General features: G+C 38.8%; 11 protein-coding genes across 23 annotated transcripts; 6 read left to right on the top strand and 5 right to left on the bottom strand.

Annotated features, from left to right (window-relative positions):
* Positions 1-930: 930 nt before the first annotated feature.
* On the bottom strand, positions 931-18826 carry prss56 (serine protease 56). 2 transcript variants are annotated; one of them, XM_015361037.2, is made up of 17 exons: positions 14891-18826; positions 13123-13217; positions 10966-11124; positions 10439-10639; positions 9991-10044; positions 9700-9889; positions 9302-9410; positions 8531-8687; positions 8026-8168; positions 7561-7720; positions 6430-6618; positions 5553-5723; positions 4592-4776; positions 3754-4270; positions 2656-2715; positions 2356-2465; positions 931-1899 (listed from the first exon to the last, which is right to left on the bottom strand). In XM_015361037.2, the coding sequence occupies exons 2-17, from the start codon at positions 13214-13216 to the stop codon at positions 1726-1728; spliced, it is 2673 nt and encodes an 890-aa protein (XP_015216523.2). In that variant the 5' UTR covers position 13217; positions 14891-18826; the 3' UTR covers positions 931-1725. The 2 variants fall into 2 exon arrangements, with proteins under 2 accessions (XP_015216523.2, XP_015216522.2); XM_015361036.2 differs by lacking the exon at positions 14891-18826 and having other exon boundaries at positions 13123-14467.
* Positions 18827-18923: 97 nt separating this feature from the next.
* On the bottom strand, positions 18924-23338 carry LOC102685961 (COP9 signalosome complex subunit 7b). 5 transcript variants are annotated; one of them, XM_015361040.2, is made up of 7 exons: positions 23260-23338; positions 21837-22010; positions 21105-21180; positions 20924-21012; positions 20019-20224; positions 19438-19543; positions 18924-19198 (listed from the first exon to the last, which is right to left on the bottom strand). In XM_015361040.2, exons 2-7 carry the CDS (start codon positions 21996-21998, stop codon positions 19046-19048), a joined length of 792 nt encoding a protein of 263 aa, XP_015216526.1. In that variant the 5' UTR covers positions 21999-22010; positions 23260-23338; the 3' UTR covers positions 18924-19045. The 5 variants fall into 5 exon arrangements, with proteins under 5 accessions (XP_015216526.1, XP_006637820.1, XP_015216525.1 ...); XM_006637757.3 differs by having other exon boundaries at positions 20019-20221; positions 23213-23310; XM_015361039.2 differs by having other exon boundaries at positions 23213-23310.
* A 12509-nt stretch (positions 23339-35847) lies between these two features.
* On the top strand, positions 35848-64912 carry vwa5b2 (von Willebrand factor A domain containing 5B2). 5 transcript variants are annotated; one of them, XM_069197257.1, is made up of 23 exons: positions 35848-36139; positions 36424-36510; positions 42674-42885; positions 43050-43265; positions 45033-45255; positions 46869-47026; positions 49397-49528; positions 50270-50394; positions 50984-51160; positions 51376-51486; positions 52916-53118; positions 54852-54966; positions 56756-56941; positions 57067-57280; positions 57499-57785; positions 57869-58106; positions 58454-58759; positions 59806-59943; positions 60526-60654; positions 61621-61671; positions 62522-62621; positions 62923-63046; positions 63377-64912. In XM_069197257.1, exons 3-23 carry the CDS (start codon positions 42747-42749, stop codon positions 64031-64033), a joined length of 4029 nt encoding a protein of 1342 aa, XP_069053358.1. In that variant the 5' UTR covers positions 35848-36139; positions 36424-36510; positions 42674-42746; the 3' UTR covers positions 64034-64912. The 5 variants fall into 5 exon arrangements, with proteins under 5 accessions (XP_069053358.1, XP_069053362.1, XP_069053359.1 ...); XM_069197261.1 differs by having other exon boundaries at positions 43050-43211; XM_069197258.1 differs by having other exon boundaries at positions 42725-42885.
* Positions 64913-65096: 184 nt separating this feature from the next.
* Positions 65097-71530, bottom strand: alg3 (ALG3 alpha-1,3- mannosyltransferase). The gene is made up of 9 exons (XM_069197262.1): positions 71306-71530; positions 70480-70579; positions 69613-69760; positions 69277-69437; positions 68724-68844; positions 68436-68641; positions 68203-68280; positions 67934-68077; positions 65097-66601 (listed from the first exon to the last, which is right to left on the bottom strand). Exons 1-9 carry the CDS (start codon positions 71484-71486, stop codon positions 66433-66435), a joined length of 1308 nt encoding a protein of 435 aa, XP_069053363.1. The 5' UTR covers positions 71487-71530; the 3' UTR covers positions 65097-66432.
* An 864-nt stretch (positions 71531-72394) lies between these two features.
* On the top strand, positions 72395-186421 carry ece2a (endothelin converting enzyme 2a). Of its 2 annotated transcripts, XM_006637760.3 has the most exons (4): positions 72395-72554; positions 123034-123317; positions 185131-185415; positions 185962-186421. In XM_006637760.3, the coding sequence occupies exons 1-3, from the start codon at positions 72395-72397 to the stop codon at positions 185413-185415; spliced, it is 729 nt and encodes a 242-aa protein (XP_006637823.2). In that variant the 3' UTR covers positions 185962-186421. The 2 variants fall into 2 exon arrangements, with proteins under 2 accessions (XP_006637823.2, XP_015216749.2); XM_015361263.2 differs by having other exon boundaries at positions 185131-186421.
* Positions 186422-195037: 8616 nt separating this feature from the next.
* On the bottom strand, positions 195038-198551 carry camk2n1a (calcium/calmodulin-dependent protein kinase II inhibitor 1a). Its single transcript, XM_006637663.3, has 2 exons — positions 198055-198551; positions 195038-196742 (listed from the first exon to the last, which is right to left on the bottom strand). The coding sequence occupies exons 1-2, from the start codon at positions 198221-198223 to the stop codon at positions 196672-196674; spliced, it is 240 nt and encodes a 79-aa protein (XP_006637726.1). The 5' UTR covers positions 198224-198551; the 3' UTR covers positions 195038-196671.
* A 9769-nt stretch (positions 198552-208320) lies between these two features.
* On the bottom strand, positions 208321-213260 carry mul2 (mitochondrial E3 ubiquitin protein ligase 2). Of its 2 annotated transcripts, none has more exons than XM_015361056.2 (5): positions 212822-213260; positions 211808-211952; positions 211300-211387; positions 210933-211053; positions 208321-210563 (listed from the first exon to the last, which is right to left on the bottom strand). In XM_015361056.2, the coding sequence occupies exons 2-5, from the start codon at positions 211922-211924 to the stop codon at positions 209840-209842; spliced, it is 1050 nt and encodes a 349-aa protein (XP_015216542.1). In that variant the 5' UTR covers positions 211925-211952; positions 212822-213260; the 3' UTR covers positions 208321-209839. The 2 variants fall into 2 exon arrangements, with proteins under 2 accessions (XP_015216542.1, XP_006637727.1); XM_006637664.3 differs by having other exon boundaries at positions 212850-213259.
* Positions 213261-213415: 155 nt separating this feature from the next.
* pask (PAS domain containing serine/threonine kinase) lies at positions 213416-229813 on the top strand. 2 transcript variants are annotated; one of them, XM_069197581.1, is made up of 20 exons: positions 213416-213620; positions 214153-214401; positions 215126-215358; positions 215904-216074; positions 216611-216748; positions 217411-217545; positions 218487-218784; positions 219428-219606; positions 220021-220180; positions 220624-220728; positions 221165-221336; positions 222361-223412; positions 223712-223902; positions 224624-224791; positions 225276-225401; positions 225792-225926; positions 226216-226415; positions 227140-227273; positions 227606-227749; positions 228248-229813. In XM_069197581.1, the coding sequence occupies exons 2-20, from the start codon at positions 214194-214196 to the stop codon at positions 228472-228474; spliced, it is 4176 nt and encodes a 1391-aa protein (XP_069053682.1). In that variant the 5' UTR covers positions 213416-213620; positions 214153-214193; the 3' UTR covers positions 228475-229813. The 2 variants fall into 2 exon arrangements, with proteins under 2 accessions (XP_069053682.1, XP_015216547.2); XM_015361061.2 differs by having other exon boundaries at positions 223712-223893.
* A 365-nt stretch (positions 229814-230178) lies between these two features.
* On the top strand, positions 230179-233651 carry mterf4 (mitochondrial transcription termination factor 4). Its single transcript, XM_015361103.2, has 4 exons — positions 230179-230256; positions 230803-231244; positions 231768-231952; positions 232878-233651. The coding sequence occupies exons 1-4, from the start codon at positions 230233-230235 to the stop codon at positions 233259-233261; spliced, it is 1035 nt and encodes a 344-aa protein (XP_015216589.2). The 5' UTR covers positions 230179-230232; the 3' UTR covers positions 233262-233651.
* Positions 233652-239739: 6088 nt separating this feature from the next.
* On the top strand, positions 239740-240762 carry LOC102687176 (probable G-protein coupled receptor 148). The gene has a single exon (XM_006637763.2). The coding sequence runs from the start codon at positions 239740-239742 to the stop codon at positions 240760-240762; it is 1023 nt and encodes a 340-aa protein (XP_006637826.2).
* Positions 240763-244690: 3928 nt separating this feature from the next.
* On the top strand, positions 244691-245761 carry gpr209 (G protein-coupled receptor 209). Its single transcript, XM_006637764.2, has one exon. It carries the CDS (start codon positions 244691-244693, stop codon positions 245759-245761), a length of 1071 nt encoding a protein of 356 aa, XP_006637827.2.
* Positions 245762-251389: the final 5628 nt, after the last annotated feature.

The raw sequence follows: 251389 nt of genomic DNA on the forward strand, positions 1-251389 counted from the left end.
AAAAAAAGGAATCATCCCAACATACTGTATACCAATAAAACAAGACTAAAATTCTCAATTGCTCCTGCTGAACTTGAGGGAAACATGTCAGAGGTCAGTGGGAGTGTGTGCCTGCTTGATGCTCTTCTGTCTATTTTTTGCATCAGTGAGGGGGATGGGCACCGTGCTGTCAGTCACCTATCAGAACAGCTGCTCTTGGAAGGCAGCAGAACGAGCCTGAGTTCAGTACATATATTGTATATACTGGGTGGGAGGAGAAGAATAAAGCCAAAATGAGCATGAACATTCAAACAGTTCATTTTCCTGTTTGAATGTGTGCCTAATTGTTGCAATTCACATTAACAAAGTCCAGTAATTCACTAACGTTTATAGTTTATAGAACAACTCCTTTTCGCAGTTTCTTTGTGAGAGCTTCCAACTTAAACCCCTGCAGTGAGGTTTGTACAAAGACACTTTCAAATTGTCTGCTTTCATTTTTAACTCCCCAAGCCCCTTCATTAAAAAATGTTAAGTTGTTTTTAATTGGGAACCACATAATAGGAACACTAATGTGAAATGAGGATAAGTGTATGGAATGATAAGCAATGTACTGTATTTCTAAACCTATAATATCTCACTTTATTTACATTTTTACACTAGATTTTATAACACATTTGTTTGCCTTGTCTTAAAATAAAGATTCGTTTTCATAACATACTCTGTTGTGATACCAGTGGAAAAATCCTTCACTTAAGAAGAAACAGGTAACATATTTCTAACTTGTCACTCCTCCAGGTCTCCAGTATTTGTAAAATGTGACTGGGGCTTTTTTGTTTTATGACTATACAGTACATTAGAAATATAGGATTAATTAGCAGTTCTTCCAACATCATACATACAGCATGACTTTTTTAAAAATGAGGGTTTTATTTTTTTAACAAAAATACAAAGCATTCTTCTCTATACAAATAAATATATCATAAAAATTAAGAATTACATTACATTTACAGTATTTTTTTAAAGGTTCAACCTTTGTCAAAACAATTCTTTAACTTATCATGTGGACATCTGTACATATCTATAAACAGGTTTTAACATAAGACTGAGAACTGGATCTAAACACAGGCGAGATCACCTAATTTGGTAGACTCTGATTACAGAATTTCACTTCAGCACTCAACACTGGCTAGAAATTCCAGAACTTGAAATTCAGGATCAATTTTTTTCTTGTATTAGTAGTTGATGGCTCTTGTGAATGATGTTTTCTTCTAAAAGAGTTTCATATATTTTGCAGTACTTTGAAAAAGTACTGCCCTTAAATATTTAAGAGTTGGCACAACAAAAATCTATAACAAGGCATAAGCACTGCATGGCAACCATCAAAGCAAACCAGGACAACAGGATGAAATTCAAGGGTTCAAGGGGTTCAAAGAAAGGATTCCATGTAGATCAATTCAGATTGGGACAATTGTAAATACAAATAAGAACATCTAATGTGCATAAAACCAAGATCTATTGTCCATCTTCCTGCTGTGTAACTAGAGGAAGATGTCTGGGTAAAGATAAAGTTCAGACTCTGCCACACAGCTGGATTCCACATTCATAAACCTGCTGTTTCATATATGTTTAATGTATCATTTTGGCATTCGGGGGACTGTGTCGTTCAAAGATGCTGACAGACAGGCCACCTGGAGAGACTGAGATTCCGTGCACCATGCCTGCTAGACATGCTTGGCTATTCTAACCTTATGTCTTAAGTGCATCGAGCGCCAGAGCAATGACCCGAGGCATGCTGCGGTAGAACGACTCACTCTCCAATCCCACCAGGCTGTAGAACGTGAAAGGCCGTCCACCAACTGTGGCTCGAACCCGCGCCTCATACAGGCCTTTCTCATTCTTGGAGGCGATGTCCACAAGCACCTGTTAACAAGCAGGACACACATCTGTTGCGCTGCAGAACCTAAATGTCTTTCATGATGTTTGCAAAACAATACTTCTCCATCAAACCAAAAGAAGCAAAATGGACGCACTGTAGTTCCGAGAAAAGCCTGCGGTAAGACACAGTGGAATCGCTATCACTTAAGCCAGCAGGTGTATAGTTCTCCACATACAGTAAGGTTTCTCATCACAGTTGGTAAACTGATTTTTATTTATCCCGGTGCTTGTTAATTACAGTGCAGCAAACTGAGCTCCACATGAGCTCAGGTTACAAAACTCGGTGGATTCAATTTAATATAACAGATATTTCTAGGTTTCTTATTGACTTCAAAGTTGAGTTGCTTTTTATTCTTTTTAGGTCCCATGTGAGGTTGGGACCTAAAGGGAAACTGGCAATCAACTGCAGAGATAAATAAGAGAATATGACAGGGAGCTCACCTCTTGGAAGGTCATACAGAGGTTCTTGCTGGGAATTCCCAGTATCCAGCGGTATGCCTCCCTGACCATATTAACATGCTGTGCAGATTCACTCTCACCAGGGCACAGTGCTGCAACATCAGAGCAATCTGTTAGCATTTAGCCATATGACTTATTATTTTAGTACTAACAGCTTTACAATCTTTCATCTCTGATCTCTTAATACTCACACATAGTCTTTTCGTCAACTCTAAACTACAGTCCAAATTCCCTTCCTGTTAAAATAAGACTCAAAGAGCTCTTATATTATTTGTTTCTTACCTTTGTTGCTGGTCCCAGACACCTGTCTCTTGCGCAGATTTCGATGTCTCGGATAGACCTCTAAAAACAATATATTCATTGGGTAAGGGTTACGTCGGGAATCCAGAGAGATCAATCTCCAGTACCGAACACTGCAGAAACCCGGACAAATGGCATAGTAGTTGACACCCTGCACTCCTAAATGCCTAGGGCCACTGGGATCATAATTCATAATAATGGATCTCAGCCACAGACATTGCAACAATTTTTCATACATTCTCTCATCTGAGGTAATGGCAAGTTAATAATAGTTCTTAATACTGCCATCAACACAGTCCGACCAATAAAACACTGGTCTGACATTATTTAAATATTTAAAAAGTTTAATTCAAGTCTATAAGAATCCATAATTCGAATTTAAAATGGTATTAGGCAGCACTACACTTCAATTTCAGAAATTCAGTAGCAGTTACTGCACTGTACAGCATGGATAGCAGTCTGAGTAAACAGTGAATGTCTATTTTCTAGACTATATGTTTTTTAAACTACATATTGAAACTCATATAGTCCATTTATAGAAAGCAAAGGGCTATCAAACTCAGTTCCTAAGGAAAGTGTATTTTTTGGGCTTTGTTTCAACCTGAATAGTCAATTCAACAATTAACAATTATTTTCTGATAGAAATATAGAATAATTCTTAAGGTCTTTTACCATTGATTACTTAAAACATCAACTTCCTTAAAGGTACAGTTATTCATAAAATACCTCTAAGTCAAATTGGAAGTATTACAACTAAGTGGTTAATTAATTAACTATGTAATAGCTTCAGGTGGAACCAAACCAAGAAGACTCTAGGGGTAGTGGAGTAGAATATCATATCCCTGATTTAGAGTATGTGGGAGGACTGGAGAGAAGTACAGGGAGTAGTACCTTCTCCCCTGGAAAGATGGGTCATTAGAAAGGCAATAACTTGTGAGTTTGGGTCCCTTGCTAGAAATGTTGAGGGGTGAGTGGTCTAGTCCATTAAGATCTGCCAGGTCTCGTCTTAAAACAGTGAATTCATTTGAATAAATTAAATACATTCAACATTGTTTATCCACATTTGCAAAGGAAGCTTACCCATCTGTTTTGTGAAAGATGACTCTATGGCTGGCTGGGATGCAGCAAAAACAGTCCCCGTGGGGGAAGAGGGTAATGTGTTCGATCCACCTCTTGTGAGAGCATGTGCCTGGGTTGAAGACTCAGAAAATGCTGGTTTATATTCTACAGTAGATGCCTTGACTGTACTGGGTTCATGCTGTTCAAATGCAGCTGTCGCATGTGCTAGATCAGACCCCTGGGGCATAGAGGTAGTAAGCTCTCCATAACTTCCCTTCGTTGTCCTGGCTTTGAGTTCCCCTGCTGCAGAAATGGCGGATATTAGGGTAGGTTCCTGAAGTTCGGGAGAAGCAGTGAGTGTTGATGTCCTTTTTAGGCCTGGCTCTCCATCTACACCTTGCAGAGGTTTTTTCTCTTGAAGAGGCTCTATGTACTTGTCCATTGCTGATGAAGCCACCCCAGAACCCAGCTTGGAGTGCAGAAGCTCAATGAGAGAGCGATACTCCCTCTCCAGCTTGTGTACAGCAGGGGCCTCAGCCTGCAAACCAAATGGCAGAGAAACATTTTAGCTACTAAGTAATAAAATATAAAGGTAAATTATGTCAACTGCAGCTTTTTCTTTTTTGAATAAATTACAATGTCCTTTTAATCCTCCACTCTGAACCAGGACTGGACTTCCACTTCACAAGCCAGACTACATTTCTGTCCAAGGCTGAAATCTCAGAAGCTTTTCAGTTTCATAACCAGGAACCATCTACACACAACAAATGATGTATTATATCAAATAAAGATTAAGAAAAGGACTGAAGTACTGAGCTGTAAGGTGCAGGGGTCTCAGCACCTGATGCACGTACAGTACCTGTAGAAATAAGGTCTTCTCCTGGTGTGGTGATTTGTGGTCCTTATGGTTGGTCTGGTTATCCAGATCCTCAGCAATCCCCCTGAGGTACTCAGCCCAGTCCTCCACAAGAGGTCCCACCTCCTTAAAAAGGGGGATTGTGCGGCCAGCAACATCTCCGGGCTGGACAGACAGCGCTACCTGCTCTTTTAGAATAATACCTTCGTTAGCCAAGGGAAATGCCTTTTTCAAAGACAATACAGCTCAAAGTTAGGGAAGTTGTGTGTACATCCTGTTCAATTGAGTTGCAGTTGTTTTGTTGCACTTGCTTAGCACGGTGAAGTCTGTAGTATTTTAGTTCCTGTTCCAGTTGAAAGGAGAGAGAGAGGAAGGAGAGGAGACAGCATGACATAAGGTCCACCTGCCGAGCTGTTGCCACTGCTGCCATTGTGACATGGATTTAGGCCCCTTTCCTGACATAGCAAAATCTCATTTGCTGTTACAGTATGTGTTGCCCTAACGCCCAAGCTTACAACATGCTACTGTAGCTCCTGTAGGTTTACTGGTGTCCCTAACGTGTTTCCTGTCTGTGAGTGCTGTGATGGACTCATGGACACCCATGTCAAGGGTGAGGTCCTGACTTCAGGGACAGCCTCCAGACTGCTGCATTCTGGTAGTAGAATCAATGACTGTGTGTAACAGCATGCTCATCTGTGACATGAAACAAAATCCACATCTATGTCAATTCACGGGGAATTTATTTTGTAATTTAAAAATGGAAGCATTTAAGGGCAAAATGTTCTCAAACCATAGTGGAAAAAATGTACGGCTTCGGGCAAACAATATTCAGAGTTTGCACAATTTTCAAAAGAGCAAAAAATGTAAATACATATCAAAACAGATGTTAGTATAAACTGTCTCAAGTCGGCCGCAGCTATCAGCTCTGTGACAGTCAGAGTAAGTAAACGTGGGAGTGCTGTACCTGTTTGGGAAGGCGCCTCCCTGCGCTCACGGGCGGTGAAGGCAGTGCTGTAGATGTGCTCCACCAGCTGAGGGAGAGTCTTTGTGAAGAAGGACAGGTCCACCTTTTCTCTGATGTAGACATCTGCTCGCTGCAGGAGGTCCAGCAGAGTCTGCAGAAAGGAGCGCAGTTCTGCCAACAAAACGCCAGAGAGCACCAGTGAGCACAAACACACTCCCTGCGCTCAACCAGGCCTCACAAATGAGCAGTGCTGGCAGTTCGATTATCCGCGGAAAACACCTCTAAGCACTGGAACAAATGCTGCTTTGTAGGATCTATTTTTCTAGCTTTATTGAGTGTCAGTAAAGACTGACTGTGGAAAAAAATGTTATTATTTAAACCTATTTTTGCTATTATAGGAATCTGAGGCCAACAGCGAAAATAAAGTAAAGGGCATTATAAGCATTATATGTCAAGAGAGGAATGGCTTTCAGGATGTCAAAGTAGCCTAGAGGTCCTTCTAGAGTCACTGAGAAAAAACCCTGACAGTGGCCATCACACTGAAATTCACTGCTTACAGTCAGGAGCTCAGGCAAAAGTCAAGCAGCACTTCCAGACTTTCCTTTTTTGAAATGTGGATGAGTGCTTGTGGATATGAAGCGAGGTCATGTTTGGGCTGAGAGAAGCCCTTTCTACAAACAAGCGACTGCACAGTAGGCACAGCAGGTGAAATGCCTCAACGTGCACGTGTAACGTGCAATGTGCACAGTAGTGCGCCTCAACGTGCACGTCTGGCCCTGCCTGGAGAAGGGAGTGTGGCGGGGCCCAGGCTTAGCTCTGACGACAGCACGGCAAGTTTCACGCGGAGGTGAGCTGGCGCGTGTGCAGAAACACTCACGGCACTTTTTGTAGCGGGTGCGACACTTGTCCTCGGCCAGGTGGGTGCAAGCGGCAGTGCCCATTAGCGGGGAGCAGGAGTTGACATAAAAGCGGCACAGGGCACTGAACTCTGACCTCTGCTGCTCCTCTGACAGCTCTGATGTGCGCAGCAGCTCGGGACAGGTAGGCTCCCTACTCCCCAAGGACTCTAAAAAAGAAAAGTGTGGAACTTATCATAATAATTCCTTACACTATCAGTGTTATATAGCACTTTTCTGGTCACTCTACCACCACCATCCACCTGAATGTGATGGCAGCCAAAGTGCAGAGGAATGCTCACCACACATCAGCTATCAGTGGGGAGGAGAAGAGAATGATGAAGCCAGTTCATAGAGGGCTTTTGTTTTGGGGGGGGGGCATGATTGATAAAGGCCAGGGGGAAATTTAGCCAGGACATTGGGGTAACACCTCTACTCTTTTCAAGAGACACTGAAGAATTTCTAATGACTACAGAAAGTCAGGATCTTTTACATCTCATCCAAAGGACGGTGCCTTTTTACAGTATAGTGTCCCCATCACTATACTAGGGCATTAGCAGTAACAAAGACCGCAGGGTGAGTGCCCCCTACTGGTACCTTTAACACCCATAAAGCAGCAACCTTGGCTGGCAAGTCTCCCATCCAGGTACTGGCCAGGCTCACACCTGCTTAGCTTCAGTAGGTGGCAAGTTGTGAGTTGCAGGGTGATATAGCTGCTCACAACTTGTTAGGTCTATCCTACTAATGTGCTAAGGACAGTTAATGATCCTGAAGCCTTACCAGACTTGGGTTTAGAACAATATTACTGAATTTTGCATCACATATTTTGTGCTTTAGTTTTATATTTAGGATTTTACTCTGGTGACAATGCAGCCCTACCATCAATATGCACATAGAAATCTTTCTAAGAAATCAAGATATGTACATAGAAATCAAGCTTTCTAAGATGACTGCGAACTGACTGACAAGAGAAAGCAATTTATTAAAATACAACATACACTACTTTACAGCACAGAACACTACATATAAGAATAACCCCAAGAGATCGTCTCACTTCTCCACAATCAAGAGCAGTTAAGCAGAGTATACAGCAGCTCTGTGCTGTGCCTTACTCTGTATCTCACTGCGGACCCAGTCAGAGAACGCGGTCACACGGGTGTACACCCCAGGCTTCCCCCTCACTCCACAGCCATCCCCCCAGGATGTGATGCCATACAGCTGGAACCGTCCTGAAACAGGGTCCAGGCAGGTCAGGGGGCCTCCCGAATCACCCTGCTCGAAAAGAGCAAACACAGAGCTGGGAAAGGAGCTCGAACTGACTGACAAAATTCAATAGGAAAATCTACTGTATCTGTAACACATACACCATGCAATATAAAATATTATATGAGCAAAGCTTCCTAATGTTTTTTCATTCAAAATGTCCTTATATACATTTTTTACCTTGAACAGGAGGCATTTCTGAAGGCTGTATAGATCTCACACGCTACGTCAAACTCTTATCATACCAGTCTTTCCACTCTCCAGGTCAGTGATATTGGCAGAGTCTATGGTGCACAAGTACAGCTAGAACGCACCTGGCAGGAATCAATGCCCCCAGAGAGGTAGCCAGCACAGAACATGGTGTTGGTGACCAGCTCCTTGCCAAGAGCACTTTTACAGGTGTTCTGAGAGAGAATGGGCACTTTGGCTTCCATGACCACATCAGCAGAGGGGCCATCTAGAAAGACAGGAGCGGTGAGGTCAGTCATTTTCCCATCAGTGCCCATGTGCCCAGAGGAGACTCGGGAAATTTTGGAGCTAAATGAACCTCCCACTGGCCTAAGAAAACATAGGTCAGATTTCAACTGTATTCAAATGAGAAAATAAATATACTCACTACATACAGTAGTATGCAACAGTATAAAGCTGGATCTAAATAATAATTGATAAGCTTATAAAATATAAATAATTTGTTAAAGCATTTAGTGATGATCTGTAGTTTATCACTTCAGTCTTTAGTTTACAATTTAGTAAAGCATTTAGTAATAATCTCTCTAAAACCCTTAGTTTCAAACCCCTGCAAGGCCGCTGCCCCCTTACCTTCATAGAGAGAGCCCCAGCCAGCCACTGAGCAGGGTGTCCCCACGGCTGGCTCCTCGCCCGAGGGCAGACACACAGGAGTCACCCTGTCAGAGAGGACCACCGGAGACGTCAGCTCCACCAGGGCAATGTCGTTGTTAAAGGTCTTCTTGTTGAACTGCAGAAAAGAGAAAACTCTCAGACAAAGTCACCTCCATCCCAACACTGGAAGATCTTTTAATGTTGTATTATTCCAGTGTTCAGAATTGAGCTTACCGGATTTCTAATTCTAACAGAGTGTAAAATGTGCACTAACCCAATGTACAGAAAACAGAGAATAATCACAGTGGCGTACACATTGTATATTGATTTTATAACACAACGGCAATGAGGCCACGGAGGCAGTTGTACACCTCACAAAAGCAAGACTCTGCAAGCAGCCAAAAATGACAAAATGACTGATGCGAATCAGGTTACTGGTCATTTATCCAGATTTGTATTTTCTTAAACAGTTTTGGTTTTGCTGTGACAAGGTTATCTTTAGTAGTCATGTCCGGGACTGTCCGGGAATATTTTCACCTACAAGTATCACTTTCTACAGAATCGTGCCTTTTATCACCGTGCTGATTCTGTCTAATCTTTAACTTTAAATGGTATGATTGGTGAGAGTTTGATAAGACCTGACTGAAGGGCGTGCCAGACCCACCGACAGAAAGGGAAAGAACAAACACTGCCATCAGACACACAGGACAGAGACACATTGACACACACTGAGACGAGACTGGTCGAGACCTTGGGGTGACTGATGATGCGGTTGACCTTCATGACTTGTTCTTCAGCGTCAGTCTTTGTGATGTCAAACTCCCCCACCACCGCAGTCCAGGAATTTTCACTACGGCTCCTGCAAGAAAAATAAGAGTCTGCTTGCAAAACTACCAGAGCAAAAAACACTAGCCAATCCCACAGCAAGATGTAAAGGTGATCAGTGAAATTCCAACCTCCAGATTTAGCTCAATGTAGCATTTTCTCCCACATACAACACAACACAAAACACTAACGCGCACAAGCACATACTGTATAAATATGCACACATATTCCACTTGACTTCTCTTTGCTTTCATGCGCTGCCAAATAAGTAACGAGTGCTGATTTATAATCAATAAACTTCACAAGAATGGCAAGGAACTCACCCAGTGAAACAGTGGGCAGCTGTCAGGACCCAGGTGCTATCCACAAGTACCCCACCACACATTAGCTCTCCCTCCAGCCTCAGATTGACCAGCCAGGGCCAAGCACCAGGGGCAGCAGGAAAGCCCCCCACTATTCTTGAGCGTGGCTGAGTGACATTCTGTACTGCCACCATCTTTCTCCCACACACTCCTGGGAGAAAAGGACCAGAAAAGTGGAATGGGTCAGAGTAATGTCCCACAAATTGCTAAGACGATTATTAGAAGCGAAAGTTGAAACACAGGCAAAGGTACCTAGGCCTTTAGTCTCGGACACCGTATCCAGGTTCTGCATGGTGTTCAGCAACCCTGTCAGAGGAAACACCCAGTCAATCAAAAGTTATGACTGTCAGTCTCTCTCTCCATTTACCTGCCAGTGCATTTAACTATAAATTACATTTGATTCCTAACACTAATGGGTAAAACAGATAATAATCGTTGTCTTTGTATTTCACTGTTTACTCTTAACAGATATGCAGTCTAAATAAAAGAGAAGGGACTCATGCTTGTTCATCAAAGCAAAATATATTCACTATTTTGACCGTATTAGATCTGTATGATGGACGTACAATACTGAATAAGTGATTGGTTACCAAATTGGAGCTCATGCTCTTTAATGCTTTGAAAAAACGATCTGACAACTTGCATGTTGTCCACTGAAATCAGTGCCAGTGATCAAAAGGCTAATCAGAACTCTACTCACTGCACTGCAGGACACGGGCGCTGCAGCTCTCTCCCATGATCCTGATACAGCTCTCCTTCCCCACCTCTCCAGCCTGGCAGCGTCGCTGGTAGTACCCACATGCCTGGCTCAGTGCCCAGTTACGATCCCTCTCATCCGATAGCCTCTGTGCCTGGTCAATCACCTCACAGCTGGGCTCTGAAGAGCCAGCTTGTAATGGATCTGCAAAATAAAGTACAAGCTCATGTAGATAATTTGTTTAGCGTGAACTATGTGTGGAGACTTTGAGCCTTAAGAGCTAACAGGTTTCTCTAGGAAATTAATGTGCTAATTACATACCTTACAATTAGCTGGAATCCTTACAATTGATTGCAATTCTTGTCAAGTTTTTTTTTTTTGGGGGGGGGGAGCATATTACCTTCCAGCAAGTAGATTAATTGAGCAGCTGAGAGATCAGTCAGAAACAAAATTAGGAGGCACCATGTCTGAAGTCTGAAGTCTGGCCCTAATCCCCACACACACCCCGAGGTCCAACGGCGTGTTCTTACCGCAAGGTCCTGTGCGCTGTCCACAGTCCTGAAAGAGGCAGGGCGGGCAGCCCTTGCAGCCCCGCTCCGCCCGGCTCCGTTCCGACACTGCCAGCTCCAAGGCGGAGAGGGCACTGGCCAGGGCCGCCTCCAGCACCACCGTACCGCGCTCTGACAGGGCTGCCCGGGCACCGGGAGAGAGAAAGCAGGGTGGCAGCTGTCAACAGTGGGGCTCAGATACAAGACACTGACTACTTGAAAATACTGCGTACTGGGAAAGCAAGATAGAGGTCTCAACGGGAAAGGCAAGGCTGTTTTGAACAAATCCTTATGCCTCACTGCACAAATTAGACATACGGGTTTAAACACAAATGAAAAGCTACTGTAGGTTAAGGGTCTTCTATTTCCGTTTTAACCCTGTTCCTGTGGTCTTGTGTTTTTGACAGTTTAAGGTAATGTCCCAAACCTTATGGACTGCTGCATTTGAGGTCCAGTCTCAGAGCTATTAGAATTGGAGATAGATAAGGAGAGATACAGGGATAAGAGATACAGTTAAGAGTTCTGAAGTGTTAGATAGTTCCATCTAAATTGGTGATATTGCACAAGAAAGCTCATAGGAGGGTGCACGTATGGTGTTATTTCCATTGCACTATGGTGTAATAAGCCTACACAGGAGAGCTAGTTTTGCATAGAGCAGAGAAAAGCAGGGAAAACTGTTAAAAATACAGCTCTTCCAGCCCAAGTAAACAGAAAGTTATTAACATTCTCTGAGCTGTTTGAAGACTTAGACACCCAGGACAAGGCTTTCTGATGAGCCTGGACTTTTCTTCTCAGTGCAATGAATAGTATAATGCAATTTCATTTAAAAAGTAACAGAAGAGAAAACAGAAATCCAAGAATGGCTTTTCTATGAGAAATATCATATAAAGAAGGCACAGTTTTGCAAGTTAACCATTGTAAATCTGCAAGTCATGTTCACAAGGATCTCACTTTCTAATTCCTGCATTTATTTTGCTTTAACTTTCCTTTGTCTTTCTGTTCTTTCACCATATCACTGAACTTTACTTTAATCTCCTTTTACCATGTTGTATCACAGTAAATATTTAGAAGCATAATTTGATATATATTTGTATTATTATAATTATATGTATATGATTCTTTACCTTAGTGTTCTCTCCTGTGTTGAACTACTATTCCAGTTATCACAGTTTCCATAAAAACACTTGCAAAATTGTATTGCCAGACACATTAACATCATACTCCAGCGCTATTAGAATAGTATTACAGTGCAACATTACCATGCTTTCCACAGTCTATAACTGTGTTGAGAAGTATTTTGGAAACTACTGTACAGTATATTTGCTGCAATTGTTTGCAGACTGGAAAAGACAATATACAGTAGAAATGAATAATACACAAAACTAGTTTAACAAGAGATCAGCATGTAAGAAATACAAATGACAGGAAAGTGAACCGGATGAATACTATTGGCAAGTTTGAACCTGAGAATCATTTCACCTCACTTACTACTTAAAGTTGGTGACTTCCAGAATTGGTGGTATTGTTGCAGCTTGACTTTTTTATTTTCAAATAACTATGCTGATAACTTAAATTGCTTACAGTATTTTTAGTGCTTACAGTATTTACAGTAGTGTTATAAGGTCTCAATACATTTACTAAGATCTTATGTATTGAGTCTAAACCTAGCACTAATAGGATTTTAATGAATAGAAATATTCAACTGTATGTCTCTACAGAGATAAACTATTCATCCAGAACTAATCCTATTACGTCTTTATTTAATTTTTCAAAAAATACATAGTATTGCATTTTAAGATTTCACTTACTTATCATGATCATATTGTAGTTGTATTGATCAAAGTAAAATAGTGTAGTCTCGCTGGGTGTAATCAAAATAGTCAATGTAGGCATTGAAAATTAATGTTCACATGTAATTCAATGTATAAATTGGAAAAGTCTGCAAGATTTTTTTTCAAATGTTCAATATTATTTTTTCTTGGGTCATTTAATGTATTTGCAAAATCCAGTAAATAGCCATATTATTAATGTGACAACACAGCACTACCTTTGCCCCATCAGAAGAAATCCTAAAACACACACGATATAGCAGACACATGCAGACACGCCACCCAAGAGAAGAGTAGGAAATGTTTCTACCTTGTAAAGTGCTTTGAGGCAGCCTATAGACTTCTCTTCCTGTAGGTGCAGCAAAACTGCAATCCAAGATTTGCAGAAGATAGACCAGCAACATTCTCAGTTATTAAAAAGAAAAGAAAAAACAGTTTTAAAATCAGAACCTAAGTCTGATGCCTTCAGGAATCGCCAGGGCCTTTTTATTTCAGGGTTTCTGTAGTAGCAGTCTCCCAGCTCCCTAGTCTCTCAGCTTTCTCCCAGACTTGCTTGAGGGGCATCTGTCTACAAGTTTACTTCAAGAACAATGGACAGGGAGGTGCGTGTAGCTGCCTGGGGTATATATAGAGTCCAGTGGGGTACAGCAGAAGGGGGGCTGTTTGGTTAGTAGGGGGTGTTTCCATGGCCAATGCACAAACAGCTGAATTCATTAAGACGGTGACAGCAAACCATCTAAAACTTGCCAAGGCTAGAAATTAAAAAGGGGCTTGGTTCTGTGTAAAAGGAGGGGGGGAAGTTGTTGTTTGAATTCATTAGCACTGGAAAGAAAGTTAGGGAAGAGATGGCTGTGGTCTGTAGTGCTTGGAAAGAGAATGAGAGAAAGGGGGGACGTCTGCTATTCTGCTTGTCTCTCAAAGGAGGCATTGTCTCCCGGTCCCTGTGAGCCTCCCCACTTCAAAGCTGTCCCTTAACGATCACAGACAAGCCGCCCCAATTGATCATTTTCATACTTTTCTCTCTCACAATACAATATTGCCAGGTCAGATTACTTTGGTATTTCTCAACACAGCTCTATTTTGTTTCACAAAAACAATAATACATTCAGGTAATACTAACAACAACTCTTCCTAGCTCTTATGTTGCACTTTTTCGGCCCACTGGATCCCAAAGAGCTTCACAAGTCTAAGGGGATCCACTTCAACCTCCACTGAAGTGAAGGACCCATCTGGACGACACATGGCAGCCATTCGGCACCAGCAGCCATGCTACAAGGCAGGTCAGGTGGAGAAGTGAGAAACTGCTCCACCAATTGAATAAATGTAGGTAAAGCAAGATTGCACAAGTGGAAATTAGTCAGGAAACTTGGGTTAACACTTTTACTTTTAAAAGAAGTGCCAGGAAATGTATACAGTTTAACATCATAGCAATATTTCAATTAAAGGAACTTCATACGATACTGGATTTTTTTTTGTCAAAATTATCTCCACCTAATTGAGACCACCTGTTTAATTGATGAGAGTAAAATTGTTCCATGCCTTTAGAAATTGGTGATTTAGAGGCTGCTGAGAAAACCTGCTGGACTAGGGCTCTCCAAAACCCTTAGAGAAATTAGAGGTGAACTTGAGAAATTCTACCCCAGAACCAACCTGGCCCAGACTTGCTTAGCTTCTGATATTTGATGTGACTATATGAGAAGGTGGTAATGCTCTTGTCAGGTAAGGATTTCCTGTCTTGCATATTTCCTTTAAAAGTATGTTATACCCATTCATACTCAATAGTTTTTAGTCCAATATAGAGTCATGGTACCTAGAACCTAGTTCTGAAGATAATGGGTTCAAGATAGAATACAATCTGAATGGGATGTCATATCCATAAACATGCGTTTCTCAACTTCACTTTACTGCACTCAGCTAAAGCATAGACCACTTCATAATCTGTCCATTCATTATAAGACAGTTATTTATTTCTGGTAAAGGTGGCAGGATCCTAAAGCCTATACTAGAAGGATAGGGATGCAGAATTACTTCCTTCCTAAAGTTTCCTGCACCATGGAGACGACAATTTAAAATCCCACCTGTACCATGTCTGGCCTGGCTAACTTAGTGATGGGATGATGGATACTTGGTTCTGCCTCTTCTGGGCACCCCTGCTGATCTTGTGGTAACCTGTGTGAGAAGCCAGTGTCATTTGGAACAGTATCAGTCATCCTGCTGACATTTGAACTGTCAACTATATCCAGAGTCAAAAAAGTAATTCATATTACAAAAACCCATCCTATCAAGGCACAGAAGGCTTCACTCTTCTTTTTGATTCTTAGCAGTCAATTACATTCTAAATATATATACTGTATATCAGTATGCATCAGCTTGATATTCTATTATTTAGGGATTGTCCTACCTTTGAGGTCAAGTTACATACTGTACCAGTCACACATTTTGTATAAAATGCACTGTAAAGTGCATGCAAAATATACTGTAAATTGGAGTCAACATTACAAAAAATTGCCTACATGAATATTGTGCTGTTAACACCGGTAAAAAATTGTTAACGAGCAAAATATTGCAACTTAAAACATAAAATCCCCTGAGTGCTGACTGGCTTGTGATGACAGCATAATCTGCAATGCCAACATACGTGTGTGAGTGTGTGTAATCGGCTCATCGCCAATCTTTCTGTACATCAAGGAGAACACACGCTTTCTAATGGTCGGCTGATGCTTTTGTAGAGAAGATCCTGCCTCCCCACCCCGGTTCGGGACTGTGTAAGAAAACACTGAACTGTTTCCAGCCCCTTCTGTGCACCCACACTGCACAATGGAGTTCAGAACTGTTAGCTAACCCAGGCAGAGCGAGATGGCATGAAAACGCGGGCGGTCTCTTTCATCCCTCCCCCTTTGATGTGCTTTGATTAAACTGTCCTCCATTGTTCCCCAATGTTGTGGGCACTGACGGCCTGTTCCAGGGCCAAGCTGTGGTGCTCTGTCCCCAAAGGGATCACTATAGGAGAGTGTGGAATGAATATGCTAACAAAATGAGCAAAAGGTGAATAATGCTAAGTAAGGTAGAAGATAAGTCACCAGTCTTCTTACTGAGAAGGTTGAATTTTGTCACACTGTTTTCTTGCTATGTTTTTTACGGGAAGGAAATCAGGAAAATACATAAAGAAGCTCAGATGGCTACATCCATTTACATTTCAGCCGTTTTACTAAAGTAGTGTACTTCTCCAGAAGTCTGTTAAAACTGTCCTCATCACACCTCTGTTTACTGGTTACTGGTCCCTGAGCATAAAAGTTTTTGATGGAGTTGAAAACAAAAGTTATTACCTTTTAAACTTACGGGTCAATTTCTGTTCACATTTTTCACTGAGATTAAAAGGATTACCATAATGCAAAAAGAGAAATTTGCCATCAGACCCATCCCCATAACTACGAGAAACTAAATGACACATAAAAACCATCATCATTCCAGAGCAGTTCACTTGGTGAAATTCTCCTCTCTTATTACAGAAAGAGCCCTTCATTCATTAGAATGTACTCCAGGAGGAGCTGACTAGTCTTGATTGACTAGCACTGGGTCACACACAGTCAGCTGAGATCCTAGCTCAGCTGCAAAGTAGGAACCCCTGGGGCCAAACACCCAAGAGCCATGTGTTGTTCACTGTATTTTAAAAACATTTCCATCCAAAAATTGATGTACAGCTTAATGACAATCACTGTTAGGGACAGGTGGCTTACTCTTTTGTTTTGCTGTGATTTAATTAAAAACACTCTTTGTTCAAGAGATACAAAAATATGCTTTTGGGTGATCTGCATTTACAAATACAAAATACTGCTTTCATGCACAGCTTCTGTCACAGTATTTCCGAAAAACTAAATATAGGCTTTTGACACAGGGTAAAAAGACTGTTAAGTGATAATTTACAATTCAATTACAACTCCCCAAAATTACATGTACTGTAATACTGTTCAAGAACTTCAAAAAAAGCAAGGGCTGGTAAAATAATGTAATAATTGTCTTCTTAATAGGAGACTGATTCATTCACTAATAATAATTTGCCAGCTGTCCCATTTCATTTGAAGAAGAAGTTTTAGATAGACCAGATTTCGCAAACCAAACTGGAATTTAGCAAGGACACATGGGTTAACTCACCTACTCTTAGGCCATGGGATCACAACCAAAGTTTAACACATCACCCAAAGGATAACACCTTCCCCAGCACACTGTTCTCAGTAGAGATTATGATGCATAGGGAATAGTGCCACCTACTGGTCTACCAACATTTCTTTACAACACCAATCTGGTTTTCCCTGGAGGTCTCCCATCCCATTACTCACCAAGACTCGCAAAGCATCTGAGATTTGTTTTATTTACATGCAACATTCTGTAAACGTCAATTAAAGATGAACCTTTAATAATTCATCAACTGTTTCTAATGAAACTTTTCTGTTTCTAAGTGTCCTAAATTTCTCTTCAATTACTCCACACTTTACACATATTTCCCAAGGGAAAAGCATTATTATTATTTTGCCAGACTCAACTCAGCTGTGTAAAAGTAATGGGTTTTGTAACGTTTTGTTTTTTTTAAACAGCCGTCGGCTCAGTGTGAGGGGTCTCTCATTCCCTCATTTAAGGGGTCCACAAAATCCCGGGGCCTGCAGGCTTGAACTTGAGCTAATTGTGCAGATCGTTATTTTATTCTCGTGATTAACCCTCGGCAGGGGGGCGCTGCGTCTGGGCCTTGGCGATTGTCCGTACAGGCAGTCTCCCTGTGCTGTCGCTGAAGGGGTCCTGAAAAGTAAAATAACTCTCATATCTTCACAGTGTGGGGGATGACGCACATTTCAAGCCAGCTGCAGCTGTCGCACAGAGAGGCCAGGGTTTTGTACGACTCAGGCGTATCAGAGTCTTACATAAAAAAACAACAAAACGGACACACACAGTTACGAAAACCTCAACACCCCCAATGAAGAGCAGCCAGGTACTGTCAACAGTTATGGAACCCTTTCCCATTGTGATCTGGTGAATGAAACCAAAAGTAGGTCACTGGGGTACGTAGACAAAAAATCATGTTAAAAGACCAGACGTTGTTAGTTTATAACATTGGCTCTTTCCTCAGGGACCACTGCCTGAGTCAAGCTGAAAAGCAGTAATTTAATTTTAAAAGAACTTAGTGGTCACATATGGATTTTAGGTGTACAGTACATGCCAAATATTGTGCTAAATAAAATTAGTTTGCATTTTTACGGCACTGAGTGCCAACACAAAATAGGTTGTAGCACATAAGAGCAAGTCGTAAAAAGAATAAGCAACACTTAATTTTAAAGATGTGAATAAAGCAGACATTGGAAACCACTGACCAAAGGGCTTCTTCAAGACAGAGCTGCATGCCAAGCAACTACAAAGTTTGTATTAAATAAAAAGCAAAGGTATGACAGATATATTGGCACATTACAATTACACATCATTAACTTTTACCTGTATCTCAGAAAACAGGTATTGTAATACAGGTTTTCATTTTGGTTAATTTTAGAAAACTGCAAGGTGTAAATACCTTTTGTGGGGAAGGGAAAAATCAAGTATTGCAGTTGTCAAACTAAATTAGGTAGTCTATTTCTTTCTCTTTATTTAAAGTTGTATTTTGTGAAATAAAAATAAATCAAATAATAATGACATTCTCCATTGATTGAAGGTTAATTTCAGACACCAAGACATCCACATATAAACAAAACAATCCAGTATGAAAATGAAATCATATGCAGTCAATATTTATACTGCTGATCTTTGAAACTCCTCAGACTAACTCAGGGTTTCTCCCTGAGGGGAATAGTAACAAAATGTTCTTAATTCAAATCCATATGAGTTTAGCTTCCTACAATAACAAACACAACACAACATTCCTGTATTTTTTATACTTCCTTCAATTTTCTTCCTTTATGCCCACACCTCTTTGTTCCACTAAAAACTATTGACCATCCTACTGAAACCATCAAATTTAGAATTCAATGTGCCTCATTTACTCTTGAAACTCCTAGCCCGTTGAAGCACACTGGAGAAAAATATGGTGACAGAACAAATTACATTTTAAAGGAGGGGGAAAAACAAAATGGCTCTAACTGCTACAATTTTTATTTTCTTTTTTCGCAAAAACACTCAGTTTTCCACAGTGGTGCAGCAAGATTCCCCTCAGTAAGGCTTACGGACAGGCGAGGAGCACAGGCTGATCCGTGAGCTTAGTGTTGGACTGGTCCTTTCGTCTTGGACATCATCTTCGACAGCGGCCTCTGATCACTGGGCTGGGAGCCTTCCCAATCCAGCGAGGAGGAGTCCATTTCTTGTGAGGAGGGCAAGGCTGTTGCCTTCAATGTTTTCTTGATGTTACTCACCTAAAAAATATGTTTTATAAAACATGTAGCAATATGACAGCAAACCTAAACCTTAGGCTTTAGGGATCAAAACTTTTCTCATCAACATACTTATTCTAGAAAAAAGCACCATTGTTTGAGGATATCCTTATGAGCCTGAATCAAAAACCAAGGAGCTGACAGGTAAAATTATTTACTCTCCAGAAGATACATTTCATGTTTCTTTTATTAGCATTCATAGTCCCTAATAATGAACCTACTTCTGTTTCAGATCGCTGCTGAGCTCTGAGATGATTCTTTCGACACAGATTCACCCTGTTGATCTGCAGTTCGATCGCTGATGTGACCGATTCACAGCTACTGCACCTGCAAAAACGCAGGAAGCCAGCAATGAAACTTGGACAATGTAATCCCTAAGAAATTAAATGCAGCCTAAAGCACATTAGGCACACCAGCTGGGAAGAAACATTGTTTTTCAAAGTCAATGGTGTAAAAAACTACCATTTTGTTGATTAGCTTTAAAGAAGAATATATACATTTTGAAAGATGAATAAAAGTAATTAACACTAACAATGGTAAAAAACCAAGGCATTAAATTGTACTTTTAATGAATTGAAATTGAGTCTCTAAGATCCAGCTGAAGTGCATGTTCATAGGCTGCACAAGTGACCATCATTCACATGTATTATTACTGTATAGGTGCATACTGTATAAATATTTAGAATTGAACTGCTACATCTCACATTTCTGAAAGAACAAGTAAAAAAAGGACTGAAAATTATGGGTCTGGCTGTGACAGGAGAGCACAGAAAAAGGTGAAGGGGAAAAAGTCAATACATACCACTGCTGGAGCGTGTCTACGATGCTACTGATGTTCCTGGCTTGGATATCCCGGCTGACACAGAGATCCACTTCAAGGAGCTGCCTACGTTGGTCCAGCTTTCCCCGGATGACATCAGTGTAGACAGCTTCAATGATCAGGTCCTCTAACTCGCGCAGATTCTTTATTTCCAAGTCCTTCAGCAGCACTGAGTAAGGAATGCTCTGCTAAAGATCACACATAAAAATCAAAAAGTAACACTGCAGGTCAAATCGTATTTTTGTTGTAAATTACAAAACTAGTGTTGAAAACATTGTCGTGCTGAACTCCATCACACTCTTAACGGTAAAAATATGTACAGTATACCCCTATGTTTCAATGACAAAACCTAAATACTAAAAAGATTAAATAAGCAAGCCCATCAAGTAGTTTATAAAAGCATATCGATGGCATGAAGGCATAGATGAATGCGACATATTGGCTCCTTGTGTTTTTCCTTAATGATTCACACTAAGCGCGACATACAATATGTTAAATCCCCTCACTACCTGAGCCCAATCCACTCTCTCAATAATGAGGTGATTTAGTGGCTTATGCAACAGTCTTGCAACAAAGCCATACCTTGTCATAGTCAAGTATCAACTTTATGTTTCTAAACATATACATGCATAAAAGAAGGATACATGTTTTTTTAATGTTCAGTATAATGAATCCAGGGCTGTAACCCTTTTCCCTACTCCAGAACACAGTCTCCTAACTTACCTTTAAGAGGCCAACTGTCAAGATGCTGTTTTAGTTATTTAGTCCAAACACATTGAGATTTTAAAGTTGAATTGAGTGCCTTAAGGACAATTGCAACAAACATCTCTACCGATAAAAAAACAAAAAGCCATACTACAGTGCCACCTACTGACAACTAAATGTACCTGCATTCGTGCTGCCAAGTTGACAATGGTCAGGTGCTTCAATTTGTTCTGCTGGGTGTGAGTTAAGGTAGGCAGTGTTTCTTTGTTTGCTGAAATGACGCAAGAGATACTGGTGAAAATGCACTACATGCTTTCTTTTCTGTATATCTACTGTAAGTGTGAACTACAGGTTGTATCTTACCTATGTAATCAAGGTAAGTACCATAAGCAAACACATTTAAGAGTTGAAAATATCCTTTGTTGGGACCTTCTGAAAGCTGTAGAAACATAAGAAACATTTTAAATCTGAAGCTTTTTTGCATCATAGCAGTGGAATCTCAATTTAGATGAGATCTTATCATTATTAGCAAATGCAAATATATTTATTCTGAACTGCATTAATACGCTGTTGACATACAGTAAATTGTACTTTCCCCTACTTTTTGCTTAAACCCTGTAGTGCATGACAAAACCTCAAGATAAATGCACTACCATATTGAACTTTAAACACTTTTAACATAATGTGAAAGGTGGGGAATCTATTTTGATTCACAATCATAATACAACCATCATCAGAAAACATGTTTTTCCTAGTAAGGATATTCTCTCATCTAAAGAGGTTACTATTGAGTTTGGAATGAGGTTGCACTTAATGTCCTAGGATATTAGCAGTACCCTCCTCTGTAAAGGTCCAATATTTCTTCATTAATCACCTAGATCTCAATTCTGATCATGATCTAGTTGTTTTACTCTGGGTTCTTCTCAGTATGCGTCCCTTTCCTATATTGCTTGCTGTGACTTTGTGACTGTCCTATCCACATTCAATGCTTATCACCTCTTTATTCTAAAATGGCTCATCTAATCTACAGTAGCTAAAACAAGGACATGTATTTATTATTTCACAAAGTCCTATGAAACACTTTCCCAGACTCACCTCCTGGACACAGGGCAAATCCAGAAGCTCTCCAAATACATACACTCCAGGTGCTTCTAGCACCTGATTAATGAGAGCAATCAACGCTGATCCTTTAGTGTTTCGTGCTAGTAAAATAAACTGCTCCAAAGAACTGCTGGGACATTTCAGTTCCCCTGCCATAATGGGAAAAATCTGCAGACAGCGGGGAAATGACAAGAGTTACCAAAAACATGTGATGGACAGTCAATAATTCATCTTGAGCTCCATTTCGAGCTTTATCTTATTTCACCCGTACCTACTGTAATATTACCAGAGCAAGTCCCACCCACTCTGAAATTAAAATAAGTGCCACGTTTGTTCATGCCACTTAGTGATTACAACATTGGAGACCAGAACTTCCCAAGATGCCCCCAGGTTGTATGCAGATAGATTTGACAGCGTCTTGATGGTAAACTGGGTGAGACAATTCTAATGGATGATTGTGAATGCATGTGAAAATGAATGGAAATTAATGTACCTACTTAAAACAAGGTACAGTACAGCATTATTAAAGCAGGGTGTTAAATACAGATATCAGGTCACAAATTAATCACAAAGGCATACAGTAGGTTGTATTGTGATGGAAAGACAAGCACTCAACACCTCATCCTATAGTTTGCTACATTAAGTACTGGACAATGTGTGTAAGGCTAGGAAGTTAGGATAGTAAATGAATGGTGGAGCACTGGAGAGGCCTTTTTCAAAAATCCTAAAAAATGATGTATGAAAGACTGGTCTTTTCCCCCTCAAGCTAAAATATTATTTCAGAATTTGAGTGTCCTTGTACTATATTGTAAAATCCAAGACCCTGACTAAGAAAAACGCGAAAATGCCTCGTCTTCAGTCCAAAGCAGGGTTAATCACATATTGTTTGATTGTGGGACATACGTTTTGAAGATATCAAAGGAAGAACATCAAAGCACAACACCAGAGCGCAGAATTAGTTTGATTCCATTCAAAACGGAAGGCAGTAGTTAAATACGAGTTAATGAGGTATGCTCACAGTTATCGTGCAACAGCGCAAGACTCATCTCCCTTCACTCAGGTACTGTAACTCAGGATCATAATATAATAAATCCATCCATCAACATGACATTTATATCGTGTAAGAACATAATCTACGGTGCCTGTATATATACGGAAATTATATGTTAACTATAAATTATTTATTGAACGCAGCTTCAACAAAACGGAATCGACCTAATATTTTACTGGTCACTGCAACTGTTTGGAGGTACACTTATTCGTTTAAAGGGCGCATAAATCTACAAGCTACCTGAAGTCCTCCTCGTGTTGTGTTGTGTTTCGTGTTTTTTTTAACTATTTTTTTTTTTTGGTTTTGTTTAGCGTTTTACCGGTTGTCAAGCAGCTATGACGATCTTTCTAGAATCTCCTCCTATACCTTTTCCTCCAGAGCAGGCAGGCACACCACCGCTCAGCGCTTCCAGCTTGCGTGTACTCCGTGGACGCATGCGCAAAAGAGGCTGCACGTCTTTGCGGGCCTTCTGGAGATTTGCAGTACCAGAACCTGTTTTTTTTTGTATTTTCTGCAAGCTTATTTTTGGGGGTTAAATATTTGTAGGTTCTGTATTACTCCTTTCTGATTGTCTGTTTATTCTAGTTATTTAAAAAGGAAATTAATACTAAATTCTATTATGCGTGCCTGAATACCTCAAATAATTAACATATGGTAATTTAAAATTTAATATTCAGTGCATGCTGACAATAGGTACATAAATTGATATCTCAAGTACACAACAAAATATCTGATTGTAAAGTGCTTAGATATTAACTAAATTGTATGTGTTCTATATGTTAATTGATGGTTTATATTTTACAAACATAACAAATATGCTTACGTTATTTTTGCATTAAATGTACATAAAATATATTAAATTATGCTTTGCTTGCCACAGTAGTGCAGATATTGAAAAAGTTTATATATATATGTAAATATAAATCTGAGGAAATGTTTAAATATAATTAACTTCTGCTGCAAATAAATAAAAATGACATGCTGTATAAGTTAAAACCATGTCTAAATCCAGATTTAGTCAATCTTTTTAGTCAATAACAACAGCAAGTGACAAGTGGTCCCTAACAGCAGTTCAAACAGGACCACCTGGTTCAGTCAAACTTCAGTCCTGAAATCCTTTGAATAGTTAAAAGTTAGTTAAAAAAACGGTAATCCAGAGAAAACACGACAGCTGTAATCAATGGTTAGTGTTCCACAAGCGACACAGGCCATCATGATCGAATACTAGGCAATTAAAAGCCCTCCTGTTGAGTATAAACTGACAACACTGTGCACAGTGAACTGTGTTTCAAATTGCAATACCAATATTGAAGTAAGCAGTTAATCTCCTGCTTTTTACAGCAACACAGAATCTGCACCGAAGTGAAAGTGCTATACATCAGTAAAAATACAGTCTGCACCCACTGCTGATGTCTTCTGTGTAGATTTGGAATTCCTGTCATTTTTGTGTACAAATTCCTTCCCCATCTTCCTTTATTGTGTACTTGAGTGGTCTGACACCATGGCACAGTTACTGTATGATAAATAAGAAATGGAAGGAGAAACCAGTCCCACCTCTTACTATAGTTTAAAATCTACCATAGAAGAGCTTGAGCTAGTGACCATAACAATAAAAGGAACTACGTTTTATTTTCCTTTCTTTTTCAGAATGCCCCTGTTTATTAATAGTGTGTGCACAGTGATAGTTATTTAGTTACAGTACCTGCTTGGGTTTACTTAAGGTAAATAGAGTATCCAAGGAAGCTTTTCCATCTGTGAGAGCACAGGGGAGAGGAGACACTTAGTCAGAGAGAACAAGGTGTTGTCTTTTTCTCATTTAAGGACTTTTGTATGCCACTTTCAGGTTTCAAGACAAAATGGAGCGACTGTAGCTGGATAAGAGAACTTCTGAATTGAAAAGAAACAAAGGTGAATTGTTTTTTTTACTTATTTCCTTAGCAAACCTCTCTTTTTTTATATCCCAGCCAAAGCATTTTGAAATTGCACAGGGAGATTTGCATCAATGAGTGTCGGTGTTATAATGTTATCCAAAAAAATGTTCTAAAATAAAGTGATATCCCTAAACCATACTGGATGTAAAACAAACCTTTCTTCTTAGTTTATTTCCTCCCTTGAGAAAAATAAAAGGCGAACACATTGGAAAAGATTGTTTAATCGGTTATTAAAATAATGTACTGACTGGATGTGAGCTGCACACTGTAAATAAAACGTTTATTTGTAAGGTGAATGACAAATCTAGCTTTTAAAAATTAAGAATTCCTTTTTTCTTTTACAGACATTGTGAAGCTTTCAATTCACAACATAGTCTTCAAACTTGTTTACTTTTGGGAAATCTATGCACTGGACTTAATGCAAACAAGCTACTCTTTGATTAAAGGAGAAAAGATTTGTCTCACTGTCCTACCAGTTTTTAGACATGTAGCTTTGCCATTGCTCAGTTAAAAGTGTAATATTGTATTTTGGCAATCTCCCCCTTTGCAGTAACCAGCAAAGCTTGCTTGAATTTCTGTGGGTGATCTATTAACAGTTTGAAGATGAATGTGTGTTATATGCCCAGGAGCAGCGTATTATGTGCTAGAAAACCACATTTTGCTGTAAACAACTCCAGGAAGGCTGGCTTAATGATTAACCTGAAGCAATACTGATTCCACTGCCAAACCCAGGCTCTGGTTTTCAGTGATTATTTCTGCTTATAATACAGTACTTCATTAGATTTGTTGGCACAGCCAATTATTTTCAGATGTTTTAGAGTTGGATAACAAAACTGTTAAACAATAAACGTGCTACATCATTGTAAGACGCTTGCTCAAAAAAATTGTTTAAGAACACAAGTACACATAAAAATAAAATGAGGACCATCTGCACATTTTGCCCACTTGGTAGTTAATAACTAATAGATCAAAGAATCTATATCACAACTGGTAACCACATGAAGCTAGGCAGGTGTGAGCCTGGCCAGTATGAGAATGGGAGACCTCCTGGGAAGCCTAATGTTGCTGCTGGAAGAGGTGTTTGTGTGACCAGTAGGGAGGCCCTCCAGTGTATGGATTGTGATGTGCCAGTACAGTCATAGGGACATTATACTGTAAAATGAGGTGCCATCCTTCAGACAAGACGTACTGTAAAACTGAGGTCCTGACTCTCTGTTGCCATTAAAAATCCCAGGTTGTTTCTCAAAAAGAGTAGGGGTATTAACCCCCACGTCCTGGCCACATTTCCCATTGGTCCTTACCAATCATGGCCTCCTAATAATCCTCTTCTATAAATTGGCTTCATTACTCTGTTCCCCTCCCCACTGATAGCTGATGTGGCTGCCGTCGCATCATCCAGGTGGATGCTGCACATTGGTGGTGAAGGAGGGGAGTCCCCATCACCTGTAAAGTGCTTTAAGTGGAGTGTCCAGAAGAGCACTGTTTAAGTTAATGGATTATTAATATTGATTAGTGCAGCTGGACAAAATGCCTATTTTACTCTATTTACTGTATGTTTATATTGTCTTCCATCTACTGTTAGTATTTGAGAGTTACAAGCTTCTGTCTGTCTAGGTCAAATTCGTGGAAGTATTCCATACAAATGAACTTTCTCGGGTGTATAACAGTAGGTTTAAGTGGCTCATATAATTTTCTTATTGCTAATTTTGCTATGGCTCATAAAAGTAAAATCATACTGTATGTGTAGGGATAAAAGTAAAACTATATAAGCTAAGCAAGGCAGTTTCAGCAATTAACATTTTTAATTTGAAATGATTTCTCATTTACTGTAGCGCAGATAAAGTTCTTCACAATATTTACACATGAAAATCAATCAGAGGTGTTAGCAGACGTTTTTTGTTACATTATGAACTAATTCCCTCCTAACTCTGTAAAACACTTGCACTCTATTCTACTGCATGTACTGTATTGAAATTGAGATATTGACATTCCGATATTATGAAATAATTCCTCATTTTATTTGCCATGATGATCTGTTACACTCATAAAGAACTGTTCTTAAAAGACCTTTCAAAGCTGTTAATTAAAATGAGAGAGTGGGAGGAGTCACAGTGGTATCAGCACGAGGAAAATGAGAAGTATTCTGCATTTCCCGTTACACACCTCTTCATACACAACTTTCAGAGCCCAGTCCAGTAGATGTTATGCTGTAGTTCTTGAAGTGTGATTGAAATATCCTGTGTCTGTGGGCAAGGTTCTGGCCCTTTAATGTTTACGCTAACGGTAACTGTTACTTGCCTCATGTGACAGAGTGTGTTTGTCCAGCTACTGTTGTATATATTGCCTCTTGGTTACTCTGTGCCAACCGAGAGATGACTTGACAAACAATATAGCAAGGCAATATAGCAAGGCAATATAGGCCTTGCATCTCAATTACTAACCCAGCAAATAATGGGGGACATGCAATAACAAATCCTGACAGGATCCTTGACAGTAAGCTACCATAAAGAAATAAAGCAATAATAATGAAATAACAAAAGAAATGATATGCTAGTTGTAATCAGATTCCTGGTTGAAATATATTTACTCTGTGTGGCCACTGATTTATTCGGACCTGTCTGTCCTGTTTCATTTGGTTACTCCTTGAATAACGAATGGAAATCAGATTAATTACGTGCTGCGACAGACTTAATCTGTGTGTGCCTACCGTGATTAAAAGTTATAAAAGCAGAAATGTAATGTTTGTGGGATATAAACTTCAATATCTCACATTATTTATAATGTGATGTTGGGTGACAGCACAGGTTGTAACTTGTGTTACTAGGTAACCATTTGTTACCAGGTGAGATTGCCCGTTTTAACTTCGGACTTCTCTCTGACCTCGCAGATGCCCATGGAGAGGCCTCGCTCAAAAAGCATTGCATTCCACAGCATTCCTTCAGGTCAGGAGGGCAGCCGAGCCCCAGCGGCGAGGCCTAAATCTGCCAAGGGACGGCAGCGGACCAGACTGCAGACGTCCAGCCCAGTGCAGTGGTTCCCAAACTTGCTGCCCCGCAATAACCTGGCAGAGAACCCCATTACCCCGGGAAGGCGAGCCCCCAGAGGCACTGACGGGCAGAAGTACCAGGCTAGACAGCTTCCCCCGGACGTTGACGTCCCAGCTCTGGAAGACTGGCAGTGCCAGCAGCGCAGAAACAGCTCCCTGGAGAAAGAGCAACCCTGGGAACATTCCCACAATCCACAAACCCCCTCAACCCCGATTCAGAGCCCGTCCGTGCTCATGACCCGTATCCCATCCTCCCTCAATAAGTACAGTGTGCTGCCTTCCATTGGGCGCAGAGACACAGAGACGCCTCCAGCTGGACATCCTGAGTCTTAAAGTGATATTCATGAAGAAAATAACAACTGAAAATAAGCAACTTAGGTCATTGTGTTGATACTATTGTCAGAGGGTTACTCATTCAGGAACTTCACCCAGGTGTTTTCTGCATATGCCTTATCAGGATCAGGATCGCAATTAAGAGACTTGTCAGGACATTAGAACATAAAAATCTTAAACTAGAAGAGACTACTGGTTCATATTAAATGCCTCTAATGATGTTCTTGAATACACTTAATCCCAAGACTTTGCTGAAAAGGCATTTAGAGAATCTTTCAGTGAAATAAACACAAAGACATAAAAACCTCATCCGTTGCTAAAATGACACAGCATAACATATTTGATCTGATGTGATTAAAGGAAGATTCCTATTGATGTATTGTACAATCCAAAACACTGAATAAGCAAGACGTAAAAATGGCAAGAAAAGCCCTGATTAGAATCAAATTTTTAGGAATGAAATTTGAAAAAAAAAGCACATATCTCAGTCCATGAAGAATAAGTGTTCCCTCAAGAATCTTCTGCAAATATGTGGCAATTCAAATTAAAGTAAATCCGATATGCCTTTTTCCTCATATTTTCTCTCTCCAGCTTGGATTAATCAAATTGAGTTTCACAGAATGTGGAAACTAAGAAAACAACTATCCCATAATCCAATTATCATAGCCCTTGTTCTGATCTTTATCCTGGGAACATTAAAGATTAGGGACATTAATACAGTAGGTCATTGCTGATTAGTTAGTGCTGAAGGTTACAATATAAGCCCAGAATACCATTGTTCTGCTTCCATAATGTGAATCAAGCCAAGATCATTTTCCCTTCCTAATTCCTAGGTGTACTTCCAGAGTTTAAGGAAACCTTATTGATATCACATTAGTTTTATTCCTTTATGGCAATTTGTCTTCAAAAGAGGACTGGATAAACTAACTACTTCCACCTTCCACTCTTAAAGCGAGGGTGATAAACTCAGATCCTGAGGGGCCCATTGACTTCTGTTTTTGTTCTGCCAGAGCTCTGTTACATACAGTAGTTGGTCTAATTACTTAATTAACTGTATAATTCTAATGCTTCTAACTTAGAGGTTTAAATAGATACCTATACGTTTAATAAAGTGAGTGCTTAATCAACTGTAAAAGACCTAAATAAACACTCCATATTAATCTAACAAAGTGTTAACTGTTTAGTTAACTTCACAGAATAAAAACTTGAAGCTCCCCTTGATTTACTGTATTCAAAACTGTTTGGCATCTGTTCTACTATATCCTTCCACTTCCTTTTCCTGATTCACCACTACTTAGAGTACAACTGAGAAAACTGAACAACAGAGATATATGACTTAGAACAAATCAGAGTGAGAGAACTTATACATTTTCTTCATAGAAACACATGCCTTCAAAGTTCGTTTTTTTTTCCTGACACTTTTAAAAAATGTTCAGCTTAGCCACTAGATGACACCAGACTCATTGTTATGTATTTTTAAGCATTACAAGGCAGAGGGACTGCAGAGTGTTCTCTGTCCAAGGTATGGACTGAATGAGCACTGTGTGAACCTTACACTTGTATACTTAAATAAAGAGATGTTGTCGGATAGTTTCAAACCTATGATTTTAACTAGCACCAAAATGGTGTGTTCGCTGTAAAACATATTTATTAAAGCCCTTCTACTGATTATTGGTAAGAGTTGTGTTTATTAAATTTATTTTAAATATTTCTTGCTAATATAAATGAATGTTATACACTACCTCTTTCTGAATCAGCCAAATGATCAAAAACTATCTTTCTGAGTCTAAGTACACAAGCTTGCTATTGGCTCATCCTTTTATTAAGCACACATTGCTGACTAATAGTAATTTAATTGCTCATGGAAAAGGTATTATTAAGCAGGTAAACGCAAATGGCATTTCTTATCACTATTATGGGAATTAATGCAATACTTTATGTAACAATCTTTAGTTAAAAACCAACTAAAAGATTTTACTTAAATCTTTTTATGATGGTCAAAATAAGTCTAGTCCTGTTTAATTAAGAAAATACTATTTTCATTGGCAGGGAATATCATTAAAATAAAAATATAACCTCTTGATAGACAAAAGCTGTGAAATCCTGACTTTTATGAAGCTGAATTGGGCATTCTTTAAATCAAAGTTTCAGTAAAGTACTACTTTACTACCTCAGAGTATAAGTCAAAGTCTTCTTATTAATAATAAGTCTTCTTATTAAATAAAACTTAATTAAATAGATTTTTTTCTTAGAAAAACACTCAAAATGTCAGTTTTATTTTTAAAAGTGTTTTTAGGAGTCCTTATAAAGGATACTTAAAGAGCAAGGGAACTGTAGAACTCAACATAATGTGCAATCGGAAATATTCACAATTCATACAGTTCCAATAAGGAGAAACAGAAATAAAAAAATTAGAACCCACTGAATAATTAATTATAGATAGAATGCCCAAATCACTCATCAGAGATGGACCTCACTCAACAGGTGAGGACTATCTTCTATAAATCTTTGAGAAGACATCTTAGCAGTCCTCTGTTCTCTGTTCTCTCTCATAGATACTCAGAGCCAGGAACGGCTTATAAAAGTTCTTGGGACAACTGCAAACCATGATTGATCGATGGAATCACCTGACCATGCAGGAAATTCAGTGCGGTGTATATGTATGTCTCACATACTAATGAGTTATTTCACTCTGCATAAATTCCTATGCCTCCATCTCTCAGTATCAAACAAGAAATACCTACAAGACTACCTAACAGCACATGGCATCCACGGCTCATGCTCCACCATCCACTGTGTTTTTCAGTTTTTTTTTCTACTATTTCAAATTTTTAATACACTTGGTCCAACACTCTTGGTCATTTATAAACCCATGCATGTTTCTTATGAAGAATATTCAGATCATTATACAGTGTATAGGTAACTGCAGATTGTCATTGTCACACAGCATATTGCACATGTCATAAGTGCGCCATTAAGAGTTCCTTTATATAAGAAATGGTGGATTAATGAATAAGGGTGGCACTTTGGAGTAGTGGTTAGCATTTTTTGCCTTGCAGTGCAGGGGGCCTGCGTTCAATTCTGGACCTGGGATGCTGTCTATATGGAGTTTGTATGTTCTCCCTAGGTTTGCATGAGTTTCCTCTGGGTGCTTCAGTTTCCTCCCACAGTCCAAACACATGCTGGAAACTGTGTGTGCCTTGTGCCTGTTGTTTGCTAAGATCTGGCTCACCTGTGACCCTGAAGTGGATAAAAAAGGATACATGTATTAATAAATAAAACCTTTATTCTCTGTATCCATGCTAGAGTCTGTCTTATTAATATACAGTAAGAGCATATTTTGTTTTCAGTTACTCTGGTATCAATACATTTTGAATCAGACATTGTTAAGATACTGCATACAGTATGCAGGCTATGAAAACTGTGATAGAAAACCATGGTTTTCATGAGAGACTTTCACCTTTCTTACAAAGAATGAAAAAACGATTGCAATGTGAGAAACAGAATATAAAATGGTGCTCATGGTTAATGACTGCTGTCTTACTCAGTTCATCAGAGCACCTATAGTGCCTATAGTGATCTAGATTTTTTAGACAATAAAGATACTGAAGAGTTATTCTTCAGAGAGTGGAAAACATAGGTCAGAGAAACATTAGGGAACTGTGATCTAACATAGAATACTCTGAAGTATACTTTGAAACTATACAGGCAAGTCTTTTAATTTCAGGAATGTAGATTATGTAGAACGGTCAACAAAGCTAAGTGTGAAAAGCAACAGCAGTAATGAACACAGATATAGAAAAAAACAGGGCATATTTAGATTTCCTGAAGGGTTTTCATAATGTTTATCATAAAAGATACATTTTCAAAATTGCAGGCCTTCAAGCAGCCATTCAAGATAATGCATATGTATGAATTGTGAACTGGTTAAAGGATATAAAACAGAGTGTACAGATAAGGGGTGATTGTTTCCTGTGTGTTTAATTAGTGGAGTACCACAGGTATCTGTATTAAGACCACTGTCATTCCTAATTTGTAATTCATAATTTAAATGTATATTCAGGTGAAGATAGTAATATAGTGAAATTTTGCCTCTGAACATTCTGAAACACGATGGGAGGATTAAGCAAACACTGTAGACGCTGGAAAGAAGATTAAAAAAGATACAGCTTAAATCAGGACTGAGGAAATACCTGGCAAATGGCAGTTAACCAGAGCCCATATCACCCTGCAGATCATAACTGGTAACCTGCGGAAGCTAAGCAAGTGTGAGTCTGGCCAGTACCTGAATGGGAGACCTCTTGGGGAAAACTAAGGTTGCTGCTGGAAGAGGTGTTAGTGGGGGTGCTCACCCTGTGGTCTATATGGTCCTAATGCCCCAGTATAGTGATGGGGACATACTGTAAAAAGGTGCCATCTGTTTGATGAGATGTAAAACAGAGATCCAGACTCTCTGTTGTCATTAAAAATCCCAGGGTATTTCTCGAAAAGAGTGGCAACCCTGGCATCCTGGCCAAATTTCCCACTGGCCCTTACCAATCATGGCCTCCTAATAATCCTCATCTATGAATTTTATGTATTATTTAATATAAACAACTGCAGTGTATTACACAAAGATAGAAAAATAATCAACTATTGATACAAAATGATGCTAAGCTTGAATAAGCAACTTCAAAAACGATTGCATACACATACAGTATGAAGGAGATATATTTCTAATGCAGATATTGGTTTACTTTCTTCTTTATTATTTTTCATAATACAAACCCAAACCATTCCATCCAGTGTGAACTCCATCAGTGAGTTCATTGGCACCAGTACTGGTTTTATTCAAAACTAAGGAACAAACATAGCAAAGTAAAATCAGATATGCTTTGGGTCAATTCCCTATCCTCAGCATGTGTTCAAAAACCTAAAATTGTTTAAATAGTTAATTCAAGCAATTGCACATTGATTAAGCAAATCAGGCCCTACAGTAGATGCTAGTATCAACAGTTTCCTTCAACTAAACAATGATTTACCTTCCCAGTTTTCAAATGTAACAGATAGTGTTTTTTAAAAGGCAGTCATAACATATAGTAAATAAAGGGTAGAAATGCAAAGTGACCTTTACTGCCATACAAGGGCTATTGTGACCTACAGCATTTTACAATAGCGTATTGTTGATACACATTGGATCCCTTGCTTTTCTTCTGTCAAAGAGAATGGAAAATGGCTTAATTGAGTTTCAGCAGAGTCATGTATGGACATTATTGTAATTTTGTTAGTGTTTCAAAAGACAACAACAAAGTCCTTGGGTCACTGGGTCATCTGAATGGCAGGAAATTAGAGATTCTTGCTCAAAGATGTCCCACAAAAATATCACATACACAAGTGTGGAAATTTCTGAAATAATACACTTATCTGTATCTTCCCAAGACTTACTGTATTTGAAATCTTAATGAATATGAAAAAGATTTACAAATCAATTTAAAAACATAAAGTTCTCCCTTCTCTCCGCATTTTGGTCACCTGTAGGCCTGCGGAGAAGGTGTTGCCATGGTTTTCTAGGGTGTCCGCTCTTGTTCATATTCATTAAAGCCCATGCAATGTTTTAGATCAAATTATCACCTGAACAGGCTGTCACCTTGCACAGGGGATTAGCAGGCACTGCTGAAACAGACGCTTTTCCATGCATGTTAGGTGAAAATAATGAGAAGTTCACCTTGAAGATGAACACATCGTACTCTCTTATTACTTCACATGCTAATCTCACACAACGACAGCAAACAGAGACAGCCAAGATTGCTATCATCGTATTCTGTTAGAAGCTGAACAGAATAGGATATTTAAGGGTGATTGGACATAAAATTAACCACGCCATAAAAAACAATTTGTTATCTGAAAAATAAAGAAGCCCAACGTCATTATTTAAATCTCACTTCTCTTTTATGAGGCTCTCCAGTTTATTCAGTTCCTCAGTTCTTCAGTTATTCAGGCTTCCATAGTGACAAAAACCTACACAGGCATAACAAAGAATAGCCTATATAAATTTGTTGTTATCTAAAAACCAAGACTTTTGGAACGGGCACTCAGTTTTCATAAACTAAAATCAAAATCATACAGCATTTCAAAGAAAATGGCATTCGTCTCACAGATACCCTTACCAGGAATGGCAGACTTAAAATGTATGGATTCTATTCAGATGGGAGCTTTATGGAATTAAAGAGTCCCATCTGAATGTACCAGCCATCAAATTAAGATCAATTCAAAGTAATTACAGCATTAGACTGTCTGCCAGAAAATGGTTTCAGAGTGTATTTGAGGAGAGGGCAACTTAGCTTGTAATGTTGTATCTATAAATTCACTTGTAAGAATCATGTTACTAAACACCTTAGTATCAATAAGAGATCACAGTGTGATAGCTGTCTGTGAAGTGTTCTGTAGAGTGGCATAGCCCAATGCAACATCGGTGAACTGTGTAACTGATTTATACAGAGTACTGTAGTTCAACCAAAAAGTAAATTGAAATCTAGTATCCTGCAAGATTACAGTAATTCAAGCTACAGGTGGTACTATTGTTTGGCTTAGTGTTTTTGCTACATGTTGTAGGTGAACATTTTTCACAGCACTAAATGTTTTATCCTTATGGAACACCAGCTGAAATGGAAGTACAGTACTGTAGGTAAATAAGTGTCTGGAATGGAGAAATGCATACACCGGGATTGAAAGAAGAATGCAACAAATCATCAAATTTAAAATTGAAAGTTGTTCCAAAATATACTGTGTATAGAACAACTACGGATTAAAGAATAGGTCTTCTGTTTCTGTAAAAATGGTTAAATGAGTAGTCAGATCGCTTTGTTACAGTACATACAGTGTATCCATTTTCTCTTGTGCGGTGAAGTCATTGACTGTCATAGCTAGTCATTACCCGACAATCCTGAAGTGAAATATAATTTACAGCCAGGGTCAATTACCTCAACACAGAGCAGTCGAGCTTCATCTAATTTAGCTACAAACAACGAGCATTGGGGACCTGCTCCTACATGTAAACTAACATTCAAGTTTTCACAAAAACCCTAAACGACCCCCTTACATAGTGTTTATAGAAACCATTTTTATCATGTTCACACTTTTGTTGAAAGAAAGAACAGTGAACCCATGTGGAGTTTGTTATTAGACTGATGCTTTAGGAGCCATTTCAGATTATTATTATACATTTACTAAAGTCAGTATATTTTTCCCCCTTATCTAGGACGCCCAGATTCACGGTTGACATTTCTGTCCCATCTAGTAAAGTTGTAGGGTTTTATTTGCATCTCGGAGATGACTGATCGCTCTCCTACCGGTAAGACATTTTACATTACTGGTAAGAATAAGCAGGTTTAGCCCAACAAGCTAGTCTAGCCTAACATATTAAACTAATTAATTACCGTCATTGCTTATATTTGAAGAATTATTTATAAATTCCAAGAATTTGTTTATAAATTATCAATTGTTTTTATTCTTGTTTTGAGGAATAGAAGAATTCCAATATGTTAGTTTTTAAAAAATAAAAGACTGATTCATTTGATGCAGCGGGATACAGTCTACGGCTCATACTTCAAACATTTTTTATCGCGCACCTCTACTCCCAGTGCTCGTCTCCAGTGGGACTCAAAGCGAAGCCACACTCACGTGCATGTAGTAATAATAATATGATGAGGTCTAACAGACCTGCGATACAGACTACGCGAGACAAGCAACAGCCTGTCCAGTTACCTTCCAGCGCGCTTCGAGAACCACCGAAGGTTTTCTGCTGCGCATCCAGGGGTTAAAAAGCACTTCGTCTGACAAAACAGAAGGAAGAAAAGCAAAAGACAACATCGGAAATAATCTCTGAAACAAAACTGCTTTGTGAACGGCAGAAAGAAAGCAAGCAAGTCTGGACTAGATACTAAAATCAGACATCAAGGTACAGTAATAGCTGTCTCGGGCAACTTGGTTTTGTTCTATTTTTATTGTGCAACTTCTTCGTAGGTGGAGAATAAACTTGCTGTCTGGTACGGGCAATCTGATGATGAAACACTAAAAAACGTCAGGATTTAATAGGCTGCAGGAAGGGGCTATTATATTGTTTTAAGTAGTGGATTTCTGTTATTTGAATGTTTTCTCCTGGACTCTCCGTTGTGATATACAGTAATTTATTTGTAATACTTCATACTTACTGTATATATTTGTTTCTCAATTTGTATACAGTGCTAAGAAAGAAGTTCGTAGAGCAAAATGTTAAGTCTCACCTACTAAACTATTACGAAAACCGGGGCACTTCTACAGAAACCTAAGGTCAGTTATACCTTTTTTGGTAAGGGTAACCCGTTTTCTTTTTTGTTTTGTTCAATACATAAAATCATATATGCATATGAAGTCGTATAAAACGAAACCGATTCGCTTGAGTATGGCTATATTGAATAACGGTATTATTTGACAATATTCTTTCAAACAAAAGTCAAGCGACTTTTTGATTTTTTCTGTTCATGAGGCAGTGAACGAACTGTCCTCGTTCCATTAATCGGAAATACACGGAGTCCCAGGCAGTTTGTATGATAATTAAAATACGGATATTATATAGAAATAATGTAGGCAATTACATCTGTTGATACGCAGTCTTGCGCTGAATATCACTCTGAAAATGATTTGGTTATTTTCTAAAGTAAAGATTATTTGATTATGAATATAGTTTCTGACTATTGTCAATAAATCTTAATTTCCACTGAATTATGTGAAATATTTTAAGTACTGTTTAAATAAAGACGAGAAGGGTGCGCAGAAGACTACCGTCGCACAGAAGGCCACTTGTTGCTTCACAGACTTGTTTTGCCTGTAAAGACCTTGTGAGCACGTTTTCTAGGGAACACTCTGAATCTAGTCTCCGTAGCACGGATCCTTTACATATACTGAAAGACATGGTTTGCAGTAATTTCATTTTACACCCACTGTACATAATCAAATTGCTTTTGAAAGTGAACCAAGTTTCCAGTATTTACTGAAAGTTCTTCACGTCCCGAAGTCCCCTCAACAGTCAGTTCTCAATCTTAATGAGACTGCTACTGTAGCATTTGTTGGTAATAAGACCAAACCCAGAAGATGCGTTGGAAATATTTTTTTTTCCCGTGTATTGTGTCTCTTTAAACAATTTTCAGTAATTGAACAGGAGCTGTGTGTATTTAAAATTGTTAATGTTAATGTCTCTGAGTTTCTCTTGATTATATGCAGCAAGTCAATTATAAATACATAGCATACAGTATGTTAGTAATATTTGGAAACCTTTTGTTATGCCACTCTACTTTCAGTTAATAAATTGTTTTGAAATTTAATTGCCTTGGTGAAGACACATCAATCACCTCAACAAATCAACAATAACATGTTTAACTCGACATTTTACATATACCTGTATGATCAAGGCCACATGTCCTTTCAGGAATCTTAAAAACTGCTCCTTGTTAGCGTACAGTTTCTGGTCGTCTGCAGAAATCATTTTATCAGACCAGATGGAATAACCTAATTATTTAAAGAGGTGTTGATGGACTGCAAGTGACTGAAAAGTGACCGTGCAATGCTCTCTGTTTGACCCTCCCAAAAGACTCAAAATGGCCCAATTTATGCAAATCAAGCAAAAACAATTTCGGGATCAAGCCTTCAACAAGGCTATTGAGCATTGTTTTTGCTAATTCTCAGAAACAGCAAGACCGTTCACTGTCACATGCTTTGATGGCAGTGTTGAATCATAGTTGATTGACAGCGTCAGTGTGGTTCAGTCAACTTACTGTCAAAGGAGTAAGATGTTGTTTTCTCCTGACTGCAGATGTTTATAGTATATACAACACTGACCAAATATTATCTGTGGCTTTCTGAGAACATTAGAAAGATTAGAAATCTTAGAAGGCCATTCAGCCCGTCTTTGAACCCTTTTTAAGGCTAGACTTTGTTTACTGTGATACGATGACCAAAAACTGAGCCTTGAGCATGTCATTAGTCCAACTATGGCCAAGATTTCCCAGGTGTCAGCGAATTATTAGTTTAGCATCACTGGGGAAGGGACTTGGCTGGTGCATCCCGGGACATACTGTAACAGACTCCTTCTGGCTTGTTGAGATTGAGTGAATTGATGTGCTGTCAGTGAATGCTGTGCTAGTCCTCCAGTGGGCTTGGTGCTCTGACAGTGTACAGTACATGACAGTAGATGATGCCTTCTGTACGAGGAAGGAAAACCCGTACTGCTCTCATCCGTTCCATGATTTTCTAAGAGTTGTAATGGAGTGTCGAGTTTCAATAAAAAAGGACAATTCCTTTTTTGTAATTATTATCTTTAAAATAATGAGCTTTGCATTTGCATAAAGGTCAAAAGTTTACAAAACCTTGAATTTAAACCTAAGTTGAACCCAAGTATCCTTTTGGCCGATCCTTTGGCCATCTGTTTAGGGTTTACTGTAAGTCAGGTGTGTGTGGGCTGTAGCTGTAAAGCCTCTCAGCAATCTCAGATCTAGTGAGTCACGCCTGCTGGTTATCACAGCCTCAGTAACATTGTGTACTACAGGAAATCACTGCCAAGTGAAGACGTTTTCCATGGCCTATAAAGAGGCCTTTCCATTGCTGTTTAAGGAAATCATTAAGTGCTGCATGCAAATAATATAGTAAGCTGAATGTCCACCTGCCAGTCAGAAAGTATAGGCAGCTGATCTTTGAGGTTTGCGGCCATACTTTTCCTCCTTGTACTGTATTGCTGTATTCTTGTGCAGACCACATTGCACCCATGTTTTCTGCTTTCTGTTCATAGTTGTTGGTACATACATATTACAATTATCCTTCAGTTGAACATTTTAATGTACGTGTCTTACAGAAAGAAATGTTTTTCTTTTATCTTAACTAAACTGTGTGTTTCTCAGACTCAAAGAAAACATATAAAGTGTTGCTCAACAGTGGTTTTGATGATATGAGATCATTGCTACTTGACCATAAAACATGAAACATGACATTCCACCGCTTACTTCAGCTGACACTAACCCCACACCTTCAGGACATGTGCAGCATTTCCTTGGGTCTGGTTGTGATTTGCTACTGTATATCCTAGAGTGTTTTGAAAATGCCTCTTTAATGATTTTGGTCAAGTCGTTATACCTGCCATTCCTGTGTCTCATTGTACCCACTGAGGTGTGACCAAATGCACTTTTAGTGAGTGAAATAAGCAGATGGGTTTTGTTGATTTACTTTGAGAACAGAGCTAAAAAGGCCATTACCTGAGTTAGAACAAACAGTTACCATTGCTGCTATAATCAGGGGCTCATTCAGCTGTGACCAGCATCACCCAGCAATCATACCTCTTCTTTTAACAAATGCAAGGTGTATTGCTAATTAGTTTTAAATTGCATATTTTCTGCTAAACATTGTTGTAAATGAGCACGGGAAATGGTATCACTTTTGCAGCAATTACACTTTGCCACCTATCAAAAGCACAAGCTGGCCATGATATGATCCTGCTGATATTTGCATTCAATACAAAATACAGTTGGACAAAGATAAAAATCAAATAATTACGATTTCTGCTTTAAGTATGAACACATTTTTTAAAACTATTTTCTGTGCAATCACTTTTTATCATCAAAAGTCATGAAAAAGATGATGAAGCTTATCACATAAGTAATTTTCTGCACCAGATCTCAGTTCTGTGTTGGAATGATTCCAATCATAACACTCAGCATGTGCATACAAGCTTGGTAAAAACCAAGTCTGTGAAAAGGAAGCAAAAAAGCTGCATTTTGCAACAACTTATTTAACTAAGGGACATACACACAACATATTCCTGGCAAAACAGCAATACAGCATTTCATTAAATGAAATGTAATAGTTGACTAACTGTTCATAACATTTCTTCGGCACACAGTGAGACTTTTTGTCAATGCCTGTTCAGAATTTACTTAGTATACTACAGTATATGCATGAAAATTGTGTAGCATTGGTAAACATTTAAAAATGTGGAAATGATTTAATGAAATATAATCATATAAAAATATCTCTAAACACATTGACATTCATACATCTTTATTCATATAAAATACAGTGAGAGAATAGGGATGTTGGCTGACCACAGGAAAAACTTTAAATGTTCTTTTTTATGTGATAAATGTAGGGAAGTATACCATCATGGTTCAACAGTATTGCCATCCTGTAGCCTGGTCAGGCCAGATCTCAGAACCTAAGCAGGGCTGGAGCTGGTCAGTGCTGGAAATGGGCCTCTAAGGAAAACCAGGTTTCTTATGCAAGTGTTGTTGGTGAACTAGGAAGTGATACTGTTCCCCCCGAACCACAATTTCTCTAGACACTGTGATGCAGAAGATGAGACATTAAACCAAAGTCCTTGACTACTTTGTTAATTAAAAATCACATGTTGTAGAGAATGGGGATGTGAATCCTGATATCCTTGCTAAATTCCACTCTGGGCTTCTACAGTTTGGTTTTCCTAAAGTTTTCCCTTAATTCAACTGGAGAAGTAATTTTTCACTGCTGGCATATATAGTATTGGCTTCTACAGTGGTATATGTAGTAGCTTTCTTCTTCTATGAGAAGTGCTTTGAAAAGCTTTCAGATGGAAAGTGCTACATAAATTTAAGAAATTATTATTACTGAAATGTTGTGGCTGCCAGTTTTTTTTCTGAATAATGCATCAATTTTTTACTGCACTAGTCAAACACAATACTTCAGGCTATGATTATGTGATCTCAAGATAAACCTTTCTATAAAATAATATGAACTTCAGTGTAGATTTTATCTATGGAATGAAGTAAAAGCAACTTGAGACAGCTTGCCTTGTTTTGTTTATTGCATTCATATTTTTGATAAATTAAGGTTTAAGTGGTGACTAATGCTCAGCAACACAGAAAAACATTGTCTTAAAAGGCTTTACTCTCTGTGAATGTATTACTGTATGTGTTAATGGATGTGAATACTTTTGACTTCATAAGACTAGTATATATGTCCTAAGAACGTATTGCAATTAATTGTAATAGGACACATATTAACATCCTAATAACAGTGATCCAGAGAGTTAAGCAACTGAACTGTGATTCCAACAAGACAGAAATAACAATAATACATGACTGTTCTTGAAGAGTTTATCACCATCAAAATTTACTTTGGCTTTTGTCCTGATCACTAAACTGTACAATAAGATGAACAGCAGCTAATGTGACATAAAAATAGAAGTTTCCCACTACATTACAAAATAAATAAGTTATTAATAAGATTAGTTGGGTGAAAGTAAAAAAATGAATACATGGTTCTCGGTTTTGACACTCTGAACATTAACATTGCTGCTTTAATATGAGCCTGAGCCGGTAGTACAGTCAAGCAACAGAGAGACAAGGCATGGGGTAATTTCTCTGAGAGTTTGAAGCTGGACAGAGGAAGTGAATAACAAAGGAACATCAAGTTATTGCTTGGCACAGCTGGCACTACCATTCTTACCCATCCTGCAACACAGAATAAAAGTAGATGAACTGTAGACCAGGAGTCATCACTGCCCATCGCTGTGACCTTCTGTATTCTCCAGCCAGAGACCCAAGAGAGTGGTCAGCTTCAACACCTCCTGGACATGAACCTAAACTTTTACATTAGACAGCATCTTGCATCCAGCCTAGTCCTTCTGGAATGTTGACAGAGCTGTTAATGATTGAACTGTCCATTAATAAAGCTGCCTGCCTGACCTGAAGGTTGCTGTGCACTGCAGCATGGGGAATATCCTGGTAACCAACCTCAGACACTTTCAGAGGGGACGTTTGTAAATATTGCACCACAGCTGGAGCAAATACATTAATGTCTTTTGTATTGACTGTGCGTTTTTTATTGAATAGGGATTATGCAGTGCTGTTCAGGTGAGCACTTACATTTTCAAGGATGAATGTGAACAACAGCTATAGCCCACCAGCACCCAAGGTTTTGTTCAGTGTATGAAACCAGTTACCGAAATTCCTCGTAGCCCTGCATGCATAGTCCTTCAAACGAAAAATAAAAAAACACGCATTATCAGAATATGTACCTTTTTTAAAAATACTGCTTCATTATATTGTTATAAAACTGACATTGACCTGTTCTTGCTTGTTGGATTGTGTTCTTGGTTCTAGTGCCATGGATATTGCCCGCTTTTCTTAAGCTTATTTAATCAGACAACAGCAATTTACTTTGACAGAGAGTGTTTCTTCCAAAATGACATTACAATGAGCCAGTAAACATACACTGAATTTTCTGCCACCTCTGAGAACTCTTGAAACCTGCAAGTAAAACCCGATTCATTGTTCTGTTTCTCTGACCCAGGATGTCACCGTGAACTCTTTCTATCTTCATGTGTGTTTCTTTTCCAATTCAATAGAGAAAACACATCATAACTTCCTGGAGCAGAGGAAAGAATTGTGCTTTTCTTGGTGAAATTAAATCCCTTTCGCTTCTTTCCCTGCAGTCCTGTTAACCAGTGCACCCTTTTCCTGTTACCCTTGCCTGGGTTTCCCAGCAGCTCCTGTACCCAACCGAAGATGCCAGGTTTATTGAACCGTTCTACCTGGGCTCCACTGTTGCTTAAAGCTTCATGCATCAAGTCCTGTGCCAACGGCTGCTCCCTGGGCATCACTGCCCACCTTACCTATCTTAACCCACATTCCGAACCAGTGGAAGGTAAGGTTGATGTTGCTGCAGCTTGTGTATATACAGTACCACTCCAGTATTTAAGGTACAGTATTTTAGCATCCATGTCTGTGTCTTAGACGGGTGTATGCACAGACTTCATAGTTTATCTCTCTCTCAATTGTTTTTGTTTTTGGTCTGACGTCATGCTTTAGGCGTGTTTGTATACCCTCTGCAAGAAACGGAAGTGGTAGTGGGATTCGAGGCCGTGATTGCTGGAAGGATGGTGAGCGTGCAGATTCAGAGCAGAGCCAAGGCTGAAGACTGCTGCCTGGACTGCTGCGCCAGCTCAGCTGTGGAGCCGCAGTGCTCTAATGGTAAGGACTGGAACTGCTGTGGCAGCTCCAGCCTGGACTTCCAGTGCACCAATGGTAAGAATCTGGGTCTCAGCAAGAGGCAACGAGAATACAAAGGACTTGAAGGGTGCATTACACTTGTTAGAGAATGTTACACAATCCATTCCATTACCGTAAGTTACCCATATCAAACTGTAAGAACATTACAATAAATAAGCGGGCATAAAAAAATCAGGGAGTTGGTTGAATGCCAGTTTGTCATTGGTGACAGCAATATTCCCAGATCTATGATGGATGTCTGAGCTGTTCTCTAGAAAAGTCATTTTCTAAGAGAATGTCTCTCGGGCATTTTGCCATCTGAGTTTTAATGCAGCCTTGGGATTCTTTTCATCTCTTCTCAATGTTTAAAGATTTTGCAGGAGGTGGACTGATTTCCTTTGGATAATGGACATGGCAAAGTGACCAAGGCTAAATGCCAAAAATCTCCACTCCTGATCCCAAGGATTTCAGTTGCTTGGAAACAAAAAATAACAAATTAATTACTTATCAATTAATTTGATAACAGGTGGCAGGGTGACGCAGTGGTTTGCATCGCTACCTTACTGCACTGGGGCCCTGGGTTCAATTCCAGACTTGAGAAATGTATATGTTCTCCTTGTGTTTGCATGGGCTTCCTCCAGGTACTACAGTTTCCTTCCAAACTCCAAAGACATATTGGTAGGTTAATTGGCTTCTGAGATAATTGGTCCTGGTGTGTGAATGATTGTGTCCCGTCCAGGGTGTATTCTTCCTCACCACTGTTGCTTGTCAGGATAGGCTCTTTAACTTGTAAAAGCAGTTTAAAAGTGGATGGTGGATGTTAGTCATTGCCAGTGTAGTCAGTCCAGACTTATGAGTGGCAGCTTTTTGTGGGTCCATAGTTCCAGTAGATGCTCTGTGTAAAGTAATCACTGAACAAAGTCAGTTTAATCCTTTAATGGATCCAGCAGATGAAAACAGTACTTTATAATGAAAAACCGCTTTGCTCTTTAGCACTTCCATTAGCTCAGACCAGATTGGTAGAGAGAACAGCAAACCCTTTTGCACTAGAAGAAATGTTTCAGGCTCAGTATAGATCACCTAAAAGGCCGCTATTCTTCTTTTACCGTAATAACATGTCTTTGCAGACCTAAGCAAAAAAGAATGACAAATGGATTAAGCTCAAAGCATCCATTTGGAATTGCATTAGTTTAAAAAATTATACTAATATGCCCAAGAATGGAAGAATGTTTTTTTTTTCCTGCACTGAATAGTCAGAGTCATGTGTATGATAAAGGACATTTCTTGTTTTGTTGTATGCTTCTAAAATGCCTGTAATACGACTGTATTCTGGATGTATGACTTCAGAAAGGACATAATAGTGTGCCATGTAAATTGTAATGATTTATTAATGTAAATACATTATTTAATGACTTAAAAACTCTTAATTTTACTTCAAATATTGTACTGTTGTTGACAAAAACACATCACTCAAAAAGATGTATAATATATATTTTTAGATACATTAATTTTGAGTGGGACATATATATTTTAAAACGTATATACTGTATAGAACATTATATATATATGTTTTTATATATTAATTATTATATTATATTATATATATAATGTTATGCATTTCTTTTTCATATTCAATATGTTTGATAACTTCATATTATTTTGAAACTGAAATATGAAAAGCAGTGTACAACCTAACTACATAAATACACAGCAGTTATTTTCCATAAAGAATTCTCTTAACCAGCATCTCTCTTAAAACAACAATGTTTCAGTGCTGTCTGCTCTACAAATATGTGCTTACAGGACACCTCGTCCTGGATGAAGACTTGGAGCGAACCACTTTTATTGTTGGCACGGGGGTGATTGCTCCAATGAACATAGTAACTGTCATCATCAGCACCACCCTGGAACTCTCAACATTGCACAATGGAGCAATCCATCTCGTATTCCCTTCAGTGTTCACTCCCATTGTGACTAGAATGGCTCAAACCAAGAACGAAACTGGGGGGCGGTGTGATGAGAATGGGTAGGTTGGAATTCACTTTCTTTGATTTAGCACAAAACTATTAACAACGTGTGCCTAAATGTGCTGATGATATTAAACTGTAACAAGATTTGTGGTTTTCATCCATTATATAAAGCCACAACGTCTGTCTATAAATTACGCAGAATATGTCGTCAGATTTGAGGTCAGAATACTTAAGGCGTTCTTGGACTCACTACAGCACAAGGAAATGTGCATTTTTACTGAGTGAAGGGAAGACCTTCTTTATGCAAGGTTCTGCCCAACCAAAATATTCAGGAATGGTATAAAATGGTACTTTGTTCCACGGAATGGCCCAGTGCACTTGCTGTCACAAAATGAAGACTGAAAAGTAGAAGCAGAGCAGGACCTCTCGTCAGTTTACTGCATTGTGGGAAAGAAAGCGGATGTAAGTGGCCTCACAGGAGGCATGGTTGTTGGCGCAGGTGCTTCAGAGGTGTCATGAAAGGTAACAGCAGACATGACTAATGTGTCAGTTCAAACAGCCTCAAGGTTAACATTTCCAGTGTTTAACTGTGGCAAAATGTTATGTTAGCCTCCTCTTCTGCAGTTACCAATGTTGTGACGTGCAACACCTCTGAGATTTCAAAGGGAAATGTGTAGCTGCCTCTCTACTGTTTGCTCCAGTGACCATCATGTTCTGTCACCTTACGAATCTTTTCTGCGTGGCAGTGGTCGGTGATGGAAACTCATTTTAGGCTACTGAAACTATGGAACTTGAGTGGCCCAGTATCTCCACAGGCAGCATTGAAATCAATGTAGTGATGTTGTGGTTGTATTTATGGTATTCTCTGTGTTTTTTATGATAGTTTGCAGTGATTGTTTATTTCTTAAATGCAATAGTATTGGAAATGGTTACCAACTTTTTTTTTTTTTTTTTACACTTGTTTTACAATTGAGAGACTTTCTGTAAGTAAGAATTCCATTGTACCAGTACCGGTTACATATGGCAATAAAGTTCAAGTTCAAGTTCAACTGATATTGGTGCTGAAGGTCCAAGAACTTCATTACAACAGGCTTAAAAAATATACAAAACAGAAAAGTTCAGTGGGTGTACAGGAGGACAGGGAGGACTGATCTGGACCATTAATCCAACATGTTACAAAAGTACAGTATTAAACCACACTCAGATGTAATCTGTTTTATCGCACATACATTTATATCATCATAAATAAACGTGCTGTACTTGGCTTTACAGTGTTTGTTTAAGAACAGAAATGTTTAGAAAATTAAATAATTTTAATTGCTGAAGCCTTATTGAATACAAAATCCAATCGCAAAATATTTCTTAACATTGACTTCGACCATCAATCAAAGATTGATCATCTTTTTTTATGTTCAGTACAAATGTCATCAGGACACGTCTGGATATTTTGTTCCTCCAATTTCTACTTCTTTATTGATGATTATAATTACGATAATGAAAAAATTAACAATTTCCTTTGACTGAAATTCTTTTAGGTCTGCACATTTCTGGAGGAAATGTGTTAGTCTACATGTGTGTTTGGATAATTGCCCGTAAGACTAGGTACAGTACAGTACTGTATATGGATGCTGGCATCCTCAGTTTACCAGGTAACCCTGTGCTCTTTCAGTCCTACCACCTGCTTTGGTGCTACATCTGGGAAGCAGGAAAAGACTCCAGACTCTGACCCGCAGTGCATCCATGCCATTTTCACCTGTCAGGCCTCGACTACACTGCCCTATGAGCTGAACTTCGAATTGCTGGTGAGGGGAGCTTGTCTGCTAGCAGGTGAGACACTGACACTGATCATCAGATCTCGGTGAAAACGATACACAACATACCAATCACAGCTGAATAGACATCTACTGTACATAATAAATGGTTCTGCTGATAGATTCTTCTGTTCATTTGTACAGACAACCAGTGAACTTGCATTCCTCATTAGTGAAACATAATACAACATACAGTATTTCAGTACACTTGAGTTTTCTGGTAGCAATTTGCATGTCATTAATGAAATGCATTAATTAAAATGTTGTGGCACCATTTGTGTGCCTACTGTACATTATTTAACTTATTTTTTTCTGTAAAGTTCCATTTATTATTTTCAATTGGTCTGTGCACATATTCTAAAATGCACAATTTATCTCCATTTTGAAGTCATGACATTCTAGAGTCCTATTAATATACAAATTACAGTTCTTCCCATATTTCTTATGCATAGACATAAATGACCAGCAGATAACCTCCCTCCATCCCCCGCCCCAGCTGTGCAATATGTATCCTATTAGATGAAGGACCTAAGAAACGTCCTGCTTCTGTGACAGTCTCACACCAGTCAAGAAAATAAACATTCTGAAAATGTTATATTTATGCAAAAATAGCCTAATAACTTAATAATAAGTAGCTGTAAACTGAAAGACACTTTAATATATCATTTTAATGTTAAATGTATGTTGTTGCTAGTAGTGTACAGTCTGTGCTATCATCAGTTTTCCTGTATTTAGTACAGATAATTTTGTAACACTTTTTATGTTGCATAACTATAACTGTCTTTACACATGCAATTAAACACAAAACTAGCTGTTAAAAAGTATAAGACACTACCAAATACAATGGCAATGTAGTATGTGTTGCTCTAACCCACGGGGTACCATGTTCATTATATAGTCTTACAAAATTTCATAAAAATGTGACTTTCTATAGAATAACAAAAAGCTTTACAGCTCTAGTACAATAGTTTCTGCCACATGGCAGACATATTGACACCATTCCTGAATCAGTAATCAAAGCCAAAAAGAACAAAACAAAAATTAAACCTATTAAAAGTTGGCAAGAGAACCCCTCATCTCCCTAGGTTGTTATTCACAATTTTTCCCAACAGCATATTTCGGATTCTGAAACATGTATGTGTGTATGTGTGTGGCGAGGGGAAGGAAAAAAATCAATAGTTTGAGTCAGTCTAATAAACTGATTTACTGCAGGATACAGTTGGGTCTGACTGGTTTTTATGCAATATGTCAGTGTGCTGGATTGTTTCAAATTCAAACAGAGAGAGAGAGGGGAGACCAATATGGAGTTTTTCCAAATTGTGTTAGCCAGGAGTAAAGAGGTGGTCAATTAGAATATTTAATCAGTCCACAATCAATGGTTTCCCATGGGAGAGGAGGCAGAACATTTGCATTCACTTATTTTAATCAGTCACGTTCCTCTTATGTCGCTCTAAAGAAAAAAAAAAGAGGTCTTTATGCCACTTTTTCTAGAATGTGAAGGGATGGTAAAAATACTGTTCTCTGGAGCTGGAGGACCTGCCAGTTTGAATTAAGTCTTGGCCATCAATTACTTACAAAGGCTAATCTAGTTTTTAAAAATAATGTTTTATGATTTATTAGGGTCCTGAAGAGTTCATGGATTAGCTAAATCTATAAGAATGACGTATTTGTGGCCCTTACGGTGTGGGAGGTATAGCAACTCACAAAAATATAGTAGAATAGAAGTGTTAGAAAATCCTTTTGTCAGCAGTGTAAATACATGTGGCTCTAATTTGAAATGGTGTGCTATCTTAAGCACAACCCACTGCATACTCAAAATACCCTATGTTTACCTTGTATGTGCTGAAACTATCCTATATCCAGCCTTCAGAAAATACTACCTGACTTACAGGGCACTGGTTTTATGTCTTGGCAGCACTCTATATTTTATCTCTGTAGTAGTAGTAGTGTTTTTCTAAGTCAACAAAAGACAAAAACAATAACAACTGAGAAAATGCTAAGTCAGATATTCCAGGAGTGCCTGCTGTTCAGGGTGGTGGTTAAGGTTACGAGTGTTTTTTTCTTTTTTTCTCATGAGTTCAGATTGCATTGTGTGAGAGAAAATATAATGGGAATATGTGGGAATAGATAAGTGGTAGGAGATTAGTAAAGCCTGTAGCCTAGCCAATTGGTTCCAGTACAGAAAAGCATGTTGTGAAAAAGATGAGAGATCACATTCTTAAGGTGTGCAGCATATATTTTGAACCTGTATGAAACAAAGCATGCATTTCATGGGAGCTTCCTTAATTTGTTAATATATTGTTAGTGCAGTATATTGACGATTTAATTTAAATCTGGGATTGTTTTGTGTTTTGTTTACTGTCCCTATCGGTCCTTGCCTTTGGAGGTCTGGAGAGCCCCACTCATGCTCTGAGAGCTGATGCAGACCCTAGCGCCCAGTCAGCCTCAGCTACATACATCACCCTTGCTGAGAAACACCCATATGACCGCCACCTGGAGATTATCCTTCACCTGAGTGGTGAGACCACTGGGGGACACTAACACTGAGGCACCAGAGTGGGGTTAGAGGGAGGCAAAAGCAAGTCAGCAGTAAGAGGTGTACTGTGTTCAGTTTGTATAGCATATACAGTACAGTGCACTTTGATGTGCTGGGAGTGGTTTATGGTTGAATCTAAAAACTATTTATTAGATTATCGTTACTGTGTAATTCTGTGCAAATTTGTCTTCTTACAGTGCAACCAGGCAGCAAAAGTATGTGTTTTTACTCAGCATTGGCAGTGATAGTTGAGATCAGTGCAGTTTTGAATTGGTATATTGGCATAGGTTGTTAAATATTTGTGTATGCTGGTACTTTTAAAACTATTAATTGTCTGAGAGCTTGATAGTTTGATAGCTTGAAAAATACAGTAGATTTTAATGCATCAAACACATAAGACATCTCTGTGATAATGTTTGTAATATTAGGTTCCACAGACATCTCTTGGACATAAGGGTATTGAAATCTTCACCCTGATAGGCAAATCAATTTCATTTTAAAACTTCTGTTGAAACTGTTTAAAAAGTTCAGCATTTGAACACTGTATATTCATTTGTACAATTATAATATTCAAGAAATTGTAATAGTTGCATTTGAGTTCCCAACCATAAGAGAACACCAGTGTTCTGCTGGTGATAAAAGGGGCTTATGAACAATGGCTCTTTCCTCATAACCTCCACACAGTGGAAGTGTTGTCTCTCATGGCTTGGTGTTGCCTCTCAGAGCCCCACACCCCCCACGTTCTCCTGGAGAAGGGGCGACTGACCTTTGAGGAGTACGAGCACCAAATCTGCTCCCGCCGCGATTTCGTTCGCTGTGCCAGGAAAGAGGCAGATCCGGAGAAGAAGGTGAGATAGCCCTATTTCACATACAGTACATGACTTACCACTGTACAGTACACACTGTAACATTATTGATGTACTGTATGGTACAACTCCAGATTATCTTCAAGAATTCTTGCATGAATATAGTCTGTTAGTTTGAGATCTGCTGTTTCAGATATTGTCACTCAGGTGAAGACCAGACCCCACACAATGAATGAGAAACTTACTGTGTGCAACACCATGACTTTGGAACTCATTAGCCAAATCCTTTAGAGACTTTGTAAATGTCTGCATTTTTAAAACTTGTTTAATGGTCTGTTTTTATACAAAGGCTTTGTGGTTTGTGTTTTGTGTTATACAGTATGTGTGCTACTGTACAGCACCTTGAGTCAAAAGCTCTTAGAATTACTGTGTTTTAGGATATCCGATAAAGTAAAGCAGCATATACACCCAGTATGTGCAGCCCATTTCGTGTTACAAGACTTTACCTCTTAAAAGTTATAAAAGATGGTACCCTTAGCAAAAAGAGACAAAATAAAACTTTTCCCATTGGTGACACAATTCAGAATTCGGAAGCTTTTTTTTTTGACAGAGCTCTTGTACTTTGTTGTAGCTGGAATTCGTGAGAAAACGTTTCCACAAAGACATCCTCTCCAACCCCGTCCTGATGCTCAACTTCTGCCCAGATCTCCTGAGTGTCCCATATGATCTCCACCGGGCTACACGGGAGGTGCTGTTCATCATCGACCGTAGCGGCAGTATGAGTGGGGCCAACATCGACAGAATCAAGGTGCCTGCTCAGAATCCAAAGACACTCAAGCACTTACAATATACAGCTTTGTTTTAGCAGTATGGATCTTCTTTAGAAGAAATCAGTAAAAAATTAATGCCAGCATTTATTGATCTTATGAAGTGATTCATGAGGTTCTGGATTCATTAGAAGCTGTATTAAAACGACCAGTCTTCTTGTTAAGGTTCTTAAATACTATGTCCACTTCCCTGCAGGAAGCTATGATAGTGGCTATTAAGAGTCTTCCTCCAGGGACCCTGTTGAATATTGTGGGCTTTGGTTCCACCATCCAAACTCTTTTCTCTACCAGCAAGATCTGCAATGATGTGAGTACCTCTGGGTCAGGTTTGCATATGCAGTTTCATAAAGAAGATTTAAAAATGGTCTTTTATAACTTTGTGAGCACTGGCTAGTTAAAATATCTCATGGAAAATAGATTCTTTTTTTTCTCAAAGGTATGTAATAGTAGGACCAGTGCAATACTGTAGCTGATAGTTCATGAAACTAACTGTCCTTTGTCCTGGTGTCTTCCATATGTTGTAAAATTAAATCTTAAATCTCTTCAGCACTGTGCAACAGAGTTTAGCTTGTCTCCACTATCTCAAGGAGAAGAAAGCTGCAGTGGCCTTAGTGCCCCTCGAGTGCAATCTCTTTTGGATCTGAAAATAAATCAATTAGGTGAATAATAAAATTGGACAGACGAGAAATTTAAGGCCACTAAGGAATAAGTGGCGTGGACACAGGATTCTTTCATGATTGTTCCTGATTAAAACAGTAGCTGTTATTTCTGAGAAAATTTCCTTGTGTGCTTTACTGTCGATAAGGATCAATGTTATCTCTTTTAATGTCCGGGTCACAATAGTGGGTTGCCTTGACTGCAAAGTATCAGGTTTACTTAGAACATTACAGAAGCACAGTACCCGTTTCAAAAATATCAGAGCATATGGTGACCCAACCTGCATTTACAACCAGCTGTATGTATGAGCTTTGAGTTTCATGACTACAGCTTAATTAAATCGATTGTCTACACAGCTGGGTGGAATTAAATTACTGTATGCAACAAAGATGTATTGAGGTTTTTAGTTTACTCTGCTGCATGTGTTACTTATCATGCAGCACAGTGGCATGTTGGACAGCACTGCTCACAGGCCCTGGGTTTGATCCTGTGATGTGCCTTCTGGGTGACATCATTCCCTGTGTCTGTGGGACTGTCCTCTGAGCTCTGATGTCCTCACACCTCCCCAAGACATGCTGACTGGGTTAATTGGCATGTCTAAATTGTGCCTCTGATGGACATCCCACCCAAGGGTGCTTACATCACCCAAGTTATTATTGTTGTTTTCAAAGCTGAATAGTTTAGTTTATCTATTACATCTTTAACAGCCCTGTGAAGGTGAGGTAAACTAATTGTGTTTTTTGCGTATTGTCTGCTAGATCCATTAAAGTTTTCCAATCCATTGTTTTTTTAAAGCAGGTGTACAATTACTCAATGGAGCTAAACACAAATTAACTTCCATATGCCCAGGATATTTAATTATGCATCAACTGGAGTTACATTTCTCCAATAAATATGAACACACCTAGTGTAAAATACCTGCTGGAGCTTTTGTGTAGATATGTAATGGGATGATTTACTGAATAGAATTTGTACAATTCTGAATATTTTTACATTTCATAGAATGATACAGTATGTGTGATCCACATAGGGTTTTCCATGTGCCTGACCACTATTGACATGTGCTGCACACTTCACAGGACACTCTCTCCCAGGCATGTGAGTATGTACAGAAGATGAGAGCCAGCATGGGGGGGACCAATATTTTCGGGGCCCTGTCCTGGGTTTTCCGGCAGCCAGTCCACAAGGGCTACCCTCGCCAGCTCTTCATCCTCACTGATGGCTCGGTCAGCAGCGTGGGCAAAGTCATTGAGCTGGTGAGGAGGCACGCCAGCACTGCCAGGTAAACACTCCTGTTTTCTGTGCCTCTGCTGCACAGTGTGTATGTGTAATGTGCAATCTGCATTGACAGGCAAGTCACATACTGTATGAAGGTCTTCCCTGTGTCCCCGGAAAATGTACTTCATAAGGTAAGGTGAGATTAGTCACATTTGGATGCAAGGTGTCTCCTACTGTAAATCCTGTTTGGTTTTAAACTGCATTAACAATGCACCCTGATAGAGCTCACTTAAAATGAAATGTAGCACAAAAAGGTGGTCTGACGCACCCAAACTCGTAGCTTTCCCCAGTCCTCAATCTAGCCTGTAGCCAGACTGGGACAGTAATTAGTATGTGTTTGAAATATGCAGGCAAGGAAGGAGAGAGAGAGGGAGGGGACTGGCGACACCATAACTGCAGGTCATATATTGCAATCACGCTAAGTGCTCCATGCCAAAGCCAACTCTAAACCTCTCTCCACTCTACTGCTCCCCAGGGCAGAACAGCAAACTGATCAGACTAATTTCATTTGTCCTACATCTGTATTCAACAGTGCAGACAGGTACTGTACCTTAACCATTCGATTGCCAGTCCCAATCAAATTTCTACGGGATTTTTGTCCAATTATTTTGAGTGATTTCTTGTGATATTATTGTACCTTTATTTTTGATGTAATTTGCCTGAAATGTGTTTCATATAATGGAATTTTTAATTCTACAGGGAGCAGATAATGAATCTTAATCTTTCTTATGGCACAGTCTTATGGTAGTTACCCCTAGTCACATTTTAAAGATGTTTCCCAAAGAAACAGAATGTCAGAAATGCCACAGATGAGAATAGCCCATTCTGCCAATCAAGCTCATTTGGTCCTCTTTGTTTGTAGTGTCATATCGAGGCTGGTTATACTGGGAGCAGAGCCTCCAACTATGAATTCTCTCAAACACCACCACCATCAAATGAGACAGTTCAGAGCTGCCGGTCACACCTCACTTGTATGTTGGGTAGTGGGAAGAAAGTGGAGCACCCACTAAAAACCCAGATGAACATGTGAAGAACATGGAGAGCCCACACCAGCGGTTCCCAACTCTGGTCCTGGAAGAACACTGTTTCTTCTGATTTTTGGCCCAGCTGAGTTCTTCATCACAAGATAATTGATTTTGGCTTTCTATCTGAAGCATGTTTGTAAATTTTCTTTCAGCTCTTAAGAGGTCAAATGGGATATGCGATTGGTATCAACCCTGTAGCAATTTTCCTCCTGCCCTCATTCAGGTGTGTTGCAGAAGGAGAACACGAATTGTGGAAGTGTCAAATACTGTCATTCTCACCTGTGTCTGTTCCTCATCCATTGATTAACCAGTAAGAGCTCTTTCGTCAGCAGTAACAGCAGGAGGAGAGGCTGTGTGAAGGTCTGCATGCTGAAGTAATGAAAGAAAACTACCCTAGAAGAAGGGTATTTTGACACGCAGAACTAGAATAAATAAAGAAATATGTTTATGTCTAAACAGGCAAGCACAGACACAGTGTTTCTCCAGGACCAGGGTTGGGAATATGTAGCTGCACTAAGATGGAATCGGTACCAGGAGCTATGAGGCAGTAGTTCTGTGTCACCAATGGGCATAAAGTCACAGTTCAGATCAACTTCCATTCCTGCTAAACTTAACTCTACTTGTACTATTGTATGTTCAGGTGGTTTAAAAATAATGGTACAGTTTTATGACTTAAACGTTTTTTACAACCAATTCACTTTACTGGTTACAGGTGCTTTGGTTTGGGGTTGGGCCCTCTAGCGTGTAGACGACTCCTCCATGGGATCGCCAAGGCGACAGGCGGGAGTACAGAGTTCTTGAGTGAAGAGGAGAGGCTGCAGCCCAAGGTGAGCCCTAGAGCAAGCAATAGGATGGCCGGCACCTGAAGTGGACTGGGAAGAATCCATGTGCAGAGCAGCGAGGGAAAGTTATCACTCAATGTATTATGCTTCCAGGATATTGGGGTCTCGATTGGGGTACAGTGGGGTCTCGTTGTCTGCTCATTTCCATACTTGCGATTCGGTCTGGCTGATGGGGTCTTGGATGAAAGAAGAGCGGTGCAGGATGAAACCGATTCTAAGGCTGTTAACCACAGCTTTCAAATTAGAAGCGCAACAGACTAGGATTGAGTGATTAATCTACAGTAGCTAGGAAGTGAGCTACTCCCTGCCCCCTGCTCCTAGCCCAGCACCTGCATCTTAAGGTGGTCTTGTTTTTATACTGTAACAAAGACTCTGGTTCTGTGTCTGTTGCTTGGGGAATGGCAGGCTGAAGACAACTTGACGGTTCTATTGCATCACTGCGGAGTGGGGTGATAGTCATAGAGGCAGAGAGAGAAAGTGCGAGCCTGATGTAGAAGAGGATTCATGTGATTTTAATGGATAACTATAGGTTTGTGATTACTGTTGTTTCTTTTACTGTAGTTGAGCAATTTTATTCAAATTGATTTAAAGCCAATGCATTAGTACTTTAATTATCATATAAGGGAGGGTTACTTATGTCGTTTAACTATACGTACTACGTACAATATTGTAGCGTATTATGCAATGGTATAGGGGTAGACTTGGCTTTACTACAGTATTTGATTCACTGCACCGCAGCCTTGCAAGTGTGGAGACCCAGCTGTAAATTAATTTTGGATTTTAATTAAATGTTCTTAGTGTCATTTTGGTAGTTTTGCCAACTTTCGAGAGGGTGGCTGGAGCAAAGGTAATAAGTTGCTTTAGCCTCAAGATGTAAAATTAGGTAAAAAGCAAAAATGAGAGAAGCAGAAAAGAACCCAATATGTTACCTCCCGTGTTGCTAGCTGGTAAAGAACTCCTCTGGTAGTGATTGATGGCAACCTGACTGTTCAGTGCTACATTGATCAAGTCCTGAGACCCACTTACACTAACTGCCCTACATCCTGAGATGATATAATTCCAGCAGGACAACATACAGTACCTCCTCATGCTGCTCCTGTAACTAGAGGTTTCTTGTGACATGAAACTATAACTCTGCTGTTCTGCTTATCAGATGTAAACCCCATTGATTATTTTAAGGATGAACAAATGAACTCTCAAGCTGTGACTTTCACAGTAGAGCCCTTGATAGTTAATACAAATGCTAATCAGCGTAACTAATTTAGTAATTTACCAACCATGTCTGTTTTTTACAGAATGTATTTTCACAGAATTATGAATTGTAGCACACCTGCTACAATTTTTGTCATTGATTATAGCTTTGTTCATTTTTTTTGCAACTGATGTTTCCTTTCATGCTTGAGTATATATATATATTCTGTATATAAATAGCAGATACTTACTGTATTTTCCATAGTTCTAACAGAAAGTAATGCACAAGTTTGCCGTTTCTTGGTGATTTTTCACTTCAGTTTTTCTACTGTAGTTAGTTCAGCAAATAGGCCAAATACATGACTGAAGAGTCTGAATTTTCTCTGAAATTCCATAGATAATAGTTCTACATTTGTTATTGTAATGGTTATTTTTCTTTCTCATTCTAAAATCATTCCTTTTGATTTTAATTTCAGGATTTTTAGCTTCCATTGAGTCTAGGAGAACAGATCCCTGTAGAATTGCCAAACCATTTCTAGTACAAAAACACCTCTCATGATTTCCTTCCTTTGCTTCATCTCAGCTGATGAAGTCCCTGAAGAAGGCCTTTGAACCTGCAATTACCGACATTCGAATTGACTGGTATGTGCCAGATAACATGGAGGCACTTCTCTCGCCCAATGAAATTGCCCCGCTCTATCCTGGTGACTGCTTGATTGGCTACTGCACTCTGTATGACGTATCTTCCTTTCGAAGCAGGAAGGCTGGGGTAAGTTTAGAGGGACTTTCCATCCTAAAGCACAGTTACACAACCTGTTGTGAATTAGATATTAGCACTTACCCAAGACAATCTTCCTGTTCCATAATTGAATGGATCTCTGTTCTTTGTCCCAGTTGAAGGGTCATGGAGCCAAGGGGCTATCTCGGGGGTCGGTCAGTTCTGTATTTGCTCAGTCTCAGGATGAGCTCTCCACTCCCTCCACTGCAGATATCCGGCGCCCCTCTCCGGGGCCCTCCGAACGTTGTGACATTGAGGAGGCCCTCAGAGAGATCTCTCGAGAGATTTCTTCTGAATTTTCCTGTGCCAGGCCTACGGACACAGGCACAGGTCAATAGTTATGTTGATTTTTTTGTATACATATTTTCTCTTGCTCTCAGGGCACTTGTTTCACACTTTTTATTCATTAACCTGTTTAGGGTTTATTATAAACCTTATATTTAAAAGAGCAACAGTTAAGTTACAGTGTAAAGCATAAGTCCCGTATCGAAAGCTCATACTTACTGACAGTCGAAACTGAAAACTTGACACAAGGTTGTGTACTGCAGGAGGGGAGATGGAGTCATCGAGCGATGTCCGGAAGAGGATCCTGCAGGCCTCATACATTCAGGAACAGTATGTACTAACGCGATGCTCCGTCAGCAGTGAGAGAGGCCTGCCTCATGGCTCCTCGAGCAGTGAATCTCCAGGTGCCCGTGACCTCGTCTTGGAAACAGGCTCTCTGCCCCAAGGTCTGGAAAAGGTGTCACAGCCAGAGCGGAAGAGCCTGTCACGGTGGGAGTCCCCTTGGAAACAGGCCCCCGCACCACCACGCAATGAATCCTCGAATGGAAAGGTGAGAAAAGCCTTGTGGGTCCGTGGCATTTTTACTGAGCGCCACGTCTTCAGTGTTAACCCCTGGCCCACCCTGCGTTGCAGGCGGGGGCAGTGCCCAACTCGGAGGAGTCTCGCTGGAGGCAGAGGACGCTGGCACGCTCGGCCATGTCGGGCCGCAGCTTCTCCTCTCCACAGGGCGAGCTGGACATGCACCGGCTGCGGCGGGCGCTGGAGAAGGTGTCATTCGACCAGACACTTGGCGGGAGGCTGGAGGAGAGCGACGGGGAGACGCAGCCTACGCCCCGGGGAGCTCTCTCCCGCAGGAGTCTCACCGACTCCAGTGAGCATGGTGCAGCCCCCCGTAGACCTGTAGAGCTGCCATTGTGTGGGCAATGTGATAGCAGTTCATGCTAGAACTGTTTCCTGGTAAACTAAATTAATAAATTATAAAGCAACACTTAGTAACAGTGTCAGAGTTCATTTAACAACACATCCACACAGCAACAGGGCTGTAGAACAGTGAGCAAAGACCATGTGAATAGTATTGTAGGATGCCTGAGGAACACGATAAAGGGTGGTTTGTAGAGGAGCAGGCTCTGTAAAGATTGTCTGAACTGCTAATTACTTCTAACAGTGATCCTGAATGTGAGACTATGAATGATCTTTCTTCTCTTCCCCTGGCTTCAGACAGCCTCCTGTTCCCTGCCTCCCCGCTGGACTGGGACTCCTTTACAGATCCTGAGTATCTCTTCACTGCGGCTCCTGCTGAGGAAACCCCTCCTCCTCTGACCCAGTGCCGTTCCATCATTCAAGGCCTTTTGGCTGGCAAGCCAGTGTCCTGGGAAGTGAAGGTCAACCTGGAGCTGTTGCTGGTTCCACAGGGGCCTGGCAGCAGAACGGATGGCTGGGAGGAGATGATGCATCAGCTGACTGCTCGTTCTGTCATCCGGGACTTTGAGAACATGGCTGAGAGGGAGTCAGACATTGAGCACGGTGAGAAAGAAGCACCCTACAGGGTGGATACTGTATGTCAGTCTTCATGTTAGACGTGCACCAGGTGTAATAAAGCAATTTACTGGTCCTTGAATAGGATACTCATTGAGCTATGAGTGCCATTGAAAGCAAAATCTGACTATTTCAGATTAGTTAACAAAATGTTAACAATTTTTGATACCCAACCAATTTGGAAATGTCAGCTATTTCGTTATATCCAAAATCACAGAGATTTGTGAAATAAGCAGAGAGGATTGAGGAAAGGCAGCCATGCTCCTCTGACCTCTGACCTCTGACCTCTCCACCCAAGTGAACCATTCATCCTTTGACTCTGTGTAACCCCTTCGCTCCAATACCCGGCAAGAAAATTAGTGTGGAAGAAGGAAGCAGTGTTATCTCTCACTGATGTCACAGCAGGCATCTGAGAAGTTGCATGTGATGCTGTTTTCTGTACAACCAAAAGAGTTCTGGTGGACCAGCCTCAGAGACAACAACAATCTGCTGCACCACCATCTGGGGAATCCAAGTTACAGCTGACTTGTGACATGACCCACAGTTGAACCCAAGACATATTGAGTGTAGATTTCTTCTACACTAAAGCAAACACCTTTACTGTTTGAGCAACAGCAAACAGCAAACTCAACAGCGAATTCATTTTGAAATGCGAATTAGCTTGTGATATCATACAGATATTGTGAAACAGCATTTCATCAATGAATTCCAATACTTTGGGATTTTTTTCCTTATCACTGAAGTTATATCCTTGTGGGTGCCTATAAATTATTACAAGCTTGGTCATTCATCAGCTCAGCACGCTGTGATCCATTTGATTGCAGGCAAATGTTTTCCATTTGTTTCCCCACAAACCTCTTTCCTGAATTCAGATCTTTTCCTTCTAGGAACCCACTCATTGGGTGTTGCTGGACAGTCTTTCTTTGTGGTTATCAGATGAAATGTGGCTTAACTGTTGGCAAACTGAATATTGTTACTCTAAGTTCGGTCACCATAGGTTTTTGTATCCTAAATGTCTTGTTTTTTGTGAACAGGGCCAGCTAAGAGATATCGTACGAAAGCCATTCAAACAAGCAAGGGCTGTAACACCATCAGCATGTACACAGCCTTCACAGTTGTTGACGCCAGCACTAACGAGGGCTTGGTAGGCTCTTTGGAAGTGCGAAATGCAGGTACAGTACTTCACTAATGCTTTGACATGGTCAACAGAACATTATAACCTAAGTGCACTTAGAAATGAAGATGAGATTGTGCTCTATTTTGGTGTGTGAAGGGAAAAATGGACTGCCTTCCCTTTGAGATGTTTTTTTTCTGAGCATCTTTTAAGTGTGAATGCCTGTGTGTGTGCCCAGCATTGGACTGGCGTCCCGTCCACGGTGTGTCACACCTCGCACCCACTGCTTTCTGGAATAGGCTCCCCCCTGAGCCTGAATTGGATGAAATGGTTAAAAAATGGATAGTAATGAGTCGTCTAAAATTTCAATGTCTTCATCACAAAAATGTAAAACTACAATGCCCAAGTCAAAATACAGTAAAGGTTTTACCTTCGTAATTTCTTGTACTGTACCTTTGTCAAAATCACAAAAGAAAGATCAATTCTGTATACTGCATGTGTACAGTGTAATACAGGGAAGAAAGGCATGCCCATTCCAAGCTGTTTCTTAGTGTGCTGCATTAGAATTGAAGGAATGACATTGTTAAAAAGTTTACGTCTTCCGACATATTGGATTAATCTTGAGTGCTGTGATTGACAGGGGTGCGTTTTGGGACTCACAGGAGCTCCCACTCAAGCAGTCGGCGGCAGAGGACATACTCTATGGGGCTGGGCCGCAGACCTTCCAGCCACGACTCGGAGGAGTTTGAAGACACATTCTTGTCCACAGGTAATAACCCACAACTCTCTGGTTCCCTCTACCTTCGCTGTTCTACAGACTGACATGCAGCAGACGGCAGCACTTTTCATGCCCAGTGTCCTCCAGAGAAAACACTGTATTTCCTGATCTGTTCATATTCTGAGAATATTCTGAGATAATAATAATTGCTTACACTTATATAGCGCTTTTGTGGACACTCCACTCAAAGCACTTTACAGGTAATGACAGTCACCACCAATGTGTAGTCCCCACCTGGATGATGGGACAGCAGCCATAGTGCGCCAGAACGCTCACCACACATCAGCTATCAGTGGGGAGGAGAGCAGAGTAATGAAACCAATTCATAGATGGGGATTATTAGGAGGCCATGATTGGTGAGGGCCAACACCGGGGTTACACCCCTACTCTTTTCAAGAAACACCCTGGGATTTTTAATGACCACAGAGTCAGGACCTCGGTTTTCCGTCTCATCCGAAGGACGGTGCCTGTTTACAGTATAGTGTCCCCGTCACTATACTGGGGCATTAGGACCCACATGGACCACAGGGTGAGCACCCCCTGCTGGTCCCACTAACACCTCTTCCAGCAGCAACCTTAGTTTTCCCCAGGAGGTCTCCCATCCAGGTACTGACCAGGCTCACACCTGCTTAGCTTCAGTGGGTTGCCAGTTGTGAGTTGCAGGGTGATATGGCTGCTGGCATGATGTGTTGCCTTAAGGGATGTAATCCAACTCCCCAAAAACTGAGAGTAGGTACATGGGCAGTCCATTGGGTAAACCATTAAGCCCCATTTAATGGTGCTGTATTATTAGAAACTGAATAAAGGTTTGATGATATTTGGCACATCGGATCATTTGGTTACTAGTAGCAAATTAATCCCTGTATCTCCCTCAGTTTCTTCTTGATATATTCCAAAGTTTTAGCAAATTAAAATGTCTTGGTTCTCAGCTACCCACTTCTCCTATTCTGTCCCCAGACAGGGATGATACTCCTGCCTCACCTCGCAGCATGACATCCTGCGACAGCAGTGAGTACCACCAGTACCTGTTTAATGTGGCATTGTGTCTTTCATTCTTAAAAGTTTAAATATTTCATTACATTAATATCCGCCTCGGGACTGGGTAATTCCAGTGTTCAGGATGCTGACGTGCTTAGTGGAGTTTATAACGGACGTTCGGGAGGGATGACAACAACCAAGTACAATCAGACTCAGCTGTCAGTAAATAGCAATCACTCCAAACAATCCATTCCTCTCCCAGATGCTATAAATACCTACGAGATCCCTATCTCTCTCTCTTGCATCCCACCTCCACCTCTGCAGCTGTCCCTTGGTCACCCTGCGTGGGGTCCTGGTCTCCTTGTCCTCTGGCTGGGAGGTTAAGCCAAGCAGGTTAAACCACAATTTCGCTCCATGACGCTTTTGTCTTGGATGTTGGCATTCCTAGTGAATTCCAAAGATTCCTTACGGTGGGATGCAGTATAAAGCTGACCCAGGTTCACATTCTTTTGCTGTTAATAGACCGTGTGAAGGATGTTCCGTACTGTAAAAGAATGCCTTTGTGTACAGTTTGGGTGTGAGGAATGTAAAATGATTCTTAATTAGATTTTGCTGTTTATTTTCACTATATAACCAAGTCACAGCTAAAACCCCTTTGATGAACCAGCTTCAGGTGTGAAATAAAGTCATTTAAATATACAGAATTCAGACTAATAAAGCATCCTTGAAATCTGGAATGGGTCTACTGTTACAGCTCATCCAAATAATAAGTAAGTCTCTGTTTGGAGGAGAGTGCTGCTGGCATTTCAAGATCAATAAAGCAGAGCTCTGGCATGCTAGGCCTGTTTCACATATCATTAATATCTGCTGTGTTGTGAAGGTACAGGAGGTAGCTGGTACCCAGCCAGCCCCTCTGCCATGTCAGTGCGTTCCCAGCGCTCTGTGGAGAGCAAGTCTGCGGACAGCTTCTTTGGCTCCAGGTAAGCCCTTGTCATGACTCACAGCATGGCACTTGAAGGAATTATTAATTTTCCTTTGAATGTCTTTTAAGCTTCTGGCTAATGTAAACACTCTTCGTTTCATGATGGTTACAGCACTATCCAAGGCATGTGCATGTCAGACTAAGAAAAGCTGATGTGATATCAAAAAGAATGCCTTTGATAAAAAAGGACCTAAAATGGTACTGAAACGTAAACAAAGTACTCACAGTTTTAGTGAGGAATGCCAAAGATGGCTGTAAAGCACATCTGTATAAGGGTCAGTATGTGCATTTGTGCGCAGATTCAGCCTAGGAAGACTCAGAAGCTCCAACTCTTCAACAAAGCAGGTGCCCCTCAAGCCACATTGTCTGTCTGCTGAGACAGAGAGATCCTCTGAAGCAGAGACTATCGACTACCTGCCTCTGGTAAGGCTGCCGCACTGTTATCCAACTGTTGTACTCCAGATGCATATACTGCACCTTGCTGGCTTTTTCAGGTATTACAGTGAGCACTGGAGTTGTTTGGTATGAAACCAAGAAAAACCATGAATGTTTACCTTCCCTTCTTAGGTGAAGGATACACATCAGCAGCCCCATAATAGTCTATCTTCCTTTCTTTTTCCAAAATAAGTAAGAAATACACTGATTTTAAAACCAAGAACAATGTACACATGCTTTCTGCGCACACAGTATTGCAAATGCTAATGTACAGAATATATTGACATGCCCTTTTTCTCCCTGTTACTCTGAGTTTAGGTGCGCCTGCAGCTGGCGTCGGGGGCGTTCCTCCTCACCGATCTGTACTCGGAGTACGTTCAGATCCCCCTGGAGCGCCTGAAGAGAGCCTCCCCCTTCTCCAGCCACCGCAGCAGCCTGAGCCCCCCATCCCGCTGCACCTCCCCCCGCACCCCTGCCAAGCCCGCGGCCCCTCACGCCCCGGAAGCCGAGCCGGGACCCAGCCGGGAGCGTTTCTCCGAGGGGGACCCAATGAACGCCCTCCTGGACTGCCTGCGCTCAGACGGGGTGTGTTCCGACCCGGGCGGGGGGTTCCAGCAGGCGGACAGCGGGCGAGGGTCCGAGACAGACATGTTCGAGGGCTCACCCGTGCAGTCCGAGGCCGGAGGGGCCAGTCTGGAGCCCTCAGGGGAGCAGCTGGCTCAGCAGGACCTGCAGAGCTCCAGCTGGGCGACCGCGGTGGCGCTGGCCTGGCTGGAGCACCAGTGCGCGGGGTTCTTTGTGGAGTGGGAGCTCATTGCTGCCAAGGCCGACTCCTGGCTGCGGGCCCAGCAGCTACCCGAGGGCATAGATCTGGCGGGCTTAAAAGGGGCGGCCCGGCAGCTGTTTCTGCTACTGCGCCACTGGGATGAGAACATCAAACTCAACATGCTGTGCTACAATCCCAACAACGTTTGAATCCAAGGGATAAAGACTGGGATTACTCGAATCAATACAATCCTATTCCAAGTGGTTCACCACTAATAATAGTACACCATTCAGTGTGCATTAAGAACTACCTTTATAAGCAAATGTAAATATCTGATTTGGCCATTTTGATTTCTTGACAATGTTCCTTCCCTGTTGGCAGCTCCATTTTTTTTAAGAGTTAAAGCTTTTCTTAAGACTTTTGTGTTTTTGAAAAGCTATAAACGATAATTTTACCTGCTTTGCCGATTGGCAGTTTTTATTTAAAATGGAACACAAATTCAAACGATTTTCTGCATTTATCTGCCATTTAAACAGGGTAATCACTTCTTGTCAATAAATCTGAAATGACATAAAATTTGCTTATTTAGATAATTGTATGGCAGTGAGAGGTGTGCGTGGTACTCTGTTCCTGACAACAGTGGATCATAAGAATCTGACAGCTCTGTGACCTGACTCACTGCTGTTCAGGTTACTTGAAGGCTTTCTGTAATGGGTTTGGAGGAAGGAGGCCAAATCTTATAACCGGAAACGTGCTGCATGCACTCTGGTTTTACAAGAGAAAAGGATGCTTTATTACCCAAGGTGCCAACATGATAAACCAAATAGTTTTTACTCAGTTTCTCACTGCAAGGTTTAAAGAATAAAAATGGCATATGCATTAATGTGTTGTGAATGTACGTGAAAATCAGTATATACTTCCAAATTGAAAACATGTTTAGAAAGAATAGTTTTATTTTCTTTTATTTTTAAGATGTGGTGTGTATGGAATGAAATAGTACTCTGAATCAATTTTACTGTTAAATTCTGTACAGCATATTCAGAAATAAAATAAATGAACAGAACTCATTTCTGTTTGAAACAAACCAACCTTCAAAAAGGTCACAAGAGTTTCTTTCACCCATCATGTACAGGTTCCTAAATAAGAAAACTTGTTTTCCAACGATAATTGGACACTAATATTACAAAAAGGCAATATATATAGCTATGTGCTATGGAAAACTAAACTTGACCCAATTCCCCCTCTGCAAATGTCAAGCATGCACACTTCACCAATAATCCTAAACATAGAATTTTATTTAGTTTAAATCCCCATTTAACACAACTCAGTCAAACCAATAAGGATTCTCAATGTTTTCTGAAGAATCCCAATTTAAACAAAATCAAACAGATACATATAATGAATATAAATACTTCGAGTCTTAATGAAATGCTAAAGCACAACTGCAGGTCATCTGAAAAATCATAATCATTATTAGAGCAGGTCGACTGTATAAGAATTGATCAATTTTACATACAGGCTAGAATTAGGGTTACACATTTCCTTCTTCTGGGGGCCTTCTAGATCTTTTTCCGCCCCTGGTTGGCACCTTTGTCACAGGATATTAATGCTGAAGACAACACTGGAAGCTGTCATAATTTTGAGAAACGAATAATATTCAAAATACAGACAACTGTTAAGAATAATCCCTTGTATATTCAGTTCCATTCACATATCTGGAGATATGAATAATTAAGAAAAACCCCTTTTCTGCCCCCAGTACATGCCAAAAAATACTGTATAAAGTTAAAAACGCATGTGAGCTATTCCAATAAACACGCATGGCAGGTTGTACGTACCCATTGTGTCATTTTTAAAGTATAAAAACACAACCAAATGCGCATACCTGATTTTTTCAGAATAATGAATCAAGTGACCAATGGAGCAAGCTCTAATAAAGAAGAAAACTTTAAAAGATGTTTCAAGGTACAGCATTATTAACTGGTATTTTAACATGAGCGCCTTTCTGAAACAAACAAGACCTATTTACTGCTTTCCTAAAAAAACAGTGTTTAACAAGACCCAGGGTGAAGATGAAAAAACAAATTCTGAAAGATGTGGAGAAAAAAGTCAATTACTCAACATTACATTTTGAGGAATCTGACAGTCATCGGACTATACGTTACAGACTTCACCAACGGAGAGGCTGTTTGGACCATCATGACAACAATTTGCAAAAAATGTAGTAAAAAAATATATATTACAAACTGTCCTTCAACACTGGTGAAACTTTATTTGATTTCACACCTGAATTTTTAATCTTCGAGCGTAGGAATTCCACATAAAACAGCAAATTAGGTCTTAAAAAATCAAAACAAAAGGGGGACATGAAAAAATTGCGTAATCTAAATTTAACCATTTTACTGTCAATCAACGGACGGCACGACTTTAGTCTCTGAGCTATGGAAAGGAGAAGCTGCCTTTTCTATTTCTGGAGACTAAAAGAATAGGTTTTTGGGGGGATTTAAGACTGGTTTCTTTGACCTCTGCTTTTCCCTGCTGCACCTCATACAGTATGTCCTCGTTCCCAGAGCTTGTGAGCATCCAGGCAGGATGCACAGGTGTGAGCTCACTGCTGTTTCCGTTGCCGAGCGGACTCCGCGGCAACAGGGGCGGGGGGCGGGGCATGCCACAGGGACAGCAGGATGATGAGGTGACAGACGTGCAGCGCGGCGGAGCTGTAGACGGTGGAAGGGTAGGTATTCCATGACAGCTCGATCAGCCCCAGGATCAGCACCCTGCCACGACAGTTATCCCGTTATTTCAACCCTGTCGTCAGCCCGCTGCCACGCCACTCTTAAATCACTCCTGAACTGGATGATGATAATAATAATAATAATAATAATAATAATAATAATAATAATAATAAACTTTATTTTATATACAGCCTTTAAAGGTGGCTTCTCAAAGCGCTTGATAACACAATTCAATGCTTGTGCATCACATGTTCCAGTTTTCTGGTTTTTAGTTCTTATTATATATGCTGCTTCACAGGCAGTGAATCATTTCCTATTGTTTTTGTTTAGACTGTCATGGTAATTAACAATTCTCTCACTATTCGACATTCATTATGTTTAGCGAAACGGTATTATGCTAAAACACAGAATTATATGCTAAAGTCTTACAGTCAAATTTTATTGTTCTGATGTTACTTTGCTTTTAAAGCACTTTTTCTGCATTAAACTTCGACAGCTCCTTTTCGGAAGCTATTTTATTGTTGGCTAATGTAAAAATAGATTTTTGTTGCATTTATGTTAAATGTCATCAGAGAACACACAATACACCACCCCGACAGAATAAAGAGAGCAACAAAATGATAGAGGAAGCAATTGGATTTTAGAATATACCCAGATCTTAAATAAGAAAGCTATATCAGAGAGGTAAACTAGACAATAAAAGCATGGTATACTTGTTTATATTATGAAATGTTGTAACACTCTCTCTAATACCCTTTATGGCTGAATGAAGGAGAGGTAAAAGAAATCAGAATTTTATCAGAGATTTCTGAGCGTCTAGATAATGCTACAGTGATTAGTGATTCCCTAATTGGTTGATAACCAATTAGGTTAAATTTTGACATGTTCGAGTAAGGAAACAATTATATGAAAAAAAAATGTAACTATTTCTTTAAATTTACTTTTTCACTGGACTAAAAATGGATTACTTCAAATATTTGTTCACTACTTCACTTTTAGGTGTTTTGCAGATCCCTATTCTAGGGGTACTGAAGACAGTTCTTTATATCTTCGAATCAATTAAACAGTAATCAGAAATTTGAGGATTGTTACGAAGCCAAAAATTAAACTTCAATTCAGTGTTTTGTCATGCATCTGTCACATATGTAACATCCACTAACAGCCCAAATGAAATCATCATACAAGTGGAATAAATGTGCATTTTGTAAAATCCAATCTACACACGTGTGAAAGGGCTCAAGTATTGCTACCTGATAATTCTGAGGGTCTGTTGTAAATGAACACATTTAGAGATACTATATGCATGACCTGACCTCCTGCACCTGATCTGACTACAGAATGCCTACAGAAATATCAGAGTGGCCAGAATCCCACCTGAGCAGGTGTGCCAGCTTCTTCACTCCACCACTCCACAGCAGGTAGGGCAGGGTGTGGAAGTACCAGACATAGAACTGATAGTGCAGTGAGCGGCTGAAACACACACCGATGAAGTTGGATGTAAAGAGCGTGAAGACAATCTGTGCAAGGTGGTTAGGGAAGGATCGAATGATGACAGCAGACAGCATAAAATCTTGACAATCACAGGCGTCGTTATACGGTGCTCTTCTACTGAAGAGCTTGTCAGTAAATATGTATAAAGGATATGATCCGCAGTGAGTTTCTGCAATGGCTGTGGTCGCTGGCCTGGGTCCTTCAGTAACGTTGTAAGACTTTTGCCAGACCTGAAATCAAACAGGACTGATTTTAGTTTCATCTAGATAGATAGATACTTTATTGATCCCGTGAGGGAAATTGCAGAAATCTACACGGATGTCGATACATAAACATTACAGAAACTGTCTCTCAAGGAGCTCTAGGGGACACTTGGCTTTCCTACCTGTTCCATCGCCGCATAGCAAAAAGAAGCAAGGTGAGCAAGTGTGCCCCCAGCAGGGCAAGGTGGAAATAACGGCTCAGAAAGACCTCCTCGGGCAGAAACCGCCAGTTAACGGTCCACTTGAAGAGAAACTGGCGACCCAGGTCGAAAGAGCGGCTCAGATATCCCAGGGGATTCTCCAGGAGGAAGGGAAAGCCCAGTAACACCTAGGACAAAGAAGGAGCAAGTGTTAATTACAGCTCAAGAGGTAGAGGACAATATTCTACCACAACATGGTGCTTTACAAACCTGGATTGCAGCACAAAGGGCTAGCCTGGGAAGGGTCTTAACCAAGCCAAACTCCCACAGGAGCAGAAAAAGCAGGCCAGGAGCGAAGAGCAGCACGTTCATTTTCACAGACACTGCTAAACTGTCCACAACAGGAGAAGAGAGACAAGTCAACCTCTACCAACAGCAGAAAACCACTCACAAGAGCTTGTAGTTGTTCACTGAAGCATCTAAAGACAGTGGAGGTGCTGTCTTCAGGTGGGTATGTGTTGTATTGAAGGGCCTTCTTTACCTCTAATTCTTAACAGTGTATATATGCAGTATAGTAACACAGAGAAATCAGTTACAAGATTTAGAAACGTGAATGGGATCTATCAGTTACTTACTATAAGAAATATATATACTCAAACATCTGAATATGTAATTGAGAGCATTATGATACTTTTGGGCAAGACATTAAAGAAACCATTTATATCAGCTTTATTCAGTTAAATGACAATCTTTAGAAGTTAACCATTGGCCAGGGGACAGTATATACAGCTGACCTCAGCCAGCAAGACTGATTTAAACTTGCCTGTAGAGCCCACAGCCCATGGTCCAGTGGCCATCCAGGAAGAGATTGAGAGCACCAAAGAATAGCAACATCGCCACGGGGTCATTGAAGAGACGCAGGACGAAAATGGAGTGGATTCGATAGGAGGCACAGCACACAAAGAAGAACACATAGGGAGGAACCTGGATTACATCACCAGGGTTAGAGAAACACGTGAGGAGCACATCAGGGACAACTCTAAAAGCTTACATTTTAAAAACGATGCAAAGTCATGTGCGTATAACTGTCCTTCAGAGTCTAATGCCCTTCCCAAAACTGGATCAATTAAATCAACGCCAATTACTCCCACAAACTCACCTTCTGGGTGCGGTGGTATATACGGAAGACTAGCAGCAGCATGATGAGGTAGAAGGCAGCAAACAAGTACTGTCCCAGCCGAATATTCACCCCATGATCAGTCAAGTAGTACAGCACCGTGAATATGTAGACAAACCCAGCTGGGTACCTAGAAGGGTAAACCCGGTACAGGTGTGGTCCAGTATCACTTTCGTTCTTTGAAATTCAAATTCACAGAGCTCATCCAAATACCACTACCAATGAATTACAGCACTACCAAAGCAAAATATTTTATTTTAAGAATGATTACTTATCCCCCCCCACCCCATCTTTATACTCCTGCTTGAAATCCATTACCCTGTCTGATTCAATACCCTAAAGCTGTGTTAGCCAAGGACCACTGAAGCCCTTCTTCTGTGAAGATGATCATACCTTCTTGTGAAATTCTGTGTGCATGCAAAGGGGACCACGCAGAACATGTTTCTATGGATACAGACAGAGCATAACAGAAGGCACTAACACTGCTGACGTCCGTGAGAGGCTGTGCAGAGCACTCCTGTGCTATAAAACAGCCGGCACACATGCTGATGTGGTGCTGTCTGTTGCGTGCTGTCCTCATTAACAGGAACATGTTTCTCTCTGGTCCCATTTTTACGCAACTAATTTCATTGCTGCATTGCGCAGGTTCATGGAAGGTTTTTTTCCAACCTCTGGGTTTATAATACCTATAACACTCTCCGGATAGTGCCTGTACTTTTTTCAGAGCACACTTCATCAAGCCACCTACATCTCAAATAAGACAGGCTCTGAACCCTAACCTTGTTGTGTCCACAATGAACAGAATAAAAATGGAGATTTCTAAAAGTACATTATGAGAAAACAACTTACACCAGCGGTCCTGTATCTCCCTTCAGCTGGGCGTAATCGTATGTGCCATTAATAACTCCTTCCACTTCGTCCATGTACGCTTTCCAGTCTATTTCTGTGTCTTAGGCATGCAGAGAGAGTGAAAGACGAATAGGGTCAATCTACGGTTAAGAACAACTAAAACAACAAAACAATGAAGCAGTCACAGTAATTCAAAATACAGAATTATGTAATCAAAAGAAACTGATGCCTTTATGAGCATATAGCTTAAACAGAGCACGTCATTTAGAACGCGTCTGTTAAGATTATAAACGATGTATGTTTTTTTCAAAAAATGAAAACTGTTTCATTTCAGATGGTTAATTGAATAAATAAACGTCATATAATTTAATATCTACGAAAGCAGGCTTATCCTTTTACCTACTACACACGAAAATACTACTTCAAGAGACAAAATAGGATATTTTGTTATTCAGCTACTGTCCTCCACGTATTGGAATTTCTTTGAATCTCATTTGAAATTGCTATCGTGCTTCAAACGTGTTTACACCGAGCAACATTATTTAAATTTGCTGTCGAACTCTCACCGAGTCTAGCTGCAGTACATGTTGTGCAGTGAGAATACATTTTTAGTACAAAGTACGAACTAGTGAAAAAAGTTACAATTACAAACGCCAGGTGTTAATGAAGTGAAGTACGTTTTATTTCCAATGCAATTCCCTTTTCCCCCGAAAGTCCGGTGTTAATATTTTGTTGAAACCACACTTAAACTCGACGTGGCACAAGAGCTCTCCAGCACGAAATTGTCACACGAGCACATTTCACGTATACCCGCAGTTCCACTTACAAGCCACTCTGTTTATCACCCATATGTTGATCCAGATCTCCGCTATCCACAGCACTGCAGCGACCAAAAACGTGTACTCGGCTTTGAACAAGATCAAGTGCTTTTCCTGCCATAGTGCACGTAGAGTCCCCCAGATACGATACGGCGGACCCCCACATTTCTTCCTCCCAACCCCAGCCATCTCAATACAAGGAGAAAGACATCAGTGTCGCTAAAAACGAAGACCCTTCCGGTACTTTCTATGCCCCTGCCACAACAGAGATCGACATTTAAAAAACAATTTGAGGAAATCGCCAGACTAGTGTTTTATAATAGTGACGTTATGATATTCACAAATAGATGTTAATCCATCATGATTTACCCGATCGTATGAAGGAGATTGTTTATTTGTAAAAAGGAGGAATCGATCTTTCCAAGTTTTGTTTCTGCGGGGCCATATTTTGATGGACATCCCGAGAGCGGAAACAGTAACGTGTAAGTAAAAACTACCCTACACGTGGGTTAGGTATTTTGGTCAGTTCCATTAAAATTATATGAATTCTATAGAGAATTACTTATACTCTAATATTAGTGTGCTTTGTTTGCATTACATTAATGACAAACCACCAACCAATACATTTAAATGATTCATTTGTTCTTTTTTACTGTACTATTTTAGTGTAAAGGTATAATGTGAACTCTGAAGAAGTGTTTTTATTGTTTAAGAATTTAAACATCGTCACAAAGTAATAACATTGATATTTGTACAGAGTAGTGCAATGTTTGTCCCAATTATTTTCCTATTTAATTGTGACGAAAATGTGATTTGTAACTTTAAATACCATCACTAGCCAAGCGTACTCAGTAATGATGACGTTTCCTGAAGTGATGAAGGAACGATTGTGAATGAAACGGTTATGCATAACGTTAATTAAAAAACCTAATGATCCAGCAATTCAATTTTATTCCTTAACTTCACAGCTTCCAAACACCTCGGCGGCAGTGGAACTGGTATTTGCAAAGCTACTGCGTGGTACTTGAGAACTGGGCAAACCATCAATCGAAGGAGCTTTTTTTAGGAAAAAACAAAACAAACACTTGATGGAGCAAATGGAGCATTTGCCAGAGTGCAATTCAAGATACAAAGACGTGGAATACTGGGATGAAAGATACAAGAAGGAACAGTCGTTTGAGTGGTTCGGAGATTATTCGAAGTTCGAACATTTACTGGAACAGCACGTCAGAAAAGAGGATAAGATTCTGGTACTAGGTATGTTCACAATGATGGTTGTCCGACGATAACGGTTGTACTTTGTGGAGCTCATCTGTTTGGAAGATGAGCTGCACAAAGAAACCCGTGCGGGAGAGCTTCTTGAAGTGGGGCTATCCCGCTGTCTCGACCTCAGAAGCCAGGGTCCAGTGGGACGAGTAGTCGTCATGACTGGAGACTCCCTTGGTTGCAGTGGATGGCCATGACACCTTTCTCTGCCTTGTCATGCCCTTTGCGTGCCCTATAAATAAACTGGGGCATTAGGACCTACCCAGGCCACAGGGTGAGCACCCCCTGCTGGCTCCACCAACACCTTTTCCAGCAGCAACCTTAGTTTTCCCCAGGAGGTCTCCCATCCAGGTACTGGCCAGGCCCACACTTGCTTAGCTGCAGTGGGTTGTCAGTTGTGTGCTGCAGGGTGATATGGCTGCTGGTGTAGTCAAGATGATATTGTTGCTATTTACATATGATGATGCGGCAGCAGTGGAGAAGAAGTCAGTACTCTGGACAGGAGGGTGCAAAACCTGTCTGCTGTTGTACCCTTGAGCATGGTACTTTACTCGCATTGCTCCAGTAAAATGCCTTGGTGTATAAGTGGATACTCAACAGCAAAAAAAAATAATTAATAAGTGGTTAATTGTTAAAGAGAAATATAGCTAATTTAAAATAATTAAAAATTCCTTACACACTTAAACAGCACTTTTCTGGACACTCCACTCAAAGCGCTTCACAGGAAATGGGGACTCCCTTCCACCACCACCAAGGTGTAGCACCTACCTGGGTGATGTGACACAAGCCAAAGTGCATACAGTACGCTCACCACACAGCTCTCAGTAATGATGTCAATTCATAGATGGGGATCATTAGGATGTCATGATTGGTAAAAGCCAAGGACAAATTTGGCCTGGACACTGGGGTAACATCCCTGGTCTTTTCAAGAAATGCCCTGGGATTTGTAATGACCACAGAGAGTCAGGACCTCAGTTTTATGTTTAATCAAAGGGATGGTACCTTTTTTACTGTATAGTGTCCCCGTCACTATACTGGGGGTGTTAAAACCCACACAGACCACAGGATGAGCACCCCACTACTGACCCCTCTAATACTGCATCCAGCAGCAACTTAACTTTCCCAGGAGGTCTCCCATCCAGGCTGTGGCCAGACTCACACCTGCTTATCTTCAGTGGGTTGCCAGTTGTGAGTTTTAGGGTAATATAACTGCTGATAATAGCACCAAAAACAGTGTTTTAAATGTCACTAAGCTTTCACTAAGCTCGCTCAGCAGATGGTAGAAACATAGATCCTTGGATTTTGTACTGATATTACTGCAAAAAAATATTTTACACACAGCATGTATGATGAAGTCACTTGTATCCTTCATTCATTTGTGTTAGTAGTAGTGTGATCACTGATCACTACTGAGTAGGAGTGTGGTCACTAAATTTGAAATAGCAGATTTAAATAAAATTGCATGGTGTAAATGAATTTGATGCATGATAGCAGTTATAAAGTACAAATTGCATGTTTAGTACATTTTCCAACATTTTATGTTTTTATATGACTACCATTTTTTGGCTTTTGAGTAATTAATTCCCTAAAAGTAGAATAGACTAATACATAAAGATATCATTAGCATATACAGTAACAAGAAGATCACTCACTGATTCTTCATGTTCTGGGGCCGATTGTCATCATGAATATCAAAACTGTTTGTGGCCACCAGGAGTCACTGTAGTCAAGGAGTTAGAAACTCTTCGTCTTCGTTTGGCACCTGTTTATGTGACATTTTGAAAGCTGGTGGTATATACTAAGCTGTATTTAGAAACCTACATTTACAGGAATGTATTTATATGCTGCTAGCACAATATCATACTTAAGACTTCATATGGTAATACCACTGCTCTCTGCACATTGCAGTAGACAGACACCTGTAACTTTAAACTAGTTAGAAACAGTGTAACCTACAGTACTTTCAAAAATACTTAGTTAACAGTGATCAAAATGAAAATCCATTGCTAATGAATTATTTTCCTATAATAGTCTCTGTTGAGAGATTTGTGAACTTTGATCAAGGTCACACAGAATGATATAAATAAAAAATCACTATTTTGTTTCTTCAATGTGCAATGTTTTATATATATCACACATTAATTAGAGACAGGCTGCACAAACATTCCTGTACCCTTTTCTTAATTGTCTGGTGTCAGTGTTGATCTTCTCTGACTGTTGTCTAGATATGTAAAACAGATTTTTACAAATTCTCAGTGTATGCTTGAGCATGTGCTGTTATGTTAAACTGATTTCTTGATTATTTTAAGGTAACATTTTTGTGTTTTCCTGTTGTATATAAGAAATGTAGAAAAATCATTAGCAACACAGACGTTATAGTGATATAAAACTTATTCGTTTTACACCTAGATTTTATGTTTACTGTAATACTTGGTAGTATTGTTGTTCTGGAGATCTTGAGCAAAATGGAATGTCGGAATCTTGGTGTGAGCGGAAGACGCCAATCTGAAAATTTCTTTAGCTCTCTGGATGAGAAAGCAAGGGGGTTGCACTATTGTTGTAATAGCGTGGTGATCTGCTAGAGGGCAGTATTACACTGTAGGTGTTGTCAGCTTGCATTCATTTCGCAGCACTTTTGAGGCTTTTAAATTTGTGTCAGGGAATGACGGGGACTTTCTGCTCTCTCTAATGGGGCAATGCAGCAGTTAACGGAACCGCACAAGTTCCGATGCTTGTGCAAGCAGTTTGTTTTATTTTCTTCTGCTTTTCATGTTTCTAATAAATGTGACGCTGGGAAGGTATATATGCCCTTCTCTTTTTTCCTTATTTACAAGCTCGAGGGGTCTAAGATTCTCCTCTTAAACATTTATGCAGGCAGTCAGCTTACCTATGCAACATGCATTCATGTGCACATGTATGCTGCTGAGAACAGAACATACCTTATTCTCCACTTACTGGAGGTACATACTGTATAATTCCACTTATACCTATTCACCTGTATCTCAGGTCTCATAGACCACACACATGCAACCAAAGGCAGATGGTTTAACTTAATCTCCTTCCTTTCCACCATGTTAGAGTGCCCAGCAAAACAATCAACATATTGAGCCTGTCACTGAACATGTGGTAAATAACGGGGTTTGTCATGTTGCTATCATACCTGCCAGTGCTGCAGGAAGAGTAATGAGAGGCAGATTGTAACAAAAATGAATAAAACAAAAGACTGTCCGCTTGTGTAAATGGTTCATATAGAAAACAACAACCCATCAGTTTTTCAGAAAGCAGCTGATGCTAATGTGTTGTGTTTTAGGCAGTGTGTTTCACTGTAGAATGCAGATTTATCTATGGGTTTCTTTCTGGCCCAATTCTTAAACAAAATACATTCTGTAATATACAAATCATGCAGGGACAGTAGCTTGTCTGGTAAAGGGAGACACACGTGATCTATTTTGTATTATATTTCACAGAAAATAAGAAATTTATAAAATTAAAATGATTTGTAATAAGCATTTTTATGCCCTCTGTGTTGTCATAACTCATATTGTAAAATATTATTTTCACATTATAGAACATAAGCTTTCCCTAGATAATTGCAATGTTTGGAATAGCTGTCTTGTTTTGTTTTTAGAGAAAAATCTAAGAAAGAGTGCTCGCAGACCTTCTGCCAGAGAATGCAAAATGTATGATCGAACGCTGAATTGGTCTTTTCCATGAGAAGCCATTTCAGTGTACCCCTGGGAATCTAAAAATAAGAAACAAATTAAGAAGCTGAAACAGAAGCAAGATAACATAGAGAACGAACAATACAATTCAGACTTTAGATGTTTGTTCAGATACAAAATGTGCTCTTTCATCTGTAATGGAAGCTGATGGCAGCAGAGCAAGCTGGCGTGTGCTTAGATAGCAGAGACCTCCTCCAAAATCGAAAGCCCCTTTTCTCTAGTAGGAGAGCACCATCTTACTATAGCCAGGTCAGTGAGGTTTGAAACAATCTAAATAAAAAAAAATACAACTCTGTTAGTTATACACTAATTGACAGACTCTCACCTGCATGTCTATATGAATTCTTCCAATTTGTTTTATGCTAAAATTACTCGTATGCTTTTATTCTCATGAAATTCTTTCTGATACAGAAGATTTACATTCACAGCGAGCTCTTTAGGTCAACTTCAGGTTTCGATTTTGTATTTGTTGTATGTCTAATTGCATTCAGTGCGCTCTGGATTTATTCATAATTGATCAAATAATAACAAAACAACATCACATAGTAGAATGAAGATAGGGTAATGTATCTCACACAAAAAATCTAATGTTCTATCAATCCATTTCCCAACTGCTTTATCCAATACAGGGGTTGTATACAGAGCCATCCATCACAGGGCATGTAAACACACTCACACCAGGGCCAATTTTCCCGAAGCCAATTAACCTACCAGTATGTCTTTTGAACTCAGGTATTGAACCTAGAGCCTCAGTGCTGAGAGTAAGGCTTACCACTGTGCCACCATGCCAACCAGATTCAGAGGTTATACACCCTGAAGTAGTAGTATTGCACAAACAAACATATTGTATTTTGTACATAAATAACTGAATTGTAGAAAACAAGATTGTTACATTTATTAACACCTCTAAGTACTATCTCAAGCAAAAACAAATATACAATAAAGGTTTCCTGTTTCCTTTGGAAATTAAAGGAGGTAATACACAGAAAACACTCCATAGTGGTATGAATCATCAGGTTTAAGGTCAGAGAAACTTTTCAGAGGCTGCAGGCAAATGATCACTGATCTGCGCAAGTTGGTGAATGACTGTAAAAGAATCTACAAAAAGCTGAATCGACCACTTTCAACTGTAGTGTCCATTATTTAAGGGTCCAAGATATTTAAGGCTGCTAGTATAAGGGCCACCCTGCTGGGAAGAGGACATGAGCATATCCACCATGGGCTGCAGGATTTGTGGTTTGTGAGGTGGCTGTAAATCCTATACACACTGCCATCTTCAAAATAAAAATAAAAACCTGAAAATGACCAGTCAAAGTTGCCTGCATGAATGCTGAGGTGCAAGGCAGAACCACGAAAAGACACACCTCAAATCTATCAAGTGCATCTAAAATGAAAATTAAGCTTTTTGGACATGCTTTTTAGCGTTATGTTTGGCATAAAAAAACATGAATCTCATGTTGAGAAAACTACTACCTACGGTGAAATATGTTTTGGATTTGATTTTCGTCTGCAGGTCCTGGAGTCCTTGTCAAGATATGGTAAATCATTAACATTCTGGAACATTTTGGCCATACACCTTGGTTGCTTCTGTTAAGAAGCTCAAGATTGATTGAAATTAGACATTCCAGCATGGCTGTATTCTAAAACATACATCCATGTCTGCAAAGGTATGGTTTACTGCAGTAAAATACAATTTTTTGACTGTTCTTCTCAATCTCCAGACCTCAGCATCAACTGAGCATTTGTGACTCTAACTCAGAATGGCAGTTCACCTCTACAAAAAGTTATGTTCATAAATTTCCCTACTCAAGTTTCAGAACCTCATATCACACTACAATAGGCATTGTCTGTGTATTCCCTGCCAAAGGTGCATTTACTAACTAGGGGGCTGTGAACAATTGTATCTGTCAGGTTTTCAGGACAAATTTGACTTTGTTTTCCTTATAGTTGTATAAGGATAACAGTATGATGCTTTTAGGTTTTTTTTTTTTTTTTTAAATAAGAAAGATTATCGCCCTGCCACTCACAAGTGACAACACACTGAAACTGGTGTGAGCCTTGTCAGCACCTGGATTGGAGACCTCTTAGGAAAAATTAAGGCTGCTGCTGGAAAAGGGTGTTAGTGGGGCCAGCAGGGGGTGGTCTGTGTGGATCCTAATGCCCCAGTATAGTGACAGGGACACTAATGGGAGGCCCCATTATCTGTAAAGTGTTTTGCATGGAGTGTCTAGAAAAGTGCTGTACCGTATACATTTAAGGAATTAATATCCAGTCTGTAAATCTTCATTTTTATGTTTACTGATTTCATCAGGGATAGGATAGGTATAAATTTGGAGGGCACTGTATTATTTACATGATTGACTTTATTAATGTTGTTTTTCCTTTATTACAATTTGTCAGTTGTTTGACACCAAAAATACTTTATGTTAAGATTTTCAAAACTTTGCTGCCTGCAGGTTCAGGGAAACAATAGGGAAACAATTTAATTTCATAATGTAATGTTCCAGTGCAAGTCCTGGGTTTCTGGATAGAATATACGTATAGTATTCTCCAAAACCACAGTCTGCAAGGTGATATTGATCATGATGTCTTTTGTTTTTCTTTTTGCCTTCCAGTTCATGCCCTTCAGTTTTTTATGACATGTTTCATTCTTCCAAGACAAAGCTACATGCTGATGGTATTGCTACAGTATATAACATATATTACCTAGAACACTACACTCCAACAAGCATTCTAGAGCCTTATTCATACTAAACTGATACAGCAAGTGTTAGCATTAAGGTGACTTAGTTTGTTGTATGAACTGCCAGAGGCGGCACAGACTATCATAAAAAACTGGCATCAGGCCACCTTCTCCACTGGTTTTATTTTATTTAGAGTGCCAAACCGCATTGCAACTGGTAGTAAGCTGGTAACACTGAGGGGTATGCTGATAACAAAACCTTCAGACTGACAGATCGTTTGAGATCTGAGGTTTGACAGAAATGTGGAATCTTTTGGAAAATGCATAGGGAAGTAGAAATGGTCATGATTGTAACCACAGTTTCATAGTGGGGCTAAGATCTGTAACTTTAAACTATCTTAGCAATGAATTGAATATCACTAATATACACTAGGATGTATATATATATCTTTTTTAGTCTTTAGTGTATGTCACATGAATTGTAGTTTGAAGATTTAGGGAAGGTTTTATATAGTGTTTTTCAGAGCCCAGTATGTTTTCTTTATATTTTTGTTTGATTTCACTCGATTCAGTGTTTCATTCTAAGTTGTTAGATGTGGTAGCTCTTACGTTGCCTTGAGGGACACTAGCATGCCTAATGTATCATTCCCAATATTGAATAACTTTACTGCATAGTGACTGTCCATTACTGCTAAAGCAATTTTTGCCACTAGCAATGGTGCCCTGTTCTGCTCTAATGTTTCTTCTTCATCTACCTCACTGGGGTTGTGTGAATGGGTTTGCAACACTCTAGTGACTTGTACTGTACTTGTGTAACTTACTAATGCCAGGAGAGCTCAAGAATCGCACTGCAGTCCTCAGGCCAGAAATGATTATACTCCATATACAATCCAGCCTGGACATGAAATTAATTGTGCTGCCCAGATCTCATTTCAATTCCCAGTCCTAAAATTGAGGATTTTATCCACTGACTAATGGTTCTGGTTTGTTCCTCCTCCAGTTGCTGCTTTATCTTCCATTTAATGTTGTAAGATGCAAGATGTAACATAGCACAAATGCAAAGACATTTTTGGCCTGTTTGTTTCTGGACACTAAAACAGTGCTTTCTTTCTGGGTTGATTAAGAGTTTAAAGACAATAGGAATTGATTTAAGTGAAATTTTTCATTTCTGAAATGTTATTTTATTTTAAATCTGGACCATTGTGAGGAATTGCTTACCCACGCAGTTTGTGAGTGGGATAGAGTAGTGTTTAAGCTTCTGCACCCATAACTGACAGGTTGTGGGTTCGAGTCCCTGCCGCAGACACTGCTGTCGTACCCTTGAGGGAGATACTTTACCCCCGTTGCTTCAGTGCACCCAGCTGTATAGACTGCACAGAGGGGGAGTCACATGCTGTGAGTCTGCTTAATACTGCGGGAACCTGCATGAGCTGCGACTTGGGCAGCCAATGAAAAAGACGTGTGAGCAGAGGCACATCTGTCAGGATTTTATAATGTGGACATTAGTAGTCAGCTCTTCACCAGCCTCCTCAAAACCTTTCATCAGGTGTCAGGCGTTGAACATTCATTCAGTTTAATTTATGTTGATAATTTAGAATGAAAAAAAAAGTGCAAGCATTTTATGCTGGCACAGGAATTGTACTCCCCTACTTAATATTAATTCCGCTCTTGTGTTTCCTTATTTGCAGTGCTGGCATCAAATGTGCTAGCTGTGCACCCCTCAACACCATTTGCAAAAAATATTTTAGAATTTGAAGTCTATTTGTTAAACACAAGTTGAGAGTTTTGCAAGTTTTTAACAGATATATTGGAGAAACTTTATTGCTGTTAACTGGAAACTCTTTAGTGATGCCTTTGCCTTTGAGAATTTATTCCATATATTCTTTTTTTCCCTTTATGTAGCACTTTTGATTTCATTCTTTTGATTCTTAATGCTTTTAGTGGTTTGATCACCAATGTACCTATTTAACATGGTACTTGGCAGCACACTGCAGAGGCACACTGGATTGTGGCGATAACACATTTCCGCAAGGTGTGTCATTCTGTCTACAGCGCTGCATCCTGCAGCCTAATGTCTGTGTTTTGTAATAGAAAGCTAATGTGCTTGTATGGAAAGCTTCTGTCATTGTTTGAGCGCATTAGGCTGTAGGGGCGCTTTGTTTGTGGAATCCATTTCCAGGGACGAATGGAGCTCATGTATCAGGGCCGCTGCTGAAAAATGAATGAACGAGGAAATGGATGAATGAAAAGCAATGGGAGAAGACCTGTTTTGTGCGTTGGGCTTTGTGCTAGCTCGTCGCCAGCTCCCCCTAACCTCCCCCGCCATACTATACTCCCTCCTTTCATCTCCTGCCTCATTGATTGGTTCGCACTGGCCTAGGCATTGCGGCAGTCTGTGCCGGGGTATTTTTTTTCCCCCGCTGTTATTGGTGGTGGTGCTTGTGAATGAGATTCCTCACTGCTGGTTCTGAATGAAAAGAACAGAATGGAGAAATACTGGGGGGGGGGGGGGAGGGGGTTTTGCTGTAGTTCTAGCCGCAGTCTCCCGCCCATCCCAAACTCATGTGCATGCAGGTCAGCACTCCTTGTGGAAGGAGAATGCCTTCGATCGCAAGCAGCTTAGCAAGCCAATGGAAACCTCCATGCTCCAGAGGCGGTGTGTTTGGAATACTAACTGGGTTTCCCGGGCAACGGGCTTTGGATGATAGATGGGCCCAGCAGAGAGAAACGAAGCATAGAGGGAGGAGCTGTGAGAGGGGAAAAAATTGTGTGGAACATGTCTGTGGAGGGGGTGCTTCTAGTTCCTTTTCTTTCATAGTTGTGTGTTTATTCCTTTATCTATTTTACAAGGGAGTGGTTAAAGATTTTTAGTGCAGGTATTTAATCGAATCCTGCTTCTCGGTGGAATGTTATTCAGGAGCATTTATTCAGAAATAAAAGTAGCAGTACCAAAATTAATCAGTTGTGCACAGGGCTGTAGATTTGAGGTCCTAAGAGTTATTCAAAGAAAATACATGCAAAACCACACTCACATTAATAACCCTCCACTCAATACTCACATACAATACTAAATACAACAGATGAGCCCAAATGGAGCATTTTCTAGTCTACCCTGTAATTCTGAACTTTGTACTGAGGTAAACGAGTTCAAATAAGGAGGTCTCACTCATTTATTGCTCCTTTTTAAATTGCACATACATTTGTGCGGCATTAACTTTCTTATTCATGTGTGGTGTCCGTCAGCTAAGGGCAATCATTGTAATGAAAGATTGTGTGTACTGTTGGGTTTCTCCACGTTGTATGTGTTTTTGCAGTAGGGTGGGTGTGAGAAGCAAATTGTCCTAACAGATTTACTGTATATGCTGGTATGTAAATCTGCATCAGGATTTAATGTGCAATGCATTTTACAGTATGTTTAATCCCATGCACAGAAATGGTAATTTATAATATCTGTTTTTAAAATATTTTATTAATTGCTCTTTCATTGAGCATGTTAGACGACAGCAGTGAACACAAGGAGTCGTTTTGAGCATGCATCATTCCACTACAGCATAGACAGCAAATGTCTCTTAAGGGAATGATTTTAAAGGCCTTCACAAAACCATTTTTTTTCTGTAAACCCCCTGGAATTTGTTTTAATTTATGCCTTATGCCTAACCACATGTTCATACTGCATGTGCATACTGAACTGTGCTTTTGATTCACCAGTGCACTATACAGTTCAGAAACAAGGCTAGACCATCACCTTAGGGTTTTGCTGCAGAGAGACAGAGAGAGAGAGATTGAAAATGAAGCTAACTCTGTCTGTGGTAGCACTGCTTTAGAATACAAATTAACAGACTGGGGCATGGCTATGCAGTAAAAAACACTTTAATGTACAGTATGGTTAGTGGTGAAATGTTTAAGCAAATGCTCTCTTAAAAATCAATGGCAACATATTGTCTCATTGTACATGTTCTCATCCACCAGTTCCATAGACAGTCTTTGAAGAGACTATATAATTAGGATACCCTAAAATACAGTTAAATATAGTACTCTGTTCTACTCTTAAGTATTCTGAAACAAAACCAGCTAAGATACATACTGCAATGAAACAACAACCAAAATTATTATAGGTATGAACATGTTCATTGTGACGTTATAGCTCATTAATTACATCGTTGGCGATCCTAACATAAAGGTGTGTGTACATGGAAATTGTTTTTTCAATATTCTACCTGTCACAATGCTAAAGGTCTTGAACAGTTGAACGTGTAAGGCTACCTTCTAAGTTACTGAATATCCCCTGCATTAGGTAATTTTGTTAAGACGTATCGTGGCAATATGTATTTGAGAAAGACAACTTTAATACTGTAGAGCAAATGTAATTGAAATCACACCTTAAAAGATCCTTAGTGTTTGCATGAACAACTGTCTCCTGTCACAACAGGGCTTCATTAATCACATGCTCAGGGGTAGGAAATGCAAAACAAACTCCGTAATGTGTGTCAGACCTACCTGTCTGCAGGGGTGGTAAGAGAAGGAAGCTGTAAACAATGCGAGTTTATGCATTTAGGTCACTGTATAGTGGAAGGCCCCTTTGGAATTCAGAGTAAAAATAAGTTTTCAGCTGGGTTTCTGTAGTAAACAAGGAATCAGGGAGCTTTTACGACAGGATAGTGAAAATAGTAATATGGTAAGATGTATAACAGTGCTAAATTTGGATGCTTTAGACAAGAAAATATCAGACATAACAGAAAAGTCCATAAAGACGACATTAGGCAATTCATTAAACCCATTAATGGTAAATCTACAAATGCAATTATAGAAATATTGAATTATTTGTATTGCTTGCTGTGAGTTTTTTTAAGCTTTTTGTTCCTTCCGTTTTATATATTTTACTAATAGATTTTATTATACCTTCTTTGTTTTAGAAGCATGTAAGTTTATTAGGGATCTAATAAGCAAAATTCTTCATTATTTTCGTTTGCTATTCCCAAAAATCAATATGGACATGCAAAGGTGCAGAGTAATATTATTATTAAAACATTCTCATGTTGTTTACAAATGTACTTTGTAAACTGTGTTGACCCTGGGGATTTGTCCATATCCATTTTCACATAAAAAAATATTAATTTTTGGCATACTCCACTGTACATAGTCATTTAAAACAAAAATACATTGTTTGTTTAATACATTGTTTCTTTTAGCTCATTGTGAACTTAAAATCTGACACTCTTGTTGGGCAGCAAGTCATAGGAGAAATGTTGGAAAAAATCTTTTACAGAATTTTTCTTCATTTCTGCTGGTGGGTTTTTGCTCTTATTTTCAAATGATGGACTATATCCCTGTGTTGGGGGACCATCATGAGTTGGAAAGGATAGTAACAGACAACCCAGAGAAACGAAATGGAAGAACAGCTGTTCACAGCACATTGAGCTAGTCAGCATGAGAAAGAAGACAAAAAAGAGGGGAACTTTGATTTCTATTCTGGTGGCCCCATTCAGAGAAGATGCAACTGACCCAAAACCTCTTTTTGAAGAGAACCCTATACTCTGATCTCCTCTTTTTCTGGAATCTTCTCTTTTGTTATATCACTTCTGGAGAAACATTGTAAAATCTGCATGCTTGATCAAAATAAATGTCAGACACTGCTGGTCCACTTTGTTAATGCACATCCCTTTCCTGCACACAACACAAGAAACATGCCCTGTCCTTACAGGAACCTTTAGCATCTGAGAATGCTATTAAAAATGTATCCTTTTACTTAAATAATCACAATATTTCCAGTATTGTCACAGATGTTTTCAGTGAATTCCAATCATCTTAGAAAGTTTTACTAACATGAGTCAACGTAACAAGCAAAAGCAAAAAACATGCAACACCTATCTAGCTGCTGTTTCATTTGCTTGGCTAAGTAAGAGGTTTATGGGAGTTATGAATCAATGGTGTTAATAAATACTTTGCACATTTGTCTAGTGTCTGACCTGTAGGAAGACCCTTCTGTGATTCCCACAGCTGTCCTTGAATTGCAGGGGGTGGCTGTGTGGAGCAGCTGACTTCAAACTGCCAGCCGTGGGCTGCAGAATTATGGAATCAGGTGTTCTTTGTGGTATCTCTCTTTTTGTTACTGTGTTGTTGCATCTACCTCACTACTTGTGTTATATAATCTTCCAGACACAACCAGCCAACTGTATTTTGCCAATTCACAGAGGGCTTGCTTCAGCATTTGTGACCTCTTTCCACCTTAACTTTGAGATGTGTGCTCCCTATTAACAGACCACCATTCAGATAAGCAGAACCAATTCAGTTAATTGAGAATGTGTGCTCATTGATGGCAGTGAACACTATCTCAACACAGTGAAACAAAGAAGGCACACAATAAATTAATAACATAATTGCCTTTCTGTTGTGTTGAATATTAAGTTAATCCATCATGATCCTGTTGGCTTGATTATTAATGACTTTCCTATGACAGCAGCCATCACGCAGTTGTGTTTTGTCATTTTGTTAGTTCAGTGTGCTTTTTGTTGTGCTTGATTTCTTTATCTGTGCTGCCTTTATCCGTAGGTTACCCAAATCATTATTGTTTGCCAGTGTTAAATATTCTTCATAATTTTCAAAGTGCTTTCTAACAAATCTCAGGATTGTTGTGAAAATTGTCTCAAATAGCTTTTATTTATTGGTCACATAAAAATATTTTCCATCAGATTTATTTTTTATCCATGTTAGTTCTACAACAATGGTTGTTATATTAGCTTGTTTTAGAGGCAAACTCTGAAATGTGGTATAATGCTGTGGTTTCTTTAAGGAGAACTCATTTATTTGAAATTTATTTCTGAGTGTTTTTATGTTATGTACAGCCAATCTGATTTTTTGGAAGGTAATGGATTTCTCATAAGGGGCCATCATAATATTATACTATCAGCTCAACATGCCTGCTGGTTCACCAGATGCTTATGTATGATTGTAGTACTGTACATACATGCTATTTTGCTAGGATAATAATATAATCTGCACAACTGTTTTCATGCTTAATTTTTAGTAAATGTGGTAAACTGCATGATTCTGATTTTTTCTCTTGTATAAATCATCAGTCTTCTCAGCAAGCATCAGCAGAATACTAATAACAGGTTCATTTCTGAGTGTACAGTATATGGGATTGTGATACATTCCACAGTTGCTTATACACTAAAATCTGTTCTTTTTTACAGTAGATACATTCATCAAACTCCTACATAATTTCATGTTGCAAACTTAATTACAGAAAATGTATTTCCGCCTTAGTAATTTTATATTTGCTTATTAATGCAACTATAAAATGTTGAACCCATTAAATGCATATGGATGACAATTAAGAAATGTCAGTGATAGGCCACAATCCAACCCAGAGCCCAAGGACTGTGAGGTGAGATTACCTACTGTCCATCATTCCTCCTCCAACACTTTGCAGTATGGGTTTGTATACATGTATACATGTTTGCGGTATTTGGCATTTATTCCTTTCATGGCTGTGTTTCTGTGTACCCTAATAGGTTAGTGCTCTGTGATTTTCACCTCCTCCGCTCACAGCATCATTGAAGTGTGGAAGAAAAACTAAAGTAGTTCAGCATCACTTACAATGAAAGAAGGCAGCAATGTGAAGTTAAAAAAAGACATCACTTCAAGATGCATTGGCTAAAGTAAATGGGAATGCTGTTTAGTGTGGATTTCAGAAGTGTGAGCCCTGATTAACACAGCTTCACAATCCACGTCAGCCGGTGTTCAGCTGGTAGTCCCAGAAAATCAGTGCTCCATTACAGTACAATGAATATTAATTTTGTTTTCCAGCAATACAGAACAAAATCCTTTTTTATATAAAAACACATAAACAGCACATTTTTAAATGCTCTATTTAAATAAAAACTGTTATTTTCAATGGTTTTTATTTTAATTTGAATGTACTCTTCACATTATATGTGAGTTAAAAAATAAAATTAGTGAACTTGAATTGTATGAAGAAATCACAACAGCATTAGCAGCTTATAAGCCAGAGCTTCTTAGTTTTTGATAGTAAGAATTTGACAGTAGTCAAGACCAATAACAGACCTGTAGGAAATATGTCAAAATGCAAAGTTTTGTTTGATAAGTCCAGCTACTAGGACTGCTACTGCTAGTCATTCTATTACTGATAATTATATAAAAATTAAATGTTGCAATAAAATTAGTAATAGTACATATACTATTTTTCTTGTATTAGCTAAAAATACTTAAAGGTAGAAAGTGTGTTTGATATTGTTTTATAATCTTTTTTTTTGCTAGTATCATGAGAATAGTTATAGTTAATGCTTGAGATTCAAACAAAACTTGGGTGATGTTTGAAAAATGACCAGTGATATGTGTTTAGAGGTGAAATTACTGCACGAGACTTGCGGGTGGATGTGTTAATGACCTGGTTGTTGAAAAAAACACTGAAGGTATCAACACTTTAGAAATTTCACCTGTTCTTCTCTCTACATATGTGTAGAATGTGCATTATGACCCAATAATGACATGCTTAAAAAATGACTGTAATTTCAAATATAAATATAAATGCATCCCATGTATTCCACTATCTAAAGGAATTTGTAAGAATCTCTGTCTTGGCTGAAGCTGTCTGAATTTATACTGTCTGAACTTAATTCCTAAAACTGTAATGATGACAGGGGATGTTTGTCTGAAGTAGGAAAGTGCAGTTCTAGGCAAAATTGGATAGACCAATTATGGCAATGCTCAGCTCTAATTGGTTTAATCAAATCTTTTAAAACATATGTATAAAACACCAATAACAGAAAAATAACTGAATATAGAAAAATATGAGCAAACATACGGGTCAATAAATCATTATACATTTGGATTATGAAATGTGACATTTACTGTATGATACACTATCAAAATGAAAATATTTCAAAGCTGGTTTCATTTATGACCTGCCTAAGCATTAACATGTTCCAGGCAGTGTTGATGTACAGACCCGACCAGGCTGTGGATAGACTGTGATGTGTTGGCATAGTTTTTTTAAAGCAAATACAGGAAAATACTGATAATCAGATGATGAGTGCTATAAACTGACTGATAAAGTGATAGTTTAATTAAAGAGAATGTTCTCAATGGCGTATAATAAAGTTAAAATCTGCTTTTAGATATAATTGGGTTTGGATATGAAAAAAAACAGCTAATTAAATGTATTCGTTTACTTGGTGCAAAGAACATTTCAATTCTAGGAATTCTTGTGTTTAACATAAGTGAAAAGGGACTCAGGCATACCCAACTGTAATCAGTAAAGACAAATTTTACATTAGGTACAAATGTTTTGAAATTAGTTTTATATGGAGTTGGTTTATAGACTTTAGGATTTAGGAATAAAGATGCCTTCTCAGAAATAGGCTTTTTTTGATCTGGTAATTAAGTCAAAAACAGAATTGCCTCTAATTCCTTTATAGTAAAGAGCTGCTGGGAGATTTTGATTTTAGACCTGCATTTGAGGATTATCCTCCTGTTATAGATTTTGTGATTAAATACTTTTGTTCCCAGCAACTGGGTAGGATAAAACCAAACCTTTTAAGAAAACAATCACTGGTATATTAGGCAAGGCAAAGGATCAGTGAACAGATGTTGAATGTCCATAACCTGAGAAATCTGAAATTCTCCAGAATGCCAGAACAGAATAAATCCTTTTCATCATTTTGAGCATGTGATTTGTTTTTTAGAAGGACTGTGAATTTCAAGTGTGCAGTGACAACCCATGAAGCTAAGCAGGTGTGAGCCTGGCCAGTACCTGGATGGGAGACCTCCTGGGAAAGCTAAGGTTGCTGCTGGAAGAGGTGTTAGTGGGGCCAACAGGGGGCGCTAACCCGGTGGTATGTGTTGGTCCTAATGCCCCGTATAGTAACAGGCACACTATACTGTAAAAAAAGGCACCTTCCTTTGAACGAGACTTAAAACCTCGGTCATGACTCTCCATGGGCTCCTAATAATCCCCATCTATGAATTCAAAACTCTGTTCATTATCTCCCCACTGATACCTGACGTGTGGTGAGCATACTATAGCCACTGTTGCATCATCCAAATGGGGGCTGCACATTGGTAGTGGTGAAGGGAAGTCCCTATTACAGTACCTGCATAGCGCTTTGAGCGGAGTGTCCAGAAAAGTGACTGATAAGGAATTATTATTATTATTATTATTATTATTATTATTATTATTATTATTATTATTATTTCTGAAACTATAAAAAACACAAACACACCTATATAATGTTGTCGTTTCCATGGAATAATTAATCTTACATTCCGTTACATCAAGTCAGCTGGGTCTTAAATAGAAACATTACTGCAGGAAACAAGAATATGAAACAGAGTAGTTTGTGTTTTTGAATTCACCTCAAATCCAATATACAGACTAGTCCAGGTTTGCAAGCATCAAGCATCAAAAAACACTCTTTTAAATGGATGAGAGAAAGTCTTCCATTCCCACTCTGAACAACACACGTGCTGTTTTTGCATCTCTTCTTATTCTCATTTGTTGTATGCTCTGTTAAGGGCTTTTTTTCTCAGCAAAAATGATTCCATTAACCAGTCAGAAGCCCAGCACGAGATCACAGCTTAAAGGGTCAACAGGCTCAGGGTCTCTGTGCTCCTACTCTGGTGCAACTATCCTAATAACATTGTGCTGGAGAAGGGATTAATCTAGAATTGCTTAAATCACATTCCCTGAGAATGTGATTGTTATCTCTGGTATGTTTTGTTTGGGCAAATTAATTGGAGAAAAGTAAATAACACAAAATGTATGCTGAGCCATGTATATGGGTTAGGCTACGTTACAGTGGGATCAGGTGGAGCTGAGTAAAGCCTTGAACTGGCTTGGATGATCTTGAAAAGCAGTAAGTTGCTTCTCCTGTAGTTTTACAGTGCCTTGCGAAAGTATTCGGCCCCCTTGAACTTTTCAACCTTTTGCCACATTTCAGGCTTCAAACATAAAGATATAAATTTTTTATTTTATGTGAAGAATCACCAACAAGTGGGACACAATTGTGAAGTGGAACGAAATCTATTGGATTTTTGAAACTTTTTTAACTAATAAAAAAATGAAAAGTGGGGCGTGCAAAATTATTCGGCCCCCTTGCGTTAATACTTTGTAGAGCCACCTTTTGCTGCGATTACAGCTGCAAGTCGCTTGGGGTATGTCTCTATCAGTTTTGCACATCGAGAGACTGAAATTCTTGCCCATTCTTCCTTGCAAAACAGCTCGAGCTCAGTGAGGTTGGATGGAGAGCGTTTGTGAACAGCAGTTTTCAGCTCTTTCCACAGATTCTCGATTGGATTCAGGTCTGGACTTTGACTTGGCCATTCAAACACCTGGATACATTTATTTGTGAACCATTCCTTTGTAGATTTTGCTGTATGTTTGGGATCATTGTCTTGTTGGAAGATAAATCTCCGTCCCAGTTTCAGGTCTTTTGCAGACTCCAACAGGTTTTCATCCAGAATGGTCCTGTATTTGGCTGCATCCATCTTCCCCTCAATTTTAACCATCTTCCCTGTCCCTGCTGAAGAAAAGCAGGCCCAAACCATGATGCTGCCACCACCATGTTTGACAGTGGGGATGGTGTGTTGAGGGTGATGAGCTGTGTTGCTTTTACGCCAAACATATCGTTTTGCATTGTGGCCAAAAAGTTCGATTCTGGTTTCATGTGACCAGAGCACCTTCTTCCACATGTTTGGGGTGTCTCCCAGGTGGCTTGTGGCAAACTTTAGACGAGACTTTTTATGGATATCTTTGAGAAATGGCTTTCTTCTTGCCACTCTTCCATAAAGGCCAGATTTGTGCAGTGTAAGACTGATTGTTGTCCTATGGACAGACTCTCCCACCTCAGCTGTAGTTCTCTGCAGTTCATCCAGAGTGATCATGGGCCTCTTGGCTGCATCTCTGATCAGTCTTCTCCTTGTCTGAGCTGAAAGTTTAGAGGGACGGCCAGGTCTTGGTAGATTTGCAGTGGTCTGATACTCCTTCCATTTCAAGATGATCGCTTGCACAGTGCTCCTTGGGATGTTTGAAGCTTGGGAAATCTTTTTGTATCCAAATCCGGCTTTAAACTTCTCCACAACAGTATTACGGACCTGCCTGGTGTGTTCCTTGGTCTTCATGATGCTCTCTGCGCTTTCAACAGAACCTTGAGACTATCACAGAGCAGGTGCATTTATACAGAGACTTGATTACACAAAGGTGGATTCTATTTATCACCATCAGTCATTTAGGACAACATTGGATCATTCAGAGATCCTCGCTGAACTTCTGGAGTGAGTTTGCTGCACTGAAAGTAAAGGGGCCGAATAATTTTGCACGCCCCACTTTTCATTTTTTTATTAGTTAAAAAAGTTTCAAAAATCCAATAGATTTCGTTCCACTTCACAATTGTGTCCCACTTGTTGGTGATTCTTCACATAAAATAAAAAATTTATATCTTTATGTTTGAAGCCTGAAATGTGGCAAAAGGTTGAAAAGTTCAAGGGGGCCGAATACTTTCGCAAGGCACTGTATATGTTCTTAAATTAAAAGAGGACCGTAGTCTGATTATGGCAGGATAGAGGGTTATGGCAGGATAGAGGGAGCTGGACAGTTTCTGCTTTTGATCTGTGATATACAGTCCTGGGAACACAAACACTGTGTCACAGTCTCCTCCTTCAAGAGTTTGGAGGCATATCCATTGCTGAGTATGCTTCCAAGGCCTTTCCCGTAAGGAACAAGGCGACAGGCCCATCCTTCTTCTGGCCACTGCCAAGTTCTAGCCATGCGTTCAGATCTCAAAAGATCATTTTCAATGTCCTTCCCAGCTTGGTATGCTGGCATTATCGCCCTACTCCCCACCTCACAACCTTCGCTCTTCTAATTCTGCCCTCCTTACTGTCCCCCAAGCCTGTCTACATTGTATGGGTGACAGGGCCTTCTCCTGTTATGCCCCCGAGCTCTGGAACTCCCTGCCCAAGGATATCAGAGAGTCACCGTCTCTAAACTCCTTCAAATCCAGACTCAAAACCCTCTTCTTTAGAAAAGCCTTTACTTAACTGTTCCATTCTTCACCCCTCTGCTTTTCTTAGTACCACCATCCACGGTCTCCTCTGTATATTGTAATTGTGTTTTATCTTGTGTATTCTTTTTATTTAATTGTTGTTGTCATTCTGTAAAGTGCTTTGAGAAGCCACCTTTAAAGGCGCTATATAAAATAAAGTGCATTATTATTATTATTATTATTAGTAGTAGTAGTAGTAGTAGTAGTAGTATATACACATTTCTCCATTGAGTACACAATTAAATAATGAACATATTATTAACAAAAATAAAATGTCATACTCCTTTTGTGTACATAACTATTTTAAAGAAAATACTACCCCCTCTTAGTGGTATCTTCTTATTAATCAACCCACGCATACGCAACCCTGAAACAGGCACTACTAAGCCAGCCCCTGTTGCCATGCGAAGGTTTGGGTCCTACACGTTGTGGTGAGAAATCAAAACAACATATTTATTTGAAACACGTGAGTTAAACACATATTTAGTTAATTTCACTTCTAAAACAAAGAAAAACAGTTGTTTGGTTTGAGTTAGTTTTTAATTGTGATCATACGCAAACAACTTTACTTTACTCTGTGTGTCCACCCACTTCCAGACTAGGTCAAGTTTGTTTATGTTTGAAACCAGAGTTATCACCTTTGTTTGGATAGTGAAATGTTTGCGTATGGAGACAGAGTCTTCAGTCACACATTGAGTTGGAAACCAGATTACAACTAAGACAAGGAAAAGAACATCGATAAATGTATTTTGATGCTTATTAGAGCATTTTATTCCTTTCAAAAGTCAGCCGTTATCCTATCTTTAAGGAAGCATCGTGTCTCATCCTGGTCCAGAACTTGGGACACTTTAGGTCATTTGCTACGCCACCTTCCTGTTTCTCTAACACTAGAGGGAACAGTGAAATTTGTGAGTGATAAGTATTAGGATACAAGAAAAACACACCAGGAAACAATATTGTCATTGAATTATTTACTTAATTAAAATGATTTAATTCAAATAATTAAAAATATTTAATCATTTTTTCTAATATGTCGGAGGGGAAAAATGCTATCTGCAGTATTGTGATTTACTACTCCAAGTGCAAATGACTTGCACTGTAAGCAGCTGTAGGAGCTGTGTTCTCTCTTCTGTTAGGCTCAGAAGGTTATAAAGGACCCACAATATAAAAAAATATCATCAAGATAACAACGTACCCCTTGTCTTGATCTTAGCCCATGGGAAGATCAGTTTGTTAGTTAAATACCATGTATTTAATCTTGGTTTGCAACATTTAAATTTTACACTGGTAGTAGATTACTACTGATTAGTAAGTTTTAAATCTACTGTGATTTAATGCACCAATTAAAACAATGACAAGCAGAGAATAATTGTTCCTGTGAAATATGAATATCTTAATCCATTTTTAATATTGTATTTTGAGTAAAAGGACATACTTCTGAAAATCAATACCTGGATTTCTCACAATTTTGCATGTGTGTATTCACATTCTTCTGCTGGCGGCCCTGAGTGTGGTAGACTGTGTGACGCGGCACTGAGGAGGCTTTGGCTGAATGGCTTTTGAATAGAAACAGATGACATAATGGGCAACGCAGTGAGGTGTTGGGGAGACTGGGATGCTGTGAGAGCGAGGTGAAACAGGGCTGCAGGGAATGAGAGGTGAGGCCCCTGCAATTTATCTTCCTTACCACGATGGCGCCACACCTGCTAACATCTGGAGCTCCTTAATCCCAGAGAGTATCACCTGATCACACACACAAGGGGAAGAAAGGGAGAATAAAAACAGATTCAATCAAATCCCCTTCCTGGGAAGCCTGCCAGAGACTGTCCCCTGTGCTAGATTAAACATATTAGAAAAACCCTTCAAAGCCCCAGCTGACAGCAGGAGGCCAGATATTGAAAGCCACATTAACTCCTTGTCTCCTCTCTATCCTGACAGCTGTACATGAAATGGGAAGGAAATAGATAGATAGATACTTTATTGATCCCGTGAGGGAAATTGCAGGAATTGCAAAATACAGGTGTAACTGCTTTAATAAAAACAATGATGTGGTAATTACAAGCTGATTGAGATCGTGATATTAATGAGAAGTCGTTTTGCTTGATGTACAGTGGCTGCTAAGCATCTTCACATTCCAACATCCCACATGTTTAATTCCTTTGTTTTCATTAATAAATAAGTATCCCTTCAAACACGTGTGGGGCTCAGTCTGAAGTTTGAAAGTTTGGACTGTCTGAACAGACAAAAACATGTTTAGGAGCTGAAATCTGCTGAAATGCTTTTGCAATACAGAACCTCTTTTTGTGCTCAATTAATTATGTAATTGATTAATCCGATTTGATTATGAGATTTTGAAACACTTGTAGAAACTACTGTAGTTTACACCCCCATTTTGCACTCCTTGTTACCTCCAGGCCATGGAATGACAAAAGGTATATTAAGGTGTATTAACTTCGCATTTAGTGACTCAACCGGTTTGGCCGAACACAGGCTGAGCTCCGTGATCATGGGTGTGAGTCTGGGTCATGTCACTAACCAACTCTGATAAGGATTCAGGGATTCCCCACCAGGTACTTACAATAGGTAAGGTGACCAGGGCTCTCTCGGCTTTCAGCAACACAACAACCCCCTACAGCTTTCCAGGTGCTAACAGGCTACAGTTCTGTTGGTGCCAAAGTGCCTGTCACCCAGTCAGCCCTGAACTTCCAGTAAATGGTAAAAGACAATAGGCTCGGAGTTGGGCAAGTCAGAGGAGTCTGCCCACAATTCCTCATTCTTCCCTGTTTGCAGTTGCGGGGTTCATAGTTGTGAGCCAGTTCCTGAAAAGCACACAATTGGCTATTCCAAATCGGGAGGGTATAACAAAAATAAAGGTTTATAATAAAATTTTAAAATATGATACATTTTGATTTCAATGTCTTCTTAGAATGGAATGCTGTAAAAGGTGTGTGACACCACGTCTGCAGACATTTCTAATATTCCTTTCTCAACAGCTACTGTATAAATGGAGCCTGTGCTCTCTTGATGTTTCTTCTAAACAAATATCTAAAGGAAGAAATAAAGGAAGGTTTATTCTTTAAGGTTTTATTAACTGGAAGCCACATGCAGTGTGAATTTGTGTGCTTACCAATGGTAAAATTAGATTTTATAGGGAATGGCTGCATGTAATGTGTACTGCACTCAAACCCCCATATGTTGGCTCTGTGTTTTGTTCGCAAGCACTCCAGGGGCTTCTCTGCTTGCACATGTGGAACTGAAGGCAAGCAGGAGTGAGTTGTTACTGTGTGGTTGGCATGATGTGATGCAGGCTGGCATTCCGTTGTTTTTCACTGCACAGGTCAACAGGATAAGCTCCTGCAGATTTTATTCCTTTGCCCAAACGAGGTGGAAAGGAAAAGACAGGCTTTTGATTAAGTTGCTTTGAATTGCCTCCTAATCTTACAGCCTGTTGTTCGGGGATTTTATTTCTGCCTTCTGCTTTTTCTGTGTCTACTTATCTTTCTCTCTCCTTGCTATCTGTATTTCTCTCTATCGTGATTGAATATTAGGTTCATGTCAGAGAGCTTTGGAACACTCATACTCTGATTGTCACATTCCTGTAATTTTGTTTTCCAGCCAGCTGAGCCATATTTATGTGGAATACACTATATTATATGTTTCACTGAGTTTCTTTTTTAAATATTTCATCCACTCCCTTTTCTGACCCTTGTGTGACAGCATCATATCTGACAAAACATCAGGTTTTAAACATTCTGCTAAACAGTTGGATTTTATACAAAATCTGACTAACAATAGTGGACTTCAAATGTTTCTGCTTATCTTGTTTTATGAATTTAAAACTCTCTATCACCATTATTTTAATTAGTTTAAATTGCAAGTACACTAAGAGAAAAGGGGTCCAGAGACATCCTACAGTTGGTTTTGGACGAGGATATTTCACTTTTCTAAAACAAAAAGTTACAGGGAACTATTTTTTTAAATAGAAAAGCATATTCGTCTGTATGTATGCTATCTTTTGGTCACACTGTGTAAAGGGATAAGCTAAATTGTAGCATCAATGAAATGATGTATTATCATTTAGAAAGCTATTTTAAAAAATGTTTGTTTTTCCACAAGCAGCCTTTTGCTTTTCTATAGTAAAGCCTACAATAGCCTCCTTCTAAGTTTGAAATAAAAGTCATTTCATGCCTTGGTTTATCAACATCTTGTACAACTGAAATAGGGGAAAGGTAACAAATTAAAGTAAAAAAATATTTTAACTTTAGTTTTTAGTTTGGCAGATTAAAAGAAAGTTCTTAAGCCATTCTTTTCCTTACATACACAGTGTACTATACCGTATCTGGGCATTGTTAGCAATCTGTAGATTCCATTGTATTTCTTCTATACATTCACTACTTCTACTTACTGTATCTAAATTGATGTGACTGCACAGAGAAGGATATTTTTTCTTTTTTTTAATTTCTGGGATATAACAGCTGGGAGACACGAGCATTAAGCAAATACTTCTCATAGTTGTTTTTTTTCCTGATTAAAAACTGTCGCTGCATGCCCTGTGATGTAACTCTGGCTAGCTGTCTCTGTGCCAATATTTGGCCTTTGTGCATAGAGTGCAGAATATCTCTTGGCATATTTCTGGGAATTTGTATGAACTGGAAAGGGTGTTAGGAGAAGGCCTTAATCATGTCAACTGTGTTTTTGTAAGAGCTGGTTCAGCAGCTTGATTCTCAGAGAATCAGGATTTTTCCTCCCTGAGCTCCAACACACACACACACAGACTGAGCTCCAATGGCCTTAATCATTCCAGTGAAACACTACAAGCGGGATGAAGCAAGAGGTTTGCAGAGGAGCTGTTCTCTTGCTGCGGCAAAGCTCAGCAACATATTGGTTTCTTCTTTCTTGAGAAGGTTTGAGTGGGAGGTTTCAGACACAGCTGATGCAAGCGGTGAAGGGTACACTGTTTCACTTGCATTTTCCTGCCATTCTGTTTGTTCCCCTTTGCATTACGATGGATTGCAAATTGAAGGGCTGCTTTCAGCGTTATCAAATTTAAAATGGATGTTAGTATCCGGAGAGCACGAACAGTCTGCAGTGCATTTGAGAAGAAAGAAAGTGCAGATAAAATACAGAGGAAAAACACTAAATGTACCAGAGCTGAGTGTAATGGTGTGAGACTTTTTTATGTGTGTACACAATGTGTAAAAGGGATGAAGGTTCAATTTCATTCAAAGAAGATATGAGATTTTAAGGAGTTCTTTGGGAGAAGATGTAGGTGACCGAAGGATCCCCTGAGAGCAGCCATTTTGAATGACCAAAGTGTAACAAGGTTTATTCCTTCCCTTGGCTTTCATAATGTGATTTAATTGGGTTTTTGTTCTTGGAGCCCCTTCCCCAGAAATACAAAACAAAATAGTTTTATCCACGTTTGTTGTCAACAATGAACGTGACTATCTTGTCAGGAAGATTTGCCCAGTGAGTTAGCTTGCTGAGAAAATTCTCAGTTACCTGTCAAAGACATTATGATGCCAATATTCACAGATGCATTTTCCACTCAAGCCACTAACTTTTCAGCTGTCATTGCTTAAGGCTCCTGTAATTCAGGATGCTTCAAGACGAGACGTTGTGTCTGGCACAATTTATCCTATAAGAAAATAACAGGGACTCACATTTTATTTCTAAATTGATTGTTTTTTCTTCATGGCAATACTGTGGGGGCAGTACACTGACACAGTATTCATCTATACATAGAAGGTGATGCAGTGTGTAACTAGCAGTTTTTCCACTTTGGGCAAGTGAGGCAATGTTTGAGTGAAGTAGAGTTTGGAGCCTCTAGAGCTGCATTTTAAATCTATTCCAGCTGGACAGGGCTGCATTTGTATTCTTGCCTGGTCCGACACGCGAAACTGCGTCAGCAGTGCGGACTGCCTAATGCTGGAAAGCAGGACCCAGGAACTGAGTGGGCTTCCTGTTGCAATGCAGTTTACCTGTCAGCCTCGGTACAAAGTGGCTGGTCAGTCCAAAGGGAGCCTTTGCTGGAAGGCGCAGGGGATGGTGGGATATACCCACAGCCGGCAAAGCCTTATTTGAGCCAGAAGGAGTCGCTGTTCCCCCAGTGTGGTGGGTCACTTTGTTTGTTTCAAAATGATAGCCAGATTTTGCATTGCTGCAATGTTAGAATTTGAACGACTACATATCCATAGTACACTTTACAGGATCAAAGCTGGGGTGCTTTCAGAAACATGCTTTTTTATTCATCTATTTGATTTCAGCTTTGAAACTTCACCAAAAAAAAAGTTCAACAAATTTAAATGGAAGTCTTGCCAAAATGTGCCCGAATAACTCTTCCACCCCCAACTTCCCACTCCCAACCCTCTCAGTAGTTGAAGACTTTTCTGAAAATTTTTTGTGATATAAATGTGAAAGGAAGATGCTCAGATTCCCCCTCCCACACCCATGTGAGAATGCCAAGGGAACTGCTGAGGAGTCATGCTAACTGAACTGAAGAAAAATCCTAAACAACGACTGACATGCAGATGCCAGATACAGTTATGCAACCTCATCTTGCAAGCTTGTAAGCACAGCACTTCAGTTTGTTTGTTTTTTTACAGTGTGCATTGGGACTTTGGTTGAGGGTCAGTAAATTATCCTCTAGCCTGTGCTGTTTATACTTCATGGGATCCATGATGGTGTTGGGTAATCAGCCTCTTGAAATAATGTGATGGTTTTAACTGTGTATTTTTAATCCAGGTCAATTAAGAACTGAGCATGAATGCAAGATTTCCGATGGATGAATAGACTAAGTAAATACATATTATCTGGGGATGCACTTTGAAAAATGCAATATTCTTAACATAATGAAAAGACTAAGGCTGTATATGAGCTACCACATTTTAAATCCACATATCATTCAAGTTGAGCTGACTTCATGCACAAAGAATTCAGGGTGTACATAAAGAATTATGTTTTTGAGTGTGAAGTAGATTATTTGCTTAATAAAATTTACATTTTTACCATTATTTTCTTCACATGTGTGCCTCTACTCTTTACGGTAAAAACACCTTTGTATTTTTCATCAATTGTGTGTTACAGAGAGTTACAGTCATATCAGTGCAGCCACTCTCTGGCTTTATTGTACAACAGTTATACTATTTATCTAGAATATATATAAAACATATGACATTTCCATTACTAATTTTCCTCATTTTCTGGAGATGCTTTTCAGTGCACTCCAGGTATAGAGCACAACAAATAACACAGAATGAGTAATGCATACACAGTAATAAGTAGTTTAAAGCTCTAAACTAGCTGTAGCCATGGAGACATTAAGCAATTAGCTGCACCCCTTTCTGATGGGTGAATTCCAAGAGAGAAGGTTGATTTCTGTAACATTCTCTCAGTCTTAATCCTGAAGAACAGCTTTGATTGTAGTTTTTACTGTAGTACTTGAGAAACATATGACATATGTTGAACCAGGAAGGTCTAAGGATGCCTGACTCTCTATTGCTAAAGCTTTCTGTTGTGTTGCAGAGGGTCTCAGTGGAAACATTTTCAGATGTTAACCTTTATTAAGATCTAATTCTTCTTATAATTAAGCCCTTAAATCTTATATCTCTGTTATTTTGAAGGTGGTTTGTGGAAACATTTTGCATGTTTGTTAACAAATGGTTACAGGTTCTACTCTCAAAGCTGTGGAAATGGATCTTCTATCTTTTGGTGTCCCAGAATCCTCTAAGCTTGCTTATATCCAGTCCATAAATATTGTTTCTGAAAGCAGCCAACAGCCATTTAATTTGATAAAAGTTATGTTTGTGCAAAGATCATTACTGACTTGAAATAACTGGTGCTGTTATTGATAAAAGCTTGCGCGTTTCAGAGATCTGCCTTGGAAATGCATTGTTTCCATTTTGTTAATTGGGATTTCGGTAATTGATGTATTTCTAATGTATTTGAACATGAGCCAATTGGTCATCCCCTAACTTACTTAGCTTATCATGTTTTCTGAAGCAATTTAACTCTATTACACCTTTACACTTTTCCCCAAGTCACCAATAACTTGAGCTTCACCTCCATTTCATAGCTAGTTTGTGCAAGGTGTTGGGCAAATTCGTGTGGGCATTGGTCCCTTTGCCTCTATTAAACTCTCTTCTCTTCTCTCTTGGTTTTATTCTGTATCTCGAGCAGAGTCTGACTCCAAAATATTCAAGTAAGAGACAAATATTGCAGTCTTGTTGCAGTAGTTCTCTTTCCCCTAACAAATAATGGCCACTTCATTTTCCAAACATCACCTTTTATCTCTAGTAACTTATTTAGGTGAAGTTATTGTTGAAGATGTAAAACTTAAGCTTTTGCACTCAAAATTGAGGTGAGTGTATTCATTGGACATATGCTATTACATCATGCTGTTTTCACTGTGGAAAGGCTAACAGAGATCTTTCTTCCGTTACATTAATATCTGCTGAATAAATGTAACTTCTTAATGCACATGACTGATTGGAATGCCACCTGTTTGTCACTGGGTGAGAAGCATATAAAGGTTTTCACAGGCTCTCATCAGGCATACCTTTTCATTTGGTGCTGATGTGAATTGGATATATAGGAAAATTCTGCATAATAATCTCAACTAGAAACATTTAGTAGCAAACCTGATGTATTTTAATATTTTCAATCCTCAGCAGCTACACAGAAGTCTCAGGTTTGTTGCAACCTTAATGTGACCAGGCCAAGAGAATTCTCATCTTAAAATAGGTACTAGTAGTTCAGGTGGGTAGCTGCGTCAGCATGCGTAGGCTGCAAAGGAACAAGTAATAGGTTTATTCCATGCTGAAAAAAAGAAGAAAGAGAACACAACGTTTCGGCCGTGGAGCCTTCTTCAGGTGTCAGGTTGACACCTGAAGAAGGCTCCACGGCCGAAACGTTGTGTTCTCTTTCTTCTTTTTTTCAGCATGGAATAAACCTATAACTTGTTAAAATAGGTACAGTTAACATACCCTACAAAATGGAGAAGTCATTAATCTACACTGATGCTTTCAGACATTGCTGAATACATTTAGTTTTTCACAGACTATTCTTTTGATCAGAGGAAGACATAGGATCACAGAAAGAAGGGCATTAATGGGAGTACATAAAGAATTTAGTTGCTGCCTAATGAGATGGCCTTGTGCTCGAAATAGCTGATGTGTGAACGCAGAAGCAGTTTGCAGGGCTATAACAAAGAGCAGACTTTATGCAGACATAATGATTGAGCATTAACAAGCTAGATAGTAAGTATTATAGACCATGTACCATAGATGTTTTATTTTACTTTTTTTCATGAATAGCCATTGCAATACTTAAATGGAAAATGGTTTCCAGTTTCATCAGCCTAGTCAGCCTCATTAGTCCTTCTATGAAGAGGAATTTCAGTCTCAGGTATTAGAGGGTTTTTTCACTCCAATCTAGATTCAGTTTGGAAGAAAGATCAGCATCAAGAAACGTGATCTGTACATGTGCTTTCTATAACTCTCCTTGTATCTTATTGTCAAATACAAATACAAATTTGTCCTTTACTCTCCCAGATGCCATTATCCAATCAAAACTGAATCTTCAGTTCAGCTCAATATATTCTCTTGAGAAGGAAATAAGCTTTTTAAGTGCTGGGAACAGAGTGTCAGCCTCTGAAACAGATTCTGAGAAACAGCCTGTGCTTACTGTAATGTGTACACACGTTTGCATTATGGATATACAAGAATATAGCTGCGTGAGCTCAACCTATTCTATTTATACTATGATGTGTCAGGAGTGCTTGAGAAATATCGTCTGAAGTAAGGTTACCAAAGCACAGCAGAAGAAAAGTTGTCTCAGATTTTTTTCTAGAAGAGGTAATGGATTGTTTGTAATACAGGATAATTGTCCAATTATGTTTGAAGGTTAATCCAACACCAGTCATGTGACAATCCCCTTCCCAATTCTTTTAACAATTAACCAAATAAAATATGTTGCAGCGCAGAAAAAACAGAAGCATTCTATAATTGTGAATAGGGCACAGTTACAGTCCCAAAATGTCAATTTTTAAAGAGGAAATTATGCATAAACTGCTAGGAATCATCGAGACGTTTGTATTTTATTCATCAATATCTTAATTTAATTATAAGCATTGTAAAAATAATGTGATTTTTTCATTCTTCAATCATGGTTTAAAATAATTACCATTAAGACTGGAGACATTATTACATTTATTAATTTTAAATTAAGCATAAACCAAGGTAACCCTGCCTTGTAGAGACGGTAGTTGTCTGCAGTTGTATGCAGTCACTAGGAGAACAAATACATACTTTAGTAATATTACCATGGTCTCTGATTTATAGAATCAAATGTGACCTGCCATGACAGATCAGCTTCAATTTGTTAAGCAAAACTGCTTTCCTGGCTGCATCATACCATGGAATTCACACATCCCTGCCTGATCCAAGAGAGACCAGCTCTGTTTCATGATTTTGTGCAGTCCCCTGCCTGTCTGTTGCAGTTCTTTTTCCCTTCACACGTGGCTCCAGGTATGTCGGTCAGTCTCCTCAAGAATATTTTGCCACAGCCGGCCACGTCACAGGGGTCTAATTGAAAACGGTCGATCTGGCTGGCTTTCCTGGCCTGCGCTCATTGCAATTATGTAAAAATGAACCAAAGGGAAGTCTACACAACAGAGTGAGAAGGATTGTTTTCCAGCCCAAACTTCGCAAAAGTGACATGATATTTATTTAGGGTGTAGAATAAGCACCAGAGATGCTCCACACTGCCCCTTTCTTCTCACTTCTCAAACATCAACACTGGACTAAGAAAAGCCTCAACACAATGTCTTTGAGATGAACATGATTGTTGTAAAATGTAAATAACTTATTCCACCAGTTACTCTGTGATCATCAGTGATTTTGATAATAATAATAATAATAATAATAATAATAAACTTTATTTTATATAGCGCCTTTAAAGGTGGCTTCTCAAAGCGCTTTACAGGATGACAATAACAATAAATAAGAAGAAAACACAATTAAGACACAATTACAACAATGCAACAATAACAATAGAGGAGACCGTGGATGGTGGTACTAAGAAGAGCAGAGGGGTGAAGAATGGAAAGTAAAGGCTTTCCTGAAAAAAAGGGTTTTGAGTCTGGATTTGAAGGAGTTTAGAGAAGGTGACTCTCTGATATCCTTGGGGAGAGAGTTCCAGAGCTTGGGGGCATAGCAGGAGAAGGCCCTGTCGCCCATACAATGTAGACGGGCTTGGGGGACAGTAAGGAGGGCAGAATTTGAAGAGTGGAGGTTGTGAGGTGGGGAGTAGGGTGATAATAGTTCAGACAGGTACTGAGGTGCCAAGCCATGCAGAGCCTTATAGGTGAGCATGAGGATTTTAAACTCTACACGCTCATCTAGATGAAGTACAGTATATGCAGAGAAGGACTAGCAAAATGTATGCTTCTGGCAATAGATAAGGCTCACTCACTGCATTTTTGCAGTGTATCATGTGACAACAGTTACAGTATGTCATCAGTTTTGACTAACATGTGTGCACCCTTTCCCCCTTACACAAAGGCAAATCTATTAATTGGTATATGAAATCTGTTGCTGCTTAGATTGCCTTATAAAACACAATATCGTTTTGTAAAGAAAACAAATATGAAACCAGGATGACGTAGTGCTTTATCTGTTCTTGTTTTGCATTTGTGTCACTAGTTTCCAGGAACCACAATGAGTGGTTTGCCTATACAAAATACAACATTACAGCATAATCATTTGGAAGAGAGAGTCTAGACTATTATCTCAGAATGTATTTTTAAGCACTAAATTGTTTACTTCTTATTCTAGATCACTGAAATTGTTGTTTGTTTAAAATCAGATGACTTAAATGTGTAGAGCACCATTTCCTGAGGTTAAAATGGATAGTTTATACTTTATAATCTATAATGTACTCTACTGTATTTCTGTATTTTCAGTATTTGTCAGTATGGCTCACTTCAGGTCAGAAAGCAGGAGGGTGTAATTGTATATTAAGAAAACCAAGTAAATATTGAGTAAACCAAGACTGAAGAATAATTCTAGAAGTATTACAACTGCTTGACCAGATCAGTTGGTACCAGCCTGGTTTCTGGTGTGATGCAGCATTAAAACCTGACCTTGTTTCCTGTTAGAAGCATTAATTGGCCCATTCATTGTGATTATGCCTTTTCTATCAGATGATAGTAACACTGTTCCTAAAAGGTAAAAGAGATGTACATTTAGATTTTAAAAATCTGGCAGTAGGAAGAATTCTTTGGAATGACAGTCCCAGATAGGGTTCTGGACATCCTCAGTCTAAACTATGGCCACCCTGTATCTTGATCTTGTGAGATTGTAAAGCTGTACAAGGCTGGGCCTAGTACTAGGATTGGAGACTTCCAATGAAATTCAGGATGCAAGTGCAATTCATGCTGTAGACCAGTAAGTGGCAGCATTCCCTCTGGATCAGAATTTTCAAACCAATAACGCGGTATGGTGACCTATAGCAGGTGCTGTCCTTCAAATAAGAGGCTAAACTAAGGCCTGACTACATAGTCATTGATATCCCATGGCATTTTTGATAGAGTAGGGATGTTAACCCCTGTGTCTTAACTAGCCTTATATAGTCTGGCCACCTTGAAGTTCCACCTTAATATAGTGGAGCTGCTGGTGCATAATGGCAGTTTTACCATCACCCAGGTAGGTGCTGCACTTCGATACTTAGTGAAGTACAGTGCCTTGCGAAAGTATTCGGCCCCCTTGAACTTTTCAACCTTTTGCCACATTTCAGGCTTGAAACATAAAGATATAAATTTTTTATTTTATGTGAAGAATCACCAACAAGTGGGACACAATTGTGAAGTGGAACGAAATCTATTGGATTTTTGAAACTTTTTTAACTAATAAAAAAATGAAAAGTGGGGCGTGCAAAATTATTCGGCCCCTTTACTTTCAGTGCAGCAAACTCACTCCAGAAGTTCAGCGAGGATCTCTGAATGATCCAATGTTGTCCTAAATGACTGATGGTGATAAATAGAATCCACCTGTGTGTAATCAAGTCTCTGTATAAATGCACCTGCTCTGTGATAGTCTCAAGGTTCTGTTGAAAGCGCAGAGAGCATCATGAAGACCAAGGAACACACCAGGCAGGTCCGTAATACTGTTGTGGAGAAGTTTAAAGCCGGATTTGGATACAAAAAGATTTCCCAAGCTTCAAACATCCCAAGGAGCACTGTGCAAGCGATCATCTTGAAATGGAAGGAGTATCAGACCACTGCAAATCTACCAAGACCTGGCCGTCCCTCTAAACTTTCAGCTCAGACAAGGAGAAGACTGATCAGAGATGCAGCCAAGAGGCCCATGATCACTCTGGATGAACTGCAGAGAACTACAGCTGAGGTGGGAGAGTCTGTCCATAGGACAACAATCAGTCTTACACTGCACAAATCTGGCCTTTATGGAAGAGTGGCAAGAAGAAAGCCATTTCTCAAAGATATCCATAAAAAGTCTCGTCTAAAGTTTGCCACAAGCCACCTGGGAGACACCCCAAACATGTGGAAGAAGGTGCTCTGGTCAGATGAAACCAAAATCGAACTTTTTGGCCACAATGCAAAACGATATGTTTGGCGTGAAAGCAACACAGCTCATCACCCTCAACACACCATCCCCACTGTCAAACATGGTGGTGGCAGCATCATGGTTTGGGCCTGCTTTTCTTCAGCAGGGACAGGGAAGATGGTTAAAATTGAGGGGAAGATGGATGCAGCCAAATACAGGACCATTCTGGATGAAAACCTGTTGGAGTCTGCAAAAGACCTGAAACTGGGACGGAGATTTATCTTCCAACAAGACAATGATCCCAAACATACAGCAAAATCTACAAAGGAATGGTTCACAAATAAACGTATCCAGGTGTTTGAATGGCCAAGTCAAAGTCCAGACCTGAATCCAATCGAGAATCTGTGGAAAGAGCTGGAAACTGCTGTTCACAAACGCTCTCCATCCAACCTCACTGAGCTCGAGCTGTTTTGCAAGGAAGAATGGGCAAGAATTTCAGTCTCTCGATGTGCAAAACTGATAGAGACATACCCCAAGCGACTTGCAGCTGTAATCGCAGCAAAAGGTGGCTCTACAAAGTATTAACGCAAGGGGGCCGAATAATTTTGCACGCCCCACTTTTCATTTTTTTATTAGTTAAAAAAGTTTCAAAAATCCAATAGATTTCGTTCCACTTCACAATTGTGTCCCACTTGTTGGTGATTCTTCACATAAAATAAAAAATTTATATCTTTATGTTTGAAGCCTGAAATGTGGCAAAAGGTTGAAAAGTTCAAGGGGGCCGAATACTTTCGCAAGGCACTGTAAGTCCCCTGCTACAGGTAAAGCACTTTGAGATCCTTTGAATTCAACAGTACTATACAAGTATAAGGAATAGTTACACCTGCTCAGCATCAGTAGTGTGTTTCTGCTTTAGATAAACTCCATAAAGCTCTTATAAGCCAAACCCCTATGAGGAAGTATTCTTCAGAAAACTCAGAATTTCAGAGTTGATTATTCTACAGTACATTTGCTTGTAGTACTTTAAGTACTTCGTTGTTTTATTTATTGGGTTGTTTAGGATATAAAGTTGGATTTTTAAATTATTTAATCATTGCAGAATTAATCATTCTTCCTTCCCTTGAAACATGAAAATTAAAAAGATAACTTAATGCTTTTTATGTGCCTCCTTCTCTTTGTGAGTGTGACAGTGTCATAGTGTAGCTGTGAACTGACATATTTCTGCTGCTCCAGATCTATCTGAACTGCACACCAGCCTAGTGCTACAAACACAGAATTAAAGTGGCTAGTCCATTTTGAACTGGCATCATAATCTTTTCATTTTATAATGGTGTTATTGTAATACCATTGCTTGAAGCACAAATTGTGGATACACAGTCAAAGCATTGACCAAAAGAATTTTCAGTACATGGAAATTTGGTAATACTATTTCTTTGGGGCTTCTGTTTTCAAAATTGAAAACTATTTAATAACATCCTTTTTTCATCCACTTTACAATTCCTACTATGGTAGCACCTGTGTTCAAAAAATGGGCTAAATAGAACTTGCTAGTTTCTTGTGCACATCAGTGATTAAAAGCACTATGTAGATTATTATGGGATTTTGTCACTTTTACAGCTCTTCAAAGGTGCCACAGGCCACATGCCAAGAAAGACAAGTTTTGCGGAAAGAGGAATAAACCGAAGAGCCTGTTAGAAAATCTGAAAAATAAAAGGACCTTTGCCCAGGATGAATATACTGGCATTTGTTTTAGAAGATCCCTGCTTTATAAAACCCTCCCTTATAAGCTCCTTGGCTGACTTGAATAAAAAACAAATCAATCAACAGACCAAAGAAAGAAAAGCTGCATTCAATCTTTCAACCAGATGAGTCTGAAAGTGAGCGACTGCTCTAGTTTTTTGTTTCCTTGAGGAAAATAACTGTGTTTTTAAAGATTGGATTTGGAAAGTGGAAATTAAGTAGGGAAACTGGGAATAGGGTCCCTCATGAGCAGGTGCCCTCATTTTCTGTCTTTTGGCGTTTTCTTCAGAGGCGTGATCTGCTTGGTAGTGAGAGAAAAGCTCAGCCGGAGTAGTAGGAGTCACTCTGTCAGCAGAAAATGGTTACGTGGGGTGTGATATGTCTGTGGGAGGTGGGGCAGCAGTTTCCTGGGCAGATAGGACACTTTTTTTTATTAGACCCTGATAAAGGTCTAGCCTTCCTGTCCTTGATGCAGCTTGTTATGTAGCCCAATGGGCCCTTGTTCAATTTAATTCCATGTGTGTCTTTGGACTGCTTGTCCATCTTTTTCCTCCTTAGTCTGTCGCTCTGCTTGCAAGCTCACAAGATCTATGAATTTTGCTGTGAAGGTGTTTGCTCTGATCCTGTGTTTCAGTCCCACATTAAAGTATCTCCTATGAATATGAGTATACTAGAAGTAAACCTACATTAACATTTTGTAGAGAAAGTAAATTTAAAACACTTTGGTGACATAAGGTCTGAGAAGGGTGACATCATAGGATTTAATGTTTTGTTCGAATGTTTCAGTTTGAAGCAGGGCTAATATGCATAAAGCTGCAAATGTCTACATTTGGTAGTGATTTTTGTAAAACATGCAAACTGTCAGCAGAAAAAGCCTACTGAATCTTTTGAATTCAAGTTAATGTGTACATTTGGAATAAATCCTTTCATCCTTGCTTATGCATGCTGAAATCAAGTGCATTGTTGATAAAAGGGAATTCAGTCATGCCAATGAAAGAAATTAACTGTGCATACCAAGTGTTGGATCAGAAGTTCAGAACCCCAGGCTCAGCTAAACTTAGGTACCTTGGTGTAGTATTTGCACTGCAATAGCCGATTCCCTTGCTTCACATGGAAATTAAATTTGAGCAAAACCACTGCTGCAAGTTAACAGCATTGTGGGCATTATGTAATGGGATCTCAGGTAGACTTGCCCTTGACTTACTGTACTGCACAGAGCAGAACTACACTAGTTCATCACAGCAATTGGCACTCTGAGATTTATAACGGAGAAATGTCCATGCACCCTGATACACGGTGTTCCCTGGGAGTAATAGGGGTGATTGATTACCTCAGTGCGCACAGAGTGGGGATTTGGCAAAACGCCACTTGTCCCAAACCCATTAGAGGTCAATCATCAGTTGAGCAGTGATAACAGGATGCCTGCCAGGTGACCTTCTGTATATGTGAGTGGATGAGAAACTCAAAATGCCAAAGTGGAAAATGATTGATTAATAAGTTACCAGGCTCTACACATACAATTTACTACTACAGCATTGCGGTAGCAGACGGGAGAAGTCTTCAGACACATCTGCTTATCATTAACAATGTTTAATTGGAAGTTGCCTGGAGAAAATGAATGTAGTGCCATGCCATCGTTATTGCCATCCAGGACTTTAAAAGTACTCGTAGAGGAGTGACACCACAACAAGGTGATAAAAGGAAAAAACAGTAAAACTACAGGTGTGTTGAGAGTTTTCTTTTTGTTGTGTGTTTTCATCCTAAAAGAAATCTGCTGAATGCAGGCAGTGACATAGTGTTACGTTTCCTGGTAGCCAAGAGATTTTTATCATGGTTTGATATTTTTACGTTTCAGAATTTGCTTTATGTAGCTCGTATGAGTCAAAGTGACCCTTGGTCCATGAATTGCATCCCTCTTGTAAATTGTCTCTGCTTTATTTTCTCTAATTTATCCTCATTTAAGTAAATTTAATCTCAGGGTGTAAACACTTCTGGGTGTTTAATGAATTGTATTAAGCAGATGTCTGTTTCTTTTGAGTTATACCCCCCAGATATAACTGCCTCATAAAAATCCATAAAACAACAAAACTGACTAGAAATTGCCACTGTGCAAAACTGATTCCATTTGGCATCTGTACTGATCAAATATCTACATTTTGGAACTGTGTTAAAAATGTTTTATTACAACTAACATTAAGTTTGCATTCTGAGAATCACAAAATGACAGGAAAAGGGTGGTAAGGATATTGGTATTGTTAGCTCTGGCCATCATGAAACAGGATAGATTTTTAAGATTCCTAAAAGAGGGAAAGGGGCATAATGGTTTGGTTTTATTTTTATCTTTACTCCTTTGCCTTATGTTGCCTAGATAAGAGTATTTGATCGCTTTCCTCTGCACGCTCAGTTTGCTCAACTTTCGTTGTTTTATGTGTGTGTCCCGACTTGCTTTTTAGCTTTTCTTTCAAGAGGCCTCCTTAGTAAAAATTCCCACTCAAAATGACGGAGATTTCTCTTGTCTGCTTCCTAAGTAATGCTTTCTAAGAAACAGACTGCATGAATAAGTCACTGTGCCTCCATGTGGAAAATGCTCATTGTGACGTCCCTGACAGTGGAAGATCTTTAAGGGACAAGAGCTTAGATGAGCTGTGCTTGGGCTGCCTCCTTGATCTCTTTATTTCTAGATCTTATTCATAAGATGGTTAGACAGCATGGCAGATAACAGTCCCAGGACAGGAGGGAATCAGATGGAACAGGCAAAAAATAATATTAAGTAGCTCAACTAATAGTGCTTATTGAGTTATGTACTGATCTTTCAAACTGGTTTGACTGCACCATCTTTCATTTTCCTAAAAAACAAAACACAGATGAAAACTAACTAATTGACCCAAGAATCGTAGCCAGACGTTGTTTGGTAGAAATCAAGGGATCAGCTTTGATAGTTGGATAGTTTCTTCCTGCCCCCCACAACAAATCAACAAGTGACTCCTGTACTCATTTACAGGATGACACAGGATCTTGACTGCTGGGTTTTACCGTGCTTCAGAATAATGAATTTCCAGAATGATAATAAGAAGATTTATATAAAGCAATGAATATGTATAAAAAACCTTTTATATACCTTTTATATAAAGTTATGACCAACTCAAAATAATTTATTTGTATCTGTTCCCGAAAACTATACATCAGGTCATATATAGTGATGCTGAAGTTGAAGATAGCATTCTTGCATCTTAATATACTCAAAACCAAAAACATTGTGTTAAAAGATGGTTTATTATAACTAACATTATGTTTGCATTCTAAGAATCACGAAATGATACGAAACAGATTGTAGGGGTATTGGTAGCTCTGGCCTTTTTCATAAAGGGGTAGTGATAGGGAAACAACTTTAGGGCAAGGGACTACTGTGAGGTTGGGTATTGTGTTGTAAACTCACTCTAAACTCCTTTTGAAAGCCTTGCTTGGTTTCGCAGACACACTCTGCTGTGCTTCCTTTCTTTCCTTATTGTGGGACTCTTTGACCCACTGGCCTGAGTCTTTGCACACCTCCTCTTGATCACTTTCTCTCTTTTGTGTGTTGTTGAGTGTGGGGGATCTCTGGGCGATTAGCACGTCTTCTCCAGATGAGAGCTGCTGCCTTGACTGCCTCCGATTCTCCCATCGACGCGTTTCATTGGCTCCAGCCGTTCAAAGGTGATCTGGTTTGCCTGGGGGACCTGTTTCAATAAGACCCAGCCCCCACCCCCTTATTAACGTGAATCATTCTCGAACTTGCGGTGCTGCACTGCCTGCTTCTTTGCCAGCTCTAGGGAGGCGTGGGTGAGGGAGGCTGCTGTAGTAGCTGCTGGCACTATACTGCTACTCCTCTTATTTATTTGTCACATCTTATTAATACCTCTCCCAGAGTTAGACAGCAGGGATAATAATGCATTCACCTCCTCCTGGCACGCTTAGTCTTACTCCTCCACCCGTGGTGCTTACTGCCTGATACGACAGAAGAGGGAGAGACAGGCTGTTCTGCAGTGTGATCATTTTTAATGTGATCCACAACACAATACCGGGGAAAAACAGAGGCATCCCAAACACAAGTTCTGGATCCCGAGATGAAGTTTTAACAGATGAGTTTTATTGCATGCAAGGAACAATAAGACTGAAAATTGTTCGAAATAGAAAACTTCCAGTTTATATCGCACTTTTCAGCTGTTTCTGGCGTAGCTCGTTACCATGGTAATGGGAAGAGGTCACGGTGTTCGGACAGTCCCCCAGGCCTTGACCACTCTTTATGGTCAGTTTTAGGTTTCCTTCCTTGGGGTGGGGGGTGGGGGTTCTAGCTGGCATCTGGAATCCTTACCAGTTATCCCCCTTTCCTGCCATAACGAATCAGTTAACCCCTTCTTCACATCTTATATCTTTCTTCACGGTATATGTTTGTATTTTTAGGATTTGGTGAGTACTGGCACAGAGATCATTCTGAAATACAGAATTACAAACCTTTATAAGATTTGATCCAGGTCTCCTCTGAACTTTGTTCTCTGTAATCATGTTAAGGGGCCATGATTAGTAAAATAGCAGATCCGCTACACTTAAGATCAATGAAATTGAATCCATCTGAGCTGTTCAGTTTTGTGTTAGAATGGGTTGGATATGTGACTTTTCAGCGAGGTCATTATTCTTTATTTGCTGTTTTTGATTTCTTAGCTGTTCATTTGGTCATCACAGTTACATGACCACAATGGGGTGGTCTGTCCTCCAAAAACACTATGATGAATTACACACAGGGTTCTGAATGCAAAAAAAACATGATTCTAGTATTTCCACAAACATTTGTGAATCTATTAATTTTGATTTTGATTAATGGCTTTATTCGAGTTCTTCCCACATCTTGTCATTGTGCAGTTATACAGTATATACTGCACCTGAGTGACTGCCACATTACAACACGCGTCATAGCTTCTGTGTATTAGAGGTGACTCACCATATGGTGGTTACTATAACATTTGTAGTTATAATGTAATACAAAAAACACAAGATAAATGTATGTTTTGTTGCTTTGAAGGCTCCACTATTTTGTGTTAGTCCTCTTCAATGACAAACCCAGAGCTAAAAACCTGAGAGCTTCTTTAAATGAGACACAACTCTTCAGGAAACAGCAGATGGAGACAACAGGCCTAACCCAAGAGCAGTGCTTGGCAGACACGTCTTCCTTTTTATATAAATTAACCTTGAAAAATGATCCAATGCGGAAGGATCCAAATGAGTTTCTTTTAAGCAAAGAAATCTTGCGTTCAAAAATATTCTGCATCTTGCTAAGTCTGTCTGGTCAAGTCTAGATCTGGGAATCAAAGTGTAGAAGATGAAATATTGTTATATAACAGTGTTAAGTTCTCAACAAGTCTTAATCACAAGAGAGACTTTAGTCATGCCCATAAATCTGTAGAATATAATCAAAGAGTCAGACTGAAAGAGCCATTTTAGAGTACACGAGTACTAGATTAAATTGTATACCCAACAATGTTAAAACCATGCCCTCAGAACTTAACCAGTTAGTAAATATAATGAGTTATTAAAGTGACACAAAGCAGGATGATAGCTTGATGGTACCATTTCCTCCAGCTAATCTCCCCAAAACCAGTATTTGTCTGAAAAGTGAACATGTAGGAGCTTTTGACTTTTCAAAAAAGATATTCAAGTTGTAAACCCGGGGGAAACTTAATAGGTAATAAGCATTTCTTCATTACCCACTGGCTTTTATTAGTGCCTCTATATTGGGAAAGCCTGAAATTGTTGCATCAAATACCACAGCCTTTGATCTGTGCCCAATAATACTCCTGAATACTGAGCTTGATCACATCTGTGCAGTATATTATAAGTAGGAAACCACTAGGGGCATAAAGGCCTTCGCTGTCAGATACAGTAATGACTACTAAAAACTAAAATATAAGTTTAAGATTTAGATCTATATGGCATCACTCTTGTACTTGTACTCCACCTAAGTGAATGCCAGATTCTCACATTGTCAGATCCTATAGCCTTCCTCCTTCAGATTTAAAGTTTAAATTCTTTAGGAATTATGTAACTGAAATGTCAAGGACTTGATATGTCATTTGTTCTACTTCCAAATGCTTGGAGAATTAAGAAGCTAAGAACATTTTGGAAATGTTTACGATGTGGAGTTACTTTAGTATCTTTGTGTGTGGTTTTTAAGCAACGTGCTTATATACCACTGCTTCTTCTCTCAGGCTATGGTGTTTATCTGACCTCTTTGTCCTACAATTAGTAGATGGTACTGTAGATGCAGAATTGGAAAGAATACCACTTTACCATTTTTAAATGTTTTTATACGGTGTATTGAGTGGCTACAAGCTTGATGATAGAGGGGAGACTGTCAAATGAATGCTCCAAACTAAGCAACCTGACAGTTCACCTGCTAGGTCAGGCGTACTGAGTAAGATGGGAGAATTAATTGCCATGGAGACTGGAGTTAGCCAGTGAACTCTCTCGTGCAAGCAGAATTCAAAGTTGTATAGTAGTGGTAGAGGTTTTCTTTTTAGTTGCTTGCCGTATATGATAAATCTTTGTAACAGAAGCTGTAACTAGTCATTTAAGGTCTCATTTTCGTACTGCTTTGGTTATATTCTAAATTAAGACATGACACGGTGTGCTACAAATGACTTGCAACCATTTCTAAAAAGTACACTTTTAGTTTATTTGTGAATATTGGAAAGATTAGCTCTTCCTTAGTGATGAAGTCAAAATTTACAAGCATATTTAGATGCTGAAGGTCAAGCAAGGAACCAAAACACAAACAAGGCCCAAGCAAGATTACTTAAAGAAACAAAATCAAGTTTTGCAGAAAGAGAAACTGATAATTAGGGAAGTAATACAAAAAGAACATATAACATTTGGAAAATTCCTCAAACAACCGAAACATTAACAAAGTAAATGCATGGAAAACAATTTTTGTAATGTAAATGTTGTGTTGCTCATACTGTAACAGAAGATGCAGCATAAATAATACAAAATCTTTCATGATGTAGAAGTCCATGCTAAAGTGGTGGGTTATAGCTCAAAATTACATAGAAGGGAATGATTCTGTGAATCATCTTTGTTCCTGTTTATTATGAAACTAGTATCTTTGCAAAGTTAGAACATCAGATTGATCAAGGAATATTAGTTTAGTTTTCTGTGTTCTGTTGGCAGCATTTGTCATCCTTATCTTCCCTGTTCTCCTTTTTTCAAGCTTTCTGAACCACAAAACGTCTTCTGCTATGGCATTCGTTACCATTTGCCTGAAGTAAATGTTGTGTTACACACGTGTGCTGTTAAAAATAAAAATCGTATTTATATAAGCACATGTATAATAACCAATTAATATACTGGATAAGATTATTTGTTTATTAAATGGAACGGTGCTAAGTATTATCATTGTTGATTTCATTAAATTACATTTTTCATGTGATTTTGTTTTCGGAAGCTATGTACATGAAAATAATTTTTCTGTTATGCCGGGGACAAGTCACATCACAGGGAAAGGAAAACATAATTTAAAGATGCGAATGAACGTAGACACTGTGTCTCTTTGAGATGAAACCAGAGCACCTGAAAAAACTTGATTTACAAATCATTCAAACTTTCCACAGAAGGTTCCCCAGTCTCTAATAAAACACAGGACCCAACACCTGTAAGGTAGTATGCTAAACCATGCTGTCCAACAACATTCGGCTAATGCAAAAAAAGTGGGTGGAATTTTAGTGGAGAATTGAAAATTAAAGAGTGGAATTTTATTAAACAATTTTTTTTAGTTCTACAGAACATTGGATGGAAGCAGAATTTTCCACTGCCTTCTATTTAAGGTACCACATGCACTATTGAGCATAAATATTTTATACTTGACAGTAAATATGAATGAAGCAGGATCAAAACTGTAGCTTTGTAGCTGTAGCTGTAATGTTCCAACCCTGTCTTCTTATTTATTGATTTCTCATTTAACATGAAGGATTGGAGACAATGGACAGCACCTGTTGAAATATACGTAAGCAGTGAATGTGGATTGAAAAGATCTTCGAAGACTCGATTGTTCAGCTTTCCTGTTATTCCGGATATCCAGTTATGTTCCCCTTTGTCTCAGCAGAGTGAGTGAGAATGCTCTGGAGTGCAACAATGTATTTTGGGTTTTGGCCATAGATATCCTGACTGATGTGGCGGATCAATACTTACAGAAAAAAATATTTGTTATTATTGCGCAATTTGGGTGACTAGTTTGATGGCACTGACTCTCGATACAATGCGCAACTATCATTTGTTCTAATACAAAGTTACAAAAATAAAACAACGATGTTCTGCAGTACAATCTGCAGTAACAGACAAATGCAATGCAACAAGTGTAACAAGGCGTGTGGGAGGAGCCACAGTGAGCACCAGTAAAAGTCGGTGCCCCTTCTGAGCGGGCGGAGGCACCTAGAGTCAGCCTGCCCCAGTAGAGATGCACGGCGGGACAGAAAATAAAATGAAGGAAAACCGACGGCCTTACGCTCAGTCACAATCCCCCCTCCGGGACTGTCACTGTAATAGTTCTCCCCTTGCGGGGGTCTGCTGGTCCCTCTGTGGGGTCAGTGTGTCTTAAAGGGTCTCCACAGCTGCGGCTTATTATTAATTAGCCAGAACGGCTGTGGTTGGGGAGGCAGTGCGTCGCCCTTAATCCAGGCTTCGCCTCCACACTGAACATGCCCCCCTCCTAATGACACATGAGGCAGAAATTGGGATGAAGAACCAGGAAAGGGGAAAGCTGATACAACTGATATTCTGAAGTGAACATTTATGAATTAAGTACTTATACAGTCCAAATTAAAATTGCATATCTGTGTAAAAATGACTGAAACATTTAACCTTTTTTGTTTTTTTGGAGAAGTATCACAATGTGTTCTGTGTGAAGATCCTTTTAGAAAATACTATGTATTAATGAACTCAATTAATATCATGGGAAATGGTGATTGGACATAAATGTCATGCATACCTGACGTCATAACTGGTCCTGTTATGTTTCAAACCATAGTGATGACTCTGTCATCTGAACAATCCTAAAATGATGTCTAAGTCATAAGCCATTTTGAAGAACATTTAATCAGTGCCTACAATATAGCTTGGCATTTCTTTGCAGAACAAAAGTTACAGTTTCTTGGTGAGTTTTCCAAGAATCCCCCTTTTTCCTCTTTCTCAGCAGTGATTGGCCCATAGTTTACTGCTGCAGTACACTCCTCACCGCAAGCATCACCTTTTCTGGTCTCCAAGAAAGCTGCAGGTATCAGTCAGGAATGTCCATATGTAGATACTACACCCTTTTTTAGTGTTTTAACAAGCTACTTCAGGTGTTCAAGAAATGAATGAAGAAATGTAAAAAAAAATAACTCTTTCCCAGAATTTATTATTATTTATGTTGTTATATTCTCCAATCTGACACTGGTGAGTAATGAGAGACATTCTGTCTTGTACATTTCTGTAGGAGAATGAAATTGACCTTTATCTAGTCTCTGAGTCAGGACTGTAACCCTTGTGCTGTTTCTCCAGCACAGTTCCTGTATGTTGGCTCCTGCTAATAATCAGGGCCCCAGATTCAATCCTTCTCTCTGAAGTATAGCCATGCTGCTCTGGTCCCCATGGCAACAGGAGCGGGTGAGATGTGACATTTCAAACAGCAGGCTCCTAGAGTTTTCAACAATCAGACTTCTCCAATAAGCGAGTGGCAGGTATCAACGAGGACATGGAAATGTATGCAGAATATTCAGATAGAGCAAACATACCATTTGGCAGTTGGATTTCTCTTCCATTCTTCTGTGCTTAAAACAGGGTGGCAATTAGTTTTTTTAATTGCAGCATATACTGTAGGTTCTATAACACATTAAAATAATGTGTTTTACTGTGCTCGTCATAAGGATTTTGCAGTGCTCCTTTAAATAACTCATCATTTTCCAGTTCAGCTGTATTATAGACTGAGTGCAGTGCATTTATTTGTAAAAGATTCAGAAGAAGGAGTGTTCACAATCCCTCTGTGAACTCAAGTAAAATGAGGCTGGAGGCTAGGAGGCTGCCTTACTGTGTGAAGGTGAATGTTATTTAGAATTCATTTCAGTACAGTTACTGCACAATGAGGTGTCAGAGCTGTCAATAGAACAACCCATAGTTCCTTTTATCAACGACGCAATGTGCTCAGAAAGAATGGAGAAATAAACGAGTTTCAAACCTGTAAGAAAGAAAAAACAGCATCATCCTCTGAACACTGTGGTAAAGCAGTTTAATGTTCAGTATCTGCCAAAAAAAATGTGTTTTTAGCTGCACACCTCTGAAAAAAATAGATATATCTGGATGGTCACAAATGAATGGGGGACATTTGGGCGTTGTGCTAATTAGATTTTATTTCTCTGTCATAGCATATCCTGTACTGGTTGTACTGGGAACAACCTAACGAACACACTAGCAAGTACACAGGGAGAATTTAGAGACATTGAATAACCTCGCCAGATTGTCACTGGGAGGTGCGAGGAAACTGGAACATCCAGAGAAAACTCACACGAACACTGGGGGAACATGCCAGCTGCACACAGACAGGCACCGCGAGCAGGAATCCAACCCACGACCTTTTGAGCTGTGAAGTAGTTGTTATCCGCCATGTCATCATCCCACTGTAGTGTCCACTTCTGCTTACTGTAGCTCATTCAAATGTGCAGGGCCATTTTGTGATTGTTTTTTTCGGCATTGGAGATTCATGCTTTCTCATTGCCAGTTTGCCATCTTACAGAAGTTCACAGCTGAGACTCAGGCAAGGTAGTAGGCTCCGTCGTTGCAAAGAAAAACAATGCCTGATGGAAGCTGTCCAAGGAATGAGTAGACAGACTTTTGCCTGCTAGTTTTACATCTTGGAACACATGCGATGTTTCTGAATGGAGTTAACTCCCTGGGAAAATAGTCAGACTTTTAAATAACTAATATTGATTTTAACATTTTATTTATTTTACAGCAAGAAAGTAAATGCAGGCTATCGGAGTGCTTATGTGAAATTAAAGACAGCACAGTGTACATTTTCATGGAGAGGATCTGAGCATGAGATGAAGAGGCAATGATAGAACATATATATTCAGAAATTTTCTCAATACGTAGCTACTGTGCATAGTATTTGCAAAATAAAGAGTGACAAGCCTTTTCCCTTACTTGTACTGATTGTTCATTCTAGAAACTCTTTTCCAAGTTAAGTGAATAAATAAAATTATTATATGAGTATCCGAATATAAATTCGATTATCCACCCCTAACACATCTACGTGTTGTGAGGAAACCTATACTGGACTAAAAAGAACTGCAAAGCATAATGTTGCTCTTCATTAATTATCCTCAATGGAAACTTGTAAACAAGGAACGATATTTCATACTCCTACTATGAAAAACGGGGAAGCAGCAAATGTGTGATGATGCTATCAATCTTTTGATTGTGAATCCAGACTGTTGGACAAAAATAATCCTTTAGGATCACTAATCCTTAAGATACACATCCCTTAACCAGAAAATAATCCATTTTAATTACACTGTAAATATTCTCTTGGACATACAGTATCTGCTTCAGGAGCTATTCCTACTAAGGGAATCTTTCATAGCCATTAGGGTGATTTCCCTGAAACTCTTCTGTGAAAAAAAGTGTGGCGCTAAAAGCAGGTAGAGGTCAGAAGATTCAGAGGCTGATGTCATGAAGACAGAATGATAGCAATGTCCTTGACGACAGCAGGCTATAATGGTCTTGACAACATGCAGGAATGAGCTGTCATGTGAGCTAATAGTGTGCCAACAGGGAGAGCCCTTTGGAAAAGCTGATTGCTCACTGAAAGCAATGATGTGTCTCAGCTGAGAAAACCTTGAACGAAGGAAATTCCCTTTTTTGCAGAGCACCTGTGGTGCACAGTGTCATGGTTCTGGGTGATCGTGCCTTTGCATAGTTGGGTTGTTCCTTGTGAAAAGCAAAAGCTGGCATCATCAATTTTCAGTGGTAAAAATGGCTGCAGAGTAAATATTAGCTACAACTGAATTCCTATTCATGAGCCACAGACACCACACCACGAACCTTACATGGTCTGAACTCCCTACACAATTGTTTTAGAAATGTGCTTTTTGTGTCACATTGAAGCTGTCAAATAGAACTGTATTGTGATTTCATTAAATTTTCAGTGTAATGTACAATAAGAAAGCTGTATAATTCTGTGACCTTTGACCTTCACATACAATAGTTTACCTGTTCACACAAATTGAAACTGAATGGCTGATTTTGCCTATGATTGTTAAGTACACATGTCAGAAAATCATAATGCAGAATTTATGCCTTAACCTCTTTCAAAGTAAGGAGCGTTTTGAAGTCTAGACGTGTCTCAAAGTGTCCTAGTAAAGAGGAGTCATGAGGTGTCATTAGGGTGGAGATACAAGATGATGCAGGATAATTCACTCTATCTCTTACCAAAACAGTGATTTCTCAAATGTCCTGGACATCTGCAGGCTTGCAAAGACACACCACTCCTTTATTTTGTACCAGGTCTCCTGGAAACACGGAGAAGTTTGCAGCGTGACAAAAGGTAAATGCTTCTGGCAGGTGGGCATGTCAAAGGAGTACAGCATGTCTGCCCATCCTCACTCTCCCCTTGCATTATTGCTGCTGGAAATCCAACTCAAAAACAGCTGGCAATTCCCAATTCAGTAAGTCCAAAACTGGTGTTTCCTTTTTAAAAAAATGGGGGAAAAAGTACTGCAAGTTCTCTCAGAAGTCTGGTAGGCTACAGCAAACACTGGGTGTGGTTTAATCTGTGTGCTCAGTGGCCACAATCATTACCTGAACCATAAATCCAGGTCACATTCCTCATCCTCTTCGCGTATTTAACATTCAGCTCTATTAATACCTGAAGTGATGATGGGAAGGTGTTGCTTTGAGAAGTGCAAGAGAATCTGTGCTAAACCTCTCGTTAAGAGCTTATTTGCTGTGTGCGGAGTAACTACATTCTAATTAGTTTCAGGGGGGTGTTAATAAGTGTTAGTCACAGTGTTTAAGATATCTGTAGCTCTCAGGAGTGCCAAAGGAAATGACAGATCATGCCTTTTTTTCCTTCTTGCACACCTTGTTTGCAGCTGTTTGTGTGAAATGTTGAAAGTACTCACTCTTGGCAAAGTTTTTTGTCACATGAATTAGTAAGACTCATGTGAGAGATATTTTTTTGCTTTTCTCCAGTGTTCTTTTAGGAATGGTTTAAACATTCATTAAGATGTATGTATTCTGAACTAGTGTCCAGTAACATTCAATCTCTTCTGGAAGGCTTTTTTTCTTTATAGTAAGTGGAAATTAAATAAAATGGGCCCAGGCCAAGTGATTTTCCCTTGGGACTATTGCTCTTCTCGTTTATGGAGTCATGCAAATTGACTTTTTTTTTTTACCATTCTAAATTCTAAAATTGATTTTGATTGCCATGGATAATTCACAGCTTCCATGCACTGAACCTTTCCACGCAGTTTCGGGATGTGTAAACATTCAATGACACTGTTTAAAATGGTTATTTTGATTAATATAATTAGCTGTAATGGCCACCATTTTACAATGTCATTAAATTCCGATGTCACATATGGAACTGATTAGACAGGGCAGTGTTTTTGATTGCCTGATTTTTTACCTAACTTGGTGTTTCGGTATCAGCTCACCTTGACATATTCCAGATATTGGTATTACATTATGATTCTTAGCCCGAGCACCATCAACACTGAACATGGGAACAAAAGAGCATACCAACATTTACAATCAAATGGGAGAGTTTTTATTATAAAGACATCCTAAAGGGTGACTTTGCCAAGTCGAGGTCAAGCCTTTTAGGATATGGAATGCTTGACTCAGGTCATCGCTATAATCTTTTCTCTTCAAGACATAAAGGATACAATTCTTTTATCTTGTTTGTATAGCACATTCCTTTGAGTCTTCGAGTGTATTCTCTCTAATAGTCCAGAACAGCAGTTATGACCAAAATTGCACACAATATTCCAAACGAGTTCTTAACTAGTCTGCTGTACAATCTTAATTATACGTCCCAACACTCTGTCACATAGTGTAGAAGATGTACATGATGTGTCATCACAAACTGCAACTGTTTTTCATTAATAATTTCTTCAAGCTCACGTTTTTCATCTTATATTGATAGTTTATGTTTCCGCTATCTTAATGCAACACTGCAGTTGTCTACATTAAATGTCAACTGCCAACTGTTTGCCTAGTCCCTAATGTGGTCTAAGTCTGAATTTCTTTTACAGCTTGTACAAATATTGCTAATCCTCCTAGTTACTATATCATCTGTGAATGACACTAGACTACTAGCTATTTCAGAATCTAGATCTTTGTCATGAATCAGGAAGAGAAGTGATACTTATACATTCTACATCTCTTATTTAATACAAATCATTGTGATTCTCCACTAATTAAATCACCTAAATTTTAACATTTACCCCTTATTTGTACCCTCCATTTCCTGTCTATGTATAATCATTGTCTTGAATCCCTATTGCCTGTACTGGCTTACTTAAGTTGTTGCTTTATTGGATGCTCAGTACTATGTAATGTTGCACTGTAGTATCTGGGATTGACATAATAACCGATCCACCATAACCCACTGAATGACTGTACAGGCATTGAGCATACAGTGCTTCATTATTATGATGCTTCATGAGGTGAAGCTGTGTAGAAACAATAATACACACTTAGATTTCCAGTATGAATCACTGTAACCCATAACACAAGATGCAAAGTGAAGTTAAACTCATGATGCAAACTTACTGACCCCTTACATTAGTTGAGTCATTTCTGGTATTTAGATTTACAGGGTCTTTATAAGTAGCACTCTTGTGGCTTGGGTTTTCTGTTTCCTAAGTACATTTGAACAATATTGGGGTATACAGTATGTTATATTACTTGTGATTGAAGAGTTTGCTCATTTGACAACAACAACTTCACAGACCCAGATTATGATGTTATGATCAGAGAATTGCTTTTATGGATTTATTGATTCATGAAAGTGCATTTACAGTATGTAATTCTTTAAGCATCAATAGGGACATTATATTAGACAAATAATTACTACTTGCAAAAATATATAATCTAACTGTTTGCCACCTCTCACCAAGCAAACTCATTAATCACAGGCTGGGAGTTAACAACAACAGGCAAAGCAGACTAATTTGCCAGGGCCTGCCTGTTTGTGTGTCTCGGGAAGCTAGGAAATGAAGCTGTAAAAAGTACTAGTGGATGAACACACCGCCACTTGCTACAGAGGGGGCAGCCTGCTTGGAATCCAAAGGGTTTCCATGCAAAAACAAGGAAAAGCATTTCCTAGATGCCACTGCTATTTTTATGTGGTCAAAAAACAACATGATAAGGTTATAAGGTTGTGTTGTTTTTTTTCCTCAGTGAGTTTTTTTCTGCAGTCTAGAAATTCTTGATGCAAACCATCTGTTTTATTTTGGCATTCAAGATCCAATGATGAGCAAATGTTATGAAGCAGTCCAGTGAAGAGGAATTACAACAGCTTTGATCACACCCTAGGCCAACAGGACCTCTCTCAGTTGACGTTCTAGCAGTAGTCAGGGATCGCCAAACCTGTACAATCTTCTGTTTAGTCAATATTGTCTTTTCTGTATGCAGGCTGTGGAAATAGCTCAGTGAGCTTTGATATGTTCAGCTGTGGTTACGGCTCCATCACCAACATCGACTACTCAGCCGTCTGCATTGAGACCATGGCAGCGAGACATGCTGACTGCCCAGGGATGGAGTGGTTACAAATGGACGCCCGCAATCTGGCATTTCCTGAAGGTGCCTTTGATGTGGTTTTAGAGAAAGGTACACTGGACGCCATGATGGTGGAAGAGAAGGACCCATGGAAGGTGTCTCCTCACACTGCCAGCTTGGTTCATCAGGTCTTAAAAGAGGTAAGCAAGGCTTTCATACAGTACATGTGCCGTTTTGAGTTATTTGGTGTGTCACAGCTTATTGTAACGCTAAATAGATATATATAACTTCTGGTTATTCCATGAATGGTGTATGGAAGTAGATCTAGGCAGAATATAGGATACCACCCTATGGGAAAGCAAAATTGGATTCAGTGTTTCAAAGGTGTGCAGAAGAAGCGTTTGAGGATTTCTTCACCTCACCTTTCCAGAGTTTCTTTCAAAACAGCTCTGTTTAGATTTCATGGCCTTGCTACTGTATATCGATTGTATGCAGTGTCTAATTTTTCCTGTGTCTAACAGGGTCAGCCTGGTCAGAGTTCAGTAATAGGTCACATGTTCTACTTGAATATGTTCATCGGGGACAAAGTGAGTTCTGTAATGGAAAAGTATGTTTAACCCCATTTCCATAGGTGAAGGTTTATTGCCACTGAAGTGAACATCAATCACAAGATCAATAAATTGATGCACAAAATAAATAAAATCTTTGGGAAGAAATGACATTCTGAAATGCAAGACCTCTTGTATGTATATCAATAAACAAATCAGCGTGCACGTCTTAGCTTATGGATTCTAGGCTCTGCATTAATCCATTTCATAATGACAGTATACGAGGTGAACATTCACATACGTTTAGCTCTTTATATCAAAATGTCTTTTAAATCCATGATGCAAAACAATGGTTTTTAGCTCATAAGCCCTGTGTATTAAATTTACCATTTTTAAAGTATTGACACACTTTTTTGAGTAAACTTATATATATATTAAAATCTTGGAAGGTAATGCATAGTTTATTAAACTATACTTTTTATCTGTGAATTATTTTCAAGATTTACTGAACACTAATTCAACCAAAAAGATCATATAAAAAAGTTATGTATGCGGGAATTGCAGCCTTGAGTGTAAATATAAGCAGCCGTAGTAACCCCTTTTATAAAATTAATGAATTGATAGCCTTATCCTTTCTGGTATGTGTTGTGCATGTTTCGGTCAAGTGGTTTATGCGTTTACAGTATAGTGGTTTACCACTGCAACACTGCTATTGCTTATATTGAGCCTTCAGTAGCCTCTCTACATACAGTACAAATGATCATATTTTAGTAATGGTCCATTGAGGTAAAATAAGTGTAAAGACAAGAGCTAGGTCAAAGAAGATTAAAACATCATACTTCCAGTTTTGATGGGTATATTTACTCTGCCTGACTCAGAGCTATTTTCCGATACACCTCCACACGCCTCTTCACTTGCACTTTTTGACAGGGAGTTAAATCAATCCCATTGGCGTGCTCTCCTGACAGGGTGTCTCCCAAGAGAAGGTCCGATATTTTCCACTTTGTCTGACTGGTCCTACTGAAAGATCGTTTGGGTATTTATGACAGAGTTGACAAGCACCAGGTAAAAACCTCATGGGGGACACAAGTAGCTATCCTCTTGAAAATATGAATATCCCTAAGTATCTGCTCCTTTGCTCTGACTTTGGGTTGAGGCCTCAGTTTGGTCTCCAAGTCATACAGTACACTTATTTTCTATATACGCTATGATTAAGAACATCTTGGAAAGGAGGAACAGCCCTATATTTTCTCAAAATTGTTTCATGAATTAATTTAGAAAAATATAAGTAGAAGCAGAGCACTTAAAAAAATAATTTATAAGGAACATCCATCCCTCCATTGATTTTTCAATAATTACTTGGTCTAATACTGTGTTTTGGTGAGCTCACAATGCTTGTCATATTGTAGAGGAACAAAGACAGATAAAATCTGAACAAAACTTAGGTAAAGTCCCCTCGTTGTGCTCTAACATGACAGAACCATTATGTTCAAAGATTGAGAGATATAAACACAGTGTCGATGTGGATTGCCATTCTTGCCAGCATTCCTGTGTCTGGAATTCTGTGTATAATTTGTGAATGTCAGGAACTGTACTAAGTGTCATATAGTCCACCTGCTCTGAGCAGATCTGTACTCGGAGAACACAAGTCTGCTTTAATTGTGGATTGACATTTATATATTTGGGCACAAGGGATGATTCACTGTTTGTTCAAGTTCACTTAAAGGAAAGATGTAAAGTCACAAAGGATATAGGAGTTGTTTGTTTTGTTTTGTGAATCCCCGCTCCAAACGTTGTCCTTCTGCTCCTATGCTCCCTCAGGTGTACTGTGAAAACAAGTGGATTACTGCTCATCTGCTATGGCAAAATCACCAAATAAACATGAAAGTCTGTCATAGAGACATACAATGATAGAAAACAGTCTTTCATTTCAGCTTTTCCTTTGACCATGTATGGCTGAGAGTTTATGCAATCTCTGTTGAGGAAGACAGACATCTATGACATATAAATTGAACTAAGCATTGTCATCTTTCAAAAGAAGATTTTTTTTCTGAATTTGCATTTTGAACAATGGCATAGAAAAAGACTTGCTTGTGAATTGCTCATTTTGGCACTATTGACAGGATGCCTCAGAGTATTCTGAACAAGCCATAATAATGCCTCAGTCACTCCCTCGCCATCACAAAAAAAAAGAAATAAAACTAAAGTTGATTTAATGATGTAAATGTTTATATTCTTAGATGTCTGCCCTGGAAACGTTTTAATTCATGCTGCATCTTGTGTGTTCCCCAGAGCTGAAGGGAGGCTATAAAGTCCCATTTAGCCATACTTTCAGATGTTTCTATCTAGAAGTCAACTTCAGTGCTCCCTTTGACCTTTTCTGTCAGGCAGACTTGGACCCTTTTGGCAAGTGAGAACACAAGAGTGATTGTGGCCCAGTGATAAACTACAATTGAGGATACAGGAAAGTCCATCACCATATCCATCGTCATATTTTTATTTTAAAAAATCAAATTGGCTGCCATGGTGGTGCAGTGGTGAGTGTTACGTAGCAGTTCCTTCCGGGCCCTATGCGGACGACACGATCCAGAATAGTGAAGATACACTAGGGAAAAAGGCATGCAGGAGAGGGTCTGGAGACAGGGGGGCGTCTCTATGCAGTGCTGGTGTCCAGGGGGAGTGAATCCAGGCGAACAATCCATGTAGGAAATCCAAACGGGAAATCTGAAGCAAGGGCTGAAGTCCATAGCCAGGCGATCCATCCGGTGGGGTGGAGGGGACACAAACTGGGTCGGAACCGGCGAGGGCAACCAGGAACTAGGAACTAGGAACAGAAAGTTAAAAGCATACGGAGCCAGACGCAGCAGGACCCCGGGCTCTCATGATGTGGAAATCAATGAGGAACCAGGAGTGAGGTCCGCGTCTGGCATTTAAGGGGGAGCGGGAATAGGGAACAGGTGCAGACAATGGGCAGGAGCAAGGAAGGACTGGAGCGCCCTTAAGAGGAGGGGTTAGCGATCGTGACAGTGAGCAGTACTGCCTTGCCTTCTGAGTGGCGTTTGTGTGTTCTCTCTGCATTTGCATGGGTTTCCTCCCACAGTTCAGACTTACTGGTACTGTAGGTACAGTAAATTGGCCTTTAGGAAAATTGGTCTTGGAGTGTGCGTGTGCATGTGTCTACCCAGCGATGGACTGGGGTCCTGGCCAGGGTGAATCCTGCCTGCTTTCACACATAGGCTCTGGCTCCCTCACGACGCTGTGTTGCACGAAGTTGGTTAGAAAGTAGATGGGTGGATGGGATTCAGTACTCATTTGATATGCTCCAGGTGCAATTCTTCATAGGAGAGTTAGCACCATTTAGAGCAGCAGGGTTTCTGCTGACATGCCCGCAGTCTTACTTGTCATGATTGCATGGCAAAGCACCCTCGAGCCCACCCAACCCCAGTGATGCTGAACTAATTCTCTTCTGGCACTTTGAAAACCCAGGTGAGAGGTTTGGGACTCTAGGTTTAGAGGTTTGATCACGTATTTCAGTTTGTTGTTGGACAAGCTTGAAGGTCTGAGTTGAGAAAAAGCATAAAACTATCCAGTGGCAGTTGACTCCAACTTATTTAGTTTCTAGACACTTTAAAAGCCTTATTAATGTACTTTTTAAAGTACATTAAAATAATTGTGTTGGCTTTCACAGTGTGGTCTGGTAAGTAAGCCAATACAACATAAAGGGTTTGTTTAAAAAATAAAGCTGTGAGAGAAAATCTAACTATTTTCCTTTGGAAATATGTATACTGATTTAAGTACTTTCCTGAACTAATTAATGCCACAACACTGTAGGAAGGCTATCATATCATTATAATTTTTGTATGAGACCTGAAATCTGAAATTTAGTACGATAAGGTAAACCTCCTTTGATTTAACCACAATTCTGCTTGAAACATTTGCGTCTAGTCTAGGAGACTAGATTTAGAGAGTGATCAGTAAATATGTTGCATGGATATAGATAATATAATATACTGTAGAATTGCTCTGGGTTTTGAACCTCTGACAACGTGAACTCAGTCAAGGAGATCTCTCTTAATATTCTAAGCAGGTTACTCCAGAATGCCTTGTGAAGCTGCACTGCGATATTTGTTGCTACAGTCTCCTTTCTTTTCAGTCTCCTCAAACTCTCTTTCATTGTTCTGCTGGGCAAGCCCCTTCAAAGTAAGAATGAAATCCCTATCTTGCATCATAATGTGTTTTTTCTTATGCTGTGAATCTATAATCGTTAACCAATATACAATTAAAGTGCTTTTTTCCTTCATGTTTTTAGAAGATCACAAGTGGTATTCTTTGAATATATTACATTGTACGTGTATATAACAAAAAGTGGTCATGATAGAATTGGAAAAAGGTCAGATCCTAGGTTTAATCTTTGTTTCCAAACTCTTGACACAGCTGTAGCATAAAGGAGAAGGGAATTAAGTGAATATATTCTTAGTTTTTGGAAGGTTTTTAAGCTATGTCCTAAATATACATTCTTTGATTGTTTAATGTCATTATGTTTAGTTGCCTTGTGATATGCATCCACTCCCTAAGGCTGTGTATTAATTAGAACATACCATATAAAGTACAGAATAATGAAGCTGTCTATAGAATATCTAATGTATCTAAGAGATGAGCTTTCCAAACATACATATCCTTTAGATTGACAAAAGACAAGAATTATTGTTCATGCTGTTCTTAACTCTTTTTAAAGTAATAATTTGTCCAATAACCAAATTTAATTCTCACATATTGAGGTGTGTCACAGTCATTTTAACCTTTGACCGTCGCTATACTCAGTATAGTGCAATCCAATCCCATTGCATTCAGTGTGTTATCTAAGGCTGCATTTCAGCTATTGTTATATCATTCAGTCCAGCGCTAGAATGCATGTGTTAATTATTTTTAAAATATCCTCTACCCTACTGAATGATATAACATTGGTGACCAGTACAGCCCTTCTAATACTGGATGTAAGTGATTATTAAACATTTCCTTCTTTCTAGAAAATTTGCTATGTATCACCCAGAATGTGGTGCATTAGTTAGCTAATGATGTGAAACAGATGGGCAACCTTTCTCTTTTTAAATTTTATTCTGTCTCCTTAATCCAAGTCTTACACCACCTTTTCAGCTTCCCAGTTTTGTGCTGCTGCAGTGATGATGAACATGCTGCACCCCTCTCTCTTTCACTCCCTCCCTCCCTCACACCACAGAATCAAAGACTTCCGATTGTAGCTGCAGTACAAGCAAAACAAGAATGAATTTATTCATAGCCCAGGTCATCATGAACTTCATTCAAAGTTGCCTTTTAAGCCTGTGTTCTTCAGGAGGGCATTTCGGCTAGTGAAACAGTGTCAAAGAATTGCTGTAGCTAAGATTTTAAAAAATAATTTCTTTCTGTGCTTAGATACTCTCCAGCTGGACCTTATGTTCTGTTAGTTCCCCCATTTGAGATGCTCTAGGCGCTGAGATTATTTTTGTTTTTGCATTAATGAAGGCTTTGACCACAGATTGCCTGCTGTTGAGGCCTTTTTATTTCCCAGTATATTTTTTTAGGCTAGAATTGGTGCATCATGTCCAGCTGTGAAAGTTGTGTCAGACAGACATTTTCTAGTGATGGTTTTCTGCACATATCACCATTCCAATAAAGTCCTTCAGACAGCCCTGTTGGATGTGTTGCTCAGTACAGACCCTGTATTTTAGGATGGACAAATTGCAAAGCTACTGTATGTGGTTTTGTTTTATTTTAATTCACTTCTGTACTCTCGCACATTTGAAACATTTGATGTGCAGTCAATAATTAAATTGAGGTGATTCTAAACTCTTAGACTTACCTGAGAGAACTAAATACACACTCGCTTGCAGATGTGTCTGGGAGCTAAGTCTTTTCATTAATATCTGTTTTTTGTCGGGTAGTAGAGTCTATAACTTAAACTTGCGTTTGTAAAAACATTTCGTATGGAAAGGGGTGAAGTGGGATAAATTAACCATTATACCTTGTTTCACAGTTTTTTGTTAGTGGTGACATCCACCAACTTCCAAATGCCAGTAGATAGACAGATACTTTATTGATCCCATGAGGGAAATTGCAGTGCAACAGCAGCTTAACACAGTCAACACAGCACAGTGTAACGAAATGATACAATAATACAATACATACAATACAAGCAGTACAGTCAGTGAGAAGTGCACTAAGAAGAGTTAATCACAGTCCAGAATATACAAAGAACAAACCATAACAGTAGACAAAAAGTTGTATTGCACAATATAAATATAAATATGAATGTATTGCACAAGTCCCTGGCATATATTGCACAAAAATGGTTGTAAATGGGAAAGCCAGATGTAGCAGTGAGTTTACTGTTTAGTCCAAAACAGGTCAATGTCAGTGTTGCCCTGCGTTGTACAGTCTTATGGCAGAAGGCAAGAATGACCTCCTGTAGTGCTCCCTGTCGCACTGTGGATGGATCAGCCTATTGCTGAACCTGCTCTTCATTTCCACAAGCCTGTCATAGAGGGGATGGGAGACATTGTCCATGATGGCCTCTAGTTTGGACACCATTCTCTTCTCAGCCATTACCTCCAGGGGGTCCAGGCCAGACCCAGTGACAGAGCTTGCTCTCCTGATGAGCTTGTTCAGCCTGTTAGCAGTAGGAGTTGAGATAGGGTTTTCTGAGCCAAATACAGATCTTTCATGCATTCTGGCCTCTCCGTCTGTCTTGGTTCCTAGGAGGTACAGAGGAGGCAGGGTGTGTGGGTGTGTGTATAGGGCTTATTTACCAATTCTTCATTGTTGGAAAAGAAAAGAACGCCTTTGAAGTGAGAAGATCAAGCTTGGGCTTTGTTTTACATAGACTGCCATCATGAAACTGACAATAGTGAGTGATTCATATTAGTCACTAACTTTGTGTCTTTGTGCATATGTGCATAGGGGTAATGAGAGGCAGTCAACATTAGTTTGTTTGTGTTCATGATTTTCTCTTTTTACGGAGGAAATTCTGTAAATATTTAACCAGTGGTGATGTTAACTGCTGAAAATAGTTTAAGAGGACAATAGGTTCAGACAAGATGTTTTTTGATCATCATTGATCTTTTAATAGGCAAATCTTGAGAAACAGATATGCAAATGCAGCCAAATGGTAAAAATAGACCTCTTTTATTTACAGTGCGAGACAAAATCCAAAAAATCCATAAAACAAGACCCTAGCTCTCCTGAGCTCTAGCTAAACTTCAATAAACCCTCTCTATCCATATACTCGTACTTCAGATGCTTACTGCCTGCTAAAACTAAACCAACCAAAACCTAAGGCACTTTTACAAAAAACCTCATCCAAAAACTGTAAAAAAAAACTCACCACAATTAATCATTAGCATATTCTCGCTAACCTTCTCTCCTTGATTTGAGTCTGCAGTGCCTGTATACACTGAACCAACTAGAGGCCTGGCTATTAAAAGTGACCTGACCAATTTTGTTAGGTGAGTGAGGATGACAAGTCATTGCTCATTGTTTCCTGAGGAATGTATGACAGAAACCGCCATTTTGTCTGAACCTACCGTCTTCTTGCAATAGAGAAAATCAGCCGCAATGTTCCAGTGTTAACTATAATATTGAACTGGCCTCGTTTTCAGGAGCGGTGTGTTTCACCAGAAAAAGAAAATGGTATTTGAAATACCTAAAGTAATTTTATCTTTGGATCTTTTCTTAATGTTTCTTTTCAGAGTGGCCCTAAATGTTATATTTAAATTCTTTCTGGTAACAAAGTTGTTCCTTATTCTCTACACACACAGCCCTTGTTTACTGAGCTCCCTGTGATTTCACTTATTTTTCAAGACAGAATATCTAGTAAGAGCTACATTACTTATTTTCTCTTAATTGTCATATATTGTGGCCACCATAGTGACACAGTGGTTAGCATTGCCTCCTCTCGGCACTGTGGTCCTGGGTTCAATTCGTAGGATGCTATCTGCCTGGAGTTTGTATGTTCTTTCCATGTTTGCCTGGGTTTACTCCACATGCGCCAATTTCAATGTCCAAAGGCATTCTGGTGGGTTAAATGGCTTCTAGGAAAATTGGCCTTGGTATGAGTGTGTGCATCTATGCCCTTTATGTGCTCTACCATTGACATAATGAATATCCTGTATTGGATAAAGCGATTAAAAGATGAATGGATGGATGTCATATGTTTTCAAATGGGGTTTTTTTTCCAGACTAGCTCATCCTGAATTCTCTGAGGGACAGAACACTCAGCATATTCATTTAAAAAGCTGCAGCCTCCTTGAACTGGAACTTAAAATTCCTTCTTTACAGAACAGCCTCCAAAAAAGTCACTGTGCCTTTAAAGCTTCTTGGCTATGCCACGGTGAGATTTAGGATTTCAGATCTGCCCTCAACTACTTTCTGGGAAAAAGACTGACAGCGAGCTAATGAGCAGACCATCCAGGCGAAGGCGAGAGAGATAGAGAGAGAGCGACTGGGAGAGAGACAGAGCAAGAGCTGCACTTTCATCATGAGCCCACTTTGTGAATTTTTCATCATAAAAGCAAAAAAAAATCACAAAAAAGTATAAAAAACACAGGAGATCTTTTGAAAATATTCTGCATGACGCAAATGTAGAAGCTTCAAAAGCCACCAAGCACCATAGGCATGTGAAACCAGGCTTCTACCCAATACCAGGTTGGTGAAGGTGAATTTGTAATATACAGTATATTTAAAATGAACTATCTATATCATATATACAGTATGTGCACATACTGATGCACTGTAAACTTGACTTGCTTATCATTATACATTATAAGGCTATACATCTTTTTTCACCAACTCCCAACACAACAGAAACACATCCCCTTTTTACTAGATTTTGGCATATTATACATTTTACATATAATGTATTATTATTATAATTTATAATTGGTGGAATGTGGTAGAAATGTGATTCTAGGAGACACGCTCTTGAGTAGAGACAAAAGGCTTTTGGGGGTGGCTAGAATGTATTATTATCTTCATGTGGTTCATTCCAAAAATCTCTTTTATGATGAAATACAGATTTAAGAACATCATATTTTAAATATTAGTATAAGAAAGGGAGTCTTGCACCACAAATAGGAATTTCTACTTGCCATGCAGTACATACTGTACACTTCACTTTATGCCCGCATTTAAATAAGCAGAGCTTGAATGACAAGTGTAGGGCTGACACAGCTCTCCTTGCTGTGAGACAAGCACCATTGGCACGTGGCCAGAAGTGAAATGAGTGCTGTATAGCCATTGTTGTGTGTGTGAATGAGTGCCGGATGCCAGTACTGTGTGTGTGTGTGTCAGAGAGAAAGAGTGCTGTATGCCAGTACTGCCTGTGTGTGTGTGTGTGTGAATGAATGCCGTGTGCCAGTACTGTGTGTGTGTGTGTGTGTCGTATGCCAATACTGTGTGTCTGTGCTGTATGCCTATACTGTGTGTGTGTGAATGAATGAGTCCAGTATGCCTATACTGTGTATGTGTTTGTGTGAGTGCTGTATGGCTATACTGTGTGTGTGTTTGTGTAAATGCTGTAAGCCAGTGGTGTATGTATGTGTGTGTGAGTGCTGTGTGTGCCACTACTGTGTATGTGTGAGTGTGTGTGAGTGCTGTGTGCCAGTACTGTGTGTGTGTGTGTGTGTGAGTGCTGTGTGCCAGTACTGTGTGTGTGTGTGAGTGCTGTGTGCCAGTACTGTGTATGTGTTAGTGTGTGTGAGTGCTGTATGCCAGTATTGTGTGTGTGTGAATGAATGAGTCCAGTATGCCTATACTGTGTGTGTGTTTGTGTGAGTGCTGTAAGCCAGCAGTGTATGTATGTGTGTGTGAGTGCTGTGTGTCAGTACTGTGTGTGTGAGTGCTGTGTGCCAGTACTATGTATTTGTGTGTGTGTGAATGAGTGTTGTGTGCCAGTACTGTGTATGTGTGAGTGAGAATGAGTGCTGTACAGTATGTCTGTACTGTGTATGTGTGAGTGTGTGAGTGCTGTGTGCCAGTACTGTGTGTGTGAGTGCTGTGTGCCAGTTATGTGTATGTGTGAGTGTGTGAGTGCTGTATGCCAGTACTGTGTGTGTGTGTTTGTGTGAATGAATGAGTGTCGTATGCCAATACTGTGTGTCTGTGCTGTATGCCTATACTGTGTGTGTGTGAATGAATGAGTCCGGTATGCCTATACTGTGTATGTGTTTGTGTGAGTGCTGTGAGCCAGCAGTGTATGTATGTGTGTGTGAGTGCTGTGTGTCAGTACTGTGTCCTTGTAATTGATTGGGTAATTTAATGACTTCGAGGAATGATGTGGTATACCTTACTTTTCTCAATTTTGTTTCTCTACATATTTGAATATGGGTAAAAATATAACATTAAATAATATAGCCAGGATGCCCAGACTATGACTGACAAAAAATAATGCTCATCATACTGTAAAATTTCACTGGAACAAAGAAGTGTTACAATCATAGACACAACAATATGCTGTGGAATATGTCCGTTTCTGAGCTCTGTGGAGTATATATTATATATTCATTTAATGAGCAAACCAAATGTGGGGGTCATCACAGAAACACCAATAAGTGCCTTTCCAAATCACGTTGGCATTTTATGTGCATTACCCTCCAAGACAGCCGACCCTCACACAGTTAACTCTGCAGCCTGGCTCACTGAGGTGTGAAATTTATTTCAAAATCCTGCATGCTTCATGAGTCATCTTCGCCGTTGCCAGGGCAACACTTTGGTATATCTGCTTCTACAAACACTTTTAATCACTAACCTTTAGTCTTGTTTACACTGCTTTGGCAGTGACAGTGTAGGTAGTGCTGTAGTCATATGAAGGGACCCCTCCTCCCAATTCCCCTTTTTCACTAAACGTAGCTGTATCGATAATGACATTGCAGGAACCTTCTTGGTAGCTGAGAACTGCATTTCTCTAATAAACACACATTCGTCCTTTTTACTGGATAAAATACAATAGCAATAGGTTGTTCTGAAAGTTACAATTCTTAACTTTCAGGAAAGAATGCAAAACAGTACCCTGAATATCCTTTTTTTAACATTACAATTATCCCTTGGCTAACAGCTACACCATTCCTTCGGAAGAACCACTAGCATTCATGATATACAATAGTATGCAATAGGAGATATTTTTGTCGTTTTTACAGAAATTACACATGGTATGTTCAAAAATCTTGAACAACATAGATAAAATCAGGAGTTGTGATTTATGTGTTACGAGCATCAGAAGTTTCCTCAGTGCACCCACTAGTCTGTTCTATTATAAGAATGTTATTAATACAGTTGTGTTTTGGTGAGGGCAAATCAAGCTTGTCATTTAACAGCTTTTAATTCAAATCCATCATTGTCTTAAAAAGCTTGATCATAATAACTCAAAGTAAACTAAACAGGAGCTGTCAATATGAGGTGTGATCTAATTGACTGATTGTCAGGTGTTCCTCCTCATTAACATACTTTTCTTCTTACCAGCACATCAGTTAATCTAAAATGTTGTGCCACAAATTCCAGAGTTATCAATGTTAGCTTAAAATAAAACGGCTTTTTGAGATTATTACTGTAAAATTATGTTTCTTCACAAAGAAGGAAGAACGTTAAGGGAGAAGAAGAGGACAATGAAAAATGCCTTTTACCTCTTCACAGCACTGTATTTGAGTTAAAAGCTTTGTAAATAATATACATAGTTGCCTTTAAAATATACCTCATGGGTTTCTAAAGTTCATGTTTTTATTTTATTTATTTAAGTCTTTTTCAGCTCTGCTATTTAATATTCATCTTTTCAGAAAACGTCTTTTACCCACAGGAGAATAATTGAAATGCTGCACATTTTCCATTGTCCCCGTCTTCACAATTCTTTAATACCCTACACCCATGGCTCTCCTAACTAATTATCATGCAGCAGCTCTATCCGTTATATAATTTTTCATTGTTGCTGCTCTGAAGCAGACTCACTTAGTCTGCTTCTCTCCGGAGGCTGATGTACATTTTCTGTCTCTCTCATTTTCTGACTTTCTTTATTTTAACTCTGTCCTGTAGCAGTTCATTTCTACCAGTGAATCAGTGGTGGTATGAGCGAACCTTGGCAACTCTCAAGTTTAGAATTTAGAACTGTCAACTGTTTTACCACACATTATGCTCCTTGGTAGGGAAATTGAAGACGAATTGAACTTGAAAACTGATTTACTGGGGCCTTGGTCTCTTTTATCTTTTAGAACAACTCGAAACTAGACAGTTGAGTGTGAGTACCAAGTGTATGACAGACATGCCTCAAACTTCATATTTTCTATAAAAACCCATTCAGCCTAAATGGGGGCATTGCTGATATTAACATTTTTAATTCTTAAATTAATATTTAAGAATACTCACACACCTTATTTTAATTCATTCTAGTTTGGCACTAGCCACAGTACACACTTCTCTTCTACTTCTCCTTCGATTCCCAATTTCCTTTTCATTCCCATTCCCTATTCCCAATTTCTTTGTTTCCCCACCCTTGCCCCCATTCTCATTTTCCTCAAGTTGGGCTCAACATTACCAGCTCTAAAGGAATTTGTTTGATATGTTGTTGTTCTCTAGGATTCTGATGGCAGTATTCATCCCCCAGTACAAACCCACATCCACGGGTCAAAGTCGGAAGGCTTCTTTAGTGACACGTGGTGAGCACTCGAACATTGCAGTAGAGAATCTTCACTGGGAGCTAGGAGCACTAACCCAGCCAAACTGCCAACATCCAAAGTGTTAGACTGTCTGCCTACAAATTGGCTTAAAGATTACAGATTATTTGAGACGCCTACACTCTGGCTCTTTTTTTCTAAATCTTCGTCTCTTGCCTGTTTCTTATTGTCGATTTTCTCTTTTCCACTGCCAGTCACCCTCTGCTTCACTGCCACCTCCAGTGCATGGTACAGCAAGCCAGATTGATTAAGCGGATTGTTTTAATCCTTTTTTTAACATTTTGCCTTTAGAGTTGAGAGCCGACAGTTTTCTTTTCTTTCGCTCGTCTTTTGCAAATCTCTTGAAAAATACTACATGAATAGAATCTCTTCCCAAATATCATTTATGGGTAAGGTTGTAGTTGAGGGTTTGGATTTTGGTTATGTTGAAACAAATGGTTTATATGAATACCAAGCAGAATGTTAATAATTGTGCTTTGTCATGATTTGTTAACTTCTGTGCTGCAGTCAGTCCTTTTTGGCAGCAACATTAACATTTTAAACCTGATGTCATGGTATATTTTACTGAGCTGCCTTAATGCAACACTCATCGCCATTGTAGTGTATATGATTTGCATAAACATTAACTTTCTAAATAAGAACTGTTCTGTGATCTATAACTCCTAGGTTTTAGTTCAAAATGTCTTATAATTGTCTTCGAACGGTCACAGTTTTTTTTCAATCACTGCCTTGTGATTATACATACAGTACAATGCCTTTTCCCGCATTCCAGAAAACCTAAGTTAAGAATAATTTTCCACTAGCAAAACAATCAGCTTTCAGAGAGCAAAAGTAAGTTCTAAAGCTCTTTTAATCTGACTGAAATTGTAACCATCACTCATAGCATTTTCTGAATTCATCATTGTTGTTTGCCTGAGAAGATTGACTGACCAGTTAATACAACTAAAACCCAGCAAGCCTGGGTGTACAAAGATTTTATTTTTAAATTAAAGTTAAAGAGAATGCTGATCATCCCCCCCCCCCCACCCTTGTCCAAGTTTCAGGGAGAATAATATTTTCACATTTGAAACGAGAAGAAAATATGTACAGCACCTGTATTGATTGGGTCATAACCTGTGGAGGTGAACAGTATAGTCGGGATGAGAAATTTGTGGTTTTGAGAATGAATGTCCTGTTAGCTGCACCTTTAAATGGCTGTGTCACTTGACCGTCTTTTACATTGTAGGCTTGCCGCAGTCTGTGTAGATTTTGGCTGCTGCATCAGCGCTGTGCCGGTGTGACTGATTGCTGGCTAATCATTTGGTTCCAGTTCAGAGAGGCCACAAGGACGGAGGAGCGAGGAGAATTCCAACACGAGGCTGAGTCACTCTCAGGCAGTGGAGTTTATGAGATGTGTGTGGGCGTGTGGGTGTTTCTGTGGGTGGGTGGCAGGTTAGATGTGGGGCCACTTTGTAATCCACTGAGCAGCAGAGTTCTGTCTTTCTCCTACCTTGAAATGCCTATTTCCTTCAATTCCACAGCTTAAAGCTCGTCAGTGTCATAAAAACTCTGTTCCTGGGACTTACTTTTGCTAGAAAGATAGGATGAGAAGTTTGACATTAAGAGCTGCTTTTAACAGTTGTAAGGCACAATGATGCAATTTGATTTGACATAATTTATGATGCCCTTTAGTTTTTTTTAAAATATTTTGTATCCTAATACACTATGTATAGTTTAAGTGATTCTTGCTTCTGTTAATTATGTTTTTGATTGTTGCATGCCATTCATGCTAATTGCTTCAGCAGAACTTGCTTCTGGAGCTATTAATTGAAGCTGAAAGTGAGAAAATGGGGAAGTATTCATGTCTGTGCCGCGTAGATACCAATGTTGAAAGCACCAATAGGCTTCAGAACATTGAGCAGTGCTAATTAGATACCCTAATGTGCTGCTTACAAAGAACTCTGAAACAATATTTGAGCCTGCAGTTTGCTAGAAATGTTGTTTAAAAAATAACAATAATATAATAGTAAAAAATGAACAGAAACCACATAATAAATTACATAACAATGATAAGAAAATTATATGCCATATAACTGTTGTATAGAAACTATAGAAAAGGTTGGTGATTATCAAGCAAGTGGTAGATAAATGTGTAGGCAATAACTTACAAGTATTTGCGAAATGCTACAAACATGAATAAGACAAAAAAACACAGTAACTTTTATTTATAAGCTAATATTAGCAGCATGAATACTTTCCAACAACCAGACACCCTACAGTATAGCCAGTCTTCTCTACTAGATTCTTAACACTGACTAACCTAATTAACTCATAACATACATACTCAGAAGTGGGCTGAAAGCAAGTTTTCATAATAGTAGATAGTAAATAATTCTCTAGAGTTGAGCCTATCCTCCAAATTAAGGGTAAAAAAGGCATCATTGTTCCATAAGATAATGCCTCCAAATAAATAAGAATACCAAACATTGACTTACCAGATGTATTAAATGAAACTTACAAATGTGTAACGTATATATAACTTACAGTGGTACCAAGTTGAGAACAGTCTTTTCCTGGAATTTAGGGTAAGTCCCTTTACTGCTCAATACCAGTTCATAATGGTGGAAGCCAGTGGTTAAGATGCTTTGTAGGTTGTCTCTCTCAACCTATGTTCCTTCTGGAAATTTGCACCCTGATATGTGGTCCAGCTATCCACTCATGTTGGTGTTATCTAGCTAAGATATCTCTGCAGCTGTTCAAAGACCTCAATACCCCTTTTATCTAGTCATTTTATCCATACACTAATTAATACAGGCAGTTTAGTTGTGACCTCTAGCAAAGAATAATACTATGTTCCACACAGTAGGACAGTACCTTCTATTTACAAGACATACTGATAGCATTGTATTTTTTATTGCGATTGGTATAATTAATGTGTAACATGTTGTACATTGTAAGGGAGTTCTATCTTTCTAATTTTCAAGAACTTACATTATCACAGTTCTCACTGTGTCCTGTAATTGAAGGGACATTCCATTCTGAGCTCAAGCCATTCAAGTGATAAACCTAAGCTTTCATGAAATACCGCCTGTTAGTTTTTCTTTGTTATGTTTTATAATGGTCTGTAAGTGGACAGTTTCTGGGAACAAACTAGTAATTTGGTTGTCAGGATGCAGTTTTCTCTTTAAAAGTGTTTGCTCAAATTTAGTTATTTAAAAAATGGTTATCAAGCCTCTAATTTTCAGCATGTATACCACAGAGAAACCTAGAAGACTATATATAACAAGCCCAACTATATTTGTTAAATCCACAAAATCCAAAATATTCTTGGAGAAACTGAGAGAACATGTGATGGAGGAGCTTGCAAATGCAACATTTCTGGACTGCAGAATTACACCCCAAATCATCAGAGCATCAAAGCTGAATGTGAGGAACTGGTCCCAGGTTGTAAAAGGAAGAGCACTACAACAGTGTATACTTATAAAGCCATCTAACACTGCATCATCCAAGACGTTTGCTCCACAACAGGAGCACCATTATGTACAATAGATAACCACCATTACAAATATTGAAGTTCAGACACCAGTCACTACAACTTCAATCCATATCAGTGCCAGCAAATAAAATTAAAGCTGTGCTTGTTCCAAGCTTTTTTCTAAGTTACACTGCTAGTGAGATAAGCATCTAGGACCCCAAGTCAACAATGGTATTCTGTCTCCCTGGTGCTGTGGCAGCTGACATTGTCCAAAAAGTAGACAGGTTCCAACAACAAAAGCAGATAGACACCCAGGTATTTCTGTTTATGTAGAAACAGGCAACTTTAGCATGTACAACACACTATGGAAATCAAATGTTTGTTTCAATGTGGACAGTTGCACAGTGTTACATACACTTATCAGAAACATTAGTTATTATTATAGGATGGGAAACGTTGAGTTTAAAGAAGATACATGATGATGTACAGTACCTAGAGACTGTGGGGCTGCAATGAAAAGGACTTCAAATGTTAAAGAATATGGGCAGGTGATATTTAAAACAGAAGTGAGCAGAGTGATACATACAGGAAACAAACTGCTATGGAAAACACTTCAGTGTTTAAGTTGGGTCATTGTTTTCATCTTTTAGATACTGAGGGGAAGCAATAAAAGGGCAAAGAAAATCATAAGATACTATATATAGTTAAAAGTGTAGAATTAAAGTCAAAGAATGTTATTTTACAAGACACTGGTTTATTTTCTAAATATTTTAATTTGAAGTTCTTCCTTTGAAGAGTAGTAAAGTGTTCCTAGGCTTAAAGGACCCTGACATGCCAAAAGAACTGAATCTTTTGTCTTTAATGGAAGAGACCACATTCACCGATTCAAAATCCTCAAAGTCATTCACAAAATCAACCCAGCGTAGTCCTTCAGTGAGTGAAATAAAATTTTAGAAGACACAAGTGGATATTAAGATGAAGTGCATTTAAAATGTAGACCAAGAGGCACATTTTTCAAAATGCTGTAAGAGTTGCTAATATGCTACCCAGCCATGCTGTCAGAGATGATATCCTTGCTTTTTTCAAGAGGGTCAGTTAGATAATAGCAGCTAAATGAGCTACAGCAGGTACAGTAAGTGAAATGGCTTCCTCGTATTTGTAACTTTTCTCATGTCTCTTACGTAGGTGGGATAGTCTTCATTGCATTACATATTGTGGAGGAAAAAAATAAAGTCCATACAGGCAGAGAAAGTCTTAATAAAACTTCAGTAAACACTGTTACTGTCATGTAATGAGATTGTCTAGCAAACAAATGAGATTGATATGCCAGGTATCCTCTTCTTGTCTATAATATTTCACATGTTCTTATGTTCCACACATTATCATTCAGCATATAGTTTTACACCAGCTTCTTTTGATGGGACACAGAGCCTTTTCCTATAATATTTCACATGTTCTTATGTTCCACACATTATCATTTAGCATATAGTTTTACACCAGCTTCTTTTGATGGGACACAGAGCCTTTTACTGATCTCCAGTCTTCGCATCTTTTCTAGTATTGTGACGTTTAGCAGGGTCCTCATTTAAGTCCATGCATATCCATGTATCCTGTGGATATTTGTGTGAATTATTGTTTTTAATTGATAACGAAGGAGAATGTGCAAACTTTTGTTGAGCGTACGCTGGCTTTACTTTCAGTGATGTAGTGGCTGAATGGGAGTTAAGGGCAACTACCTCTCCAGATATTGCTGAACAGGTACTTACCTATAACAGTGTGATTCTGAACTACAGATTGTACATCAGGTGGGTCACAAAACAAGCTAAGAATGGCTGTTTATCACAATTGACATTTCATTGACTCATTTGTTGTATTGCTTTTCAAAATGCAATTAGCCACACTTAACAAAAACTGTTGGCCTCATTACAATCACATTTGAAGCAAGAGTGGTTTGTTATCTTGGTCATTTTTCACTGCAAATTCGTCCCGTGAAATAAATGTAAGAAAACTAGGCACTTTGTGGTAATTATTGAAACTAACAGCTGCTTTTTAAAAACATACACAATTAATATGTCATATTTACTCATGGTGATAATTTTACAAATGGCAAGGCATGTCATTTTAACATGATTGTCAAATCTTCTTTTAAGGCAGAAGTATACTAAAAGCAAATGTGGGTTCCATTGCCATTACTTCCTATAGTGTTTTTTTTTGTTTGTTTTTGTTAAATAGAAGCGTTCAAATACCTGATTTGATAAGTGATTGTGTATCAGGTACTTCTTAACCTAATGCAAGGGTTTCTGCACCAGACCACTTTACTTGCTTTATAGAAGAGTCAGTGTACTATAAGCAAGGCCGTTGATCTACCAGAAGGATCAACAGTCTGACTAAAAACAGGAGCCTTATCTCAACAGGCCTCCCTGCTATTTATGAATAGCTAAATGAATAAATAATGACGCCACAAACCTACTGGAGCCTTACTGATACAATACAGCTATATCTTGTAGAGTGCAATAATGGTCAGGAGTCTTTTCTAAGGCCGAATTAAATTCCCCTCAAAGCCACACCTTCACTTAAAAGTGTTGAGCAAATGGTAGCATAGTATTATAGCATCATCCCCAGTGTACAGACACTTTCAGATTTGACTGTGACAATGCTATTTGGAAAACCAGGTCATTAAGCCATTCATTGATTGGCTGCCAAAGTAAGGTCAATTCGAGTAGTTGAGGAGGCCTGCAGCGGACTGCAACTTTGCCTTGTGCCCATTGCTTGCTGGGATAGGTTCCGGCTCCATCTAGATACTCTGTCTGCAAGTGGAAATCTCAACTGAACCAGCATGAAGGAGGCTTGCAGGCAGTTTCTTACTAACCCCCGGGTGTCTTTAATTTTTAATGAAGATATTGCAGATTTTTTGGTGCTTTTTTCCCCCACTTTCACTGTACTAAATAAGTGGTTGTAAGTACCTTTTCATGAGTTGTCATGGGTACCATTTCACTTTACTGTCACAGGTTAAGAAGGGCTTTAGGGGTGGTTTATAGTTAGCAGTATTTTTCCATTTTGCATCTGTTTTTCTTTGCGCCCTTGGTTGGTTGCATGTCCTGCTTTATGTTGTCTGTTAAGATCTGTTGTTTCTGATCAAAATGTTCCAACCAAAAGTTAGGTAACTTTGAAATATGAAACATCACAGTGGTGCTCTCATGTGGCTCAGGTGGTATCAACACTTGGTTGAACTCTGTCATGGACAGTCACTAACTGTTCCACGCATACCTACCTGTATATACCTATGAGAGTACATGGGTCAAAACAGGCACTTTCAAATTCATGGGTAAATAATATTTAGCTTTTTAGCAACACAGGCATAACCTTCAATATTATTTTCAAAAATGTAGGTGATAACGGATACTCTTATTGCACCATAGTGGTGGCCAAATGTAACTGAAATCAGAAAACTCCCTTCAAGCTCCAGGGTAGTTGGAAAAGAAACCAGGCAGTAGGATTGCTGGCTGAAGAAATTGCCATTCACACCCAGTCTTGCTGTTCACTTGGAGGGTACTGGTTTAAAGGCCTCACAAAGCCTCCAGGTCTTCTTTGACTGTGATGTAACATAAAAGATTCAGGCCATCCCATTTGCCCAGGTTATGTAACGTGAATCCAGGCAGGAGAAAGCAGTTGTTTGTAACTTTGGACCCTTATCAAACATTCATGTTTGGGAAAGCTACACTCCTCTTGCCTGTGCCATTTTACTGTGCATGCCAAACGCATAAATAAAGGCACTCCATCTAGCTTGTCTCCAATGTCACATGCCCTATACTTCTAATTCGTCCCTTCTCTGAGCATGTCATCTGCATGGTGTCACACAAGCATATTTCATTCTCTTTGTCCATGGTTTCACAACACATGAAAACAGTTGTGCAATAGTTCTGGTCTATTAACAGAAATTAATACCTTGTGTTATTTATTACGTAACAGGTCTCCGTTTTAATGGTAAATAACTGCTAAGAAATAGTGCAGCTTGATCAGGAAATTCCCTGCAGAAAACCTAGTAACAAATGAGTGGTGGTGACGCCATGATGGTGTATTACAGAGAGAAAAAAACAAAAAAAAATTCTCTGGGTATTACATGAAGCACAGTAGCCCTTTAACTTCAATACTATGTAGCTGCTCACTTCCCTGGTCGGCAGGTTGCCAGGGAAACGGGCAGTAAGGACTGGAAGGAAATACTTCGGCGCTTCAAGGTCAAGTGTCCTTGCCCCTCATAACATAACAGCTGGGGCCTTTTGGTCTTGCTGCTGTTTATTAGATTTAATTTTTTCCAGGAAAATCACTTGGGATTTCCGTCTTGCTTCAAAGTATGGTTGCCAGGCTGCTACATATTTTATGAAATGTCGGTCAAGACCATTGGTTAAAAGAGCATTGACTCTTTGAGTTTGCCTACACCACATAGGAAGTAAATGTGAAGCTAATTGAAATGCATTTCGTGTTTATGTAATCTCTTTCATCACCCACGGCTCCATAACTGCACTTCATAACTGCGCCCAGAACAAAAACCTGCCATGAACAACGGCCACATCTGGGATTGCATGTCACATTGTAACAAAAGCATGACGAATGAAGAGGTATTGCCTTTACAGAGGAGTTACTGTGTTGCAAAATGAATACCTTGCTCCAAACTATTCCCATATGAAGCAAACATTACCAAGGGACAAATGTACTCCATACATGGAGTCCTTTGATTTAGTTTTTACCTGTGCAGGGAATTATTTATTTTCATGTAACTGTTTCCTTAACATAAGAAATGTCAATGTCATAACATAGCCATTTCACTAATGTAAAGATTTTAGTTTGATAAGGAAAGATGTATTCATTGATTTTGAATGTAATGGACCATACCCTAAGTGGTTTAGAACAGCAGAACAATAGTTCTTTAGGTCAATGCAAAGTCTGTAGAAACAAAGGCTTTGCTTTTTCTTACTTTTTTGCAGTGTGGTAGGTGTGTTTTGGATAGCAAGTAGAGCAATGGGCACTGTCTTGGCTGTGTGGGTGTTGAGTTTTAACACAAGAAGGAGTGATAGAGAGAAGAGAGAAAGGAGAAGATATATCCAGCACACCAGAGGCCAGGGGAGTGTGGGAGTAACTCCACACAATCGTAAACAAAATTGTAAGCACCACAGCCTAGTTACTGAGATAACAGCTAGATTAGCAAAGGATCAGAGAGATTGAGGAGGCAGAGAGGCATAATTGTCATTGATCCCAATGCTGTTGTGTCAGAGGCTGTGAAAGTCAGGCATTGAGCATCAGATATCCTAATGAGAAGCAAGCTGCTTGTAAAGTTAGGATGACATCCTTTGCACTGTTTGGTTATATTTCACTTTGTAGGTTTACCATGGGCTAAATATGAAAGTAGGGTAGTGGAGCAGGGGTTAGGAAGTTCAACCTGGGTATGTTTGTGAGAGCGTGTGTAGGAGAGAGAGACAAGATGTGTGTACATCTCAGCTGCTGTGCAGATGTTACTGTAAACCGCCACTGGCACACAAATGTTTCATGCCGGCCTGACAAGCTTTGTAGCACGTGTCTAGCTAGCAACGTGCTCACCTCACACAGATGGCAAGCAGTCTGCACACACGAGAAAATACTATAGCAAGCCAGAGGTCTTCCAAACAGGTCTGCAGAACCCAAGAGATGAGAGCTCAGAACCCACTCACAAAGCCTGGTGAGAAGTCAAAAACAGGCCCTTGCCCATGTGCAGCTTATCTTTCTTAAGTTAAATTTCAGGTATGTATGCCTTAATTTAAATGCCAAAGTCTTTCTATAAGGACAATTATGAGGAATCTTATAAGCAAATTCTAGTACAGTAAACAGTGTGGTTTTTGACTTCCTTGTCCGGCAGACTTAAATTACCCCCAATCTCACGTGGGGACATGAGAGCTTTTTTATTGTAAAGGTGGCAACCTTGTCCGAATTGCAACTCTTCATATGTGTGCTGTCAAATTAAAACTAAATGCTTCATATAAAATGAGCAGAGCAAAAAATATCCTAAAACAAACATAGTATGATGTGTCTCCACGTTTTTAGAAAGCCTGTGGTGAAAGGGGTTTTTTATTTTACTTGTAATTGTAGATTACATTTGACAATCATAGCAGCAATTTCTTTTTAATTGACTGATTGATTGACATGTAGGGGAAAGCACTCTTTTGAATCCCTGCCATGCAGGGTTGCTGATTTAAGACATGCTGTAAGTAATATGCCATTGTTGATTGTCCTTATTCTCAAAGGTTTAGGAGGGGAATTAAACTGACTTTCAATCACAGCATCTTGGACATACCAATTGTTCAGCCTAGAAATTGCTAAAGTTGATCTTGATCCCAAGTACACTGGAAAAGCCTCTGTTAGGTAAAATAGTAGGTGACCAGAATAACCTCATCTGCTTCTTGTCTCATTCACCCTGTCGAGAGCCACGTTTGTCAAAATGAACCTTGTTTTGGTTGACATTCTAGAATTGGGGACAAACTGATGTTGTGAAATGTTCTTTCTATCCTGTAGCTAAAATAAAGAGGCTATTGATCCACAAATCCTGCTGTTTGCAGTTTGTTTACTGAAAATACCTCCATATTGGTTCACCCTGCTACTTCATCTGAAAAGCTTATTTGGATATTCAGTTTTATCTGAAAGAACAAAATGAGAAAAGGCAACTGTTCTGTTCTCTCATTGGCTCAAGCAGTACATGTGCTGTGATTAATATTGAAATAAACACATTTTTTCACTGTGCTTTTTTCCTTTTCATGGTCTTTGGTTCTGTGGGATGGGTCCTCAATTAACTGTTAATTAATGCGATCAGTGTAAGGAGCTGGTGCCTTTCCAAGATCCCATTAGAGGAAAGCATTTCCAATTTGAAAATCAGACACTTCAGTCAACATATCTGTGCCTGTTGCTTAAGCTAGTTACGGCAAAGACTAAATTCTGAATAGCATGCACTTGAGAGATTGGCGTGTGACCTAAATCTAGTTCCACTTGACTTAAGCAAACTGTTTTTAAGTCAGTGAGGAAGGGTCATTCTAGGTCTGAAAGGCTCTACACACACTACTTCACCTGATAAGGATGCTTGAAACACATGGGGCTTTACCTTGTTATAATTTTCATGGAAATTACACATGGAAATGAATATTTTTTACTAACCACAGTGTTTTCACACTTGTTCCAACTGCTAGTAGAAATGAAGACAGTCTCACACCATTGCATTTCCCTACTGATCTAAAACATATAGTGCTGTCTGAGACCAAGCTAGATCATTTCCAAGATTAAAGTTTATGGGTATTTGTGGAGTCTGGAATTGTAACCCTTATAGTAAATGTGTTTTTCTCTGTTTCTATTAGAGCACTAAACATCTGCCAACAGCTGTGTTGTTTGTTGCTGTTAAGTGCCCCGGAAAGCCTTGATGGACAATATTAAGAATACAAGAATTTGAACCTTTTCTGAAATTATCATGATCAACTATTCAAATAGTGCAACTAATTTTTAAGAAATGGCAAAACTGAAAATGTATGAAGTATTGGATGCGAAAACGAATGAGCAGTTTGAAGCATACACACAAGGGCTTGAAGTACTGAATTTTTATCTTACAGCGACAAACTCTAATACACAAAAATGTGTGAGGCATCATATCAAGAGGAAATAACAGTTTTCATTGCCAGACAAAGCTCTGGCTACAATATAGCGTACATGTTTGTGTCAAATCCTAAAATACTGTAGAGTTTGCCTAGAAATGGTTATAAATCACAGACAAGCTTTACTTCAAACACTGGATAGTGAAGAAGCATGTTCTGTATTTATCTGCAGATAAAAAAACAAAATATAATTTAATTACAACAACATACTTTTTCAGAAGGGTTCCAGGGGTTTTCATATGGGAATAAAAACCATAATCTCAACGAAGGGATTTATTCTCATTCCAGTGTAATAAGAATAGGCAGCGCCCGAGGCCAGAGCAAATCCTTCTGTTCCCTTTTTCGATGTTGTCTACCTGATTAAGGAGAGGATTATTTCTTTCTTTCATCTGATCGTGGGAAAAATAAATTACACAGAGATCCAGACATCTGCCAGATTCTTTTATTCTGATGATTTTTCAAAATAAATACAGCAAGGATTAAGCATTTTGTGTGCTATGTAGAGTATATTATCTGTTTCCTTTAATGCTTGTTAATTGTTTCTGTACCCTTTTGAAGGAAGAAGATGGATTGTACTGTAAGGTTATGACCATGAACTCATTTATTTGAAGGGAGATCTAACATGCTTATGATGAACTCCTCACTGCCTAAAGCTGTTTTAAGAGTTTGTTTTTGTACGATATTTTATTGGACATGCCTTTAAGTTAAGGGAGTGAGTTTCCACCATTCCTAGTGAACATTTTAGCAATGTTGTAGCTAAAGACAGTGAACAGGGTTCAATTCAAAGTTTGACCTGCTTTCTTCTCGAAGCGTCACACTGGTGTTCGAAGTGGGATTTGTGGCAGTTTAGGATTTATTGGTATCTGGAGCTGCTTGGCTAAGCCAGGCTAAGCTGCCAAGCGCTGTTGATCTTACTGCCATAACAGACACACCCCTTAGGGTGATAAAGCTAGGAGTGTGAATTTCTGCTTTGGCAGTCTGGGCCTTTTGTCATTGAGGTGACTTGATCATTTTGGAATGATCCAAAATTAATCAGGATTCCCTGTGAAGTGTTACAATGTTTATATCACATAACATCAGCATGTAGTAATTACATCAGAATATGTTAGCCTGGGAAGTAACATAAAAGCCATCCAAAGTGGGCCACATTCGTTTAGATAAATCAAGTGCTTTGTGCTCTGCTTTAGAGAGAAATTCTAATTCAGTTGTGACTTGGATGGATGACATAATGTAAATGCATTCTTATTGACATGATACAAGCTGAGAACACACGTCATAAAATTAAAATGGAATTGATTGATGGTTGTGAATTACATTAATTGCACATTGCAACAGTGATACTCACAAGAAATGTACACTTTTAAAAACTGGCTTCTGGCACCTCACCGATTGGTAAAGAAATTGTGTGCTGCTAACAGCATGTTATAAAATAATGAGCTTTGATCAGCTCAAGTCTTTGTTACATCAATCTTTCTGACTCTTTTTTAAGACGGGGAGAATGTTATAGTGCTGAGGAGATGTGTTTAAAACAAATCAGATCTATAGAAGAGGTAAAAAACAGCTTCTGGACTTATTTCACAGCCTGGGCCGGCCTGCATTAATTTAATTTTTTAACACCTTAATTGGGTTATAAAGCAGCTTTAATTAAGGCTCTGCCTGTCTTATCCGATCTTAAAGATTTCTGGAGCCTGACCTCGCTCACAGCGTTACAAAGCTGCAACCTTTAGCTCAACAGTTACAAGGGGAATCCGGATCTCTTAGACAGAACATTGACTGGGGCTCAGCTCCTATCTCTGTTTCCATGGTGACACACATCCAGTATCGACTAGGAACTGATGTTGCTATGGAAACTCCAGATGCCTACAGGGCTATTATTAATTGGAAGGAACGAGCACTGCTTTTCTGGCTGTGGCACAGTGAATTGCTTGATGAGTGCACATGAGTTTATTCAGGTTTCAGGTGACCTTGAGGTGATGCATTATTTCCAATGGGTTCTTGAGGCCTCAGCATTGAAGGGTGAGGTCTACTAGGGAAAATGGTGTGTTCAGCTTTGTAATTACAAATCCTATAATACAGTTTCACTGTATTCATTGGAATTGTTTGTTTTTTTTTTGCTTTGTGAAAACTGTGTTTTAACTTGTTCTCTGTGGTAAACACATACATTCAAGTACTGTGAGGTATTACTAGTTTCACTTCAGTAATTTAGTGTTAAGCAATTTATATTGTTAGAATCATAGGGTGGCCTGAGTGTGCAGTCCTGCTGGTAAGTTAACATTATACCAGCTTCTAACAATCATCCTTCTTGGTGCTGCCCTTCCAAAAATGATGCCAAGTCTCTGTTTGTTGCCTTCCCACACTAGTCACGTTTCAGGTTGGTTTACAGAAAAGAACTTAATTGGCTTCACACAGATGCAAGTATTGGAACAGAAGAATTGACATTTGGTTCATGTATAAATGTACCAGACAACAAGAGATATGGATATCTGCACATAAAAGGTACACATTGTTCTGAGAAACAAGATAGTGCTACAAAACAAAGCTCATGGTCTCAGGAACTACATGTGCCAAGTCTCCAGTCATCCCCTTCATGTGAATCCTGTTATGCTGGTAACTACAGGTGATGAACAGTCAGATTGCCAGAGCAGTTTATTACTACTGTCTTACTTATTGTGCCTGGCCTCACTGTTAGCGAGAGGCAATAATACTGATACATATGGCACTTATTCTGACTAATGGTGTCTGGATTCAGAAACCGGGCAAAGGTTAAAGATCTAACAGTGCATCAAAGGAAACCGGATGAATTCAAGCAGACAATGCTAGCAATAGCAATGATGCCTGTTCAACATTACAGCAACCAAGCCGTATTTGGTCTGAGCATGAGTGCTACATGCCATTTCCCAGTATTCAATAAATTAGATGTTACATATGGTTTTTAAATGTGTTCAGTATGTTTGCCTATGATTCCTTCTGCTTAGAATATCATTTGTCATGCTAACTGACTACAGCAAAATTAAAAAAAAAACCTTCTGGAAAGACTTCTCACAGCTGACCACAGGAAAGTGTGATGGGAAAGCTAATTAGACCAATCTGATAAGAATGAATTAGTGCAGCACTAATGTACTGTATACAGGAATGTTTTCTCTCATTTGGAGATTTTTTTTTGTAATGGCTATTTCTTTCATTTCAATGCTTTTATTAGGCTTTCTTGGTGCAGTTTCTGACAATCATAAGAAAAGATGAGCTAATGGGATATGAGCACACCACGTCTTTAATGAACAAAAGCATCAATAGGAGCTGAGATGGCTTCCATTGTGATGTTGAGTGAATGGCGTCCGATCAATAAGGCTGAAGCCAACAGTCAACCAACCCAGTATGAGTTGGACGTCTCGTCTTGTCTTAAATTGTTCTGCTGCTCTCATGGAAACCTAAAGCTGTAAAAAAGACAAATAGAGCCACATCAAGGAATTTAAAGCAATCATTTTAATGAGCAGTAGTCAGAAGCAGAGGCACAGAAAGAGAGCATGAAACAAGGCAAAGAACTCGGTCTGCTTCGTTAATTGCCTGGCACTGCCTGTGGTAGATGGAGAGATTCCCCACGAGAGCTTTGCTAGAGAACAATATGAAAAAAATAGTCTTCATGGAAAATGTGAAACTGTGCAGCACGTGTCTTGGAAGCATTCATCCGTCTGTCTACCCAGTAGGAGACAGCAAGGAAAGACCAGCTCTGAAGAGCAAGAGCTAATTCCTGTAGGAACTTTTTTATGAATTAGTAAGACATACAAATTGCAAACTTCAGTTTTCTCACAGGACTTGGACCAGACTGTACTTATTTTCCTAGTAAATTACTACTACTGAACTTTGGTACTCCAGAATTCCTCACGTGGTAACCACTTAATAAAGTAATACAGTTTGGAGAGATATAAAACAGGGATTTTTATTTTATTTTTATTGTTGAATTGCCTGGTATTTCCTAGTGGTATTTTTTCTGTCCACTCCAGATAAAAACTGGTACTTGGCAGACAAAAAACAAGCATCCTTTACAACACTCTATATCTGGGCCTTCTACGTTTTTGGAAAGCTAAAGGAACACAATCAGCTGAGCTCTAGTGCCAGCTGGAATATAGACATAAGACACCGGTATTGACCTGCCGATACCCACCTATCACAGGGAGTAACTTGATGTGCCTTTTCTCACTCAATAGCACACAGTGCCAGGAGTCTGGCCAGTTTTGCTCAGTCAACAAGAAGTGCAGAGCTATATATGCAGTTAGAATAATCTTAATGCAAACAAGCATCAGTTTATGTACATGTATTCTGATACATGAGGGGCTTGTATTACCTGAAACACTACAGGCCTCTCTCTTTTATTACAATTTTGAGCAATAACAGAAAATGTTAGAATAGAGAATAGTTATTCTTTTAGTTGTTATATCTTGTTACAAAGTTTATAGGAGCAGTGCTTTTAATATTCATACTTTAATTATCTCAGCTAGAAAATATATATTTCTGTATATATATTAATGTACTGTATCTAGGTACAAGTCTGATCCTACATTGCAAGTGTTTTTTTAAATGTAATATAGCAGTATTTGTCTGAAGAAGCAGCTTTGCTACTGCCTTGCATTTCTCCAGGAGAGAACAATTATGTTGTTTCCTGAGGGCTCTGATAAAATGAGCAGAAAGCATGAACTCAGCTTCAAAATAAAATAAAGAATGCAATAGAAGACACAGTGGGATACCGTGCAGTTGAAGCTATAACGTTGTGCATATGAATTACTTTTAGGCTAACTTGTAAGTTATATTTTGCGTTGCTGCAAGTCTGTGTACAAGAGACTCATATTTCAATAAAACTGCTTATTCAGTGCCCTTGTGTTGTGCGGATGCTACACTTCCTTTGGAAAAAAACAGCGAAACTAATATGCTCTCATCCGTAGCTGCCACTATGCTGTATGTAAAGAAAATGCTTAATGTATGGCAAGTGACTTTTTGAATATTAAGTGTATACTTATGAGTGTGTAAGAGATGAATACAGAGGAAGAACCCTCAAGTGAAAGAACTGAGTGCTTCAGATGTTAATTATCTCACAATGTCTCCAGCAATCTTGGGGAAATATGGCAGAAAAGAATGATTTGAGAATCTGGCAAGATTGAGGTTGGGGAGCCTTACCTCACTGTATTGAGGTTCAACAAAGCCTATAAAACATGTCATTGAAACACGCCGTGGCATTACAGGGGCATGTTCGGTGTGGAGGCGAAGCCCTGGGTGAAGGGTGAGGCATGGCCTTAGTAGTCACAGCTGTTCCGGCTGCTTGAGGGCTCTTTAAAAGCACACTACCGGACACCTCCCGAAGGGACTAGCAGGACCACCCCAGAAAGGGAGGAATTGTCACCGACAGTCCTGGAGGCGATTGTACTAGCGTAAAGCCATGATTTTTCTTCTTTTTATTTTCTTTTTTCTTTTTTGCCTGTCCCGTCACATGTCTTTACCGGGGCAGGCTGACCTTTCCCACACATTAAGTTTTCATTTTGTTTTGGCCTTGTGCTGCCTGCTCTTCCAGGCTGGACCCCGTTAAATAGGGTAAGTCCAGTCTGGTCACTGCTATGCTAAGCGGTTCTTTTTTTCCAGGCTGGACCCCGTGAGTTAGGCCTGGCCTGGATGTCGCCAGACACAGCGGCACATTTCTTTTTGCTTTTTGTTTGTTTTTTTTTTGTGTTATTTTCGGTTCTTGCTAACTTAACACCGGTGCTCGCCGCGGCTCTGCTTATTGCCACAATGTTACTATACCCTACCAGAATAAGCCTCAGGCAACATGGGACCACAGTGGACATACAGCAAGGGTATGTGCAAGGTCGGAATTTTAATAACTATTATCAGGACTGTTATGAAAATGGGAAACTGTGTGACAGGGGAAAATTGAATTAAAAAAAACTGAGAAAAACCTGCGGTAACATATGTCAGCTTCTTCTATTTCCATTTAAGTGAGAACAGCACATTTCTGATAAAAGATGGGATGGATTTGACTGATTCTGTTTTGTTTTTGAGATTTTTAATAATCTGGCTTTGGTCACATCCTGAGTTTGATGCATTAATATGGTCATATAATTTATGTAATTGCAATTTCTGATCTCTGTTTAATCAGTAAACATGATGTTGACAAGATTATTCAGTCTGTATTAACTTTTATTACCAATAACAGAGAAAAATATATGCTTTTTAAGCATTGTAACATATTGGAAATCATTCCTTAGTATCTGATATACTGTTATAGCTCCCTTTTTCAAAGTTAGAACAGGGAGTTCAAGTTTTATTTTTTTAAAGCAGATACAGGTAGTTTCTGAGTCAGATGAATGTAGGCCACTGAAAAATGGTAATTATCTTGGTTTCAAAGCATCCTCCATTGCCTGTTTCTTCAAACCCTGCATCACTTATATGACAAAGAACTCAACACCATCCAAAATAAACAGCATTACTTGCACAGATCCTATATCAAATTTCCACTGGAGTAAAAGTTGCAAAGTGATTTGAAATCAAAATCTGGTTTTAAGATAGACATGGAAATAAATGTGTATGGAGAGCTACCATACATGTTTCTAACTTACATATTGATATTGTGAAGTTTGTAACATTTAACATCTGAAAAGTGTCTTGAATGTGATTGAGTGACCAATCCCTAGCAGTTAGCTTACTTAAAGCAATGTTGCTATCAGTTCTGCCTTACAGAGACAGTGCAAACGCCTGCAATCAGTACAACATTGCAGCACTTAAAATATTGTATTGTTTGTGCCCTGTCAATCTTCAGTCTGAATTATTCAATGGATAATTTATTAGACAATAAGACACAACTGTCATATGTCAGTGCTGCAGTTCTAGAAGTCTTTTCATAGCTCGGTTTTTCATATGCCTCTCATGTTGAGAGACGGCTTCCTCATATTTTGCCAGAGGTTATGGTTGAAAGTAAAGGTACATTGCCTTGTAAAAGTATTTATACTCTTGCATGGTTTTCATGTTTTTGTGCTTTAAGGTTTGTGGTCATGACACATTGAAGTAGTTATTGTTTGTTAGACGCATATACATATCAGTGCCTAGTATAGTTGGATTGCATTGAGTTTATGTGATGGAAGACACAGCTTATTGAAAAAAGAAAAACGGAACACTAATGACTACAGAGAGGTCTTATAGTAAAATGTACCTTAGAGGACAATAACACCATTGCACTTAGTCTGTACTTAGTAGTCAGTCACCATGTTATTATAGTGTTACCCAAGGCCATTAGCGAGATGTTGGATTAGGCCCCCGATCTAAAACTGTACGTCTACTAAAATTAATTGATATGGAAGGAGTCATGTAATGGAAAAATGTTATTTCAGACATTGAGATACCTGGAATGTTTATTAAAGTCAGACATACACTTATCCAGACATACAATTTTTTGTTTTATCACAGGGTCATAAATGTCTATAAAATGTGCATTTTTGTCTGACCACTGAGGTTACACCTTCTGTAAGCAATACTGCAGCCCAGGACTTTAAACAGTGAAGGTACTCAAACACCGCAGTTTAGGTCAGCATTAGAACCGATAACCCACCACATGTGTCTACCGTGGCAGTAACTACAGGAGAAGAAGGAGAGTGTGCACATGGAGAAAAGAATGACTGCAGTGTGGGCAGAGGAATCCTCCAGAGGTTGCAAAATCAAATTAAGTGGCGAGATAAATGGGAGAGGTTATTTCTCTAATGCCAGCAGAGAAATGGATTTTGGCAGGATTGCCTCTCTAGTGGGCAGCTGTCAGTGCCTGAATCGGCTCAGAATGTTGAACCAGGAGAACTGAGGTGGGGAAACACGACAGGATTGAAAACATTGTTTTCCTGCCCCTCCGTGAGAGGTACCAGACCCGCAGGATCTACAAAAACAGAAACTGACAGCGGTTTGAAGCTTACAAAGCTGACGTATCCCTCTTGTTGGTGTCCCCTGCATGAAGAGACTGAATCAGAATGGTGTTTCACTCTGCACCAGTGTCATCACTGAGGTGGCTGATTGAAGAGGTGAAAGTGATCTGGGCTACTGGGAGAAACAAACAACATGAGCTGACAGAGCATGAACGAACCAAGATATTAGAGTTAATCTATCCATGACTTCAAACGCTCAGACATAATTGGTGGAAAATCTGAAGAAACAAATTGATTTCTGTCTTTGTACTTGAAGAATAGAGCTCCAGACATCACTACTAGAAGTCAGTCCAGTACTTTGCTTAGATTGTTATGAGTGTCATTCTGTCAGTAATTCACACTTCAGCAGTGGAAACTGAGACATTGGTGTGTTCTATAGGTTAATGTAAATCCCATCTCCCCATACTGGCCTGTACAGCTCAACCTCATTTCAAGTTTGTAATTTTCAAGTGAAGCAATGGTACTATGCATACTGTACTTAATAGAGATCACCATACATTTTTCTTTGTGGTAAACATGTGAAATGAGTATACATGTGGAATAGTTGTATACAAAGGCATAGAAAGATATGAGAATTCTCTTGCGAGGTAATTTTGGAATAATCTAATTTTTCTGTATGCAACAAAAAAGTAGAATGATATAAAAACTATTCTGTATAAGAAGCATGCGTATTGGTGATGGTATGTGAATCTTTCAAAATGCAGATGTCATCTTGAGTTGATAAATTAACCATATACAGTATGTTTTTGTGGTTTTTGTAAATATGAATGTATAAGAAACACATTTTTTGCACTGAATTATGCATTGACAACAGGTTGATGAAAGCAGAGCAAATAAAGTGAGTCATGCCTGCATGTGTATCTTACAATGTCTATTCTGAGACCCTAGAATTTTCCATCAGGGTCCAGCTCTGCTTGGCTCAGCGCAGCTCAGTTTGCTGTGCAAGTAGATACGGATTTCGCAGGTCAGCAAATTGTAATCTAAGCAGCTTGATTTTCACATGAGATGCAGATGTTCAAATAAAAAGAATGTGGTTTTCCAAGTTTTTATTTTCTGTGGCAAGATTCTCTCAAGGTGCACTAGCAAAGAAGAAGGATGGACCAATTCACAAAAACGTCCATGTTCTGAATCCCTTGTGCTTTTGTCTGGTGTGATGAAATGAAACTTCAAAATGAATCGAGCTGATAATGGGGGAAGTGTAGATTTCAGAAGCGGTTGTCTTTTCATTGCAATTTTTAAAATAATATTAAAACATAATCTCTGCCATACTAACAGCCTATCAGTGTTGATAACACAGCACAAAGCTAACAGTAACGAGTAACAAGGAACAAAAAATGTTTTCTGGCAATAAAAGGCCACTAAATCAGCCTAAAATATGTCAGCAGTAATGCTCCAAATCTCCAGACCACCCCTCCATCCCCCACCTCCCCAACCGCAGATATTTACATCATGTCTGTTTACTTCTGTCTTTTTCCAACTTATTTCTTTTCCTAGTGCTGTAGCATCTGTGACCTACAAATGGAATTTGAATTGCAAAGTAGATATTTTCTTTCCACGTTGCAGACTTTGCACCAAGAGGGAAGGAAAACAAAAGGTAGCTGTGAGCGACAGTATCACCGGTGATTAGCGAAACATCAGCTCACACAGTTTGCCTGGCTCTGCAGACTTGCACATTTATTCCTGTTCCACCAAGTGTTCGAGTGCAGAGCTAGAGACTCCACTTATAAAATGGTCAGATAAGCACTTCATCAAGAAGTTTACACCGTGTTATCTAGGGTCAAGATCAAAAACACTAAAAATAATTACTCATCTAACAAGAGTCATATGTCTTTAATTCAACTGAAAACTAAATGTAGTGTTCTAACTGTGCATTTGCAGTAATTTATTGGCTTTGCCACTGCTTGTAAGCATAAATTACTAATTGAGATTTATATGTATTGTCATTTCCTGCCAGAGAGCATTTCTATTTTTTTTTACTGTAGTTATTCCCAACTCTCTGGTTAGCTCCTTACCTTGCCAAAGCGAGGACATGGAGATACATTTTCTGAGATTCACATGTACTTATGCCAGGCTTCTTTTTACACTAAACTCTGGAAGTGAAATGGTGGCAACTTAGTGCCAGCCAGAAACACAGCATATATTCAACGCAGGTCAGTGTTGCTGGTAGCCAGAGAACAGACTGTTTTGCATAGTGAAGTGAGATTTCCCAAGCTGACCCCAAACAAACTACTGTAAGTTTCTGCTAGACAATACAGTCAAAATACACCCTGGCTGGGGATCGACACTATGTATTAAGTGTCATTGCCTATTTCAAGTTTAAATGGAACTGCTTAACAAACTCCTCTAAGCAAATTAAGAAAACCCATGGGATATTTTGGTGTATTGGTTGGGGACTGGGATTTTAAGAGTTTGGTGATTCTGGTTTACTACCTAAGATGGAAAATATATTTAAAAATTAAGGCTGTTTAATTCCAAAAGGTAACGTTTTTAGAATTGAAGTATTTTTCAGCATGCAGGTAGTCCATTCTAATTTTAGTCAATTTTCCATCACTGCACCATTAATAGGGGCTGATCCATCTGATCTCTGTCTGTTGCAATGATAGTTACAGTATTTCTACCTTTGCTATAGTACGATACGTTCAGCTGTAGAATGAAATGCTTAATTTAAAAGTCCTTCCGCTGGGAAATTACAGGAAAATGTTTGAAGAAATTTCATTTTTTCCATGCCTAAGATTCCCAGTTAGGTCACTGCTCAGGACACTGTTTTTTTAGGGAAGGAATGCTGAGGGGCTAGGGCATCTGGGATCAGGATAAAGTTTTTTTTCTGTCTGCTGTCTTGAGATCAGAATCTTGAATCTTGCTGACAGTTCTGACAGCCAGCATGACCGTGCTGAAAGTGACAACTATGGAAAGAAATGTGTTGGTTTCTGGCTTTTAAAAACATGGGTTTGCTTTGAAAGGTGACACACACAATCTTTAGCAAAGCAATATTACATGCAGTCATTAATCCTGGAGATGGCAAACAGAGATAGCAATGAACTGCTTCTTGATCGCAAACCAAAGGGCTTTTGAGATGTATCTGAACTTAATCTTAAGAAGAAGAATTATAGTAACAACAACACTAACAATATGCATTATTATTATTATTATTATTATTATTATTATTATTATTATTATTATTATTATGATAATGTAATAATTGAGTTCGATATAACAATGATCTTTTGATTTTCTATACCTTTTAATGTACATTTTTGCTGATTCTTGGTTTTCTTCTTCTATTATCATTTAATTGTTCCTTTTTCAGGAGATTTACATGTCGCAAATGATCATTTGAAGGCCTCACATCTCATGAACAGTTTTATTTTCTTCCCATACTAAATCAAGGTGAGAATATGAAAGGTTTTATTGAGATGGCACTCAGTCATGCACATCTGATTGTTTGCACAGTGTTGGTCAGAGAACCTTGGGAAGCTGTTTCTTCAAAGGTCTCGATCACCATGTCATACAGCACCTTTCTTTTTTTTAATATATTTTTTAAAATACTATGACAAAAGTGTATAGAAAGGCACAATACATTTAATACAAAAAGTATAACACAACCACCATCAGGCTTCAAGAAAGAAATTATATAAAGATAAACAACAGAAGTAAGTGACCAAGCCTTAATTAAGCAGCTTTAACGCTTTTCCCCAAGGTCTTGTGGTAAATAAAGGAGATCTCCAAAACATGTTTAGCTGGTGAGACCAGATGTGGACCATCCTTGTATAGATGCAGTACTCTACAAGTCTGTTGTTGATGAGATCGAAAGGCTACAATTAAATTTTTTAGATCCTTAAAGAGTTTTAAAAAATCTATTCAGTCTATTTTGACACTTCTCATACTGTTCTTCTAAATTGTTTGTATATACTGTACTATAGAATTTGTTTGGACTGTTTTTAAAGGGGAATTTTAAGAACATATTTAATGAAAGTGAATTTCCTATTCCTTTCTTCCTATTCTATTCCTATTCCTTTCTTCTAGTTCAAATGTAAAAAAAATTATAAACTTAAATTTGAATAAAATTTAAATTATTTTCGAGGTCCTTTGCCCCACTGTGTGACTCATAAAAACTATTCATTATGAAACAGTGCAGTTGCACTCAGAATTAAAGTTCTTCTTATTATAAGATATTTCCCATTCTAGAAATCGCTTTGAATGGCTAGTGGATTAGTAAAAAAAAAAGTACACTGTTATGTGTGGAACCTTAATTCTTTCATTTGTGACAATGAACAATAAAAATGAGCAAAGCCAAGAAATTGCTTTCTAGGGGCAGTGTAAGAAGGCTCAGGTTGTGTGGGATACGAGGAACTGATATACAGCAGTGCACACATGCTTGACAGATCATGATCTGTGCAAATTTATATTCTTACCAGAAACTCTAGAGTTCTATTATGTTTTGTGTCAATAAAGTATGCATCAGGTGTTGATTTTCATTTTATTTTTTGCAATTATTGATACTGTGTGCGAAGCAGAATATTATTTACCACATCTAATAGATGTAATAGATTGCAAAATGAAATGTACTACTGTATATCCATTTGTCCTAAATCTTTAACAAGCATTTTTATTAGCGCTGGCATATTTTTCTCATATTTTATCCTAGCTGTATCTTCGCTCTCTTGCCTTCACCAAGCCTCCAGTGAGCTCAGACAGTGCTGTGCGAGATAACTTTTGTTCTAGCAAATTGTACATCTTTTTCGATTTCTGGACTTCAGGGGAGGGAAGCTACTGGCAAATCAATAGAGATATTTTTCTTTCATTAAGTTGTTTCAATGTCAAGACTCTTGTCACGCGTGCCTGCAGAGTCAAGCTGAGAAAGTGTGCCTTAGACTGAATTCGCAATGTAAAGTGCTTCCAGAAAACACTGATCTTCTATATAAGTAGAAACTGTCTATTCACTGCTTCACAAATAATGTAAAATACCTCTGACCTGAGACGTGTTTTATGAAGAGGAGAATGGACAGGAGAAATGGTGGGCAGTGCAAAATATCAGATTTGTCTTAAGGAAATGGGAGCATGATTACAAATGATCAACCTGGGTGTTGATAAGGGTAGACAGCACTGTATGAAGTTACAAAGCAGGATAGTGAGGCTGCAAGGGGATCTCTTGGATTTGTTGACCCATGGTGAAGGAGCAAGCCATTAGTTGTGCAAAGGCTTAAATGAGGACTATACTTTGCCATGGTGTTGTTAGAGTGCCATGCTCAGATTCATGCTCCTTGCCTCACCAGGTTCACTGATGCCAATGCAGGGTTCTCTCTGGCCATGAGAGAACTATTTCCTCACTGCCAGGCTTGTCAACAGCATGGCTTTCCCAGCAGTGCTCTCCCCAGCTGGTCTGGCATACCCTCGTGTTGCTTCTGCGACTGAGGGCTGAAATTACTCATCACATGTGGCAGCCAGGCCCTTTTAGCCTGGTTGCTACTTCCATCTTGCTTTATAAGTCATTGCTTGGGGATTTGCAAGTGTCCAGCTGCTGCATTTTTAGAAAATAAATAAGGGGTCCTTTCTTCTGAATTGGCTTTCACTTGTGCGTCCTGTTTTGTTTTGATTTTTTGAAAGATGCTATAATCTCATTCTAGAACTGTTGACTCTGATGAATTTAGGGTTTGACATAAAACAAGTAGTGGGGCCTTATCGGTATTCTGCTAGAGGCTAGGCCTGTTTCTGGACTTGCAGTATATAAATAACAGCACAAGGGTCACAGAAAATAATTGTTTAATTAAAAAAGTCGATTAGGTGATTTCAGAAATCTCACTGACTCAAAGAGATGAAGTACTGGAGTTGTGGGATGAAGAACCGTAAAGAGAGGGTTTTATACATTTAATCTTATCAGTGTGAAGAGGGCTTTTGCCAGAGACCTAAAATCCCTCAATGGGATACCAGTGTAGCTCATTTAGTTCTTATGGGAGCCTTTGGAAAGTTTCCAGTGTTCCTTCTGTAAATACATTAAGTCCTGGTGTCTGATTTGAATATATTTTTTGCAAGCATAAAGCAAATGTCATTGGACTTGGTTCTGCATTTGAGAGTTCACAGCTAAGCTGCAACCACAATTTACAACAGTCTCTTTCAACTGAAACCTGCTGAGCTCCTTCAATACAAATGATATTAAAACGCTGTCCTCATTCTGGCTTTCCAGCTACTGAGGTATATCAAGGGTTAACTTGGCAGCATATGATACAGTAAAGAATTGCTTTTAATTATAATGCAAACAAAAACACACACTTGCCTGTCATAAGCCTCTTAAGTAGAGCTACAGAAAAATAGTTATTTTCTTTGTGGGGGTGTCAGGCGCTCTCTTTTTCACTGGAGAGCTTATCCAGAGCACACACACCCCCCCCCCCACGGTCTTTGTTTTAATGAGATTTAGTGGATAAGAGACTCTTGCCGCAGAACCAGTGTCTTGCTCATTGATCTAGACAACAGCTTCTCAAAACAGCTTAAACACCTAAACCTCAGCATGTTATTTAGTGATGGCTGAACGCCGCACTTGCAGTATATACAGTCAGCTGCTGCACAAAGAACACAAAGGTAAATAAATCGTCAAAAATCAGTACATGCGTGGCATCAGTCATAAATTTGACCGCAAGTTGCTAACACTGAAGACAACAACAAGAGGTGTATTCTTAACCTGGATTCCATTCTTGCTTTTTTCTGTGTTACAGGAACCCCAACCAATAAAAGAATATTCATCAGCCTCTCATTTTACACTCACTATACCTCTGCATTGAGCAGGAAAGGATTCTAATATTCAGACAATTTTTAAGTTGATATTGCCTTTCTCTGTTGGAACTTCTTGGGAAACATCCGGGAAAGATCAGGGATGAATCGGGATCTATTCGTGGTTTTCTATCATTGATAGCTGGACTTTGATTACATGTCATTTGTTACAAAGTTTAGAACAGAATAGCATCTTGCCACATGACCAAAGCCGGTGGAAATTGTTGTTGGTTCACCTTTGCTACAGACAATAACATACAGAATATAAATATAGGACCAGAATGCACAATATACAATACAGATTATTAAAATACAGGACAACAAGAGACTGTACACAATACAGCACATAAAAATTCACTCTATAATCGAATACGTTAATCAAATACAGTTAAGAGTTGGGCTTGATCAATTATTTATCAGTTCTGGGATGGGAGACCTCTAAGGAAGGAAAAAAGAAAGTTTCATGCAGTAAGTGGTGTTGTTATTGCACTGGTAGGTGGCACTTTGGCCTCTGGGACAGATTCCACACCAGTGCCCAAGTATGAGAGTACTCTGTCTCATAACCAAGTACTCAGTTATCACAATTACCTTTAATAATGAATTAAATATTCATCTTTTCTGGTTAAATAAGAATTGTGGGTTTTCTCTCCCTGGCCTCCCTAAATCCCACCCCTTAATTCAGATGGTGAATTGAATTTTCACTTCTCCACTGGCCAGAGCAGAATGTCGTCAGTGCATCACCTAGGTAAATGGCTGATGTAGTAGGTCCCCTCCTATACATGAGTATCAAATGAAACCTTTCATTCTGTTCATCAAATTTAATTATTTTATTATATGATTTTAATTACATGATTGTTGTGGCTGACCATGATACACTTGAGCGACTTTTCTTGTTGCACAAATTCTAAGTCACCTCATTACTAAAAGAACATACTGGGCACCAGTTACAAGTGGATTTAGCCAATTGAATGTCAAGTCTGGTAAAATGCCAAAAAGAAAAACATAGAACAAAACCAATATGCTCAGCTTATCAGGAACTGGCAGTAACACAGAGTCCTCTTTAGCGATGAATCAAGCTTTCAGGTAAATCTGATGGCTGTGTGGTGCACACAGTACGCAATGTTTGTGTACAGCAGGCAGACTGATGGGGAGGTCCAAGAGTGATGGTCTGGGAATGAGTGTCTAGTTGCTAAATAACACAACTTGTAGTGGGTGATGGCAACCTGCCTCCGCAGTGCTACATCGATCCAGTCCTGGCATCTCACCTGCTGCTCTACCTGTGTGGCAGCATTCAGGCAGACAGCACATGTCATTGCTGCTCATGTGACAACAGTTTTCTTGTGAGATGAGTATTTGACAGCCCTGCCCACCAGACTTGACCCCCATTGAAATTTGAGGGATGAGCTGAGGTGACATGGTGCATCTAGGGCACAAAGAGTGAGCAGACACATTTGTGTTGGCTCTAATAGAAGAATGGGGCAGGATCTCACCAGTCAGTATCAGCAAGGCATGCACTGCAGATACAGTATACTGTATAGTTTATATTGCTTCCAGAAGTGGTCACATAAATTACTAGCCTGCAACCTTCATAAGAGATCCTTTGTGGATCAGCCCTGCTGATGACCAATTTGAATCAGTCTAAAGTGTTTATGTCTGTCATATGTGTACATTGCATTATGTCATTGTGGTGTCTATAGAAATAGATTCAGTCCATATACTAACTTGGAAATTGATACAGTTATAAATGTTTTCTTTTTTGGGATATATACAGTATGTAAGGAGCTTGAAATCCTCTGGGATGCTATATAAATAATATATACAATGAAAAATGTATCATACTTTTCTTTGTTTTATTGGTTCGAGAGAACATGGTCAGTTTTCATGGTACAGTGCAGTGGCCATTCTTATGTTACCATGCCAATCCAAGCCTCGTAATTTCTAGGTTTCTAGGTCTGGAATGCACTCAGTCCTCTTAATTAAGTCAACAGTTGTTTAAATTTTCAACCTTTGTCCATTTATGTTCAGATAATGAGAATCAGTGAAGGGATGAGGTGAGTCACAGGAAAGCCTCTTTTCAGCATTTTGGAGAATAAAATATACATAAATAACCCACTCAGCTTAGTGACACATAAGCATACATTCTAAAAAATGCCAACTCTTAATTTGTTTTGTAGCCAAACAGCGCTGACATTTACCATTTCAAAGATGATTTTATTTCTGAGTGTTAGAGAGATGCTTGTCCCAGTTTTTCAGAACTTTTTCAGATAACTTCGGAAAGCAGGCCAGTTTACAACATCGTACAATAAGCATACAAAGAGAAAGCTGTATATTGTTATACTAGAATAGTTACAGCTGGAGATTTTTAATTCAGTACAATAAAATAATTATTTATATAGCACTTTCTTTCAACAAGGTTAAAGGCACTTTACATATAAGTAAAATAATGAGGTACTTACAAAAAGATAAAAGGAAAACTTTTAAGGGGAAATAATTCATAAAAATTCCTAGGGTTTTTTCCAAAATTTTAAGAGCTAAACTCCAAGGAATAATTTGTTAACTAAAAGCACAACATACTGAATTTGGCTTCTTTTTTAACACAGTCCCCAGTGACTAAATGTTATTCTTTTAATGGCTTATTCAGACAAGGAGCAGGATAATGCCAACCAGATGCAATCAGTAACAATCGTTTTACTTTTGATGTATAAATGGTAATTCATATAAATGATTTCTGGTAACTAATTGGTAAAAACAAATACTGTATATGACTTACATTAAATATACATATACTATATATACTGTATACAAAACTGTGTGCTTTAGAAGGAACAGTTGTTTAAGTGGGTTATATCCATCCATCTATCCACTTAATCCGATACAGGGTTGGAGAGCCTGTCTTGGCAAGCAACAGGCATAAGGCAGAATGCACCTTAGATGAGACACCAGTCCATTGCAGGGTACACACAGACACACAGGGCCAATTTTCCCGGAAGCCAATTAACCACCCAGTATGTCTCTGGACTTTGGGAGTAAACCAGAGTACCTGGAAGAAACCCACACAAAGTTTGGGGGAGACTATACAAGCTCCACGCAGATAGCACCCCAGGTTCAGAATTGAGCTCTATAATGCAACTGTGGGGCTCTACAAAAGCAACATCCTGCTACATTAAAATAATAATAAAAAACGAAGACAGAGTGCAAATACAATTTTGTTGGTACTCCTAAAATTGTGAGAGGCTTCTGTTGCACTGACAGCATTTGGAAAATTATAACAGCAATATTTGTGCCTAAGAACTTTTAAGGGGATTCTCCATTGAGACCATCATTATCCCGCATCCCTAAGACAGTAAAGGAGACTGTAATTCAAATAAAAATTGAGCAGTTTTATTGCAATTGTATTACACCACTGGAACGAAGGCATTGGAACATTTAAGTGTGCTTTGTAGGTGAGAATTAAGGCGCTTGTATTCTGTCATTTGTTAGAAAGGTTGAACGGTGTGTTTTACTTTAAGAAGATGGTCAAGCAGGATTTGTCATAGCATCTCCATTATGAATTATTAAAAGAAACAGCAGTCCAGTTGGTGCAGTAGTTTCGTACAGGCACTCTCAGCCCCCAGGGCGCTGGCAGAGATAACCTCCTGCTTTGAGAGCAGCTCGAAGCCATTGCCTCGTCTTCGCTGATTTTGGTGAGAAACGCACAGCATCGATCATGAATGACCTACTTTTGTTTTTAAACTCCTAACCTGTTAGGCAGCCTCACAGAGGGTGCTCCCACACTTCCTAGGATTAACTCTTCAGAACCCTGCAATTATGCATGTAGTATCATCAACATGTAAAAACCACACACTGTCACACATGTCTTGCCAGTTGATACCGTATGCACTATAATGGACATAACAGCAACATGATGCTGTTACCTTGAAACACAGGTACTTGGTCATTTGGGGGACTTATCTTCCTTACACATTTTTTTGTGAATTTTTAGCATGACATTTTTTATCTTACAACACTTCATTCCATTGGCAATAGGCTTCCAGTGAGCAGAAACAAGAGTTTGGACTTAGGACATGAAACAAGACTTATTCGCTCTCCCTTCAAATCTATCCACTGCCAGCAGATATTAATGACAAAGCTGTAGCATGTGAATCATTTTGTTTAATGAGCCCTTGGATGGGTAATTGAAGATGCTCTTCAGTACAGTTATGATGTTTTCATATACAGGTTGGTGACAAAGTATTCAAATTGCACACCCTTTCAAAACAGGAAAGAGATATTGCAATGTATTTTGAGAATAATAGGAGTAGAGTGAACACTTCAAGTGTGAATGCAACAGAATCAAATCATTACTGGTTCACAGCCATACCTCTAATGGGGACCAAAAAAAAACACCAAACAGGCACCAAACTTGTTACATCAAAATACCAGACCCATTGCTCAAGGGAGTTTGAATGCTCTTTGAATCTCCCAGGAGATTTTGTGTCACTATAACAGTTACTTTTTACACAATGAGACCAATTACATAATTCAGACGTGTACCTTTACTGAATTAGATCACTGTTTCCATTGTGTCCTTGTGGAGATTCTAAATAGTTGGCTTACTTTGCTGGAATCCCTCAGAGTCTAGCACAAACACTGTTGTGTTTTGTTGTTGATTGTGCTTTTTGTTTGGTTCACTGCCAGACATTTCAGCTTTAGTTGGCAATCTTATTTGTGATCTTTGCATGGTAAACTGATTAAAAAACAAAAGTTAAAAAATAAAAAACTCAACTTGCAGTAAACCCGATTCTGTAAAAGACTACATGAGCCTGTTCTCTGCAGTGGTTGGTGGTGCTTGCAGCTATATTAAATCAAAATCATTTCTTTCTGCTGAATTTTCTCATTAAAGTGTATCATACAGGATTTTACATTTTAAGGTATATGGGCTTTTTTGCCGGCGGTTGCCTAAATTAAATGAGGCTTATATAAAATTGTCATCTTGAAAAGAAAGGACCTGTTCATTCATTGTGTTTGAAATCCACTAGTATCAAGTCATTTATGGGCTTCAGTATTGGTTTTATGTAATCCAACAGTCTACCTTAAGTTGAAGTGTAGCAGTAAGCTTTTGCCATTACAAATTGATAATGTAATGTTAAGTTTAGCCAGCAAAGGAACAAATATGCAGAATTGTACTGAAGCTCTGCTCTTTGTAGTGATTAGTGAGTTATCTCATTAGAAGGAGTGACCAGTTTAAGTCTCAGTAAATGGATACTGAGTTATACAGGAACCTTGATTAGATTCTGAAGAATTAGGAGGAAAAGACTGATTTATCATAGGAGCTTCACATCTAAGGCACAGTAAATGAAGAGTGGTAACATGAGAAAAGACAAGATTCTGAGATTTCCAGTGTATAGCGCATTAGTGCTGATAGTATTAAAAATATGAGAAGTCTGTTTGCTGTGGATTGCAGCTGATACAGCAGAGGTAGCACCAAAGAAAATGTATTTCACAGTTGGCTGTCATAGGATTTCTGTTGCCAAAGAATAGATTGTTAAAAGGTGCTGTGAGGTAAAGGTTTCTACAAAGCTCCAACTTCAAGCTCATTTTATTTTTTTATAGCTTAGTTTTCATGTACAGTACAAAGACGTGGACAGATTTACAGATTGACAGGTTTCCCCAAATGCTATGACATAGTTTCACTAGTGTGTGCATCCCTTTAGAATGCTTTCAAAACACCTTGGATCATTTAGAAACTGGACAGACAATAGTGGCAGATTGAATGCTCTTTTATTTGTAGCCTATTGTTTTAAGTTACAACTTGTTTTTCTTTTGTATTTTTATAAGCTATAACAGAAAGTTGGCACAAGTTGAAGGAGAATACCTGTCTCTTTGGATTGCCAATGTGAAGTATGACTGAGCTATATTTTCAAATTACTGTTATATTGGAGATATCTCTATAGGAGAATGCGGTTTGAAATATTGTGTGATGTAATGTTGTGAACAAAATGTTGAAAGGAAACTACATTTGCAATCTCAGCTGCTTTACTGTTTCCAATGGAGGAAATTAAGTCCTTCCACATACAGTAGCAGAATTGCAGTATTTTTTTCTAGTATTTTGTCTGATTTGTAAGCAACCAGTTCATACATTGAAATATTATTATTATTATTATTAATAAAAATCTCTGTAGGCTTTCTCCTTTGAGGCCCGTGTTTCTCTGCATTTGCTGCTGGCTCTAGATGGTTACTATAGCAACAGGCTTCCATGGAAACTGGTGACAGTTCATGCTTCAGGGAAATTGAATAAGACTTACATAGACATTTAGGGATGCTGTTTTCTCTTTTAATTGTTATTGTTTAATCCTGTACAGTGCATGTAAATAAGGAAAACACCTTTCACATACATGGCTACATGTCAGAAATGTGGTACTAGAGGTACATGAAAAAATGATACCAATGGTTAACAAATCAGTCTTGAAAACATCAGCCTAAATGGTTTAATAGATCGGTAAAGAAAACACTTTAAACAGATGAAAAGGAGGCAAAGCACAGGACGTACAATGAGTTGTAAGCACAAATTAAGATCAGAATAGTCAAGAGGGAGAAATACAACTACAGAGCCAAAGGTAATATGAACTCAATATTGGCAGCATGTTGCAGTTTAAATATTGCAATTCTAAAAGATCATTACGGGAAAACAAAGTGTCTTAGAGAAACGGAACGTGTCTAGTATGGATGACAAACAGAGAAAAGACAGGAAATAGAGCACTGACAAGGAAGGGTTATCTTAGACTGGAGCAAAGTCATTCATAATGTACTACATTGTTACTACTTGGTACTACATTGGATTATTTCTCAGACCACTCCACTTGGTAATCTACATCAGTTATACAGTCTATAGATCAAATTTGTCAGATCTGTTAGATTCATAATGTGATAGCAGCAAAACAATACGGGAGCAGTCAGATAAAATTCAGAACTCGTAGATTCCTGGCAATTTCATTTTAATTTTGATGCAAAGTATTTCTTGTAAGAAGGATGTGCAAATATCATTGAGTAGTTTTAAGATAAACAGAAATATATTAGAAACCATATCAAATATTATATATATATAGGTATAGGAGTTTATGTTGACTCATCACTTTATTCAGGCAGACACTGCAGCGGAGGAATAAAAAGGGTAATGAAAGCTTGAATATACATCATTAAGAGAGTGGAATTTACAGTGCCTTGCAAAACTATTCAACCCCCATTGGACTTTTTCACATTAATTGTGTTACAGCATGGAAACATGAGAGGTAATATAGGTGTGTCAAAGCAAGGGGTGGAGTACATATGCATTCAATCGTTTTCTGTTTTTTATTTTTAATTACATTTAATAAAATGTCTGGATATTTTTTTTCACTTTGACATTATAGAGTACTTTGTGTTGATGAGTGGCAAAAATTCTCAGTTAAATACATCATGGTTCCATGCTGTGACACAATAAAATGTGAAAAAGTCCAAGGGGGGTGAATACTTTTGCAAGTATCGGGTAAATCAGGTAAAGCTGTGTTAAAATTACTCAATTCATTAGATCTCACTTGAAAAGTTGTGTTCTTTTTCACTTCAAGAAATATAATGCCTTTTTAGAGGCAAGAGTGACCTGGCTAATTTGTTGTCTGAAGGAAACGTCATATTGATGCCAACTAGCGGAAATGAAACATTTAAGCCTGGAAAACAGAAGATTATATTGAAATATGTTTCAGGTTTTCAGAATCCTGACTAGGTCAAATGACTTCATCCACGTTTTCAGCAAAAGGAACCTGGGAGACAAGCAGAAATGAAGCTAAGGAACTCTGCAGAATGTAGACTGGTTTCTAGAAACACATTTTACAGTACCGTGGAAATGAAGTTGAAGCTCACCCCACTGTATCCTTTTAAGGACGGAATTGACAGCATTCTTAGATTATTATGCTACTAGCATCTGGACTAATTAGATGGGCTAGATGAATTTCTCTCACTTATAACCTTCTTCATGTTCTTATTTTACACACTTGTCATAAATATCTCCAGGTTTGTACATTTCTATACTAATGCTTTACCTAAGGCCAATAAGAAATTATTGCACTGCATTCCAGTGGTTTCTTTAAAACGAAATTTAGTAGAATGTAGTGGACCAATTTATTCCTAGTAAACAAGGTCTAGTCAATATTCTATAATCTACTACAAAAAGTATGTACTCCATGTCCTGTATTAGAAAAAACACTGTCTTCAAAGGAAAACAACAACAGTAACGAAATCAATAGCAAAAACTGATCCTGAAGTAATGTTATACAATGTGAGGCATTGTAGAAAATTATTTGTAATACTTTGAGTGAGACTGACACAGTATGAACTAGATGCATTGCCTTCTGGGTCACTGGCACAGCTCCCAGTAACCTCTTCCTGTGAGTTGCTTCTTTTTTATCTTGTAAGTGTGAGCAGAATGAAGTAGCTTCTTTGTGGAAATCAATTTTAGTAATGTGTGCTAAACCCAAGTGACAAATATCATAAAAAAGATCTGACCAGATTTGAAATAAAAGCCTCCTATGGCTTTTCATTTACAGGTTGTCACACAGGCATTTCAGTAGTGTCTTTTAAGATTGCGAGATTATTTTAATTTGTGAAATTGGGTAATCTTGTATCTGTATGAATTTTCTTTCAGATAATAGTTCACTACATCCAAGCCAAAAACCTTTTTATGCATCAGTTTTCTCTAACATTTTGTTCGCACTCACATGAGAAAGGAGCAGAACCCGGGCCACAACTGCTGGGTCCCTAGGTAGAAAACTGGTGAGACCTGCTACAGAGATGATAGACTTGGAACTGGGACAATGCCCATTTCTGCTGCCCAGACCAAGTGGGTAGGACACTATCAAATATGGATCAGCAAAGCTCCAGGTCCAGCACACATCTCATCCCCCAATGTGGTTGTATCCTGCCTGTGAGTGTCCAGATGGCCCTAAACAGGGGAGCTGGGGCAGGGAATTCAGAGACAGTTATGGATTACTTGTCTAAATCCTGATAGAATGTATAAGGGTCTTTACACAGCACAGTCAGAAGTCAGACTTTGGATGTTTTTCCACCTGGAGACAAACTCTAGAGATTAAGGAGAGCTTCTGGGTGTTTTTAAAGCAATTCAGTATTATCCAATATTACATTATGAAAACTAAGACTGCCTGGAATATGATATAAATAAAACCATATTGGTCATTTCCATGTCGGCTCAACATTAGCTCATTGGACCAGGGTTTATCCTGGTTTCAGTTAAGTTGGATACAAGAGTTTGTGACTCCCTCCTCTGGCAGGGATGCTGGTCGATCCAGCGATTACACTCCCCATTTGTACAGCTGAGTGGTCTGGAGAACTGGGGTGGAGTACCTTCCTCAAGGTACATATGCAGGGGTACAGCATGGACTTGAACCCACAACCCACTAGTTATGAGCATATCATTTCTTATTTTTTCCTAGTGACTGAATAGCACACTCTAGTCCCTTATACTGAACGACAGTCACTGGAGGCCTTCGCAGTTATCTCATGAAGACTACTGCTCTGGTAGCCAAAGCCTGAAAGAATATTGTAAGTACGTCGAAGAAAATTGAAACCATATGCCTAAGTAATTAAGTAGTTTAATTATTTTCAAACCCGTAACTTTACTGCTGGTCCAGGATGCTATGCTGTATTGCAGTGGTTTAACCATGTCTGCAGTACAACCGCTGCAGTACAGCTTTATGCCACCACAGAAGAATGGCAACATATTGATCTGAAACGCAGTGGTCGTGGTTAAATATTAATTAGCATGCTGTGCTTGTCACAGCTCGCTAGAGGCTTGTTGGCTAGACCTGGCACTGTTTATCTCACACGGCAAACACAAGCAGGTGCACAAGTCCTGGCGACACCACTGAGCTCCCACCACTCTCCTCATGAATCTCTTCACAGGCATTTACTGTAAGCTATCTGGCTCGGTGCATGAGTTTTCCAAAGTTTGATCCTGGATTTTCCTCCCTTTGTTAACAAAAAAGTGGTAGACTGCTCCTTAAGCAGATGCTCTACGAGCCATGTATAATGAAACATACAATAAACGGATAATAACTTAAAAATAATAGATCTTGTTTTACCCATAACAGCTTTGAAATTTGGTACTGGCAATAATAATAGTATTGTAATAAACTAATCATGATACTAACATTTATGTGACAGTGGTGAGTTCCGCTTCAATGCAGCTGAAAGACATTTTCAAAATATTAAAATAAATGACAACAGTGACTCATTTTCTCCTTTTATACTCTAGTTTATCATCAGAAGATAGTGAGGTAGATCAAATTTAATGCATTTGTAATGGGGCTCATTCAATCCTTGAGTCTGTTACTGTAATACAATACACCAAGAACTCAATAGAATTGAGAATTAAATTCTTAAATAACTGGAGGACAGCCCATAACAATAATCCAAGAATTCAGTCGATTATTTAAGGTCTAATCCCTTATAGGCAAAAGTTTTTCTTCTCTGAGGTTATGTACACTAAGACTTCTGGAGGTTGGGCAGTCTTGTCAAATTTTGAAAAGCTATTGCTTTAAAGAAAGTGACCTGATCACTGACCCTTTTTTTTTGCCAAACAATTGTGCAGTGAAATGTTTTAAGACTCTTTGCTCTGTTATATAACTATTGGTTTGTTTGATTGTATCTGATATTAAATTTTACTCCCAGAGAGTAGTTTAGAAAATGGTGTTCTTTCTTTTATAGCATTGTAATGAATGAATAAAACACTTCAATAGGCATGTTTTTCTTCTTTTTCTTTCAAGTAGTCTACTTAGCTGGTGCAGCTTCCTCTGTAATGGAAATGTAAACTGTACTATATGTAGTCTTAAATCAAGGCTAGAAACACCCTCCCTTCATTTGTTTTGGTTCTATAAGGTCACAGACAGTCAGTGTGCTAAGCTGGGATTGACAGCTAGGATACTCTGCTTCAAATAAATATTCAGTCCATTACTGTCCAAGGTATTGCTGCTGTATGCACAGTTTAACATTAAAAGCAGTACAGATGGACAGATTGTTAGAAAACACCCTTTCAAAAGATAACAAAGGATATACAGTGTGCTGCACAGATCAGGCATCTTTGTGTTACCTATGTAATTTAAATGTGATTTCTTTAATGTTACTTTTGGATGTGAAATAGGAAGCTTCGTTAATTTTTAACAGCATGTGTATGGAGCTTTAGACAAAAGAAACAAGGCAAAGCAAACGCTGTCAAGTACTGAGGTGATTTCAGATTGATGAATTTGAAAGCAAATTCATCAGTCTTGGATTACTGCTTGTTTGCATTTGCATGTGATTGAACTCCAGCAACAGACAGTGTTGCAGGGTTAATGTAATGCAGAGTACCGCTGTAAATGATAGTCCAATTGACTGGGATCTTGAAAGATTATGCACAACAAGTGAGAAATTACAGAAGAAATCCTGGGAAAAAATAAATTTTAGCACAAAGCTGTGAATACCTCGGCCGTGGATTGGATTGAATAGTAGGTGAGGATTCTCTACATAGGGAGACCCCTGAGTATTTTTTTAAAGAAAACAGACTTTTTTGGTAGGAGATCCACACAGTTGATGCACACGGCACTCAAATTAGAATGTTAATCTGTTAAGGAGGCTCCGAAAATAGCAAATCGGCTTTGATTAAAGTAATGGAGGCAGCTTTACAGCCAGAACAGTATTTAGGGAGTGACGTGACATAAGGCGCTGTTGGCAGTAGTGGGGCACCCTGGCAGCTACTGTATGTGGATGGCCAAGTCTCAGTGCAGTAGATAGAAGTCTACAAAACATTAAAATAAAACCCAACATAATTATCCATTTTGCAGTTTAAAGTATAATAATTGATCATTTAATTAATCAAGATTAATTGTGTTACCAATTTGTATGTCCTTTAGATACTATGAATGAAATACTGTATGAAAAATGAATAGACATACAGCATCTGATGGCTGTGAGTTGCAGACGTAAAGTGGAAAGTGTAAAAATGTGGTGTCAGAAAGAAATGAAACAGAGGACGTATGCATCCAGTATGCATTGAAAGAAATCACTGTAAAGCTCTCAGGGACTCCGAATTTTGCCTTTCACTTGTATTTCTTCAGAGCTGCTCTGAAACCTTGGCAAGTATGCAAGTATGTATGAAAATTTGGTAGCCAGTACACACACACACTTCATAATAGTAATGCATATCATCTTTCAAAATAAAATATCGTATTAAACAGTAATAGCAGTAGGAAAACAGCTCTATATATTATTACTGTATATAGCAGAAATGATTGAAATGTATTTTTTTTGTCTTTGACTCCTGTGCATTGCATGCTCTGCATTTTCACAAGGTTGGATCTTTATGATTGAGCTTACAAGTAGACCGATAGAAAAGAAGCTTCACATAATTCTTTTGCACTTTTAGCAGGACAGTCTGAACTGAGAATTATTAGCCATTTATGATGGGTGAAGGTGGCAAGTCATATTTTAACCTTCTGCTTTGGGATGAACTGCAAATGTTAAAAGTACAATGTATTTAACTTTCTTCCCCATTGGCTGGCATCTGCAAATTAAATGAAAAAACATATCAGAGTGAAACATCACAACTCTGTTTAGAAACGTTCTCATATTCAGCAGCATGTGAAGTGGCTTTTATTTAAGCACCATTAATGGTACTTTTCAGATCAATCACATGCAGTAGCCTTGGTGTTTGCTTGTCCATTACACCTGATGGTAAGTAGTTCATTTAGAGGAGGCAAAATATCCTTTCCTTTTTTAACGTGAATGTGTAATCTGGGCTTCTTTTTGGTGACATCAATAAATGTTACATAATTGTTACACAATACTGTAGCATACTAGATACACCACTTTTCTAATACAACAAACTGGAGAATCATATGAGATGCAAAGCATCAATACACCTATGTTAATGCATGTGATTTCTAGTAAAATGCACATTTTATGCTGTGGGTGACACACTTACCAGATTTGATCCCCATTTGTGCGATGAGCTGGGATGACTTAAGGCAACTACAGTTCAGAGACCAGTAAACCGGTACAGTATATGCTTGCCCAGGCTGTGCAAGAGGAATCCCAGCTTAGCGTGAATAATTTGTTTCTGGTCTCATGTCTTTTTGACAAAATGGCAGTGTACTTGCTGCAGAAAGTACACATTGTGTCATTTTCATTACATCAACTGTGAATTTGTAACGGTTATAGATTTTAAGTTTCTTTTGATGCTCAGTATGTTATAGCCTTTAGAATGCAATGCCCATGTAAATCACAAGAAAACAAAATGGACATTCCGAACACAGTTTCAGTTGATGTTTCACTCTGCCCATTTGCTAAGAAGAGGGTTGAGAAACCTTGTGCTGAAATCATCATAGTACTGATACGCTCATAAAATCAAACCAGAAGAGCCATAAGCAGAAATCTCCTTCACGTCCAAATAAAAGGTAGAAAGTACTTTCTGCAATATTGGATGTTTAACAGATTGAACTTTCAGAGCCTCATCTGTTCTCAAAGAAATGAACAGTGTCTAATGATTCAGCTCTTCACTCTGGCCAAATTTAATTAATGAGAGAAATTTTACAAGATGACAATTCACCTATGATAAATGTGCAGCTGAAGTTTCTAATTGGATAGTGGTGATTACCCAACCATGGAAATAAAACTGATTTTTGAAAGAACTGCTTCAAACATGTTCATATTCCGCTGTGTGTGGAAGCATGCAAACAAAAATAAGATGTTCTGAACATCAGTTTTACTTAAGCAAAGCAGTTGTAGCTGAAAAGTTTCAAAAGATGGGTTCTGCCGATTAACTCTGTTGATCTATCACCTATTTCAATAGCTACACTTTGGAAAACACAGGTGGTTATGTTTGGGATTATCAAAATCAAGCACATACTATCAATCTAACAGCTAAGCTGTAAGGCAGATTGTGTTACTCTGTGCTGTCAGAAAATAACACATTGGAAAGTCATCACGGTGAAATTATTAAAATTAAGGAAAATGACTACATATTTAAATTCCATATTATACAGTTGTCTGTTATTGAATTTGGCCGTGGATATCAGGACATCAAGCTTCCAAAAAGCATAATGTTTCTCGCTGTACTATTTGTCAGTTTTATTGCCTTGAAATTAACAAACATAACAGAGCAGGAGGTGGTGATGTTTATGCATTTGTGGGGGGTGGAGGGAAATCTAAAAACTATCATCCAACACTGCGGATTGCAAAAGTAGTTCAATAATTAAAACACTCCAATACCACAGTTCCCTGTGGAGCTACTTCTCCGGGAAAAACAGAGAAACTTATTTTAGATGAAAAGGAAAAATAGGTACAAAATTAGCTCAGTGCCTCTTGGGGGGTTGGGAATACTTCGAATTGGGTTCTAACGTGATAATTCAGGTGGGGGCACCCTTGCCTCTACAGACATAACAGACATAAGACCTTCCCTGCACGTGCATCCTTGAGGAGTCTTAATTGTGTTAGGAGAAATAAACTAAGATTTCCCCTGTTAAAGAATCACAGTGTACTGTGCATGCATATTTAGCCCATAGCTCTGGAAACTGAGTTAATGGTACAGTACAGCCCATAAGAATGAGTAGAGGCGAGATATTGTTTAGAACATCTGCAGGAGGATTCATATCCCTGCAGCTCCTCACCATCCGCACTGCTGCTGTAACCGTCTTTTTAGGGTGTGGGTCAAGGTCAGGTTGGGGTTATGGTTAGATTGTGGTCTGGGCTTCTGTGTTGTGTCGTGGGGATACTTCATGAACTGCAGATGAACTACCGCTGTTACAAGGAGATTTGGTTTTTTTGTAAAACATTGAGAGACTAACTCACTACCAGCTGACAGCTGAGGAATATATATATATATGCTAAATTAAGAACACTAGAATCCCTTCATACTTAAGTATTCAGTAATTACATGACATCCATGGTTAGTATGTAAGTATTTCATGAAATCCCTGGTTTCACATGCTTACTGTAACACATACAGTACAGATACAGTGAAACATATACAGTGACATGAATAAGAATAATATTCAGGAGACTACTTTAAGTAACTCATTTATTAGGTCACAGCTCATGCCTGAAGGGTTAAGGAGCATGAAAGTCACATCAGGCATCTTAGACATCAATAATTAAGATTATACGACTCTCAGTGCAGCACCATATATTTAAACAGTTGTTAACCGCAGAGATGTTGCCAGCCTCTTGTGTGAAATATTTACTGTAAGACTAAATGGGTTGATATACTTCCATATCCTGTCCTTCTATACATAATCCTTTACCCCCTTAATTCCAACCCACATAATCCATTGTCTGTAAGTCACCTGTGTATCTACTGCATACTGAGCAATAAAAGAAACTTAGAACAACATCAAATGTACACTTATTTTGAGGAAGATAATCCTTTCTTCTTTGCAGCATTTACACTGACTTTTTATTCAACAAACATGACATTCCTTACATTACTCCACCCATAGCATTTGTCATCAGCACATTTGATCAGCTTTTGCTGCGAAAGCCACCAGTTAGTGTTGGAAGCACAGCAAACATTCTGACAGATGCTTTGCACCAGGGTGTGCAGGTAGAGGCTATCTTATAGGATTCTGTTCCATTCCTTTTGTGGATCCTGGACAAGCATGAAGCATGAGCCTGTTCGCTGAGCTCTGGATGCCATGCATCATCCCAACTAATCTCACAGATATTCAGTGGGGCATAAATTCGTAGCATAAATGTTACATTCATATCTCAAAATAAAGCTTGTAGTGCTCTCATGAGTCTCAGGAGTTGATCAATGTTAGCACTGACCAGTCAAGTCAGTCTTTACAGTTAGAGTTTTGTAGAGACTAGACATTCCTGCCCAGAACAACATATGTGGACCTTCCCATCAGTCCCAAACAGGTATTGTACCTGGATGGAAGACCTCCTGGGAAAAACTAAGGTTGATGCTGGAAAAGGTGTTAGTGGGGCCAGCAGGGGGTGCTCACCCTGCGGTCCATGTGGGTCCTAATGCCCCAGTATAGTGACGAGGACACTATACTGTAAACAGGCGCCGTTCTTCGGATAAGACGTAAAACCGAGGTCCTGACTCTCTGTGGTCATTAAAAAATCCCAGGCCGTTTCTCGAAAAGAGTAGGGGTGTAACCCCGGCGTCCTGGCCAAATTTCCCATTGGCCCTTACCAGTCATGGCCTCCTAATAATCCCCATCTATGAATTGGCTACATCACTCTGCTCTCCTCCCCACTGAGAGCTGGTGTGTGGTGAGCGTTCTGGCGCACTATGGCTGCCGTCGCATCATCCAAGTGGATGCTGCACATTGGTGGTGGTGGAGGGGAGTCCCCATTACCTCTAAAAGCGCTTTGAGTGGAATGTCCAGAAAAGCGCTATATAAGTGTAATCAATTATTATTATTATTGTGACTCACGATCTTCCAGATAGTGGCCTATCGTTGTTTGGCTGTAACATCTTGCCAAGTTAGAAATTGTTGACTGTGAACTCCTCAGATCACTTCTTTTGCCCAGTCTCCAATGCTCTGACAGCGTGAAGGTGTTCTCTTAGTGGTTCCTTTCTGTTTTTTCATTCTTAACCTCAAAGAGGCCTGGCATGTCATAGGTTAAACTTCCTCCACACCAGTGCCCAGTCAACCCTTTGACTAATGAATTGATTTAGTGCTTATTCAACAAAGTCACTTAAGTGTGTCATGGTCACTCATGAATCATCCATTAAATAAAAAAAAACATGGAATCAATATCTAAAGCCTATATACTTAATATTTCTTAAAAATACATCCATGAATAGTGTAATAGGTTTATTTTAATGCTCAGTATATAAAACAGGTTGGTGTAACATATCTGGTTAAATTTGGTTTCAATGAATCAGAAATATCTGCCACAGATCTAACCAATAATGAAATCCATTCACCAGATACATATTTTTCATGCATCTTAACAATGCCCTAAATAAAATTCTCTTTTCATTTTACAGTAATATCACCATGGTAACACCAAAATTCAGACAGTATAATGCATCGCACTTCATGAAATTTGTGAGTTAAGAAATCTGAGGCGTGAAATAAACATTTTGATGAATGTTTTTTTTCCGATTGCTGCCCTTGGCAACAGAAGATCATTAATTCTTTTTCTTTATTCTCTCAAATCTATTTTCACTTGTTATTGCTAAATCTGAAAATGTCTGGCAAATTAATGTGGCAGGCAGTGATTTCTGTTTTAGGATCATATCTGCACCTTTTTTTCAAGTAACAATAGCAAAGGCACTTAAGCAACATCAGTGATGCTCAGTTTTTTCAAAGTTAATATCAGACTCCATTATTTATAAGAAATGTGTCTCTCCCTCCAGGGACTAAATTAAAGTTATTTATTTTAGTCTTATAAAAGACAGATGAGATTAATAGGCCAAGATAATAATCAGTACTGCACATCATTGCTGTTTGCTTTCATTGAACTGACCTATATATGGTACAAGGCAGAAACAAAAGCTGAGTAAATATACCATAGAAGAAAATGCAAACAAAGGTAGCATGATCTTTTGTTGTTTTTATTAATGTAGACACTTTCAGAAAGTAGATGGCCTGTGAGTATGCACAGCCTGGACATTTATTTCATGCGTGCACAATGGTGTGAGTCTGGAAGCTCAGGAGTGTCCAAAACTCTAAGCCCTTGTTTCTTATTAGTGCTCTCATCATTATGGAGATGCAGACAACTGTAACAGTTACCTTTACACAAAAGCAGTTTTGAAGTAAGTGTATTTATAACAAAGTATGAAACAGTGAAATATTGAATGTATTATATTTTTTAATGACTTGCAGTTTCTTAAATGCTTCCATGTTGTTCTTACAAGCACGTCACAGTTCATTTTCTGTTTTTGGTTAAAAATTGTTTTATGATTTAATGTGGACTGTAGCTCTTCTCCATCTTGCATATGTTTTGTCTGATGTGTTGGCACATAAGGGGTTATAGTGGCAGATTAAAACTTACACATCATTTTCAGATGCCACCATCCTTTCCTCTGGATCTGGTTAAATAAGGCAGAGACGGATTGCTCTTTGATGTATTATTTAGAGTTGCCGGTAATTGTGTCCCCCTGGTGCTGACTGTCTGCAGCCCCCTTGCTTGCTAATCTTTGCTGGCAGTTCAAAGCAAGGATCTGCAAAGAGCTGTTTATTCCATCCTTCAGTGCCCAACCCACAACAGCAACTAGTTTTGTGAGTCTGCTGCACTACACCTTATCAGTATTGAAAGATTAACACTTCCCTACAAAAAGTAGGGATATGACAATAAAAACATATCTGGTCAAGATGTGCAGCAAATAAAGTAGTGATGATCCAAAATAAAGTCTTATATTAAATAAAAAACTGACATCTGTAATCATTCTAATATTTGTAAAACAGACTGGAGTACACATATTTTGAAGTGTGAAGTATAGGGAAATAAAAAAATGACTTTAAACAGTCACTGGCATTAGATCCTTTGAAAGATTAGCTAATAAAATGCAAACAGCATAGATTGGCTACAAACAAGATGAAGCCTTTTTGGCCATTCTTACCTTTAAATGTTTTATTTGTGCTAACCACATTCAAAAAAAAAAACTTACAAGGTTTTGTGAGTGCTTATATTTTGGGGGATCTGGACTGTAAAACTTCCTTTATACAAGAGAACACTGATCATTCCTTTTTAGAGGCAAATTGCTGTGCCCCTTTTCTCCAAAAAGTCCCTCTACAGTATGTTGTTAAAAGCTTCTTAATTATGAAGGAGCTTTCCATCATTTACAGGAATAATGTGACTTTCATTTCAGGACTTTGCACAATATTTAACAAAAAGGGCCTAAATTAGGATATTTTTTTAAATCTGATTCCATTTATTCTAATTGTACACATCACCTTTATAGATTACATATCCTCCCAAAGACTCACAAAATAAATGTTCATCCATAATTTTAAAAGGAAATAGACCCTAAGCCGTGTATTTTCAATGTATTGTCATTTGCTTCTTACTGTTGAGTGGTTACTGACAGCACTGCGAGAAACCTTTCATTGTGAAACATCCCCTTTAAACAAATACATCAGCAGAAATCCTTCTATGCTCTTGAAAGCTTCCTAATTATGACAGAACTTGGTAGAAACAAATTCTCTTTGGGAGATGGAGTAAATTCAAAGCAGCCAGTAAGTTCCTGAGGGCTACACAGATCTTCCTTGTTAAAAGGTTCCCTGGCAGTAGGCTTGCTTTACCCAGGAATTTCCACATTTCTCCCCCGCACATGCTGAGGAAAAATATATGAAATGGATAGAGGGTTATTTAAAATGCACATTTTCTCCAACAGAAAGCAAGAATGCTGGGAAAAAAGGGAAATAAGCCATTCTTCTTTCCTTCAGGCATTTTCTGCATTAGCGTTTCTTTGGATATCCTTCATGACTTTTGTAGAGAGGTAGCCCATGTTTTCTGGACCTGTGTTGCTGAATGATAGGGGTTTGTGATCCATGTTGCTAAACATTGATTGATTCGGTTCACTGTGCTGCTGGGAGCAGCCTGGGTGCCCCCCTCTTTGACAGTGAGTACAGTCATGCCTGGCTAGCTAAATCTTTCAGCTCACTCACTCACTGCCAGCAAGGGGCTGCAGGCACACAGGGGCGCTACATGGCGTTTGGTTGAAGACCTGTGGACAGAGATAGGAAAGACAGGAATTGTGCCATTTAAGAGACTATGCACAATTAAAGGACTTAAAGGAAAAGGATGGGTGTAAAGGAGTTGTCTGCTCTTTGCATGCTTTTATTGCCCCTTATTAAGCAGTGCAAAATACTTCCTGCCTTATGGGAAGCTGTTCTGAGATGATTTGTCTTAATTTAACCTGATTCTTCCAAAGAACAAAGATAGTTCGGCACCCAAATGTGTTATTCGTTAATCATTGTTAACCCAGTCTCTTCGTACTGAACGATTAATTTCTGCCTAGTCTCTTAACTTCTCCAGTTAAACCAGCCATCAATATCTCCCGCTGCCACCATCACGTCTCTAATAACTATCCACTGGACCATACTACACAGATTACTGTATATTCCCTCTGTTCTAATATGCTCCATACATGCTGAATGCATCAGAAACTAGAGCATACGTTCAAAAGAAGTTGATGCTATAAGGTACTGCTTTACGTTACAATATATTAGAGCTTTTTAGTTAGTAACAGATTGAGGTAGACCACTACAGATTTACACATGTTGGCTTGCCATCTTGTCTCTTTGAAGGATTGTCAAATCCCCAGGGGCATTTTCAAATTACTATACTGTTGTGAGGCTATGGCATAAATCTCCATCAGTTTGGATTTAGTGACAGCATATGTCCATAGAAAGACGTTTTACAGGTGGAAATAATTGTGATCACAGACAAGTGGATATTAGTGGGGTGTAATCTTTCTACAGGCAACCATTAACACGAAGGATGGAATACGGAGAGGTATGGCAGAAGTCCCACTGTGGTTCCCCTTTTGCCTGCTCTTGGCCTAGCCAGAGAAATTGAGCTTTGAAATTCTATTTATTTTGCGTTTTGTATTTTTAACAATCATTTTTTAGCTCTTTCAGGTGTTAAATCTTTCAGCAGCATTTTAACACTAGTCAAAATTAAGCCAGTCTCTTAAAATGGTTTGCCCAGCAGGGCTCTTGGAAGTGAACAAACGCCTTGTGTGTTGTCAGGGCTTCCCAGCCTAAAAGCTGACATGATCTTGGGATACTCTGTCCTTCAGTTATTGGTGGCGATCTTATTATTATTAGAAGGGCACAGTTAAGACAAGCAACAGAATCTGTACGTCATGTCATTCCATGAGCTATGTCCAGGAGCAAACTAAATCCAGCTATTGAAACATTATGGAATTCCAAACAGAAATGTGTGTACACAGCAGAGAAATCAAATAGTTTAACTAGAGCAAATTTGAAATGAGCTCCATCTGGAGTTAAAGAATGACTTTTTCCTATAGGGATGAAATTAGATAGAAGACAGATAAGATCATGCACAGGTAGTAGAACCACATGATTCAGATTTCAAAGCTGAAGGGAAAAGCAGTTTACATATATTGCTGTGACATCTTATTACAGCCTTCAAAGAAATAATGGGCATGAAACATTGCTATTGTACAATACTAAAATTAGTGTTAAACTTTCAGCTGTTTTATGTTGTGTGCTGCAATATTTCATATAATTAAAAACAAGAAAATTGACAGATTCAGGAAGTAAGGAGTTCAGATGCTTAATTAACCTGATATGAACTCTGCTTTGTATTTACGTAACATTTCATACACTGGTTTGGTTGAAAACTTAAGATTCAATTGCATGATGGGCAGAGTTACTGCCAGTCATTATTCTATAACCATTATGCTAGATAGCATTATGGCAGTTCTTTTCTTTTGTCTGAATAACTGCACATCTGTAATATTTTTTAAGTTTTACACCGGCAACAGAATAACATTCTTCAGATGCACACTTACTTTCCTCTTAGGCATTTAGTCTGCCATCTCACAGCCTGAAGTCATTTTCTGCCCATTGCAGATCCTTTGTCTCTCATATAAAGCCTCCTATTGTAACCAACCCCAGCTGTTAGCAATGAGACAATTAGCTAAAAATGACACAATTAGTATAGACGAGCAATTACACCACACTCAATTATCCCCCCATGAATGCAAACATAATTGTTTAAAGAAATGTGCAAAAAAAGTGAAGCAGAATGCAAAGGAACAATGACAGCTGGGACATAAATTGAAAGCATGCCGAAAATGTATCTAAATTGCAAATGTCTACCGAATTACAACCTCCTCTGCAAAAAAAGCCAATCTTCAATGGTCAAGAATACTAAGTTACAGTATAAACTCCCTGGGACACAGTCATTTACTAAAAGCAGTTCTTGAAATAGTTTTGTTGAAGTCTGCAGCATTAAAATCTGTTTAAAAAGTTAGTTTACTGTGGCATGAATGAGATTAATCGATTTTCACTTGGAAAGTTGGCTCCTGACGATGACTTTATGTTCTGCTAATTAGTGAAATAGTTGGGGGGCCCAACAAACTGAGATGTTCTTCAGCAGGCAATCCAGCATTTGTCAAAAAATAGAAAAGTACTTTGGGTTCTAGTTCTGTTGTGATGCCCTGTGGCAAAAGGTGTTTGTTTTCCATGCTAACTGATTCAAGACTATTCAGAATACACACCAATAATCCAATTGATTTTTGTGTTCTTTGAACATAGCTCTCTGTTCTACTCTTATGGTCTTCTTTACAGTATGAAAGTATTTCTTGATTTGTGGTTTTTCAATGCTATTTGGCGCTAATTTGTATGTTAGGGGTATGCAATTGCTCACATGTACAGTAGGTAGAAAAAGAAAACATTGTAGTAAGACTCTTGGTAGTATCCAAGGAAAAACAAGCTGCAATGTATTACTACCCTTTTTGACAAATAATGACTGGTTATTTTCCCCCTCCTTAATTAAATATTTAAGGAGCATGTTGAAAATTAAATGCATTTTCACACCTAAAGGCATCCGTGCTTCTGAAAGTGAAAGGCATATCTCTCAACCCTGAATTATTCATGCCTTTCCAGTTGTCACACTTCAATGTGGAATAAATCATCTGAGAAGCCATCACATGACATGAAGCAGCTTGCTATGAGATTCTTTACAGTAATAGGAAGAATGAAGTGCAGCACTTATTAAAGCCAAGAGACAGAATATGAGGAGGCTCAGGCCACCCATAGCACCCAGCTGTCTACCTAGATTCTTCTGTTTTTGCAGAACGTAACTTTGGAGTCACCTTATATAACGTTAGGTTATTGTCTTTACAGTATGCCTGTCTGTGTCATTGCAATCTTTTTAAAATGATTTTTTTTTATCTGAGTCTTAAATATGCCGTTTTAATTTGTGTCACTTTCACAGATCAGTAGAGTACTGAAGCCAGGAGGCCGATTTGTCTCCATCACTTTTGCTCAGCCACACTTCCGGAAGAGGCTGTACGCCCGAGAGCAGTTTGGCTGGTCTGTCAGACACTGGAGCTACGGAGGAGGTTTCCAATACTTTCTGTATGTCCTAACCAAGGGAGAGGTGCTGAGCTCAGAGGATCGGGCTCTAGAAAGGAAGGTGCTGGAAGGCGAGAGACCCCCAACTCTGGTTACGTTCCAGGACTCTGATTCGGAAGACTACCTTAACAACATCACCCTTTAGGTCAGTCGCTTGAAACATCTATGTAGGACCCCCACATCTTTAAACAACCAAAAGGAGAATGGAATTTGTATACTAAACTAAAAGCAGTAGTTCAATCCCAAGTAAGTCAATTAGTAAAGGCGGTCACAGGTTCAAGTCTGGGCTGTGTCACTAGTTGATTGACAGTGATAACCTGACTGGCTGAGAGCTGCAGAGGGGAGGGTGGGTTTAGTCAGCCAGGGCTCTCTCAGCTCTACCCTCCAGTCAGCGCTGATCCCCCAGAACGGGACTGTGTTGCCTTTTCTGTGTTAAAGATGAGTATTGTGAGGAAGGCTGGGTCGGAGGAGTCTGCCTACACTCCTTCATTCCTGCCTGTGGTTGCGGGGCTCAGAGCTGTGAGCTGAGATGTGAGGAACAAACAAATCCCAATCCTGTGCTTATAACAAAATTATGTTGCGACTCGAAACTCCAAACATGAGAGTAGTTTAAACTGCGGTTTCTTGTTCATTCACTTCCACCTTGTTACAAGACTATTCTGCACAGTGCTCTGCTGTTCTTCTGGTTTAGATGATCTGACGTGTCCTCCGTATGTAAGAGCAAATCGAAGGGGCATGATGGAGAGGGATGTCACCACTGGTGCGGAAGCCTCTTCTTGTTATGATTCACCTGTGGGCTCTGAATCGTCGTACATCTGTGAGTCCCCCATCCCCACAACTCCAAGCTCTTGCTTTCAGAGGAAATTGAGACTGGCTAAAATAAAATTAATAAATAAAATAAAAAAAGATACAGTCCCAAGCAGATGAGTTAGGGAGTGTAAGAAAGTTAGATGTGACAGGGGAAAGATATACATAATCCAAAAATTTACTTTTATACTGTATGTTTGTAAAATGTTTTAAAGTTAAATATTTTTGTTGCTTTAAAATGAGCATAAACAGTAGGAAATGTTTTAATGTCAATGAGTTTGTGTTAACCTTATTCTCTGTTACAGTATAGTTGTAAAAAGTGCTAATAAAAGTTTTAACCATAATTCACACTTAGTTCTTTGTATATTCATTCATTGTGGTTGTGGTAGGAGATATGAGAGCAATGTGCAGTTTCTGGGGACTGCAGGACAATACTGGCAAGCAGACCACTATATCGACCTGAGGCAACTAGGCCAATGCAAGAAACAGCATCTAGCAGATCAATAGGACAGGAATGAGGTTTAGCAGAAATCAGCACAGAGCTGCCATTGTGTTTAGATTTCCTCAAGAGCTCTGTAAGGTGCACTTAAGAACATAAAGTCTGCAAGCTAGAGGAGGCCATTTGATGTATCTAGTTCATTTTGTTTTTAGTATCTAATTGATCTGATGATCTCATCCAGCCTTTCCTTAAAATATATTGACTTTGACAAAATGGCAGCTTGTTCCAGCAACCCTTTGTTGTGCCTCCTCTTCTCCATTATAAGTGCACTTACCCATAGTTTTGATTGGTTTCCTTTGGTTCGTGTTTCTCATTCAATTCTTAATATGTCTATAACATTGACTTCTATAACATTGTCGACGTCTTTGAGAATTTTGAATATGTCCCTGCATAGTCGTCTTTGTCCAAAGCTCAAAACATTAGTTATTTCAGACTGTCAGAGCATATGTCTTTGAGCACAGGAATATACATGATTGCTGTTCATTGAGTAGATCAAATCTAAACACAATACCAGTATATTGTACAATTTCAACATAATATCCTTTTTTTAACTATATCACCATTATTGTTTGCCATTTTTATTGTTTTCCCATATTTTATCAAAGATACAAATTATGTCTTTAAACACTTAATTGGTTTTCAAAGGTAATTAAAGCTCTGTTTATGTTTTTTACTACCTGCATGAAACACTTTGCACTTGTCTACATTAAGTATCAACTGCCAGATGTTGCACAAGCCACAAATCACAGGCTTAGAGACAATTTTAAAAGTGGATGTTTAATAAGACTTTCATACATGTTGGTCCCATGCTGATTCAAGGAATTATTTTATTTTTGGTGACATAAAGCAAGGTTTTCTACAGCTCTTTCAACACATTGAGTTTCTCCTGACACAATTCTCTCCTTATAAGCTCCACCTGTGACACTTGAACCTACATACCAGCCCCTGAAAGCCATCAAACTGTCTTGCTTGCACACAAACAAAATGTTCATGTTAATTTTTTTCCAGCCTCCAGAACACATCCTTAAACACAGGTCATTGCAATATAGATTATCATTAAATTGTTGGTAATTAAGTGATTCTGAGTATTCACACTCAGGCTATGAATCATTTCTGAATAGTTAGGGTTTCTCCCTTTTTTAGGAGGTTGGGTTGCCAATTTGAGCAGACCTTTAAAACCAAATGAATTTCTTATATGATAATACATTATCTCATTACAAGTTCACATTAATTAATAGAATAGCAGATGTGGGAAACATATACAAGTCAATTACATTAATTTTGTGAATAACGTCTACCACATGACCAGACATGCACATTGAAATAAGGAGAAAAACCTAATTGGCACAATTTAAAGTTAATATGGAAGTATAGAACAACCAGCGTAGATACTAGTGTTCCAAAGGATGTTTGATTTTACACCCAAGATCTTGACTGAATTTACTTAATTGTTGAATTGAGTCATTGTCTCATGTTACTGAGAAGTTAATGGAATGGATGAAGCATGCAGAACAATAACTCTATATGAGCCTAGATATCACTGATCTGTGCTGAAGTTATTTTTTGTTCTTTTTTTGTCATCAAGAACTTTGCTTTGCTGTTACCTTTTTCCCTATATTGTTATATATGCTGCATTATTTTCTGTATTGATGTGTACAGTCTCTCCTCGACAGGAAGAGCTGACTGTACTCTCTTTCTCAACCTTTTTTTTTAATGATGATTCACGGTGAAGCTTACCTTATCAAAACCTCCAAAACCCTGCAGAATGTGTTATGGCTTTTTGTAAATAAAGGTTTCTAGTTTTGTGTTGAAAGGATGTGTTGAAAGCACCATCGATTTGCAACAGCCCGAGAGTGCAGAAGTGCGAATTGGATGAGCTGTGGTTGCCCATGCCTCATATGCAAATCCCTGTTTTTTTTAGTGAGAAGCATCAAATGGAAGCACGTGCTTCTCTGGCTTAAATATAGACTTTCTAAGGGATATCTGTAGGGCCCAGAAGCCCATTAATAAACCAGAAATCATTTATTTTTAATTCTCTGCTGAAATGTAATTACCATCTATTTTTAAGGCAGAAAAAATGGGACATGGTTTTTGACTTGCTCTGCTTTTGTAGGATCATCTCTGCTCTTATAAACCACAAAACCCTTTTTATTTGTCTCTGAGAGCAAACCGATGAATCAGCAGCCATTGCGATGATTATCCAAAAGAGCCCCATGAAATTAAAAAATAACAGCACAACATCCCAGCAGGCTTCAAATCATAAAAGCGCAAAAGCTAGATTGTGAAAGCAGCAGGCCTGTGTTAAAGGAGTTTTGAATTAATTTTAAACTACTTTTCTTAATTCTTTATTTAGCTTCCATATTCCTTTATAGAGCAACATTCCATTTTCTCTGTCCATTCGCAAAAACAATACAGATTTATTTTATCGCATTATAAAATGTGTTTTATCTCCGATATTTTATCTTTGACTTTTTTCATCAAACTCCTTTAAAGCATAGATAACGTCAACCCATATAAGACCTTTTTCCGAATCAACGCTGCAACACTAACATGAAAATGGAGGTGGAAACTCGGAAAGGGAGTTTCTGACGACAGGGAGTACCTTTTTAAACAAAGTATTGAGAGAGTGAGGAACAACCACCCAGCTTATAGTTATATCTGTTAAAACTGATACCTGTTTTTTTTTCAAGAAAGACTCACAATTCTTTTTTGTTTAAATGAATAATGATGAATAACTTAATTGAAATACTTAACAGGAAAATCAGTGTTTTCCCATTCCTTTCAAAAGATTTTAAAATGTTACTCTGTTGATTGATTATAAATAGCAGTAATAGATCCTAAGCAGTGCCTTTAACCAATGTTTCTCAGCACCCCATTTTATGCTAAGCATAAGTGAAAATTGTTGCTATCAAATCTAAAAGACCACATTGACAATTCATTTCACAAGTGCGGTTCTTCCTTTTTGCTTTTCCTGCCACTGCTAATTACATCCAAAAAACTCCGGCACACTTTCTTCACAAGTACTTGGAAAGTATTACTTAATCCTGCAATGCAACAAGGTTATAGCACATCAATATGATTGGCTTTTAGGCGAAGGAGATAGCAGGTGCAACTGATTGAGACTGTGTTTGATTTGCCTAAAATAATTGGAACATTATCCTGTGAACACACCAGTACCTCTGCACAATGGATGACTTTGAAGTGGCAGTTTGGAAGCAGATAGCAGAAATACAAACATTTGAAGATTTTCAACTTGCCATTTTATGTATAGAATTATACATTGCAAAAGCCAGTATGTCTTCATAATTCAGTTATGCAATTGTGTTTTTGCCTCCAATTATTAGTGTGACAATAATTATGTTGAGTGCACTATATATAGAAGATAAAAATATTCATTTTCTTAAATTTATTATAGAATATATTAAGTCTATTTGGTTTTCATCTACATACTGTATAGTACACAACTGCATGAATGGTTTTGAAAGACTAAACAGATGTAAGCATATTACTGGGAATATATAAGTAAATTGGAGGCCTGTGGGCATGAACCCAAGGTGGGGCACTGATGTGCAGCATCTTCAGGACTTCATGCTGGCAGCTGTTCACACTGAGACCTCACTCATCACTTCTGACCAGATTTAAATTCCCAGATACTAAGAACACCTAAATATAGTCATCAGATCTCTTACTGTGGCTTATCTGGCCATGGTCACTGACTCATATCATGTTTTACAAATACTAACATTGTTAGCAATTTGCCTGGCTTTTTACATCAGGCGTTTCTTTTTCTAGAAAGTCAGTATTCTTGAATAGTCCCACCGCTATTCCTGAAGTCCATTTGCTTTTATAGATTTTGCAATGCATGCCCACCCAATTTGGAACCATCAGGTGTTTCTTTTATGTTTCAGCTTACCACAATGACTTTTGTAGGGCACAAGAAGAATGAGGACGGGCCCACGTGCCCCTCCAGCCTGCCCTTCCAACAAGCCATTTGTCTTGTGACACACTCCAAGATCTACAGTGCCTTACAGGAGAGCTACAGTAGTGTTTTTTAGAATAATAGTGCAACTCTCACTGACATCCCTGCAAGCTCCTGGGAATTCCCAGATGTTGCTGTTTAGCCAAATCCTCCCATGCTGGCCAGTTCTCTGCCCATGACATCCGTCATAGAGGTCAACCTGCAGCTGGAGTAAGTGCTGTTCCTGGTTGAACCACTTGGGAGCTTAGCATGTCATTGTTCAAATACACTGTTATGCAGTCCTTGGAAATTGCCCCTTCAAAGTATGTGCTGTTCCTCTGTTCTGAGCTCATAGTCTAATAGGCATTCATAGACTTATCCAACTAAATTTGTTACAGTAAATAGTCACACATTCTCTGCCTGTGACATTATTGATGCTCATTCATTAGGACCTTGGGCCACAGCCCAGTTGTATTTACAGGTCACTGGAAAAGAAGCTGGCACTTCTTTGCTGGCATTAAGTCCACTTACATATCCCTCATGGCTATAGATCCATTATTGACAACAGCATCCTCAAGCCTGGCAGACTGCCATCCCAGTTTGGCTAGAGGGACAATGTAGTGTTCTGACAGGGGGTGGAAGCGCTTTGATGGGGCCTGAGAGTGCAGACATGCTGAAATCAGGTGCAGTTTAGTTCATGTCCACATGAATCCCGAAGGTCTATCCTGCTGATATACAGTAAAAACAAAGGAAGATAGAAATAATTGTAAGCAGATCGTTGTGTTCCAATTTTCCCTATACGTGATTTCAGCAGTTGAGATCACAAAATCACAGTAATTGTTCTCCATCCATCTTTCATTGCATTGTCCAGTTTATACTGTCCCTGTATAATGTATGAATCCAACTTTCATAACCTGGGTTTTCTTCGGTAAACCTCAGACTGCTTCCCTTCCCCAAAATATTTTTCTGTGTATTTCTGTTATTATATTTAGAGATTTTCATTCTTAATATTATATATACATTTATTTCTCACATTATACTTTGACAACCTGCATTATACCACCTACATTTCACATGTGGTATTTTTACAGATATCAGACTGCTGAAGTCTTGGTGGATGTTTGTTTAGAAAGGGAGGTCTGTGGTGTGGTTTAATTCTGTGGAGCTAGCCCATGGTGCTCCACACAGCTCTTACTTGATAGCTTTCTGATGATCAGATGATTGCTGATGATTGCTGTCTGTTCTGCTTTCTACTTATTTACTGCTGTGCTCTAGTCAGGATTTTCAACTGACTTCTCTGTTCTTCCAGTACTGTTGACTGCTTAAAGTTTTATAGCATATTTCTCTTAACAGGCTAGACTCCATTTTGGTTATACTTCTTAAGAAAGAACAGTTTGTTTTTGATTGTGTTCAGCTTGTTCTGTCTTTCTGTGCTGTTGTTCGAATTCCTTTATGCATGTACAAATCAGTATTGCAAATACCTCCTGTACTCCAGAACGTTCTCCAGTCTTTCACTCACAGTGACTTTTCTCTGCAGTTAGCAAATTTGGGTCCTTAGCCTTATTGAATTTACTAATTAATAAACACCATCGAATTGCTGGTTTATTCGTTTCCTCACTATAGTTGCTAGTACTAGTTTAGAATGCATTCCAATGGCCTTAAAGATCGGATAGTAAGTAGTGTTTCAGTACATTGACAATCTTTCTTATTTAATTTGGCACACAGAATGAAGACAGAGTGAGTAAAATGTTTGGCCTTGTGGTCAAGGTAGCATCTGTTGTGTAAGTCTCAGAAGAAGTGTTGACCCATTATGACATAACTGTTTATTTAAAAGAAACACAGATGCTGCAAAATTGTGCATTGCCAAGCCGGTCACATTTTTGATCAAGCAAAATTGATTGAGCTGGGTCTTCAGCTAAGGAACCGAGATCAGGGCTTAAGAAATCTTCCCTGCTTGACATTGCATAGCATATAACTATTTGTATCTCATGTTTCTCATTGTCTCCAGTTCAAGCTTTATACACCATTATGCTGCATGAAGGGCTTTTTAAAAAAGCAATGAGCCAGTGAAGATATCTGACAATGTGAGATCTAGGGTTTTAACGTCTGTTTTCAACTACCCCTCTCCTGATTTGTACCTACAGTATAAGGGAATGTTTTGGGAAGGGTGATACTGAGTACAAAATCAAAAAGAAGAATGAACATAGTTTGTCACTATATCCTCATACCTTTAAAGCAAAGAATTCTGTTATGTCTGTTATCCTGACTGAATAACTTTGTGTTCTATGACTTGAAAAAAACAGCACATTGCTTCTCCATACCATACGCTCGCATAGCACTTAAAAAGCAGAGTTTCCAGAGTTGTGAAACAAAACAAGCAACATTTAGTCTGCTTCAGCGTTTCACACTGTAACAGAACGCACCTAATCCTGCTGCTGTAATGAGAGGTATGAGAACACCCTGCTGTGATCCAAGCAAGTTTCTTATTTTCAAGCATAAAAATAATCCTCTCCTTTGAAATGGGGTTCCATCTAAGTTACACCATTAATGAAAGCTGGGGAGTATATTCCTTAAACTTCTTGCTTCCAAAGATAAAATCGTATTCCAAAGACAAGAATATAACTCTATACTGATTTCACTTATACTGTATATCCCAGTGTGGAAAAGAGTTCCCGACTTTGGAGTAATGAAGACTGGTTTCTGCTTCAGGTCTTCAGGTTGATGTTCGTCTGTTTGACTCCAGTTGAACTTTAGTACCCATCAGGACATCAGCAAATCCACAAATAAGAGGAGGACATTCAGTGCATCATGCCCATGTGTTGGTCTTTCTCTATATTCCTGCTTGCAGCACTTGTCTTGAGAAGAAGCTTGCCTTGACCATTCCCCAGAGAAACCCACACAAACAGAGGCCTCCACACAATCAGGCAGCCTAGGAGAGGAAAATAAACCCGAGGCTGTGAGGCACTAGTGTTAACTATGGTGAAACCCTTAGAGGAAAAACCTCATTTTCAAATCTGAGGGCATGTTTGTCTGTCAACGGCGGATATGGCTGCTCTTGAATTACTTCTGTAAAAACAGATTATTAGGTAAACACGTCCAGTGCTTTTTAAAATCAACTCTCATGTTAAATAAAAAAGTCCTGTCTGACAAAGAGACAAAGATAGATTGCGTACTTCTGCAGAGTGCGTCAGGATTCGGGTGCTTCTAAAATCTCCAGGGCTTTCTACAAAAAAAACTGAAATCCACTTCGATTTACTCACTGTCCACGGTTCAGTGTGTATCCGTACTAATGTTTCTGCAGGAAATGAAACCTTAAAGTATCAAGTTTGTCTTAAGTACATACTAAAAAGAAGCAAAGTGTGGTTGTTTGGTTGTTCATCTCTTTTGCAAGAAAGAGCTGAAGTAGCATGACTGTTCCATGCATGGCCCTCTTTTCGAAATACCTACTTACCAAACTGTTGTTTTTGTTGTAATACTAATAATTATTTGTCATTTTCTGTACCAAATAAAGTTCACAATTGTCAGATACCATGTGTACGTAATGACAATTGTTGTTTCATGTTCCACCTGTAACACGGACTCTACAGTACACAAAAGCAAAGGCAGAATATTTTCATCTTGCTTTGTGTATAAAACCATCTTTCACATGTTTTGAGAACCTCTATGTAATAATTAGTATTAAATGTAAGTGCATCAGGGTTTATAAAACTGATGGTTTGCCGACAATTGGCTTTTGGGTCAGCCACACTCAATGCAATATGAAGATCTCAACTTGAAGACCAAGAACCATTTAGCCTTAGCCTGGTCTTTTTGCTCTGCTTTCTACAGAAATTGCAGCACATCTGTCTTTCCTAGTGTCCATAGAACTGTCCACCTGTCAGCTGTTTTACAAGAGCAGCACTTTAGTAATGCATGTTTGTTCTGTTGTGATCTCTTTTTTTTTTTACTTAGATCTTCTTAGGGGACTTTATGTATGTATCTTTTTTTCCCTTCGAAATGCTACAGTGGTGTGAGGTTTTAATTTAACTCTTGAGTACTGGCTTTGGGCTGTGCAGTTTCTGGATTATCCTTCCCTGTCATGTCATTTTACATGTCTTCCTCTAACTGTGAATCATACTGTTCAGAAGGGTGTGCCAAGTTATTGGTGGCCTTACAAATCACCTCTTTCCTTCATTAAAATAAAGTCCCCTGCAGTGCTATAGAGTTTAGGCCATGTTAGGGTTGCAAATTCCATGTTGTATATTCAATACTGTATAGAAGTCATGTATGATGTCTTGAGCACTGGCTTTGGGCTGGGCAGTTTTTGGATTATCTTTCCCTGTCATTCGGTCATGTTATCCACCCCAATGGTAAATATATTCAATCGGTAAATGTACACTTCAAAAGAAAAACTAGTAAGACTTCTATTCCAGCCAATTCAATGAGATGGGGGATCTGATGACAGTGATGTAATGGCACCATTTATGTCACGTGCACACACAGTAAATGAATACCAACACAACCTTCTACATGTTCTTTCACCATTTATTAATTCACCAAATACAGTGAAAATGGCATCATAATATACAATGAATCATTCTTAGAATGTCATGACATTTTTGTTGCTTTTTTGCTTCATAAAATGATGTTTCATTATTGAAAATATTAAGGTTTCATGCACAACAAACCATATTCAGTTTTCTTCAAAAGAATGGTACAAAAGAAATAAAATAAAAAAACACAACTTGAATGTCCAAAAAAGTGGTCAAATAACAACGTGTTATTTGAAGGTACTCGTAAACAGTGCAATAAATTCTAAAGTCGCCATTTCTAACAAATCCATCAGCGAAGCTCAAGTCACAGTATAATATTTTGTAGTAATAGTTTAACATTGATGTGTGCAAAAACCGAAACACATTCAATAAGTCTTTTTTCCCAAATACTTGATATAGAATGAGACAGACAAAACCAGATCTCTTAGATTCTCTGTTCGTCTCAGTCTGAATATCCTTTCCCAAGTACAAACATTTTTGTTGATGAATTGTAAGACGTTAGACTAGCATATCATTTAAATAACAAATATTTAGATATAAAAATACAAATATGAATTTTGTTAAAAATAAGCGTGCCAGGGTAGATAGGAATGGTGGAGACACCCGCGTTGGCACCAGGATTGGAAGTTCATGCAAAGAGATGGAGAAAAAAGTAAACTTTTATTTAACCAAAGGAAAAAAAACCATCTTCGTCAGTCTTTTTTTATTATTGTTATGTTTTTTTTTACCATCCCTGCTGGCTTGGGCGGAAAACAAAACTTCCGTCATTTAGAACTATTGGAATTAAGGGATGAATTTTTGCGGGTTTGTTGAAGTCGCCCGCCTGTACACTTGTTGCATTACAAAAAACAAAGCTGAAAAAAGCTGCATTTTCCTCCTAAGATCGTTTAATTATCAATGTATTTGTTGAACTTCAAATTAAAAAAAATGAAAACAAAAAAAAACAATAAAACGGTGCTGTCCTTGTATATATTTCTGAAATGTTACATACATCAGGTCGTTTAAAAAATGCACGGGATTTGAATGTCTGTGATTGCTCTTTTTAAAAAACAGCTCTAGCAGCATTAGGAATGCATTCTGCCTTTCGACAGTGCTGAATAGAACAGCTCCTTCGAATGCGGCGTCGCGGATCGTGTTTTCAATGTTACTTAGGTATGGGAAAAGAAAAGATGATCTTCGAGCTTAGATACTGTACAGCTACAGAAATAGTGCTTGAAATGAATTTCAGCTTCCAGTTGATGTCGGTGATGTTGTTGTTGTTTACAGCGCATTTTGGAAGAAGGTGGTGATGAAATGGCAAGTCCATCCATCGCTATACATCGGCAGGAGTTGAGAAGCGAAGCTGCACGAATCAGCCATCTCGACAGCTTTTCTGCGCAGCGGTGGTTTGGAAATCGGGTTTTGTTTGGAGAATTGCCAGCAACCCCAAAATAAATCTTGGTCTCTCATTCTTTTCTTTCTTCTCTCTTTCGTCTTTCTTTCCCTGTCTTTTCCCCCCTTCGTTTCATCCCTTCTGCGTTTCTCCTTACAATCCTCAAACATGCACAGCCGAAAAGTGCTTCAAACCGGTGAGAAAAAAAGTCTGCAAAGGCTCCCTTTACTTGTTTAAACGCCGGGTGACGACTTGTCCGTCATCCCCTTAAGCACCTCATCTATTCGGTCGTCTTCAATCACCACTGCAGGGGGGAACGGAAGAAAATGGTTTATATATTGCACATATGTCTATTGGAGCGTAACATTTGAGAATAAAAACGAAAGGTGTTTCAGTTGTTTTCATTCACAGTCACAAAATGTTGAATGTGTCAAAACCATTTTAACATAAAATATGAGTGAAGTGTATATGGTATGGATAATATAAAGTGAATGATCAGTAATAATACCCAATCACTTGATTACGCAATGTAGTCCTGGATGATGTCAATGAAAATGTGTGGTTTCATACATTCAAACGCGTCATAAATAAGGTAGAGCCACATAAATCATTATAGAGGGAACTGTGTTAGTATGACATCACCTTTAATCTGTAGACGTGCTGACTAATTTTACGGGTAATCAATTGGTCGCTCGCAATAAAGAGTTAAGTCTCAAGGGGTATTATCAACTCTGAGCGCTGATCCTGTCCTACTGCGTGGTTTTATACTTTTTGACCATCCTAAAAGGACATACTGTATACAGAATCACCGTGACATGTTTCTCCGTAGTGGAGGGAACATCTGTGACATACAGTGGAAGTGTCTTACTGCACCTCAATTAAAGGTGGCTCTCCAGACTTCAAAATAACTCTTCGAATATTTTTAATGTATCTATAGGGCTAAATACAAAAACAAAACGCTGACTTTTCACAGGTCTAACGTAGAAAAGGTCGCAGAAAGAAAACAAGTTCTCAATTTGTTTATATACGGAGAATTTCTACTGAAATCCAAATTAATGGAAATAATAAAAATAAAATGAAAACGGGAGCTAGGAAAGAAGGCGGCTTATAAACTATTTTAAAGCAATCGGTTACTTCGGCGTAGTTATTAAGGAAGGGGTAATGCAAGAAAATAGAAAATATGTTTTTCATTATTTGTTGTTGCTGTTATTATTATTATGTAACTGCTTTGGCGTAGTTAATTTTTTTCTGTTTCTATTTTACCAGGACTGATCATTCAGGGGGTAACAGTAGTAAATATAACAAGATATTTTGATTTTTTTTTTGTTCCTGCTTATGGTTGTTTTCGTAATCATTGGTGCTCTCCGGCACATTAAATTTTGGAGAGACCAGAACGCAGCAATACATCATTTTCAGTTCATTCGTTCTGTCGGCTTACAAGTCGATAGCTGCAGCTTTATTCTTAATTCTTAAGCTTTTCCACTCAAGTATTTGTGCGAACTAAGTATACCGTCGCTTCACGAATCTGTCATCTTGTTAAAGTAAAATATTAAATGTAATAAGCTTGGTAAAAAAAACATTTTAGTATATGTACTATTGTTTTTCCCACTGCTTACCTCGCTTAGCTCTGCCGATCTGTCCAAGTTTGGGTGGTCTCTTTGCTTGAGGTCCCCCGAAGAAGGTGTTGGTGTCTTGGAGCCGACAGCTGAAGGAAATTTGGCTGACTTCGCTGTCTGCTCCATAGCCGGTCATTTTCCCTTCGCTGTATGGCAGGATTTCAGACATTATGGCACTAGATGCTGAGCACGGAAAAGATAAAATGTGGAAAGCTGGGTGCAAATTGTCTGTGTAGTGCAGATTCCCCGAAGATAATTGCACTTTATGTCGTCCTCTTACAGTCCCTTTAAGCTACTTGTCACCTGTAGTCTTCGTGTGGAGTTAGCTAAGCGAGGTGCCAAGGTGCCGCACACAAACACACTGCTGCTGTGGAGGTTGCTTGTAGGTGTGCAAGAGAGAGGAGCTAAGTGTTCGCTTGTGCGCTCGGAGAGGTCTGATGAGAAAACTGGGAGATCCCGGGATCATAAAGGAAACCCAGGCGGAACAGTGAAGTCATCCATCCGGGTTTGAAGTGATGCGGGGGAGGGGGAGGTTAGGGAGGGGATGTGGGGGAGTGGGAGGAGAGAGGGAGACTAACTCGGAGAACGCTCGGAAAGGCAGGAATAAAGAGTGACATCAACAGGCGAGAGGGAAATAACAGCAGGGACTGCGGGAAAACAGCGATCAATCCACAGTCTCGGCGCTCTGGAGAAACGGAGCGGGAGGGCGGATTCTTGTTTTAAGATCGTTATTAGTAGTAGGTAGATTTTGGAATTAAGTTTATTAAATACGTTTTTGACTAACCCAAAAAAATCAAGAAAAGAAGATCCGATAATTCTGTGGACATACGATTGCTATTTAGTTACTGTAAGGATTTTAAATGAATAGCTAACGAGCCACTGTGGGGAAGAGTAGTCCTGCTAGAGTGAATTATTATTATTATTATTATTATTATTATTATTATTATTATTATTATTATTATTATTGTTATTTTTATTATTTTTATTATTATCCCTACACTTGTATTTCTAGGCACAATGGAGTTCATTCCGTTCTACAATCTGTCACTTCAAATCATTACCTCTGAGCCCGAAAAATGTCCATATTTTACCCGTTTGTGCAAATAATTTGTTCAGTGGTGTTTGGGTCGAAGCTCCGATAGACATAAAAGGGGCAAGATCACCTAGACAAATAGCACAGTGGTGTTTAAACCAGTATTGTCCCTGATAATCTGGTATTCAAATACATGTATATCTGTTTACATTTACATGCATTTAAATTTACATTTACAATCCATTAACGTCTTATTCAGTCTGAGGGAGACCTCAGTCAAGGCTTGACTATAGATTACCTGTGAAAGGGCTCAGGTGGTACTCCGCGCCAGCATGAAACAAATGAATGTGCAAATTGTAGGTATGTAGTGAAGATAATGTGAGGTTGTGTCCTGTTATTGCTGTTTTATTCAGTTTCGCAGTTCAAATTATTTGAATCCTTTAGTTAAAATAATGCACTCCCCGATTAACATTGTGCACGCCATGCTAGTGATTGACTAAAATGAGAAAACACATACAACCCTGGCTTCATTACGTTTGGTACTTCAAGACTCTCTAGGGTTTCATTTGAATGTAGATTTACGCAGCCAGCAACAACATCCTATATCACACATGATTCTTGTCCCAAAGGACATAACGTACATGTAAGTATTCGTTATAAATGTAATATTTGTTAATGTTACGACGCGTTAGACATGGAGTTCGAGTTGAGATTCTAAATAAAGTGGATTTAAAGACTTGGGGACGTTGTTACAAAGCCGTATGTAGCCTCTATGAAAGGAGTATGCTGGGCATACAAAACCTAATTCAAATAAAGCGTTTCCAGAAACCCCCAAAAAGGAAAGAATCTGAAAACCTGCAAAATATATGATACAGACCCCAGTGGTGATCCGGCTCGCACATAAACCTTCACAACGAAACCTGTCCTGACCCGATCCTAATACTTTGTGTGAGGTACTGTACAGTATATGAGTAAGTATACTGTAGCAAGCGCTTCTGGGGTTATACAGTGTCATTTATATTTCATTCCGTTTCAGCACTCTGTTTTGCTTTCATTTCTAGGTACCATTACCTGGAATACAAATATGTATTTTTTTATGCAGGGGGTGATAATGGTCGTTAAGTAAGTAGTTAACGATTTTCAGGAAAATAAAGTCGTCTCCATGCCAAGGCCCGGTGAACATAAAGACGTGCCTTTGTGATGATTAGCATGAGACGAGAACAGATAAAAGAGGAGACGAAAGAAGAGGAGGTGGCTGGGGTGGCGCATCGTGCCAACACCCGCAAATGAATTATTTCACACCTCCTCTTGTGTTTTCACTTTCGTCACTTCTGCCAAAAGGGACGACAGCTGCAGTTATGCCCTGACACCTCTGTGCGTGTGTTGGGATCTCTAAAGGGGATAACATTTTACCGCATAGGGTTTCTAAGGGTTCCAGAGACCACCGACATTTCCCGTGTACAACACGGGTCATAGCATAGTAATTTCAAATGTAATGCTAAACACGTAATTCTAAAACGTACTGACACAATTGGAGCCACACCTATGACGTTTTCTCTAGTCATAATATGGCTTACATTCTCCACTAAAAGCAACGAGAGAACAAATAGAGACCACAAATGTTATCTATTTTAGGATATCAGTATGTCATCATAAATAAAGTGAATATGTGTCACTTTAAAGATAAGGTGATATATATTCAAGGGAGACTCGGGATAAGACGACCGAACATATTCCTGGTCTGAAAAGATACTGAATGGACAATATTGTATGTTATATTGTTTTCTTTGCGATATTCCGGCCATTCAATGATTTTTTGAGCAAATTGGAAACGTATATGTCTGACCATAATAAAACATTTTCTGATGCTTTTCAGACAGTTGAAGGGTAATCCCCATAGTGTCTCCTCCTTTATTAGCAAAACAATCGTCGTATGTATAGTGGTACAGAGTGGGAGGGAGATGTCGTCATCACCCAACGTCAATTGCATTGATAGCTCGCCGCTACCGTGCCTTCACATCGGAAGTCCTGCTTTGCCGCAGTCTCTACCATTTTGAGACTGTAGAGCGGTAAAACCCTTGCGATTGGAGAGCTTGAATATAATGGGTAATTAAACTGTATGAGGAAGCAGTACATTACAAGCGATACGCCGAGCACTAGCAGCATACAAATAGCATTTGCTATTTTTTCACCTTATAAAACTGAACTACAAGATTGACGTAGAAGAACCTGTATGGTTTTGGTGCCGTATTTATTCATGATTGAAATAGATCGCGCTTTGTACTGTATTCTGCGAAATCAGTGTCAGCACCACAGACAGCGCCCACCAGCGCACTGCTGACGGTTATATTGCCAATACTGTAGCTCTGCTATCCCTTCGAGTCTGTATCCGTTCACATCGGACTAATTTGTGTATTTGTGTATAATTTGAGCTCCCCACTGTAGCTCAAGTTAGCTAATCGTTTAAAATCCTAATAATAATCCTAAATAATAATAATAATAATAATAATAATAATAATAATAATAATAATAATAATAATAATAATAATAATAATAATGGCACATAATGAGCTGAACGGCAGTACTTGTTCTAATTAAACTTGGGCCATTTGCAGTCATAAAATCAACATTTTAATTTTAAATAGTTTTATTAGTTTTAACAATTTAAATTAATATTTGTTCAGTTCTGTGTTTATGATAACTTTTCATACAAGTAAGATGTAGGCTGACATAAAATAACAACAAACAAGGAGAAGAGAAATATTTAAATCTTATTTTTCATCAAATGAATACTATTTTTTAAATCAAAAGTTTTTTTTTTTTTCCAGTGATACAGTTTTAACCACAACTTCCAGAAGCCTCCATGTTCTATAGCAGTTATTTTATTCACGTGAATTCAATCGCATTAATTTAATTGGTTATTCCTGAAAAACTTAAAACTTTGTTGAAAGTGATTTTTTGCTAGGTCTACGTCACCTGAAAGTTTCAAGTCTCACACGTCGAACAAATAGGAGCAATAATATTAGAAATTAATTACAACTATCTCAGCACCTGTATGCTTTAATTACACGGTTTTATTGTTTGTTCGCAAATTCTGCAAAAGGTGTGAAAACTACTCTTTCGTACTTGCTGGGAATCTCCAGAGTAATCCGCTTGTATGTTTGCATACAGCTAACTGTGTGCACTTGTGTCGTTTGTTATCGCCACCCCGCTATTTAACTCTGTCCTCGTCTGTATGCCAATCAGTCCTGAAGGGTCCAAGACCTGTACTTTTTATGTAGCACCAGTTAACAATAACAACTGAGACACAGCCTGCTTATAGTGGTTGCATGACACTTCAATTTGTGTAGTACCAGTAGTACCAGCTCCCTACATGCATGGAAAAAACAAGTGTAGGCTTCTAGCAGATAAGAAGGGCACCTCAGGCAGACCAATTAGAATGATATTTATGGGATAACGGAGATGCTTAATTCTGCAAAAATGCTCGGAGCAATGTCAGTCTGTGGAAGGTCTATACACGTACATTATGAGTCTACATGGGGTGTGCTCATCGTAATTCACTTATAATACTGTATGTTACAGTAACTAAAGGATATGGAACACATGCATTTAAAAGACATATGATATTATTAATAAGATCAGTGTTAAAAGCACGTGCATGTACAGGGACATAAAAAACCTTAACCAGACACATTTCTTTATAATCATTTCAATGGGATTCAATGCACATTAAACAGCTGAGCTCTTGACTGACTAACCAAAGTACAATTAAATCAAAGAAGATGTGGAAGACAATCCAGAAAAGTTTGGAGCTCTCCAGGACTACATTTCCATTTATTATACAGAGCAATATTGTATACTTGAGCTTTGACAATATAATAATGGTATGAGTGGCAATACCCATAACCAACCTGGTCTAACAGAGTGATTAAACTGCATTAAAGTGGATTAATGGATAATTTAATAAGATGACACCACAACACTAGTGAAACCCTGGCTCTAGCTTATCTAAAATAGTTCATCACACCACATTTTGAAGTAACTAAAATGAAAAAAAGTGGCTCTCATGAAGTAAAACCTTGGTGAGGATTTTAACACACCTCTAAAACCATGGTTCTACAGTCCTCAAAGAATTGGGTTGTGTAACCTTTACTGCAGGTTATTTGTGGTTATTAGATCAAATAAGAACTTCACTCTGAAGGACATTCAGTTCACCATGTTTTGCTGACATGGTCAGTTTGACTTTTTAACCATATATGGTTCTACATCTAGCAGTAGACCTTGACCCTTATAGTTGCCTTATGTAGGAAGAATTTGACCTATTGCTCTTTAAATTCCAAATGCTGAATTACTGTATTGTGCTTGAGCTGTGCAGGTAAGCATAAACTCTGGGTCAGATGAAAAAGCTGAAAATGACAGAATGTCATTATGCCATTGACCAAATAATTATTTCTACCCTGATTTTTTTGGTTTTCCATTCGCCATGAACATTTTTTTACTCCATGTGTAAAAAGCCAAAAAAGCAACTGTACATGTGCCGAATTAGAAAAATGATGCCTCATATTTGGTTGTGAAGCTGTTGTTAAGATGTTACAAAGCAATCTAACTTTTTTGTGTGCATGCCATAAAGTGAAATACACCTTTGTAGTGGTTAAACGATTAACCTTTTTAAACAAACAAAAGGAACTATTGGGCATATAAACGAGTAATTTTCCAAATCACCAATGTTGGTTTTTTGGGGGTAATTTTAATTCTACATCGTCATAAAATCCGGAAAAATAATTTAATTTGCATGGTCCAAAATCATTAGTTTTTGGACTCAAAAAGAGCTGTGGGGCCGACATGTCATGTGTATGCCTCTTTGTCAGAGAAGTCTTTTTTTAAAACTCAGCTATATTAACCTTCAATCCTATATTAACTTTCTGCAAATTAAACAGGACATTTTCTTTTTCTATGTAATTAATGGTTAGCAGGTATCCCATGAACTTCTGAATTTCATGTATTGTACACAAATAAACAGAAAAAAAATCAACAAAAACGAAAAATGACCAAACCCTGTCCAGCACGACAGACCTGCAGGTTTTCATTACAGCACCACCCTGTTCTAATTTAAACTAATTAGAGGATTAATTGAAGCATTTAACAGATTTTCCCAGGCCTGCAAATGCTTATAGCCTTCTATTATTAGTTTTGGCAACGACTGACTTAAACTGCACGACTTAATGCAGAAACTGAAATGGTTTAAAGATGTATACCTTTGAATTTTAATGCTATGATTAATAATAACTGTTTCTTTTTTAGTGAATGATCAATTCCAGATCTGGGGTTCTGTCTGCGTGGAGTTGATATGTTCTAGCAGTGTTCTTGTGGGTTTCCTTCAAGTACACTGGTTTCTCCTCCCACAGTCCAAAGACATGCTGGCAGGTTAATTGGCTCCTAGCAAAAATGGTGTGAGTGTGTGCATATCTGTGTCTGTGTATCTGCCCTGAGATGGACTGAAATCCTGTCCTGGGTGTTCATCCTGCCTTGTGCCTGTTGCTTGTTCCACCACAACTCCAAATTGAATGGAGCAAGAAAAAAATTCGAAGATCGAAGATGGATGAAATGAAAAAGAACCGGTTTGTTGCCATGCCTGCAAAACTAGCTAACAAACCCCCCCCCAAAACCTCAGAAGAACAGGTAGTTGGGAAGAAAATGTGAAAAGCAGCACCCCTCTCAAAGCCCAGTCAGCCTGCAAAGAAAAGGGGAGCTCTCCTGTCGTCGCTTGCAGCTGCCATCCTGTTCATTCTCCCTGTATTGTCAACTAACCAGCTGACTCAATCAATTCTAGCGCCTCTGACAAGGGCATTCAGCGGTAGCTCTGTGTTCCCTGCACTACTCGTCTGGTTACAGCCTCGTCACTGCTGACTCACTCATGTCATTAGTTTAGAGGGAAGGGGGAAATGAGCCCCTGGCATGTATTAGTTGTAAGCTGGTTTTCTGCTCCCCCACCCCAAGCAACTTTAATCTTCAGGACTATCAGCGGTGTCAAGTGTCTCAGAGCTTAACTATGTTCTTATGAAATTTGAGGAGCCTAGTTTTTTATTTTGGAAATTTGTGTGACAGAGAAGTGTTGGATAAGGACGGTGTTATTACGGTTATTGGATTGTTGTTCTTTTTATCCTGGCTGGGGGCAGTTGTTTGTTCCACAGAGTCGATTTGCCATCAAATCCAAAACTAAAAAAGAAAAAAACATGGACGAGTCAGCTGCCCTTTTAATTCTTTTCAATAGACTGGAGGTCTGGATACATAAACTCTTGGACCGGCCTCAGAGCAGGTGTTGCACTGGCAACATGACTTCACTCCCTGCCCTTTGCCTTTCACCTTCAACCTCTCCCTTGTGATTTACCATCTGGATTTGAGCTGACCTCCTAGGTCTCAGTCAGCAATGTATTATTGTCTCCATTAACTGAGAGCAGCAAAAGCTCTTTTACATGTGCCTTGAAAAACGTACAGGGGCTTAAGGAATTGTGCAGTTAATTCTATTATTTGCATGTGTTTACAATTTGGGTTGGCTGATGTGGAAATCCAATGCAGGATAAAATCTGCCTGATTTTACTCTAGTATGGACCTTTAGTGAAAATCTCTATATACTGTAATGTAAAGCTCTTGGGTGTTCAACAGTATCACTTACCAAGTGCTGAGTGTGTCTGAGTCCATTCAACATTGTCTCCTTCAGTATCTGCATTAATATCACAATCAATACACCTGTCAATACACCAGTCTGTATCCCACAAATTCTAAATATGAACTATACAAATAATATAAAGTCTTCTAAATAGTATAACTTATAAACAACAACAACAAAAAAAACATCTTAACGGTATAAATAAATATGCTAATAAAAAATAAGTTTAAAGGCACAGCAACCTGGATTTGTAGCAGAAATTAGGTTATCATTCTAACATTTTTTCTGCTCTCATAAGAGGCAGTAAAACTGTTTAGATCAGCTTCAGGCTCTGATGCTTGCTGTTGCAGTCGATTTTAAAAATGAATATATATATATATTTGTATGCTGTTGCCATTTTACTCTTCTAACTGAGCTGTAAGTAAAAAGTTTTGGAAGACAGCTGGGTGTCTTCAGTAATTGGCACAAACTGCCAGCCTTCAATTTGTGCATATCTCTGACTTCCAAGGATGCTACCATTAACAGTACGTGCTTTTGATGTGGCAGTCTTTAGCACAATAGTGAATATGGGCAGGAGCTGTCTGAGTTAGACACACACTGTAACAGCTGTCACCATGGTCTCTCCACTAACAACCTCCTAAGATTCAAACAGTATGCTAATATGCTGTAGAACTGCATGTGAAACATTTTCACCTGTCACAGTTCATTATTCTCAACTTTGTGCTCCTATTTTGTGTATAATTCAGAGTTTACATTATGAAGACACAGTTTTGGGAGTGTGCAATGCGACTTTATCCGACAATCATCCCCTTACCCTGGTGTATTGTTTCCAGCAAGACCTGATCTTTCTGAACCATAATGGAAGCACAATTTGAAAAATGACAAAGCCTGTAAAGTCTCTGATTCTAGTGGCTAGCCGTAGTATGAAAAAGTACAAAACGAAATTTCGGCAGCACAACTTGAACAGGAAACAAATTTTCCTTTTTTAAACAAATCTGTAATCCTAGCTTCTTTAACAAATAAGTACCAAGGATGAACCTCAAATACTTCATAGGTGGGTTAATTCCCCATAACATGAAATTGCAAAACCATTATCACAAAACAGGGAAGGCATTCTTTACAAGAGTCTGAGCAGCATTAAAGGCATCGTCCAGCAAATAAAAGCATTAAAATCATATTATATTTGAAATCACACTTTCTAAGAATTTTTGATAATTGTTTTTGTTGCCAAGAAAAAAATGTTTACTACAGTACAGTAAAAGTTGCAAAGAACTCCAAACTCTTCAGGGTGAAATTTCCAGAAGCTAGTGAATAAAAGTGACATACTCAACCTGTAGCAAAAGGTAATGGCGTTTCCGTGTTGAGTGACTTTTTAATTCAGAACCCTAAAAGAGCAATGAACTCTACCTCAGGCAGATGTTTAAAATGTGGGAAAGAACAAAGAAAAACAATAGCTTGTCTTGTGATGCTTAAAATGAAAACAAAAGAAGTTGTTTTACTACCTTGTTTCTCTGAAGTGCTGCAAAGAAGGGATGACACAACCTGTGAAGTTACAAAGATTCACACTGTTTGTAGAGATGTTGGTTGTCTTTGAAAAGGATAATTGAACCTTATCCAAAACTCTCATTCCGTAAGTGGTGAAACTTATCACATGGGGACCCCTTGTGGACACTTTGTGAATAACAAGAAACATTTCTGAAGTCGGAACACGTTTCATAACAACTTTTTGACATCCTAACCCTATACTTGTACAATGTTCTTCATTCACAATCTGAACTATGAAGTGTGCATTCCCAACTCCCATTAGCCTAGACTTCCATTCCCATCATTAACTGCCCAAGAGAGAATTCCAATAAGATCACTAACAGAAATGTTAAATAACAAAAGCACGACTAGTAAAATCTAGCTGGTTTGATCTAATTTCCCACTAGGTAAAGTACACTATGAAAATGCAGATTCAGAACGTCTTATGTAGACTGCACAAAGTAGAAGAAACCAATACCAAATGTGGATCTCGTAAATAAGAAAGTGTCAGAGAAAAATCCCTTGCTAGGGAACACAGTTGCTACAGTGTACATATGATGTGAACTTTTCCTGAAGGTGACTGCTACCCGGGTCCCACAGCTGCTGCAGTTATACTTGGACTGCTGTCCTCTGTGACCTACAATGACAGAGTCATATGGCTTCCACCTGCTCAACTGCATTACTGTTGTATGCGTGTTGTCCTCTGCCCCCTCTTTTCTCATGTCAGCACCAGGAACTTCTTATGTAGACTTTGCTGAACTGCAAAGTACAAATAAACGCTTATTTTGGAAACCATTTGTTTTCTATATTGTTTCTGACCATTCTGAAATTCCTCTAAATGCTGTCCCCCATATTTGTATGCTTTTATATTGCATTCAGTATAGTTTTGCTTGGAGTGCACACATCAGTTACTGTCTTTGTATATTAACTTTTCTTTAAACATTTTCTTCTTGAAACATCTTCTTCTTTAAACATTTTCTTCTGTTATATACAGTAGTAATGTCTCCCAGCCACAAACACTCTCTCAAAATGAAAAGGCAGATTAAGACTGGGGATTTTCTTTTAATTCCTCTATTTCCATTTTCAATCATGTTGACCAACAACATGGTCTATTACCATAACAGTACAGTAAATTTTATCACAAGTCAGTCTTTCATTGTCTTATTTTAATCGTGTTCATTATTGAAAATGCAGGTGCAAAAAAACATTTGCAAATGCATTAGATTCATTGTGCATCCTCACCTTCTGCATGAAGCACAGTAGTCTCTCTCATTCTGTCATTCAGTGCTATCACATCCTACTCATACAGCTCACTGCTTTCATGCAACTTCACATTTCAAGATCTTCATCTAACTGTAAATTAGATACTGCCAAAAGAATTCACTTATTTCTGGAGCACAACCCTCAAATGTATGCAGAACACAGACACCATCAGTGACAACACCAAATCTTACACATGCTTGGTCAGCATTTGGAGGACACTAGTGCAATGTAATTCCTCATCATATCCAGCAATGCTTAGTTAACTGAGTAGTGCCACTGTGCTTTTCTGGCTGTAGTAAATGGATGGCACAGCTTGCCTGTAGGAGTTATTCTAGAGTGCTGCAACCAGATCACTCCCCTGGGACGTTTTAAATTGAAGACCTCATTAAGTTGAAGATTTTTGAAAAATGAAAGAGAAAGCACTTTTAACACAGTGCTGATAGTACTGGCAAGCATACCCGCTACTGTGCTTCTTTAAAGTCTCAATCGAGAACATTTTTAAAATAATCATAAATTCTGATTATTTTCAAAATAATACTGTGATTATACTAAAACCGAGCAGTTTAAAGCACCTGAAATGATCACAGCAGTTCAGGGTTGTTATATAAAGTAAAACCCAGCATCTTTGTGAATACCAGTTTAGCCTCAATACCCCCTATCAATAATCTTAATCATTGTGCACTCCCAATGGCAAATGATTGTACTCAAGCAGATGTTTGAATGTCTGATGCCAGATTTTGTAATATTTTGTAAAGCATATTTTGCTACCACCAGAAAATATTTAAATAAGTAGTAATATGGTTCACCTCCTTAGTCTCACTAGTCCATATGAATGAGAATGAGTCTGATAACATACTATGGGGGATTCCTGTTGCTTTGAACAAACAGTTAAGGATGTAGATGGGCCTCTCTGATGAAATGACTTGCTGGCATTCCAGAAAAAAAAATCAGATCTTTATTCTCTATGATTTGTTCATACTGTGCACACCAGGAAATGATGTTCTGCAATTACCCATTCATAACTGTCATTATCTTCCATCTCTTTACTGTTTCCTCAACTTCCATTTTTACAACAATTGCACAAAGTACCTACTGTATTTGAGCCACAGCAGCTTGTTGTACAACTTCTATAAATAAGAATTATATAGTCCGTAACATATTTTTTTTCAAGAGGAATAATTTATTATGTCTTTTTGTTTTGTTACCCATACTTCCAGAAATACGGCTGCAGAATTAAGAACGGAAACAACAAGGTCAAGATTTAAGGCATCTCGAGATACTGATGCTCTCGCCTTGTCTCATGCCTGGTAGAGGGGCACCACCCTTACGATGGGCTGCCTGCAGATGGGGCAGGTGGGCACAGGCAGGGACTGGAAGCAGCTAAAGCAGCAGCAGACGTGGCCACACTCCAGCAGGACGCAGCTGCGGGGGTTGGACAGGCAGATGACACAGGCGTTCTCCAGGGACTCTGCATCTTCCAGCTCTCCCTGGGGGGCAGTCCGGCTGGGGCCCATCCTCTCAAACTGCCTGCGCAGCTCCTCCCGGGCCCACTTCTCTCGCAGGTGTCTGTAGTATCTCCTGGCCACCCACAGGAGCACTGCCACCCCTGCCAGGGCGCAGATGGACGCCAGGACCTGCCAAATGGTGGCTCGCCCTTCTTCTTCCACCAGCATGGTATGAAAGTCAGAGGTGGTGAGGAAGTATTCGGAGCCGTCAGCCGGAGGCCTCAGTTTAAGAACTCTGTCTGAGTCCAGAATCAGCTCCCCCACCCCTGTCAGGGTGGCACCCACCTTGAGCATCTCTTCCGTCTCCAGCTGGCCCTTGGGCTTCTCTCCGCTCAGGTACTGGCCAATGATGTCTGTGAAGCCATAGCTGGCTTGGTGAAACTTCTCGTGCACAATCTCCATCTCCAGCCCTGATGCTTCCAAAGGACACAGCACCCGCACTGCTGCGTTCCCAGAGCCCACGAGATTAAAGGGCACCATGTTGATCCTTTGATGTAAAATCCTCTCGCTGTCCGTCCTAGACGACAGTGACAGAGGACAGGTTAGGTGTGTTTTACGTTTGAATTATTGTCGAAATAAAACAATGAAAAAGGCATGGATAGATACTATTCAAATCTATGAACTGAAAGCCTTTACCTAGGTCATTTCTGAAAAACTCTCCAGACAATGTCTGAATACAATTCTAAAAGAACATCCACATACAAATATGCCAAAGCCACTGGATATTCTTCTAAGTCACACTGTTTAACTTACTTACAGTGGGGTCATTTGTGTACCATAAGTCCTACATACTGTTAGAGATCTTACAAAAAACATTTAACTTGTACCCGAGGTTTTCATCCTGTATCTCTAAAACCAAAAGTCATGTGGAGGTACAACTACCTACCAGGCACGTGCCAGGCTGTTCCACACCAGCTTGTGCTCCTTCAGGACAAGTCTCTGCACCACTCCTAGGCTGCCCTCCTGGAACTGACTCCTGAGGGTTTCTCCAGCAGGCTGCACTGTCCCTGAAGGGAATGTGAAGAACAAAATACTGAATTTGTTAAATGGAGGCTTAGTTTTGTGCCATCTGAACTATTGCGGCAGCTGTGAGAGGTGTGACTTATTTCCTGATGTAAAATTGAAATATTAGTGAACTAATCCATCGTATCACCTCCCCCAGCAGAAGCCTGAATTATCAAAAACATCCCGTCTTTAGGTCTGTGATTTAATGCATTTTACTGAAAGATTTAAAATCAAAAGCTGCAGCTTACCCTCAATAACAACATACTGGAGACATTTTCCAGGTGCTGCGTTTAAAATGTCGGCCAATTGTTCATCCAGACGCATCTGTGGAGCCTCCTAGAAAGCAAAGGCAAAAAGAAAGAAGGAACGGTTTAAAACAGAGAAGGAAAAACACAGTTTTTTCTATAGCTGCTCCTCAGTAATCAAAACCATTTTAATATTGAGAGATATCTGTTAAAATGATTATGTAAATGAAATACAGATATTCCAGCTACCTTTTTTAATCCAAATTACATTCAGTCCTCCAGATAGGTACTGTAATTCACTACTCTGCCTCTACAGATCTATTCAGACGAAGACTAGTTTTTGTTTAATATGTATTTTTAAATGCTAAACTCTGAGCGCTACATCAGCTTCACTGAACACCAGTCACACATTTCATCCAATTCTAGTTTAACTGTAATGGCTTCAATATGAGGGATCCTTATGAGACCCTTGTTATGCTGCATCTCCTTATCTATAAAACAAAGAGAGAACCTTCAGTGTGTCCACGGTTTTCTTCTTCTTCCGGTAGATATAGTAGAACAGCCCTGAGAATGCAACACTGGTTCCCAGACACACAAGATCCAGTGTCCTCAAGGGAATTCCTTCCATCTTCCAGTGATCAAATCTCTTTTACCCCCTGAAGATGGTACAGAAGAATAAGAAATATGAGAAACACAATAAAAAGGGAAGCTGTTGAAGTTGCCACACTTACTTTGCTATTGTTCCAAGACTCTTATTCATCTGCTTTCAAACGGATCATCTAAATTGAAAGTTTTCACTGACCCAGATGCTATTATTCTATATATTGAATCGGCTTGTTTGGGTTTTGCCTTTTCGTCATCTGTACATTTTGTCCAGGCTCCTGCTAAATAATATAATTGCTTTGTATTTAATGGATGTTGCATTAAGGTCTGTTGTTTTCATTTACTTTACTCCTTTTAAAGTGAAAGTATGAGCTCTCAACAAGATATTTTTTCTTTCAAACAAAATGTTTGAGGCAATGACAATGTCGAGCACAATGGACACATGCTATAAATGCACATGGTAATCGTACTTTATGTGATTAAAAATCATAACACAAAACTTTGTTTTTAACTGTTGTTACTAAATCTCGCCCACAAACAATACTTTCTACCTCTTCATGCTTTTGAAACTTTGGTTAAAAAAGTAGTAATCGCTTTAATTTCTATGAATTAACCCCAAGACTACTCTAAAAATAATCAAACTTTCTTTTTAAATATGGGGCCAATCAACGACTGATAACCTCCGTTCCAGATCGTCGTTCAGCCATAAATTCAATCAATAGTAAAAATGTTCGTATTCAATAACTAATATTCACTGATAGCACACACCAGTCTCATAGAGAGGACATAGGTATTAAAAATACGCACTTCTCAAAGTCTAACTAATACTAACAGCAAAAGACGTAAAACTGGATGAAGTGACTAAACCAAAAATGATTGTGCAACGTTATCACTAATTATTTCGATGAACTCTTAAACTAACCTTTAACCTTTAAATAAAATCCTCAAACCTTCATAATATGCTGAGCTCCTTAGTTCCTGATAACTCCATGTTTGATGTAATCACATGATAGATGTTAGCTGAAGTGTCCCTAGTCATGTGACCAAGAAATATGTGCTGCGATAAATTAAAACAGATTTAACCATGATCATAAATTACAGGAAAGCTAAATAAAATCCGAATCGGAAAATATCCAAGTTAAGCTTTCTGTTTTTCTACACAATGTAGATTTTCTATGTCAAGAAAGTAGCAATGATTTTCAAAACATCGATCTTATGTTATCCTATTGCGGCAAGGACTCTACAACTAATGAAATATTTCCTCTGGCATTTGAACCCACTCCACGGCGTGCCACCCAAATTGACAATGGAACCCAGGTGGCGAACTCCTTCTAAATTTCTTTGGTGCAGTTTTGTTTATAATACCCTTAATCTACCACGCCCGTCTCCAAGGAAACGGGTGCGCCATGTTGAAACACATCTATGTCCCGCCTACTGCGAAGCCGTATTTGTTAATACTCCCGTCTGTTACAAAAACATAGCCATGTGATTGGTGTGTTTATGTCATCGTTTTGTGCTCAAATGGTCCCGCGCGGGCTGAGACAGAACGCGGTTAGAAATATTGCTTTTCTTGTCAGAGAAGGAAAATAAAAGGATTTTAGTGAATGTTGTGTGTGGTGCCTGGCACGTTTAAGAAAGGTGTTTTCAATCTGATGTTTAATTTAGTGTTAACCTGGAGTGCTAGTAGACCATTCGGAGAAGTGAATCTTGGCGTAAATCAAGTGAGTATTTGAAATTTAGTATCGTTCAACACAATGGAAATAAATACAACCTACCGTGATAATTTACTGTTCATTTCAGTGAATCCATGTAAGTGCCTGTGATAGTCCTACTGTAGAGAGTACGAAAAAAGTCCGTGGCTAAATTAGACGTAGTCTATGAAAGACATAATATATTTGATCTTGTTTATTGTCTGTGGTACTGCTACCTCCACTTAATTAATGTTAATAAACTGTTAAAGTACAATAAATATTCTGTGGACATATTCCAAAGGACAGGCAAAAGACGGACCCACACGGCTATGTTCTGACGTTTGAATCCTTGCTCTTTTTGTAGCAATGCTCAATAACAATGTACAGTAGCCAGTTATAGACATATATATTATAACATCATGCAAAATACTTAGAATGTTTCAAAGCGGGAGAATAACGCATAACAACAAATTATTACGGTGAATTTCAAGTACACGAGAACAGGAAAATGTAGATTTCTTTAAGATGGAGTATAACTCAAAAAACACTATTTTTGTTTTAGCGCAGGGCTGGTGGTACACTGGAGTCTCTGGCCTGTAGAGAATGGTGTCCCTGCAAGCTCTGAGCTGTTCTGAGCAGCTGGGCTCACCTCTCAGGTGGACCTCCTTCTGCGGAGTCACCTCTGAGAATGCGGTTCCTCTCCCACTTGACGAATCCCTCGACCTCAACAAGTCCTACCCATGTGCCAGGAAGGCAGGCCGCCACAGGCGCTGGCCACCTCAACTCTTCATGACGAGTAGATCTATCACAGGTCAGAGAGCTTGCAAATCTCTTGGAACATAGCCCAAGAGAAGGATTTGTTATGTTGCAGAAGTAGACTGATTTAAACTTGAGGTCAAATCTTTAGGTGAGAGATTGTGCAACCTATAGCATTTCATGCATGTGCAAAAATACGTATTTGAGAGCAGTTCAGCTTAAAGCCTTATAAGGTTACAGGACTGCAAACTTCAAACTATTTTACATTTCATGTGGAGAGTAAACTAAATTGCTTTATAAAAAAAACACATTATGTCCATATGTTTGCATACATAATGTTTTTCAGATAATTTTCTGTGCTTATGGAAGCAGCCAGCCTGTATGATATAAGGCTTTATAACATACTTTCATGTTTTTTTAGGTCAGTGTTGTTCTTATGTTGATATTTAGGGTATTCTAGCTGAAAGCACAGGTGGTTATGCAACTCAGCCATTGTTCCTTTAGTTTCAAACTTCTGTGTTTAGATTGTGATTTTGAGTTTTTCATAGAATACTGTTCAAATACAGTACAGACTGTGCACTCACTGATGTAACTGCTTTTGCTGAGAAATATAAACAAAAACAGGTTTCGTAAGCCAAATTTGAAACATGATTAACACACTGTAAATAACATTCACATTGTCTTTTGATTGAAAATGAGTAGTAAATTCTTTCTGTTGTCTTTGTTTTCATGTGTCCTTACCAATGGGTTTGAAACCTTTCTTCTATCTTGAATACCAGGAGAAGGTCTGAACTCTTTCTGCTTCAACTCAGTAGCTGCGCGGAACATTCAGCTGTCTGACCTGTCCTGTTCCAGAACAGCTTCTGGTTCTCTGTCCCAGTCTGAGTTCAGCAATATACCCAGTTGTTCTCTGTTCAAGCATCTGGCCCGGGAAGGACTCAGCCACTCAGCGCTGCCTACATTTCACAACCCCAATAAGGCCATTCTCACTGTTGATATGACAACCGCAGAGGTACACTGGTGTCTTCTCTGGCCATTATTTGAATGCTTACACTGTTTAATAGCAATGAATCACACTAATGATGCACCTTAATTTATCGGTTACTTTTAAGTTTTGCTGGACAAGAATCTATATGTAATTTCTTGGAGAAGCACAGGTTACGTTTCATACAAACTATCCAGTCATATGACTTTATCATGACACTATATGTAGATCTGTGAAAGTATTTCCAGTTTGAGTTTGAAAAGGGAAGAAAAATTAGAAAAAAGAATGAGAAACATCGTTTTTTGCAAAGTATGAACTAAGTAATAATGTGGCAGGCTTGTTCTGAGGTGAAAAAGTGTCCATTATCTCCTAAATGTTAAAATTGAGACCACTTGGATGGGAATAACTCCTTAATATTCTGCATGTTGATTCAGCTACATGCTGATCTGTTACAGAACTTCTTAATCATTGCTGATTTTTGAAAGGTTTCTTCTGAAATGTATTGCAGAGATCTTTCTGATACAAACTGTACCTGAATGTGTTTCTAATTTTTTCCATTTTGTTTTCTAAAGATACTCATTGCCAATGATGTGGCTTGTAAATTGTTTGACTACAGCAGCAAGGATCTGATTGGATTAAAGCTATCCTGTCTCTTAAAGAAGACCAGTCAAACTCTTGAAGAAGCTTTGGGGGAGGAGCATCTGGAGACTAATGGAAATCTGGTCATGGTCTCAGGAAAAGTGGTAGTGTATTCCCCAGTATACAGTATACTGTTTTATATGTTGGTTGTTAATATTTTTATTTTAATTTCTAAAGCCTTTAACTGTAGGATTTCGTTCTAATTTGCTGAGTATTCCATTAATATTGTGCGTGATTTCTAGGTATTGTTAATATAAACATAATAAAATAATTGAAAGAAATGTTCTCAAATGTTTTCAAATTTAAGGTGAACTAAAATCCAGAGGTGATATGCTAGACGACCATGTAAAATTTAACTTATAATTAGTTCTAATGGCACACATATAAGAATTATAGATAAAAGACTTGAGTGTCTGAAATATTCACGCCCTTTTCTCTGTATAAAAGTATCTTTAAGATATGAATCAATGTCTTTAGATTTAAGCATCACTTTTCCTGCAGGCAGAAATGCAAGGTGCTGATATCTTGTTTTTAGCAATTGGAAGAAAATAAAGTTTATAAACTATAATTTTATTCTTAAGAGTTTGTAGTTTGTAGATTACAGCAGTGTTTAATGTTCCGAAGAATCCATATTTTACAGGTTGATATAGTGAGCAGGTCTGGCAGTGAGATCCCCGTATCTGTATGGGCCCACAGACTGACCCATGAGGGCAACCGCTGTCTGGTGGTGATGGAACCAGTGCAGAGAATATCTGCTCATGTGTCCTTCACACAAGATGTAAGTAAGCAAAAAAACAACAAACCCGATTAGTTGTAAATATTTAAACTATTTTGGAGATATGTGTTTTAATATAAAAAAACATGTTTTGCAAGATAACTGTGTTGTAATCTAATGTGTAGAAGAAAGAAGCAATTTGAACGTACCTGTTTAAAGGTGCTACCCTACTTGATACCTTCATATCAATTCACTAACGTTTTTTTAATTTCTTTGAACTATTGCACATTCACAATTTAGATTCTGTCCTAATCATTTACTCTTTTTTCACTATGAAACTTATTCCATTGGATTTATGTGTAACCAGCATTTGGTTAGACTACATATTGTACTGTATCTCAATAGCATCATTGAGTAGATAATGGTAGAAGTAATAAAGGCACTTTTCATAAAAGGGTATGTGGCACAAAATCTGATAAATCTTTTTGCTGAACCTTTTTCCTTGGAAGCCTTCAGAAAATGAGTAGCAGAGATCCTTTCATCGATTAGCTACTAGCAAACAAATTAACATGGTCAAATGCATATTTCATTTGTAACATTTTAATAGCTATTTAGAAACAGCTGTGTTATAAATGTTGCTGCACCAAGTCTCTGTCAAACATTAATTAAACTAATTGGAATATAAAACCATTTAATATTCTGGAATATATGTTGTGTTATTTCAGGGATGGATCCAGTCCTGTGATTCTGTGTTTTCCAATCTCTATGGTTATGCACATCCGGAGGAGGTGATAGGGTTGTCCATTACATACCTTATTCCATCACTCGGTATCCCACTTCACTACAAGCAGATACCCAAGGTCAGTGTCTCCACCATTAAATGTTACCGCAGAGGAAGAGACATCGGCTTGTGTAGATTTAGGCCATAACCAGTAAAAATTAGCTGCTGCATTGGCTGTCTTGTAGTCTGTACTAAATTGATTATTTGTCTGACTCAATAACTTATACTGTCCTATTTGTCTATTCTTTCTGGTATCCCATGAATGTATTTTTAAAAATAGTTCCCATTTCTCCAACTTTAGAACCACCAATGATCATTTACTTGAACTTACTGCAACACAAGCACAGTGGTTTCCATTATTCGAGTTTTATTCAGGTACCATAAAGTTATAAGATTTGCTATAGCCCACTAGCAATATCATTGTAGGTGTTTTACCATACTGGTGTCTATAACTTAATTACATTTTTGTCAGAGTTAATTATATGTATGCTACATTTTTACCAGCATTCCACCTGCATAGAATTTAAAATATTTTAATATTAATCATATTCAGAATGACCGCATCTGTATTGTCACTTTCTTCTCAAAGAACAGAAAGACGACAAAGAACTGTAATTAATGGATTAGATTAAAGTACTTTTGTGTAATGTTCAGGTTTCAAGAGAGATAAACCAATTGAACAAATAACCAGCTTGCTATCAGTACCAAGTTAAGACATAATGCTACAGTCATAAAATCATTCTAACTTGGTAGGAAAGATAAAACACAGAAACATTTCATACTTTTTCTGATATATCTTAACCCTAAATACTGTATAACAGCAATGTAAAATTGAACACTTGTATTCTTTCATGATAATTGTTTTTTGCTACCTTCCTTTCCTGTACAGTATCTGCATTTGCTAGATAACACATGTACTTTAATTGCCTGAAATTCTCCTGCATTTGCATTTCTATAGATAAATGCATGCAGCTTTACCCTGAAACACATCCTGCTCTCTTCTGTTGCATTCCCTTACAGATTTTACAAATCCAGAGGCTAACGGGAATGTCTAGGGATGGTACCACTTTTCCACTCAGTTTAAAACTTCAGAGTGTTCCAGACTGTGGGGAACCAATTGAGGTTACAGAGCAGTCAAGCAATGCATACTCCTGTGGAAGTCCAGAGTTTAAATCAGTACCTTCTGAAACAGAGGCTCAGATTCTTCAGTGTACCAACAGCTGGTCCTCTCCTGAAGCAGAGGACCCTAAGGATTGTGTGGCATTCAGCAAAGTCTTGAAGAAGCACTCCTTTCCCCTTCTTAAGGTGCAGTGTTGTGGTATGTAATTTGAAGTTTGGATTTGGACTCACACGTTTACTGTACCAATGCTGCTGTTGTAAATAGCCTCTGTATTTTGTACCAATGCCGCTGTTGTAAATAGCCTCTGTATTTTGTGTGCTGATCCAGAATAGAAATACATTTTTAATAAATTCACTTTAATTTTGTTACTTACAGTACACATTTGGAAACCTGTTTTCTTTTTTTGATTACTTCTCAAAAAACCCAAATATTAGGTTTAGAATTAGAGAAAATCAGTGCGAACAATGAACTGGAAAAGAAATATAATCATTAAATATCAGCTTCAATTCCAAGTCATCAGGCCTTTATTTTAGATAAATGTGAATTTGTGAGATACCAAGAAGCATTTAAATATTTGAGAACTGATTTGCATTCCTGTCATAGAGCTTAACCATGAAACATAATGATGCATAACAGGAAAATAATCATATAAACATAAAGAATATTAAATAGATGTATGAAATAATTATTATGTGAAAGGATCAAAGCCCTTCAGTCTACTTTGTTGGTATTAAGGCATTTATTTTTAGTCATTAAACACCCCTTATGCAGCATTTATTTATTGACATTCTGTTCAGGTATTAAGTAATTGTTTTTCTTTTTTTCATATCGCACCCTTCAGCAAACAAAGACAGTGGTCAGACTTTACCAGGCTCAGGACCAGTGTACACTGCAAATGTGTGGGTTTTCCCGGCTGTCAGTGGACTGTTAATTCTGCACTCTGATGGATCAATCCACAGTGTCAATGACAACTTTGCTTTGGTGCTTTTTGGATATAGGAAGACGGAACTAGTGGGAAAGGTAGAAACCTTTGAAATATTGAAACATTCGCTTTAGAAAATGGTTTTTGCAATTTGCAAATCACGTTTTTTAGAAAATATCTGATCCAAATGAATAATCAGAAACTGAATTATGTAATTCAGTCATGTATCTGTTGAAACTTTATTGCAGCTTTCTGTAGTTCATTTTTATAAACTTTTCTGCATGTTTATATTTTGTATAAATCCTGGTATACAAACATACGAATAATTAACACCATGTGTCTTACTTATAAAAACCTGATAGGTCCCAATAAAATCTGATATCAAGCCACTCTACATTGATTCCTTGAAATATTTAAGCGTTAAAGTCATTTCAAAGCATAGGTGAGAAACATGAATAAATAAAACAAATCACTGTGAATGCAGGGCATAAACTGATTTTTTTTTCCTCCAGAGTATCACTTTTCTGATGCCTGGTTTTTATGAGAGCCTACATGCTGTGGAAGATGGTAATGTTGCCCTCAAAGATGAGTCAGCAGATCAGATAGATGTGAACAGAAGAGCAAAGGAGGGAGAGAAACCCCATTACCTCTCTCTTTCCAACAGCATAACAGGTACCAAATACAGCTGAAATAAAATCAATCCCTGGGACTGATTTCCATTTGCAGATTGGTTTCTGAACTAAAAATTCAGTGAAAAGTTAGATCTATGATGTACCAATCAAATAGCATGATGACGGGAGAGGACAATCTTAACAAAGAACTTTAAGGTTTTGGTCGAACCAAAGAAAATGGTTACATGTTTTATTTGCCATCTTGCTTTTAAGAAAATTGTAATAAAGCATTTAAATGTGAAAAGTTAAATTAATACTGTACATTGCAGAAAATAAGACAAGATAACAAAGCCAGTCTGGTCTCAGTTGAAGTCAGTCAGATGTATGTGTCTGGTGTGTTGAAAAGCATGTAGAGTGTTTTATGAACTGTCCCAGTACCTGTGTTGTCCTGTGTCAGTAGCTGCTCTCTCTGTTCATACCATATATCTTTAACCTGACATTTAGATCCTTGTAAAGCTGCTGGTAGGACTAACCCCCTCAGTGGAAGCTGTCCTATTGTTCTTTCCAATTTTCCTATTTCATTAGAGGACAGGCCCATGAAAACAAAAGGTGAGTCCCTCTGTGTCTGAAGGTAGTATTGATTTGCTTCACTGAGCTGTGCTGTGAAAAATGGTGCGTTTGTAAAAACTATTACTGCCTCAATGTTTTGTTTTTGAGACATAAGAGAGGTGACAGAGGTGACCATTGTTTTGAAATTGAAATGCCAGGCTTTTTATGATTCTATTGAGGAGAAATCAAGAATGTTTGGAAGTGGTTAGAGAGTAAATATGATTATTTGCTAAATATAAAATCTGAAAGAAGTTTATCATAGAGTTCCTCTCCTTCTCGGTTTCATATTTCTTATAATAATTTAACTGTGTTTAGAAAACATTGCATTTCCCAGTGATCTGAATTATTCAGGTGTACCAATTTCTTTCTTTAATAAGCCATACCCAGAACATATTGATGATAGGAGTCCATGCTCAGTGCTTTCTGTGTTTTGAAGGTCCCAGCCCACTGCTGGCAGGCGACATGGCATTGGTTCAGCAGGAGAAGCAAGAGACAGCAGCTGGAAGGACAGCAGAGATCTTTACTGGGACCAGTGCCAGACTGGAGAATGAGGGAAGTGCCCCGTCAACACTGTCTTCCCCTGAAGTGACCTCAACACCCTTCACTGGGTAGGTGGCTTACATTACAAGGTATTGGACACTTTCCTTTAGTATAGAGTGCCGATTGTTCCAGGAATCCCAGTATGTTGAGTACTGCAAAATTGTCTTTTTTGTTTTTTAATGGAAATACCAAATTTGGATTGAGAATAACAACAGGGCATCTTTGAAACGTCTTAATCTATGTTAGTGAGCGCATTAAAAACTCTGTAATTCTGAATTGTATCTAAACTACCTAACATAAGAGAACTTGTACTGCTCATTGCAATGATTTGAATAACTACATTTATAAAAATCTTTCCATCCCAAAGTACACCAAACTGCTATTTATATAAGACGGTGCACATTTCATCCGTCACCAAAGTGTAGCATCTACCTGATGTGGGTGATGTACATTAGCTATAATGCACCAGCAACCTGGGTACATAGCAAATCAGGTGAAAAAGTGAAAATTGATTCATTCAGTAATTTTTTTAATTCAAAGCCCAGAGTGGAATTTAGCCAAATTGCTGGGTTTAACATCCCCAGTTTATTGTACAGGATCTTTAATGACCTAGTCAGTCAGGACCTCCTATAGCACAATGTCCATGGTCACTGTAGTGGGACATTGTTTAAGAAGTAATGTTCCAGAATAAATGTGTCGCCACCTGATTCACCAACACCACTTGCAGCAACAACCTAGTTTTTCATCCCAGCTGTGTTTAGCTTCTAAGATCTGATAGGATCAAGCTATAAGGTGATGACACAGCTGTAAGTACACAGACTAGTGCAGCACAAACATTTTTTTTTTAACTGTGGTGTTACTGTCCAACCAGACCTGTGTCTTCTGCAGTGAGAGACCAAAACCTGATTTTCATTTAGTAATAACACTTGAAGAGAACCAGGGATATTCTTCTTTTGAATAATTGGTGAAGAAGAATAAACATTATTACAAAACATAATCATTTCAAAACATTCCCAGACTTGTTGATATTAATTTGCAGTGAAGATTTCACTGCCTTGATTTCTGACAGGTTTTGAAATCCTGTATTTACAGGCAGGATAACACTGCTGAGTTGGTGGACCAAGCTGCCCAGTTTGTCCCTAGGAGCACTGAATGCAATGATGGCGGCATCACCAGTGTACTCCTGAAAACCCCATCCTTAGTGGAGTTCTCCCAGGAGTCCCATACAAGCTGTCCTCTCCTTTCAGCCACTGATAATTTCAAGTCATCCTTGAACTCAGGAGACCTTCAGACCAAAAATGTCATGTTGGTACCTGGTAAACGAGATGTCCCTCAGGATTCGGCACCTCTGAAATCAGCTGAAATCTCATCTGTCTCAGGTATAGATCAAGGTGATTTCAAGGCTACTCTGTGCCATGTTCAGCTCCATGGGTCACCAGAGACTCCCACACAAGATGAGCAGAGGCATAGCAAGACATGCGGTGCATTACCCAATACAAACCAGGAATATCCCTTGAACTACAGGGTGTCTAAAACTGCAGAGAACTCCAGCTTTGAAGTTATCTCCATGGGAAGCAGATCCTCCTCTGGCTTCTGTGAGACGTGGGCTGGGAATTCTGGCCCAGACCGCACGCAAGACACAGGTACAAATTTTGGACCTTGTCTTCCTTTCCAGTCTGGCAGCTACAGCCTAGACCTGGAGTTCAATGGAAATTTGATCACTAGAGGCTTGCAAGATCTTGACTTGAGTAGCAGCCTTGAGATCCCAGCAACTGATTTGTCCCAGACCTCCTGTGCCACTTCTGAGCTCCTCAGGACACCATCTCCCTATGTGGTAGAGTCCGATCCAGAGATGGAAGAGTCTGGCCAAAGTGGGATAATCATGGATAATCCCTTAGAAGGAGAGCAGAGGCAGTGGGGTCTTTGCTCGGACGTACCTTGTGGCAGTCCTCTCTTCAGCTCAGGAGAGATAGAGGATGGAATCATGTTAAAAGTAAAGCATCTGCAGGAGTCTCACATGACAGATCCCTCTACTTCAACCCCTAAGAAAAGACTAAAGGAGGAGGTGCCATCAGTAGCTTCAGATGAAATCCTGGAGGGTTACTTTGAGGGAAACTGCTATCACAGAGATGGCTCCAGACTTAGTAAGTAAAACAAATTCTAGACTGTTTACTATTCTGTTTCCTAAGATACTAGCTCTCTTATCTCTATTCTAATTTCCTTCAGAGAAAATCTGATTGTTTTCAAATTAGTGGGAAGGTCTCATTAAACATATCATAAAGACGATGAAGACAACAATTCCAATTTACTATATTTAAAGATAGGTTGGATTTATTACTGTAAGTCATTCTGACATGGTTCTGTTCTATTTGTTTACAAAGATGAGAGATTAAAGAAAGCAATTGGAATAGCTAGAAGTGCGTTTTCTGTCTGTTCAATCCAGGTGTGCAGTTTGAAATCTGTCGTGTGGAGCTACCTGATGGACAGCTGCTTTTTTTTGTCTGGATGATGAGGAACCATGATCGTGCCCAACAGGAAGCGCTAAAGAGGCTTAAACTCTTGCTGTCTAGTCGGGACAGCAGCTCCACCTCCCTGCATGAAGCCTCTGCTATCAGCCTGGGGGAAGTTAGTGATGTAACTGAAACCTTTGCAACAGTCTTCAAAAAACAGATCCCTCTTTAATATAACATCCATATAATTTTATATAAAAGTAGATCCCCACCAACTAAACTGGTCTTCATTATTCCTACCTATGAGTGGGATTAATGGAGAACATTAGAAGAGGATTGACACCTGCAAAGCAAGCATTGTTATCGCACACATTGAAAACTCTAGAATACATTTCAAAACCAAAATTACTGGTAATACCAATTAATTATTCCTATACTGGAATAAACCTAGATGCAAAAAAATAATTCTGTGAGCAGCACCTTATTAAATATAATCTGACAAAGTTAACAACCTCAAATCCATGTAAAATAGAATAGTTTGACAGTAAATGTTAAGCAAGCAGAAACGATTAAAGTACTGTTGGAACAGAAAGAGAAAACCAGATAATCAGATGTACAACTGCGCAGCCTGAATGAATAAAAAAGAAATGAAATGAAATTGATCTGCTCACCCAGATCACAAAAACAAAATATAGTTACTTCCTAACAGATCACCACATCTCCAATCACCTTTACACCCTGCAGATCCTTGTAAAAATGTGTACCAAACAAATAGAGACAAATATTTGCATGTTTTATTGACTAAAGCAATATTTGACTCAGTCTGTTACAGGCCATTTTTGTACATATTCACCCAAAGCAGAGTAGATTGGTTCAGGTAATTATGCTGCTGGTCTATATTGCAGGTGATTCAAGAGACAGCAAAAGGTGAAGGGCTGTGGAGTTCTCAGGACTTGGAGGAGTCACGGGCTTGTGAAGGGCAATTTGAAGAGGAGTACCAACCCCTCAGTGCTGTGGGCAAAGGAGCGTATGGCTTTGTGTGGAGAGCACGACGACATGCCGATAACAAGGAGGTGAATGAAATGACCAGAGCCACAGAGTTCTGGACGGGCTCTGTTCTATTTTTGGTTCAACATATTCATTTTCGTGACATCTGTACAGATCTGAAAAGGGAATCCTAAAAGAACATTTCATGTAGACCGCCTTACTCCGTTTGAATTTTTTTTGTATGTTGCATATTCTAAATGATACTCTATTCTTATTTTTCTGTCTGCTCTGACTTATTTCAGCATGTCTTTTAAAACAATTTGACAGTTGTGTGAGAGGAAACAGGATGTGACTATTTCTTTATTGCTTTCAATATGACAATCCATGATGTCATGCTTATTTGCTCACTAGCAATAGGGAATTTTAAAGTGTTTTTCATTAGCCTTTATTGTTAGAATATTTGATTACATAAATTGTGGTTAATCATGTATCCTATTTCATCCAGGTAGCTGAAATATTGATTGAATTTGTTTTTATTTTCTTTTTCATATTATTTCCTACTTTCCCCAGGTGGTGGTCAAATTTATCAAAAAGAGCAAGATTGTGAGTGACTGCTGGGTGGACGATCCTGATATGGGTAGAGTCAGCCAGGAGGTTGCTATACTAGCCAGGCTTCAGCACCCCAATATCATCAAGGTAAGGAGACAGTGTGGGTGGCTCACGTTAAATTAATGAAATTGGACTGGGGTACTGTTGATACAAACACTGTTGGGCATGTGTTTATTGGGTACCCTAATGGTTGCCACATAATAAATTTGTAATGAAATAATTTATAGTAAAGGTCGTTGCTAGCTTAGAAAGAGCTGACCCAGTAGATTACTTTATTTTCGTTAGCAAAACAGAAATACAGCTGAGAACAGGAGACATTTGTTTACAGTTTTGGATACATTTTGGGAATTACTTGAATTGAAAGGAACCTTCAAGGAACAGATGAGATCTTCAGATCAAGCATGACAGTTTGAAGGGTCCTTCTCAATATCCTTCAGCTACCACTAATATAATTATCATCATGGTTTTCTTTCCTAGGTGGTGGAAGTGTTTGAGAATGAGAGTTTCTTCCAGATGGTGATGGAGAAGCATGGAGATGGGCTGGACCTTTTTGAGTTTATAGAAAGACAGCCCCATCTGGATGAGCCACTGGGCAGTTACATCTTCAGACAGGTGAGAGTCTACAATACTTACAGTAAATGCCTGCTTTTGAGGGTAGAAGAAGACTTTTTCTTACCTTTTCCAAAAAGGTAAGGTAACAAAGGATCAAAAACCGAAGGATAGACACAAGGCATTTCATACTCCTGTGTCATCTTCAGTGTCCTTCAGAATGTGTGTTTCTTCCTCTTCCAGGAGATGAAGTTGGAATGAAATGCAATTGCATATAAAATATTAAACAATTGATAATTCAACAAGTTTGTTTTTTTGTCCATTAAAAACATCCTACATGTATGTGTTTTAGTTGGTGGCAGCTGTGAAATACCTGCGCGAAAGAGGCATCCTACACAGAGACATCAAAGATGAGAACATCATCATCAACACAGACTTTCATATCAAGCTGATAGACTTTGGTTCAGCTGCATTTCTGAAGCCAGGGAAGCTCTTTTACACTTTCTGTGGAACCCTGGAGTACTGCTCACCTGAGGTTCTCTTGGGGAACCCGTATGTACAGTATCTTTCACTCATGGTTTTCATAATCAATAATTACAAATTACATGGTAATTTAATGCAATAGTAGAAAGATGTCTAGATATGCTTGTCTGTGTTTACCCCTTTCCCAGATGTTTTGAACAGTGGTCATTTGCCACTTTGCATAGATTTCAGTTTAAAGTTAAGTTGTTGTTCATAATAATTTAAAGATGAATTTCAGAATGAGTCTTGAATGATTCTGATGTGCAATTTTATCCATTATAAGGGAAAAATAGATTTGTAAATGTTTTGTGACCAACTGTCCTAATCATGCCTCATTACCCCTGTGAGTTGTCCTTTTGACATTGCACAAATGGAGGTTGAAATACAAAATTGAATTACTTTTGTTCTACATCTGCTTTGTTTATTGTTACAGTATTGTTATAGGCATCTTAATATCATATTTAAGAATCAAATACCTGAATAACGTACATATATAAATACTTTTTATTATGTTTTCTGTAGTCAAAAGGTATGCTTTCATCACTGATCCTTGTTAGCATTTTTAACTGGATTCCTAACATTTAACTGTGTGATTATTTTTCCTTTGTGTTTCATAAAGTCCATGTATGGAAAGAGAACAGTTCACTGCCTACATTATCATTAGTGAATATCCGTATCTGTATATGAGTTTAGTGAATCTGGCTGTATTTACTTGTGCATCTTAACACACTTTCCCTTTGGCCTCTTATGGCAGGTATGAGGGACCCGAGCTGGAGATGTGGTCTCTGGGAGTGGCCCTGTACACCTTGCTGTTTGGTGAGAACCCTTTCTGCGAGAGGGAGGAGACTCTGGAGGCTCAGCTTAGACCCCCATATGAGGTGTCTCCAGGTGGGCAGAGTGCATCATTACCCAGGCATTATAGTGAAACTTTATATTTGTCAGCCGTAGATTTGGCAAGAAAGCTGTATATAACTCTGCTAAATCGACGGATTTTAATATTTCAGCTTTAACGAGCTGATGACAATTATTTTTTGTCAAATGAAGTGCACTGATCTTATGAAACAATACATTCTATCCTTATGCTTTAAACTTCGTTTAATTTCCATGGTACAGTAAGTCTTGTGTGTGTTCCCTTTAGTTTTTTGTAAAAAGGAAAGGAATGATTGTGCCTCTCTCCAGTTATGTGTTTTGTTTCCTTCTCCCTCATTTTGTTTCTCTAGAATTGCACACACTGATGGCTGGACTGTTGCACCCAGACCCCAGGCAAAGAATCACCCTGGAAGAGCTGCTGCACTCCTCTTGGATCTGCCAGCCCATTAATCTGGCAGAGTACAGCTGGTCGGAAGTGTGCCCAGATTGCGAAGGTGAGCACAGGAACCACTACAGAGTAGCAACGTGGCCTTTTACTCCCATATTAAAGAAGTTTGTTCTTCTTCTTACAAAACATGTTCAAATAGTATCTTGGGATCTGTCTTAGTTTCTTTTTCTTGATTGCCCTGGTAGAATATTTCAAATCACTCGTAGGTTTGAGCAGCCAAGCCAGCAAGAAAAACTACAATAGACTCGTTTAATTTGACAGGGCTAATGATATAGAAGCATGTTTCAAAACATAAGCATAAACAGATGTGCATGTATGCCAGATAGGGTAGCAGTGTAAAACTAGGGCTGTGTACCCAAATCCACAAATGTGGTTGTAGGTTCAAATCCTAGGTGGGACACAGCTATTGTACCATTGAGCAAAGTGCTTCACTCATGTAGCTTCCATAAACATTCTGCCGATTTGTCAAAAGGCAGGAAATAAAACGGTAGAAGCAAGAAAGATGTTTTTTAACCACTCTTTTTTTACCCACTTGCCATTACAGAGGCTCCACTCTACAATGTCGCTAGTGCTGTAAATGTTCAGGAAGACGGAGGAGAATCACTGATGAACAATGAAGACACTAGCTGCTGGAAGCTCTCAAGTGCCAAAGGGGACAAGACTCCAAGAGATGTTTCACAACTTGCAGAAGAAGAGGGAGATAATGAGGAAGGAGGTTCCTTGGCTGCTCTGGAGACTGAACTTCTTAAGTATTTGATGACAGAGGACTGATTAGTCATTAGAAATAATTAATGCCAAAGGTGTATAGCTCATGGTCTTTGTATAGGCTGTGGGAGATCTAAATGAATAAAATTAAAATGAATAATAGTGCTATGTAATGGGATTGTTTTAAATAACAGGTGCACTTTCCCCAGTGATGTAGTTGTTGGATAAGATAACATGATTCTTTGAAAAGTAAATCTAGATCATTTTAAATGCAGTTGAATAGTTTTGATAGATAAACACAGTTGGATAAATTCAGACTGATGATTGCCTCCATTATAAGCAAATTTAGCATGCAAAGAAGTTCTTGCTTCTGTTAGTTTAGTGATGGGACTATGGGTAGGCTGAAGACACTTGACAGATCCAGATTAAATGCATCTGTTAGTTTATTTTTATTAGGTGTGTTTCATAAGTATTCAGTGAGTTGTTTTTAATGTTATTTGTATTCATCAACTTTGTATTCCAGCTACTTTCTGGCAACACATCTTTTAATATGAAATGTAAAACTGTATGGGTTGAAGCATTTTGGGGACAGTGTTTTAACTTACTGATGAAGTAGAATTATGTAATGCTTATTTTTTTCATTTTGCACATTCTGAAGGTCTGCTTTGAGAAGTCTCCTTTCCGACCTGTTTGGTGGGAAGCTGAATAGAGTAAATTCAACTAATGATAGAAAACCACACAAAGTGCACATACTGGAATATGTAAGATTATGGAAATCACATGATGTAATCTTTAATTTATAAAATCAACAAATGTTAGGTGCTAATTTATTATACAGTGTGCAGTATAATCCTTAATTAATATCCTTCCCTGAGTTTTTATTTTATTTCTTCTTGAGGAGCTAGTCTTTTTTTTCTTACAATGAATTAATAAAAAAAAATATTTAATTATCTTTGTCTTAAGAATTTTGCTATAGTTCTTTTATATTGGATTACTTAAAACACTCATTTCCTTAAAGTTACTTATAAAACCATTCAGAACCAACTTAAAAGTATTCAACTTTTGCAGTTAATTAATTGGATGTACTATGTATCAGAGCTCAGGTTGGAAAACAAATCAGAGGACACTGAGCCCTCAAAGCACTGAGTCTGACTGTACACTTCAGTTCTTGTCTGTGGTCAAACCTTGACTTAATTCACATCTCAAAGAATAAATTGTGTTGAAGACACTGAGCTGGTTTTCACCGTAAAAGAAGGATTATGCACTATATCTTATTTTAAATGTTAAAGCTGCCCTTTTTTCCTAAATAATGAATTGTATTTATAATGTCTCTGGATTTTTATGTGTTATAGATTTTTTAACTGCTTAGATTTTTGAAACTTGACAATAAATTATTAAAGGGGAATGTTGTACGTTGTGATTTTTTTAACAGCATATCTGCAAATATAAGGGCATTATATTAATTTTCTCAAAAATAGCTGCTTTATAAATACGACTGGACCGAAAACTAATATATTAGATGCTACGATCTTATTTTTTAACTGATGTCACGCATATAATGTTCCAAAAGAATTGCAGCGAGGATGAAAACTACCGGTTTCATAAGGATTAAAAACGTGTTCTTCAACAAGTTGCTTAAAATTTCTGCTTGTGTTGAAAATCTCGTTGTGCATGAACGCTATATATACATGAATAAATATTACATATAGGTTCCATGCTGCGGTCTTACCCAAAGCTGTGATTCTATAGGCTTCATTCTTTCGTGTGGAACCAATTTCAAAAGGCATCGGGTTGCTAGGGGACTGTTCAGGAAGCTGTACAGCAATGAGTACAATTCTGTGGCGGCAGGTTCGATATGTTTATTGTCCATTCTTAAAAGATAATGTGTATTATTACAGAAGTTTTAATGTTAGATGAAGTTATGATGTCTTTTTTGTAGAAGTCAGTTTTTTTTTGAAGATTTTAACTTACGATTCTTTTGCAGTATCTTTGGTAAAGATTCTGAACGATTTGATCAATTAAGTACCCATTTGTACTCTATCCGCGTATAACCGAGTGATATATTCACTTTTTGGTAGCTTTTAATTATTCCTTTAGCAATAATAGCCTAATGTAGCGGCCAGTCTGAAATTCTAAATGCAATCGAATTTGTATACAATTTAATTCTGATACAAATACGCGTGTGAGACGCTACTAGTTAAAAGTAGCCCACTGCATATCCCCAATTAAATTGACATTTACAACGGAAAGCAATGTAATTTGGGGCCTTTGAGAAATATTTTGGTTTTCTGAGGAAGCACTTTATGTAGAATATTTCCTTGAACACCCTGAACACAGTAAGAAAGTACACACTTTACATTAATTTTTAGGTAAATGGTTCTTTTTTTTTTCCAGGTGCTCCGTTGGTCCATTCTTAGAAAAACACGCGTTGTACATCGTTCTGAGCTTCAGTGCCCGGTCCTAAAAAAATGGGAGGGAGGGCACCCAGTCGCCTTGTGCAGAAAACTCTGCTCCAGTTATGTGGAGGGACGTGCATCAGAGCTGCACAGACAAGAAGTGTCCCCTCAAGGCCAAGAGGGCTGCCAGGAGACAGTACGCTCACTGATTATTATGGGATTCACCGAGGCCCAGGCCACCGAGGTTCTTGAAGGACCAACAGGCAACCGAGTGGGTGTGGCTGCTAAGCGCTTTGCCATGCTGTCCACTCTTGTGGCCCTGGGCCTGAACCCTTCCACCATCTTGAAGATTTTGAGCAAATGTCCAGAGCTGTACCTGGTGAAGGGAGCCCAGATGCAACAGCGCATAGACAACCTGCGCAGACTGGGGCTTTTAGAAGGTGTGTGCTCGGTAGTTCTGATTAATGTATCGCACTTTTGTTTCTGTGATGTTTCACTATGCTGTGTTTCCCTGTTTAAGCAGTAAAAAAACCAAGGCAGTCTGGATATTTGAGATACACTAGGTCATGACAGCTAGCTCTAGTCCTGCAGAGCCACAGTCCAGGAAATCTTAAACATCACCCTTACATCATCGGTTTATACAGATTTGGAGTGTTTGAAGAATTGGATCAAGTAAATAAATTAATTGGTGCAGGTAAGCTAGAATGGGGCAGCTGTTTTCCTTTAATAGCTGCAGGATCGTTGTTTTTTCTATTCATGTGATCCAATCCTTAATTGAAAGAATCACTTGCATGCTTCAGTGGTCAGAATAATATTTTTCATTTACAAGCTGGGGATTTAAGGTTGTCCCACTAAACGTGTGGATATTGGCACTTCCAGGATCGCTTTGACACTAGGGTGGCTAGAGGAGGGACAATATCCTGTGCTCGCTGGCTTTTGTTAACTCATCCTGATTTGCCCTAGGTAACCTTCAGCGTGTGATAAGCCACTGCCCACAACTCCTCACCCTCACCCCCAAAAGGGTGAACACTATGGCTCGATTTCTGCAAGAGAAGTGCCATTTCACAGGGCAGCAAGTCACAGATATCCTCCGTGATTCCCCAGCCACACTACTGGAGGACATGGCCCAGGTGGAATACAAGTTTCAGGTGAGATCCTCAATTGCTGAGATAATACACTGTGTGTTTTATAATATAGTATACTATATACTATAGTTTTACACTATATACTATATAATGGGTTTTAATTTTTCAACATCTCTGGATTAAGACAGCCTCGGCACTTAGGGTTGAATTTAGTGGCTTGTGGGCCTTGAGACACAGTGATCCCGTTGCATTTCCCAATCCCAACCATCACTGCATAAACAGGAATCCTCATGCGTCACTCCAGCTGTTCTTGCATTCTCTCGTAGAAATGTTCCTATTCTCTGTGGCTGGTACATAGTTAGGAGAAGGTGATCTTGAGGATGAATGCAGTCAGTCATATACTGTCAGTGTATACAGTATGTGCAGTTTATAAACGTGGAGTCTGTCTGAGGTTTGACTCTTACAGCTTTGCTTACGGCCACCCATTGAGCAGTGTTTCTCAACCACCAGTGCGGGACAGCCTTCTTGCTGGTCTGTGTGACTCAAAATTGATAAAGGAAGGAAGTCAGTTTTTATAAATGAATGTGAACAGAGAAGGATGTGTCACTCGCTCTTGATAGAAAGCATCCAGGCCATTAGCTGGACTTACAATGGAATGTATCTAAAACATAAAGAATCCGCTCATCCCTCCAGGCATTTCACAACTCAGTAAATAAGTGATATTCTTGGTTAAATATCTGAGGGGGTTATTTTCTTCCTGATATGTATACACAGGGGTAAATTCTTCATTTTCATGGGATTATTATTTCAAAACATGGGATTGTATAGTAAAGTTTAATAAAAAGTGGGAAGTCGGTGTGCAGATTTACTATGGTACATTTATCAATGTTTATTCCCTGTTTTGCTGCCTGGCAAGGTGTTTGGGAAAACACTCTTGCTGTGGGCAGTGTACTTGGGTTCACGTTGTTTCCTTCTCATCACTCTGCAGTATGCCTATTTCCGGATGGGGGTCAGACATGCAGAAATGCTCAAGTCCGGGCTCTTCCGAGTCTGTCTGGATGAAGTGCGCTTCAGGCACGCTTTCCTGGAGCGCCTGGGACTTTACCAGGCTCCCGACAAGAAGGGGCAGACGCGTGTTGTCAATCCCAAGCTGAAAGAATTCCTGCGGGTCTCGGAGGAAACCTTTCTCACAGATGTGGCCAGGGCAACGCAGGAGGAGTTTGAGGTCTTCAGGAAGCTTCTGGCTCGAGAGCTCAAAGAGGAGAGTCAGGAGGAAAAGGTGGAGTCGGACAGCGAGGGGGAGGATGAAGAGGAAGGCTATGAGAGTGAGGACAGCGATCACACGGGTTACAGGAGGACGAGAAAGAAATGACACCATCAAGCTGGAATCAAGAATATGATTTATATGAAGAATTCAGAGTGCAGAACACAACAGCCCAAAAATGCACCACAGTGCTGATGAGTGCTACAAGAGACAGATATGTGTGATGTATGTGTAAAATGCAGATTTTCCAGTTGGTATATGTATATAAAAGCATGAGAAATGCTTTTGAGAAAGACTGAGGCAGCAATGTTGTAAGATAACTTTCAATTCCTGCTCTGTCCCTTGTTTTTTTTCCCCATCCTCTTATACATTCTGCACATCTGAAAGGATGCACATTTGACATTCTTTAGTCACTTTGCAAATTGTATATTTTAAAGCAGATATTAACGTGCTTGGATGTTTCATTATACTAAAATAAACAATATCTGAACTACAATATTCATTCATTTTTCTGTCTCTTCCTTTGATGGAACTGAAAACAGTGGAGAGAGTGGAAATGTCATGCTGCAGGGATATGTAGTAAAGACAGATTTGCATTAAAAAGAAATGAATATTATTTCAGCAGCAAGAACCGATGAGAACTGCTGAGGTGTGTCATCACACTTCATCGTCCAGTAGGGCTATAATATATGTTGTCAACATCATGTTGCCTGATGGTAAATTCATGAGAAGCTGTCTATACAGACATCCTTTTTATGACTGAAACAAGTTGTATCATTCTTTTATTGTCTGCTGTATAGAGAACAGAGAGGAAATTTACAGTAGATGTTAATATAGTCTAGTGTATAATAGAAAATATACATGCATTTAGAGGACTACAGATATTTCATTTAGTAGAATTTACTATTTTTCTACAATACAAGAAGGTAGTTCTCCAAGTGTTTTTGATCTTTTTAGTACCATTTAAATGTGAATGTTAACATTTAAATTCAATTAATCTGACTGTTATATGTGACTGAGCAGTGTTTTCCTACTTATTGCTTCAGGTTTTTTCTGTCTTTCAGTAGCTAACCCTTGAAAAGTTTGAACCATTGTGAAAAGACATTTTTTGCAAGTTGAAGCTTCTGGGATTTAGTGTATCACATTATTCTGAAAAAGGATTTTCTTAAGAACTCTCACCTCCACAGAAAAATAAAAGAACTCAAAGTCACAGGTCAGACTCCCTTTCCTCTGCCCCACCCCAGTCTTAAATTTAAGATCTTGAGTCACTTGACATTGGTGACTTCATTGCAGGGCAAGCTGGTGAAGGGGCTGTTCTTCACTCCTGGATGAAGTGGTTTCCATGTATTATCCATTGTCCACTCATCCATATAGCATTTTGTGATCCTTTGGCATGAAAAGTTCTATGAGCTTTAATCAATCAGTTGATCTGAGTTGGTTCAGTATCATCAACCTGAAAATCGTTATGTGAACACACCAAACGGTGCCAGAATTAATCATTGTAAAAACATATTAAAATAGTGGACGTTTTCCAGAAGCATTGTAGACATTAAACACCAATGTCACATGTACTACACTGTTTAACTAAGCTTTGCTTTATTTTTCTTTCTGTGGCCAGAAGGATTCTATGGACAGTTGGCATAATAATTACCTCTGTTGGTTTCATTACAGTGTTTTTACGGCTATTTCTGTTGAGGTGAGTCACGAATAGTAAGAAAATCTGGAAGACATGAGGAAGAAGGACGAGACCGAAGAGTAAGAGGACTTAAGAGGGCTTTTGTGATTAAATGTCGTGCATTGTCTATCTTCTGTTAACCACATAAAGAGAAATTTCCAGATTGCTTTGTTTTCATTAATGATCCTGTTACCATGGTAGGTCTGAATTGCCTTCTTTTCCTTCCAGGTGATCTGATGTGTCAATAGAATGGCTATCTACTGATAAGAGCAACAGCTCCAGCCTGGAGACATTGACGTTCAGATGCATTAATGTAATGGGTGCCTCGTACTGAAGTTCCCTTTCCAGCAACACTTAAAACCAGGTAAGAAATAGTGTCCCGGCTTTTTTTTCCACTTCAGGTATGGAAAGAATAGAGAGCACCGTAGACTTTATCATTAACATATGCATGTGTGTCAATGCAGTTTGTACAAGCTCATTGATTGTGTACTGTGTGCTTTTAAACATCAAGGACTGGTATGTCATGAAAGAGGGAAATACTGTCTGATGAAGGAAGCTACTACTGATGACACCATTCATCACAAAATGCATGAAAAACTTTGTCGCGTTAAACTTGTGTGAATTCAAACCTGATAAACAGCAGAGATTACCGTCTAGGCCCTTTTGGAGATAAATGCAAGAGTGTGAAACAAACAACCATTTCTGCCAGTATTAGGCAAACCAGTTATTTTTAACAAAGTCATTTTCAAGTTAAAGCTTAATATCGAGGTATTTGGATTAACATTACTTATTACTGTAGTATTAATTATTACTAGAGTAGTCAAGATCTGCAAGTCTTTTCACAGCAATTCATACTAATCAACAAAAAGCTTGTTAAGGCTTTTTATGCCTTTTTTCTTTTTCATAAAGGAAGGAAAGAGAATGGTCTCAAGGAACACGTACATGAAAATGGGATAAATAGCAGCTGAATTCTCATTTGAAATTCCCGTCATTTAATTGTCCTGTATATTTGTCAAGGCTTTGGTCTTCATGTATTAAAACACTCAGCCACACAACATGCTACAATCAAGTATTTTTATTTGTACAATTTATCTTGGCATTTGTCAGAGCCCTCTCCATTGTCAACAGAGATATAAATACACTCTAGCTTTTACACATTAATAAATGAAATCCATACACACAAAACCTAGCAGTAAAAAGGAACCAGGCAATATAGTTGTTATGGAATAAAACACTGTGGTATGGAATGAAGTGAAATTAAAACAATATTTTATAGACTAGATTTTTAACCAAAGTAGATCTTGTAATAGCCCTAAAGTTATAATCAGAGATATAAAGGTCTATTTGATCTTTCTGTAAGGTATTCATGCTTTACAAGTAAATTAATTACTTGGTGACTGGAGAGGTTTGTGTAATATTGTTGAATTTATAGGTGCTCTATTCACCATACTCTTCAATTCAACTTTACTTAAAGCTACAGTTTACAGATGTAGAGAAAAGATAGGAATTAAAGACTGTTCTCATCACAAACAACAGAGAAAAAATATGTGGTTATTTGATTTTTATTATCTATATTTTTAGCTATTTTATGGAATATCAAAGAAAATTTGTTTCTGCATTTTATGTGCGTTTGGAGAATTGAACTCATGCCTGCTGATTAACATTCTCTGAGCTAGCATTATTAACAAGATTTTATTATCATAAAAGAGAGCCTAAGCTACAAAATATACCCTCACAGTAACACTATCTTAAATGATAGATAGAAATATCCGGTTGTTAAACATCTCACATCTGAGTTATGTGTTAATTATGGTAACTTTTCCCACTTTGAAAGGTGGCACACAGTCCAAGTTATGTCCTAAATATTAAAGGTCTCTAGCATCTTAAATGATTAGTTCTTAGTTCCCCATTATTAAAGAACAAACACCTGCTATCACATCTGCAGAGATGACTCAGCTTTACATACATAAAAGGCAGCAATTTATTGTTTTGATATGTATGTGTGTGATAGTTACAAATCGTAATCATGGAAACACTGACAATTTCAACTCCTCTGAAACAGCTTTACATTCATTACACAGTAAAATGGCTGTGAATGTTAATGCTACTGAGTGGGGATAACTGCTGTACTGTCAAGTAATTTAATTATTGGAAAATACTACAGGGAGTTGTGGGACAATGGAATGAGCTATTCAGCTGATACCCCTGCGTTTTTCAGTAAGCAGCTGAATGAGATACGTTGATCAGTTAACTACTAATTACCCATTGAACTAGGTGGGCTGAATAGCCTCCTCTCGTTCTTGTGTTTTGTTGTAATATATATCAAAAACTTTGAAATAAAGGAATTCAATATTTCAGCTGGATCATTGGAAAATGAAAACAATGCAGAATTTCAAAGTTGAAAGTAAGCCTTATCCATTGTGAAAACCATTTTTAAAACCTCCATTAAATTATACACTGTAAATTTGAGCTGAGATACTCTATCACAGATGAGATAAGACCCTATACACACTGTATCAGTGATTGCTTGTATATTTGTTTAACATTCACCAGTTAATTAAGATATAGGTTGTCTCTATACAACGATGGAGGTCAATCTCTGATTGTGCCTGATCACTGCAGGAGAACCTAGTTACTCCACTCAATTGAAAATAAGGCACTCTGGAACTGAAAACGGAAAGGTTCTCAAATGGAGTAGCTTCATGCTTAGAGAACCACATATCCTCTTAACTTAGAGTAGGACAGCTGAGAGAAGTGGAATTGGAGAGCACTTGGCAATTGCACATTCAGGTGAAAAAAAGGGGAAATAATTTTAGATTCTCAACTGTAAGAAAAAATACCTCCCCATCCTAACATTTCACCCATCACGACAGCAGAAGAGATTGAAAGCTGAATGTGTGGTTGTGCTACCAAACCAGAATAACTCTTCTTTGTAAATGTTTCTTGACAAAACCTTTGTTTTTTATTGTTTTTTTGTTTTTGATGGTGTAAAGCATCCTCACCCCTGTGTCTGTGGGAATGTCATTGCCAGTCCTCAAAGACCTTCAAGGCTTTTGAATTTTGATATCTTGCTTAACTAAGCATTTCCCTATACTTTGGGATAGGAATGTGCTCCAGTAATATACTTAGTTTAATTTTAAGTTGATACGGTGACAGTAAAAACGTACTTGAAGATTGGCCCTATGCATCATTTCTAATTATTGGCTGTATAAGGAAGAACATATCTAATCATTTGGAACAGTAATAAATAGTGTTTTATCCAAGGTGTCAACTCCTACCTACATTGATTTATGTAATTACTGTAAAGAAATAACTAATTACTGTTACTGAATCATTTTGCAGCTACTATGTGCACTAAATGCATCTAAAATTATGGAACCAATACTACTATTTTGCAATTCTTACACATCTTTCTTAGACTTGTAATAAATAAAATGCATTTGATCACAATTAGAAGTGGTTTTATAGTGTATTCTCATTAGTAGTATTTTAGCACAACTGACTGACATGCATTTTCCTCCCAAAAATCATGTTCTTTTTCTTTCCCATGGAACTAGATAGGGCTTAAACAAAGCAGTTATTTTATTAATGGGGTGCTACACATTTTATTTCTCATTTCAGTGTGACCGAATGTGCCGTTCTTCCTTTAAATCTACAACCCTGTGATTCTTATACACGTCATAACCATCTAAAATGTTCCTCTTTGAATTCTCAGTTGAATAGTACAAAAAAAAAAACTTGAATTGGTGGTTCCAGTAGTTAACTTATTAAGTAATCAAGGGCTAATCAAGGCTAAAACTCTGCCTGTACCCTGTGACAAAAAGGACCATCTGACACCGCAGTCCAGACAAAGATGGAAGGGTTCTCTTTGGACTTGTTCTTTACCATTTGTTTGAAGGTTAAGAAAACAGCAAACAATGACATTTGATGCAGTGAGCAGTAAAAAGATCGAACAAATACAAAGCTTGAGGCTGAGGAGTGTTTAACAGAAAAGGCTAAACAGATGTCAGAAGATAAAGGTCATAGCCAGTTAAATAAAGAGTCAAATCTCATAAATAACTGGTGTCAAATAGCAGCTTGCTGTTTAAAAATGTGGAATAATTGATAAGTTCACAGTTAAATGCTCAGTTGCAGTACAAGATATACTTGTTCCTAACATTATTATTCCTCTTCCAGGTTCGTTGGCTGGGCCTGTGTGTGATGAGCTCACTTACTGTAACAGAAGTGTAAAGAAAGGGGATGAGTATCACGTAAGTCACTCTGTAGGTAAGTTGGACATATGATCAAAACCCATTTTTCCACATTCTGCTGTCAAACTGATAGAATTTATTTAAAAAAAATAAAAGATTTGTTTAAATAGTTAATAAATAGATTTAAATAAATAGATTAAATACTGTAGTTTAGTCTAAATCACCCATTTTGTCCAAATGTTATACAGTCCTGTGGATAGAAAACGTGGTTCTATTGCAATCACTAATAGAATGCGGTTCTATAGGTCACATGTGACCTTGTGATATTTCATAATGCCATAATTTCACCTCAATCCATCACATACTAATCCTTTAGAAGTAGCTAGACATGTAAAAAAAAAATTACTACCGGTATCACATCATCTTACACATCATGGTAGCAGTCAGAAACCATGTGTGTCTGAATTAGAAAACGTAAAATAATTCCACTTCTGGGAGTTAGTACTTTTTTAGGGGGATGTTATCTTGACTTGTGTCACTGTTGTCTTTTTACAGGAGGAAGCTGAAAGAAATGCTAAAAATATTTCTTGAGAGCAGGGGGAAGCTACAATTACAAATTATTTGTAAATTGGGTTAAATACATTGAAAAACGTGAAAAAAAAACTTGATGTGATACACATCACTAATCACAGGGGATTTGCTTAACATATAACTGTAGGAAATGGTCAGCTGGAACAATTCAGCCAAGGTTCTTTGGGATCCTGTGGTGACGGAGACGTTTAGGGGAGGACTTAATGAAAGCTCTCAGAATTCGGAATTGTGGTTTATGACGCTACGCAACTGGCACCTACAGCTGTTCCTCATCCCCGCAGCCATCTTTACCACCCTGACCCTGACCATCAACCCCCTCCTGCTTATCAGCATCACCTCGTCCAGGAGTCTCAGGCAGGAGACACGCTACATCCTGCTGGCCAACACCTTGCTGGCTGATGTCCTCTTCCTGGTCCTCAACCTCTCCATTTCCATCTGTAACATGACAGGGCAGCAGCTTCGGAAGCAGCTATGCGAGGTGCTCATAGCAGCCACAGTCACGGCCTACTGCGGCGGGGTCATGACCATCACTTTCATGGTCGTTGACACTTACGTGGCTGTCCGTTGGCCCTTGCACTACCAGAACCTGCTGCCCACTTCCAGGACTAAGAAGATCCTGGCTGGGGTGTGGATCTTGGCAGCCCTGTATCCTACAACTGTGGTGATCATCTTGGAGACTCTGGACGTTAGTTCCCAGAGGAGGCAGAGAGTTTGCCTCATGCTTATGACGCTGGGATCCGGATCTTTGGGAGATGCAATGATCATAGGAGTCCATACCTACTTCTCTCTAGGAGTCGTGCTCTGCTCTTCCCTGATCCTGTATTGCTACATCCACCTCTATTTCGTCACCAAGACCGCCGGCATCTGGCAGAGTCGCTATTCCAGGGCCAGGGTAACTCTTCTCGCCCATGCCGTCATGCTCCTGCTCTATTTCGGCCCAGGCCTGGTCTTCGCTGTCGAACTCATCCTCTTTCACCATCCCTCAGTCAGCATGGATGTCAGGGTTTGGGTGAACATCACAAATTTCAACCTGTTAATGCTGCTGCCCAGAGCTTGCTTCCCTTACCTGTATGGCCTGAGATACCGGGAGATCTCAGACACTCTCAGGGGGCTCTTCCACAGACGGAAGATGAGCCAAATCAGAGCCGCATAGTTGCCACTGAAACTTAGCAAAGTTACCAAACTGGAAAATGGTGACAAATCCCAATATTTCCAATGAAGAAATGTATGAATTTTGGCAGTAAAGATAATTGTAAATATATAAGAGATCGTTTTTAAGAAATATATAAACCTGGTATTACAAGACATGATTCTATTTTAGTGTTTACAAAAATGTATTATTTTCTTCACAACCATATATACAGTATATAATATGGTTCTATACAACCATTATGTTTCTGCCTGTATCATAATTAAAATTAGGGCAAAATTATAGAAGTATGGCTTTGTTTTGCTTTTTAATTTAAAAATCTATAGTGATTCCATTAAACAGCTTAATATTAAACCCTTTAAGTAATCAATATAGTACTTAAAGATACATGTTTTGTGCAACAGACGATTAACCAGTGGAATTATAATCAAAATACAAGTCTGGAACATGCAGGACACTATAGTGTAACTGCCTTATATTGCTCACAACTGTAACTATTACTTATAAAGCTAATGCCATTTTGATTATTTTTTTTACTTTTAAAGCTTTTTGAGTGTAACACGTGTATTTATTTCTGGCAAGCCAAAGGAGTTTAAGTGTTTCTATATTTCTACACCAAACCTACTTACACTGCAGTGCTTGTTTGCTCAATCATTCTTGTTGCAGCCATGAATCTATGCTTTGCTGAAGATAATCTAGCAAAAAAGGAATTATGCACAGGAACTGTTGTCTTCACCTCTGAGTGAGAAGCAGCAGGTTTAGAATATTTTACCCTGCTCTTAAAGTAATTGAGCTCTTAGGTTTAAAGTAAAACTCCAGGAGCTGCTGTTGTCTGTTTACAAAACATATTTTGCTAAACAAGTATGGTGAACCTTAAGTAACACAGTACAATGCCATTTTACTTGTCATTTGCTCAGAAGTCGGCAGTCGGAAACAATTTTAGTCTGCACAAATAAGGACCCTGTCTTTTTATTGTCAACAAAAACTATTATTATTATTATTATTATTATTGAGTTAAATTAGGAAAACATTCAGAGGTTGGTAGTGGAAGATGACAGCATTGATGACTTTTAATCTTTTACAAATTGTGCTTTCTGGTATTCATTCTAACAGCTTTCTAAAAGTTGCATTTTCCGCTTTTCAACGCATATTGGTATAATTTAATTATTTTGGCCTGTACTGTAAAACCTGAAATGCAGTGCATCCCAAGGAAAGAAAGCAAATGGCTTATCCAAGGATGCCATATTATTTTGAGTTTATCCTGCAGGGTTTATCTGGACTCCCCTTTTGAACAAAGACTGGATGGTCAGAGAGAGTTCCATGCATCTGAAGCCATACAGATAGGGCGTCAAAACCTTGGGCAAAGGCAGCACTATATTGTTAATGACCATGCTCACATAAAGTACAGAAGTACTGTCTATCAGTTTATAGGACAAAAGAATCTTTTGGATGATCAGGAGGACCGTGGGAAGAAAGTAAAAAATGAAGATTACGGAGTGGATGGAAATTGTTTGCCTGGCCTTGGAAGGCATCCCGTTCCAAATCCCTGACTTTCTGGTCTTCGAGACCAACAGATAAAAACATACAAAGATTAAAACAAAACAGGAAGAGCACAGCACCACCAGGGTGATGTAGTTAACTTCTATGATGGCTGATGAGGGCTGAAGCAGGTAGATCATGAGATTGAAGTAGCAAATTGGGATTTCACACACGAAAGCATGATCGTTTGAAACAGCCAAGAATGAGATTAGGGGGACTATGGAGGACAAGACCCAGATAGCAGCTATAATCTTCACTGCTCTAGAGGGAGTGATGATTGAGTTGTATTGCAGAGGCCAGTTCACAGCCAAGTAGATGTTCACCCCCATCACGGTAATGTTTAGCACTCCAGAGAAGAACACAACCAACAGAAGTCCTAGAAGAATGTCGCAGAGCTTAGCAGGAAAAAACACAGGAGAGATGTTAGTTGCCGTCACAGTGAAATTGATGGAGCAGTAAAGTAAATCGATGATTAAGCTGTTGGCCAGCAGCCTGAATCTCGTCTCCTGGTGGAGGGCATGACTAGAGAATATCGCAAAAAGGGTTACTGGGTTTGCCAACAACAAAGCAAACTGAAAAACCGTTGCAGGAATGACGAAGTATTTTCCAGTTCCAGAGACTATAATTTCGATCCATCTCTTCAAGATCCTATCATTTGCATGGATGTCCGACAGACTAGAGGTATTCCAGGAGAAATGATCCACGAGATTTTTTGAGAAGTTGAAAGCAATCTTGTTTATCATGGTACAATTCATATCTCCCAGTGTTCGTATAAGCACTTCTGGCTTTTAAGATTTGTCCTGTTATCCTTATTTGTTAGAGGGTCATTGAATATCTTCAGCTGCTAAAATTGATCTCTCCCATAATTTCATCATAATTGATCAGTTATGGTGAACATTTTTGCAAATGCTGTTCAGCTATTTTTCTAGTCCATAATTCTTCACCGGAGATGCTCTTATAAAAAAGGCTTGATGGATGGTTGTTCTCAGTGAAAAACACTAAGATAGCAAAGCCTAGTTTTCCTTATCAGCTTTGATAAAAATGTCTTCTGTTGTCGAATTGATTTTTTTGAAGAAATACTGTGACTAAAATAATTTTTGGTTATAATAACTTTTGCCCACGCACCTTATTTTCCTCTAGATTTCAGCTTGGTAGCTTCTAGTCCTGTGAGCTCTGAGACTGTAAGGCACTTGTCTCAAAGTCAGGTATCAAATAATGATTATTTTCATTGCTATTTTTCCTCGACAAATAAATATAGACTGGTTGCCAGGTGCCTTAGATGTTTTGATCACATTTACGCTGGTATTCTTCATCATGTTTCCTCATAAAAACAGAGGGAGTGTGTCTTTGTGCTCCACACTGGAATGCAGTGCTCGAAGCAGAATCTAAATGGATATGTGAGGCAGTGGTTGTTTCAATCAGATACAAAAGTGAGATGGCTAGGAAGAAGTACACACTGTAGGTTGTAATTGATTAGAGCAAGCCTTCAGACATGTCACAATGGGAGTGAAAGGGAGTACTTCACGCTGTGACTAAGTATGCCACACTTGGACATCAGAAAACCAGTAAGATAAACACAATTGGAAAGAAACAGACCTAAGACCTCATCTTTGCACAGGGTAGAAGTGAATAAAATTATTTTTTTGACTGTATCTCATAAATGAGACTTTGAAAAACATACTGTAAGTACTACAGAGTGAGTTATTTGTGACCTGTGGAGAACTGAAGTTTAACTTCCAGTGTTTAATTTCGTCCAACGCTTCTTCATGCTCAACAAGCATAGACACCGTTGAAGCATCTTAGCAATCGAAAGGGAAAATGCAGAAAAAAGAAGGGTGGGAATTTTTAACATTTATATTTTGTGGTTGTTTTGTTACTTGAATTTGTCTTCACATTTATTTTTATTTTTGTCTTTCATTATAAGAGATTCAATGGAACAGGAAACCTCTAAGGTCAATAGAACACATTAATGAAAATAAGATCACTGGAAAAAAGCTTTCCACTGCAAGTTGGAAAGTTTGTGTTAATATAAGATAAAGCAAACTAAAAAGTGTCCTGCTTTTTTCTGCTTGTCTAGAAAACAAGGCTCATGAGACCCCTTTTGAATAGCACTAATCCTGATTCACTCCAAAGGACTATGGAGAAGAAGGAATGTATCCATTTACCTGAGTACTGCTGTTTGCTTGAGTTAATGTGTTCTTTGGGAGTCCTTAGCAAGTGCACCCATTGTCAATTGATTGCTCTGACATTCATTAATCTAAAGCTTTTAATGTTCGTTAACAGCTTGGCAGAGTTTCTGCAAGCCACCCTTCAGCCTTAAGAGAAATAGGTTCCTCTGCCGGCCAAGCATTCTGCCTGATACAGGTGGAATTTGTTTTTCAAATTCACTTTAATGGATGCTGAAGCCACATTTCTCTCTCTGCTGTGCACTTTCGGGACCTGGTACAACAGCTCAGGCTCTGCTGAAGGGAGCTCCAAAACGTCAAATACAACCAACTCCTCCACAGGCAGCCTGGAACGATTCACTGTGGAGTGGCAGCACTTCTTGCCCCCATGGCAGATGAGTCTCCTGCAGATCTGCCCCATCCTTTGCTTCCTGGCTGTCCTGCTAGTGATTCCTCTTATCTTAGTGAAAGTCTTCTCCAACCCCAGGATGCGTCAAGAAACTCGCTACCTACTTCTGGCCAACGCCTTGCTGTGTGACCTGATGTTCATCTCCTTCTATATGCTGACCACCTGCTTCAGTGCCGCTGGAGTGCTCATGAGCAAGGAGGCCTGTGCGTCACTGCTCTACTTTTTAGGTGTTTTCTATGGAGCCGGAGTTCTCACCACCAAAGCCATGGTGCTGGACACCTCCTTGGCTGTGCTGCTGCCTCTCCGGTACTTGTCTCTCTGGCCGGTTTCCAGGACCAAGAAGGCCATTCTGATGATGTGGCTCTCCTCCTTGCTTTTGCCCGCCGCCAGCGTGGGGCTGTTTTTGTGGTATCAATCCAGTAGTCCTTGTATGATGCAGATTTGCTCCTTGCCCTTGCTGCTTGTCTTGACGGTGAACAGTTCTAGACCCTTGCGTGTGTCCTTGCTGGTAGCACTAACATGCCTCCTGGTCTGCCTGCTCCTGGTCTTCTGTGGCTACGTCATACTGTACTACAAGACTAGGCACTCTGGGATATGGAGAGGATGCTTCTCCCGGGCTAAGGGAACATTCCTGATCCATTACCTGCTCTTATTCCTGTCCTGCTGCCCGGCGCTTGTGCTTGTGATTGAGCTCCTACTGTACACAGGCAATGGTATTGATCTGAGGACGGATCTCTGGGTGTCTCTAGTCATATGCAACATCCTGGTGGTGCTACCCAAAACTCTGTGCCCCTACATGTATGGACTGAGGTACAGGGACTTATCCAAAGCTGTCCTGGCATTCTACAGGCTAAAATGGCCAAGCCCAGCAGTGTCCCCACTTACATAGTGTTTGGGATTAAGCACAGCAAGAATGGCAGAAGCTGTCCAGAAAATGGGCAGTGATTAGATTTTTATTTGTTGTTGTATCAAGGTAGGGTTAATTGTCCTTTTATTATTTCTTATCAATCATAAGATTGTGATTAGGTATTTATTTGATATTATTGCATTATTGTGAGTATCTTCACAGCACATTAGGCACTGTGGTATTTTAATACCGTTTGCCGATATAGCTTGAATAAAGCTGCGAGTCTCATAAATAGAAAAGCCACTTCTGAGATCAGGGTTTCGGAGGTGTTAGTGACAAGCTGCATGGTGAGATGTGTTAGAAGAAGGTGATGTACACTTGCACAGTGGCTGTTCTAAATTTGATATTCACCGAGATATCTGAAATGTCTGTTCCTGACATTATTAACAGAAATAAAGCAATTAAGTTTGCAGACACTAAAATAACTCATTAGTTATTATGGCCCATTTGATGGATGGCACCTTGTTTCTACTTTCTCGGGGTGGAAACAAAACACATTGACCTTTATTTTCCAGTGTTACACATTTGATAATAATATTCTAAAATAATTCTTAGTAAATTTTTAGTATGTTTATTGTTGTGTAGGAGAAAGGATCTGTGAACTTACATATAATACAAGCTATCATAATTTAAAACATAGAGCTTCACATCTTCAAATTGCATAAGAGAGAGGAGTGATGCTGCACCATTTTCAAAATTGTATTAACTTTTTTGGTTTCTGGGGAATAATATTGGATTATTTCTAAATTAATAGCATGTGTGTTTCCAAAATGAGAAGCAAAATAATGTATAAGAACTGATCATTACAACCACTAGTGTGTCTCACTAAATCCTGTAAGATTGTGGTTTCATTAGCTAAGCCAGTTGGAGCCTGTTCTCTAAAAGAGACAAGGACTTGCTAAGACACATCTGTTTCAGCAGAAAGCTATTCCCAGATTATTTTTACTGTTATCATCCAGTGCCTACTTCCTACTTCAAGTGACTGAGTGATTTCTGTTCTGAGAGTGTCAAGGTATCATCCATGAGTTCAAATAACAGCTGGATAATGAGAGAATACAGTGGGAGAATTGGGGTACCTTTCAGTATTGTGCTTGTCATAGAGTAAACTACCGTATTGGGTTCACCTTTAGGATGGGCTTTTAAAGGATGTCCAGAAGGCACAAGTGAGGAAATCACTTTGAAACTGACTGAGTAAAGAGGAAATGCATTAAAACAAAAGTCATACTAATATGGATTTAGTTTTATTACACATCAAAGTGATTTCACAGTCTTTGTAGCTCAGAAACATAATATAAAGAGATATAATGGACAAATAGACATTTGGCAATAATTTTAAAGGCAACATTTATTTTTATTCAGAAGTGGGTCCGACATTGCATCCAAAACCAGGAAGGTTTCACAAAGCAGCTACGTGTTTGTTCATGATAAGCTCTAACGTGAGGCTGCTTTTTGCTGTGTGGACAGAAATCAAATCGTTAAGGCAATCTTCAGGGAAACACAGTAAGTCAATTGGAAGCGAATATGTCATAAGTCTGGAAAAAATTATTTTTACATTTGCATTAGATCTGTGCTTGAGTGAAACATTAGTCACTTCCTGTTCAGATGGACAAGCTGAGCTGTACACCCAGAATAAACTGAAACTCTTGTGCCAGGACTGCAAGTATGTTGGATTCATTATTAATCGCTGCTTTTGGTTGGCATCAGTGTCTCAGCAAGCCTCTGTTCATACAGTATAGCAGTTGACAACCAAGCCTCACTATCCTCATCTTCTGAAAGTAACTTAAGGCTAGTGTGACCAAAACATTGTAAAAGTGCCAGTCAAAATAATGGTCGTAAGTAATAAATAGTAGCAGGATAGCAGAGTGTGTATTTGGATTATACCAAGAGATTCAGAGGGGGTGCTACAGTGCTGTATCAGTTTCAGAGAGAAAAGGGTGTGGTGTGGACAAATAGTGGTCTGAGAGTAGTGGCTGACCTGACAGAAAACCTAGGCAGGTGGTCATAGCGCTTTATCAGAGTGGCACGAGACCAGGAGACAGACTGCCCTGCTCTAACAGCAATCAGAGTGAGGAGAACTGAAGCACATGAGCTATTTCTTTCTGATATAGGTGAGGAAGTCAATTGTCATGTTTTGTAGAAAGCTGAGTCTATCAGTGTTTTTTTTTAAACTGTTTGTTTTATTTCTGATGAATCCATGACCGGATGAAAAACATGTTAAAAACTGTTTTCTAGACAAGTTACAACATCTCAGATCAAAATACCAGCACAAACACAGTTCTAATATACAGTATGCCCACTAAGGGGAGACATTGTTTTATCTTATTTGTGAGCTTTGAAATTGAATTTTTCTACAATGAGAGATTAGCTAACGAGGCCTTTTGGATCTCTTAAAATGAAAGAGTGCCTGTTTAAAATGAACATTGGCAGATGTTAAAGGAGAGAAATGTATTTCATAGATATAAGGTTTACACACTGTTATAATGCAGTAAAATTTCATCACCCTGCAACTCACAACTGGCAACCCCCTGAAGCTAAGCAGGTGTAAGCCGGGTCAGTACCTGGATGGGAGACCTCCTGGGAAAAACTAAGGTTGCTACTGGAAGAGATGTTAGTGGAGCCAGCAGGGGGCACTCATCCTGCTGTCTATGTGCGTCCTAATGCCCCAGTATAGTAACGTGGACACTATACTGTAAACAGGCTGTGTTGGATGAGATGTAAAACCAAGGTCCTGACTCTCTGTGGTCATTAAAAATCCCAGGGCGTTTCTCAAGTAGGGTGTGTAACCTCGGTGTCCTGGCCAAATTTCCCATTGGACCTTATCAATCATGGCCTCCTAATAATCCCCATCTATGAATTGGCATCATTACTCTGCTCTCCCCACTGATAGCTGGTGAGTGGTGAGCTTTCTGGCGCACTATGGCTGCCGTCGCATCATCCAGGTGGGGCTGCACATTGGTGGTGGTGGAGGGGAGTCCCCATTACCTGTAAAGTGCTTTGAGTGGACTGTCCAGAAAAGCGCTATATAAGTGTAAACAATTATTATTATAATCATGTGGCATTATAAATAACTATTTTCATAGTACAAATGCAATGTTTCACTCACCCTTCTCACATACTTTATTTATCTAGTGGTTCTCTTATTTAAATCAACAAATAAAAGGATTGGTTTCTTACAATTACAAAAGGGTGAAGCAGAACATATATCCTGTTCTGCTGCTTAATTATTTGTTGGGTTGGTGCCTTTTATTTTAAAGCAAAACAAAGGAAAACAAGGAGAGCTGAGTAATTGAAGCATCAGCCCAAACTCGTTTGTGTCCTCAGATTATAAAAATATAAAAATCAGTGCAGTTAATTTTCCACTGGGCAGATATCTTTCTGGTATATTGCAGTTATCTATCATTGGCTATTGCAAATCCCTGGCTTTGCGTGAATAACAGCTGAACAATTTTTTGGATGTGTTTTCCATCCTCTGTTCATGCTTTAACTTGGGCCCTGCAGGTCTTAACAGAACTAATAATTCGTCAAGGTACTTACGTTTCATAGCTCTTGCTTAATTCAAAGGAAGTCTAAAATTTGCATTCTCTCTAAAAATAGTTGGCTGTTGGAAGTTGTTTGAAGAGCAAAAATAATCATTATGATATAAATGTATTAAGCACAAAAGCAGAAATCTGTAATCAATAAGCATAGAAACAGATAATTATGGCTTTAAAATTCTAAAGCATGACACAGAATTTAGCAGTTTCACTCCAATTAATTAATGGCTTCCCCAGTATCAGTACTAAGAACGTTCAACCTACATAGCTCATTCCAGTGGACAGCAAGGTGGCAGACAGGGGCAGACAGTACTGCTGCCTCAAAGCTCCAGGCTACTGAGGTGCTGTCTGTACAGAGCATGCATGTTTTCCCACTTCCTCTAGTTTTTTCCCATCTTCCCGAAACATGCTGGTTGTGTCTCTAAGTTGTCTCTGTGATCTTGTGTGTGGGATGCCCTGCAATGCACTGCTGTTTCCTTAGAATGAGGTACATTCTCTCTGAACAAGGCTGCAGGCTACTGCTACAATTACCCAGAACAAGACACTTCCTGCTAATGGATGCATCATCAGCCAAGAAAAAACATGCATGCGCTGTCGAAGATAATAGCGTGCAAGGGCACATTTCATTTCCAGACAATTACAAAAGTCCTGTCTTTGAACAACCTGTCATTACCACACACAGAAAAGCTTCCTCAATTAACTCTCCTCTTCTGTCTTTGGTTTCTAAGTTAGCTGCCGGAGATTACACCTACAGACAGGTGACAGACCAGTGTTGCCCAAGTGTTGTGAAATCAGCCCTGTGTTATTTACTAACTTCCTTTCTGCTTGCAGGCAGTGTACAGCATACAGCTCTTTCCCTTAGTACAGTTCCCTCTAGTTTGCACTTCACTTAGGCTCTGTTTTTTTATATATATATAACCCTTGCAACCAAAAAAGGATTATCAGTGGCAAATGCATTGAAAGCATAGTGTGTTGTTGCTCATTCTTTGTTTTGTTTCATATGTATGTGAACCATATATTTGTGTAAGTATATAGAGTACATAGGTGTGTCTTAACCACTATAAGTATATATGCTACAAGTAAATAGTCCTTTAAAAAACAAGTTCTTCCCAGAAAGGTTGTAATCCCTATTTTATAACGATAAAATCAGTATGAAACCAAACAGTTTTCTTTCTTTTTTTGTTCTCTGCTCAAATTGTTCCTCATGTTTAAACCAAAGAAAATCAAAATGTATTGTCCAGATGTCTTGTGTTAAGTTGCACAGTGGGGTTGATAATTCTACTTGAGGCTCAGGTATTAATTAACCAATGTAACTGATGTAAAAGTTTGGTTTACTCTAGACAATAAACACCTCTTATAATTAAATAAGAATCAATTATTTCCCACCATCGATAAATAAATTCTAAAGTGTACAAGAAATCCAGACACAAAGTGATCCCAGTCCTGTCGGTGGTGACAAACCTTGTAATTCCACAGTTAAGACAGGCACTGAAAAATTATCTTAGTTGTATGTAGATTTTACAGTTGCATTTCTGGATGAGCATATCTCTTGGACTAGAAATACATCTATTAGCAGGACTCTATCCAATTTCTGATCAGGAAAATCCTTCTTTCACTTCATGGTTTCTGTCACTTACAGTAAATCTTACCCCTCTCTTACTGTACCTTCAGCAGCAGGAGAACTCACAGACACAAGATCTAACAACAGCTAAGCCAAGAAAAAGTGCAGTTTCACCACTCAGACTGCCACTGTTTGACGCCTGGAATCATCACCCACTCTTCTGCAACTTGAAATGCTCACCAATACCTTGAACAATTTCTCTTTAAGGAGAGGCAGTGAGGCTTATTACAGTATGTTAATCCATTTTCTAACCACTTCTTCCAATTCAGGGTTGCGGGGGAGCAGCAGCCCATCTTGGCAGGCTATGGGTGCAGGGCAGGGTGCACCCTGGTCAAGACGCCAGTCCCTCACAGGGCACACACTCACACCAGGGCCCATTCTCCCAGCAGCCGAGCAACTACCAGTATGTTTTTGGACTGTGCATGGAGGCTAGAACACCCAGAGGAAACCCTTGTG

This window comes from Lepisosteus oculatus, chromosome 13, assembly GCF_040954835.1.
Source record: "Lepisosteus oculatus isolate fLepOcu1 chromosome 13, fLepOcu1.hap2, whole genome shotgun sequence".
Lineage (NCBI taxonomy): Eukaryota > Metazoa > Chordata > Actinopteri > Semionotiformes > Lepisosteidae > Lepisosteus > Lepisosteus oculatus.

What these genes read in the sequence shown, in the direction of transcription:
- gpr209 (XM_006637764.2), top strand. Translation starts at nt 244,691, where the DNA reads ATGGATGCTGAAGCCACATTTCTCTCTCTGCTGTGCACTTTCGGGACC.
- pask (XM_069197581.1), top strand. Translation starts at nt 214,194, where the DNA reads ATGGTGTCCCTGCAAGCTCTGAGCTGTTCTGAGCAGCTGGGCTCACCT. An exon ending in AGCACCCCAATATCATCAAG is followed by an intron (nt 225,402 to 225,791) that starts GTAAGGAGACAG and finishes TTTCTTTCCTAG; the next exon opens with GTGGTGGAAGTGTTTGAGAA. An exon ending in AGTGTGCCCAGATTGCGAAG is followed by an intron (nt 227,750 to 228,247) that starts GTGAGCACAGGA and finishes TTGCCATTACAG; the next exon opens with AGGCTCCACTCTACAATGTC.
- LOC102685961 (XM_015361040.2), bottom strand. Translation starts at nt 21,998, where the DNA reads ATGGCAGGGGAACTGAAATGTCCCAGCAGTTCTTTGGAGCAGTTTATT. An exon ending in TACTTACCTTGATTACATAG is followed by an intron (nt 21,013 to 21,104) that starts GTAAGATACAAC and finishes GCGTCATTTCAG; the next exon opens with CAAACAAAGAAACACTGCCT. An exon ending in AGCAGCGATCTGAAACAGAA is followed by an intron (nt 19,199 to 19,437) that starts GTAGGTTCATTA and finishes CATATTTTTTAG; the next exon opens with GTGAGTAACATCAAGAAAAC.
- mterf4 (XM_015361103.2), top strand. Translation starts at nt 230,233, where the DNA reads ATGAGTACAATTCTGTGGCGGCAG. An exon ending in GTACAATTCTGTGGCGGCAG is followed by an intron (nt 230,257 to 230,802) that starts GTTCGATATGTT and finishes TTTTTTTTCCAG; the next exon opens with GTGCTCCGTTGGTCCATTCT. An exon ending in AGGTGGAATACAAGTTTCAG is followed by an intron (nt 231,953 to 232,877) that starts GTGAGATCCTCA and finishes ATCACTCTGCAG; the next exon opens with TATGCCTATTTCCGGATGGG.
- alg3 (XM_069197262.1), bottom strand. Translation starts at nt 71,486, where the DNA reads ATGGCTGGGGTTGGGAGGAAGAAATGTGGGGGTCCGCCGTATCGTATC. An exon ending in GCTATGCGGCGATGGAACAG is followed by an intron (nt 68,281 to 68,435) that starts GTAGGAAAGCCA and finishes GTTTGATTTCAG; the next exon opens with GTCTGGCAAAAGTCTTACAA. An exon ending in AAGCTGGCACACCTGCTCAG is followed by an intron (nt 66,602 to 67,933) that starts GTGGGATTCTGG and finishes CTGTCGTGGCAG; the next exon opens with GGTGCTGATCCTGGGGCTGA.
- vwa5b2 (XM_069197257.1), top strand. Translation starts at nt 42,747, where the DNA reads ATGCCAGGTTTATTGAACCGTTCTACCTGGGCTCCACTGTTGCTTAAA. An exon ending in CCAACATCGACAGAATCAAG is followed by an intron (nt 51,161 to 51,375) that starts GTGCCTGCTCAG and finishes ACTTCCCTGCAG; the next exon opens with GAAGCTATGATAGTGGCTAT. An exon ending in TTCGAAGCAGGAAGGCTGGG is followed by an intron (nt 56,942 to 57,066) that starts GTAAGTTTAGAG and finishes TCTTTGTCCCAG; the next exon opens with TTGAAGGGTCATGGAGCCAA.
- camk2n1a (XM_006637663.3), bottom strand. Translation starts at nt 198,223, where the DNA reads ATGTCTGAAATCCTGCCATACAGCGAAGGGAAAATGACCGGCTATGGA. An exon ending in GATCGGCAGAGCTAAGCGAG is followed by an intron (nt 196,743 to 198,054) that starts GTAAGCAGTGGG and finishes TCCCCCCTGCAG; the next exon opens with TGGTGATTGAAGACGACCGA.
- LOC102687176 (XM_006637763.2), top strand. Translation starts at nt 239,740, where the DNA reads ATGGTCAGCTGGAACAATTCAGCCAAGGTTCTTTGGGATCCTGTGGTG.
- prss56 (XM_015361037.2), bottom strand. Translation starts at nt 13,216, where the DNA reads ATGTTGCTGGTCTATCTTCTGCAAATCTTGGATTGCAGTTTTGCTGCA. An exon ending in CGCCCGTGTCCTGCAGTGCA is followed by an intron (nt 10,045 to 10,438) that starts GTGAGTAGAGTT and finishes TTCCTCTGACAG; the next exon opens with GGTTGCTGAACACCATGCAG. An exon ending in GCATCATCAGTCACCCCAAG is followed by an intron (nt 8,688 to 9,301) that starts GTCTCGACCAGT and finishes TCTTTTCTGCAG; the next exon opens with TTCAACAAGAAGACCTTTAA.
- ece2a (XM_015361263.2), top strand. Translation starts at nt 72,395, where the DNA reads ATGGAGCATTTGCCAGAGTGCAATTCAAGATACAAAGACGTGGAATAC. An exon ending in GGATAAGATTCTGGTACTAG is followed by an intron (nt 72,555 to 123,033) that starts GTATGTTCACAA and finishes TTCTGTATGCAG; the next exon opens with GCTGTGGAAATAGCTCAGTG. An exon ending in TTCATCAGGTCTTAAAAGAG is followed by an intron (nt 123,318 to 185,130) that starts GTAAGCAAGGCT and finishes TCACTTTCACAG; the next exon opens with ATCAGTAGAGTACTGAAGCC.
- mul2 (XM_015361056.2), bottom strand. Translation starts at nt 211,924, where the DNA reads ATGGAAGGAATTCCCTTGAGGACACTGGATCTTGTGTGTCTGGGAACC. An exon ending in AAACCGTGGACACACTGAAG is followed by an intron (nt 211,388 to 211,807) that starts GTTCTCTCTTTG and finishes TTTGCTTTCTAG; the next exon opens with GAGGCTCCACAGATGCGTCT. An exon ending in AACAGCCTGGCACGTGCCTG is followed by an intron (nt 210,564 to 210,932) that starts GTAGGTAGTTGT and finishes ACTGTCGTCTAG; the next exon opens with GACGGACAGCGAGAGGATTT.